Source organism: Tenrec ecaudatus, chromosome 2 (assembly GCF_050624435.1).
Source record: "Tenrec ecaudatus isolate mTenEca1 chromosome 2, mTenEca1.hap1, whole genome shotgun sequence".
Classification (NCBI taxonomy): Eukaryota; Metazoa; Chordata; class Mammalia; order Afrosoricida; family Tenrecidae; genus Tenrec; species Tenrec ecaudatus.
This window is the reverse complement of record NC_134531.1, coordinates 83582314-83870671: the sequence shown is the minus strand read 5'-3', so window position 1 is coordinate 83870671 and position 288358 is coordinate 83582314. Positions and strand designations below refer to the sequence as shown.

Sequence of the window (288358 nt, the reverse complement as noted above, 5' to 3'; positions counted from 1 at the left end):
ATGGAAGCCGTATTTGTACGCATTCATTCAAAGGAGGCGCTAAATGTACACTGATGGAAAAGAAACATCAGAGCCTTTTTTGGAGAATACTTTATTCACAAAGAGACGGGAAGAGTTCACTTAGTTAAACATAATACTTTGAAAAGAGGATAACTTCAGTAAGTTTCAGAGAGGTTATGTGGCTTTCCTCGAAGTGTTTCACGATAAACAACACACTCTAAAGACTATAATAACTGGATTATTTACAGACACTGTGAGATTGTTTTATACTCCAGCAGCAAATGTATTGTGATTATTGTTCACTTGTGTAGAAATACTTTGTTTCTTAATCCTTAATATCCAGTTATTCCATTTTAATTTGGGCTTTGGACATAAAAGTAAAATATTGAGAACTGTTACTGTTGAAAGCGTTGAGTAAAAAGTAATATCAACTCTAAATTATTATAAATCTGCCCACCATCTGTAGAACCTTAGCAGATATTTTATGTTAATATTTTTGTAATGAATAGTTTTTGTAAAGGTTCTATATAAAAATAAAATGATGACTCTGAACATATATGATGATACAGGTTGGATTTTTCAATTAAATCATCTTCAATAATTAAATACATGCAAGAAGAATATATTATTTTCAAAAAGGAAAATAATAAACCATATATCATGGTACAAAGTTTAAGACTTTTTTTCTTAAAAGATAACGTACTGTTTGATATTTTGATTATGAATTAAAGGACGTACAGAACTGTGGTCTTTGCATCAGTAACATGAACAGCAGCAATGAAAACTGGCCTAAGGAATTTGCATACTTTGTACTCAGTTTTCTTTTAATAATTTGAACATTACCTATATATTTTGTGAATGTCCAAATTTAGTAAGCTCTATTATATAAAAGAAGGCATATAATCAAAGAAATTCAGGATACATTTAAAAATGTATAAAGAGAAATGCACAAAGATTATTCAAGGTTGACTTCAATAATTATAACAAGCACATGGATAAATTTACATAGGTTAATTTATTTCAAAGAGTTGCATAAGAATTAGATACTTAGAATTCTATGTCAGGTACTCATGGATGGTTTGGGAGGTCCATTAAGTACTTAAGATTTCAATTCTGAGCAGAGAGCAATTGTCCACTTTTAAAATGGAAAGATATATCTTGAAAGAAAGTAAAAAAGGGAATATATGCTGTCTGAAGAGTTAGATAAAGTTAGAGGACTTTAAAAATTATTGTGATTATTTATTAATATTATTAATTTTCCTCAAGTCATCTCTGATTTGTGATGACAACTTAAACAATAGTACATAACCTTGGCCAGTCTAGCACCATCTTCAGAATTGCTTGAATGCCTTGGTCCATTCTTGAATCCACTGTGTATTTTGAGAGCTTTCCAATCTCGGGAGTTCATTTTCTAGCACATTATTGGACAATCTTATGTTGTGATATCATGTAAAAATGGAATGAACAGCATATCTGACCTCCTCTGGCTTCCGTATTGGGCTGAGGCAGAGGTTCAACATGCCTTCACCTTCCATCTTTTTTTCCTGGTCTGATAACAGTCCTATCACAGCACTCGACTTCTGTGCTGAGGTTAATAATTCATTACAATGGCTACACAGAACTCATAATTCATAAACATGGGGGTTTATTAGCTAAGTTAACAGATTACCGCAGTCCAGGAGCAGTAAGGATCCAGTCATTGATCCCTAACAGCATGTCTCTTCAGCCAGCAGCCAAGTCTCATTCTGGTCCTCAGCTTCTCAGCCATATGGTTCCTTGGCTTCTACCTCTGCAGGCAGAAATCAGCCTCTCTCTGCCTCATAATCCCATATTCTCAGTGTTGCTTTTCGGTTCTGTCTTAGTCTCCTTGCCCCAATTTGTGGTCTAGTCCTAAATCCTTTGCTCTGTTCCATGATCCCTGTGCAGTAGCCACTTGCGCCTCTGGTTTTGGCCTCTACCACTTCAGACAGAAATCTATGTTCCACTCATGATCTTCTCGTGGTCCTTGCATTTATCTGTGTGTTTACTGATGAGGCTCTTATAGGAATGACTTTGATTGTAATGCCCCCCCCTTTTAAAGCAGCAGAATGAAAAGGATATTCTCTCGGTTCATAGACTCTACTAATGTGTAGACTTAATCTCTCAAAATGGGATTGTAGCCACAGGCATAAAGGTTAGAATTTATTATATATCACATAAGCGATTATGGCTAGACATGCCATATTTATTAACTATATTTCAGATCTACACATATTTTTCTGGCTAAGGTTTCCATAATTTACTGCCTTAGTCTATTCTTCAGGAAGGTCCAATGGAACCAGTGAACCGTGAGTGGCCCTGCTGGTATTTGACATGCCAGTGGCATAAACACAAACATCAGAACTATGTGAAATCCACCATGGGGCAGCAAACTGACAGAACGTTATGTGTGGGTGGTGGGCAATATAATATTTCAGAAAACATGCCAGAAAGTAACACTCATTTAAGTGTCAGATGGATGATAGGATGACTCACTTTAATGGGTACATTTGCTCTTTTTTCCCTTGACCACATATTTGTTCAACATCATTTTAATCTCATAATAACAAATATGCATTAAGTAATGTGATTTAGATATGTAACCTAAGTATGATGCAAACATTAGAATTAACAATCCATTATGATTTTGATGTAAATTAATGTGGGGTTGACTTTTAATGCAGATTAATGTGTGGTTAAGAATATCTCATTATCATTTTAAGATTATTAATACTATCATCATGTTTATAAAATTTCATATCATGAAAATAAGAGCTATTAAAATACTATTAAAAACTAGCATGATATAGAAATCACCATAAATTAAAGCTAAATTTAAATGATATGGGGCGGCTACACAATTTTTGTGAAAATTTTAATGAAAAGATAATGAAATAAAAATGAAACTTATCTCAAAACCTTTTTGAAGTCCTCTCTTATTTAAATGATAGGTGACAATACACATACAAGCATATTCAAACTCAAAATCACTTCCATTAACATGATTCCAACTCACAGCAACCTTATAGGACTGGGTAGAGCTACCCGTGTCAGTTTCTGAGATTGTTTTCTTTACTCGATTGGAAAGGCCTGTTTCTCCTGTGGAGCAGCTGGCGCTTTCTATCTGTTGACCTTGAGCTTAGCAATCCAACAGGCACCCACTACACCAGTAGCGCTCTTACAAGCACCTTAGGGAGGTAAATATACCCAGACAAACCATACTGTAAAAGATACAGAAAAACATTAGCACGGCATTTTACCATTGTTTCAGTTTTTAATATTTTTCACATTCTTCTAAAATTTGGTTTCTCTTATCTGTCTAGTCATTTTTGTTGCTATCATGTTCGTTTCCTTTGGTGTTTATATGATGTTCTGTATATCAAATTCAGGAGAGGTAGACCTAGAGAGACAGGAACTGGATTGATAATTGCCTGAGGGTGTGGCAGTGGAGAGAGGACAGAAATGGAGAGCTACTAACAAGAAGAACAATAAAATGTTTTGTAATTTATTGTAATGATTTTTGCACAAGTCTTTTAATATGGTCGAATAATTAAATAATAAATTAAAAATAAAGTAACTATGAACTGAAAGAAATGAATGGGATGGAAAACTGTTGCATGGATTTCCATGGGATAGAAAACTGTTGAAAGGGATATTTGAAATCACAGCTGGAGATTAAATATTAAAGGTTTGGGATGAGATGCATAAACGTTTTTGAACTGATCAAAGTATTTTTGTCTTCCAAACAAATTAGTGATTTGTCAAAAATAATTGCAGCTGAATACACGGGGGCAAAGCACACTAACAGCACAGGTGACTGTTCTTTGATTGTACTATTAACTTGAAAAATCGCATTTCCTGACTCAAAGATTGTAACTGTAGTATTTTTTTAATGCGGTGGCGTTTGTAATAGGTATATTCTTCCCTTCCAAAGTGGAGTTCATTATATCATGTAGGAGGCCATAGGCTAGTCCAGGTGTTTCTTGGTGGGTGACTAATTAGTCCCCTGTGCCTCTGTTTACCTTACAGCTAAAAGCATTGCAAAGTAACTCAGTTCTTTATGACCTTGCAGTTGAAAGAAGTGTGAGATAACTCAGTTCTTTAAGATCTCTTTAAGATTATTTTGAACCCTGCATGTCCTTGTGCTTATCTTAAAATATAGTGCTGTTATTATTCAAGTTTTTAGAAAGTGTGCCTAGTTAAGTAACACCTGCATAGATAAGAGGTTCAAAATGTTTTTAAAGCAACTTCTTTGATGATTGTTTTGTAACCATTCCCTTTTAAGAAGAGTATAAAAACTAAGCTTTGAATATACTCGTACTTCAGTCCATCAGATTGAAGTCCTCCCCATCCCATGCTTTGTATGTCTCTTTCTTTTCCTTTCATCCACTCGCCTCATTTCAGACGCAGCTTGATGCGGGATAGCTGGTCTAGTCACCCGCAAAATCAGATCTTATTAATTATCATACGTGTTATAATAGCTTATTAATTACCATGCCTTCAATACTGTATCATTTGTTCTAAATATGTTTGAAACAATAATAATACTTCTAGCTATTACATACTTGTATTTAGAAAAAGAATTTTATATCATCTCTATTTAGAAAGCTTTACTTCTACTTTGCATGTGAAAAATGAATAGGAAGACAGAAAAAAAGATGACTTTGAATTTTGTTGCTGGAAAAAATAATGGCAGTACTGCTAAAGAGAACAAACAAATCTGTCTTGGAAGAAGTACAGCCAGAATGCTCCTCAGAAGCAAAGATGATGAGACTTCATCTCATGTAGTTTGAACAAGTTATCAAAGGAGAGCAGTCCCTGGAATAGGACATCATGCGTGCAAAGTATTGGGTCGGTGAAAACGAGGAAGACCTCAACAAGGTAGGGCGACAAAGCCAGCTGCTCCTCAGTGCAACATTGGGATCAAACATAATAATTGTGAAGATGGTGTAGAACTGGGCAGTATTGCTCTGCCATACATAAGGTCCTTATGAGCCAGAACCCACTCATCTACATCTAATTACAACAATACCACTTTGGAAAAGATGAAACAGAAGATTAAATATATCTGCTTACACGACATTTAGACTTTGTTCATCAACTTGTATATTCAGTAAATAATGCAAATGCAACTTTTGACAAGTTTAATAAAGCCTTTATATTTCTTTTTTAAGTCTGTATTTAAGAAGATGGATTGAAACAGTATTTACTATATTGGGTTCAAACACAGCAGAAATTGTGAGGAAAACACAAGACTGGACAGTTTCCTTCTGCTGTATGTACGGCCACTATGGATTGGAGTCAACTGCATGGTACCTGACAATAACAGCGTCATTTAGTCAAATCAAATAGTTTTCTAGCATACATTTTTAAGTATAGAAATCATCAACAAAACACTTAGAAACATACTGATACAGTTTTAGTATAACTATACAGTAATTTTAAAAAGCCGGAAACCAAACTTTCTACCATCAAGTTTATGCCAAGTTGTAGTGACACTAGAGGAAAGCATGTGACTGCCCTGGTGAGTTTCTGAGGCTGTATCCATTTATTTCTTTTAATCATTTTATTGGGGTTTCTTACATCTCTTATAGCAATCTATACATCAATTATACCGAGCACATTTATACATACATTGCCGTCTTCCTTTTGGAAAATATTTTCTTTCTACTTGAACCCTTGGTGTCAGTTCCTCATTTTTTTCTCCTTTCCCCACTCTCCCACACTCATGAACCCTTGATAAATTATAGTTATTTTCATATCTTACACCATCTGCTCTGGCAAGAATGCTTTTCTCTACTTTGGAAACACATAGAAGATGAGAATGCAGCAAAGCATTACAGCAAAACAACATAGGCTGCTTCTCTAAAACTATTTTATGATAATTGCAGACCATAAGTAGACTTGAAAAAAATGAATTAACTACAGCTGAGTTGTTCGATATTCATGTAAGTATCAACACGGCTTACACAGTGGGGAAAAGTGACTTAAAAATGACTTCACAACTCAAAAAGCAAGAATGTCACTTTAAAAGGACAAGTAGCTTACTTGTAATGGAGCTTTAATTTCAACATTTCAAACTACATCTGTATTTTAAACACGTTTCCATGCAAAAGTAGAAATTTGATTTATCATAGCATAAAATGTCCTTTTTGGTGTTTAATTATAATGGACCTTTTAGACATGGATAGCATCTATGACAAACGCAAAGACACAAAGCACCTGATTGAAAAGTTGGTTTCCCAAGACCATCCTGAAGATACAGAGTACCAGCGATGGACATTTTCAGAGTGTTTCCTGTATAAATTATCTGTTGATAGTAAGTAAAATCATAAGTGTTCCATTTCCAAATATTTCTGCTGAAAGGACATTTAACGTGATGTCATCACACTGGACCAATATAAGTAATCTGTGTGATATGGATTTGATAACAGCAGAGCTGCAAGTCAAAATGAATTTCATGTCTCAGTGCTTTCAGTTTTATCACTGCATTAAAAATATGCTCTAAAGGCTGCAGGCCATGTAGAGAGGCTTACTGAAAATGGACACCGAGCAATACATATCCTAATCTATAGTGAGACCTAAAGAAACATAAAAGAAATAAAGTTACTTTTAAATTAAGCACAGTTAATATGTTTAATTACTCTTTAGTGTTTAGGTTCTCTTTGAAAATTCTTAAAGTTATTATGTATTTTAATAATACAAATCATGTAGCCCACAAAATTTAGATAAATAACAAAGGATTTAAAAATAATTAATATAAATTATTTTATCAATGATGAGAAACTATTAAAAAGAATGTCAGCCTTTGCATAGTATTAGTTTTATTTGGACACATAATTTGCATAAAATTGGTCCTACTATAAAATACCTTTAATTACTTCCATTTTCTATTCTTAGTATATTATCAAAATAACAACATTCATTGAAAAACAAGGTATATGATGCACATTAGGTTAAAATTTTAAACAAATTTGTCATATATTATTTTAAAGCAATAGAAATATCTGTATAATGAGTTGTAATGTAGACTGACTTTATCTAACTGAATCCCTCGAGATGGTCAGTTAAGATCTCCAAATCTCTGAGGTGAAAAACCAACTTTCTATGTTTGATTACATCGCAAACTTCACCGTCACACATCCTCTATAATTTGTGAGTGTGCGTGATACATAGCGGCTTATTAGCAATGGCAGGTTGAAGGAGTGGGAAATCAGACCAGGAAGGGTGAGTTCAAGGGCGACGAGTCTGTAGTCACTTCCTCTAGGAGTCTCTGCAGGAACTTACTGCATCTTATACCAGAGTTTAGTCCAAGTGGCTATCAGGTGCAACATTTTTGTCCTCAGTAAAGCAGCTATTTGAGATGCTTGCCCCAATAAACACTTTCTTCAATTTTGGGTATACTAATTCTTTAGTTTCTTTGCCTGTGTGACAGTGCCTATGGACGGTTTTCATAGGAGGAAATGATTGCCTCACAGGCATTCTGCTTATGCTGCTTGTTTGAAGCCTTCTTATGGAAGTCATTTCATATTTTGCACTCCTTAGTCATTAGTTTTTAGATTAATTCCACCCTTGGAGATTGGGAATACATGGTAGCATAAATTAGTGTCTTGCGTGTAAATTTGGTGCAGTCTTTAGGTTTCCATTGCAGACGTGATATATTTCTTATGTCCGTGTCCTTAAGTTTCAGTGAGCAGGGTTTCTGTGCCTCTGTTATTGCTAATGGCTACCGTCTAATGAATTCAGACTCTTGGGAACTTTACGTGTGCCCAGCAGAACTGTTATATAAGGCTTTCAATGGAGAATCTTCTGAAAATAGATTTCCTGGTCTATCTTTCAAGGTCTATCTGGTTGAGTTCAAACTGATATTTTTCCAAGTAGAAGTCAAGTACTTAATCACTTGTACCACCAAAAACTCCTTTGAATTTTATTTTATGCATTATTGTTATTATTTCAGTTCAAAGGAACATGTGCTATGCAAGAATATCATATTTGATTGCTTTCTCTTATTTGATTCCATTACTTAATTATTCTATTATTGAATTAATAGATCAAATCATATTAATAAATACTTTTATTTGTATGACTTTATCTACTTAATTTTACATGTTAGTTTCATTATTATATATAAAACATGAGTTTCGTATGTTCTATAGTTTAGGCATTTAGATCCTAACCACAAGGTTGGGCTGCAGTTCAATTCTACCAGCGATTCTTCAGGAGAGATGGGGCTTCTTTCTCCCATAAGATTTACAAGTTCAGAAACTCTGTATAGGATTTTTAAAAACTGGAATCAAAGAACTTGTCATAGTTTTAGTTTTGGTTTGATGTATATTGTGCATTGCTAATCAACTTGCATATTTAATAGATAATGCAAATATAAATTTTGGCAAGATTCATACTGCCTTTACATTAATTAATAAAATGAAAGTAGCCTACTAACAGTGATGACTATGACGATTTTCTTTACTTACTTAAGTATATTCTATTGCCTACTAAGTTTTGTTACATAACTAGTATTCTCCAGCACAAAACGAATGGAGTCGTGATGTTAGAAATCTAATTAACAGTAACATTGTGGGATATAGCTATCATTTGAGGTGAATCCTCTGAATATCAATCGCTGTTATTAGGTGCCATTGAGTACGTTCTGGACGAGCATGACCCTACGCACAATAGAAGGCAGCAAGCCCTGTCCTGCACCATTCTCACCATTGTCCCTCTGCTGGAGCCCATTATCAGCCACTGGATCAGGCAGCTCTCGGAGGGCCTTCCTCGGTTTTGCTGTTGCTTTACTTTCCCAGCCGTGATGTATTTCTGCAAGGATTGGTCTCTCCTGACAACATGTAAACTGTATGTAAGATAAAGTCTCTCCATCCTTGCCTCAACGGAGCACCCTGGCAATACTTCTTCCAAGACAGACAAAGTTGTCATTTTAGCCGCTTAGTATTTTGAATAGCCTTCGCCAGAATCACATCTCTAACAAATGAATTATCCTTCAGAAGTTTTCATTCAGTATCCAGCTTTCACATACGAGGTAATGGAAAATACCATGGCTTGGGTCAGGCACACCATAATCCTCAGAGAAACATCACTGCCTTTTAATACTCTACAGAGGTCTAATGGAAAAGACACCTAATGCAACGCATCTTTTGATCTTGACTGCTGCTTCCATGAGAATTGACCATGAAGCCAAGCAACGCGAAGTCTGTGATCACTTCCACCTTTTCCCCTATTTGTCACGATGTTCCTCGCTGCTCTCGTTGAGAGGACTTTTGTTTTCATTATATGGAGCCCTACTCCATGCAGAATCCTGCAAGCCTTGATATTCACCAGCAAGTCTCCTCCCTCTTAGCAAGCAAGGTTGCTTCATTGGCATATCTCAGCTTGTTATTGAGACTTCCTTGGTCTGATGTCACATTCTTCTTTATATAGTCCAGATCTCTGATGATTGTCTCAGCATGCAGTGTGCATGCGTGCAGTGAGGAGCTAAACCATGACACATGCATTTCTTAATTATGAGCATGCAGCATTCCCTCGTTCTGCTCTCCCCACTCTCTCTTGACCCACAGGCAAGTTCCTAACGTGCACAATGGAGTGTTCTGGAAATCCAATTCTTCTCCAGGTGATCCAGAGTCTGTTATATGATCCACGCAGTCAAACGTCTTGGCATAGTCAATGAATCACAAATACTTTTTTTGGTGAGGGTATTTTCTGCTTTCCACCAAGATCCATCTCACATCAGCAATAATAACATGTATTTTATGTCCTCTTCTGAATCCAGCCTTAACCTCTGACAGCTCCTTGTGAATACACTACTGCAACCCTTGTTGGATGATAGTCAACAAAATTTTACTGGCATGTGATATCACTGATATTATTCTAGAGATTGAGCATTCTGTTGGGCTACCTTTCTTTGGAATGAATACAAATATAGATCTCTTGCAGTCAGTTTGCCAAGTAGCTGTCTTCTAAATTTTGTGGCATACATAAGTGCTTTCAGTGCTTCACCCACTGGTTGGAACGTCTCAATTAGAATTCCACTGACTCTTGGAGCTTTGTTTTAGGCTAAAGCTTTCAGTGAAACATAATCTTCTTTCTTCAGGACCATTGATTCTTGTTCATATGTTACCTCCTGAACTGGAATGTCAACAAGTTCTTTTGGTACAATGACTCTGTATTCTTTCCATCTTCTATGGATGTTTCCTGCATCATTCAGTATTTTGCCAAGAGTGTCTTTAAATATTGAAGTTGGATGCTTGAATGTTTTCTTCAGTTCTTTCAGTTAAAGATAATATAGGTATATTTTTCATTTCTAATTTATACTTCTAAGCCACTGCACTTTTCACTATAATTTTTTACTTCATTTTTTCAAGCCGTCCTTTGGAATTTTCTATTCAGCTCAATGAATTCATCATTTCTTCCATTTACTTCACTACCCTATGGTTAAGAGAAAGTTTCAGAGTCTCTTCTGATCTCCATTTTGATCTTCCTTTCTTTCTTTTTAATGACTTTGACATTCATCATGATTGATGCTCTTGATGTCCTCCCACTTCTCATCAGGTCTCCTGGCTTTAGTGTTCAATGTATCAAATCTGTTCTTCAGACGTTCTCAAAATTCATGTATAATAGACTCAAGGTCATATTTTGGCTCTAGTGGGGACTTCTTTGAATTTTCTTCAGCTTTAACCTGAACTTATATACGGTCAACTGATGGTCTACTGCATAGTCAGCCACTGGCCTGATTTTCATCGTGATATTGAGCTTCTCCAGCTTTTCTTCCCACAGTGTATCACTGTGTATCTCACCTGTAGAAGTCCATTCATTCACAGAGTCACCATTTGTGATGTTAGCTAAAGGTATTTGCTATGAATAAATTATTGGCTTTGAAAAATTCTATTTATGCAATTTCCTGCTTCATTCCTATCCCCAAGACCATGATTTTCAACTATGTTCCTTCCCATTTGTTTCCAATTTTTGTATTTCAATGGCCAATAGTTAGCAAAGCTTCTTGTTGACATGTTTGTTCAAATTCGTAGAGATATTCAATTTCTTCATCAGGAACTTTTGTGGTTGATGCATACATTTCATTAATAGTTGTATTAATTGAGTTTCCTTGAAGGTAGAGAGATATAATCCTATCACACAGACAGTGTTGTATTTCAAGATTGATTTTGAAATGTTCTTTTGACAAAGAATGCGATGCCATTCCTCTTGATTATATTCTTCCTGGCATAGTAAATTATATGCACTTCTGATTCAAAATGGCAAATGCAAGTCCACTTCAGCTCACAAATGCCTAGGCTATCAATTTGTTTTTATTTCATCTTTAACAATGTCAAATTTCCCAATATTCATACTTTACACATATCAGGTTTCTGCAGCCCTTTCTTCATCCTTTCCCTTGTGCTGCATCAGTAAATGCAGATCCTGAAACTTCACACCCGCAGGATTTACCCCATTCAAGTCACAAAGTTCGACTCTACTCTGAGAAAGTACCTCCTTCTTAATCACATTTCCTGTAAACTCTGATCAGAAGCACTTTGATCCTCAGGCCCGATGTCCTAAAATATTATTCTTCCATTAATTAGATAGCTCCAAAGCTGTGCACAAGGTTTTCAGCAGGCACTCCCTCAGAAGAAGGAATGCCTCTCTGTCTTTGCTGGTTATTATTAGTCTGGAAGTTCCACCGAGATGTCTTCACTTTGGGTCACCTAGATGGCATCTGAAATACAAATGGAATAGCTGTCAGCATCACAGCAATACATGTGCCACCGCAGTAGGACAAACTGACTGATAATTGGTGGATAATAGTCAATAGCTGTAATTGTATCATTGTGATGAAATATGACTAGTTGTAGGTATGTTTCATTACATGTCATTGAGTCCTTTATGACTGATCATTACTGCTCTGTAACAGAATAAGACAGTACCCATTCTGTGCCATTCTGTCAGGCTATATTTAAGGCTATTTTGTAGCCACTGTATCTACCTATCAAGACAATTTGTTCATTTCTTCTCAGTATGTGGTATATTTAACATTCTCTACCAAAACCACTATTCAAATGCATCAATTACTCCTTGTTATTTTTATTTGTTTTCCAGCATTATATATATGCATAACATGATTAAGAATGTTAAGATTTATATTAAATGGAAGATGGTATAAAGCTGTGAGGAAGTAGAGTAATTTAAAGAGAGAAAAAACTATCTTAAATTTGAAAAGAAAATAATAACCTGAAAGAAAATGGCAAAATTTCACCAAAATGAAAAAGGAAAATCAAAGAAAATAAACTGTAAATTAAGAACAAAGAAAAATATGAACAGAAAATATAAAACAAAGTGGACTCCACACATAGTTGTGATAAGCAAAGGAAACAATAAAATCTCACAAAATATAGTAAATTATAGCAGCAAAATCATACCTGTGAATAATAATACTTCACATAAATGGTTTAAATTAACACTCAAACATCAATGACTAGCAGAGTGGATAACAAAGGATTCATTAGTATGCTGCTTAAAAAATAATATATATAACAGACTCAAAGACAAAAGCAGATGAAAATTTAAAAGCTGGAAAAATATAAATCAAGTTAACAACAACCAAGAAATAACAGAGTGATTACAGTAATCTCTGATAAAGTGGCCTTTAACGTAAAAGTCTTTCTGAGAGACCAATACAAGCATTATATGATATCTAAAGTCATATAAAACATAACCATAATAAACATCTATGAAACACATGAAAGACTTCAAAATACATTAATTCAACTCATATAGTGTTCAAGATAAAGAACACAATTCTACAATAATAGTAGGAAACATCAATACACAAATCTCAAGGAAAAATAGATCAAATGGAAAGAAAATCAACAAACACAGATGAACCAAACAGTATAGTTAACAAACTTGGATATATATATATATATACACACAGATCATTCCACCCAATAATAATATGTTGTTGTTGCTAGGTACGATCGAGTTGGTTCCGACCCATGGGCACAACACAAAAAATTACTGTCAATTTCAGCACCATCCTCACAATTATTCTTATGCTTAATCCTTTTGTTGCAGCTATAATATCAGTTCATTGTTTTGAGAGCCTTCCTCTTTTTCAAAGCTCCTTTACCAGACCTAATGTTCTGGTCCAGGGACTTGTGTCTCCTGACTATATGCCAAAAGAATATAATGTGGAGTCTCAAAAGCTTGCTTGAAAGGAACACTTTGGGTGTACTTCTTCCAACACTGATTGGGTTTTCTTTTTAGCAGTCCCTGGTACTTCAATATTCTTCTTTGGTGCAACAATTCAAATTCATCTATTCTTTGATATTCCTTATTTAACGCTCAACTTTCACATGTGTATTAGGCAATGGAAAATACCAAGGCTTGGATCAGAATTACATTAGTCCTAAACGTAACATTATTGCTTTTCAATACTCTGAAGAATTCTTATGCAACAGATTTACCTAATGCAACAGGTCTTTTACTCTCTTAACTGTTTCTTCCATGAGCATTGATTGTGGATCCAAGCTAGACAAAACCCTTGACAATTCCAACCTTTTCTCCGTTTATCACGATGCTACTGATTGGTCTCCATGTGAGGGTTTTGGTTTTCCTTACATTGAGTCCTAATCCACGCTGAAAGCTGTGATCCTTGATTTTCATCAGCAAGTACTTCAAGCCCTCGTTTCCAGCGAGCGAGGTTGTGTGATCTGCATAATGCAGCATGTGAATAAGCCTTCCTCCAAATCTGTTGCCACAAAAGTTTTCATATAATCCAGCTACTGTGATGATTTTCACAGCATGCCGATTGAATAATGAGGGTCCAATCCTGCTGTAAGCTTTCCTAATTTAAAAACCTGAAGCATTCCCTTGTTCTTATCACAAAACTATCTCTTGATCCATGTACAACTTCATCATGAGCATAGTGAAATATTCTGATCTTCCCATTCTTCTCAAAATTATCCATAGTTTGTTATGATACATGCTCAAATGTCTTGGCATACTCAATAAAAACCAAGTCAATATCCTTTTAGCATTCTCTGCTCTGAGCCAAGATTCATCTGACATCACAGTGTTATCCCTTGGTCCATGCCCTCTCCTAAATCTGGCCTGAACTTCCTGTAGCTCCCTGTCAATTTACTTCATCAATTTTTGTTGGATGACTTTCAGGAAAAAATTTATTTTCTTCTAATATCAATGATATTGTTTTATAATTTGAGCATTCTATTGGGTCACCTTTCTTTGGAATGGTTACAAATAAGGATTTCTTCCAGTTATAAGACCAAGTAACAGTCTTTCAAAGTTCATGGTACAAACAAGTGTGTACTTGATTGCTTTTCAAACATTTCAATAGATAGTCCATCATTTCTTGGAGCTCTGTGTTTGCCTAATATATTCAGGGCAGTTTTAATTTCTTTGTGCACCATTGGTTCTTGTTCATATGCTATCTCTTGAAATGGCGAAATATCAACCATTTATTTTTTAAGTGTTTCTCTGTATTCTTTCTATCATCTTTGTATGTTCCATGCATCATTCAATTATTTGCTCATAAAGTCTTTCAATTTTGCACTCAAGACTTGATTTCTTTATTGTTATTTCCATTTAACATATACTGAGCATGTTCTCCCCTTTGACTTTTCTAATTATAGGTCTCTTCACATTTCATTTTAATAGTTGACTTTTCCTTCTCAAGCTTCCCTTTGAAAGTTTCCAGTCAGCTCTGATTTCTTCTATTAGCTTTAGTTACACTTGATTTATCAACAAGCTTTGGAGTCTCCTCTGACATCTGAGATCTTTTCTTTTTCCTGTATTTTTAATGACCTTTTGCTTTCTTATGAATGGTGTTCTTGATCTCCTTCCACAATTCATCAAGTCTTCTGTCATTAGTGCTAAATTAATTAGATCTCTTCTTGAAATGATTTTGAAGTTCTAGTGTGATAGACTTAAGGTTGTAGTTTGGCTCTTGTGGTTTTGCTTTAATTTTATTCAGTTTTTATCTGGAGTTACATATGAGAAGTTGATGGTCTTTTCTACTGTCTGCCCCTTGCCAGGTTTTAGCTACTTATATTGAGCTTTTCCGTCATATTTTTGTCTTGTTTTTTGCCCTACAGATGTAGTCAAGTTCATTTATTTGCATTTCATCTAGATAAATCCATATGTATAGTTGCCTTTTGTGTACTTGAAAATAGACATTTACTATTAACAAATCATTTGTCTTGAAAACTTCTGTCAAGTGATTTCTATCTTCATTTATATCATCAAGTCCATATTTTCCAAAGATTGTTCCTCCCTCTATGTTTCCAACTTTTACATTGCATTCACTAATAATTATCAATCAATTTTATTGCATGCTTTGTAAATTTCATACTGAAGTCCTTTGTAGAATTCTTAAATTTTTCCTCATTAGTTCTGTGATTGGTATATACTTTTGAATAATAATTGTGTTGATTGGATTTCCTTGAAGGCAGATACATATACTTCTATCACAGACAGCACTGTACTTCATGATTGATTTTGCAATGCCCTTTTAGACAAGGGATGCAACTCCATTCCTCTTGTGTTTGTTATTCCCAGCAGAATGAATCTTCTGATTTGCTGACTCAAGTGACCACTATCAGTGCATTTCAGCTGACCAGTGCTGAGGATATTGAACTTTATGCGTTCCATTGCATTTTGACCATTTTCATTTTTCCTGAATTTATACTTTTCACATTCAAGTTATAATCATTAGTAGAGTGTTTATTTATTTCTCCTTACTTGGAGCCATACCCCATCAGCAAATGAAGATTCCAAAGCCTCCACTCCCAGAGGCTTTACCCAAATCTTGTCATCATGCCTTACTTCACTCTGAGATATCAACTCCTCCTCAGTCGCATTTTGAGTCCTCTTGAGCAGAGGGCCCATCATCTGGCATTCTCTGCGAGAATGCTCTGCATCCACTCATTAGGCCCTCAGTGTCTGATGTTTCAGAGTTATGTGTCACGTTTTCAGTGACTGCTCTCTGAGATGGGCAGTCAAGTCCTTCTTCATTGTCTGTTCTTAATCTGGAAGCTCCATTGAAACCTGTTAACTTTGAGTGACCTTGCTGGCTTGTGAAATACTAGGGGCATCAGTTCCAGGACGGCAGCAAAATACAAGGCACCACAGTGCAATAATCTGTTAGACAAGTGTCGAACAATAATCTAATGTATATATTTTTTTCCAGCCCACATAGAATAGACTATTTATTAAACAATCAGTATTACATTCATGACTTTAAAATATTGAGCTGTTACACACAATCTTTACAGATTACAGTGATATAAAATTAGAAATCTATAATAGAAATATCAAGCAAAAAAATAAAGTGCATCAAAACTGGAAACCAATATGCTTAAAAACAACTGAGTAACTGATGAAATAAGGAGAACAATTAAATAACTGATCAAAAAATGAGAATGAAAATAAAATATAACAAAAGTATAGGACACTGAAAAACTATTTCTGAGTCCAGTTACTTAACCAAAAGTACAGACATCAAAAGAGAGAAAACTCAAATCAAGATCTTAAGCCATCTTCTACAAGTAGAACAAGGATAGTTAAAAATGATCATAAGAGAAATAATAAATAGTATGACATAAATAATGAACCAGAAAACAGAAAAACAAAAGAAATAATTAAAAAGACATGACATTATTTCACTGAAAAATTAACAAAGTTGGCAATTGCAGGCAAATATAGCAAAAGAAAGAAGCAAATAGAATAAAATAAATGAAATAGGCAAAATTACAACAGAATCAACCTATGTATAAAAAGCTAACTAGCCAATATTGTACTCTATGACAGCAAGGAGCCTTGATAATAGAGTTTGTGCATTGCGATGCAATCAGCAAAATCAGTCCTTTGACACGACCAGCCACTCTGAGGGAAAAATACATAATCCCATCTAAGTATTTTTGTTATACAGGGTTCTCTTGAGAAACAAAACCAGGACACTAATAATTTTATATAAAATTTATACAGATAGATAGACATATAACATGAGAAATAAACAGTTAATTAATCTATAAAGCAGTACAAATGGCTCAGTGCAACTCATTCCCATGAGACAGTTGTGAGACACTGGCAGTCCTCCAAGTCTTGAGGGCCACCGGGTAGTCCTCTGTAGAGCAATTCAGGCTATCAGGGCACAAACAGCAAACAGCAAGGCAGGTCACCAACAGTCAGCTAGATGACAGGGTCCGACAGTCTCCAGCTAAAGAGATGTACATTCCAATGGTGTCGCAAAGCAGGTCTCAAAGGAACCTCAAATTACAGCTACACATTGCTGAGTTAGGTGTCCCACAGGTACTGCAGCCTGCAAATGACAGCAGAGATCATGCAAGGCAGCTGCACACTGATTCGATTATCAAAGAGGAAGAGAAAGAGAGGCGAGGCTCACTGAGCCATTTATCTCTCCGCCTTTCACTTAATCCCACATGTGTTCATTGGCCATGTTGGCACAACAAACCTACCAATCACAGTATTATGATCTTGGAAACTCACAGGAGCTGTTGTTCCCCGATCCATTAGGGTTGCTATGAGTCGATATATTAACTCAATGGCAGTGAGTTTGAGTGAATAGTGCAACAGATTCAAGACCTAGAAAAATGAAATACAATTCAGGAAATGCATTACCTGAAAAATATGCATAGAATAATGTAGAATTTTTTAGCAGACCTATAACAAAAGATGAAATAGACAACATCATTAAAGAGTTCCAACAACAATAAAAAGTCCCAAACCAGACAACTTCACTGAATAATTCTACCAATCATTCAGAGAAGAGTTGACACCGATTTTTTGCAAACTAATCCAGAATACAGAAGAGGATGATACACTCATTAATTCAGTTTGTGATGCAAGTATAAACATGATTTTTAAAAAATAGACAAAGACCTTACCAGAATTTCAAATTATACACAATTACCCTTTATTAACATAGATGCAAAATTTTAAAACAAAATCCTAGACAGTTGAATTCAGCAAACATTTTAAGATTATATTATGATCAAGTGGAATTTATACCATGTATGCAAGTATGATTTAATATTAGAAAAACAATCAATGCAATACACCATATAAATAAAACAGAATTGATGATCCATATGATTATATTGATAAGTGCAGAAAATTCATTTGACAAAATAAAACATCCATATTTGGTTAAAAAAGCATTCAATAAAATAGCAAAAAACATGGAAATTACTCAATATAATAAAGGCCGTATGTACAGAACTATGGTAAGCATTTCCTCAGAGAAATGGAAAGCATTCCCCCTGCAAATGGCAGCCAGGGGTGAAAGCTCTTTATCCTTTCTCTTATTTAAGGTAGTTGCTGGAGTCTTATCCAGTGCTATTAGAAAACAAAAGAAATCAAACTGACCCAGATATTCAAAGAGGAAGGAAAACTCTCTTTTCATATTACAAGATTCTATACATAGAAAGCCACAACAACTTGACAAAAATCTTTTTTGGAACTAATTAAAAATTTAGCAAAGTGCCAGACTACAAGTTCAAAATACAAAACGTCTTCAAGATTTTGGTATACCAAGGAAGAGAATTCTGAAAATAAAAATTTTAAATATATTCAATGAAACATGACCCATGGCTTACAACATATATGAAAACAAAATTAAGGTGGATTGGATACTTAAATACAAATCCTATAAATATAAATATTATTAGTGAAAAAAATAGGGATGAACATGTAGCTCAAAATATATGGCAAAACACATTTTAAAACATACTTCAAAACAACTACAAAAGAGAGCACAAAGTAAATGATTGGGACTTCCATAAGTACGACACACATGTGCTTCAAAAGACTATCAGAAAATCAAAAGAGAACTCACAGAATGAGAAAAAATGCTTGCAATGATATATGAGAAAAAGGATAACTTATAAAATATATAGAAAACTGTAAAACAAGAAAAATGACTACCTCAAAAATGTGGCAGAAAAAATTAATAGTTTATTTGCCAAAGATAACATCCAACAAACATATAAAAAAATGCTTGCAACCCATAACTGCCTCCAGTGACAGTGAATTACTTCATGTGTCTCTTGTAACCGCTGAAGAACCGACCGTTCACTGCCCAGGTCTGGAAAGAACAGGGGGAAGATACTGCTAGCATTCACCTGTAACGGTGAACGCATTTCCTGAAGTGCCGTCCTGCTGCGTATAAAGTGAGCGCGAGGAGAGGCAGAAAAAGGAATCTCATTACCAGCAAGAGAAAGTGTGGACATGCTCTCTGCACTGGAGCTCCCTGTCCAGAGGTCATGCTGATTCAGAATACAGCGATAACATTGGTAAAGCAAAAGCAGGACCAGGAGGCGGCACATGGAACAGAGCGGTGCACTTCCCAACCAAGGGCCAAGGAAAGCCGAGTACTATTGTGCAGGGGCTCTCGTGCACTCTGTCGTGCCTCTGGGCACTTTATTTAGGGATCAGAGTTTGCTAATGCATGGAATTTGAGCTGAATGCCTTTTGGTTGAAGCTTACAGTAGATTGGTATACTACTTTGAGCATTTCTTAGCAGACACGAAAGAAATCTGTCACATGTCCTGAAAAACAACTATCCTGAGTATTTCAACTCAGGATATTACAACTTGTTGACGTCATTTATAACCTGTTTAGTCTGTGAGATCTGTGAAGCCATAGCAATGGACACTAAGTCCTAGATAAGCACAATAGGGGAGAAGCCAACACACTAGCCATTTGAGAAATGCAAACCAAAACAATGATGAGGAACTACTTCACATAAGCACTAATTACAGATAGATGACCAAATGTGTTATATATAAAAATGAAATATTATGATTATAAAAAATGTAATACTGATAAATGCTATATCATGGATGATCTTTGACAAAGTCTGCTAAATTAAAAAAAAAAAGGCAGTTCCAAGACACCAGAGTGTAGAAGCATAGGGACACTTCTGGTTACTGAGGTCTAAGGATGGAAGGTAGACAGGTGGTGTGCACACTTACACAGAGAGCAATCGAGGAGGAGAGAAAATAATTGCAAATTGAATGTGATGAAAGTAGCATAAAGCATTGAATAGAACAAACATCACTGAAAAGCATCTTTTAAATAGATGAATTAGACAATATGTGTGTCACATTTAATAAAGCTGTTTAAAAATAAATTTCAAAGTCAAGCATGTTTTTACAGGAATAAGTACCAAGAATTCCACCAATGTCATCAATTGAAAATTAATCAACCATGCAATCAAAATGCCTTGATAATTATTGGCAATTACATTATAAAAGTTGGAAACAGAGGAAGGAAAAGTGGTTGGAAATATAGTGTTGGTGACAGAAAGAACGCTGAAATATGGTATAATAAAATTTTGCAAGACCATTCGTTCATAGTAAATTTGTTTTTCAACAGCATAAAATAAAACTATGCACATGGACTTCTGCAGATAGAATATACAGAAATTACATTGACTGCATCTGTGGAAGGACAACAATGGTTGTCTTCTGTTTAGTGACAGGGAGCTGCCAGAGGTTCCGGCTGGATTTTGACAAGGACACAGAACAAGTAATGTCATTGGTGGTGTGAGACGGAGCATGCCTGAAAGCAGGGAATAGTAAACAGCTGTTTCCTTATGTTTTATTGCCTATGGTAAGGCATTCATTGAAAACCTTGAGAAGAATGGGAATTCCAGAGCACTAATTGTGCTCATGCAGAATCTCACATGGATCCAGAGGTCATTGTGCAAATATGAAAAAGAATTTGCATGATCTAAAATCAGGAGCATTGTTGTTTAGGGTGGTATCCATTCAATCTGTGTGCTGATCAAATCATCAGAAAACTGTATTATGTGAAGAACAATGCGATATCAGAATTGGAAGGAGGCTTATTAACAACTTTCATTACACACATGACACACACTTGCTAGTTTAAAGCAAGGGGAACTGGGAGGACTTGCTGATGACGATCAAGAATTGAAGCTTTTATTTTGGTTTAGAATTCAATGTAAACCTCACAGCGGGACCAACAGGTAACATCAAAATAAATGGAGAAAAAGTTGAAATGGTCAAGGCCTTTGTGTTACTTTTATGCACAATTAATGTTCCTAGAAGCAGTAGCCAAGAGATTAAAAGACATGTTTCATTGGGTAAAATTGCTACATAAGACCCTCTTTGGAATATTGAAAAACAAGGATGTTACATTGAAAACTATGAAGTGCCTAGATCAAGCCATGGTGTTTTAAATTTCCTTTTGTGTATGTGAAATTTAGACATTGAATACAGAAGATGAAAGGAGAACCGATGCTTTTGAATTATCTAGCTGGTGAGCAATATTGAAAGTACCAATGACTGACAAAAGGACAAGTCAGTCTGTCTTGGAAGAAACTGCCAGGTTACTCAGTAGAGGAAAGGATACCTGAGACTGAGTCTTTTTTTTTTTTTAAACATTTTATTAGGGGTTCATACAACTCTTATCACAATCCATACATATGCATACACCGAGTCTTATGTGGCACTTTGGATGTGCTATCAGGAGAGACCAGTCCCCGGAGAAGAACATCATGCTTGGTAAAGTAGAGGGCCAACGAAAGAGGGGAGGTTCTCAGGAAGATTGACGTAGCAGCTGCAACAATGCTCTCAAGCAGAGAGCAACATTTTAGGATGGTGCAGGACTGTGTAAGGTTACCTTTTGTTGTGCATAGGGTTGGCATGCGTCAGAACTACCTCCGCTGTGCCTAACAACAATGACAAAGTATCAAGCAGAGTGAAAAAAATAAACAGTGATAGTCTTTTTAAATTATTAGAGATGAGGAATTTGTTAATGAAAACAAATCAGTCATAGGTAGGCTTTACTACAGAAGATCTCCTGTGTCAGATCATTCCACTGGCATTTCGACTCACCAAGGATTTAAGAGAGTCAGAGAAATCCTCATTGCTTTTATCTCAATTTTGACCCTCAGTAACTCTCTAGGGTAAAACAGAATTGCCCAATACGTTTTCCAACATTGCAATCTTTACTAAAGGAAGTGCTATTTCTTTCACTTACGGAGCTGCAGAGGGCTGCACGGGTCAGCCTTTTTGTTAGCTTTGAGTGCTTAACCACTCGGTCACGACTCTCACTGCCATCAAGTCAATGCTGACTCATAGCAACCCTGTGTGGCATTTTGAGCCTGTAACTGTTGACGGGAGTAGACAGCCCAGGGCTGCTGGTGGTTTTGAACTGTCTACCAAGCAAGTTACAGACCAACCCACAAACACTACACCCCCAGGATACCTCTATTGTGTCACAAGGGCTCCTATTGGAGAAATATTCAAAGAACAATTACCTCATGATATAAAAGCAGAAGACAGAAGAATTAGAGTCTGTAAATCTTAGAAGAAAAACCTTTGCTAAAAAAGTTAGTTAAGAAAACCGTGCATTTTATTTTCAAATATAATTGTGATTATATTTTAAACTTTAGAGTATTAATAAAAATGTAAAACAATAATTTGATGTTATAATAAATACTATATGTCATGGAAACTTATTAAATTATCTATCAAATTAAAAATATCAATGACATCTGTATTAGTCTGGATACTTTAAAGAATCAAATCCACAGAAACTCATGTATAAGAGATCATTTTATGTTAAGGTTAAGTGTGCATCAAGAAAACATCCCAACCCAGTGCTGCCCAAGCCCACAACTTCAAAATTAACCCATTAACCCATATGTCCAACACCAGTCCACAAAGTCCTCCTCCATCTTACAAAGCACATGCAATGATGACAACTGCAGGAGGAAAGCCATGTCAGTGAATGTGTAAACATCTCAGCGCTGGCAAGGGTCTCCACACAGGTGCTCTGGCACCCAAGGCTGCATTGGGGAGGTCCATGTGACTTCTCCTCAGGAATGTCTTTCAGGAAGTAAGCCTTGTCAGCTAAAGCAGGGAACTGACTAAGGCAGCTGCACCCTGGTCTGACCATCAGACAGCAAGAGACCCGAGAACTAGAAAGACGAGGCTCACGGAGCCATTTATCCCTCTGCCCTTCTGTTAACCTCATATCTGTTTATCAGCCAGGTTGGCACAATAAACTAACTACCTCAACATCTAAGGCATAATAATTCACTACCATTTTGTTCTTAATTATTAGCTTGCAATTGCTTTCCCAACCTTGAAATTTTCATTCAAGATATTTGTATATTAAAACTGAAATGCTTACTATAGAAATCTATCAACTTCTTTATTGATAAATGCTTTCACTGCTCATTTTTCAATAGTAAACAAAATTGGATGAAGATGTAATCCTTGTGCTCGAGTATGCTACTGTTTTTAGGCTCCATCACGGTGGTTGTGACCCAGGGGAACTTGTGCTCAATGGAAGAAGCACCGCCGTACTGCGTCACTGACTCTACTTCACCAAACATGAAGTCCTCCCACGACTGGCTCTTCTCACAATATGCCCAAGTATGTGTGAAGAAGCCTTCCCAACCTTGCTTGTAAGAACTCTGACCATAATTCTTCCAAGATAGATAGGTTTGTCCTTTTAGTAATCCACTGTGTTTTCAATACTCTTTGCCAGCCCCACGATTCAAATGGATGGATGCTCCTGTGGTCTCTATTCAGTGTCCAGCTTTCACATGCATAGAAGGCAATTGAAAACACCATGGCTTGGGCCAGGCATATCTTAGTCCTCAAAGTAGTATACTTGCTTTTCAACACTATAAAGAGGGCTTGTCCAGTGTATGTACTTAATGCAACACAGCTTTTGATTTCTTGACTTCTGCGTCCATGCATATTGATTGTGCATATAAGCAAGATAAAATCTGTGATAACATCAACCCTTTATTTATCGAGATGTTACTTATTGTACCAGTTCTGAGGATTTTAGTCTTCTTTACATTGAGTATAATTTACCATTAATTAAAGGATGAAATAAGGATCACGGTTGGTTAAGTCCTGGACTGCCATTCATCAGCATCAACCCTGACATTGATTTTTTTAATGGTACAATATGGAAATAAAGATATAATCCCATTCCTCAATGCTATTTTAACAAATTAAGAAAGAGAAAATATATACTTAAAGCAGCAGCATGTGTAGTAAGCCACTTATGAAATAAAAAATGTCTGTTAATTAATAGCCATTACCTGCAATGGATTGCATACATAAACAAGCTGAATTGATTGGAAAAAGCTGAGGTCTCACAAAAAAATTTGTGTCAGATTTCTTAAAGGTATTTCTGCACGTGTTGTGGGTTATTTTTCTAATCATATGTTATATAGGAATATCACGAGACTTTGGACACTCTAGACATAAACGGCACCCTACTCCTTTCATGCCGTCGGCATTGCATGGAGTATTTGTTTGCAGTGCCCTTGCAACCGCACTGCATTTTGCACTGGTGACAGAGCAGTGCAAATGTTTAAGTTCTGGACACTTAGTCCGGACCATCCTAGAAATATGCTTTTGAAAAGTTACATTCCTGAAAATTCTACAAGGACAACACAAATGATAGCCAGGAGTCCGTATTCTCTCAGCACACACACAAAATGTTGCTTACTTATTTTTCTCTTGGAATTTCAAACTCCTTCGGGGTATAGCCTTTTTACAATGTCTGTATATTGCTAACACAATTAATGAAGCAAAGAAGAGTGTCCGTTTTGAAACCTGCATACTAAATAAGTCTTAAGAAGATTTATCTGCCCCTCCCATTATATAAATCTGAAATGAAATACTTGTATAGAATATGCGGATCATATGAGCCGCTAAAATGCTTCTGAACATTTAAAATTAATTTTCTAATTATTAAATAAGTATATTTACAACATAGAGAAAATAATGAGAATTGAATTGGTATTCAAATAGATTGTCCTGTGATAATTCAAGTATTTCTATCTAGTTAAGTAGTTGTGTCTGTAATGGAGAAAGACAGCAATTTCCTTTAAAAGCTGCTATTTAATATGGAAGAAAGAAGTACAAAACGAATAACAGGAGTAACAACAGCAAAAAGTAGAACTTTGTACAAGTGTAGACTATTTCTCAACAGGTTATTTTAGAGCATCATTGGCATTTTCTATGTGCTACATTTGTTGAACAGTAATTTACATCTCAAAAGGAACTAACATACCTTGCAAATTTAAATGGATTTCTTCAGAGACCGCTGTAAACACCACAAAAAATAACTGTTGTATTTTACCTCTACTTATTTACAAAAACTAATGCAAAAATAACTTTAAATGGTAGTTCAAATATAGAGAGGAACACTGAAAGGAAATAGACATGGCACAGAGCTGTTAAACAGGCAAACATTCTTCTGAGAATTAGATAATATAACTAGAGCTCAAGACTGGAAATTTCTGTACTTTTTCATTAAGTGTAAAGCATATTACATTACATTACATTATGTATGCTCAGTGTATTAATCTTTTGACTTCAGGTGAAGCTTTCTGCTTGAATTAACTACTTAGGTATAGATGAAATAGAAATACACCATTAAATGGCTAACTCTGCACAATGTTCTAGAGCTACAAAATAACATGTTTCCTAATAAGCTACAGCAGTATTTGTGCTATGTGTGGGATCATGTTAGACAGAGATGCTTCGATATTTACTTGTCCTTTCATCCATTCATCTATTGAATAAGTTAGCAAAAACCAATAAGGGTTTACTGTGTATCTAAATAAGGCATGCTGGGAAAGAGAGTACAGTGCTATGCTGGGGATTTTGGTGGCCACCAAATTTTCACTAAGATAATTCCCAGATCCAGCATGTTGTTATATTCACCACTATGATTTATTACAGTAAAAGTTACAAATCAAAATTTTATGAAAAAACACTAAAGTCAAAATCAAACAGAAAACTAAGTATAAGCTTCAAAAGAATGGCTCCAGGTGGAATCCCGTGGGAAGCACTGAGCTCCCCAATCGCAAGTTGTAATAACTTGTATGAAATGTTGCCTCTCAGCCAAGGGCCTCTCAGCCAAGGGCCTCTCAGCCAAGGGCCTCTCAGCCTTGGCGCCCAGAGTTTTCATTAAGATAGGCACCCTAATCATGTAGCACCCTCTCTCTGGAATGTACTCAAATTTCATTTTCTCAGCATGTTTCCTAGCCATGTTGTTTCATAGAATTTAGACACAATGATCTATACTTAGCGATTCATGATGCTGAGAAACCTTCTGAAATCCAAGTTCTCAGAAGTCAGCCAAAGGCCAACCTTAGAAGAAAGCATTGTGAAGAAGAACCGTCCATCTTGCTGTATGCTCTTTCTGCACCATTGCTGTAATCTGATGGTCTCGTCGTCACGTTTTAAGAATAGTGTAACCTAGCTAGTTTATCCAGTATCAGAGAGGCCATTCCAACTGTTAGCAGCCTACAGCATAGAGCAGAGCTGCCGATTTGCACGGCCACGAGTCAGTCTTCCCAGGAGCAGCCAGCCACATCTTTCTCCTATGGGGAAGCTGGTGGGGTCCAACTCTAATCTTGTGATTATAGCTCAATGATTCACCCACTATGCCATTAATATAGGAAGCATATAGGAAACCAGGACAATTGTGTTCAATAAATATCTTTTTTTAGAGTTATGATTTTTAAGTATCATTTTATTAGGGGCTCATACATCTCTTATCACATCATACATACATCAATGATCTAAAGTGCACATGTACATTCATTGCCCTTATCATTCTCAAAACATTTGCTCTCCACTTAAGGCCCTGGCATCAGGTCCTCATATTTTCCCCTCCCTCCCTATCCCCCCCTTGCTCATGAACCCTTGATAATTTATAAATTATTATTTTGTCATATCTTGCTCTATTTCACATCTCCATTCACCCACTTTTCTGTTGTCTGTCCCCCAGGGAGGAGATCACATGTAGATCCTTGTAATTGATTCCCCCTTTCCAGCCCACCATTCCTTTACCCTCCCAGTATCGCCACTCACACCACTGGTCCTGAGGGGGTCATCCACCCTGGATTCCCTGTGTTTCCAGTTCCCATCTGCACCAGTGTACATCCTTTGGTCTAGTCAGACTTGCAAGGTAGGATAAGAGCTAGTTTAGAAGTATTCACAAGAAAATATCATGTTTTACAATTATATTTTATCAAGAAATTGTTTTTAATTTCTCCAGATATATAATTATATAATAATATAATTATCATTATTGTCCCCCACTCTCCCAACTCTCTCTCCTTCATGAACCCTTGATAATTTTATAAACTATTATTATTATTTTCATGTCTTACACCCACTGATGTCTACCTTCACAAACTTTTTTGCTGTCTGGACCCCTTACAGGGGTTTATATGTAGATCATTGTGATCGGCTTCATTTACCCTCCTGGTGTCACTACTCTCGATATTGGTCCTGAGGGGTTTATCTGTCCTGGATTCCCTGTGTTTCCAGCTCTTATCTGTACCCATGCACATGCTCTGCGTAGCCAGATTTGTAAGGTAGAATTGGGGTCATGATAGTGGGGGCGCGGAAAGTTTTAAAGAGCTAGAGTAAAGTTGTATGTTTCAATGGTGCTATAATGCACTCTGACTGACTCATCTCTTCCCTGGAACCCTTCTTTAAGGGGATGTCCAATTGTCTACAGATGGGCTTTGGGTCTCCTCTCTGCTCTCCCTCTCATTCACAATGATATGATTTTTTTCTGGGTCTTTGAAGCCTGATACCTGACTCTATTGACACCTTGTGATCACACAGGCTGGTATGTTTCTTCCATGTGGATTTTGTTGCTTTGTAACTAGATGGCTGTTTGCTTATCTTCAAAACTTTAAGATCCCAGAAACTATATCTTTTGATAGCCAGGCACCATCAGCTTTCTTCACCACATTTGCTTATGCACCCATTTTTTCTTCAGTGATGATGTCAGGAAGGTGAGCACCATAGAATGTCAGGTTATTAGAACAAAGCGTTTTTGTGTTGAGGAAGTACTTGAGTCGAGGCCCAATGCCCATCTGTTTCCTTAGTACTACACCTATAACTATATGTACATAGATCGATTTCCCCATCATCATATATAAATATATTTACAAATGTACATGTCTGTATTTAGACCTTGATAAATGCCCTTTACCTCCTAGTTCTTTCCTCTATTTCCGTTAACTTTCTTATTATCCCACTATCATGTTCAGCCTTCCTTTGGGTTTCAGTAATTCTTCTTTGTTACATTGCCCTTGATCAAGCCCTACAAGACATCCTACACTCTCCTCCCCGTTGATTTTAGATCACTTGTTGTTCCCTTGTCCCTGAGTTTGTTAACACCCACTTCCTTTCCCCCACCTCCCCTTCTCCCATGTCCCCCTGGATCCATCACTCCCCTTGTTTTTTCCTGCAGATTATTTATCCCACCTATCTTATCTATATAGACATGCAGAGACAATAATAAGCACAACAGCAAAAAAGAGCAAAATTAAGCAACAAAAGAAAACAAAACAACATTAAAAGAAAAGCCTATCAATAGTTCAAGGTCTATTTGTTGATCTTTAGGCAAGTTTTCTGGTCGAATATGACATGGTGCCATGCCCTGGTCCCAAAATTTATTTTTGGTATTCCCCAAGTAGTTCATTTCTTTGGTCCACTTACTGTTCTGTTGTATGCCCTTAGTGTTTCAACCAGGTGTGGTGGGGTCAAATTGCGCACAATTCCCACATTTTTTCTCCAGTGTTGTCCCCCATAGTGCTCTGGGTCAGTGAGGGATGTGGTGTTTTGTGGAGGGACCGGCCCTATAGCCATCTCTGTGCATTGGCTGTTCTGAGCAGGAAGATTGTCCTCGGGGCTTGGTGGACCAGGATGTACTCTACTCTTCCCCCTGTCATTTGCTCTTGTGTGTTCTGATCATACACCGATTTCAAATATAAACCGTGCCAATATGTGTATGTTATTCATGTCCTCAATTTCAGTGGGTAATTTTATGGCTAATAGATCTTTATTTTTGCTACCAACTAGAGGAAATATAGGTTCAGGCTAATAATTTAAAATTAACTATAAAATATACTTTTAAAATTAAAGTTCATCTCACCAAGCTTTAAGATATACATGCTATTAAAAGAAGGTTTTGGTGTCCAGTGCTTTAATAATTGCCTCATCAATGCTCATTTACATGTCCTTGGCCCTGCCTCTAGTTCAGCTGTTTGCTTTCAGGTATTGTGATCGCATCTATCAGTAATTTGTGTTCAGGTTGTAACTGGTTGTGAGATGAGATGATATGTGAATATGTTTTTATTTGCAGGTATTAGATAAGATGAATTTATCTTGTCCTAGGCAGTAAATAATTTTTTGTTGGAGTTATATTTCAAGACTCACTTCACACATGTTTAATAAAGTAAAGCACTATTTCAACATCTCAATAAGAATCCCATGCATATTTTCTTCTGTCAAATGACAGAATCCTCCATATCTCCATCAATTCAAGGTATTCAATATTTAGAAGATTACTATACTTTTAAGAATTGACTTTCAGATAATGTTTGGATTTTAAGTTTGATTTTTTTAATTGAAATATCAAGTTGATCAAACAAACTAGCCTCACTGCCAATGAGAACATTCTGACTCACATCGACCCTAGAGGACAGGGTGGAACTTCACTTTATTTCCAAGACTAGCTCTTTTCTTCCACACAGAACATTTTGGGTAGCAGCACAACCCATAACTAGAGCTCCTATTGGAAAGATTGCATATGCCTAAAACAGCACTTATGAAGGTATATGAATGCCTGCAGAATTGATAACAATATATATGTGTGTGAAAAAATAACTATAATAATATCTTTAATCTGCTCAAAACGCATTGCTTATCTCTGTGGAAATTTTAAAAAAAATTATAATTAATACATAAGACATTTCATCAGAGAAGTACTCTTAAGGGAACCCATGGGTACTAAGGAATTATAGGGTTGCTAGAATTAATGACTAAGAAATGGACCTCAATTCTCTTGGGTTTCACAGGACAGAACAGATTACTTTGGAGACATACCTTAGAAAGAATATCAAGGACTATTATGATATATATTTATTTTTATAGCAAGGCAATTTATTAGTGAAATAGGAAGGCATAATAAAAGAGATTTGTTTAGCTTTGGTTTCTTATTTTAATTTTTCCTGATGTTAAAAAAAGTATATAGCATTTAATAGATTTATATAACTTACAAAGAAAATTAATTAAAAAAATTAAGGACGTTCCTAGCAAACAGAGATGAAAGATGCAAATTAATAAAGATTTTTAAATTTAAAATATTTGGCATTAATAGTGTGCTTTTAACATTTTCAAAATAAAGCCATGAAAATTCAATTACAATCTGTATTAATTCACTGATTAATAATTTTCTTCTTAAAATATCTTGTACTATACTGATTAGTGTTACATGTTCCTCTGTAAGTGAATAAATTTTTGATATAATTGAAAAGAATACTAAATAACCAGTGGTGCATGCTATTACCACTTTTGAATTATTTTTCCCAAAATCTACCACTTTAAAATCTTCTTACCTTGAGCAAGTTCTCCCAGACTGTGCATAGCAAAACATTGCCTTTTGTGAAGAGATTTTCAAATCCCTAGAGAGGTTTTCAACTTAATGTCAGACATGCAGAGTTAAGTCCCCATCAACATGAAGCAGTAAAAGAGTACCACCCTCCTTGGGAAACTGTTTAAATGAGTTTGGCTGTATACTCTGATATAGCAATCACCCAAAAGAGTGGAAAATGATTACATACTGTTTCCTCTGAAAATAAGCAGGTCTTGAATCTCTATAAATGTATTTTTGCTCTCTTACATGAATGTAATATAATAAATAGGAAGTTATATTTAAATATACCAACAAATAAATCTAATATATATATATATCAATGGCAAGAGTTTCCTTCTGTTGCTGTTAGGTGCCATTAAGTTGATTCCATCTCACATTGACCCTGTGCACACAAAAAATGTCCTGGTCTTGTGGCATCCTCACAAACTTTACTGCGATTTAGCCCATTATTGCAACCACTTTGCCAATCTATTTTATTGTGGGTCTTTTTTATCCGACTTTCTGCTTTTTCAGGCTCTGGTTCCCACTGATAATGTGCTCAAGGTTTGTGAGATGAAGATATAGCATCGTCTCTTTTATGGAGCATTTTGGATGTACCTCTTTCAAGACAGATTTGTTTGTTCTTTGGGTAATCCCAGTATTTCAATACTCTCTTTTTCTCTTTTTAAAATCATTTTATTGGGTACTCATACAACTCATCACAATCCATCCATCCATCCACTGTGTCAAGCACATTTGCACATTTGTGGCCATCGTCATTATCAAAACATTTTATTTCTACTTGAGCCCTTGAGATGAGCTTCCCTTTCCCCCCTTCCTCCCTGCACCTCCTCCATCATGAATGCTTGATAATTTATAAATTGTTATTATTTCATGTCTTACACTGTCCCACATCTCTCTTCACCCACTTTTCTGTTGTCCACACCCTAGGGAGGGCGTTACATGTTGATCATTGTGATTGGTTTCCCCTTCCCCTCCTAGTATCACTACTCTCATTATTGATCCTAAGAGGTTTATCTGTCCTGGATTCCCTGTGTTTACAGTTCTTATTTGTACCAGAGTACATCCTCTGGTCTAGTCAGATTTATAAGGTAGAATTGGGATCATGATAATGGGGGGAGGAAGCATTTAAGAACTAGAGGAAAGTTGTATGTTTCATCATTGCTATACTGCACCCTGACTGGCTGATCTCCTCCCCACTATCCTTCTGAAAGGGGATGTTCAGTTGCCTACAGATGGGCTTTGGTCTCCAATCTGCACTCCTCCTCATTCACGATGATATGATTTGTTTTGTTCCTTGCTGCCCGACACTGGCTCATCCATGTTGAATGGGAACATTTTAACCTTGAACTACTGGGATTCTCGCATTTCTCTTAAGGGATGTGGTTGCGCTTAATTGTGGACAGAATTCTAAGTACCATTAAGCAAATAATGTGTAGTGGGATACATTTCAAATTAGATAAAAGTGAACTTGAATGATAATCTCTATAGTTTCTTTATTCTTATTTTTAACCTAGTTAGTGTGGGAATCAGAGAAACCCTAGTGGTGTAGTGGTTACATGTTGGGCTGCCATCCCCTAGGTTGGTAGATTAAAACTGCCAGCCAACCCGTGAGAGAGAGCTGGGGATTTCTACTCTCAAAAAACAAGTCTCAGAAACGCATCGGGGCTGTTCTACCTCGTCCAACAGCCCAGTAACATAGTTATGAGTCAGTACTGATTCCACGGCAGTGAGTAAGATGTGGAAGCCAGTTAAAGTTTCCCCCTACAAATTCCAAGAAAGGACAATCATCCACACCTTTATCTGATGGCTTTGACAAAACATATTTAATTATATGTATGCTGAAAACAAAAATTTGTACATAGGCAAATATACAAGAAGAATTAGTAAAGTTTAATGATAGAGAAATGGAAAAAGCTAGGATAAAGGGGAAAAAAGCACTTAGAGACTTTAAGACTACAAAAAAGACTCTTAATTTATGGCAAAGCAAAAATTTGAGTACCTCAATGAGTGGCCTCTCCTGGAATTGCTTCAAAAGACGATGGAACACTCATTTTCAGATACAGACCCCACTTGCTGTTCGACCCAGCACAATGTTTATAGGCAGGAATGCTGAGCCAACGTTTCTGGTTACTGATCTATTAATATTGGAGATACTGAAAACTTATCCAATGTCTCTGCACTTGAAAAGTAGGGAAAAGGTGCATACTTCATGGGGTCGTTATAAAGACTAAAAAACTATACAGTTTGTATTTTTTAATCTAAGACAGAAAAGTCTTCTCCAGGTGTAGGTTTGCAGGTCACTGCAATAAGCCTGGTGCGGCGAAGCTAACTGAAAGGTCAAGTGGTTCAAAGCCAGCAGTTCCTCTATAGGAGAGAGAAGCACTCCTTGTTCCCATGGAGATACATGGTCTCAGGAACTGTAGGACCAGTTCTGTTCTTTATCCAGAGTCCATCGTTGCAGTCAATGTGTATTTAAGCTTAGGTGGAGATGGTTTTGCTTGATAAAGTTATGCTAATGTATATCATATCCAGTATGAAGCAAAATATTTTGAAGTTATTTTTCATGTATCTTGTTAAAAGAGTGATCAAGGAGCTCTTAACTGCTGTATTAGATTTTTAGTTAAACAAAACAATTTATAGTTTCTAAGTGCCAAATGTAACTTTGAATTTAATATTGCTTTCCAAATTTCTGTCTTTATTGCCAGAACATCTGTTTTAAATTGTGATTCAAGAGCAGCTTATTTTTGCCAGGAAACTGGAGCTTCCAAGAAGATTTTATATATATAGGAAAATAATGTATAAATACAAAAATCTGAAACAATCGGTAACATTCTAATAAGTGGAGAAAAGTTGACATTGTCAAAGATTCGGTCCAGCTTGAATTCACAAAAATTGCTCATGGAAGCAATATTCAAGAGATCAAAAGATATGTTACATTGGTAAATCTGCTGCACATGATCTCTCGAGTATCATGAAAAGCAAGGATTTTCCTTTGAGAACTAAGGCAGACCTAAACAAGTTATGGTATTTTCAATTGCCTCATATGCATGTGAACATTGGACCTTAAATAAATAAGATTGAAGAAGAATTGATCCATTTAAATTTTGCAGAAGAATATTGAAAGTACGATGGCCTGCTTAAAGTAGAAACTGATCTGTCTTGTAAGAAGTAAGCCCAGAGTGCTCCTTAGAAGCAACGATGGTACGATATTGTATGACATTCTTTAGACATGTCAGGAGAGACCTGTCCTTGGAGAAGAACATCATGCTTGGGAGAGTAGAGGGGCAGCAGAAAAGAAGAAGGTGATCAACAAGATGGTTTGACACAGTCACCTCAACCAAGGAATCCAGCACCGAAATAATTGTGAGGATGGCTCAGGACCAGGCAGTATTTCATTCTGATGTGCTAAGTTTGCTTCGGGAAAGAACCAACTCACTGGCACCTAACAATAAAATTCTATTTATAATGTAATTTTATACAAATTTGAGAATACATATTATAATTAAGTCATCTTCATCAAGTTGTAGTTACATACTTAAAATATACAAATTTCAAATTTTGCAGTTTTGTTGATATATAATTCACATATCATACATTCGATAGTTTTAACATATTAAACAGAGTTGTGAAATCACCACCACAATCACATTTAGAGCATGTTTTCTTCATTCCTGTACTCATTATTATTAGCTCCCCATTTTCCCACAACTTCCCCTGACATAATTCTAAGAAACTATTAATCCAATTACTCACTCTATAGATTTACCTATCCTGCACTCTATATAAGAAAAACATACAAAGTCCACACCCAAAACAACAATTACAAAATCAACACACAAACCTCTATACAAAATAAATGAGAAAATAATAAAAATTAGGTCGAATTAAAAATGGGTCAAAAGGGAGAGCAGATGATAAAATGTCAAGGGTCAACCTGAGCATTCAGTGTTAGTCCACACGGTAGCAGTGGTATTCATGTACCTGTTCAATGGGCGGCTGGGACTTTCTGGAGATTTCTGGAGATGTGGGAACTCTGCAAGTGGATTTTTAGGTTTGACTGTTATCCACAGCCTTCAGCAACCAGGTGCTCAGAATTTAAACTCAAACTCCCTTCTTTCCTGTGATCCTGGATTTTATTATTTATAAATCTTGGGTCTCATAGACTGGTATGTTTCTTCTGTGCAGACTTAGCTGACACCTAATTTCAATGGCTGCTGGTTTAAGACAAACCTTTGTGACTTCAGATATCAGGTTTTTTTTCTAATAGCTAAGCACGATATGATTTCTTCATCACACTTTGATATAGCATCCATGTCTTCAGTGATTTCTTCATTAGAGCATATATGGAGTATATTATGTTCACAGATTAGGGTTTTCATTTAAATGTGAGCTCAAAATCCATTCATATATATGTAGTTTATATCTATAACCCTGATCCACTTTAGAGATACCATTATCATTTTACTGGGGAATCATTTAAACCATCCCCATGAGGCATATGATACATTTTATTGATGTTATCATTTTAGGGATCCTGGTAGTACAATGATTACACTTTGGGCTGCAATTCACAAGGTCAGCAGTTCAAAACCACTAGCCACTCTGTGAGAGAAAGATGGGCTTTCTGTTCCTACAAAGAGTTACAGTCTTGGAAACTCATGGGACTATTCTAACCAGTCCTGTAGGGTCACTGTGAGTCATCCTTAACTAGATGGCAGTGAGCTGTTTTTAATGGCATTAATTTATATAGAGGCCCTATGAATTGGAATGGACTTCACGTCAGTGAGTTTTAGCATTGCTTTATCCAGTGGCACAGCATTTAAAACACAGCCTAGAAAATGAAATCATATGTATATGACAGATTTTTAGACTACAATATATGAATTATTGACTTGGGCAGATCAAAACACTCACTTAGCTGGACACTAGACAACATTATGCAAACAATGGGGTTTTGGGCTAGGACAATACTTTCAATAATTTATTAAAGCAGAACTATGCCTGCTGGACTATATGTCATATTAATGCAAAGACTATGAAAATAGCATATATATGGGTGTCTAAGAGTGCCAAATTTTGATCACCCTCTAATCAAAAGATTTGAACCAGAGTCCAATACCTCTCCGCTACATAGTATTAGGCTCATAGTCATCTGCTTCCTTTCACACTAGGGCATTTCAGCCTTAAGTCTAAGGTAATTTTTCAGTGTTTAAAATCTGATCCTAAACCTTATTCACTGTCATCAAGTCACTGCTGACTCATAGAGTCTCCTTTGGGTTTTCAAGGCTGCAACTGCTTAGGGAGTAGAAAGCCCAGTTTTTCTTCCATGGAGCTAATGGTGGTTTTGAACTGCCCACCATGAGATTGCAATCCAAAGCATGAACACTACACCACCAGAAATCCTTTTAATCTGCTTCTCGTACCTTTATGTTAAACCTGCTTCCCTTAGTGGCGTTTCTAAATAGAACCCATCTGTTCTAAAGTCTAAAGTCCCGGTTGTCTATAGCATGCAGTGTAGGTCCCCAAGGGCTGGTAGAAATATCAGTCAAAAGTGTTCGATTAGGAACATAATACAGAGTATACACTATCACTGGGCATCTGCATAAATAATGCTAAGCATTTTTCCCAATGATGGGTTGGTTTACCTACCAACAGAAGTGAAATTACCTTCTCTGAGCAAGAGATCCCTCCTCAGCCTCTGGATTTGAACTTGAATTAAGATTCTTTGAGAGTCTTGTAGGAATGCCAGTTACTTGGAAGTGACTGGAGAACAATGCTTATGGCAGTGAAACTGACCTCAGCTAAGATGAGGCTCTAGAGAGAGCAACTAGATTAATAGTTACATGGCAAGGGAAGGGGTGTGTGTGAGGGGGTGAGGGTGGCTAATGATAATGAGTACAAGAATGAAGAGAAATGCACGAAAGTGTTTGTGGTGTTGTTTTCACAAATTTTTAATATGTCAAGTAAAATAAAAATGAAATATATATGTCTTTTAGTATATAACTACAAGTTATATACTGAAAATGACTGTATTATGTATTCTCTAATTTATAAAATATTACATTATTAATAAAATATTGTTTTTAGGTGCCATTGGGTCGGTTCCTACCCATAGTGACCTTCAGCACTTCAGCACGAAACACCGCCTGGACTGAGGCTTCCACAGGATTATTCCTCTGCTTGGTTCCTTGGTTACAGTGTCTGTGTCAATCCATCTGGTTGAGGGACTTCCCCTTTTTTCAAGATGTGCCTTGAAGTAAAATGTTCTCTGAGAGAGGATATTACATATATACATACAAAGATTTCCAAAGAATATAAGAATTATTTAAATTTATGCACCAAATACTAGAGCTAGTAATGAAGAAATAGAAGAATGTTACCAACTTCTTCTGTTTGAAATTGTCCAAACATGCAATTATGATGATTATGAGCAAAAATTGGAAGCAATAAAGAAGAAGCAGAATTTGGGAAATACAGCTTTGGTGCAGAATGGAATTGAGATTGGATGAAAGAATTATGCGAAACCAATGACGTCTTCATTTCAAATATTATTTTTCAACAACCTAGGGTGATTTTACTCATGTCCTTAGCCAGATGGCAAATACAGGCGAGTTGGGTTGGTGGCTCAGTGGGTGGAAAGCTTGGCTCTAAAACAAAAGATTGCTACTTGAGCCCATCAGCCACTCCACAGGAATATGTGGCATTCTGCTTCCAAAAAGACTGGTAACCTTGGGCACCTACCCTGTGGGGCCATTCCACTCTGTCTAAACCACTGCCATCGAGTTGATTGTTACTCACAGAAACTCCAGAGAGCGGAGTTGAACTTCTCACGAGGGTTTCTGAGACTAGATATTTAGGAGAGCAGAAAGCTTCATAGTTCTCCCTCTGAGTGGCTGGCGGGATTGAACTGCAGACCTTGCAGTTCAACTTAACGCAGTGTTTCCGACTTTAGATGAGACTGCCTCTCGAGGGTGGGGGTGGGGTAGGGGTGTTATAAGAGCAGATAACTACACATTGTCCTGGATTGTGGGCTGTAGTATAAAATTGTTGAACTGCTAAAGGGATATATATATATATATATTTATATGTTTCTTGAATAAGTTTGGGAACCTATGACCTGAATCATTGGATCACCGGGTTGTTCTGAGTCAGACTTGACTCCACAGCAGGGCCTTGGATTCTGTTTGGTAGCACAGGGTTAGAAACTCGGCTGCTAACCACAGAGTTGGCAGTTTGAACCCACCAACAACAAAGCTTTACAGCCTTGGAAACCTAATTGTGTAGTTCTCCTTTTTTTTTTTTTTCTTAACCGCTTTATTATGGGCTCATACAAAGCTTATCACAATCCATACATACATCCGTTGTATAAAGCACATCTGTACATTCATTGCCCTCATCATTCTCAAAACATTTGCTCTCCACTACATCCCTTGGCATCAGGTCCTCATTTTATCCCCTCGCTCCCTGCTCCCCCTCCCTCATGAGGCCATAATAATTTATAAATTATTATTTTGTCATATCTTGACCTGTCTGACGTCTCCCTTCACTCACTTTTCTGTTTTCCGTCCCCCAGGGAGGAGGTACATGTAGATCCTTGTAATTGGTTCCCTCTTTCCAACCCACTCTCCCTCTACCCTCCCAGTATCGCCATTCACACCGCTGGTCCTGAAGGGATCATCTGCCCTGGATTCCCTTTGTTTCCAGTTCCTATCTGTACCAGTGTACATCCTCTGGTTTACTCAGACTTGCAAGGTAGAATTCGGATCATGATAGTGGTGGCGGGGAGGAAACATTTAGGAACTAGAGGAAAGTTATAGTTTTCATCGGTGCTATATCGCACCTTGACTGGCTCCTTTCCTCCCCTAGACCTCTCTGCAAGGGGATCTCCAGTTCCTGCCTGAATATCACGAATATTTCAAGAATCCATTTAATGCCTTAAGCACTAACAAAAGAACACTACGTTGATCTATGGATGACATCATATGAAGAAATTAAAGGTCATTAATAGACCAGAGAGAAAGAAAAATCAAAGTGGAAACCAATAGACATTCTTGAACTTGCTATTGAGTGTGGAATAGTTTAAACAGATGGAAGAAATATTAAATAAAGAGGTCAGCAGAAAATTTCAACTGTCATCTTGAGAAGACAAAATGATTATAATTAAATTCACAAAGATCTGAAATGTGAAAGTAAAAAGGAAGAATGCACTCAGCATATTTTGAACTGAAAGAATTTAAGTATAAAGTCTAGTCTCCAGTTTCAATACTGAAGGAGTATATGGGAATAATATTGAATGATTCAGGAAGCATAAAAAGGTGATAGGATAAACACAGAGAGATACTGCACCAAAAAAGTTTGACATTCAACCATTCCCAAAGGAACTACATGATTAAGAACTAATAATATTGAAGAAAGTAATCAAGCCACACTGAAGACAGTAATTATAAAAATATGTCTACAGGTATTTACAGACTAGCAATTGAAATGTTTCCACAAGCTAATGAAGCACTAGAGTCTTTCACTGGTCTGTGATAAGAATTTGGAAGACACATATCTGGCAAACCCACTGAAACATATCCATAGTTGCATGCCCACTGGAAGATATTTATAGTTGTTCCTCTACCAAAGGGGGATGACCCAACAAAAAGCAGGCAGTGTGGAACAATATCATTAACATCACTTGTAAATGACGTTTGCTGAGGATCATTCAACATTGGTTATAGCAATTCTTAAACAAGGAACTGTAGGAAATTCAAGCTAGATTCAGAAAATGACTTGGGAAGGGAAATGTTATTGCTGACTTTAGACGGTTCTTTGATCAAATCAGTGAATTCTAGAAATAGTTTTTCTGTTTCTTATTAATTATCTAAAGGCACTTGACTGTGCTAGTCTGTTCCTGTAATGATTTTATACAAAAGACTTGAACATATTGAATAGAGAAGAGGGAATATTTTAAAGAAATGACACCATGACTATTGAATATCTATCCACAAGATAATCAACTGAGACATATACCTCATACCATATTGAATTGAAGTTGGATGAATTAAAGACTTAATTATAAACCTAGAACTATAGAGATCATCAATCAAAAAAATAGGGACAAACTCAAGGATTCTAATACAAGCCATAAACATGCTAACAAACAATGAAAAAATTCACACTACAAAAGACAATATCAAGACTGAAACCTACTAAAACATGACATGTGCACTAAAAGATTTCATCAAGAGTAGCCACAGTTTGGGGGTAAATGTTGGTAATGATATATTGGAAAAGAGCTAATATTTTTAAAATATACAAAACATTACATTTTAATAAGAGAAACTCAAATAATCTAGATTAAAGAAGTGGCCAGATGACATGACATACAATTCACCAAAGACGATATCAGGACCATCAACAATAATATGAAAAAATGCCAGCAAACGTTTGCTGTAAGAGAAATACAAATTAAAAGAACTATGGCTTATTACTTCACACTCTTATTGATACCAAAAACACAACCAAACAAAACAGAAAATAACCAGATCTGGATAAGCTATGGAGACATCAGAATACTCATATACTACCAGTGGGATTGCAGTACTGTACAGTCACTATGTGAAACAGTATTGCGCTTCCCAAACAAATGTGATCTAAGAACCATATGACCTATCCATCTTTCTATGCTGTGTATATGCTTCTCACAAAAAGAATAAAACATGAACAATTATGTGCACACCAATGTAAACACAGTGCTATTCACCACAGCAAAAAGATGGAAACAACTCCAAAGCCCATTTGTGAAAGAATGGATAAATACATTCTAGCATATGCATACAGTGGAATACTATGCTTTCCTAAACAACAATTAAGAAATTATCAAACACCACATATGATGGGTAGATTTGGACGACATGATATTCATCAATAACACCCGTTCTTCTTGCTTGATATTCAGGCATATTAATCATATGATTTTCTAATTAAAAATGGCCAACACCAGTCCATTTCAGATCACCAATGCCTAGATTATTGATCTTCATGTGTCTCATTTCACTTCATTTTGACAAGTTCCAATTTTCCTAAATTCATACATTGTACATTCTAAGTCCCAATAATTAGAAGATTTTTGCAGTTGTTTCTCTTTACTTTGAGTCTCGCTCCATCAGCAAATGAAAATCCCAAAGGCTCTACACCCACAGGCTTTAAGCAACTCACATCACCAGTCAACTCCCCTCCAAATCATCTCCTCTTCAGTCACAATTCTCAGACCTGAGGGGCCGATCTGCTGGCAGTATCTTCAACAATGTTCTACGTCCTTTGTTTTGGCTTTCAATATATGAAAATGCTTTTAAGTGGTGCATAAGGCTGTCAATGGCTTCTTCCTTCAAAACAGGGAGCTGGATTATTGGGCATTCATTGTCAGAATGGATGTTGCTAAATCCATCATGAAGTACAATACTACCTATGATCAGATATTGTCTATTCACCTTCAATTCCTTCCTGCAATCAATACAGCTGTTATTCAAATTTATGCACCAACCAAACAAGCTAGTGGCAAAGACCTTAAATAAGTCTACCAACAACTTCAGTTGGAAATTGATCAAATATGCAATCCAGATGCATTGATAGATATTGGTGATTGGAACGCAAAAGTTGGAAACAAAGAGGGATGGACACTTGTTGGAAACTAAGGACTTGGTAATAGAAATGAAGCTAGGGATCCCATGATATAATTTTGCAAAAGCAATGACTTGTTCATATCAAATGCATAAATTTTTCTTTGGTCTTCTACACTCAATGTCCAACTTTCACATTTTTTATGAAGCATGCCTTGGGCCAGGCACACTGTATTCCTTAAAGTCAGCATCCCTTCTTTTTAATACTCTGAAGAGGTCTTGTGCATTCCTTTTATCAATCCAATATGTCTTTTGATATTTTCACTGTTGTTTCCATAAGCATTGATTTTGGATTCAAGCAAGACAATCTCTTGACAACTTCATCCTTCCCTACATTTATCTTGATGTTATTTATTGGACCTGTTGTGAGGAATTGGGTCTTATTTAACTTGAGATGTAATCCACACTGAAAGCTGCCATCCTTGTTTTACCAGCAAGTACTTCAAGTCCTCTCCACCTTCATCAAAAAATATTATGTCATCTGCATATGTCAAATTATTAATAAACCTTCTTCCAATCCTGATGCCATAGTCTTCTTTATATAAGTTACCCTCTCTGATTATTGCTCAGTATATAGGTAAATAATATGGTCAGAGTACACAACACTGCCCCACACCTTTTCTGATATTTGTCCAGTATTATACTTCCTGAATGATTTTGCCATGTCCTTTTTTTTTTTTACAATTGATGTCATGGGATTCATTTTGATTGTATTATTCCAGGCATAGTAAATTATATAATTTTCTGATTCACAATGGCCAATACCAGTCCACTTCCACTCATAAGTGACTAAGACATCGATCTCTATTGTGTTAGTTTGGATACACTAGAGAAACACATTCATAGACACTCATTTGTGCATAAGAAATATGCATATAAAAGCAATTGTATACTGAGAAGACATTCCTGCCCAGATAAAGTCCATAAGTCTGTTATTAGGCCATATATATAACACCAATACATAAATTCCTTTTTAGACTCACACAGCATGTGCAATCATGTAGAATGCAGGATGATTACAGGCCAATGAGTAGAAAGTCTTGTGGTCTAGTGACAGTGGAAACATCTCTACGCTGGCGAGGGTCTCCTCATGTATCCTCCAGCTCTCTGAGTTTCTCAACAGCAGGGAACAGAGGCAGAGAGTGGGTCTGACCACCAATGAGCTATTTATCTCTGTCTTGTCTCTAAATAAAGTCATCAAGCTGAGACCTGATTGACAATCTAAACTCCACCCCTTAGCTAAACATGACAGGCGATTACATAACTGCCACACCTACACATTTCATTTCATTTGTCCAACTCCCAATTTTCCTAAACTCATACATCACACATTCCAAATCCCATTTGTTAGCAGATTTTTTGCAGCTATGTTTCATTACCTTGATCTGTGCGCCATCAGCAAATGAAGAATCTGAAGGCTCCACCCCAAATCGTTTGTCCAAGGTCAAGCCACCATGGTCAACTTCATTTTGAGAAAGAAGCTTCTCTTCAGTCATATTTCAAGTACCCTCACACCCAAGGGGTTCATCCTCAGGCTCTGTATTCGACAATGTTCTGCTTTCATCGTTAGTCATTCTATATATGACAATATTTCAAAGCTATGTGTCAAGTTTTCCAAGGCTCCTTCCTCTGAAGTGGGAAGCTGAGATCTTCCTGGTTTCCTATGCATTGTCTGGAATCTGTTCACTGAAACCTTTCACTTTGTGTGAGCCTGCTTGCATTTGAAATCGCACTGACACGTTGGCATCTTTGTATATTGTTAGTGAAATTCTTAAAAGGTACAGGCACTGTGGAAAGTAGGTGGGCCATTGTCAGAGCATTAAGCGTAAACTCACTACATGATTCTGCTCACCGCTAGCTACATCCCTAAAGTTTTAGAAGCAATCACTCAAATTGATATTGGGCACTAATATTTATGTCCCATAGTGTTTGTGGCCTTAATGTTTGTGGTACATATTGTTTACCGATCAAAATTGATCAAATTCTGCAGCATGTTATCAAATGGATGGACCTTGAAAGCACAGTTCAAATTACAATATTCCAGGCACAAAGACAAATAATAGATTACATGAAATATCTAAAATAGCTTAATGCACAGATACACAGAGTTGATTAGAATTCCAGCAGTTGGAAGAAAGGAAGAATAGGGAGTATTTGCTTAATTGCTTTTCCACTACCTCTAATTTTTTTTATTGTATTAAAAACAGTTTGAAAACAGTTAAGTGTGAAGGCATGACAATGTGACTGTATATACGCCCTTTAAATTATACACTTAAATATGTTTAAAATGTCAAATTTTGCATTAAATATATTTAGCCACTATAAAATTGACAATAAATGTTTTGTGTTGTACTTTCAATGTACCTACTGGCTCGTTATGAGTCAGCATGGACCAATGGCAGTACTTTGCTTTAAATATGGTCTATTTAAAATGGAAAAAAGTAACTCAGTTGATCTCATTCACGTTTTTGCCATCCATAGCAAAATTATGTGTGATATATTATAAAAACATGCTCATGGCTATGTGATGGAACATGAAAACAAAAAGGTTAGTATATGAGAATAATTGCTGAATGCCAGAGGGAAGTCAATAATTTATTTAATTTGTTTTATGGGAAAGAACATCAATTTAAGAAAAATAGCTTAAAATGCCTTTGATTTCATTTAAGAGAATAACATCAAATTCCTGGACTTATACTCCTCTATAAATTATTCTTGTTCCTCAGATTTTTTGATCACCATCAGTTGATAGTGCGTGCTGTGGTTAAAGGCGATTTCAATGTGACGTAAAATTGACCCGTTATCTCTTGGATTTTACCCTTGAAGAAAACGAAACACCACCTACCATGCAACTAAAGATACTATTTAGTTTTCTTGAAAATAATTTTTAATATTTCTACAAAGTTTATTTTTATTTATTTACTTGTAGGCAATTTGTAAGGTCAGAGGAAACACCTTTGTCTTCTAAACTCAGTGTTCAACTTTGTCCTCAGGATATTAGAGCCAAGCCAAGGCAAATGAATATATTTAAATCCATCTTTTAGGAAATTGACATTTCATTTCAACTCATTCATATATTCGGGTTAAAATCACAGCCCTTATAATTGTACATGTTTATTACTTTATTTCATTTTCTGGTCTTTTTTAGTCCTCATTTTACCACTAACTTATCTTTTTTTTAGTGTCCAGTATTGGCATTATCCCTTTCCATTTTTCTGACTTTCATATTTTTTCCTAAATAAGTTTTCTCCTAATGTTATGACCTAAGAAACTATATATTACAACAATGTTTGCATCCATAGACTCTAGATTTCTAGAATTGTTTGCAACTACATGCGATAGGTGTATATGTATATTACTAGATAACTAGATGATAGATAGTCAGATAGGTAGCTATTGCTGCTCTGTGAATGCGTTTTCACTTTATTTTACAGCTTAAAATAGCAAATTTTGCCATTATGAAATATGAAAGTTTATATATGCCACAATTAAAGGTAAAATATATATTCTTCAAAAATTATTTTAAGATTCTATTAACTTGTAATTCTATTTTTCTGTTTACATTTCACAATCCTCTCGTATATAATAAAAATTTAAGCTCCAAGCAAAAAAGTCCACAATGATGTTATTCTTAGTGATAAAGAAAACATAACCTTGTGTTAGTCTGGGTACATCAAAGAAACAAATCCACAGGAACTCATACGTATAAGAGAGAGTTTTCTAAAAAGGGTAAGTGCACATCAAGAAAACATCCCAACCTAGTGTTGCCCAAGCCCACAAGTCCAACATTAACCCATATGTCTGACACCAATCCACAAAGTCTTCCTCCGTCTCACAAAACACACACAATGATGCCGACTGTAGGAGGAAGCAGATTTAGTGAATGTGTAAGCATCTCAGCGCTGGCAGGGGTCTCCACACAGCTGCTCCAGCACCTAGAGCTGCATCTGGGTAGGTCCATGCTGCTTCTCCTTGGGGATGTCTTGCAGGAGTGAGCCTTGTCTGGTGAAGCAGGGAACTGGCTAAGGCAGCTGTAACCTGATGTGACCACCAGAAATCAAGAGACCTGAGAATTAGAAAGGCGAGGCTCACAAAAGCCATTTATCTCTCTGCCCTTCAATTAACCCCAAATATGTTTATTGGCCAGGTTGGCAGAAAAAACATTCACTATCTCAACCTCAAAGAATAGATATTTGAGTTGAACCCTCGTAATATTATTAGAAACATATCATAAAACAGTTTTGACCTATTCTCAATTAATAGCCACAAAAAACAGGATCATTGCCATCAATTCCATTCCCAGTAGATGTCAGTGGCAGTTAGTGGTATAGAGCATAAACCCTGAGTCAGCTACTACAGAATGAGCAGTCTCACAGGTGTCCATAAGAATTTCCTTCTAGGTGTGGATAAGTGTCTGAGGAAATCACTGCAAATATGTACAGTTGGATTCTAGGGGTATCATTTCTAAAGGAAGATGGACCCACCCTGGTTTTGTAGGCAAGTGAGGAAGAGATGTAGCACAAGTGAACCACCATTGACCAGTGTATGAGTTGGAAATGTTCACACTTTGGAAATTGCTTAGGGATACAGTTAAGAAGTGGTTATTAGTTAGGAAAATAATTGAACAAGAAGCACGATTGCTAACATACTTCAGTTATTCTACTCTATTGTCCTTCCTAATAACGGTTCTTCATCATTTAATTTTCCACATGATGTTACAAGTCCATTTACTGAAATCCTATTCTTTATCCAATTCTAACCAATTTCTCTGCCTTAAATACCAATTCATTCTGAGCCAGGGAGTATTTTTTTTTATTATTTGAATGAACAACTACTAAGTAAAGAGTGAATCACAGCATCTAGATCACAGCAACCTGTGTGACTACAGTTGTGAACATAAGAAATAGGAGTAGACAGCCAAGAAGCCAGGGTGTCAATCTGTAGCCTTGGATTTAAATCTGACTTATGAAAGCACCATAAATATCGGAGTCCATGTGTGTTCCTTAGAGTTTTCAATGGCTGCTTTTGGGGTCATTGATTTCAAGATCCTCACTGCTGCCGCTCAGTAGATTCTAACTTTTAAACTTTTAGTTAACAGCTAAGCTCATGACTATTTTCAACAAATAGGAGCTGTTGCAGGCAGATGCTGGAGAGTCGATTCCTTCTCATAGTAAGTCTATGCACAGCAGAAGGAAACACCGCACATTCCAGGACATCTTCAACATGTTTGCTATGTTTGACCCCATTGTTGTAGCCACTACATCAAGCCAACTCATCAAGGGAAGTCTTCCTCTTTGTCATTCATTCTCTGTTTACCAAGCTTGATATCGTTTCCCACAGATTGTCTCTCCTGAAAACTTATCCATAGTACATGATACACAGTCTCACCTTCATTACTAAGGAACATTTTACCTATACTTTTTAAAGACAGATTCATTTGTTCTTATAGTCCATGGTACTTTCAATATCCATCAACAAACCATCACTGAAATACATAAGTTCTTTTATAGTCTTCCTTTTTCATTATTTAAATTTATTATGCAGTTAAAGCATGTAGAAAATGCCATAACTTGGGTAAGGTTCACCTTAGCCCATGAAGTGGCATGTTTGTTCTTGAACAATTTAACTAGATTGACGCAGTGCAATAAGTACTTTCAGTATGGCTTCCAGGATCATTTACTGTGGATCCTAGCAAATTTTAATTCTTGACACTCTCAATATTTTCTTAATTTATCATACTTTTTTTATTGCTCCAATTATGAGGATATTTCGTTTCTTTATGGAATTGCAAATAATATTTAAGGCTGCAGTGCTTGATTTTTATCAGGAAGTGTTTCAAACCATCTTCACCAGCAAGAAAGTTTGTGCCAAATTTTTCTCTAGGTTGTTAGTAAGCCTTCCTCCTATCCTGATGACCCATTTTCTTTTTATTGTCAGCATCTCAGATTACTTTCTTAGCATGCAAGCAGAATAAGCATGGTTAAAAGAAATACCACCCTGTCACAAACTTTCTTGCATTTAAAATTTTCAATCTTTTTTTGGGAGTTCTTACAGATAACAATCTGGACTTCAATCACAACAAACAATATTGTATGATTACTACCATAATCAGTTTCAATACACTTTCTTTCTTCTTGACCTTCTTGATATCAGCCCTGTTATATCCCACACTCCCACACACCACTCCCAGGAATCCTTATGAGTTTTTTCCCCATAATAGCTTTTTCCCCCCTTATCTTACACAATCAGATATATCCATTCACATACAATTATGTTGTTTGATCCCATCAAGTGGGGTTATATAATCTTCAATGTTATCAGCTTTCTGTTCCCCAAGACCCCTTTCCATACCCCATGGAACCATTAATCCTGTAATTATTTCTGAAGGGTCGTCTATCTTGGCTTTCATGTAATGAGTGATCTTAAATGTACATACAAATGAACATATGTAAATCTAACATGATTTATGAGGTACAACCAGGAAGAATCCTAGTAACAAGGGGAAGAAATATTAAAGAACTAGAGAATAGTTATGTGGTTCATCAGTGCTACACCACACCCTGGATTTATCATCCATTCTGTGTGGCCCTTCTGAAAGGGACTGTCCAATTATCTAGCAGGTGGGTTTTGGGTCTCCACAATATCTATGCCCCTTCACACCAATGTGGTTGTTTTTGAACTTCTATTACCTCTTCCTCATGATCACATAGGCTGACGTGCTTCTCTCATGTGGACACTGTTGCTTCCCTGCCAGATGACTGCTTGTTTAACTACAAGCCTTTAAGATGCTGATGCTATATCTTTTAATAGCAAGGCACCATCAGCTTTCTTCAGCACATTTGCTAATAAACTCATTTTTTCTTCATTGATGCTGTTAGGAAGGTGACTATCATACAATGCTGCATTCTTTAACTGAGGTAAGATACAGTACAGGCCCAAAGTCCATTTGCTTCCTGGTTGCATATATATATATATATATATATATATATATATATATATATATACATATATTTATTATCTGTTTTATTTTTTCTTTCCTCCTACTCCACTATTATGTTTACCCATCATTCACCTTTCAGCAATTCCTCTAAGATACAATTCAATTGATAGAACATAACCAGAAATGCTACACCCTTCTCTCCATCAATTTTAGAACACACTTTTCCTCCCAGCTTGTCATTTTTGGCTCACCACTCTCCTCATTTCTTCTCTCCCATGGCCCCCAGGAACCATCAGACTAGTCACTGTCTCTGAAAGATGACCTGCCCTGCCTGTCTTATATAGATAAACACCAAACAGAAAAAATAAATAAACCTACAGAGTAACAGGGATCCTGACATAGAGAAATGAATATCTCTCCATTAATAGAGAGAAGGACATGTTATAAACCATCATCCCAGTACCATTTTCTTCCAGAACTGCATATTCTGAGTCCTACTTACCTAACAACTCATATACCCTTTCCATCTCCAGCTAACTCCCTCTTGATCCATGTACAGGTTCCTTCTGAGCACTATACTGGTTTTGGAATCCCCCCCTTTTTAAGTGAAGGTAAATAGTACAGTAAAACATCAACAAAAAAAACACTACTGTCTTTTTTTTAGCATCTCTTACTTGTTTCTCTCATTCTATATACCCAAACATAATGTATCTTTCTCACAGTTATAGTTTACAGGTATTTAGTTGCAATACACAATTTCTCTCTTCCTTTGGTTTGATATAGGCTCCAAAATATGATATAATAAATATGTGATATAGTGAAGATTTTATATCCTATTGATTAAAGCAACCATAGTTGCACAATGATTAAAGATTACTAACCCAACATTTGACTGTCCAAACTCAATGTCAGTTCTTGGAGAAAGATGGGGCAGGTTGCTTCTACACAGTATTAAAAACCTTGTGAGCAGTTCTCCCTTGTCACATAAGTTTACTATTTCTCATAATGACTTTGCTAATAGTTTATAAATTTATGGAGTTGTACTTTAATAAAAACAACATATGATGAGAGATAAAAACACATATTTTTCTACCATTGAATTACAGAAAAATTTTCTGCCTATTCCAAATATATTCATACATATTTATTCTTATTATATATGATTTCCTCTGGAATTTGCCTAATTTCAGAGTATTATAAAAATATTAAACTAATTGAACATAAAATTATAATAAAGGTTAGTAAGGTCACTAACTAGATCATGTTCCTCTCTGTAAGAAATGCAGTTTCTTTGATGGTTTATCCTCTGAAAGTTAAATATGCTGTTTCTAAAATTACTGTGAAGTAAATAATTTATTGGATGACATTTCTGTTATATCCTTTATTGTTCTCAAGAAAATGGATCGGTTCAGATTCTTTAGTATAGAACATTTAACATTATACTGCATTCTAAATGTGTTCTGATACCAAAGATAAAAGTAACTTACCTTTCTCTTTGATGCATGCAGAGCCCAGTAGAATCATTTGTTGTTCACCATGAGAGAGACCTCACTGACTTTCAGAGGTTTGAACTTCTTTGGGTTAAGATGGATTTAAAGCTAGGAAAAGTGACTTCAGAAATGTATCTTCTTTTCTTTTGTTGAATATATGGCAGTCTCTTCTCCCCCACCCCAAAAGAAACAAAGACAAAAGAAAATGGTAGAAGTAAAATTGTCAAAATAACACTTTTTATTTTTCCTCCCATAAATCATCTCTAGTCAATTATGTGGATAAATTAGGAAGATTTAGTAAAATTTATCTGTAAAGGAGAACAACTGATTTTTTAGATTTTAATCAATTCAAGAGCTCCCTTTGCAAATTTAGGGATTTTGTAGTCTTTAATGGGCATACTAATGTACTTGCTGTTAGTTCTTCACTATATATGGAACAATAAGAAGCAAATACTGCATAAACTACATCACACCCGAGGCATTGTAATTGAGGGTATATTTCCTTTCTCAGTATGAGTTTCCTGAAATATTCTTAATAATTAATAATCAATTTTCTAAGAAGGTGGCCATTATTCATTGCAGTGGATTTTAAAAGACTTGTTATGATCACTCTCCTTGGTAGGAATAATGGAAATCATACTGTGGCAATACTTTCTCTTAGAAGAATTAATACAAGATTAATTCTACAATGTTCATTATTCTGTTCCATAGCCCTACCACTTTCACTCCCCCATTAAGTATATTCCCTCCCATCCCAGGGTCTTTGAGATTTGGGAAACTCACAAACATTTGAGGAAATGCCTCACTTGGTGTTGGGTACTGAGTGGTCCTAAATCCTAGGGTCAGGCAAAGAGGAACCAAATACATGTTACAGAGCTAGAAACTAAATATGTATATATGTTATAGCGCAGTCAGGAAATATAGCTTTCTAGATCTATATTTTACACACAGCTGGTGTGTAAAAGAACTGTAGGGTGTTGCCACCATTTATATGCCATCCAAAGAAAATGTAGGATGATATTTTAAGTGACATCATCTAATAAAGTAGTTTTAAAGATCCCACAAGAACAAAAAGGGTCTGACTTGACTCACACATTCTATCAAACTCAGGTCTTAATCCCACCCTAATCCCATCTATTATTGAATCAGAGAATGCTTTCTAAAATAGATAACCATAGGCATATAGACCAGAATTATAAAACACCACATGAGGAATTATACCTATGCGGGTCCTATGAATTGATTACAGCTTGCAGACCATGTGGATATACTTTCCTAACATTGACTCAAGGGTACAGAATATTACTTTGTCCTTTGTATTTTTCAACTGATTTATGGTCGTCTATTATTTCCAAGATTGTGAAATTTTCCCAATACCCTATTCAATATTTACACCAGGAGATATTAGTGATGTATGTGCATATGCCTACTGTCTTCTGTACAACTAAATCATAATGAGACAGTTGAGCTACTCTTTGTTGATGTCTAGAGTGAATTGTTAAAACCTGTACAGAAATTTCACATTTTTCTTTTATTGGTTGGACTAATTTATTCATACATTTACCAGCCCCAGAATCTTGGTCTGTATATTGCCATTGTAGATTAGAAGATACTATTCTCAGTGGGTGGGGAGGGGTGAAGGTGGGGTGGGGAGCTGGGGCAGTAGGGGAGAAGGTACGAAGACGTTGGTAAGGAGGAGGAGAAATCTGGTGCAGGCACATCTCATGTATGCAAAAGTTGAACAATGAAGAAGGAAGAACACAGAACAATTTGAAGAATGATGTTGGTGAAGAATATCAATTATACTATGGACCCCCCAGAAAAATAAATAAGTCTGTCTTGGAAGAAGTACAGCTAGAATGCTTCTTGGATCCTGAAGAATCTGACAGTATGGTTTGCCTATTTGTTTGCTGTTGTGCATGATGTTGCTATGAGTCAGAACTCATGGCATAGTTGTGTGTTGTACCAACCACAACATGTTCAAATTAGAACATTCCTGGTGAGGTAGTGGCTAAGTGAAAGCCTGTTAACTGAAAGGCCAAGGTTTTGAAGTTGACAAGCACTATATGGAAGACAAGAGTGGCAGTGGCCTTCCATAAAAATTACAGTTTTGGAAAACCAATGGAATAGAATAATATATCCAATGCAATTTCTATGAGTAAAAATCAATAGTTTGCTTTATTGAAAAGCCAACCAGATGTCCCATAAAGACATTCTGAACAGCAGGCAGAGTTATACCAGGAATGTGAGAAAAAGAAAACAGATTGGGATGCGCTTTTCCCACTCAAGAGGTGAGCAGAGACAGCCCTGGTGCCTAGAGGGCACCTTGCCTTCAATGGACAGATAGCGAGAAAATGTTTCTAGGGGAGAAGTTAAACCTTTGTCTTTTGTTCCAATTAGGATGTATTCTGGATAACGAACTTATCCCTAGAATCAAATTAGTTATTTTCAATATACCTCATTGTCACCTTATGTGTGTCAGAATAAATCTATGCTCAAAACAACAAAAAAGAAAAGATACTAGTCTCTGAAGGATGTTGTGGGATTGCAAATATTTCGTTAACTACATTTATGTTAAGCAACAAATGATTTGGAAAACACGATTGTACACTTAAATGTCAAAAGTTCTCTTAAATTCACAAGAAAAGATCCATTTTTCTTTATTATTCAAGGACTCATTGTCAAAACAAATGCATTATTTAATATGTTCTACAAATTGTATGTCTGGAGGCTACTTGGGTTGTGGAGGTTAATTTCATTTCCATAGATCCTTTCTTACTTCACTGTGACTCAAAGTGACTCCCCAGTTGTGTGCTAAGGTTTTTCCTTTGCTTTTACTTTCACATATGACTCTCTTTTGTCCCAATGGTGTCACATGAAATGCAAAATAAATTACATTACATTATATTTATTATCCAGAAATGCCCTTATTTTGAATATAATAAGACAGACAAAAGACTGCAGTTATATATCCTTGTTACACTTAAACTGGAAACTTAATTCTGGTTTCAATAAAAATATGGTTATTTAAAATAATTTAAAATATTTTATGCTTATACTTTATAATAATAATTATGCTTCATAATAAGTATACTCAATATAATTTCTGTCTAATTTCACTCAAATTAATATATTTAGCAGCAGGATATTTTATAAGATTTCTCTTAAATTGATAACAATAGTAATACTTATTTGCATACATAACAATGAAATTTAGCTTTTCTAATTAAAAAAAATTAGTTACTCAGTGAGTATGCTTAAAGTACAAGGGAGATAAATCTATGATAAAGAGAAACAATATCTCTCTATGCCAATCAATTTATCATAAACTTTAAGGAAAATATTTTTACAGAATATATTTCATACCTCTTCTCGGTTTTTCAGAATATTAATCAATATGAAACTGTTTAAAATAAAATAAGTTTTCCATTTTTAAATTCAGACACACTTACTGAATAATTTTGTAGCCCGTTGGTTAGTGGAAGCTCATAAATATTTTCCCTGAACTGACAGCAAGCAACTCACTTCAGAGTCAATTCTGACTCACTGCAACCTGATTGGACAGGGAAGGTTATTAAATAAAATAGGATAGCAATTGTTCACCATTTCTCAAGGTCTTTGCAAACATAGTCCCAATATCTTAGATGTTTAATAAATGCACTTTCAACCAGTAAAATTATTAGTAAAATATTTCTAGTTAACTAGAAGAAAAAGAGAGCCAAAATAATTTTATGATGTCATTTAAGTGCGCTATTAAGACAAGTCATATGACTAAGTGGCAGAACAGCTTTAAGTTTTCTTGGCTTACTGTTTGGCTTTAATCCTTAAGGAAGCAGATATTTAGTTGATTTATGATCCCAAATTTGAGTGTCACAAGTATTCATAGCTATTTAATTTACATTATAAATATTTTTAAATTGTTACACATTATATTTTGTCAAGATGAAAAAAATGTTATCAACATGAAAAAGATAGTAAGAAATATAACTATTGAAAATTATTTCTTAGAAGGTAAATGGAAAATCCTTCACAAAATAGTATCTTAACAAATACATTAAAATACAAAAATATGGTACTTTATGAAAGTGGGACTTATCACAGAATATATGGTTACTTTAGAATGTGAAATTCCCTAATCCAATTCACAATAGCAGCAGGAACAAAAACAATAAAATAATAGGGTGGTCATTTTAATAGATGCGACTAAAGAATTTGACTCAAAACAAGCTTTTTGATTAAAGACGAAACAAAAAAGTCTTCATATTAAGCTTGGAGTAGGAAAAAATAGAATCTAAAAATCTTGAGAAATAGAATCTAAAGCACAATAAACAACGGTTAAAATTGTTCTCATAGTGAACCACGGTCTGGGCAGTATTTCCACCTGTGATGCGTAAGGCTGGCCAGCTGTGTGTCGGAATGGACTCCCTGGCACAGCACTGCAACAGAGAAAGGCAAGAAGTCTGCTCTTCAAAGAAACAGTGCAATGCGATTGGACAAGAAGAATGGAAGCTTTTTAAAAAACTGGAAATATTAAAATGTTTGTAGAAAAGTGCCAACTAATTTAATATAATTTGTAACTAGTACGAAGGATTAGGAAGGGAATGGAACAAGATCAAGATCTAGAAATTAATTGGGTTTGGTCACAATGAATGAAGAGATACAAGCCGCACTGAAGGTGTTAGTGAAAAATAAAGTTATCAGAGTTGAGAAATTACCAATTGAAATGTTTCAACAAGCTGATGAAGCACTGGGAACACTCGCCCTTCCATGCCAGGAAATTTGGTACATAGCACCTTGCAGCCAACTGGAAAAGGAGCACATCTTTGCCTCTTACAAATAGCGATGACACAGGAGAATGGATAAATTATCAAGCAATATCGCATGCTAGTAAAATCATACTTATGAGAATTAAAACACAGATTCTAATGGACATTCACAGATAATTACCAGAACTTCAAGCCTGAATCCCAAAAGTGCATTGAACAAGCATAAAATTGCTGGTGTCAGATGGGAGAAGTAAAGTCAGCATGATCCTTAGAAGCTCAGATGCTGCGACTTTGTCTTAGGAACCTGGAAAAGGAGCTAGGATTGTAAAGCACGGGGTCAGGGAAAAGAGGAAGACTCGCAGTGAGATGGATGGAACGGTGACTGCAACAATGGGCAGCGACTGCAACACAACCACAACTGTGAGGAGGGTGCAAGACCGGACAGGGTTTCCTCGGGTTGCCGAGTCAGAACTGAGTCCTGGGGACCTACCACCACCACCACCACCACCACCACCACCACCACCACCACCACCACCACCACCACCACCACCACCATCACCACCATCACCACCACCACCAACAACAACATACTGGTCATTCTAGATTTAATTATATACATGTACATATATATGAGAAGCCCCCCCGAAAAAAGAACCCCGAATTTTTCAAAGCTACGTATTTAATTATTATTTCTTTTTTTTTTTTTTTTTACAAAACAACCTTATCACCTTCAAAGTACTCTCCATCACACTTAATACATTTGTCAAATCTGCTATTCCTTTCTTGGAAACATTTTCCAAACTCATGTGTTTGGATGGCTGATGGCACCTCCCTCGTTTTGTTTTCTTCACCTCTTCTCCGTAGTTGGTCACTGTCCTCTCATCCCCTTCTGCATTCACAGGGACAAAGCGAAGTCACATGGAGCAAGGTCAGGTGAGCAAGGTCAGGTGAGCAAGGTGCATAAGGCAAGAAAGGAAGGCTGGGTTTTTGCCCCAAACTGGCACACTGAGATGGCTGCGTGAGCAGGTGCATTGTCGTGGTGGCAAAGCCAGTCACCCGTGTGACAAAAATCAAGCCTTTTTATTGCACACTGTTACACAACTTTTTCAGGACCTCTAAAGTGAAAGCTGGGTTAACAGTCTGACCTGGTGAAATGAACTCCAAGTGTGCAATGAGGTATATGAATGAGCAGGCACACATTTGCACAGCCACACGCTGTTCTCTTAACTAGTCATCACAAAACGGAGACTCTAGCAAAACGGCTTTTATAAAAAAATTCACTGTGATCAGACAGAATTTCCCATGTGACACCACTGAGTGCACTATACTCAGCGTGAGCGCCCTGATTCTCACCTACTGGGAAAAATGTACTCTATGATGTTCCACCCAGCAGAGGTTTTTCTTTTTTGGGGGGTGGGAGGGAGTCATACCCTCATATATAAATATTTTAAAAATACTCAGAATTTTCCCCCATGGCTTTAGGTTGTATCGTGCTTATAAATGATAATGCACTGAAGTTTCAAACTACAACTTCCTTCCTTTTTGCATTCTCTTAAGGCACCTTCTGGATCTTCAGGGACCTGTATGTTAAGCACAGGGCTAGCCAAGCACAGCGTTGGATGTTGAAACAGATGAGGATGTCTATTCCCATAAAGATATTTGGTAAAGTATCCCATGTATAGGGTTATTATGAGTAAGTGACATGTATCCCAGGTACAGAGTTATTATGAATAAGTGACAAGTATCCCATGTACAGAGTTATTATGAATAAGTGACCCAGTGGTAGTGGGGCTTGATTTTATCACACCGAAGATATTCAGTAGTAATCTGAAGTTGAATCTAGAATTTAGAATGTCATATGAAGTATATAATAGTACGATTTTTAATGTTGAGTATTCCTCTAAAATTTAGCATTGAAAGGAAAAAAATGGTTATATCTATGCCAAACCAAAAAATAAGAGGGCGATTGAAGCATCTTCACTTAATGCATTCAATTATATTTTTTATCATTTGTGGCTCTAGGTTTCTCTCTAAAGTCAGTATTAGCTTGTGTGTTAAAATTGTTTCGTTATTATGGGAAAGTGATTAAAAATTCTGCTGAGCTGTGAAGTAGTTATCTAGGGATAGGAAAGGCAAGAGATTAAAAAACATTAGTGAGGGATTATAAATATCTAATAATACTAAACTGGTCTGTAATTACCTCTGTGGGAATTACAGAATAAAGTTACAGCATTAGAATAAACAGAAGAGCCCACTACACTAACATGTTCTTTTCAAAGTAAGCATTTCCTGAGGACAAATCCAATGTCACCTTTCTTTCCTATTACAACATTTCTATTTGTATTACATTGTTTCCTTTCATTTTAGTAGCTGCTTTTATAATTTACTAGGATATTCTGATAACCTCAGTAATGATAAAACCTTTAGGTTCTTTGATAAATTTGATTTAACCTCTTCATGCTGAAATCCTTTCATTTGTTATTTATTATGTACAAAATAATGTCAAGCAGAATATGTAATATTGCATGATTTTCATTAGTGACTTATCAAAAGAAATTGTCAAATTCCTTATGATAAGATTTTTATTGAAGATAAAATCAAACACTAAATATCACTAAAATCTTGAATTAGGAATAGATGAAATATATAATCAATATTTTAATGCAGGTCAATTATAATAGAAAATTTAATGAAGTTTTTCTATCTTTATGATGATCATGGTTTACTTTTCTATAGATTGACTACTAAATAAGGTATAGTTGATATATACAGTAGATAAAAAGATATATGTGATTATATATATGATATGAAAGTTGGTGGTAACTTGGTTCTACAATATAACCAGCAATTTTCTAAGCACAACTTTATAGGGCTTTTAACCTAGCCTAGTTATTTCACTCCGCAAGTATTGCTGAAATCAGTACTGCATCTTCAATTTATTTACACTATTTCTCATTACATGTTAATTATCAAACCATATTTTATTTATTGATGGAATTATTAACCATCCATAATAGAATACAATCTTATTGTTGATTACCACTTTAGACATGGAACTCTGTTATACGGGAAACCATCTTTCCATCAAAAATATCTTCTTTTAACCGAGAATTCATTGAGTCATAAAATTCTAGGTTCTTGAAAGAGTTTGGTTGCAGCCCTTTAGTGTAGGCTTAGTATATTCATATTGATTTTACTCTAATGAACTCTTGATTGTGTATATTTTCCCCAATTCACTTTTGTAAACACTCATTGAAATTTGTTTGTTTATCATCTGTACTTTTTTGATGTAAAATGTTACTAGATGTTAATCAATTTAATATTTCAATTAGCTTCAGATTAACACAATACTATCATTGAAATTTCTGGCTTGGGAGGATAGCAGGAGTTTTCAAATGCACATTAAATGTGGACATAAATAATTTGAAAATCTTTATTCATATATAACTGAAAGCCATTTATCAATGTACTAAGAGTATAAGGCATCACATTAGAAAATATTGGTTTGCATGTGTCTGTTTTGTTAGAGTATTTAATAATATGATAGACATATGCAGTATAAATGTATAAAATGTAAGTGTTACAGTCATTTGAGGAACTAAATCTAGACATGAACCAAGGACAGGATACCCCTAAGGCTAAAATTGACAAAAAAAAAGTTTTCCAAATTATTTCACATCCAATTTTGAACTTTAGGACAATCTAGAATAATCAAAATTGGTTGATTAATTTAAAATAATAAAATGTCCCACCTTTATAGATGGAATCAAACATATGATGAAATTGAAAGTATATAGTTACTTAACTTCTCAGTTTAAATAATATTTAGCTCTGGGGCTTTTACCCAATAGAAGAAGAAAAGTCTAGATAGATGAAAAGACATTTTTAAGGCATTTTCCCATTTCACTACAAACTGAAATACACTTCAAAAATTAGATTAAAATAGTACCCAGGAGCATATTCCATCAAAGTCCCATTCTCTATTTGAGTATTTGTCATTGTCCAGAAATAACTCTTTGGTATCTTGCTACTTATTGTGAAACCGAAAGCTTGATTATTAAATTGATATAGACTATATTTAATGAACTAAAAAGAGAAAATATGCAAATATGAATATTCAATGTATAGCATCTTTTTCAAATTTTGGGAAAAATCCTAATTTACCCAAATATTTTATTGCATCATGATATATAGTTTCATCCCACCCCCACAGTTACTTAATTAATATTGAAATTATGGTTGTTATTCGTTATTTAATAACTAAAAATTAGGTACTTAGATAAAGGCATCATATTTTTCTAGTTGAATAACTTGATAGAGCTACTTGTTCTAGAAATAAAGAAAGGATTATTGCTTCTTACACAACCTTGCTGTCAAATATCTGCAAAACTATTATCTGCCGAAATTTTGCAGTGTATAAAAAATTTTATTCATTCATTCAGTAATGGTGGTCATACATTAATTCAGTTATGCCATTGCTTTGTGCTTTCTGGTTGCAATTATGCATGGGTGTCCTGGAAAGGAGCCTGGAGAACTCTGAAGGTCCTATAGTCTGTAGTAAGAGCGGTAGTGCCCTGGTGGTGCAGTGAGCAAGGGTTTAGTTATTAGCTACAGTAGTGCGTCCACAAATCATTCTCTAGGAAAAAAGATGAGACAGGCTTCTCCCTTAAGGATTATTGTTTTGAGAACCTTATACAGCTATTCTAAGCAACATAAAAGTCTTATATTAAGAAATAAGAATATATTGTCAATTCTTGTTAAGGTGCCAAGTAGTTCATTCTCACCCCTAGCTCACTGTGGACAGCAGAATGAAACGCTGCATTTCCTGTTCCCATGCTTCAGGCCATTCTTGCCGCCACTGGGTCAATCCATCTTTTTGAGAGCCTTTCTCTTTTCGATACCCCTCCACATAAGCAAGCATGACATATATCCCCAGGGACTGGTGTCCCTAGAGAGAACATGCCCCAAGTATGTGAGAGGAAGTCTCGCCATGCTTGCCTTTAGAGAGCACTCTTTAAAGGCAGTCTATGGTACTTTCAATATTCTGCGTGGGTACCATAATTCAAATGCATCGAATCTTATTTGCTTTTCCTGTGCAATCACAATATTAACTAAAAATGATTATTTATAGGAAGGCATAAACATTGAAAAGCAATTTAAAGAGATGAGATGGGAGTTCTGGTGCGCATGGACAGTGACCCCCACGTAGCCTAGGGCCAGCCTATGCTAATGCGTTAGAAGCTCTGTGCAAAGCCCTCCACCAGAACATTTGCTCTTTCTGTCTCACACACCTGGCTTCAGGTAAGCTCAAGGAACTCTGTCACAGTGTGTACCAGCCGTGAGTTACCCCAGCACAGGCACAGAGTTTCACCTGCTCATTTCTGATTACCAAGTATGGTAAAAGGAAATTACATACAATGGCTTTTGCATCCAAAGTATTTTAACCTTCTTCCTTTCAATGTCAGAACAAGTGAATAAGAGTATTGCTATTTTTCAGGTGCCATGAGTCGGTTCCAACTAATCGGGACTCTTTGTACAGAGAAGGAAAGGCCGTCTGATCCTGAATCAGCCTCACAATTGTTCTATGCCTGAGCCCATTGGTGCAGACACAGTGTCACTTAATCTACCTTGCTGAGGGCCTCTGTCTTTTTCCTCCCCTCCACTTTATCAAGCATGATGTCATCTGCCAGGACCTGGTCTCCAGCAAACATGACACAAACATCTTTCCCTCCTTACCTGTAAGGAGGATTCTGGCTGTACATCTTCTCAGGTAGATCTGCTTGTTCTTTGTCAATCTGGGGTACTTCCAATATTCTTCGAAAATACCACAGGTTAAATGCATCCATTTTTCTTTAATATTCAATATCTAACTTTCACATGCTTGTGGATAACATAATACCATAGCTCGGGTCAAGCGTATCTTTGTCTTCAGAGTAACGGGCTTCCTTTTCAACACTTTCCAGATGTTGTATGCAGCAGATTTAGCTACTGCAATGCATTCTCTGATATCAGATCGCTGATTCCATGAGCACTATTGCAGATCCAAGCATTATGAAACCTTTAGTTGAAAACTTAATTTTTTTCCTGTTTATCATGATGTTATCTTTGGCCCATTTGTGGAGATTTTTGTTTTCATTGCATTGCCTTTGCATAGCCAATGAAACACCAGTAACTATCTTTCTAGCAGTCTCACTTAACCATAATCTACATGATGCCACCAATGATATCCCTTGCTCCTTCTTGTCAATGTGCTGCTGCAACTGTTGCTCGTCAGCAAAATTTTACTTGCATGTGATATCAGTTATATTGTCCTATATGTTTTGTATTTTCCTGGGTCGCCTTTCTTTACAATGGTACAAATATGTCTTGACATTTCCTAACATATATGAATATTACTTCCTGTGCTCAATTAACTGGTGGAAATATTTTAATTGGTATCCTGTCAATTCCTAGAGCCTTGATTTTGGCGAGTGGTTTAAGTACAGCTTAGACTTCTTTTAGTACCATCAGTTCTTGCTCACGTGTTACCTCTTAAAATGGTTGAAGGAAAACTAGCTGTTTTTGGCACAGTGATTCCGTGTATTCCTTCTGTTTTCGTTTGATGCTTCCTTCATCATTCAAAAATTTGCCCATCGACTTTTCAATGTTGCAATTTAAGGCTTGAATGCTTTCTTTAGTTTCTTCAGTTAAATGTATGGTGAGTCTGTTCTTTCATTTTTGCTTTCTTACTCCAAATCCTAATTTTAGGATTGCTCAGTTTTGCTTTCACTTCATATTAAAGTGAGCCATCTTAGAAGCAAGAGGAACCTTCAAAAATGCCACCATGAGTGCACATGTGACCTCATACCTCTTGTATGGAGACAGCAGAGACAGCAGGTGCTATTGCACAGAGACTGAGGTTGAGCAGCGGCGCATCATCCTGAGTGTGAGAGTGCAGTGCACCTACAAGCCTATGAGGTGATTAAAGCAAAGTGTCTTCAAGCCAGTTCCTGTTTTCCAGGGTGGGATATCCTTTGAGCATTTGCCAATGCTAAGGGACTTTTGTAACACTTGTCTGAACAGAGAAGAGGTCAAGATGTCCCCAAGGGCCAGTGTCCTCTTATTGTTAGATTTAAATGGTCCTCCTATTTGCAAAATAGCCTCTCTCCCCAAACAAACAAACAAACAAAAACTATATTTAGGCTTTTCAAAAAGAACCAAACTAAACTCACTGCCATTAAGTTGATCCCAAATCCTAGCAACTCTGCACTAAATAGTAGAGCTAGCCTTTTGGATTACAGAGACTGTACACCTTAATGGGAATAGAAAGCCTCAACTTGTTCCTGCAGAACTGTGGGGGGCTTGAACTGATCACCCAATGATTAAGATTCCAACAAGTAAGACTGCTACAGGGGCTTCTTAATTTAGACCTGTAGATTATATTAAACTTAAATACTTTTGAAACCAATTGTTATTGGTAATTTTACATTCAATGCTCTTGGTATACTGTACACAGCATTAGTGTCTTTTAGCCTAAATTATAAAACTATTTAGTTTTTCTGTGTTTCAGTGCACAGGGATAATTTCAATTATGAAAAATTAAATATTTAAATATGTTTAAATTTAATTTAAAATACAAAAGAAGCTATCTGATTAAATTTACATAGGACTAATTTCAGAAACACATTTAAAATAAATTTAGATACTGGTGTCAATATAATCTATATAACTGCCTCATTCTCTTTGAAGAGATTTATACTCAGGATTTACATCAAGCAGTGCAAAATGTAACACTTAAAACTGGTTTGTCTCAGGCACAACTCCTGTAATATTCCTGAAGATAAACTCTCCCCTGTTTCTGTTGTGAAAATCGGCTCTACTCTGAATTTGAACAGCTGTTCTTCTTGCATAATGACCATTACTGTTTGTTTGGTAAATAGTAGGTGATCCATGTACTAATTTGCATGCATATTTCTGCTAGTATGCTATGTTTTTATTTATATTAACATGCTAAAGATATGTGTATATGTGCAACCTGAGAAATATATATTTTTAATAACTGATATCTTGGTATTGCTATTTTCCCCTCCAAATTGGGGAGATGTGCATACACAGCACCAAGTTATATAAAATCTAAAATGTTCATGCTTGTTACTCCTTTCTTATATACTGATATTTATACCAGTACATTTGTTTATATACTGGTTTCAACATGTGAGCTAGTTGGTTCAAATTATCTGCTAAGTTATTTGTCCCAGGTTTCATAGATACTGAGCAGTGATAGATGGTGAAGAAATTGTATGAAAATGGATCACTAATTATGAGGTATAAGATTGCTTGAATTCCTTAATAGAAATTAATGTGACAATGGCTGAATCATCACTAGTGTTTCCATTCCTGTTAGTGCTTTAGGGATGCAAATTATTTTTTAAATCTTTAGAATGATCAAGGAGTCCAACCATTTTACAATTGAAATATTTGGGATTCTATTCAGTCATAAAACATATGATCAGTTGCATATTATTGTGAAAAGTAAATATTCCCATTTAAAATATTTTGTTAGATATGGAAAAAACTAAAGAAGATAACAACAAATTATGTCCCCTTAGTCACTGAAATCAGGCAATCTCTATGAATGAAATATTTTGGTATATAATCTTCAGTCTTCAAATATATACACATATATTAGATATCATTTATGCACACATTTTAAACACATAATTATAAACTTACACATGTGAAAATATGAGGAAAGGTCATAAAACCATAAAACCATACCAAGCTTAATTTAAAAAAGTTCCAGGAATGATGTTCCCAGGTTCCTTCCCCAACCCACACTCCACCACGCCACTTTACAACATACCTGCTAATTCTTCAAGGCTAGCAAGGAATACCCTATTAAAATTTTATTGTTAAATCTTACCCCAACCCTTCTATAGCTATGATCCACATCCTTCAGATTTTTCAGTCTCAAAACTCAAGGAATATTTCAAAGGGACATGATTCAAAGTCCTCAAGTATGCAAAAAAACTCCTTTTTTTGACATGGAATGAATCATGGATCACAGATTTCAACGGTGAAGTATGAGATGTAAGTGCATAGTCCTACTGGTAGATATGTTGAGAAACAATAGCTTCATATTTTAATAATTTCATTAATAAAAATCTATGATTTTGTAGCAATACTTTTAAAATTACCTTATATATAAGGAGGTATAAGTCAATGAAGAATTCTGGTACTTAACTCACAATAAGAAGGGAGCTGTGTAATGAAGCCGTCTTGAAGTGTCGTTATTGTCCAGTTCACAGGGAAAAAGGGCGAGGATCACAAGGTGACTGTCCATTGTAAACAAAAGAGCATTGACATCCCTAGAATACTGTAGAGTCTGGATTCACTCCTTTCAACAAAATGTGTTAATAAGTAGTTCATAATAATTTCAAATAATTTAGATTTTCTCCAGGATATTGGAACTGCTTGTCTTGTATGACACTTATTCATATATCTTGCTTTTTTGGTCAATGGACATCTAGAATGAGTATATGTTGAATTTTATTAAGAACTAAAACACAATATATTGTTAACCTTGAAATCAAACCCACTGCCATGGAGATGATATCGGTTCACAAAGACTATATAGGGTTTCTGAGACTTAAAATCGTTATTAAAATGGATAGCCTCATATTTCTCCCAAGGAATGGATGTTATGTTTGAAATATGAACCTGGTGGTTAATAGTCCAGCACTTGCTTCATTACTTATTTTAAAATATTTTTTCATTTTTATTTTATTGTTAAATAAGCAAATGTCTCCTGGAAATTGAGTAGAGGAAATCCAAATTGGAGAGGGAAAAAAAGGTAGGGAAAGAGAAAAATAAAAACAAACATATGCTGAACTTTCAAGACAGCTGGTGCAAGTATACAAATGAATCCTGCCCCTTGAAATATGTATGCAGTTTTAGCATGAGAGCATAACAAATATGAATATCTTTACCTTTATTGGAGAAAAATTGTTTTCTCAGCATGTTACAGCTACTGACTAGCTCAAACTCCACAAATTCACAACATAAAACTTGCATTAAAAATTCTCACTGTCAAAAAAAATTCTTCACCTTACAAACCTTAAGAACATACTCATCTTTGATGGGAAATGTAATTATTTTTATCCCACTCATACTGAACAGCCTTTGAAAACTTACAGAGCAATTGCAATCTCTAAAGCATGTGCACATGTTGAGTCAGAATTGACTTCACAGCAACTGCATATTGAGTTTGTTTGGACAAATAAGCAACAAGAAAAAGTGATAAAATACTGAAGTTGTTAAGGATTTTATTTTATTTAGATATAAAGTCAGTGGCCATGCAAGTAAGCAGCCACAGAATCAAATGGCAAATGACACTTTCTCCAATTTGAAGTAATACATTTCTTTAAAATGTCAAAAAATAAGCAAAACAAAGATAACACTTTGAAGATTAAGATTAGTTTCATCTAAGTTTGGACATGCATCTGGCCTATGCTAAACCATGGAATAGTCAGGTGTGAGTATTTACCTCTATCCTAAATAGTTAAGTGAACACAAACTCAGAAACATATATTTCAATAATCCGTGTTCCTTCAACTTTTGGAACGTGTCACTCCACTCTCTCCTCTTCTTCATAGTGTCTGCTGATAGGCCTCAGCATATTCTTATTTGAGAATCTTTATATGTTATCACTTGTTTTTCCCTAGCTTCTCTCATGATTTTCTCCTTTTACTCAAAGTTGGATAGCTTAATTTATGTGCCTTGGTGATTTCTTATTGGGATTCAATCTAGCTGGTGTTCTTTCAGCATCCTTAATGGTTGCCCGACTTTCATTCATTATGCTGGGGAAGTTTTCCACCAAGAATTTTCTCACTATTTTTGCAGATGATTTCTTTGTTGTGTCTTTCTCCAGTAATCCAATTATTTTGATGGTGTTCCTCTTCATAGCATCAGACATAGCTCTTAGGTTTTCTTCAGCTTCTCTGATGATCTTATTCGATTTTTGTTCATGTTTGTTAAAGTCTGCTTGGTGTCCTCTAGGTCACTGGTGTGGTCCTCTGCCTCCTCCAGTTGGTTGTCAAAGTCCGTGAGCCTGCTACTGATTTTTGTTAACTTGTCTCTGAGATCTTGTATTTCCCTATGGTGTATGGTCTTTCTCTCCTCTATCATTTCATCCTTGTTTTGTATAGTTGCCCTCATATCCTGTATGACTCCAAGTAGCATTCTGAAATTTCTATATGTGGCAGCTCAATGTCTGCGTCTTCTATGCATGTCATTAGGTTCAGGTCATCTTCTGACACTACCCTTTCTTTACTGTTTTTTTATTGAGGGCATTGGGGGTGATTACTGTTTGCATTGCATTGTTTTAGAGGGTCTAGGTGCTATTTTCCAGAGAGTCAAAAAGTGCTGTACTCTCTCTGGAAGATTTGTAGAAATGCTTCCTTGAACTACCTGAAACTAATTGCACTATCGGATTGGCATACTGCTTTATCCTCTTGTGGCTTCACTCTTTCCCTTGTCAACCAGTACCCTTATTTGGAGGGTAAGTTGGGCGGTTCTCTGAGGGGACATTGGATGGGTGCTTGTGGGCCCACAGGATGATGCTGCACTGCATAATCTCACAAGAAGCCATGATGATGTGGCCCATGCAGCTTGGGGTACCGCAGAGTGTGTGCAGGGGTGCCTGCTGCAATGGCAGTGCCACTAAAGACGGTGGGTGTGCCCACTTTGTTGTAAAGCACCACAAATGGTGGAAAGAATTTCCCTGGTCAACTAGATCTCTGTGAAGGTTGAACAGAGGTACCCACAGCAGCGAGGAGCATTGGTGAGTTTTGGCCGAACTGCCTTAGGCTGTGTGAGGCACTATGGCAAGTGGAAGGAAGTTCCCTCAGTCACATGTGACTATGGATGACGAGTAGGAACTCCCCCAGCCATGCAGGCAGGATGTCCCCCAGAAGAAGGTGGGCGGAATTTCTCCAGCCATGTGTTAAGTGCTGCAGGGGATGGGCAGGCAGAATTTCCCCTGGAAGAAAGTGGGCTGGATTTCCTCTGGAGGAAGATAGGTGAACTTTCCCCAGCCTCAGGTTATGCTGCACAGGATAGAGCTCTCCCCACTGGGAGGAGGGCAGGCATAAATGCCCTATGCTAAGGGGAGTGGCCTGGAGGTTGGCATTGGAATGGGAGAGAAAAGGGAAGAGAAAAAGAAATGTAAGATAAAAGGGAAAAATGAGACTACTGAGACTATGAGAGATAGAGAGAAAAGAGGGGAAAAAAGTAAAAATATAGCTTAGCCTGGATCGCTGACCATGGGGTTGGAAGGGTTTAAACACCACCCTGAGCAGGGGGCAAGCTGTGGCTGTGTTGAGATAAAGCCCTTGCGCCAGCCGCAAATGATCCCAGCTCTGTCCGAGACAGTGGCAGGGCTAAGGTTAAACCCTAACCAGCCTCCACTGTGGTATGCCAAAAACCCACAGCTCCTCTAAATCTAGTGGATCTATGCCTACTTATCTGTATGACACTCCTTTTGAGATCTGCAGTGTAGAATTTCTCTCTTAGTAACTCTTCTGTGCTGATTTCTACGGAATCCATCTGGTGTGTGTTATTTAGTCGCCATTTTGATGGAAGTCCTCTCAATGATCTAACAATGGAAGGGTGATGAGGCAATGTTGGGAAATAACAAGGCTCTGAAAAGGACTAAGTCTTGTTCTATTCCCAATAATTTCCAGTAGTACAAACTCATGCTTCCAGAGACCTCATGTAGTGAGAAAGGGACATTAAGATCAATACAATCTAAGGCAGTGATGCTAGAAATAATCTGTTAAGAGGACCAGCTTTAAAACATTTTTCATCATGAACATATCGGGCCCAAATCCTTGAGGGAACTAGTAATTCTAATTTCTATTTCTAGTCAAATTAATGGCTTCATTATTTCCATTGTCAGTCTGTTGTTCGAAGCAAGTTATTCATTGTCCACATCTTTAAGGATTTTCTGTTTAATCATGCAAAGTGAAGATATATGAACCTTTTCAGCTTTCCCTCTTTGTCACAGTAAGAGGTACAGAAAGTCCTGGCCATAACCATTTAGCCAGAAGCTACCCAGAACTTGTAACTACAACTTCAATATAAGAAGGGACTGGTGTGATGTTTTCTTTGCTCTGCTGTGCCAACTATATTTCAGATCTGACAAGTCATCTATTACCCTATTGTGGTCTATTTCTTTTCAATTTTCCTTCTGAAGATTAGACAAATCTCTTACCTAGGAGGTAAAAACAACAGAAGTTATTGATATTTCATTGTCCGTTGTCGAACCTATTGAACTTTTGTACATTAACAATTAAATCTCACTTAGTTTCCAGTGTCTGTGCCATATTTTAAAATGATAGATCAACATTTTCACCTCAAGTTTTGTTGCAGTGATATCGCACAACTCTTTTAAAACATGAACAAACTATTGAAGGTATTATATGTGAAATACAGGTTAATAAAACATCATAAAATTTCTTGAAAGGAAATTAAGGTGCTATAATGCCAGAATGATGTTTGCAGCTGTTTTTGTTTGTTTGTTTTTTTCTTATATTGAGGCTGCCCCACTAGCAATTAAGGTCCTGAAGGTTTTACTTCCGTAAGCTATCTTCCTTCTGAGTCATTATTGTCAATTTTACTTTGAGAAGGTAGCTCTTCCTCAGTCATATTTTGAATGTTTTCTGACATGAGGAGTTCATCATCTGGTACTATCTTGGAAAATATTATGCTTGTTTTCATTAGATTTTCAGTAAAATGGCAATGCTTCCATGCTATTCACAGGGTTTTCAGTTGCTAATTCCTCTGAAGTGGGGAGCCAAGTCCTTTTCCTGTGCATAGTCTAGAAGCTCCACTTAAATCTTCTCATTTTGGGTTACACTGCTGGTCTTTTAAATATCAGTGACATAGCTTTCAACATCACGGCAACATATAAGCCACAATAGTACAGCAAACTACAGAAAAGTGGGGGCAACAGTACATTGCCAGGGAACAGGCAGATGATCAGGCTGGATGCAGAAATTAATGTAGAAAAAAGAATATCAATGCTGACATATGATAGATCTTGATGAAAGTAGAGAACACCAGAAACATATCTCCATAGGTTTCCTTAAGTCTACAAAAGGCATTCTAATGTGTTGATCATAACAAACAATATAATTTCTTAAGAAGAAGGAAGTTTCCACAACACTTAATTATGTTCATGAGGAAACCGTACATGGATTAAAAAGGAGTTGTGTGAACAGAAATACTGGTCCGTTCTGTTTGGTGAGTACTGTATGATTTAAAATCAGAAAAATTTTCATTAGGTGTGCATTTTCTCATCATACGTATTCAATCTGCATGCTGCGCAAACAATCAGATAAACTGGAATATATGAAGACCAATGTGATATCAGGATGAGAAGATGGTTCATTAACAACTTGTGATGCACACATGATAAAATCCTGCTTGCTAAATGTGAGGAAGGCTTGAAGCACTTACTGATGAATGTCAAAGATTGCAGTCTTCAGGATGGATTAAAATTTAATGTAAAAATGACCCAAATCTTAACAACTGGATCAATAGGTAGCATCATAAGAAAGGGAGAGAAAGATGAAATAAAAGCTCTTCTTGTTTGAATCTACATCAGTGCTCATGGAAACAGCAAACAAGAAATCAAATGAAGCATTGAATTAGGAAAATTTGCTGCATTAGGTGTCTTGAAAGTGTTGAAAATCAAGTATATTACTTTGAGGAGTAAGATGTGTCTGACCCATGCCATAGTTTTTTCAGTGGCCTCATAGGCGTGTGAAAGTTGGACATTAAATAAGGAAGACAAAGAAAATTCGAGGCATTTGTACTGTTGTGTTGAAGAATATTCAAAGTACCTTAGACTACAAAAAGGACAAATAAATCTGTCTTGATGAAGTATTGGCAGAATGATTCTTGGAAGTAAGAATGGTGAGACTCTACCTTGGACTTCAGAAAGGTTTTCAGGAGAGATTAGCCCCTGGAGAAAGATACCAGGCTTGGATACCATGTGTGGATGCCATGCTTGGATACCATGCTAGGATACCACACAGAGGAGCAGCACTAAAAAGGAAGGGCCTCAATCAGCTGGCTTGAAACTGTCTGACATTGGCATAGCATTTGCTCCATTGTGTGTACAATTACGTTGTGTTTAGCATATGAATCTCATTATAAGAGGAAAAAGTATGGGAAAGATTATGTGCAGAATATGCTCTATTATAGAGCCACCCCCAAAATTCCCTAGTCCCTTCCTGGTTGGGAGACATGAGTCTATAAAGATAGTAACTGTTTTCTAAAGAGCTTAAGGCAAGAAGAAAAGTCTGTTTTTCCCCTCTATGGAACACACTTTGCTATTGAACTATTCTCAAGGGCACTATTTTAAACTGTGTGTGTGTGTGTGTGTGTGTGTGTGTGAGATTCTTTAGTGTCCAGTCTCACCAAGTGACTTTTCTGCAACACCTTAGAGTCCTTGAAGTATTGGAAGTGAGAACAGGGCATTCTGAATCTTCCCAATGATGTTTCTAGTGCTGAACTCAGAAGTTTGATATTTGGTGGTGACTACTGCTTGTTTCACATTGTTTAAATATCAACATTCAGTTGCATTCTACAATGATTTGTTCTAAGCTCTTTGCCCAATAATATTTGGCTTGATGTAGGGGGAGCTAAAGCTTTTTGTATGAATGGACACAGTGTCCTATTTTTATTTATTTTACCTTTCTCTCACTGGTCTTCTCCTTGCATGTTGGGTGCTTTAATGCCCCACCTTTCAAATTATTTTACAGTTGGAGAGGAGAGGGGAATACAGTATAGTAGGGATTGGACCTTTGCTAACATTGATTTTTCAGAACATTTTATGGCAATTGAAAAGTGAGATCCTTGAACTCAGAAGGACGCTCTGTCCAACTGGGCAATCATATCCCTCTTCATGCCCCTGTGGAACAGGCTATTTGGCACGTCTTATTCTTTTAAAATTTATAAGATGTTTGAAGCTGTGGACTCCTCTCAAGAACAAAGGGGATGATAATGGGATATAAATTGTATATGGATATGGGGAGAGGGCAGGACCCTCATATCCAGACTATGGGTGCTTTTGTCATAAATGCTAGACTCTTGATGCGCTGCTGCGGAGTGAACTAGGAGAAAGTGGATGATGCCACAATAGGAGGAATCACTTGTGATGCCCTGTACCTCTCACACTTGTCATAAATTTCAGAACACTGAGGATACTTGGTCTAGAGTTATCATACTCCCCTATCTCTCTCAGTCAACCTGAGACAAGAGGTGTCCACTCCCAGGACAATCCCTTTCACTTGTTTAAAATAAGTGAATGTCCTTGAGTTTCTATCATTTGTGAATGAAGGAGTTGGTCTTCTTCTGAAAAAAAGATCTGGCCTCAATATTCCACACCATCAATATCTCTCACAAGGAGCCCCATATAACCTTGGATGTAGCTGAGATGGTTAAATTTCCTTTTTATCAGTTTTATTGACATATAATTCACCATACAATTCAATATAATTCACCATACAATTCAATAATTCAATCATATGTATTCAATCATGTTCATTCAGTTTCAAAATGTACAAAGACAGAGTTAGAAAAGCCAAACAAACAAACACCTTTAGCATATCACAAAGGGAAATAACTAAAGAAGAAAATCAAGTCTAAAGTTTCAAAATTGAACTATTCTATGGTCAAAATATAGACTGATGCAGGAACCATAAAGATAAAATGGAAAAAATACACAGAATCACTGATCCAAAAGGAATTTGTTGACATTTAACCATTTCAAGAAGTTACATATGACTAAGAAAAAATAATATTGAAGGAAGAAGTTTAGCCAAAAACAAGGATCCAGGAATTGATGGACTACCTATTCTAATGTTTCAGCAATTTGATTAAAGTACTGGAAGTATTCACTCATGTATGCCAGGAAATTTAAAAGAAAAGCTACTTGACCAAGTGACTAGGAAAAAGAAATCTATATTTGTGTCCACTCTAAATAAACTCTTGTAACAGAATGCTCAAATTATACAATAATATCATTGACATCACATCCAAGTAATTTTTTTTCTGAAGATTATTCAACAATGGTTGCTCCAGTACATTGATAGGGATCTTCTATAAATTCAAGCAGGATTCAGAAGAGGGCATGGAACAAGGGATATCATGTCTGAGAGCAGATGGATCTTGACTGAAGGCCAAGAACACCAGGCTGAAAGCACAGAATACCAGCAAGATGCTTACTTGTGTTTTATGGACTATGACAAGGCATTTGACTTTGTGAATCATAGCAAACAATGGATAGCCTGGCAAAGAAAGGACAGTTCCAGAGCACTTCACTGTCTTCATGGAGAACTTTACGTCAATTAAGAGGCATTATACAGCGAGAACAAGGGAACAGTGAATAGTTTAAAATAAGTAAAGGTGGGTGTCAGGACTGTATACTTATTCAATCTGTTTGCTGAGCAAATATGCAGGTAATTCAAATGGTTGTGTCATTTATTTAGCCAATGGTATGAAATTTAAAACATAGTTAATGAGCGGAAATTATACAAACATAAACCAGTTTCAGATAGTAATACAGACTACAATTTTTCGATAGCACTCATTAGCAAAGTCAGAGTCATGCCTCCAAGTGTAATTTATTTCACTGGAAAGCAAGGCAGGCTTTAAAACAGACTCTGTATGCTCACCCTTCATTGAAACCCCTCTAGTAAGTGATAAGAACCAAAGTCCAAGGAATGCCACTTTCATAACTTTGAGAAGGTAACCATTGGCTTCATCTTACACTGGGGTGTTTCAGCTTTAGATCCAAGGGCATGTGTAAATGCCATCAATCTGCTATAGGTGAATTTCAGGTAAATCCCAGGTGACACAGTGGGATTTCCACATGGAATCCTAGCATGCCCTGTGAAGAATCTTGTGTGAATTTAGACCGAGCCTAAAGTTCCAGTAATCTACACTACACACCCTGTATCACAAAGGGTTGGAAAGAAACTAGGTCAAAAATGTCAAATCGACACTATCAATAGAATTACCCTATGCCCCAGTAGGATGACTTACAATGTTCTCTATCATAAATGAAAATAATGTGTCCAAAATTGATCAGACATGTATATCAACTATAGGTTGGTGAATGGATTTAGGGCTCACATTTAATTATAGCCCAATCTGAGAACATTTATTTCTTATGAGATAGCCCTGCTCGATGCTTGCCCTCACTGGAGATATGAGTGCTATAACAAAGTTTGGTGAAGAAACTGTTCGGTAGCAGAACAGGGACCAGAATGTCTACCTGGCAAGGGCCAATTCAGATCCTGAGGGGGGCGGGGGTGTGTGAGTTGAGGGGTGGTACACCGAGGTGGGAAGTAAATCTGGATTGGCCCAATTTGGCCAGGTGGGCTTAAATCAGCCAATGGGGTCAACCAGTACAATGGACCACGCCTCCCAGCTGCAGGTCCTCCAAAACTGGAACCTGGAGAGCACTGCCCTCTTTTCCTCTTTTCTCCCTACTCCTCTGTCTCTTGCTAGGCCATGTTGTGGTCTCTCTCTCTCTCTCTCTCTCTCTCTCTCTCTCTCTCTCTCTCTCTCTCTCTCTCTCTCTCTCTCTCTCTTTCTCTCACCACAGGTCACCACATGTAAGGGTGCAGTCCTGTGTTCAGTGAACATTAAAACCTAAAACTTCAATCCTTTAAAAAAAAACTCACTTGGATCACAAACCAGGCTTCGGTGTGAGTTTCTTTCTCGAGTGAAACCAAGAATCAAGGTATTTCCACCCTAGGAATCTAACAAAGCCAGATAGTGCCCAGCTACCAGAAAGAATAGAGACTGTGCTCTTAAATGCTTGTCTGAAAATAAGCATCCAGCTGATTGAAACATCAACTACCCTAAATCTACAGAACCACACCAACTTGCATGATCACAGGGTTATAATAATAAACCCAAATCTGAAGGAAGAAATAGTAGCAGAATTTAAATTATTGACACCAGAAGGCTATATATCCATTTATACGGTCCTCAAAAGTATTAAGTCTTCAATGGATTCCTATGACCATAGTCCAGGGATAAAAATAACTTTTTCTGTCATCACACAGACAGCATGATAGGTCGATTATCGCTGATTTAGCTAGGTTAAAATGCAGTATCTTATCATTTCATGTTCCTTTTGACCCATTTTAAAGTTCTTCCAGTTTTAATATTTTCCGTTCTTTCTAGGATTGATTTTTGTTTTGTTCATGTGTTTGCTTAGTATTATTTTGCATGATTATGGTTTTTATTTATGATGTTCTGTATATGAAACCCAGAATAGATACAGTAATTGTATAGGTGCAAGGGAATGGAGGATGGGGGGGAAATGGAGAACTAATAAAGAGGTATATGATAAGACAATATCTTCAAATTGATTTTGATGATGATTATATACATTTATTTAATATGATTGCATGACTAAATAATATGATTTAAAGTATATACCAATAAAGGTACTAAATTAAAATAATCAGAGAAGCTGGATTATATGGATAGCATGACAGCAAGTTTGGAGGAAAGTTTGTTAATTTATGATATAGAGATGATGCAAAGTGGCTCATTGAAAGTGAGGAGGACTTGTAGCACTGGTTGATGAAGACAACCTAATATAAAGAAAACTGAAACTACCTCTATGAATTTCCCAGACTGTGAGTCTTTGCAGAGGAATGAACTCTCTCCGGTGCAGCAGCTGTTGCGTTAGAACTGTTAGCCTTAATGCTAGCAAACCAACTCCAAAGGATTACTTTTTAAAACACTTACGTTGTTGAAATGAGGTGAAATGTATAAGAAATGCTGAACATTGCTAGTTTCCTACTGGAGATATTCACGAGGAGTCGCCATCTTGCTGTTGTTAGATGGATTGCAGTTAGCTCCAGTTCACAGGGGGGCCCTATGCACAGCAGAAGGAAACAGCCCGGTGCCAATTCCACAATCCATGTTTTGTTAGAACCCGTAGATTAAGACACTATGTCAGTCCATCTCCTTGAGGTTTCTTTTTCCTCTTTTCCTCTGTCCCTCTGCTTTATCAAATATGATGTCCTCATCCAGGAACTGGTCTCTCCATCCAGGACCTGGGCACAGCTAGAGTACCAGAGAGGAAACTTCCTCATTCTTTCTTCTAAGGACGATTCTCACTGTACTTCCGAGACAGACCCATCTGTTCTTCTGCAGTCCCTTCTTGCAGTCCACAGTATTTTCAATATTCTTCACGAGCACCAACATTTAAAACCTTCAATTACTTTACATTCTTCACTGTGCAACTTTCACAAGAAAGCATTGCTTTCGGATCCAAACAAGATGAAACCTTCACAACTTCATTTCTTTACCACATTTATCATGATGTGACAGATCTTGTTGGTCTAGTTGTCAGAATTTTATTTTTCTTGACACTGAGTTGTAATCCTCAAAAAAAAGTTGAAAAGTTGAAAGCTGTAGTCCACATACTGATGAATGTCACCCTCAAAAATGCCCCCTTGTCTTTATATACTGAGCGATAAGGTCCCCAGAGTGAAACCAAGAAAACAAGAACAGCACTCATCACCATGCAGTCGATGGCTACTCATAGCAGCACTGTAGGACAGAGTACAACTGCGCATAGAGGTTCCTGAGACTGACTTTTCGTGGAGTGACTGACTGGGGATCTTTAAATGCTACCCTAGCAGTTAACAGCCCTCTAAATATATGGTTAAATGTTTAAATATATCATTTTATTTAAAGCAGAACAGTTTTATCCCTGTTCATTTATTATTTTAATATGCACATTACTCTTTTTTTCCCGAGAATTACTCTAAAAGTTTTAAATATTTTCTTTTATCAATTCCCTTAAAATAAAATGGAACTAATATATATAATAATTCCCCACTTTTCACAAAGATACTGTAATATACATTTTAAGTTATTTTTCATAACATATTTAAACACTGTAATAACAATACCTCCTAATATGTATAATGGAAGTACAAGATTGATTTGATGCTAGGTGTATCAGACCTTTTTTTGGCATGTTGATTTCTCAATCCTTGATCCAGTAGAAAGTGTGTATTTATTAATTTCAAATCTAATTCAAAAGTGATCATTTATTACTTTTACTCTTCATTTTCAGCCTAAAGACCCGTTGGGGCAGTTCTCTGCACATGGATTCAAATGCATGGAAACTAACAATAAAATAATGCATATTAATTATCTCTATAACTAATTTAGCTATTAGTTATGTTTTATACTATATATAGTTAAGGTAAATATATTCTGAGCAGCTCCAAGAACTTTATTGGTCTAAGGAATATTAACTTCTGTGATAGACAGGAACCAAAGAAAACATTTAATATTCTATTACTCAAAAATGGTAATTCAATAATATTGCATTTAGAGATTAGAGTTTAACTTCATTCAAAATTGAAAGATGGAAGAGATTATGATTTAAATTCTTCACTGAATTTTATGTTTGGCCAACACAGAAGACTGAATTTTAGATAAACTATGCACAGTGGTTATTTATATATATATATATGCAAAACAACAAATTCTAATTTTAAATACATGCAGTAGGTGTGCCCCTTGTCGCTGGAAAGTTAATTTTGCATGATTATGAATAACAAGAAAAGAGCAATATTCTTCATTCTATGAAGATAACAGAAAAACATAATGCTTTGTTTCATAAATGTATAACTATACCCTAATTTATTTCACAATTATTTTGACATTCTCCCAACACATAGTATGTTACATTGATCAATTATTAATATCAAAATGTTGGTGAAATCTGGAAAACAGATCATAGGAAGTACTTTAAATCATTTCATTAAAAAATGACAGTGAACTTCCCATTTTTGTGAAGATTATAGATGTCTTAACTTGTGTTATATCACAATATATTCTCCAAATTGAAACTGCTCTTACTACCAAGAAAAAGACACCAAACCTCATATATCTTATGGCATGCTGGTGGTAACATTATAATATCCTATGCTATCACATTTAATATATTATTTAAAAATATGTCACTATTTTCATATGAAATAAACAAACTCACTGCATTGGAATGAAGTCAGTACACAAGACTCGCATAATGTGTAGTCATCTACTATCTGGAAGATTCAATAATATTTGAAATGTCTGCCAATCAGACAGAATATGAAAGACTGGTAGGCATATCATTTCAGTGTATCTTAGGAATTGAGGACACAACAATGCTGCTCTCTAAATAAAAATATTATCATTTAATAAACAGACATGTTATAGATTGGATATTAGTTAATCAGCCAATCAGTTGCAAGTGGGATACAACATCGTTACTGAGGCCGCAGCTTTGATCCAATGCGATGAAGGTATTATTGTGGTCTGGTCTGCTTCACCTGTTTTCTTACAAAAACAGCAGATGACAGAGAATCAGGTATGTAGAGTGAACTATCTTTGCGGAAGAAAGAACAACCAAGAGAAGAATATGTGTTTCAGAGCTGAGACCTTTGCATGGCAAAACCCTAGAACCATGGAAAAGATAGGTGCCAAGGGATATAGAGAGCTCCAAGAAACAGGGGGACAAAGGATGTTTAAATGAGAGCTAACAGAAACAGACACTTTCCTTATATACATATATGTCTACTAAATTCATACATGTATGGAATTTATGTTACAGAAGCACTAGATAACTACAATATAATCTGATACTAGATGAGTGGGGTGTTACTCTAACAGATAACTAAAATTCAGAAGCAATTCTGGGATTAGATAATGGTAGTGGCCTGGAGAGTTTTAAGATGCTATGTTAGGCTAGGTTCTTTAGAGAATAAAAACTAATGATGTTTGTATGGGTATGCATATTAGAAGATAGTTATATCCAGAAATTCCTACTAAATCACCCCACATGATGGATTAGCAGCACTTTATTGCGAGTATACACAAACTTGTCCATAGTGACAGACAGGGACCAAGTTCCCAAAACCCTTAGGCCTAATCAGATTTGAGAACCCATTCAGACACTTCTATTTATGATTTTCTTTCAGTAGAATGACTCTCAGTAATGTGTTAGGCTGGGTTCTCTCAAGAAGCAAGACCAGTGATGTTGTATGCACATGAAAGTAGGAAGAAATTTGTATAAAAAAATGGGTCCCACTTTTGTAAAATTGATTAAGTCTAGGCTAGTTGAAGTCTGTGGGGCAGATGTAAGCCGAAAGCTTCTCCTGATGGCTATAGTAGCAGGCCTGGCTAAGGGGCAGCAAGAAGAGGAGTCAGGAAGACTACAGGTTGTAAAAGCTCCGTGGGCTATATTCAAGGGTGATGGTCTGCTCATGACTCATGGTATCGTCAGGTGATATAAAACTGGATGTCGATGCACCAGATGGAGGGTCCAAACCCAGTGGCAGAAATCAGCTTATTTCCACATATTGTCATTTTATACAAAGAGTAAGCCATACCCTGCATGAAACCTCCCTTATATCAGGGTTATGGCCAGATTAAGGATATCTTCAATGAGTATTCTCACCATAGCTGCTTGGTTTCTTCACAGAATATTTCATCATGAAGATGACCACACTATGCCTGATAATACCACGACAGAATACCTACTCACCCTTGCTGACCCAAAACCTGAGTAATAAACTGAGTACCCTGAAAAGGCTATGAGTGACATTACGGACATGCAGAGCCATGCTAGTGAGAGCACAACAAGAAGGGAGGGGCAGTAACACTGAGGTGGTGCAGAGGAAAGATCAGGTAGCAACAGAACCAGTAGTGTCAACTTCCCACATGGACGAAAATGTTGACTCGTAATGCATTTGGAGTTGGTTCCACCAGGTCAGACTGTTAATCAAGCTTACTATTGAGAGGCTTTGAAAAGATTGCATAGCAGTTTGTGACAAAAAGGCTTGATTTGTGGTACATGTGGGACTAGTTTTGCCAACACGACACTGCGCCTGCTCATATAGCCATCTCGGTGTGCTAGTTTTGGACAATAAATAGCATACCTCTCTTGTCCCATGGACTTTACTCACCTGACTTCATTCCATGTGACTTCCTTTTGTTTCTGTGAATGAAAAGGTACATGAAAGGACAGCAATTGGATAATGTAGAAAAGGTGAAGAAAAAAGAGAGGGGTGTGCTGTCAGCCATCCAAACCGATGAGTTTGAAATGTGTTTCCAAGAATGGAATCACAGATTTGACAGCTACATTAACTCTAATGAATTATACTTTTAATATTTTCATGTTTATTAATTTATTCCTGATTTTTTTTCTTTTTCTTTAACATTTTATTAGGGACTCATACAACTCTTACCACAATCCATACAAACATCATTAAGGTGACTAGGTTGTTTTTTTAAAAAATGTAAAATACATAGCTTTAAAAAATTCCACAGAGGGGGTACCTCCTCGTATATTATTGTAGTTGTAGGTGCCCTTTAATTGGGTCTGAAAATAGGTATTAAAATAAATAGATAAGTCACTGTCTAGCACTGTGCCATCCTCACAATTGTTATTTTATCTCACTATTGCAACTGGAGTGCCAATTCATCTTTTTGAAGGTAATCTTATTTTTTTCTGAATCTCCTGTTCCAGCTGTACTTCTTCCAAAAGGCATTTGTTCATTCTTTTGCAGTCTAAATTAATTTGATATACTTTGCTAACAGCCGCATTTACAGGTATCAGTTCTTTATCAGTGTCCAGCCTTCCACGGCATAAGGGGACTGAGATTGCTATGGCTTCGGTTTCAGTCAACATGACTGGGCTTTGATTCTCAGTGGTTTAGTAGTTTGAAAAAGCATGATGTGCAAAAGCAGATTTACTTTCGGCTGGGTCTGGATCCTACTTGTGGCTTGTCAATGTCCAGTCCTTTGGATTTGAGCCAGTGGCCTGCCATGTTGACTGGGCACCCCTGAAGTCCGCAGCAGCCCAATGACCATACATCGGTGTGCCTCTGTAGTGTGTAGTCTCTCTTTGACCCTCCGGTCTCCTGTTGAACAGGCCCTGAAGCTAGTTGAACCATCTGATTCATGGATGCGTTCCTTTTCCTACAATTGAGGGAGCTAGTCCTTTGATATAAACCTCTCTTCATGTCTGCATACATAAACTTTATTGGTTTTACTTTTCCATAGCACCCAGGAAAAAAAACAGGGCTGCAAAACGTTTTTGCTTTTTAACATGTTAAAGCATTCTTTTGAAGTTGAATTGCCTATGCAATACATCATTTGATTTCTTGAATCTTGCTTACATGAACACTGACGGTGGATCCTAGTAAAAATGAACTTGTTGACAAATTCAATGTTTTATCCATTTATCGTGATTTGGTTTAATGGTCTAATTATAATGCTATGTTTACAGTGAAGTATATTCCATATTGAAGTCTATAGTGTTTGATCTTTATCCTAAAGTACTTCAAATCATTTTGGCATTCAGCAATCAAGGTTTTCTAACCTGCTTATCAGTTTATTAATGAGACTTCCATGAATCCTCAATCCACATTCTTGTCCATATATTCCAACTTTTCAGATTATTTGCTCAACATGCAGATAATATAAGTATGGTGAGTCTATATAACCATGACATGCACCTTATCAAATTGTATACTATTCCATATTCCCTTGCTGTTGTTAGGTACCTTTGAGTTGACTGCAACTCACAAAGATGCTATGTACAGCACAATGGAATACTGCCTGGTCTTGTGCCAGCCTCAGAACTGTACTTATGTTTCAGTCCACTGTTGAACTCCCATGTCAACTTCAACAAGGGCCTTTGTCCTTTTCACTGGCCATCTAATTTTGGCGTGATGTCCTATTCCCCAGGACTGCTCTCTCCTGACAAAGGGATAAAAATACTTGAGAAAAGTTTTGCCATCCTTCTTTCTAAAGAGCATTCTAGACAGATTATTTTTATACTTTTGGCAATAAAGAGTACTTTCAATACTTTTCTTAAGCACCATAATTCAAAGGTCCCCATTCTTCTGCAGTCCACCCTTTTTCAATGGCCATCTTTCACATGTACATGAGATGATTAAATATACCATGGCTGGGGTTAGGTGCACCTTAGTCTTCAAAGTGTCATTCTTGTTAACAACACTTTAAAGAGATTTTGTACAGCAAATTGACCAATGGAGAGGAAAATGAATCCAAGATCAAAAGAAGAGATGGCAAATTGAATGGCAGTCTGTTGATGGTTCCTGGAATTTGTAGGCAAGATGGTAGGCCATGAATTCAAGTCCAAAGACAAGATGCAGGACATAGATTCAGCAAAAGGCAGTTAAATTTTCCATAGTTACTATATAGGAAGTTGGTCAAACCCAGAAGAAATCTCCCTTCAAATGCATAGGAGCTCTAGCTGAATAAAAGCTCTATACTCCACCCTTATCTTTGTACAGCTAATTGGCTGCTCACAGTATATCCCATTGTGGAGCTGATTACAGTGTGTTAGGTAATATCATGGGAAATTAGTTGGCCTCAAATGCCAAAGCACCGAAAATTCGGGACCAACCAAGTTGACACAAAGCTGAGCTATCAAAACATATTAACATGCTGGGATATGCAGATGAGACAGGTTTGCATGGTAAAAGCCAAGAGGACATGAAGCACTTGGTGTTTCACATCAAAGCCCGGGGTCTTCAGTATGTACTCCAGTTTAATTTTTTACATTCCCAAATAAGACCAATAGACAAACTCTTAATACATTGAGGAAAGATTGAAGTTACCAAGATTTTATTTTGCTTGGATCCAGAATTAATGCTAATGGGCGCAGTAGTCAATAAATCAAAGGATAGCTTATCTTGAGCAAACTTTCTGCACTTTTTTAAAGTGTTGAAGATCAAAGATATCACTTGGAAGACTATCGTATTGTCAATCCAATCAAATGCTTGTGATCATAAAGGAAGAATGGAGAATGGATGCATTTGAATAACGGTCCTGGCAAACACTGCTGAAAGCACCCTGGTCTGCCAAAAGGACAAACAGATAAGCCTTGGAAGAAGTACAGCCAGAGTCCTCCTTCGAAGTGAGGACGGCAAGACTGTATGGATATACTTTGGATGTGTTATCAGGGGAGATCGGTATCTGAAAAAGGGCATCATGCTTAGTAAAGTAGAAGGTCACTGAAAAGAGTAAGGCCTACAATGATATGGATTATTTCCGTGGCTACAACAATGGACTAAAACAACAATTGTCAGGCTGATACAGGACAGGGCCGGGTTTCCTTCTGTTGCAGAGATTTGCTATGATTTGGAATCAAATAGAGGGTGCCTACTAAGAATAACAATTTTCACAAATCTCGTGGAAATATCAACACTTAATTTAGAAAACATGTGCTATGACAATGTAGTAGAAGATTATTCTAGGTCAAGGTCATACTATCTCATAAAGCCAGGGAAGCAAAATGAAGTTGCATCAATTCAATGAACCAACTCAGAAAAGGAATGCAAGATTAGAGTAAATCTTCCTGAAGTTACCCAACAATTAGCAAAATCAACAGCAATATTTTAATGAAGTTTTAGAAGTGTTATTGGAATACAGACAAGTCCAATATTATTTTCATCTTGTGCTACAAAATATCTTGCAAAACTAATAATTATTAAAACTTATATATATTTTAAAATTTGATATATATATATATGACCCAATTTCACCCTTACATCTGAAGAACAATATTAAATTATAAAAGAGTCTATGCTTTGCTAATACAAATAGAATTTTTCTGTTTATTATTTTAAATTGTGAAAAATTATTTTACTAGGCAAAAAACTAACTAGGAATACTTAGAAAAATAAGCTAATTTTTAACAGTTGGGATTGCATTGGCAACAATTTGGGGAATATGGAGAGATAATAAATAAAGACTTTGCTGGCAAGTAAATAATTTGGTTCAGTAGGGGAGAAAATTAAATTAACTGCTGGAAAGAGAAAGACTTCTTTTTCCATAGTTTTCTGCCTTATTGAAAAATCATTAAGTGCGGTGTGTGAACCAAGTGATTGCATCCAAATTCAAACTGCATTAATTATTATCTATCAAGGGAGGGGGGGGGTTGGCTTGGCTTGTATGTCTTGTTGTGCTCTCATGACTTCTTAAAATATATTTTAAACTCCAATATAGGGAGAGAGATCTTTAAAATAATGGTACAGACTGATTAATCCAATTGAATGTATAAACAGCATTTCTCTTCATCAGTAGATTTAATTAAGCAAACCTTAAAATAGTAGGATGGTTCTTAAAGTGTATATTCCAGCAACTTATTACTACCTGAAAAATGTAAGGAAATTCTATATTTCACTATAAAGGAAAAGGTTAAAAATAACATAAAATGTAAACAGGAAATCGAGAACTGAAAACTCAAAATACTCAATAAAATCTATTTACCAGTAAGCATTAACATAGCATTTTGAATGCAGCTTAAAGAATTAATGAAGTGGCTCTTCCCAGAGATCTAGTCAAGTTGATTTCTTCATTCTATCTGAAGAAGTCCATATGTGTTGTGAGTTTGTGTTGTTAAAAAAAGTATAATGATGAAGAAATCGTTGGTCTTGCAAAATTCTTTCATGAAATCTCCAGCCTCATTTCTATCAACAAAGCCATATTTTCAGACTACTGTTCTTTCTTCTTTTTTTTCCAACTTTTGCATCTGATCACCAATAATTATCGATGCATTTGATTACATATTTGATCAATTTTGGACTGAATACTTTGGTAGAATTTTTTAATTTCTTCCTCCATAGCTTTAATGGTTAGCACATAAATTTGAATAATAGTTATATTCACTGGATTTCTTTATATACTTCAAGATATATCAGGAAATGTCCTTTTTTGATGTTGAATGTGAAACAATGCCTTTTGAATTTCTTCTTCCTCATAGTAAACCTATGGTTGTCTTATTTAAATTGGCCTTATGCCAGTCAATTTCAGATCAATAATGCCTAGATATCAAGTTTTATTTATTGTATTTCATTTTTTACTACACCTGATTTTCCCTGATTCACATTTTGTGTATTCCAGCTTACAGTTATTAGAGGTTAACTGGCGATTCTTCCCCTTTTGAGTCATGCCACGTCAGCGAATGGAAGTCCTTGAAGCTACTTAATCTATTCCATTGTGGTTCACACTGCTTTGAGAAGGCAGTATTCTTCAGTCATATTTTGAATGTCTACTAATCTGAGGGGTTTGTCTTCCAGGGTTTATCTGAAAATGTTCAACTGCTATTCATAAGATATTCAGTGTCTGACATTATACCAGTGCTATTCAATATTCAATGGCTAATTACTCAGAAATGGAATGCCTATTCCTTATATGTAGTTTGTTCATAGGCTGGAAGCCCTGCTAAAACCAAAGAAGCTTGAGTGAGCCCAGTGATATCTGACACATGGGTGATATAGCTTGTACAATCAGAACAACACATAAGTCATCAAAATACAGACATGAAACAAGTGATATCATTGATGATGTCAGAGGGATGTTGACTGAAAGCAGAGAATACCACAGAAATGTTTGGGTTTGATTGATTATGCAAGCCTTTGCATAATCTTTTTTTGCATTTGGATGTATGGAACATAACAAAACTCTGGATATTATTGACAAGAATGGGAATTTCAGAATAATCTCATTGTACTCATTGGAAACCTGTACAGAGACAATATGTAGTCTTTCTGACAGAGGAAGTGGATACTTCATGCTTAAAAATTAGGAGAAGTTTATTTCAGGGTTGTATCCTTTCCTAGTTTATTTATTCAAACTGATTGTTTAGTAAATAATCTAAGAAGTTAGACTATAAAATGAAGAACCAAGGACCAGTATTATAGGGAAACTCATTAACAATCTGAGATATAAAGATGAAATAATAATATCATGTCATATAAGCTTAATATAATTGAAAAGGACTTGATGAATTTCCCAGTGAAGATCAAAGAATAGAGACTTCAGTATGAACTAAAAAATGATGTAAAAAAAATCCTCACAACTGGACAAATAAGCATTAACATTATAAATGGAAAATATTATGAAATTTTCATTTTGCTTTGATCTACAATCATCAGTCATAGCAACAGCAGTCAAGAAATCAAACAACTTATTGCATTCAGCAAAACTGCCATACAAGACCTATATTAAGTGTTAAAGAGCAATATCTTACTGTGAGGACTAATCTATAATACCCCATGACATGGTATTTTTAATTTCTTCCTATGAAGGAGAAAGCTGGGCAATGAATAAGGTAGAGTAGAAAATCATGATGCATTTGAATTTTTATGGTGTAAACTAGGAATATAGAAAACTAACTCACTGCTGTCAGGTCAATGTTGACTTCTAACAGCTTCATAGCACAGGGTAGAACTGCCCAAGAGTTTCTGAGATTCTATCTGTTTATGAGAGTAGATGCCTACTGGTTTTGAACTGCCAGCTTTGCAGATCGCAGCCCGATGCTAAACCATGTCACCCAGGTTTCCAGGAATATTGAAGCACCATGGAATCCCAAAACAGAAAAAATATATATCTTATAGGGCTGAGAGCAATACAATTTCTTAGAAGATAGGATGATGCCCTTTGGAAAAATTATCAGGAAAGAACAGGGGATGATGTCCTTTGGGAATATTATCAGGAAAGACAAGTCCCTGGGAAAGACACCAAGCTTGGTGAAGTAAAAGGGCAGTGAGAAAGAACAGATAAGGAAGGAGCTGGGGAGACAGAGGGGCTGAAACAATAGGCTCAAATATCCTGTTGTGAAGATTGCATAAATGGAGGCACTGTTTTGGTCTTTTTTTATATGAAGTCTGTATGCATCAGAGCCAATTTAAGCATCACTAGCAACAATAACATTAATTTTTTAATGCTATGTAAAGTTTTGATTATGTTATTCTTAGTGCCCTTGAGTTACTTCCAACTCATAGCTTCACAATGTGCAACAGAATGACACAATGCCTGGTTTGTGCCATCCTCGCAATTGTTCTTATGTTGGAGCCCATTGTTACAGCTGCTATGCCAAGTCATCTCATTGAGACATTCTTCCTCGTCACTCCTGTAAGCAAGTCCAGAATATGTGACACAAGGTTTTGCCATCTTTGCCTCTAAGAAGCATTTTGGCTGTACTTCTTCCAAAACAAATTTATATTTTTCTTTTGTAGTCCATGATATTTTAAATATTCTTCACCAGCTCCATAATTCAAACGCATAGATTCTCCATCAGTCTTCCTTGTTCAATGTGCAAATTTCACATACATAGGTGGTGACTGAAAAATATTATGGCTTGACTTAGGTACTTTTAGACTTCAATGTAACATCCTTCCTTCTCAACACTTTAAAAAAAGTCTTGTTCAACAGATTTATGCAATGCAATACACCCCTTGATCTCTTGAATGTTACTTCCCTGAATGAGCAGGATGAAATTCTTGACAACTTCAATATTTTTCCCATTTATCACAATGTTAAATATTGGTACAGTTATGAGGATTTTGGTCTTCATGACACTGAGTTAAAATTCATACTTGTGTTAGTCTGGGAAGACTAGAGAAACAAATTCATAGACATTTACATGTGTACAAGAAAGAGCTTTATATACAAAGGCAATTAAATATTGAGAAAACATCCCAGCACAGTCTAGATCAAGTCCATAAGTCAGGTATTAGCATATATGTCTGATACCAATCTAAAAGTTCCTCTTCAGACTCACAAAACACATGCAGTGATGTCAAATGCAGGATGGTTACAGGCCAGTGGGTGCAAAGTCTTGTGGATCCAGTGACAGTGGAAGCATATCAGTGAGGTTGGGGTCTCCATGTGACTCCTTCAGCTCAATGGCTCTAACGTAGCTTCATTGGTCTTGTCAACTGCAATGTCTACCAGGGATGCAGAGTGTGTCCCACCTCCAACAAGCCTCCAAATGAGGTCATCAAGCTGTGAGCTGATTGACAGGCTAAACACCACCTCTTCATTTGTAAGTCTCAAATTGACAATAGATTAGGTAACTACCAAATACTTAAGGCTAACTCCTTCATCAGCAAGGGTGTCGAGTCCTCCTCAGTTTCAGCCAGCAAGGTAGTGTTATCTGCACATTGCAGGTCGCTAAAAATCTTTTCTCCAATACTGATACCAAATTCTTCTTCATACAATCCATCTCTCTGGTTATCTTCTCAGCAAACAGATTGAATTCTTGTACTGAATAGATACAACTCTGACACACATTTTTCCTGACATTAAACCATGCATTAGTACCTTGTTCTGCTCACACAAGTGCCTCTGGATTCATCCAAAGGTTCCAGTGAATTATTCTGGGATTTCCATTCTTCTCAGTGTTATCCATATGCTTTTTTTTTAAAAAAATGATTCACACAGTTGAATGTCATTGTGTAGTCAATAAAACACAGGAGAACATCTTCCTGGTATTCTCTGATTTCAACTCCAACAGCCATCTTACTTCAGTGATGGTATGTCTTGTTCCAAGTCTTCTGAATCCAATTTAAAGTTCTGATATCTCCCTGTTAAGATACTGATGCAACTGTTGTTGAAATATTTTTAGAAAAATTTTGCATGTGTGTAATATTAATGATATTATTCAGCATTCTGCTGGGGAAACTTTCTTTGGAGTGGGTACAAATTCTGATTTTTTTTTCTAGTCAGTTGGCCATGTAGCTGTTTTACAAATTCCTTAGCATAGATGAGTGAGTGCTTCCAATGTTTCTATCAATTTATTGAATTATTTAAATTGACATCCCATCCATTCCCAGAACCTAATGTTTACAGTGAAATTGGACTTCTTCCTTCAGTACCATTGATTTTTGACCATACACTATCTCTTGAAAAGGTTGAACGTCAATGTGTCCTTTTTGGTACATTGACTGTGTAGTCTTCCCATCTTCTTTTGCATCACTCAGTCTTTTCCACACCACTTATCTGTCATTTTGTCATCCTGTGGTGGCTTGTGTGCTGCATTGATGCTAGAAGTCATGCCACTGGTATTTCAAATTCTAGGAGGGTCAAGTCTCAGTGGTACATTAACAATAAAGACAGACTAAGAAGAAGAAATAGGCTGTCACATCAGAGAAATTAGCCACTGAAAACCTTGTGGATAGCATGGAAACATTGTCTGTGACAGAAAAACTAGTAAACAAAAGCTTTGAAAATACATACCTTAAATGCAAGTGAAACATCTGTGCTGGATATATATATTCATGCAAAATGGATGAATGAATTGTGCATGAACAATATTCAATTTCTAATAACCACAATATATCATTTTGAAAGAGAGTAGAAGTAGAGATTAAAAATTAACATGGAATTCTCTAGCTTTTTAAATCTGACCAGAGAATTAGAATACAGCAAGAGTCATTGCCTTCAGGGTTACGTAGAACACAATGCGAGTTCTAAGACCCACCACAGGAAATCAAGTGTTCTCCGAAGAACATCACACAGAATATTTGGCTGCCCTATGCATATGAAAGCTATGGCTGTACTATAGCACACTAGCTTTATGATAGAGTTATGACAATTATTTGAAATATAGTGAAACCGACCAAAGTGTGACACTGACACACCACGTGAGCACCAACTGCTGGAAACCTGGTGCGTACTCATTTGTTTTAGCAAGATTACCACAAATATTGAATCTGTGAGAGAAAAAAAAACAACAATTTCAAAGCACAATAGAGCAAGTCACAAAAATAAGAAATATACGTAAAGGAACTTTTACTGCTAGTGCAAAGCCAGCATAGAAGAGTAAAATGAAAAAAAATGTTTTGAGTGGTCAGTTAAACTAAGAATGGAGAAGTTTCCATGCACTTTTTAAATAGTGAATTTTGAATAAAATTACTGGTCTATTTTCATGAGGATAATGTGGCTATAGGACAATGCAAGCCAACTATTTTGTTGAACAGGGGAGCAAATAATTAAAAAGAGGGAAAATAATTGTTTAAAGTGAGATAAATTCACATTCATTGCATATAGATATGAAGCATTAGAAGTATTGTTGAAAAAAGAAAAGTCCATTATTTAATATTTATTTAACTATAATAAAGAGATATAGAAAGTGTACATATTATGATTATCAATTTTATTTACAAAGTGAAGACAATCAAAATTTAAATTAATGAGGAGACCACCTACATGGCTGTCAGAGGCCATTTTACTTTTCCGTTTCTCAAGTTCTTATACTGAAGTAATTGATATTGTGATGCTACACATATAAAGTTAATTTTGTTCTTTTGTCCCATATATAGGGAAGAATAAAGCATCTGACTTCTTTTAATACAAATTATACTTGGAAAATCCATCCATTCAATTTTCATTAATTTTAAGTGGTTTAATCACAAGCTTCATGTTATTATATTAGGTGATTAAATCACATTTTATTTTCTATTCAACAGTTGATAGTATTTTGTTAGTTTCCTATCTGGAGAAGTTCAATTGGCAGAGTGACAGACTATCAATTGTTCACTTGTAAATTCAGGTTGAAGCTAAAGAAAAAATCTAAAATGCACAAGACCAATATAGGACCTTGAGTAGACACAATCTGAATTTTAAGTATGTGTCATACACAGATGTGACTCATGCCCTTTCTTGTGCCCTTTTAAGGTTGCTGCAGTACTTTAAGAGGCTAACACAGAAGGATAAACCTAGTCTCCATAAAAACCCAGAGAGGAGATCAGTAGAACCGTCTTTGGATCCTGTTTGGAGTCACAGCTGAACCAGAAAACAAAACAAACAAACAAAAAGATATGACTCGTGGAACACTAATGATGGAAGACTTGATAAGCTATGAAGAAAATACTATCACGATTGGATGAAAGCTTATTAACAATTTGTGACAGGCAGATGACAAAACTTGGCTTACTGAAAGTAAGAAGGACTTCAATTACTTACTGATGAATTCTCAAATATGGATAGAAAAAAATCAATGTAAAGGCTGCCCCAGGCTGGGGGAGAGGTGGGTAGAGAAGGTCACCATGTACCACACACCAAAGAAGGGGGTGGGCCCCGGGGCTGGGCACCACTGGCAGCAACCTTTGGCAGCAGCCCCACCTCAAAGCAACAGCCCCCCTGGGCAGGGCCCAGCCTGAAGGGCAGGGGTCAGTATAACAGAAACATAAATGTTGACTCCCCCCACCCCCCCGTGGGTTTATTCTGTAACATGACTTGTGGATATTTATATAAAAATGAGTGTTACCAAAAAAAAATCAATGTAAAGAAAATAAAATCCTTAAAGTCAAATCAACAGTATCATGATAAAGAGAAAAGATTCAAGTTCTTCTGGATTCATCGTGCTTGAGTTTTCAGGCGATACTCATGAAAGCAGTAATCAAGAGACCTAAGGAGACACTGCCTGGAGCACGCCTTCTGCACAAGGCCTCTGACAGTGCCAAAGAGCAGAGAGATTGCTTTGAGGAAAAAGGTACACCTGACCCAAGCCGTGGCATTTTTCATTACCCCAGATACAGGGGAAAGGTGAACACTGAATAAGGAAGACTGAAGAAAAGACATGCATTTGAACTATGGTGCTGGTGAGGAATACCGAAAGTACCAGGGACCGCCAGAAGAACAGACAAGTGAGTTTGGGAAGAGAAACGGCCGGAAATCTCCTAAGAAGAGATCGTGGTGAGACTTTGTCTAACGTCCTTTGGGCATGTTATCAGGAGAGACCAGTCCCTGGAAAGGACAGCATGCTTAATGAAGAAGAAGGACAGTGAAATAGAGGCAGACCCTAAACACAAACAGATTGAAATGGTAACTGCAAACAGGGCTCCAGCATAAGAACAGCTGTGAGGACGTTGTCGGACGTGTGGTGTTTTGTTCTGTTGTGTGTAGGGTCATGATGATGGAAGCGACTTCAGGGAACCCAAAGAAATGAAATCACATTTATAATATATATACACATACACAAATAAATCGAACTAAATAGAAATCCAAGTAATAATTCACATGTGTGTGGAAAGATTAATGTCAATCAAAAATTAATTGGGTAAAATTTTCACATTTTTCTCAAATGTTACATAAATAATAGAATATTTATCCAAGTTGGGGCATGGATTGACCCAATCTCATATTCTACACAAAAATAGATTTGAATTTCAGCTATTTTTATCTTACATATAACAGAATAAAACTACCAAATAAAATATTTATAGGAAAGGCCATCAGATAAATTATTTGCATTATTTTAGAAATGAAACACAGTACACTGCCACCAAATCCATTGACTCACAGTAACTGAAGGCTTTCCAGGCTTTCAGATCTTTCAGAGCGCAGGCTTCATCCTTCTCTCATGGGGCCGCAGGTGGTCCAGAGAGTCAAATAGTCGATTAGCAACCCAATGTTCACCTTGATAAGAACATCACAGCTGAATAAGAAATCTTCCTTAGAATGAAAAAGAATAAATATGCTTTGGTTTAAAAAAATCGGTCACAAAGAAATTTTTTGTAGAAGCACAAAAGAAAATCTTCTGAAAACATCAATGGAATAATAAATAGACAAGCCATGGGTGTTTCACATGTCTTGAAAAGCAACATAGTTTCAGCGTTTAGGAAGAATGTAAGTAATTCATTGATAGGCAAACAATAAAAAACTGGTTTGAAGACAAACGCTTTATCAAGTAAAATATATGAACACTAAATAATCACATGAAAGAATGATATTGTATGTCATAGGGATATGCATAACTAAATCTCAGCAAAATGCAATATGAAACCACTTAGAATGATCACAATTTTATAGGTAATAACAATATCAAATGCTGTCCACCTTGAGAAGCAAAGAGAATTCTCATGTGTTGTTTGAGGGAATGTAAATTGGTGCAAACATTCAGAAAATTATTTGAATTCTTTTTATTTGTTTGTTTTGAAGAATTTAAATATAAGCCAAACCAGTGGCAGCATTCCCATCTTTAAATATTTTGAAAATGTATTTTTTCAAAAAGTGTTCATAAGAATTTTATGTATGATATCAAAAGAATTGGAAATAATCTAGATTCAAACCAAGAAGATAAATATTAAGCCTGTATGTTTATTAAAATGATAATACACAGCAACCACTGCTATGAATTACACATACATTTCATAATCAGACCTTGGGTGGTGCTTCCTTCTTTCCATTCTTCGAAAAATCATTTTCCTGTTATTTTTCCACTAGCATATGTACTCTGTCAAGTATTCAAACTAGATCACATAGATAGAGAAAATTGTGATATGCTTTGCTTTGTCTCGCTTGCTTACCAAATGTCAATGGTTCAAACCTACCAGCCATGCTATAGGAAAAAGTTGTGGTTTACCTGCTGCAATGAAGATTTGCAGACTGAGAAACCATATTAGATCACTATGAGTTAGAAGCAGTTTGATGGTCCTGGGTTTGATTATAAAGCGTTCAATAATGAGGTTTAGATAATGTACACTGTAATTTGATTTGAGACCATATGAAAGTATTATCAGTAATCAGAGTTAAAACAAAATTAAAGGAATGGTTTTACAATTACTACAGGAATTTTACAAATTTACATAATTTTTAACTTTTATTTAATGACAAAACATAATAAAACATGTGATTATTATGTTCCATCGAGTAGGTTCTGACTAGTTGCACAACAGAATGAAACACTACCAGGTCCTATGCCATAAACATTGTAAAACTTTGGTGAAATGATTAACTCTGAACAAACATACAATTGACTTAACTTTTCCAGATTTATTTAATCTTTAATAAATATTTTTAAGTTACCATATACATTATGAATTATGGATCAGTAAATTTTATTTTCAATTTTTTTGTGCTTGTATTTATGAGTGTATATTTCCCTTAAACAGATGATGATTTCAGCTTTTGAAAATTATTTCAGCAATAATCATACTATTATGGTTCTTTAAAATAAGCTTTCTATGCTTTTAGCATTAAACATTTTGAAACTATGAAAATACTTATCTATAAATAAACACAGGAGTTAGTTAATTTTGCTTTTCGGATGTTAAGAATATGTTGGAGGCAACAGGGAGTATTTTATCAATGTCATCAGCAAGGAAAGGATTAATTGCTGTCATGTTCTTGGTATACTAACTTGTGGGGTAAAAATTACATTTTGTAACCTCAGGACCTTAATAAAAAATAACAAGATTTGATCTGGTATTAATCTGCAGCTACCAGTGGTAGCCCTTCCATAGTAAAAGATTGCAAGGTTGGCAGTGTGAACTTCTAAAAAGAAGCAAGTATACTTATCAAGAAACTCCACTTGGTAAAGGTAAAATGGAAGGACACTCTCCAAATCAAGAATGTGATGAAAGAAAAGGCACACGAAAATCCTTGAATGTTGTGTATATGTTCAATAGTGAATTATAACAGTCATATATTAAAATCACACATCCAAAGAGCCATCTTTGACTGTGTTTATCTAAAATTATTCCTGGAAAATTACAGTGATGTTGCATTAAAACTAAAACGAACAATTTTTAAATAACATTCAGTAGTGGCGGAGGGGCATTGGGCCTCTACTCAAGCACTCCCTCAATGCATGAATGCTTTCTTCAATTAAATTGGCATTCTATGATGCTCACCCTCCCGACACAACTACTGAAACCAAAGCAGGTGAACAAGCAAATGTGGTGAAGAAAGCTGATGGTGCCCGGCTATCTAAAGATATAGCGTCTGGGGTCTTAAAGGCTTGAAGATAAACAAACGGCCATCTAGCTCAGAAGCAACAAAGCCATTATGGAAGAAAACACCAGCCTGTGTGATCACGTGATTCCGAAGGGATCAGTTATCAGGCATCAAAGAACAAAAAATCACATCATTGGGTGCACACCTCCATGATAGGATTGCTGAAGACATGCAGGTGCATAAGCAAATGTGGCGAAGAAAGCTGATGGTGCCCGGATATCAAAAGAGATAGTGTCTGGGGCTTAAAGGCTTGAAGGTAAACAAGCGGCCATCTACCTCAGAAGCAACAAAGCCCACATGGAAAAAACACACCAGACTGTGTGATCACGAGGTGTTGAAGGGATCAGGAATAAGGCATCATCAGAAAAGAAAAAATCTTGCCATAGTGAATGAAGGGGGAAGTGCAGAGTTGAGACCCAAAGCCCATTTGTTAGCCACTGAAGGGGTCTAGGGGAGGAGATGAGTCAGTTAGGGTGCGATGTAGCACCGATGAAGAATACAGCTTTCTTCCAGTTCCTAAATGCTTCCTCCCCACCTCCCCCAACTACCATGATCCGAATTCTACCTTGCAAGTCTGGATAGAGCAGAGGATGTACACTGGTGCAAATAGGAGCTGGAGGCACAGGGAATCCAGGGCAGATGATACCTTCAGAACCAGGGGTGTGAGGGGTCACACTGGGAGGGTAGATTGTGAGTGGATTGGAAAGAGGGAACTGATTACAAGGATCTACATGTGACCTTCGCCCTGGGGCATGGACAACAGAAAATGGGGTTAAGGGAGACGTCAGACAGAGAAAGATATGACAAAGTAATAATTTATAAATTATCAAGGGCTCATGAAGGAGGAGGGAGCGGGGAGGGAGGGGAAAGAATGTGGACCTGATGCAAAGCGCTTAAGTGGTGAGCAAATGCTTTAAAAATGATGAGGGCAAAGAATGTACAGATGTGCTTTACATAATTGATGTATGTATGGGTTGTGATAAGAGTTGTATGAGTCGCTAACAAAATAAAAGGAAAAAGAAAAAGAAAAAAAAGTGAGTGGCAATCATAATGGTTTATGGAACGAAACCCTAAGTTTAATTACTAGTTTGTATGTGTCACCTTTTTTCAACCCACATAAATTCTTTCTTCTTCAAAAAACTTTTCTTTCTGAAATCCCCCCATGACCCTCACCCATTTTCATTCTTCTGTCTCGGTTTATATCCGGAATCTAAAATCAACAAGAAGTCCAACATTATGTACTCCTTAACTAAGCCTCTCTATATGAGAGGACTTTAAACTTGGTAAAAATGAATTTTATTAGCTTGTAATTCCTTTTTTCCCCATGAACCTTTTGAAGCATCCTCCTTTGTGTGTGTATGTTTCTTCTCTGTGTACATGTATATTTAGGTCTCAGTAAAATTTTATTAGGGATATCATTGTTGATATCAAATCGATTCTGACTGGAAACACAAAATAACAGAAAGATGCTTATTTGTGTTTTATTGACTATGAAACAGCATCTGCTTGTGTGAAACATAATAAACTATGACGAAACTTCAGAAGAACGGGCACTCTAGAACACTTACTTGTGCTCATTTGAAACCTACACAAGGATCAACAGGCAGTTTCACAAACAAAACAAGAAAAATTAATCTATGGTTTAAAATCTGAAAAAGTGTTTGTCAGGGACATACCTTTTCACCATACATATGCAAACTATATGCTTAGCAAATAATCAGAGAAGCTGGTTTCTATGGACAAGTACATGACATCAGGATTAAGAGAGGCTGATTGACAACCTGCTATATGCAAATCACACAACCTTACTTGTGAAAATGAGGAGGACTTAAAGTGTTTACTGGTGAAGATTAAGGAATGCAGCCTTCTGCATAGATTTCAGCTCAATGACAAGAAAACAAAGCCCCACAAGTGGACCCATACGTGACACTGTGATAAACAGAGCAAAGAGTTAAGGTGTCAAGGACATTATCTTGTTTGGTTCCACAGTCAATGGATCCAATCCACAATCATGGCATCCGCGGTCAAGAGATCAAGTAACACGTTGCATTTAGCGAATCTGTTGTGCAAGACCAATTTAAAGTGCAGAGTGCATTAGACAGTAGTTAACTGATATGCCTTGTTAGTCACAATAAACACTATTCATTGGTTAATGTGTATAGTGTTCTGTAACTTTAGCATAATATTGTGTAGGCTTCAACCGCTAGGGAGCAGCATTACTTTAATACATAAGGCTCACTGTGAAGTGCATATGGCTTCTCAGAGGAAAAACAAGTGTTAGTAATAACAGAAGTAAAACACAAAGGAGTATTGACTCTTAAGTGATTTTTTAAGTTAACAAACAGCAGAAGATGGAACATCAGTATTATTGCTTATGCCTAGACATGCCTCACTGGACAATCATGAAAATTCTTAAAAACAGAAAATTATCAAAAAGGAGTCCCAGCAAAAACTACAAGGCTCACATTGGGTGAAGGTGTCATATGTCAACCTGTAGAAATTGTTAATAATGCAGATTGAAGAACAAAAATAAGAGGAATTCCATTCAGCAAATATGGTTTTTAATATTATTAACAACAAACAATCACAGGACAAGACTACAATATGGAATGCACACAATGTTTAAATCATATAATGATCTATGTTGAAAATCTACAGCAAATATTTAGCAACAAAAGACTTTATTTTTTCAGCAATAATAATAAAATATAGACATCAACACTACTTTTATGATTGACCTAGTATTAAAAGGCTAGTAAAGAAAAACTATTACTTATTACTTTATGATTTATAGATAGTATTGGAGTTGAAATTTATGATGGAATTTAATATGGAAACATTATAAGCATTTATTGAATAATTAACATTTATCTTTTATAACATTTGAGTGTAAAAGTTTTGTCTTTTTCTTCTGAATTATGTCTGCCACTTTGACTTCCTATGGCGGCTCGTGTGTTACGGTGATGCCGGAAGTTATGTCCCTGGTATTTCCAATGCCAGCACGGTCACCAAAAGTGAATAGGTTTCAGCAGAGCTTCCAGATTAAGAACAGACTAAGAGCAAGAATTCAGCTGCCCACCCCCTTCAGAGGAAGTAGGCCCTGAAAAATCATATGCATAACTTCATCTTCCATACTCTGGACATGTAATCAGGTAAACCATTCCCTGGAGAAGGCACTGATGCTTGGTATTGTAGATGTTCAGCAAAAAAGTGGAAGGTCTCAAGATGATTTGTCATGGTGACTTCAACAATGAGCTCAAGCACAGGAACACTTGGGAGCATAGGGCAGGACTGGGTAGTGTTTCATTTTGGTATACATAAGGTGGCAATCAACCCAATGGTAACTATCAACAACACCAACAAATAACTGCACTTTTGAATAATTATTTACTTGAAAGTTTATGTGGTTAAAGTATATTTTATGTTAAATATATCCCTGATTATATTTTTCTAAATAGATAAAGGTGTCAATTGCTCAGTGTACAGATTAGAACAATACTGAGATACTCCCATTGGAGTATGGAGCATGGATGTCACTTTAAGCAATATAATTATTATCTGCCCTTACTAAGAGAATGAGTAAAAGTAAAATGACCACAAAACTAGTTTGAGAAAACTGACCTAAAAGGTAAATAAGGTTAACTGAAAGTAGCCAAAATGCAGATGATAATTGTTTCATGCTTTAAGGAAGTGATAAAAAATCAAGTCTATATTTCCCTTTGAAGATAAAGAAGATTCATATTTTGTTCTGCTACTAATTTTGGCTACATCCAAAACTATGTTCCTAGAAACTTAATTAAGGAGGACGACTCTGGGACATTATAAATGAAGTTAAAATTTTGAAAATGATGCTAATATGTATTACGTTGTTCCCCAAAAATATGTGTTCTAATTTATAACCACTGTATATTTAGACCCCAATTTAAAAGGGTTTTCTGTGCTATGTTAATGAGACAGAGTGAATCTTACATTAAACTAATTTGGGACATATATGAGAATAAACAAGCATGGAAAAGAAGCAGAGATTGGGAAAGAAAGAAGCTAAGCAGAATCTGAAAAAAGACAAGTTTCTTTCTCTAGAATTGACAGAGAAAGAATGATTTCCCTAAACATGAAAATTTGAATTTTGATATGTATCCTCCTAAATTTTGAGAGAGCTGTTTGTTAAGTCCACCCATTTGAGATATATATATTTTTTGTGGGAACTCTAGACAGAGAATTAGGTACCAGGTGAGTGGTGTTCTGCTACAACAGATATGGGGAAGTGTGTTGGAATGGGGTAACAGGTAGTCAGTAAAAGAGTTTTAAGTTTAATTGTTATTAATAAGCGGTTGCACTACTTGTAGGGACTGCTGATAAAATCATGGATAGCAAAGGCATTTTTGGTGAGTGCTTATACAGAAGTGCAGAGAGCTTTAGTCATAGTATTATGTGACCGAACACGTAAGTGTTATCAACCAAATATGACTGCAAATGTAGAAGCTAAATTCACTTCTGGTGAGGTTTCAAAATTCACATTATGAATATAGGGTTGGACAATACAAGGAGAGTGATGCTTTAGAAGTAGTAGCAAAGAACTTGTGTTGGACGCCGGGCACAATAAACTATAGCAGAACTTGTCTGAATTATGTTCAAATGTTTTGTGGGAGGTAGGAGTTAAAAATGAAAACCATACATATCAGATAGACATTTCTAAGCAATCTATTAAGTTCTTACAGTTTCTCTTAAGAATCCCTGTTGGGTTAGTGGATTTCATAATAAGTCACTGATGGCAATCAGTAATTCAAACCCCCTAGTTCTCTGTGGGACAAAGATGAGGTTGACTGCTCCCATAAAGATTTAGACCCTGGAGACTCAAAGGGGCAGCATCGTTATGAGTTAGACTAGAATAAGTGGCAGTGAGTTAGCTTTGGTTTATGGTTTCTTGTTGATGCTTTTTGTAAAATGACAGGATATATCCACACTAAATAATGAAGTGTATGAAATGAAGAAAGAACTTGAATATTTGGGAAATTATGTTATAAAAACCGAGGATATAGTCCTAGAATGTTCACCAAGGACATGGCTATATGACATTTTGCTACAGACAGTAGGCCTCTGATTAATGAAGCCAACCATCTACCATACAGAAAATGCATCAGTGTAGACTGAGGGGGACAGAGAAAAAATTAAAGGAAATAATGCTGCCTGCTTCGTGGGATTTGCAGGAAAGAAAAGGGCCAAAAGATCTATGTCCGTTGTCTTCCAAGAAAAGAAAATTACCATTCATAGAAGAGTCCTGAATCAGCTGAACTATAGGAAAGAGAGTAGGAAGTAGAGATGTCTTCATTTTAAAGATTGAAGCCAATGTCCTGAATCATAAGAATGGGACACATCCACCTCGTTTCAGAGTCAGGTCCTATGAAAATAGGTTTCAGAGTATGGAGTCAGTATTAGGTGTGCCTCTTGACAGGGATGATGCCCAAAGCTGAAGCAGTGGACCACCATCCAGAAGCAGGGGTAGGGGTTGCCAGGCTAATAGGCTGGGAGAATGAGGCTAACCAAAGCCAAAGGAGCACAATAGCCATTTCTGAGAGCTGGGCTAAAGATGAGCAACAGGACTTCTACCCCAAATCCAGAATATATGGCTGATGTCTAGAGTTTGGAAGGAAGGGCCATTGCCTAGATGGTATCAAAGAACAAAAGGTTATTTTCAGTTCCTAAGAACTAATGTGAATTCTTCTGTTGGGTTTGGGGCTTGCTTGGTGCCAACTGTGAAAGAAAGATGAAGCCTTTTTATTCCCGTAAAAGTGACACCTTGGACACCCACAGGGGTAGTTTCCCTGCCCTGGTGGATCCCCATGAGTCTGAACTGACTTGGTGGAAGTGAATTTGGTACCAACTATCAATTCCTCCCCTTTAATGTTTACCATTTTTAATAGAAAAGCTACCTAGTGGCTCTTCCACTTCGGTGTCTTGGAAGCAGATGACATCTACTAGATTACACCAGTTCACAGATGAAGAGGAATCTTCTTGCCTCAGGTTGGCATATGTCCAATGTCTCACTTGTTTGTATGACTTTGAATAATTAGATAAAAATTACTTAAAGACTTCTGGAATGATGAGACAGGGCAAATGTGATTTCTATGTGAGAAGAACATACCTTTTAGGGGGGAGTGAAGTGTTATGAAGTGTTTTAAAATATGTTGCACATTTTAACCTCTGTATTTTAATGATATTAACATAAAAATTCACCATCTTTGTAATGGTAAGGAGACAGCGTGCGGTTTGTCTTAAATTAATCTCTTTCAAGATATTGGTTGTTATTATTCGGAATAATCAAGTTGGTACCACTCATAGATACACTGTATTTTTTGTTTCTTTTTTAATCAGCGGGGAGTGCAAATGCAGTCCCCCACTACCACAAATTATGCAGTCGAGGTTCCCACATTTGGGGAAATCGCAGGGGTCAGCATATCCGGAGTGCAATGGACGAGCCTCGTCCTGGGAAAACCACCTTGGTGATCATGGTCTTTCCCCTGCAGGTAAGTGTGCTACACTGTAGTTTGACCCCTGGCTGATGGTGCACCATTCTCACGACTGTAACTGTTTGAGGGCATGGTTTTATCCACTGTCACCATCCACCACGTTTCATATCCGCTGTGTTGCTGACCCTCTACTTTACCGAGCAGGATGCCTTTCTCAGAGATTGTCTCTCCTGACAACATGACCAAAGCACATGCACCTCATCATCCTCACTTCCAGGGATCCTTCTGGCTGTAATTTTTCCAAAACATATTTTTTCACTCTCCTGGAAACACATTATTTTCAACATCATATTCCAAAGACATCAATTCTTCTTTGATTTTCTTCACTCATTATCCACTTTTTGCTGGCTTGTTCCATCTCTTCTACATTTCTCTTTTAAGAGACAGATGAGATGAAACAAGCCAGGGAAAGAAGTAAAGATAGGGCAAGTGAGATGTCAAGTCACAGAAAGATCACTTAGGAGTAAAAGATTAAAAGAGACAAGGACATTTCTCTAGACTAGACAGAGTGGAATGTATTTCCCCTAAAACTGGCAACATGTAGTCTCTCCTAAATTGTGAGAAAATAAATTAATCTTTGTTAAAGTCACCCACTTGTGGTAAATCTGATGTAGCAGGACTAGATAAATAAAAGATGTCTAAAAAAATTGATCTTAGACTCTTACAGAGCTTCCTTTATCGGGATTATAATTTGGGATGAGAGAGGAGCAATTTATTTACTTACTCAATATTAAATAGTAAATTCAAATAAAATACAATATAAATGCACTTTAAAATTTTGAAAAGTATTCATTAAAATTTTCTGAAATGCCTAAACATAAAATATATATTAATGAAATTATTATGTGGTTGAAATTTTTGAATATTATAAAGAGTAGAAAGAGGATTACTATATTTTTACTGTATACTTGAAACAAAATATGTGACATATATACACTTTTGCAAAATCTTTAAATATTATTAATTTTATATATTCAATTATGTAAGATAAATTTTATTATAGCTCTATATAGTTAATAATGTCCTTTTAATTCATAAATGATTTGAATTAGAGTTAGCATTTCTTTTTTTATTTTTTTTTTGAGTTAGCATTTCTTAGTCCATTATCAAACCTTCAAAATGTGTCCTATGAGAAAAAATTTAATTATCTTTGCAACAAAAATATGCTCAACAAGTTTAACATAAGATAGCTTTATGTTATTTACTTCCATGCTCATCAGAAACACTACTGATGCCATTGCATAAAAGTTGGAGTGCTGTTCACTTGGTTGGTGGCTCAAGCCCACAAGCTCCTTGAAAGGAGAAATATGAGGTTGTCTATCCCCATAACAATTTACAGTATCAGAAACTTTATCTAGGATAAGGCTGTTATAAATTAGAATCAACTAAATGACAGTGGGTTTGGTTTTGTACATGGCTTGTTGAAATTGATAAATCTTACAATAGTTAATAAAACTAAATATTCTTCTTTACTAAAACAGGACTGGATATTTTATTTAACTGGTATACACATCTATTTCTGAATCCTAACTTTTTGACACTAAAATTATACACAAGGTAATTTAAAAAAATAATTCAATGAAATTACTTTTCTATCAGTGATACCCATTTTCTGTTACATGCTTATTATAATTTTTAACACACTTAAATTTATTTTTCCCCCACTATACTTATTCTTCCATTTCAGGTATCTGGTAAGCCTGAAAAAGAGAAGCAAGTATACTTTTTGAAATATTATTTAATTCCTCCCTTTGACTTTAAGCATCCTGAATGGCAGAGTGTATATATCCACTTTAATCACTGTTATATCCCCAAGTAAATATAACAGCTTTGTCACATATTTTCTATTCAAAAATAATATTGACAAATAAACACAATTTTAGTGTAACATTGTGACAGGACTTAATTTTCTAGATCATAATGTAAGATTATAAGAGATGCATATCTGAAAAACAGAAACTAATGTTTAACAGGAAAAGTACATATAAGGGATGTTTTATTTTCTGTCATTGAGAGAAATAAGGAAAATATGCATTTCATTCTTAGAAGGAAATGTATAACATAATATTGGAAAAGAAGCTGTTATGTCTAAAACTGAACACCAGAAGAATATTTGGGAAAATGGGTCTGTAATTTTCATAGGAATTAATTCAATCATTTTTAAAAGTTTATATTTTAAAGCAAATGAAATATTTCTCATTCAACAACTTGGAAAACTTGAGAGCTGGAGGCACAGGGAATCCAGGGTGGACGATACCTTCAGGACCAGGGGTGTGAGCGGCGATGCTGGGAGAGTGGAGGATGAGTGGGTTGGAAAAGGGGAACTGATTACAAGGATCCACAAGTGACCTCCTCCCTGGGAGATGGACGAGAGAGAAGAGGGGGGAAGGGAGACTCCGGATAGGGCAAGATATGACAAAATAACCATCTGTGGATTATCAAGGGCTCATGAGGGAGGGGTAGCGGGGAGGGAGGGGGAAAAAAAAGAGGACCTGATGCAGAGGGCTTAAGTGGAGAGCAAATGCTTTGAGAGTGATTAGGGCAAAGAATGTATGGATGTGCTTTATACAATTGATGTATGTATATGTGTTGATTGTGATAAGAGTTGTATGAGCCCCTAATAAAATGTAAAAAAAAGTGAAAAAAAATAAAAAGGTAGGACCATTTACAATAGTCAAGCACAAATTGAAATACCTAGGGATATACCTGACTAAAATTAAGAAGAAAAAAATATTTTGTATGAGGAAAACTATAGAACACTATTATAAGAAACCAAGAGTGACCTTAACAAATGGAATAATATCCCATGCTTGTGGATTGGAAGACTCAGTATAGTAAAAATATCAGTTCTGCCCAAGGCACTATGTAAGTTTAATGCTATACCAACACAAATACCATTATCTTTCTTCAAAGAATTGGAAAAACTGATTACCAACTGTTTTAGTATGGGTACAATAGAGAAACAAATCTACAGAAACTCATATAAATATAAGGGAGAGTTTTATATAAAAGGTAAGTGCACATCAAGAAAACATCCCAACTCAGTGCTGCCAAGGCCACAAGTCCAACATTAGCCCATACGTCTGTCACTAATCCACAAAGTCCTCCTCCATCTCAAAAATCACATGCAATGATGCTGACTTCAGGAAGAAAGCTGAGTTAGTGAATGTGTAAGCATCTCAAAGCTGGCGGGGGTCTACACATGACCGGTCCAGCACCCAAGGCTTCATCAGAGTAGTTTCATGTGGCTTCTCCTCAGGGAAGTCTTGCAGGAAGTGAGCCTTGCAAGCTGAAGCAGGGAACTGACTATGGCAGCTGCACCCTGGTTCAACCATCAGACAGCGAGAGACTTGAGAATAGAAAGACGAGGCTCACCAAACCATTTATCCCTCTGCCCTTCTGTTAACCTGACATGTGTTTTTCGGCCAGGTTGGTGCAATAAACTTTAATTATATCTCCAACTTTATGTGGAGAGAGAAGAAGCCCAGAATTAGCAGAGAACTCCTCAAGAAGAAGAACAAAGCGGGAGATTTCCGCTACCTGACTTTATCATGTATTATATGGTCACAGTGGTCAAAACAGTGTCACAGTTGTCAAAACAGTGTGGTATTGGTATAACAACAGATATGCATACCAATGGAAAAGAGTTGGAGACCCAGAAATAAAAACATCAGCATATAGGCAACTGGTTTTTGATGAGGGCTCCAAAAATATCAAATGGGAAGCAGATGCTCTCTTCAATAAATGGTGCTGGAAAAAAAAGAGTCATCTACCTGAATAAAAATGAAACAAGACGCTTACCTCACTCCATGCACAAGAATAAACTCAAGGTGGATCACTGAACTTGAGGTAAGACCCCAAACAATTAGAGCCATTAATGAGGGAATTGGGACAAACCTGAGAACCTTGGCGCAGGGCATACATAGGCTATCAGAAATAGGGAAGGATTCAAATACAGAGGAGTCACAAATTGACAAGTGGAATATACTGAAGATAAGTCACCTGTGCACATCAAAGAATTCACCAAGAGAGTAATAAGAGAGCCCACAGACTGGGAAAACATCTTTAGCAATGAAACATCACACAAAGGCCTTATTATTAAAATCTATAATACTTTGCATGCTTACAATAAGAAAAAAAAACTAACTGCTCACTGAGGAGGTGGGAAAAGGACCTAAACAGAAGTTTCACAGGGGCAGAAATTGGAATGGCTAATAAACATATGAGAAAATGTTCTCAATCATTAGCCATAAGAGAAATGAAAATTAAAACAACTATGAGATAACACTTACCCTCAAAGATAGCCCAATTCAAAAAATCAGAAAGTAACAAGTGTTGGAAAGGCTATGAGGAAATAGGAACTCTCTTCCACTGCTGGTGGACTTGTAGGAATATGTAGCCACTATGGAAATCAATTTGGCAGTATCTAAAACAGATGGAAATTGAGCTACCATACGGCCGAGCAACCCCCCTTCTGGGCATATGCACAGAAGAGGCAAGAAACAAACCATGGCCAGACATCTGTGTTCCAATGTTCATCACAGCACAGTTCACAGGTGCAAGAAGTTGGAAACAGCCCAAATTTCCATCAACAGATGAATGAATCAAAAAACTAGTATATACATCCAACGGAGCACTACACGTTCCTAAAATGCAGTGATGAATGCATGAAGCACATTGTCGCATGGGAAGAACTGGAAGAAATCAAGCTAAGTGAAGTAAGTCAAGCACAAATGGACAAGTATAATATGAATCCACTGACATAAACATTTTTTAAAAATGGGGCATAGGGGAAAAGCTACTATATACATACATCCCTGGGATGAGGTCCAGAAACTATGACAGGGACCAAACGCAATCCAGAAATACATATGGCAGCCAACTAGAAAAAAGGGGGAAATAAAGAGAAAACAATGAAAAAGAAAAGATAAAAAGACATGGGTAGGGGGAAGCAGGGCACTAATCCACCAAAGGGGAGAGTATTATTTACAGTTCCATATGAGAAGGAGAGACTAGGTTTCAACCAGATATGTCAACATGTGAATACAACATACCAGCATGTACCAATAGACTTTGAGAGGTCTGCGGGTCGGCCCCGATCCCGACTATGTTTACACCCCTGACTCCAAAATAATGCACTTCAGAGGACAGCACTAGGCCTACAGCTTGGGGAGAGAGGCATGTCGGATTGGAGCACACGGAAGAAACACAAAGGGATGGAGAGGAAGGAGAGGGCATCCTGGCCCACCAAGCACCGAGGATGATGTTCCTGCCTGGAGCAGACAACGCAGGGGGAGGACCACAGGGATGACCTTGTCCCTCACTGAGCCATGGTGCCGCTGGGGACAGCACTGGAGATACAGTGTGGGAATAGTGCACGGTCTGGCCCATCACCAAGGGGGAGGCACCGAGGGCATGTAATAGAGAAGTAAGGGGAGCAGAATGATGAAAACCCAGGGATACTAAAAATAGACTTTGGAGACAGAGTGTGGCACCCCATTAGACTCAACTGGAAAACACTAGGCGAAGAACCAGACCTTGAAGTATTTATAGGCTTCTCTGGTTTTTTGTCAATGGCTTTCTTATTGTTATTTTGTGTTTGTTTATTGCTGTTGTTGTTATTGTTTTGTTGGTTTTGACTTCCTTAGTTGTTTTATTTGTCTTTGCCTGTTTTTTTTTTGCACTTACCAATGTATCTGCATATCTATTTAGATAAGATAGGTCAGATAAATAATTAGGAGATGAAAAGAATGGGACCAATGGTACCTGGGGATACAGAAGGGGAAGTGGGAGAAAGGAAATGGGGGTGGGAGGTAACCCAGGGACAAGGGAATAACAAGTGACCCAAAATCAGTGGTGAGGAGGGTGTAAAATGTTTTGAGAATGATGATGACAACAAATGTACAAATGTGCTTGACACAGTGGATGTATGTATGGATTATGATAAGAATTGTATGAGACCCCAATAAACTGATTTTTAAATGAAATATTTCTAATTTTATGATTACTTCATTTTGTGATAAAGTACAGCTGAAATATTAATGTGAATATAAACTACTCTTTAAAGTAAATATGTAGCAGGATTTAACAAGTAGTTAACTGCCACCAAGTTGCTTCTGATTCATAGTACCTCCAAGTGTGCTGAGTAAAACTGCTCTATAGGGCTTTTATGGCAGTGAGTGGTTTTGGTTTAATCTTTGGAAGTAAGTTGCCAGTTTTGTCTTCCAACATTCTTCCAGGTGTGTTCTCACCACTGACCTGATGGCTCTTACTACCTAATCAGTAGTAAAGCAATCTCATGGTAACACTCTAAATAGTACAATTCAAAATTGAGGGTAAAAATGCTTTCAAATACATCCAGGAGATAGAAGTGACGTAAATACAGAGATAAAATTATAGTCTAGATTTCTTAGATAAAAATAAAAATTGCTAATACATATATTCAACAAAAAAGAGGAGTGATATAGACAATCAAATTGGTCATTTGTTGCTAGTTTTGTTCCCCTAAAGAGATAAATCTGATAACACTTTAATAGAGTCTGTTAATAGTTTTATCTCTCTGAAGATAGCAAAGCAATTATTGCTTTTCTAAACAGAGGCACAACTCTGTGGCTTTCCTATTCAATGGCAATGAAGTGTCAGTTTTAGGCCCCAATTTCAGCCTCAGAAATCAACAGTGACATGCCTGAGTCAATCTTCGTTATCTACCCCTTGTAAATAATGAATGAATTATGAAGTGAGGTCTTTAAATGGGGTTCTCAAAAGACCTTTCTTTGACATTAAAAATACAATACAGTTCTATGTATGGTGTACAAAAAACACCCTGTGTGCTTTGTACAAATTATGAGTACATTAATTTCCCTAATATCAGATCAAATGAACACCAAAACACATGCTGAAAAAAATTGACCCGATGTTATCTACAGCTCCAATAGTCATCTTCTGAGAATCCAAAAATTGAAAAAAAAAACATAATGTGGAGTTTATTCAGCATTTTAGTGACCTTGTAGAGGATTTCAGAGCTTATAAACATCTATGGAGTAAATAAAGTGTGCAAAGTGAAACCTTCAGAACCTTTGTTTGTTCATGGGGCGTGGCTCATGTTATAAAGGTGTCCAGCACACACCCCTCCATACCCTCATTTCTCACCAGCACCATCACATCAGGGATTAACAGTGATTTATGTATGAATTTTGAGAGTTATCCTCACTTATAGAAACAGGGGTGGAGATCTCAGTACCTGTAGGTCTAATTCAATTTCACAATCAATGTAGAAAAATTATTTTTATGATTTTATATTTTTAGAACCACTCCAATTACCAAATGTGTCTGGTAGGGATCACTCACTCACTCACTCACTCACTCACTCACTCACTCACTCACTCACTGCCATCCAGGCAATTGTAACTCACAGCAATTCTGTAAAACAGGTTAGAACTGCCCCTGTGAGTTTCCCAGATTGTAGTTGTTTCCAGAAGTAAAAAGCCCTGGTTTTGTCCCAAGGAGTGGCTGATGATTTCTGTCAACCATATGCAAAACCACTACAACACCACTGATGCTTATACGCATATGAAGAGATGTATCTAGAGGAATGGCTTACATTATTGTAAAAGTAGGTAAATCCACTTCAGTTTGCATCTCCAGGTCAGATGGAAGCCAGAGGTTTCGCTTCACTTATGTAGCTGCAGAAGATAACACACAGGAAGCAGGATGATGAAGCAGTGGGCCCTAGGGCTGGACTGGTCCATGATTGAGGTTGGCAATCTGCTCATGGCTCCTAAGATTGGCAGTCACCAGAAGAGTAGATTGATAAACCAGACAGAGATCCATATCCAGAAGGTGAGGGAGCATTTCTTTCATATTTTTGAGAAGGAAAAGAAGGCTAGGGTTGAGTAAGAAGAAAACCACACATATGTAGAGTATAGCAGGACATTGCTGTTGATTTCATTTCTTGAAATAGGCTATGTAATATATACAGTATGTTTGTTTTAAAAAATCCCTCATGATCCTTATCCCTCAGTGTTAAACAATGATCTGAGAGGTTATTAAAATTAATTAATTAATTAAGTGAATGAATGAATAAAGGAGAAAAAGAAAGTAAAACAGATATGAACTTGGATTCTTTAGTGACAAGTTCATATTAGAGAAACACACAAACAAACAAACCACAAAACGCCAAACCCAAGGTGTCATCAGGCTGCAATACTACTGACCAGTTAGACTTTGCCCCTACTTTACCCATAGAGCCTGGCTGACATTAACTGTAACCAACACACTGTACACAGATGGTAGTTCAGGCATACATGAAGAACTGAAATCATGTTCCTGGTAATTTTACTGTGTGTTTTGAGTTTCAAAACCAAAAAGAAGTCTGATGTAGCAAGTGCAGGACTTATGCAGCGAATGGAGTAAACTTTCCCAGTGAAAATCTCATACAAAACCACACATGGTATATTATCCCAAATAATTATGGCCTATGCCTTAAATCGATGTGCCTAAATAATAATGATTCCAAATAGAGCAGAGAAACATGAAAATTGTTGCTTTTATTTTTTGGTTACTAGTCCACAAAGCAATCTCCAGGCACTAAGGCTTTTTGGTAGGTGCTTGAATTATCTCAAATTTTAAGTGATACTTATACTTTTTTCTGTTGGACAGTATTAACCAAACACATCTTTTAGGGAAGAAGGTCATCCAGAATGCTCCTTAGAAGCAAGGATAGGAATCATTCATCTCACCTACTTAACACATACTGTCAGAAGAGACAAGTGTCAGAAAAAGACATCATACTTCATACAGGAGAGAGAGAGAGAGAGAGAGAGAGAGAGAGAGAGAGGAAGAGGAAGATAAGTCTTTTTCCAGGCACTGGTTTCTCTTGCTAATATGTTTCAAGTACATGGAATGAAACATCACCTCTTTTGTTTCCAAAGGATTTGTCTCATTGTAGAATTTCAAAGTAGGTTTTTAATTCTTTAGCAGTAAAAACTAGTTTAATATTGATTTAAACACCATAATTCCAAGACATTAACTCTGTAATCTTTCTAATTCATTGTCCAGCTTTCTCATGGCTATAAGAGGATAAGAGATTAAGGAAAATATTAATTTGGGCCATAAATTTTCATTCCATTGAAAAATAAGGGATTATATAATGGGTCCTTGTAATATATTTAAAATCCTTCTTTGTTTAATAGAAGCGTTTCCTAATTTTCAAATAAGTATTCTGTTTTAGTATTTAGATTACTTTGCTCTTACCTCTTGGGTTTTTTTTTAAGAAAACTAAATTCACAAATATGACTTTAACATAACCTTTATATCTATATTTTGTTATGTTTGTAGAGATGCATAACCAGACACTTTTGCCGATACCAAATATAAATCTAAATCAGTCAAAATGGCAGTTGAGACCATTAAGTGCACAAGTGTTTCATTCTTTAGAGTAGAGAGTCTTTGTCCTGTGGAGCTTTGATACACAGTATTCGGTTGGAGCTACGATTCCCATCAATCTTGATATTTGCAGCTCACTGGAGCGGTGAGGCTAAGGTATTGAGTATTCTTATCGATGATAGTAAAATATACTCATTTTATTTGTCATTAATAAGTTCATGCCCAATTATGTATTCACTACAGTTAAATCTTTGTGAATGGACACATGTTAGTATGCTGAATAAATGCAAACTCAAATCTTTTCAGATAGTTACATGTACCATGTCATAGAGGGAAAAAAGAAGGGTAGAACATACTTATATAACAATAGACGGTCTGAAAGTTAGTATTGGGTTTAGTGGCGAGTAACAGACTTCACAGATTAATTGCTTAAACAAATTGAAATATTATTAGAAAACTGTCCAAACTATACTCCCATGGAGGGGATACAAGTCAGTTACACAATGATTTCAGTAACTCAGTTCTCATATTCTGCTCTAAGTTCTCAAGTTCATGATTTTTATCACTGCTTGTTATTAAAATCTCTAAAAGCACAATTTACCCACATTTTATTGACTTAAAAACAAAATAAATAATAAAAGTTTACATAGTATCATGAGGTAGAATAACCTTTGAAATAAGAATCTTAACTTTATATATTTTAAGTTTTAGTGTTTCCATGTGTATAAACTTAGCATGATTTTGTTTTAGGCAAATCAATTTGGATATCTATGGAGTGAGAATAATGATGATATTAATCTTTAATGATGTAATAAATGAAAGAAGAGAGAATAATTTCCAATGTGGTGCATATTAGGAGAGAAGAGAGAATAATTTCTAATGTGGTGATATTTGTAAAACTACCCCAAGAACTACTATATTTTAGAGCATTATATATTATTTACAATATAAGCTTAAATTTAAAAACTATGCTACAAAAACAAAGGATTCTAAAACAAAGAAAACAAAAATATCAAAATGTATAGCTATTACTTTTCAACATCTCCAACATGGAGCTAAAAACAGTTTTCAGGGCACAGACGTATACGTGATTCTATAAATTCTCCTTGACAAATTCTCTAGTCTTTAACACCATGTCAAACAATAGTGTTGACCACTCAGAGGGACTCAGATTACACTCATTTTAAGAGTTTTCTTTTTTTATTCATTTTTTTAATTTTGTGGGGGGAAAAGCAGTCCAAAAGGCAAGATCAAGATTGTAGAGTGCATGGGAATGTTTACCAACAAAATTCTCATAGGAAAACTCCAGCTGCCACAGAAAAATGAGCTGCCCATGAATTGGAGAAACTGTCTTGGGCACAAGCCCCTCACCTTTTTCTCTAGTAGAAATACTTTAAAAGTTACCTCTATATTTCTTGCAGCATACTATTAATATCATTTTAAATACATTCATTAATTCAGTTAAGCTAAACTTTACCTTATTTTTGTCTTGACCTATTCATTCATAGGAACTAACGATGAGCATCTACAATCTTATTCTGCCCATATATGACTATCATTTCTTGAATCTTACCAATTGATGGTTTGTACTTCACCAATTCATTTTCCTTTTATGTATTTATTTTGAAATAACATATTTTAAAACAAAAAGGTGAGCTTCGTGCACATGGTTTTTCCTTCTGTTTTACTTTTTCTGCAGTGCCACAGCTACAGGAGTGCATGCTGAGGCAAGACATCTCCTTCTACTACACCATGCATATGTTTAGTTTCTACACATGGTAACATCTTGTGCTAACCCATTATCTAAAACAAGGCTGCAAAACATTCTGCGAAGAGCCAGATACCATTTTACGGTCTGTGGGCTGCATGAGTCTTGTCACATACTCTTTATTCTTTTATCAACCTTCACACAGTTTCTATTGCTTCTATTGTACAACTAGCCAGGCCACATCTGACCTGGGGGCAACAGCCATCAAAACCCTGGTATAAAATATTTACTTTCTGCTTCATCACTGAAATTGCTGTCTCCCAGCTTCCACTTGGTCTGGAAGTCAAGGGGAGGGTGGTAGTTACATAATTTCATGTCAACTTGAAGTGAAGGTTTGGAGTCTAGCCTGTCAATTAGGTCACCGGATAGTTCCACCTTGTAGGCATGATATCCTCATAAGGTGGGTCCTGGGGATCTCCCCCACCCCCCTCCCACCACCTCTGCTTTCACTTTCCTGTTGACAAGCCACATGGTGCCAGGCTGAGACCTTCAAGAGCCCTGAGATGCTGCCACTGCCACTGGATCCACAAGACTTTGCACCCACTGGCCTGTGATCATCCTATATTTTGCACTATTGCATGTGCTGCCTTACTCCGACGAGGGATCTATGGACTATTATTGGACATATTGGCTATTATCAGACTTATGGACTTGATCTGGACTGCCTAGGATGTTTTCCTAATATAAAGTTAGTCTTTTGTGTATAGCTCTTATGAGTGTCACTGAATTTGGTTCTCTATCCAACCCAACCTAACACAGGGGAAAAGACCTTATTTACAACAAAATGTGGCTGATGATACCTAGGAACAGAGAACTCCTGCTCACCTTTGATTTTTCATCCATTTTCCACCCACTCACTGGATAAATCTGTTGAGAACCTACATGGAGATTTCGAGTGTTTTTTTTTCTTTAAAAGGTGATTTGTCCAGCTTATCAAAGGACTTATATTCATAATTTTAGGGCAAATCAAAGATCTCTTAACATTCAAGAAGATTCATGATTAAAAGGAAAACTTATGGAAAGGAATTGACCTACCACACCACACCCAAAAGGAAGCTGAAGCAAAGGAAGGAGAAAGAACAGAGCGGAGCACACCTGGGTCCACCATCCTCAGAGGACAATAGCCCGACTCAGAGGGCCCAATGTACAGAGAGGACCATATAGCCTCACCCACGGAGAGATGCAACATCCTGTACTGACCCATGGCCCTACATGGGACAGTACCGGAAACACAATGTGGGATGTGCGACTGAGCTGGCCCCACCACATTGAGGCCAAACACTGGGGGTGTGCAATGGAGCCGTAGGGGAAGCAGAGCAAGGAGGTCCCAAAGGAATATAAAGGATGGACCTTGGGACCAGGATGTGGTACCCCATCACACTCATCTGTAAAACAATCCTATAGGTCAACAAACACACCTTGAACTACTAACAGGCTTTTTTTTTCTTTTTTTCTTCTGTTTTTCTTTTTGTTTTGTTTTCTTTATTTTTTCTCTTCTTTTAAATTTTTTATGTCAGTGGCTTTTCTGTTTGTTAGCTTGTTGGTGTTGCTGCAGTTGTCGCCAAGTTCTTATGTGTCACGTTGGTGTTGTCAAAGCCATTCCCAATTTTATGTACATATTACCATATCTGCAGGTCCAACTAGATAAGATAAGCTGGACAAACAACATGAGAAGAAAATAATGGGACCAATGGTTCCAGGGGGACATGACAGTATGGGAGGTAGGGGAAGGGAGGAGGTGTTGGCAGCCCAGGTACAAGAGAACAATGAGTGGTTCAAAACCAGTGGAGGGAGGGGATGGGAGGACTGGTAGGGAGTGACCAAGGGCAAGGTAACTGAGAGGAATTACTGAAACCAGAATGAAGGCTGAACATGGTCATGGGACAGGAGGAAAGCGAAAGGAAATAGAGGAAAGGAGTAGGAGGCAAAGTGCATACAGAGAAACCTAAATACAGACATGTACATATGTAAATATATTTATGATTATGGGGGAAATAGACCTATGTGCATATTTTTATAGGTACAGTAGTAGGGTAGCAGGTGGACATTGGGTCTCCTCGCACACATTCCTTTAATATAAGAGCATCTTGCTCAGCTAAACTGTCATTTCATGATACCCACTTTCCCAACATGATTGCTGAAGACAGAAGTGTGCATAAACAAACGTGGTGAAGAAAACTGACGATGCCCGGTTATCAAAAGATATAGCGTCTGGGGTCTTAAATGCTTGAAGGCAAACAAGGAGCCATCTAGCTTGGAAGCAACAAAGCCCATAGAGAAGCACATAAGCCTGTGTGAACACGAGGTGTTGAAGGGATCAGGTAGCAGATACCAAAGAACAAAAACCATCATTGTGTGATCACCTTCCCCGCATAAATGCTGAAGATGAATATGGGCATAAGTAAGTGTGGTGAAGAAGGCTGATGGTGCCCAGCTATCGAGAGATATAGTGTCTGTGATCTTAAATGCTTGAAAGTAAAAAAGCGGTCATCTAGCCCAGAAGCAACAAAACCCATATGGAAACAGCACACCAACATGTGTGATCATGAAGGACAGAGGGGGCCAGGTTTCAAGCACCAAAGGCGGGGGTGGGTGGGAAATCATATCACTGTGAATGAGGGGAGCGCATTATGGGGACCCAATGCCCATCTGTAGACAACTGGACATCCTTGCATAGGGGTAGTGGGGAGGAGATGAGTCACTCAGGGTTCAATGTAGCAACAATGAAACTCACAACCTTCCTCTAGTTCTTAAACGCTTGCTCCCTCCAACTATCATGATCCCCAAACCTGGTTAGACCAGAGTATGCACAACAGTATAGATGGGAACTGGAAACCCAGAGAATCTAGAACAGATGACCACCTCAGGACCAGCCGTAAGAGGTGTGATATTGGGAGGGAAGGGGTGTAGAAAGGGAGAATCGATCACAAGGATCTACATATAACCTCCTCTCTCATGGATGGGCAACAGAAAGGAGGGTGAAGGGAGACGCTGGGCAGTGTAACACAAAATAAAAGAAAAATTTATAAATTATTAAGGGTTCATGAGGGAGGGAGGAGTGGGGAAGGAGGGGGAGGGTAAAAGGAAAATGATTAGCTGATTCCAGGAACCCAAGCGGAAAGCGAATTTTGAGAATGATGAGGGCAACAACTGTATAGGTGTGCTTCACTCAATTGATGTATGTATGGATTGTGATAAGAGTTGCATGAGCCCCAATAAAATGATTTCAAAAATAAAGGAAAACCAAAAAAATCCTCACTAATGCTATGTTTTTCCCAGAAAATACATTCTTCTTAAAGCTACATCCTAGAGGAGGAAATGTATCTGACAATCTAGGATTTAAAAAGATGCTTCTTCCACCTATAAACTTAAATGATATTTAAATCTTCAACTCTTGACTACAACGCAAAGAATTTATATCCGTTTTTCTACTTTGCTGCCCGTAAACACACTCTGGATCCAGAGAGCTCTTCATTAGTGTGTCCCTTAACCACGCTGTACATCGAGGGCCAAATGCTGCCCAAGCAACAACAGGCTTTGTAGCGTTTCATTTGGGGGAAGGAATGATGTTTCTGCTCCTTAGGCTGAATAACTGGGAGCTCTTGGAATCTTCCTACCGTTTATCCAAGGGGAGGGAAGACTTTAAAGTGGCCAAGAGGAGCGTAAAATATAGAGATTGTCTGCTCCCCCTCCAGCTTCCCCCCCCCCCGCCCCCCCCCACACACAGTTCGGATCTTTGGTAAAGACGTCAACCACATACTCCAATGACCCACACCACGGAGCTATGGCACATTGTGTAATTTTAGAAGTGTCTGTGCTTTTCCTTTGACCATGTAATCAACGGGGAGATGCCTTGGGGCACTACTTTGCAGTGCTCCCTTATTTTCTCTTCAACACACATTTGTACAGTGAGCGAGTTCTCCCTTTTGATATCAACTTCGTGGTAGCAAGGAGCGCATTGGCCTGGGCTATCACTTCTGCTCCCCTTTCCGCATCCTTTCCATTATGTGTGCTCCTGTTGGTCTACATTGGACCTGTCCCTCAGTCACTTACTTGCCTTTTTCCTTCCTCTGGGCCTCATCTTGAAGTGCATTTGCTCCAGGTTTCAGGCATTGCCGACATCTTCTATCCTGTGTTTCAGAAGAGAGGCTTGTCAGATCCCTTGCTGACTGTGGTGGGACCTCCTCTTCTGCTTCATCCTCGTCATTGGCAACATCCGGGTACTGGGCACCTTTCCTGAGCTTCCTTCTCCTTTCTGAACACCATCCTGGGCTTCACCATCACCTGTGCCTGCTACTCAAGTAAGCTGACAAAACGGCCGGCACTTCATCTTCCCTCTTCCCTTTCTTCACAAAGGTCAGGGATTCCGACCATCATTCCACCACAATCTCTGGACAGATATAACTAGGGATCCACCGCCTCCCCTTCCCCCCTTGACCCCGAAAGCTGAGAGGATGCCTTACAGAGCGCTCTCCTCCTGTAGAACGCCCAGAAAGCAGATGCCATACACCGCTCAGTACACTCCAAGGGGCTCCCACCTTTGTCCATCCAGCCACAGTTGAAAGCCACTGCCCCACCACTACCTTCAGCGGAGGACGCCATGGCCATTTCGCTGGAGTCTGCCATCGTGAGGTTAGTCCATGTCCTTTTATTTTATCACAACCTGACAAATAAATAAATAAATAAATACTATATATAATTAATAATATGCACAAAATAAATAATTTCAAATGAATAACATGCATATTTGAGGAGTCCTAATTACACAGTGGGCTCTGTGTTGGGCTGCTACTCCCAAGGTTAATAGTTTGAGCCCATCGTGCTCTGGCGAAGAGGAAGCCGAATGTTGCAATGAAGATTTTCAGTCACAGAAATGCTAGGGAGCAATTCTATTCTCTAATATAGGGTCACTGTGAGGCAACATCTACTCAGTGGCAGTGGATTTCACTGGATCTATTTATATTTTCCTGACAGAAGTATTTATTAGATCTTTTATTACTTTTATAGCTTCATTAATAGGTAAAGAACATAGGTAACTTACCAATCTTTAGCAGCCCAATGAGCAATGGAATGAAACTCTACTGACACCTGCCTGCAAAATCTTACATTCAATTGCATATAACTAAATAGTGTCCATATTACATGTAGCATCATAAAATATTTCTATAATTAGGTTCATTATTGAATTTACTATTATGAGATATGAAATAAGTTAATTTTCTTATTAACTGAATAATAATGGGTTTCATGATTAAATTTTTACGATAAAGGCATCTCTATAAATCCAAGGGTGGTGGGTGAACAAGTAAATGTGGTGAAGAAAGCTGATGGTGTCCGGCTATCAAAAGAAATAGTGTCTGGGGTCTTAAAGGCTTGAAGGTGAACAAGCAGCCATCTAGCTCAGAAGCAATAAAGCCCACATGGAAGAAGCACACCAGCCTGTGCAATCATGAGGTGCCAAAGGGACCAAGTATAAGGCATCATGCAAAAAAAAATAATATATATATATATATGTGTGTGTGTATGTGTGTGTATATATATATATATATATATACCATTGTAAATGAAGGGGGAAGTGCAGAGTGGAGACCCAAGGCCTAAGTGTCAGCCACTGGAGATTCCCCTCATAGAAGTGTTTAGGAGAGGAGATGGGTCAGTCAGGGTGCGATGTAGTACCGATGAAGAACACAGCTTTCCCCCAGATTCTGGATGCTTCCTCCCCGCAACTACCATGATCCGAATTCTACCTTGCAGGACTGGATAGGGCAGAAGTTGTACACTGGTGCATATGGGAGCTGGAGGCACAGGGAATCCAGTGTGGACGATATCTTCAGGACCAGGGGTGTGAGGGGCGATGCTGGGAGAGTGGAGGGTGAGTGGGTTGGAAAGGGGGAACTGATTACAAGGATCCACATGTGACCTCCTCCTTGGGAAATGGACGGCAGAGAAGGGGGTGGGGAGGGGAGACTCCGGATAGGGCAAGATATGACAATCTATAAATTATCAAGGGCTCATGAGGGAGAGGGGAGCGGCGAGGGAGGGGAATAAAAAAGGAGGACCTGATGCAAAGGGCTTAAGTGGAGAGCAAATGCTTTGAGAATGATTAGGGCAAAGAATGTACGGATGTGCTTTATACAATTGATATATGTATATGTATGGATTGTGATAAGAATTGTATGAGCCCCTAATAAAATGTAAAAAAAAAAAAAAGAAAATGATTAGGGAAAAAAATCCAAGGATGTCCAATTATTTTCCTAATATTAGAAAATATGTTTTTCTAGAACAATTTCTTTCTGATTTCTACCTCTACTATGACTTTGATAAGAGAATGAAACATTAAAATATACTGCATATACTAACAAACTTAAGAGAAATAATACATCTCCCAGTCTGCACCTATTGCCTCCTGGGGAGTTCCTTACCATACTTTAAATAAGACCAAAAATCACGCTTGTTTTACGGATGGCTCTGCACGATAATGCAGGTGCCCCTCATAAGTGGACAGCAGCAGCACTACAGCCCCTTTTTGGGATCTCCCTAAAGGACAGTGGTGAAAGGAAATCTGCCCAATGGGCAGAACTTTGAGCAGTGCACCTGGCCGTTCAGTTTGCATATATGAAAAAATGGCCAGATGTGAGACTGTATACTGATTCATGGGCTGTGGCTAATGGCTTGGCTGTATGGTCAGGGAATTAGAAGGACCATGATTGGAAAATTGGTGTCAAGGAGGTGTGGGGAAGTGATATGTTGATAGACCTCTTTGAATGCGCCAAAAAAGTAAAGGTAATTGTACCTCACTTGAACGTTTACCAAAGGGTTACCTCTGAAGATGAGGACTTCAATAGTCAAGTGGATAAGATAATGACATGCACTGTGGAGACTGGTCCTCCTCTTTCTTCTGCTACCCCTGTTATCACCCAATAGCCACATGAACAAAGTGACATGGTGGCAGGGATGGAGGTTATGCATGGGCACAGCAACATAGACTTCCACTCACCAAGACTGACTTGGCCACAGCCGCTGCTGAGTGCTCCATTTTCTAGCAGCAGATACCAACATTAAGTGAAAGATATGAGACCATTCCTCGGGGAGACCAACCAGAAACTTGGTTGCAGGTTGATTACATAGGACCACTTCCATCACGGAGGGGACACCATTTTGTTCTTACTGGAATAGACACCTTCTCTGGAAATAGATTTGCCTTCCCTGCAAGCGATGCTTCTGCCAAAACTACTATTCATGGACTTACAGAATGCCTCATCCACCGGCATGGCATCCCACATAGCATTGCTTCAGATCAAGGAACTCACTTCACAGCAAATACAGTGTGGCAATGGGCCCATACCCATGGATTCCACTGGTCATATCATGTTTCTCATCATCCTGAAGCTGCTGGCTTGATACAATGATGGAATGGGCTCCTAAAGACACAATTACCATGCCAACTAGGTGGCAACAGCTTGCGGGGCTGGGGCAATGTTCTCCAGGAAGCTGCATACGCTCTAAACCAGAGGCCAATATATGGTGCTGTGTCTCCAATAACCAGAATTCATGGGTCCAGGAACCAAGGGGTGGAAGCTGGAGTGGCACCACTCACTAATACTCCTAGTGATCCCCTTGCAGCATTTTTGCTTCCTGTCTCAGCAACCCTGTGTTCCTCAGGCCTGGAGGTTCTGGTCCCGAAGGAAGCAACTCTCCCACCTGGATACACAGCATGAATTCCACTGAACTGGCAGCTGAGAATGCCCCTTGGCCACTTTGGGCTTCTCATGCCTTTGGATCAACAGATCAGGAAGGGTGTCACTGTACTAAGTGGTTTGATTGATCCTGATTACCAAGGAGAAATTGGACTGGTGTTATACAATGGACGTAACGAACAATATGTCTGGAATCCAGGAGATCCCATAGACCTACTCTTAGTGCTACCATGCCCTGTGATTAAAGTAAATGGTAAATTACAGCAACCAAATCCTGACAGTTGGTGACCTGACTGACAGCTGGTAGCCTGTCTTGCTGTTTGCTGCCTGTGCTGGGATAGCCCAGGTCTCTCTACAGAGGACTACCTGGCGGCCCTCAAGATTTGAAGGACTGCCAGTGTCTCTCAGATTTCACGGGAGTGAGTTGCACTGAGCCATTTGTACTGCTTTATAATTTAACTTTATAATATATATATAATTACCAGCAATCTGGTTTTATCTCTCTAGAGAACCCTGTCTAACACCATAAACAATGCATATAAAATTATTTGAAATGCAACTTTATTTTCATAAAATGTGATATTTTGAAAATATATTCACAATTATGCAGAGAAATTTGCCATCCCAGAGTAATATTCAAACATTTTCCTTCTATATAGGGTCACAATGAGTCAGAATAGAATCGATAGTAATGAGTTGGTCTAAGTTTTTGAAGGAACATTATCTAAGAATAATATTTTCATGCTTGCATTCACTAATTTTCTCTTGTCTACCAAGACTCAAGCAACAATGATGATGACAAAAATACAGACTGCCATCAAGTTAATAATTGCTACTAGAGATGTAGAACAAAGTAGAATTACCCCTTTGTGTTTATGAGATTTAAGATCTTAACATGGGCAGACCTTTCTCCTAAGAGCCACTGGTAAGTGTAAATTACTGACTTAATCTTAGATATGCAGCTTAGAACGCACTAGGCCTCCAGGCCTTCTGCCCGCCCATCAACAAAATCTAGTTACATTCCATCAAAGAAATATCTAATAAGATGTGAACATATATGATCACAAACCCAAACAATTCATTTAGATTCGGTGCACATGAATCAAATAATTAAACTGGAAAATAAAGGGAACACAAAACAATAACAGCCACTAGAACAATAGCTCACTACCACTATGCCTCAGACATAACCTCTACTGCCTTTTACATATAGACTCTTTCCAGGTTTTCCCCTCAAGAATGTATCATCTATAGTAGTTGTCAAGATATACTGAAAATTCCAGAACATGCAACATCTAAATACAAGAGTTTTGTAGTTATTTTGGTGTATAATATTATATAGTCTAAAATGTTATTATCTGTTAATAAGAGATAGATAAATGACAGTACTCTATGAAGACTTTTATTTTGGTCTTGGCTTTCCAATAATTATGTATTAATTAAATTGTAGCATGATTAAAGAAAAATTCATTGTATCCTGAAAGCACAATTTTTGGATGTGACATGATTTTCTGAAATAATAAAGATTTTATGGAAGTTAAATATATAATAGATTTTAAAGCATCAATATTTCTATGCAGTACATTTGGTAGAGGGCCGAAGGTGACTTTTTAAAAGCTGTAAAATGCAATTGTCTATTCATAGAAATTTTAATTAATTGAACTTGCTTTGGAAGCAATCCGTATAAATGGCTAGTTGAAATGCTTCTGCTATTAATAATGGTTACAATAATTATATTATTAATGATTATATGTCTTACTTAATCTTCCAAGAGGAAAAAAAATTGTCTGCCACATTAAACTGCTGTGGGGAGATTGTAATAATTTTAGTTGCTGGGATTATATAGTAGGGGAATTCAAGATCACGATCTAAAATCTAGACCAATAATTAAGAAAAGTTGACTGAAAATAATGAATGTATATTTTCTCCATCTGAAAAAATTATATAGCATATGTAATATATTAGATCTCTATACTGATCTTTTCAGTAGTCTCTCACTACATGAATTCAGTATTCAGAATATTTTCCGAGAATCTTAAAAGCATCATGTTGCCTCTATCCACCAAGGTCAGCGTTCAAACACTTTAGCACACTGCCTAGCACATCGTACCCCAAACCAAACCAGCTCCTGTTGAGTCAATTCCAATTCGTAGAAATTGTGATGAGGGTTATGAGACTGTAACCCTTTGTGGAAGAAGATAACTTCATATTTCCCCTATGGAACAACTTGTGACTTAGAATGGCCAACCGTGCAGTAGTAGCGGTCCAGTGCTTATCCAGCAGCACTACCAGGGCTTGCCGGCACATAGTAGTGTGCGCTCAAATGACCACGTTCAAAATTCAGAAGAGACTATGAAATCTCCATTGGTTTTATCTATGCCAAATGTTTGCTCAATATGAGCAGTTAAAAACAGGCTAGGGTCTGACTGTGGTACAAATCATCAATTACTCATAAGTAAGTAGAGGATAAAGCTGACGAAAATGAAAATAAGTCAAAAAGAGCCAAAATAACACCTGGAGTCTATCTCCTCTGGATTTCCAGCACCATTAGCTTTTGCGCATACGTTACCTCCTAAAATGGGGCTAGGGTCAGGTTGCACGGAATTCATTAGCCAAAAGTAAGGCTGCAGGAATTGATGGAATACCAACTGCAATATTTCAGCAGGATGACAAAGCACTGGGAACATTCATTTATGTGTGCTAGGAAATTTTGAAGACAGTTACTTGGATAACTACCTGGAAGAGATCCTATTTTTGTCTATTCCAAAGAAAGGTGACCCAACAGAATGCTCAAGCAATGTCATTGATATCACATGCAAGTAAAATTTCACTAGAGATAATCTGACACATATTGCAAGAGTACATTTACAGGGAACTGCTGAAAATTCAAGTCAGATTCAAAGGAGCATTGGCAAAGTGGCAATAACAATGAGCATGAACATAAAAACAATTGTGGATGGCGCATGGCCTGGCCGCACTTCATTCTGTCCATAGCTTTGCCGAGTCAGAACTGGCCTGAAGGCATCTAACAACAACAGCATCACAGTGTCTCACATGATTCTTATTTTTTTTCTCTCCTCTGTTTTATTTGATGGATGATGTAATTAGTCTTTTGGTTGCCATTCTAGCAGATCATTAATTTAGCCTACCAATGATTTAAATCTATTCCGTTGACCTTCATTGCATTATGTATTGCCGTTAGCAGCTGTTGTTGAGTGATCCTCACCACAATCTTACTAGCATGTGATATCAGTAATGTTTTTCTATAACACGAACATTCTGTTGGGTCACTTCTCTTTGGAATGGGTACAAATATGTATCTTGTCAAATCCGTTGGCCATGTAGCTGTTTTCCAAGTACTTCCAGTGCATTTTTAGCTTATTGAAATTATTTAATAGGTATTCTGTCAATTCCTGGAGTCTGTGCTTGGCTGATGCTTTCCAGGTAGCTGGAAATCCTTCCTTAGCACCACTGGGTCTTGCTTATATATTACGTCCTAAAATAATGGCATGTTGGCATGTCAACCACTTCTTTTTGGTTCAATGACTCTGTCATTCAATGTCTTGCCCAGAGAATCATTCAATATTGCAACTTGAAGTTTAAGGTTTTGTTGTTGTTGTTTTTAGAATTCTTTCCATTAAAAATGCACTGAACATGTTCTTCCTTTCTGGTTTCCTAACTATAGGTCTTTGCACATTTCATTATAATACATGGCTTTGTTTTCTCAAGCTGCCCTTTAAATTTTTGTATTAAGTTCTTGGACTTCTTCATTTTTGCTATTAGCTTTTTCTAAGTTTGAGAACAAGTTTTACATTTGTGCTTCTGGACAATTAATTCAATGCCATCCATCTTGACTGTGTTATTTCTGCCATAGTAAATCATGATTTTCTGATTCAAAATGATCAATAACAATCTATTTCAATTTACTAAAGTCTGGGCCATGGATCCTTTTGTGTTCTATTCATTTTTGTTGACTTTCAATTTTCTTTTCAGTTTTCTCGTTCCCAGTTCCCATCATTAGCATATTTTTGCAGCTGTTTATTTTCACCTTGAGTTTGAACCCCATCATCAAATGAAAATCCCGAAGCTTCACTCCTACAGGATCTACCCCATTCATGTTATCGTGGTCAACTTCACTTCAAGATAGCAGCTCCTCCTCATTCACATTTTGAGTGCCCTGCACCCTGAGGACCCTCCGGCACTATGTTTGACAATATTCTACTTCCATTTATTTGGTCTCCTGTACCTTTCAATGTTTCCAAGTAATGTGTAGGGTTTTCAGTAGCTGCTACCTCTGAAGTGGGGAGCTGAGTCTGTCTTCATTGTTCGTTCTTTGGCTGCAAGCTCTGCTGAAACTGTTCTCTTTCGGTGCCCCTACTGGCAATTGACATACCAGTGACATAGCTACCGGCATTACAGCAACACAGAAGCCACTGCAGTAAGATACAATGACAGACAATTGGTGGCATAAAAAATTGGAAAATACTAAGCAATACCTAAGAAAATTTATTAGAACATCAGCATTCAAAAAGAAACAAGCAGCATTAAAAAATACAGTAAGATGACATCAACAAATTCATACCAAAAATAATTACATTAATTTATTAAATGCATCAATCTATATACACAAGTAGAACAATAGATACAGAAACAAGCTTCATTAATATTCTTTCTACAACAAATACATTAGACAAAAACTAAAAATGAAAGAATGGAAAATACTCTATAAAGCTAATGGCAACTGATATATAGCATGAGTGGCAATATTAATTTCTGAAATATAAACTTTAAGACACAAAACAACATATGAGATAAGGACATTATATAATAAATCAAAAGTTAACTAAAGAGCAAGACATCCATAATAAACACATATGGACCCAGAAAATGCATGATTAAACATATAAATCAAACTCAAAAGGAATTGAAGGGACATAGGTAAATCTACAGTAATATTCAGTGACTTTAGTGCACATTTGTCAATGAAAGGCATAATATCTTGAAAGAGACACAATAAAGATATAAAATAATTCACATAACCAAGTTCACATCATGAGCATATACAGAACACTCTACCCAGCAACAGCAAAATACACTTCTTTCAAGTCCACGTGAAATATTCCTCAGAACAGACAATAAATAGGATATAAGTAAGCCTCAATAAATTTAAAACACAAAAATATCCAACAAATCATCTTCTTAGCTGATAACCCTAAAAATTAGGCTAACCCTGGTCACTTTGTGTAATGCTATTAGTTTTTAAAATAACAGTGACAGAGCTGGCTTCCAGCATAATAGCAACACAGTATTATAATAATCCATCATAGTACAACAAACTGACAAACAAATGGTGGAGCAATTTTAAATATAGGGGAAATATAATATGTATTTTATATTATACTATGAATACTATTGTATTTTACATTATATGTAATGTAATATAATATATATACATATCAACCAGGTTCAAATTACAGAGTAATAGAAAAAAATAAAAAATGAAATAAAATGTTCCTTGAATCAACTGAGAATGAAAACACAACAGATCAGAACACGAGAGAGAAACACAAATAGGGCCTAGATGGAGATGTAAAGCAAGAAATGTTCCCAACAATCCATAAGAACCGAAATCAACATGGGAATGAAAATTTTCCAACAATTAGAAAAAGAACAGCAAAATAGCACTATGGTTTCTAGAAAAAGAAATAATAAAGAAAAAGCATAAATAAGTAAAATAAAACAAAAAATAAGACAATAGAAAGTATCAATAGGACTAGATGTTTTGCATTGAAATGATCAATAATGTTAAAACATCATTGACAAATCTGACAAAGGAAATAAAAGAAAGTGCAAATAGCCCAAATATTTAATGGAATGAGTGATATCATATTGTATCCTATAGAAATAAAAAACATAATAGATTACTGTGTAAAACTGTCTTCCAATGAATTTTAAAATCTAGATAAATGGACAAATTTATAGAAATGCAACTACCTAAACTAAAATTTACTGAAATTTATCAGGTTATTTCAAAAATTCTCAATAAAGCAAAAAATGTGCCAGGCAAATTGCTTCATTCACAAATTCTATCAAACATTAGCTGATACCAATTTCCATCATACCATGAAAGAGAGAGTGTATTCAATAATATAATATTATCAAATTCATTTGACACAGTGAACATAATCCTGACACCAGAATTCTGCATATTAATCACCGAAAAGATAGTATAGACACAAAGCATTGTTGTGGGGCAGCATTTGGGTGTATCCTTTACAAAGTTCCATGATTTCATGGCATGGACACTTGACTTCTCTTAAAAATCTTATATTAGCCCTCACTACAAACCATTGTTTAATAGCACCAAACCCAAGCCAAACTCACTGCCCTCTAGTCAATGCTGAGTCCTAGCAACCGCGCTGTGGTTTCCAAATCTATGACTGTTTATGGGAGAACGCTCTGTCTTCCTCCCGCAGGGCTTCTGGGGGTGCTTTCAAATTGCTCCCCAGAAAAATCACAGCCCAACATGGAGCTGCTATGCCACCAGGGCTCCGCTAATAGCACGGAGAGTATGCATTTTTGAAGATGTTCTGATGGGACAGAAGCAAAGTTAGGAATATTGTTGAGAGAATTTTTTATAATACCTTCCACTGTATACACAGAGATGGTAAATTATGTTTTGGTTGGAATAAATTCATTAATGTATGCCCTATAATAAATTCATCAATGTATTCCCTATAATAAATTAATTAATGTATGCCCTACAATCCTAGTATCAATATTATCTAGCTCACTTAAAATAACAACCAATTATAATAAACGATTTTAAAATATGTGCACCTACTCTCACCGACTTGATTTCATTTTCATGAGTGCAGCTATGTATTGGTTCTTTGCTTTAAGTGTCATGGAAGGGACCTATCGGGCTTCCTCTGGCTTCCCTGTTGTCAAGCGGCAAAGAGGAGCCATGCCTCCACCTTCCATCTTTACTCCCCTCCTCTGACACCAAGTGTTTCTCTCACAGCACTCTACTTCTAGTGTTGGCCTCAATAATTTGTTTCAATGGCCACACAGAACTCACAGAAAATACTACTGATTTAGGGAATTTGGTAAGGGAGGTAACAGATTAGCACCAGTCTTGATCATGAAATAATAAGGATGGATTATTGGTCTATAACAACACCATTCATCAGGCAGCAACCAAGTCTCTCTTTGGTCCTCAGCTTCTCAGTTACATGGTCACTTGACCTCTGCTTCTGTGAAGGGAAGCCTACTTGTCACTGTCTCAGAGCCCCAGAATCTTGACACTGCTCATCTGCTCTGTCTCATGGTTTTTCTTGTCTCAGCCTCTTTGCCCCAGTATCAGCCTTTACCAGTTCAGACAAGAGAACTTGAGCATGCTCTTATCCCCATAGTCCTGGGATTTCTCTCTGTGGGCGCCATGGCTCTTACACAGAGAGGAATGGAGGTGCGCTTTCTGCCTTTAAGCAGATCATACCACCAAGAAAGCAAAGAACATGACTTGATTCATACCTTCCATTAAAGTCAGGATTTAATCCCACCTTAATCCTGTCCAATACAATAGCAGAAAATTCCCTCCAAAACGGGATAATAGCCATAGACATAGAGTCAAGAAACACAACACATCGTATAAGGAATTATGACCAGCCAATTATATTCAGTGACTAAATCTCATCAATGCCATACTACTTATTATAGCAAATAGGGAAATTTTAACATTGATTTAGAGATTCAACTAACCAAAATCACTGCTCATATTTTAGTCAGTCAAGTAACCAAAATACTTTGTCAGGAGACAAGACCCTGTAGAAGGACAAAATGCTTGGTAAACTGGAGGGGCAGCAAAGGTGGGGAAGGTCCTCCACCAGATGGGTTGACACCGTGGCTGAAATAGGCTCGGGCATAGGAGCCACAGTGAGATGAGGCAGGACTGTGCAGTGCTTCATTCTGCTGTGCATAAGGGCATTATGTGTTGAAGCCAACTTGCTGGCACCTAACAACAACAAACCCTGAAATGTTGAGTAGACTCTTCATTATTAGAGTCTTCACTTTCCTTCCATTGCAGCGTGTCTAGCCTGGGCTTATATTTTGAAAGTTGCTTCAGAAATATTATCTGTGTCAGTAATTTATTACATACCTTTTAGCAAGCAAGAAGGTAAATGGAAAGTGTTGTTATCCTTGGTATACTTCTGTAAGGCTAACATTTGAAACTACTATTCGATGTGAGACTCTGCTCTCATTGTATTATTCCTTCTACACTGCTTCGCTACTGAGTAAATTATACTCACCACAGATCCAAAAGAGCCAGGATACTTCTGTGGGAGGCCTTTTAATATATATGAAAAGTAAATAGTGGACTAGGTTATTATAATAATGCTAAACCAAACTGAATTATGAACTACAAATACTCATTTATATTACAATGCTAATGTTAGACAATGCCAGTTCCATAGTTTAACAGAAAAGAAGTCCATGAATTATCAGCAAAAGTGTGCATTTTAAGGTAGTAAGACGTGATTCTTTATTTAAACAACGTAATAAAAAAACCTCAATGAGCCTAAAGTCCAGAAAACATGCTTGTAAATATAATTATCAACTCAATTCAGATTAATAATAATTTACAGAACTTTATGGCAGACTTGTCTTTCAACATCTCCTTTGTCCTAACATTTTATATGTGTAGAAATTAATATCTAAAAAGATTATCCAATATAATAAAATACATAAGAGATAAGAAAATAGGACTGATAAGGTAAGAACTACAGAAAATTTTATGTAGCAAATTTATCTTAGAACTAGATAGAAAAATGCTCATTTAATCAAAGGCATATATTTATAATAAAATATAAGTATATTTTATATATTCACATATATTTAGAACAAATACATTATAAAATATACTATATTTATTTACATATTAAACATATTTAATTTAAATAATTAAATAATAATGTAGTATTACATTAAATAACATAATTTTATATGTATTTACAATAAAAAGACATATATTTCTCTATATTTATCAAAGCTTTAGATATATATGGGGGTATATATATACCCCAACACCAAGCAGAAAAAAAACACTGGGTGGGGTTTTCATAATATGCATTCTTCCTGCTAGGGGAGCATGGAGCAACTTGCTCTGAGTTGGTGCACTCCGTGAATTCATCTGGGAAGATGCTCTCTGCTCACAGTGAATATTTTTTTGTAGAAGCAGTTTCACTCAAACATCTTTTACTGTGAAGTCAATTTAAGAGAAGAGTGTGCAGCTGTGAAGTTTTGTTTCCTGCTCAGGGAATATGCCACAGAAAATCTTAAGATGTTGAACACATCTTACAAGGACAACGCAGTGGGAAAATCTCAAGTGTCTGAGGGGTTTTGTCGTTTCAGAAAAGGTTAAATGACAATTGATGACAGACCTCATTCTAGACATCCATCAACTTCCCAAGTGGACAAAAATGTTGACCTCCTATTGCATTTGGAGTTCATCCCACCAGGGCAGCTCTCTATTTAGAGGTTCGGAAAGGTTGCATAAGAGTGTGCATCAAAAAAGGCCTGGTTTGTGACAGATGGGGAACTGGGTTTGCCACCATGACAGTACACCTACTCATGCCAGTTTGGGGCAAAAAACCAGCATGCCTCTCTTGTCCCATGCACCTTACGCACCTGCCATCGCTCTGTGTAAATTCTTTTTGTTTTTTCAGATGAAGAGGGACATGAAATGACAGCAATTTGATGACATTGAAAAGGTTAAAAAAAAATAAAGGACCTGCTGTCAGCCATCCAAACAGTGAGTTTGAAAAATGATTCCAATAATGGACTCACAGATTTGACAAATTTATTAATTACAATGGGGGATACTTTGAAGGTGATAAGGTTGTTTTGTAAAAAAAATTAAATACATATCTTTGAAAAAATCCTGATTTTAGGAGGTACCCCCTCATATATATAAAGCTTTCAACAATAAAACAAGTAGTAGGACCCTTGTAGCAAATTAGGTGAAACATTCAGTTTATTGAAAATATGTGAAAGTGATAAATGTTCACTTAGAAAATATCTATATTCCTATTATAGTACAAATGTTTCCGAGCATAAACATTTGGAAAATGATAAAATTCACTTATAGTTAATATAATACACTCATAAATTTCCCTTAAATTATGAGCAGAGTCCATTTATATCTTAAGAAATTGACAATTCAATACAGATTTTTCATATTTAAAATATTTATGAAATTTATGCATGCCTACATTAGCACAAATATATACTTTTTCCTAAAGTTAAATATGATCTATTAAAATGTATTTCCCCATCTGACGTTGATGCCTATTCATTCTGCTGTTAGTGGGAATCATAATTTCAGCTCCAACTCATAGCTACACGTGCACAACGAAACAAAATACTGTGCAGTCCTGTATCATCCTCACGACTGTTACTATGATTGTGCCCATTGTTGTAGTCAGGGTTCCAGTCCATCTTGACAAAGGCTTCCTCTTTTTCCAGGATCCACTATGTTGTCAAGGACGATGCCTTTTCTAGGCACATGACCAAAGCGCTTGAGACAAAATCTTGCAAGCCTTGCTTTTAAGGAGATTTCTGGCTGTATTTTAACCAAGACAGGATTGTTCATTCTGGCATTCCATGATATTTAATCCCTCCCCACCCAACAATTCATATTACATACTTCGGACATATTGTTGGGAGAGACCAGTCCCTGGAGAAGCCATCATGTTTGCTAAAGTGGAAGGGCAGCACAAAAGTGGGAGGCCCTCAGTGAGATGGACTGACACAGTGGCTGTAGCAACGGGCTCAAGATGGTTCGGAGCTGTGCAAGGTTTCCTTCTGTTGTGCGTGGGGTTGCTATGTGTCAGAGCCAACTTGATGGCATCCTAACAACAACAGCAGCAGCAGAGTTCAAGTACATCAACCCTGCTGAGGTCTCCCGTCTTCATCGTTCAGCTCTCATATGTGTATGAGAAGATTGAAAATGCCCTGGCTTGTGTCAGACACACATTAGTCCTCAAAGTGATATATTTAGAGCACTTTATAACTTGAGCAGTAGATTTGCCCAATGCAATATGTCCTTTGATTTCTTGATTTCTGCTTTCATGAGTTTTGATTGAGGAAGCAAATAAAATGAAATCCTCCACACTTCAATCTATTTTCCACTTAGTATGGTCAAATTGTGAGGAAGTTTGTTCTCTGTAATTTGAAATGCAATTCATTATGAGGGTGTAGGCTTTGATCTTCCTCCTTCAGTGCTTCAACTTTCCCTGGATTTCAGTAAGCAAGCGTGTTCATCAAAAATTTTTAATGAGCCTTTTCCTGATCCTGATACCACTTTTTCTTTGTATAGTTGAGCCAGGTAATGTTTCAGAAGTTGATTGTACTTTCCTTCTTTCGAATCAGTTCTTCCTCTAGAAGCTCAGATGAAATCTCCTCAGTTTGGGTGACCTTCCCAGTAGTTGAAATATTGGTGACATAGCTTCCAGAATCACAGCGGCATGAGCCAGCTACAAAGCCATTTCAGCCAAAGAATAGACAACGCATTATTGAATGAATTATATCCGCTGGAAGATATATACCATAATCACTTGGTCATATGAATGTATACAATTTTCCCATAATCATAAGTATGCATTGATATGAATTATGCTTGATTTACACAAATGAGAGTGTCTTATTTGGAAATTTCCTAATATTATATTCACTCCAAATATTAGACTGAAATTCCTATAGATCCCACTTCAAATAAATCTTTTTTCTTTTCAAATGATGGGGCACTTTAAAAAAATTTTATAATGGTTTCAATGAAAATTTACAAAGCAAATTGGTTTTCCATCGTTTCAATAATACACATTTAGTCTGTAACATTAATTTCAATTCCCACAATGTAACAGCACTCTTCCAAATTCCTGTTTGTGTTGCATGTTTCCATTCCACCTGCTTTCCTGTTCTTTTCTGTTTTCAGTGCTTTATTCCAGGGTATACGTTGCCCAATAAATACCATATGCTTAATTGCTGACAGGTCTAAGGAATGCAGTTTCTTAGAAGTTTTATTGTGCACTTTATTGGTCTGCTTCTATTTTGGCTTAAAGTAGCCATAGGATGAGTTCATTTTTATATGTGAAAAGTGACTAAAGCCTATATTCTCAGGGATCACACAAGTCTCTAAGTGACCAAGAAGCCTGGTCTTTTTTGTTATTTTGAATAGTATAACCTGTTTTTCTCTCACAGTATCTATCAGCAGTTCATTGTGGTAGCTGGGCACCATCTGGTTCTCATTGCAGTTTGGTGGAGGTTGTTGTTTGCATGGCACAGTGACTTTTATTCCCTCTTTTTAAAAACATCGTTTTATTAGGGGCTCATACCACTCTTTTTACAATCCATACATACATCAGTTGTGTAAAACACATTTGTACATTTATTATCCTCATCATTCTCAAAACATTTGCTCTCCACCTAAGCCCCTGGCATGAACTCCTTATTTTTCCGCCTCCCTCCACACTTTCCCCTCACTCATGAACCCTTGATAAATTATTGTTTTGTCCTATTATGCTCTGTCCGACGTCTCCCCTCACCCACTCTTCTGTTATATGTTTCCTAGGGAGGAGATCACATGTAGATCCTTGTAATTGGTTCCCCCTTCCAGCCCACCCTCCCTCTTCCCTCCCGGTATTGCCAAACACACACCATGGGTCCTGAAGGGATCATCTGCCCTGGATTCCCTGTGTTTCCAGTTCCCCGTGTTTCCAGTGTACATCCTCTGGTCTAACATTTGTAAGGTAGAATTGGTATCATGATGTGGGGGAGGAGGAAGCATTTAGGAACTAGAGGATAGTTGTATGTTCCATCATTGCTACATCACATCCTGACTGGCTGGACTCCTCCCGAAGACCCTTCTGTAAGGGGATGTCCAGTGGCCTACAAATGGTCTATGAGTCTCTACTCCACACTGCCCCCCTCATTCACTATGGTATGATTTTTTTGTTCTGATGATGTCTGATACCAGATCCTGTCGACACCCCATGATCACACAGCCTGGTGTGCTTCCTCCATGTGGGCTTTGTTGCTTCTGAGGTAGATGGCTGCGTTTTACCTTCAAGCCTTGAAGACCCCAGACGCTATAGCTTTTGATAGGTGGCACCATCAGCTTTCTTCACCACATTTACTTATTCACCCACTTTGCCTTCAGCAGTTGTGTCGGGAAGGTGAGCATCATAGAATGCCAATTTAATAGAAGCAAGTATTCTTGCATTGAGGGAGTACTTGAGTGGAGGCCCAATGTCCTTCCACCACCTTAATACTAAACCTATAAATATATGCACATAGATCTATTTCCTACTATCATGCTCAGTCTTCATTTGGGTTTCAGTAATTCCTCTTGGTTACATTACCCTGGATCACGCCCTTCTAGGCCTCCTACATCCTCCTCACTTTGATCTGATTTGGATCACTTATTGTTCCCTTGTCCCTGGGTTTGTTGTCACCATTACCTTTCCCCCCACCTCTCCCTCTCCCATGTCCTCCCGGAACTGTCAGTCCATTGTTTTCTCCTGCAGATTGTTCATCCAGCCTATCTTATTTAGACAGACCTGTGGAGATAATAACACGCACAAAAACAAGACAGATCAAAACCAAGCAACAATTTACAACAAAACAGCAACAACAAAACAATGACCCTTTTGACAAATTTGTCTGTGTGTGTTTGATTTACTTTATTCTTGGGACTGAAGACCAACAGCTGCCCTTTGATGTTTGCCGTCTAGTTCTGAGACCCCGGCCACTATTAAATGTAGAGCAATTCTTGTGTGCATGTTATTGTAGTTGACTTAGCTGCCCCCTGAAATTGTAACACCAAGTCCTCAAGCTGCGTGATTAATTAGTGCAATGAATTTTGTTATAACTGCGACATTTTCATAGAGTGGCTTCTTGAGTACTCTTATTGATGCTCTAAGGTCCTTTGAGTTAATTGAAACTAAGAAACACTGTTCAACAGAAGAAAGCACTGTGCTGGCCCGCACCATCTTCAAAATGCTTATGTTTGAGACCATTATTATAGCGACTGTGTCAGTGGGTTCTTCCAGTGTCTTCCTCTTTTTCACCCACACTCTACTTTTAAAAGGAGCCCTGGGCGCTCCTTTTAAATTATTGGTAGGCATTTGTTGGATTGCAAACATGATGGCTAACAGTTCAAATACATCAATATCTCCCCTAAAATGATGAGGCCATATGCTCCCTGAATGGGTTACAGCTTAAGAATCCATATATAAGGTCTCATGAGACAAGATAGAATTAAGGACAGAGAATTTGTTTTCTGTTTATTTCTACTTTATCAAGCATGAAATCTTTGTTTCCAATGGTACAGTGGCATTTCTTAATATTGCTCTTCTATCTATGTTTCTGTCACCCCTATCAAAGAATTCAATGGGACTTTGTAATTAGAGCATCCACAATACTAATGGCGAGGATTGGTCAGTTTTCGTTGCCACTCGCTGGCTATAAGGATGGATTTTCTCAGCAGGAAGGGAAATTCCACTACCATTGGAAGAAGAGTTAATGATATTTGAGGCCTTTATCTGCTGCCCATCAAGGTGGAGGCCAAAACCAAAGGTACCAGAAGCCAAGAAAGGAGACCATGAAGCAAGTTTAAAGAGCCGTGCTGACACTATGAGACAGTGAGGCATAGCAGCATTCCGGCCAAGGGAACATGGGGCCGAGAGAGAGACTTTTGCTGACTAAAGAGAGGGGTGGCTGTGGAATGGCTTCATTTGTAATGTTTCCAATTTTGACTCTGCTGCCCCATTTTTTTCTCGAAAACCCCTCCTTAATAATGAATACTGCCTATGAGTTCTGTGCGGCCATTGCGATGGATTATCTAACCAAGCACAGATGTCCAGGAGAGAAGAGTTTGGCGTCCGAAGAGGTACAGGAAGTTGGCAGGTGGAGGCATGTCTGATCTCGGCATCCTGGCGATAAGGATGCTGGAAGAGGCAGACGATGTCTCCCTTTGCATTCTGTTGCCTCCAGGGACTGATCTTTCCTGAAAACACGTCCAAAGTACCAGAAATTAAGTCACGCATCTCCTCTTCTATGCAGCATTCTGACTGTATTTCTTCCAAGACATATATGCTTCTTCTTTGAAAATCAATGGTTGTTTTGTTATTAAAAATACTGGCACTTGGGTAAGGTGCGCCTTAGTCCTCTTTTTTTCTCTACTTAACACCACAAAGAGGTCATGTGCCACACATTTGCTCAGTTCAAAAGTCCTGTAATTTTTTGACTACTGCTTCCATGAACATTGATTAAAACCAACTAAAATAAAATCCTTAACCACTTCGATCTCTTTTTCATTTGTCATGATGTTCTTTTTGGTTCCAGTTATGAGGATTTTTTTCTTTATATTGAGTTGCAATCCATATTGAAGGTTGCGATTTGTAATTACCATCAGTTGGTGCTTCAAGTCCCCCCACCCCACTCCCAGAAATACAGGTTTATTCATCTCAATATCACAATTTATTATTAAACACTCCTCCAATCCTGGTCAAGAAATTTTTTATGTAGTCCTATATCTCCAATTATTTTCTCAGCAGACCAGTTTATTAATATGAAAAAGGACAAAATAATGATACACACCTATCCTGATTTTACATAGTTAAGAATTCCTTTATTCTGTAAAGCCTTTTGGGCCCATATGCAGGTTCTTCATGAGCATAGTAAATACATGGCATAGTAAATAAAACAAAGTAAACACTGTTCTGGTATTCTCTGCTTTCAACCAAGAACCATCTAATGTCATTAATGATATTCCCCCTTCCAAGGCCAATTCTGAATCTAGTTTGAATTTCTTACACATTCTGAAGATGCGATATTACAACTATATAATATTAGTGATATTTTATTTATGTGTAATATGAATGATATGGTTCGATAATTTCTACATAGTGGGGGTTACCTTTTTTATAAGATTGACACAAAAAGGGGTATCTTCCAGTTGGTTCACCAGATATCCATATTCAAAATTTCTTAGAATTCATTCGTGATTGATTCCAGTGTTTCAACAGCTAACTGAAACATTTCAATTAAGATTCCCAACCAGTTCATTTGTATCTTTCGTATTATATTTGGGGAGTTACACATGTAGAGTTGCTGTTTATTTTGTTGAAAAAGGGTATTTGTAAGGAAGAAGTCATTGAACTTGCAAAATTGTTTCCTTGACTTCAGCATCATTTCTTTCAAAAAGACTCTTTTTTCTAACTGCTGATTTGTTTATAACTTTTACATTTCATTCACTAGTAATTATCTTTGCCTCTTAATTGTACAGTTACTCAATTTCCAACTGAATAAATTCTTCATTTCTTCCTCACTAGCTTGAATAGTTGGTGAATTGATTTGAATAATTGCGGGGTTAACTGAACTTCTTAGTAGAAATATGGGTATTATCCCACGAAATTACAGCATGTACTTCAAGATAGATCTTAAAATGTTCTTTATGACAATGATTGTGACACTATTGCTCTTGACCTTGTCATTTCTGGCATCACAAAATGTATTAATGTATGTCTAAAAATAGTCATAATCTTTCACATAATAAACTTTTGTATGAGTTTAACAATGTTCAATTTTCCTACATTCATGATTAATACATTTGACATTCCAATTATAAAATGCAGTTATTTCTTTTCATTTGGAGTAATGCTCTAGCAGCAAATAAAGCTTAAAAAAACTCTATTCTATTCATGATAGTAGTCAATTCTACTTTGATACTACAGCTCATCTCTAGTTTTATTTTCTATTTGTTTTTTCCCAAATGGAGGGTTGTTTACCAGTCATTAAATCACGACTGAATCCTAAAGTTTGCATGATGTGTTTATTGTTTACTTGTGATTTTTTTTCACTCAGATTTGTGATTCATATTTTATTTTGAGATCCTTTTGATGCTTAAGGATTTTTCTATCCTGTCCTGATACTTCCAAAGTCTTAGCACAGTGAGCTTTTTCCATTGCATGCTATGTTTCTTTAGCTTGTTTCATTTCATAATTTATGAGTTGTGGTTGTGTGTTTAAGGAGGTAGGTGTCGGCTGATCCCACCTGTGGAAAGGATGCCCTGTTGGTGCAGTTAGTTGGTGACTCATTGGACTGCCAACCTCAAGGTCAGCAGGTTGCAACTACTCCTCAGGAGAAAGATGCATTTTTGTAATCATGAAAAGACAGTCACAGACACCCAGGCATATAAGGTCACTAAGACTCAGAATTGACTGGATAGCAGTCAAAGTTTAATTGATGCGAATTACAGACGGTCTGTATCTAGGAATTCTATCCTATAGAGGAAACTGATGATTGATTCCACTGGGATTTAGAGGATAAAGTGGAACCGCTTTATTTTTTTTCAAATGTTTCTGACATAGAATTATGAGTCACCTCCTACCTTGTTTCAACAGTCTGGTGAATATTCCCTGCATTACAGTGTTAATAGGTGTAATTTTACTCAAATATTTCTATATTTTATCATTTATATTTTTACTTAAGGATCACATCATGATTTTATGCTTATTTGGGGATTTAATTCAAATACTTTTCTTGGAGTTGGTAATTGAAAATGAAAACATTTTCTTTTCTTTAAAAAAAACATTTTATTGAGGGCTCTGAAAACTCTTAGAACAAACCATACAATCATCCATTGTGTCAAGAACATTTGTATATATGTTGCCATTATTTTCAAACACATTCTCACTCTAGCCCTTGGTATCAGTTTATTTTCAACTCTTCCCCATACTCCTTCCCTCATGAACCCTTGATAATTTATAAATTATTATTTTTTTCATGTTTTACACTGACCGTTGTCTCCCTTCACCCACTTTTCTGTTTCCTGTCCCCTGGGAGGGGATCATTGTGATCAGTCCCTCCTTTTTCCCCGACCTGCCCCTTACTCTTCTGGTATTGCTACTCTCATGATTGGTCCTGAGGGGTTTATCTATTCTGGATTCCCTGTATTTCCAGTTCTTATCTGTAGCCATGTACATGCTCTGGTCTAGCTGGATTTGTAAGGTAGAGTTTGGGACATGATTGTGTGGGGCGGTGGGGGTGCGATGGGGGGAGGAGCATTAAAGAACTAGAGGAAAGTTGCATGTGTCATCTTTCTGAATATGCTATAGCACTATACTGTACCCTGACTGTCTCATCTCTTCCTTGTGACCCTTCTGTAAGTGGATGTCCAATTGTCAACAGATGGACCTTGGTCTGACACTCCACACTCCCCTATATTCACATTGATAGGACTTTTTGATCAGGTTATTTGATGCCTGCTACCTGATCGCATCAACACCTCATGATCACACAGGCTGGTGTGCTTCTTCCATGTGGGCTTTGTTGCTTCTCAGCTATATGCCTGCTTGTTTATCTTCAAGCCTTTAAGACCCCAGACACTATCTCTTTTGATCATCTGGCACCATCAGCATTCTTCGCCACATTTGTGTATGTGCTCATTTTGTCTTCAATGATCCTGTGGGGAAGGTGAGCATCACATAATGCCAGGTTATTAGAATATAGTATTCTTGTGTTGAGGGACTACTTGAGTAGGGCCCAATGTCCGTCTGCTGCCTTAGTGCTTATCATATGCACATAAGTCTATTTTTCTATCATTATATATAGATATATTTATATATGTACATGCCTGTATTTATACCTCTATAAATGTCTTTGCCTCCTAGTGCTTTCCTCTATGTCCTTCCTTTTACTTACCTCCTGTCCCACTCTCATGTTTGGCCATCATTCAGGTTTCAGTAATTCCTCTTGGCTACATTCCCCTTGATCAAGCCCCACCAGGCATCCTCTACCCTCCTCACTATGAATTTTAGGTCACTGTTTTTCCCTTGTACCTGGGTTGGTTGGCACTCCCCATCCTTTCCCCCACCTCTCCATCTCCTGTGTTTCCCAGGAACCCTCGGTCCCATTGTTTTCTTCTCTGGATTATTTATCCCGCCTATCTTATCTAGATAGATATGCAGAGACAATGTTAGGCACAAAAATAAGACCAAGCAGAACAAAACAATAAGAGAAAGCAAAACAACAAGAAAAATAAAAACCAACAAGAAAAAAAGAAAAGCCTAGAAATAGTTCTAGGTCTGTTTGTTGACCTTTATAAATGTTTTCAGGTTGAGTCTGATCTGGATGACATGCCCTGGCCCCAAATTCTATATTTGTTATTCCCTGGGGACTTCATTGCTTTACCCACTTGCTGCTCTGTTGCATGTCCTCAGTGTTTTTTCCCAGAGTAGTGGGGTCTGATGGGGCACAAGTCCCTCACTGTGTCTCCAGTGTTGTCCCTGTAGTGCTATGGGTCAGTGAGGGATGCCGTGTCTCAAGTTGGGGCTGGTCCTATGGTCCTTTCTGTGTATTGGCTGCTTCAAATAAGTAATATCATCCTGGGATTTGATGGGCAAGGACACACTCCACTCTAACTCCTTCCTGATTCATATGCTTCTGGGTGCTCTAATCAGATGCTCTTCTGTCCGTGACGTGTCGCTTCAGTGCTGTTCTCTGAAATGCATCCTTTGTAAGGGTGTGGGGAAGAGGAGTGTCCCCATAAGTAGGCTTGGGACTAGCCCCTCCGACCTCTCTATTGGTTCACTGCTTCATGCCAGTATTTTCCAATCATGTCTTGGTGTACCTGGTTAAAGTCTGGTCCCTCTCTTTCTCTCGTGTGGAGATATAAACAATACCGTTCCCTTGGGTGGGTTGGTGCCCGGTTCCCCAGCTACCCATGTCCCTACTTTTTTCTTTGTTTGATTCCCCCACCTTTTTAGTTGGCTACTGTATGTATCCCTGGATTTGGTCTGACCCCTGCCATAGTACCTGGACCTCACCCCAAAAATGTGTGTATATAATAGCTTTTCCCCTATCCCCCTTTTGCATTTTTAAGCTTCCCTTGGAGTACTCATGTTGTATTAGTTCTTTTGTGCTTAGCTTATTTCGCTTAGCATACTCATCTCTAATTCTTCCCATGCGGCAATGTGCTTCATGCGCTCTTCACTGCCTTTTAAGGATGCATAGTACTCTGCTGTATGTATGTAGCACAGTTTTTTAATCCATTCATCAGTTGATGGAAATTCGGGTTGTTTTCAACTCCTTGTGATTATAAACTGCACAGCCATGAACATTGGAGTACAGATGTCTGGCCTCCATTTGTTTCTTGCCTCTTCTGGATGTATGCCCAATAGAGGGATTGCTGGATCATATGGTAGCTCGAATTCCAGCTGTTTTAGATATCAGCAAATCGATTTCCATAATGGCTGTGCATACCTACAGGTCCAACAGCAGTGGATGAGAGTTCTAATCTCATCACTTTCCATCCCACACTTGTTACTTTCTGATTATTTTAATTTGGGCTACCTTTCAGGGTGTTCGGTGGTACCTCATAGTTATTTTAATTTTCATGTTTATGGCTAATGATCAGGAATGTTTTCTCATACACTTCTTGGCCATTCGAATTTCTGCCCTTGTGAAACTTCTGTTCATGTCCTTTGCCCACCCCCTCAGTTGGCAATTAGGTTTTTGTTTTTTTAGGTTTTATTTATTATTGTAAGTTATCATAGTACTGTAGATTTTATTAATAAGAACTTTGTGTGATATGCCATTGCTAAAGATCTTTTCCCAGTCTGTGGACTTTCTTATTACTCTCTTGGTGAATTCTTTTCATGTACACTGGGGTTTTATCTTCAGTATATCCCACTTGTCAATTTGTACTTCCTCTGTGTTTGTGTCCTTCCCAATTTCGGATAGCCTACATTTTCCCGGTACCAAAGTTCTCAAGTTTGTCCAAGTTCCCTCATTGATGACCCAATAGTTTAGGGTTTTGCTTCAAGGTCTGTGATCCACATTGAGTTTATTCTTGTGCATGGAGTGTGGAAAGAGTCTTGCTTGATTTTTCCACAGGTAGATAGCCAATTTTTCAAGCATCACTTATTGAAGAGGGCATCTGCTTCTCATTTGATATTTTTGGGGCTCTTATCAGAGATCACTTGTCTGTATGCTGATAATTTCATTTCTGCATATTTAATTATTTTCCACTAGTATGAGTATCTGTTATTATACCAATGCCACACTGTTTTGTCCACTGTGTTTGTATAATAGGTGCTAAAGTCAGGTAAAGCAAGCCCTCCAACTCTGTCCTTCTTCCTGAGGAGTTCTCTGCGAATTCTGAGCTTCTTTCCTCTCCATATGAAGTTGGTAATCAGTTTTTCCAGTTCTTTGAAAAATGATGATGGTATTTGTATCGTTGTAGCACTAAACTTATATAGTGCCTTGGGCAGAACTGACATCTTTACTATATTGAGGCCTCTAATCCACGAAAATGGGATATTCTTCCATTTGTTGTGGTCCCTCTTGGTCTCTTGTAATAGTATAGTTCTCCTCATACAAACCTGTTGGGGTTATTTTTGTCACGTATATCTTTAGGTATTCAATTTGTATTTGGCTATTGTGAAGGGCATTGACTTTTTGATCCGATCTTCCGTGGTCTTATCTGATGAGTATAGCAGTCTGATAGACTTCTGTGTGTTGATCTTGTATCCCATCACTCTGTCTCTTCCAGCACTCCCATTATGGAGCTTTGGGGATTTTCCATATGTAAAATCATATCATCTGTGAAAAATAATAATTTCATCTCTTCCTTCCCCAGATTTATGGCTTTGATGTCTTCTCTTTGCCTTATATTGTTAGCTAGGACCTCCAGTATGTTGTTAAATAAAAGTGGGGACAAGGGGCATCCTTGTCTGGTCCCCTTTCTCAAGGGAATTGTTTAGGTCTTTTTTTCTATTGACTACCACATCGGCTGTTGGTTTTTCATATATAGCTTGTATTATATTGAGTAATTATCCTTCCATTCCTGTCTTCTTGAGTGTCTTAAACAGGAATAGGTGTTGGATGTTGTCAAGTACTTTTTCTACATCTATCAGTATTATCATGAGGTCAATGTGGTGAATAACATTAATTATTATTGTATGGTGAACCATCCCTGCATCCCTGGTATGAATTCCGCTTGGTCATGGTGAATTGTTTGCTTTATATACTTTTGAATTCTATTGGCTAGTATTTTGTTAAGGAATTTTGCATCGATGTACATTAGGTATATCCGTTTTTAGTTTCTGACTCTTTTCGTATCCCTTCCCACTTTAGGTATCAGAGTTAGAGTAGCATCATAGAAAGAATTCAGGAGTTTGCTGTCTTTTTCTATGACCTGGAAGAGTTTGTGTAGTATTGGTGTCAAGTCGTCCTGCCCAAGGGATTTTTTTGTGGGTAATCCCTTGATAACTTTCTGTTGCTATGTGTATATGGATATTCTTGATGTCCATCTGGAAAGTCTAGGGAGGTATAGTGTTTCCTAGAATTTGTCCATGTCTTTCAAGTTGTTGAATTTATTGGAGTACAAACCTTCATAGGAATGTGTAATTAGCCTTTTGATTTCATTAGGATCTATTGTAATGTCCCCTATTTCATTACTCATCCTTGCTATTGAAATTTGTTTCTTCGGTTAGGTTTGCCAACAATTGGTTGATTCTGCTAATCCTTTCAAAGTACCAACTTTTAACAGCATTAATTTTTCCATAGTTTTCTTGTTTTCCTTTCACTAATCTCAGCACTGATTTTTATTATTTCTTTTCTTTTGCGATTAGTAGGAATCTACTGTAACTGCTTTAAATTCTGTAAGTTTAGTGCTAGCATATCAATCATAAGTCTCTTTTCTTTTTGTATGTGCCATGTATTGTTAATAGACTTCTTTTGATAAATGCCTTTGCTGTGTCCCAAAGGTTTGGGTACATTGTATTATCATTCTCGATGGTTTGTAGAAACTTCCTAAGTTCATATCTGATCTGGGCCAGTACCCACTCCTTTTGCAATAGAATTATTATTCATCCTCCAATTGTTTACCCTTGTTTTCTTACTTTTCCTTTTGCTTTGGAGAGAAAACTGTTTGATCTCTATGTGCTTGAATTTACAGATTCAATGTGTGTCCTAGCATGTGATTTATCTTCAAGCATGAGCTATGTGTGCTTAAAAAGAATGAGAATCTTTTTTTTTATTCAGGTTGAGATCTCTGAGAATATCTATCTGGTCAAGTTGTCTAATTGTAATGTTTAGATCTGTAGCCTCCTTGTTAAGCTTCTTTCCCTGTGATCGATGTATTAAATTTGCATTCTATGGTAGTTATATAATTTGAAAGAATTAAGAGTGAATGGCTGGAGTGTGTCAATCAGGTTCTCAGTATGATGACCTCATTTAAAGGTGCTAAAGAGATAAATAACTCGTTGGAGCAGTACACAGACACACACCTTGGGAGAAATTTCAGCTGACAAGATACATGGAGCTAGGCTACTTCCCTGATTTGGAGGAGCCACATGGAGTCCTCTAACAGTGCTGAGATGTTTACAATGCCACTGGATCCACAAGACCTCCACCCACTGGTCTGTGATCATCCTGTATTCGACATCATTGCATATGTTTCATGAGTATGTGTCTGAAAAGGGCTTTGTAGATTGGTATTGGACATATGGGCTAATATTGGACTTATAGACTTGATCTGGACTGGGCTAGCATGTTTACATAATGCACTTTGTCTACCAAGACTAACATACTTACTATAATTGTTGAGCCTGTGATTTCTTTTTTCATGTTTTGGAGTATTTGATTGATGAATTTTGCCGGTCTCTCATTGGGCATGTATATATTTACTATATCCACTGCTTCTTGGTCTATTGTTCCCTTGGATATTATACAGTTCCTCTACTTATCTTTTATTATGGTTTACATCTTGAGATAATTTTGTCAGAGATTAGGATTGCCATGGATTTTTTATTTTAACAATTTATTGGGGCTCATACAATTCTTCTCACAGTTCATACATATACATACATCAATTGTATAAAGCACATCTGTACAGTCCTTGCCCTAATCATTTTTTTCACTTTTCTTCTTTTACATTTAATTAGGGACTCACACAACTCTTACCACAATCCATACATATACATACATCAATTGTATAAAGCACATCCATACATTCCCTGCCCCAATCATTCTCAAGGCATTTGCTCTCCACTTAAGCCCCTTGCATCAGGTCCTCTTTTTTTTTCCCCTCCCTCCCCTTTCCCCCCTCCCTAATGTGCCCTTGGTAATTTATACATAGTTATTTTCTCATATCTTGCCCGTATAATTTTTCTCCAGTCTTTTATTCTCAGCCTATTTTTGTCTGTAATCTTGAGATGTGTCTCATGTAGATGATCAATGGGTTTTCTAAGAGAGTCTGATAACCTCTGCCTTTCAATGCATGAGTTAAGTCCATTGATATTCAGAGTTATTAAGTCCATCTGTGGACTTTGTGATGTCATCTTGTATCTTTTGTGTGGGTGCCTTCCTACCTCTCTTCCTTATTATTGCATTGTGCATATGTGTGTGTATGTGCATGTGGTTCATTCTCGTCTTCTTTACACAGTTGAACACATTCTATTTTGTAGACTGTTTACCCTTTGTTGATCAATGGGTGAAGTCGTTCTATGTGGCAGTCTCTTATTTGTGCTTCATGAGTTTTGTTCTTCTGCCCTTACTGGGCTGACAATGATATTTTGTAGGACAGGGTTTCTTTCAATGTATATTATTACTTTTCTGGGAAGACTCTTCTCCAGCTATCTTGATAGATAATTTGGCTGTATAAAGTATTATTGGGTTTGTGTTGTTTTCCTTCAATTTTCAAAATTTCTTCACTCTCTCCTCTTCTTCATAGTGTTTGCTCATAGGGGTGCACATATTCTTAACTGGGTGCCTTTATAGGTGACTTCATTTTTTTGCCCTAGCTGCTCTTATGATTTATCCCCCTTTTCCTCAAAGTAGGATAATTTAACTATTATATACCGTGGTGATTTCTTCTAGGGATTTGGTCTAGATGGTGTTCTTATTGCCTCCTGAATAGCTGCATGGTTTTCATTCATTAAGTTGTGGAAGATTTCCTCTAAGAACTCCCTCTCTATTTTTACAATGCAATTATAAATATCTTTAAATTATCATTTAAATACATTTTGGTGCATAGCTGCCTTCACCACTTAAGGCAGGGCCTTTCATTGATCATATTTTGGTTCATCTTCTTGAGGGTTGTGGAGTTCCTCTCCTGTTTGCTTTTGAAAGAGATCATATCCAGTGGAATGGCAAAACTGACCAATCTTCATCATTAATACTCTATTTGTAGGGTCCTTCCCATCCATTTATGTGTATTTAAAGCTGTATAACTAGGAGAGTCATAAGTAATTTCCATTGTTGAGAAGGCCCTGATCAAAGGGAAAAAATTAGAAACAGAATTTTTATTTTCATAGATTCCAAACTTTGATGCAATTGAACCTGAATGAACTCACAAAGCAACTGCCCTGATATAATCTTTATCTCTGGATGTTATAAATCAGAAATATTCGCTAACAACCCTAATAAACCAAACATCTCACTTATTCACTGCCATGAATTCTATTCTGACCCATAGTGACCATGTAAGAGTTATGCTAACAGAAAGCAAAAAGGAAAGGGGTCCTACTACTAGGAGTTCAAATATAAAATTGAGAAAGGCTGCACAATTGGAAGAATATAATCAAAATTATACACATATGAAATTTTGAGTTGAGTTTTCCCTGCATCTAGGGGATACGTATAATTTTTTGTTTGCTTATTTAAATAAGAGTCAGATTAGATGAAAGTTAAGCAATTTGGTGGTCTAACAGAAAAATTTTAAGCTACTAACCCAAAAATTATTAGTTTGAATCAATTCAATGCTCCAATGGAACTTGCAATCTGGTCCCTTAAAGACTAAGCAAAATCAACATTCATTACCATCTGCTCTGGTGCATAGTGACCCTAAAATAGAGCTTCCCTATAGTGTAGCCAATGTTGTAAATATGAAGGGTATGAAAAAACAGAAACAAAAGAACAGGATGGCGTTGGGTGGAGTGGAGCTATAGAGCATTTTATTTCCTCACAAGGTGAGCATCAAGCAATTCACTCAGGCTAGTGAACCCAGGTCGTCACTCACAAAGGTTCTGTTTGGACACAGTGAATATTTTTGTAAAAGCAGTTTCACTTGAGCTTCGTTGATTTGTGATGATTGATTTAAGAGAACAGTGTGAGACATGAAGGTTTGTTTCCCATGCTGGAAAAATGCTGCAGAAAGTGTTGTGATCTTGAATGCAGTTTACAAGGACAGCATTATGGGAAAAACTCAAGTGTACAAGTGATTTTCTCATTTCAAAAAAGATGAAATGTCAAATGATAAAAAATATAGTTCTAGATATCTGTCAACTTTTCAAAGTGGTGAAAATATCTTCTTGAGTGCATTTGGACTTCATTCCACCAGGTCAGACTGTTAATCAAACTATCTATTTAGAGGTTCTAGAAAGATTGCATAACAGTGTGTGACCAAAAGAAAAACAAAAGGGCCTGATTTGTGGCAAACTGGGGATTGGTTTTGCCACCACATCCATGCATCTGCTCACACCGCCATCTCAGTGTACCAGTTTTTGGCAAAAAACAAAAAAACAAAAACGGCATACCTTTCTTGCCCCACGCACCTTACTCACCAGCCTTGCTCTATATGACTTCTTTTTGTTTCCATGAATGAAGAGGAACATGAACAACAGCAATTTGATGAAGTAGAAGAGGTAAAGAAAAAATTGAGGTAGGTGTGTGAGGTAGTTTATTGTGCCAACCTGGCTGATAAACACATGTGTGATTAATTGAAGGGCGTAGAGACAAATGTCTCGGTAAGCCTTGCCTTTCTTGTTTCTTGCACTATGATCAACAGACCAGCGTACAGCTGCCTTGCTTGTTCTGTGCCTCAGTTTGCAAGCTACACTACCTGTGGGACACCTAAGCTGTGGACTGTGATGCTGAAATTTGAAGATCCTTCAAGACTTGCTTTGCCACATCATTGGAATTTACATCTCTTGAGCTGGGGACTGTTGGACCCTGTCATCTGGCTGACCATTGGTGACCTGCATTGCTCTTTGCTGTCTGCTCCTGGATAGCCTGAATTGCTCTACAGAGGACTACCTGGCAGACCTCCAGACTTGAGGACTGCCGGTGTCTCACAACTGTCTCATGGGAATGAATTGCACTGAGCCTTTTGTACTGTTTATTATTTAATTAACTTTATTTCTTAAGCTATATTTCTATCTATCTGTATAAATATATATAAAATTATTAGCATTCTGATTTTGTTTCTCTAGAGAACCATGTCTGATACAGTGCTGTCAGCAATCCAAATAGTTAAGTTCAAACATTTTTTACAAGATGGATTTACATATTTGATAAATGTATTAAGTGTAATGGAGAGTACTTTGAAGGTGATAGGGTTGTTTTGTAAGACAAAAGTTAAATGCATAGCTTTGAAAAAAAGTTAATTCCATTTTTTGGGGGGGGTCCCCCATGTATGTATGGAAGCAAACTACCACACACTTGTTCCAGCCACGTGCCGTCAAAATGGTAACTTAAAAACCCTCAGGTAAGTTCCATAGGGAAGCTATGAGAAAGCTTCAATGCAACCATACATCATAAGAAAAGCCAATAATTACATTTTGCACATAGAGACAATTCTGGATATATATTAATCCACACACAAAAAAGGGCTTTAAAATGTTTCTGGGAAAATTACATTATCTTTTAATGATATTTTTGATGAACTATGAAGCATACTTCAAGTCTTCCTCACTGTAAGCAAGGAAGGTTTTGTCATTTGAATACTAAAGTTGTTCATAAGATTTCCTCTGATTATGAAGGTACATTATTCTTCATGTAATTCAAGAAGTTATGGAGCACTTGCTAATGAAGATCAAGGATTACAATTTTCAATGTGGATTATGACTCAATATAAAGAAGATCAATAACCTTACAACTGGACCAATAAATGGCATAAAAATAAATGGAGAAAAGATTGAAGTAGTCAAGGACTTTGTCTTACTTGGATCCATAATCCACGCTCATGGAAGCAGCAGTTAAGAAATCAAAAAATGCATTGCATTTGGTTATACTGCTGTGCAAGACCTAGTTAAAGAATTGAAATGGAGGGATATTATTTTGAAAATTAATGTATGCCTGAGCCAAGCTGTAGTATATTAAATTGCCTCATATCCATGTGAAAGTTGGACATTGAATAAAGAAGACCAAAGAATAATCAATGCACTTGAATAGTGGTGCTAAAGAAGAATATTGAAAATACCAACCAACCAAACGCAAATGTACTGCCATCAAGGACAAATCTATCTGTGCTAGAATGTGTGGCCAGAGTACTTCTTATTGCAAGCATGAGAAGACTTTGTCCTATAGTGTTTGGACATGTTTTCAGAAGATGCTCGTTCTTGAAGATGGACATCATGCTTGGTATTGTATAAAAAGAATTAGGCTCTCAAGCAGAGGGATTAGCACAGTGGCTGCAATAATGGCCTCAAGCATAGGAACAATTGTGGGGGTAATGCCAGACCAGCAATATTTCATGTTGTGCCTGGGGTCACTGTGAGAACTCCCTAAATGGAATCTAACGACAGCAATCTGAAGCATCCTCTTATACATTATGTTAACTCCTATAACTCTCCCTAAAGAAGACAGCCGCCACATTTTCATTCGTTTCTCTAGCGAAGTTGACGGTTAGGCCGTCTTGAGCAGCTGTGGTCCCTGTCATTGTAATCGTTAGGTTCTCGTGAACCATATCAAAAGGACATAATCTATTTGCTTTAGAAAACGACTGTGCAATATTTGAAGCAGAAGAGAATAGCAAGAATAAAAATAAATTCTCATTAAGGAAAGAGAAGAAGAAGAAACATTGCACTCAGGGATGCCTAGTTCCTATAAACTCAAGTGGCAGAGAGCAAATGCTCACCTGATAGGAAGCTCAGCTATCCCTGTCCTCTTAAATCTTAACCCTGTATGGATTCCCACCCATACTTTGAGTTTGTTAGTTACCATCATTTAAGATCTTTTGTATATTACTTAACTGAATATCTCCAGATACTGTGTTATGGCCTGACCCAAGCCATGACATTTTCAATTGCTTCACAGGCATGTGAAAGCTGAACATTGAATAAGGAAACCTGAAGAAGAATTAATGAATTTGAATTAGGGTGCTAGAAAAGAATAAAGTACCAGGGACTGCCAAAAGAACAAACAAATCTGTTTTGGAAGAAGTGCAGCCAGGATGCTCCACACAAGCAAGGCTCGTGGGGCTCTTCCCCACATACTTTGGACATGTGTTCAAAAGGAACCAGTTCCTGGGACACACATCATGCATGGTAAATAGAGGGTAAATAGAAACAAAGGAAGGCCAGCAACAAAAGGGATGGACAAGGTGATTGTGAAATGTACTCAAACATAGGGACAATTTTCAAGGTTCTGCACGACTTACTAGTAGTTTGTTTTGTTGTATGTTGTTTTACATAGAGTGAATATGGGTATGAACCTACTTGATGACTCCTAATAACAACAGCATGTCAGTGTGTGTGTGTGTGTGTGTGTGTGTGTGTGTGTGTTTTGATTTGTTTGGTGTTGGGTTGGGCTATCTTTACTATGCATATTTCTCTGCTGGTAAAATATGGAAACTCTTTCTTATTACTTTTCTTCCTTGTCTACATTGGAGATGAACTCTGAGAAGAATGCCTTGGCTGATGAATGTTCAGTTTTTTGGTAGATGATGAAAGCTATGAGATGTTGCAGTACAGGATTGCTGTTATTTTGAAAATGGTTCTTTCAAAGACATGTTTTTAAAATGTTTGCTTTCAGTCAGTTCTATGTTCAAGGAATAACAGCGAAGAATTTTGTTGAAACATAGTCTTTAAAGTTTCTTGTATTTTAACTTGCTGCCATTTTTATTCTACCTGTGCCCCTTACCCTTTGAATAATGATTGTTGACCTGAGGCAGTTGGAAATAATAGCTTTAGGTGAAGAGAGAGTGATTTGAATCCCCCACCCCCCTTGCCACCTGCTGTCCAATCTTATCAATCTTATCTCCTGCCGAGGTAGTTATTTCCCTGCATCTTGGACTAGTTGCAATTTGGGGTACTTGCATTGTCTTTTCAAACCCAGCAGGTCTGCAAATTATGGGACTCTAAATCATTTAGATTGCAGGCCACATGTAGAGAGCATATCTCTTAGCAAAGCAATAGTTTCTTCCTTCTCTGCTTTAGACTATTTCCAGAACTTTGAGTTCATCCACCTTTTTGAAGATTTGGCTGAAGGCTGCTATAGATAAAGGGTATTCACCAACATACTGAATGTTCCTATCATTTGTGCTAATACTACAACTTCAGTTGACACATACCCTTTGCATATCCTAAAGCATGGTAGACTATGTTTGTACTTAGCATTTTATCTTCCACTTGCTTATTCCTCAAGTTCATATGATACATACATTTGTGATGCAGGCATCCATCTGCATTCAAAATTAGAATATGTTGGGAAGAAGGTGTTGCTTTTGTTGTTAGGTGCCATGGAGTTTCTGCCAACCCTTAGGGAACTTATGCACAACAGAACAAAACACTGCATGATTCTGTCCCATCCACATAATCATTCCTGTGCTGCTTTTTGCCTGAAACTGAAAGAATTTAAGAAAAAAAATCAAGCATTGACTTGTAATCTTGAAAAATCATATTGACAGAATATTGAATGACGCGTGAAGCACCAAAAGAAGATGGAAAGAATATACAGAGTCACTGTACCAAAAAGAACTAGTCAACATCTTAAATCCTTTCAGTTTCAAATGAGCATGAGCCTCCCTTTTCTTAGTCTAGGTCTTTGCACATTTCAGTATAATATTTGGCTTTGTCTTCTAAACCCCCTCTTGAAAAAAAATTTTCAGCTCCCTGACATCATCTTCCCTTTTATTTGCTTTAGCTACTCCATGATTAAGAACACGTCCAGAATTTCAACAACATCCACTTTGATATTTTCTTAATGTCATGTCTTTTAAGTGAGCTTGTACATTCATCATTAGTGATGGTCTTCAGGACCATTGATGGAATCAGGTAGTCATGATTGATTTTTTTAAATTTTATCAATAAATAAATATCTTTACCAGTAGGCTCACAACCTAGGCCTTCTCAAGTGTCATTGACTAGATGTGTGTATCATCCCTTTAGGCCTAAGTATCAATGAAGATGGAAAGAGATAGCTTATTTTTAGCCTCCGTAGTTCATGTGAGCATTTATGGGGTTTAAGAGCAGCTAAGGTGCGTTGCTACTAACCGAAATGTCCCTTTATTACAAATAGGTGAATTGTGAAGCAGAGAGGCCATAGGCCAATGGACACTGAGTCTCATGGATTGAGGCCAGTGGGGAGATGGAAGGACTACCCTGCAGGCAGACACAGAGTTCCATCATAGAGGAAGTTTATAGCCAAGAGAGATTAAGATTTTTTCCCCTTTTTCTTATAAAAATGGCCATACCTTACACTTTCATACAGGTACAAGCAGACATTAAATATAACTGCCACAGAATGCTCCTTGTTAACTTCATATCTAAACACAACTCTACCGTATATACTCGTGTATAAGCCCAGTTTTTCAGCAAAAAAAATATGCTGAAAAACTGGGGTTCGGCTTATACATGGGTCAGTGGTACCATAGAGAGGTATAACATCTCGCTGCCTCCCCCCACCCCCCTAGGTAACAGGACAAGCGCCCGTTGTCTCACGGGTGATTACCATTTCTCCACTGTTCATTTAAAACCCCACTGACACTGCAGGGCTTTGAATGTTTGTTTACTCACATCTAACCAATCAGAACTATACTATGACATGGATGGCTCCAATTCGCAGAAGCACCATAGTGATTCACTTATGCTGCAGGCAGCTGAACTGGTAGGATGTGTCTGTGGCTGAGCTCTGTCTCTCCCCTCTGGTCTTTGTGTTAATTCACATCCTGCATCCCCCGCCTGCACGGACTCCCCCCTCCTCCCAGCTAACGCGTCGTGGGCGGGCGGTGGCATTACCATGAAAATTCTTTTTCAAAATCTTGTTTTTATCCTATTATAAATGGATACTCTTGAACCAAAACCAAAATGCCGATCATATGGTGCTGGTTTCAAAATGAAGGTTGTGTCAAGAGCAGAAGAGAGCAATAACAGTACTGCAAATAGGGAATTCTTTGTTGACGAAAAGCAAGTGAGGGAGTGGCAGAAAATGAAGGCTGACTTGAAACAGAGTCCAATAGCTAAAAATCTCTTTGTGGTTTAATGTCTTTTTATGGGGTTTTAGAGAGAAAATTGCATAAATGGGTTAAGGAGTGTCATCAAAATGGTTATTGCATAACACGCATGGAATCCGCATACGTGCTCTAAAAATGGCTAAGGATGACAAATATAAAGCCCCAGGCATTGAAAATTTTGCTGCATCAGCAGAATGGTGTACCCGCTTCATGAATAGGTATGGCCTACTATGTTTGAGACAAAGAACAAAGATTTCCCAGAAATTGCCACAACCTTGACAAAAAAATTATGTCATTCCAGTCATTTATTATAAAACAAAGAAGGATTTATAATTATGACCTGGAAGATATTGGGAATATGGATGAAAGTGCCATGACTTTTGATCTTCCAAGCAACAGAACTTTGGCAAGTTTAGGAGAAAGAAACCTTTTTCTCAAAACCACAGGAAATGAAAGGAAAAAAATCATTTTACAGTTCTATCATGTTTGGCTGTTGGAACTAAGCTGCATCCTATCATTATTTTTAAAAGAAAGACCTTGCCTAAAAAGATCAATTTCCCACCAAGAATTACTGTGCGTGCACATGTTAAAGGCTGGATGGATGAAGAAAGAACAAAAAAGTGGCTGGAAGAAATTTGGAACTGACGACCAGGAGCAGACTTCAAGAAAATGCCATCGCTACTTGTTTGGGATATGTTCAGAGCCCACCTATTGGATGACATAAAAAAATTGGCAAAATCTAGTAAAGTTGCTTTAGCCGCTATTCCAGGTGGCCTTACATCTGTACTGCAGTCTCTGGATGTATCTTTGAATAAGCCTTTTAAAGACCGCGTGTGAAGGATGTGGCATGAATGGATGGCATCTGGTCAAGCCCGACTAACACAAGGAGGAAATCTCATGAAACCTGACATAGAGTTAATAGCAAAGTGGGTTCAAGATGCAATGGAAGACATTCCAGAAGACATGGTGCAATGTGCCTTCCAGAAATATAGTATTAGTAATGCTGTGGATGGCAGTGAAGACTGCGTTTTGTATGAAAATGACAGCAGTGATGGTGATGATGGCAATCTCAGTGAGGACAGCGTCTATGATGACCTCACACCAGCTGAAGCTCTGCATTGGGATACGGATGATGATGAGGAATCCAGTTTTGAAGGATTTAAACTCTTTACATTTTATCTTGGTTGCTGATTGAGCTCAGGGAATAGTACTCATAAGTTATCATTGTTGATAACTTATTGTTTTTGTTGAACCTATTTTCCACTTACTGTGCTGGTTTACTAATGTTAAATGACTTGTCCTTTTATTTATGTTTTTATTTAAAATAAATATTTAAATACATTACCTCACTGATGTCTCAATTTTTAGTAATTTTATTTTCATTTGTTCTGATTATAGAAACTCACCAATAGCTTCTGCATTTTCCACCCTAGGCTTATACTTGAGTCAATCAGTTTTTCTGGCTTCTCAGGTAATAATTAGGTACCTTGGCTTATACTCAGATCGCCTTATATTTGAGTATATACTGTATACATAATTAATGAACAAAGAAAATGATAAAAGTATGTTTGCACCTAATTCATACAGCTAAAATGCATACAACTAAAAATGAACCAAACTCATTTGTACCTTATTTTCCTTAAGCTATGAAGCAAAAATATTTTATGTCTAACAATTTCAGTGTTTGTCATCACCTACACCTAAATCCTATAAAATACTTTCCCTACCCACGAATATTTGTAACCAGCTACTGTATTCCTTTAATATCCCCCATTTTTGGTATCCAAACTTGAAACTGCTCATTTCTATATTCTCAGTGCTTTGAACATACAAGCATGCTATTTGATGTGAAGAATAACCATTCCATTGGGAACTTTATGTGTCTGCAGCCATAAGAAAAATCAAACCTAGAGCGGGCCATCCATAAAGTCAGCAAATGACGTGCACCAGCTAAGACAATCAAATATCTTCCCTTTCTACAGTCAGGTACTGGCTAATTCAGTATTAACCATTCCAACTCAGTCAGTGGGTTCCATGGCAAGCTAAGGAGTCTCCCATGCAACTCCCTGCACTTCAGACAACGGGACCCTTCCCATGTTCTTAACAACGCTAGCCTCCTCAGGCTAGGACATGCCATAGGCTCAGGTTTCACCCTAGTAACTCTAAACTTCATAGTAGCCAACCATTCTTGTCTCTCCTCTAGTCCCTGTCAGCCAGGACCACAGTGCCAGTAGCCTGACACAACCTGTGTCCCTAAGGCTGCACCCTCCCCACTCAAGAAGTGAATCAACTGATCACCTAATGAGCCTTACATGCAATCTTCAGGCTCCCATTATCTTTCCATTTTAGAGGAGGGAGGGGTCAGATGGGCACACATTTTTTCATCCTAGAAACATCCTCAGCCAAGTTGTTGAAAATTCAAAAAGCCAAAGTCAAGTATTTTTCTTCAGTCACATGACATTGTAAAGGGTGATAGTTGTACGGTTTGCAAGCTCTCTTTAATCATAATTTCTAATATGCATTTCCATCACACATTGTTAGTAATAGTATGTAGAGAAACCAACTTACTCCTAGTACAGCTGATGTTTCAGCAAAATTCAGTGAAACAGAAAATAATTTCTTCAGAGTGTGCAAAGAGATCAGATCAGAACACTGTTATGTTGCTGGTGGTATTATGCAATAGTACAACTACTATTGAAATCACTTTGGCACTTCTATAAACATATGCAAATATAAGTACCTTATAATCTAGCCGGTTATATACTCTATATATAATCTATACTGGTTATATATTTTAAAGAAATAAAGACTACAACCAGAACAGATAAATGTACAACTCTGTTTATTGCAGAAACATCCCTATTAACAGCAACATGGAAACAGCTCCAAACTCAAACTATAGAGAAATTTATAAACAAACTATAGTACATTCAGGCAATGAAATATGCATCCATATAAAAAACAAAAACAAAACATAAAAAACTATGACACCTCTCTTTTACACTGAAAGATATGGATGAAATTAGAGAATTTTATGTTTAGGAAACAGTCAATCTGGCAAGGATAAATATTTAATAATATCATTGTTATAAAGAAAAACAGAATAAGACATGTGGTTTTTATACTGAAAGTTAAGACTTTGAAGACTATCAGTGATGGGGCTGGAATAGGAAGAGGATAAGTCATTTAGCAGGGAGGGAGGAAGCATGGGGAGTGAGGAAAAAGAGAACCATATTTATGGAAGGTTTAATGGAGTATTGTAGATTTCTTTTATTGAGATAAACTGTGTAACTATATACAATGCACTTCTTAAAATACCGAACCAAAAATACTCCACATTCCTTACCCTTCAAGAATAAATATGAGATGGCTTGGCTGAAAAAAAAAGAGAAAAAGTAAAACTGAAATGGACTTGGAGACTATTGATAAACCAATTTATTTCAAATGTAATGGGTAATTGAGAGGGGTTGGGTTGGGGAAGCCAATCCTTTCTCATCCATACCACTCCATTAATGGCCTTAGGTCTCTGGGGGATGAATCCAACAGGCCTGGTCTTCTATCCATCATTTTGTATTCACAATATAGCTTTTGCCTTGAATATGTCCAAAAGCCAATTTCTTACCCTGAGCCTCTACTTAATACTAATTGAATTCCTTGGTTTCATTTTAGGTAGGAATAACTATAAAAATTATAATTATAAAAAATTTCACTTCACAAACTTCTCTGCTCCATCTTCTGGTTTTGTTTTTCTAGAATCTAAATCTTTGCCCCATATTGTTAGGCTAGTTTGTCCAGAGATACAAACTAATTATGTGCATATACATATAAGAAAGAACTTTATATCAAGAATGTGTGCCAGCCCAGTTCATCTCAAGTGCTTGAATAAGATGCTCACTGCAACCCTCTTCAGACCGTAGGAGGCTGATGATGGAAGAAAATGAAGCAGGGAACAGTGAGGTCACAGGTACTTGGGTTCAGAGTCCCATGGATCTAAGATGGGTTGGAACATGACATGGCACCAAAATTTCTAAGGTCAGTGGCCCACATGGGCTACTCATGGAAGCAGACACAGAGAGAGTCCCAGCAAGGAAGAAGGCGAAGGACCAGAGAGTGGAAGAGCATTTCTCACTACATTTTTTTTAGAAAAGGCCACACTTCAAAGGAGGAAGCATAGTCTGTGACCAAATTGACAGAGTGAACTTTACCACTGCACTTTACTACAGGGTGAAGTTGACCTAAAATCGAATTGCCACACCCACCAAATAATTGGGTGAGAATATCCCATATATCCGATGGTAGAGGTACCAGAGACTACTGCATACAGATCATTAAACAGAACAATGACTTCCTTCCACCCAGAAGAAGTAAAGCTAGGGCCCTTCCACAGAAGCCAAGCCTGCAGAGTGGGAGACCTATGGGCACCTTGTCAACAGTGAAAGAGCTTTGTAATGTTAGTCCAAACAGGGTAGAGGTGACATGGTTGATGAGCCAATGGCCCAGGAGAGACAGCCACAAGCGTGATCTGTAGACAAACAACAACAACAAAACTATATCATTAATATTTCTGCTCTTGCCCTGTTAAATTTTTAATCATCCCCATATTTGGGATATTGTCTTTGAGTCCAGGGTGGCCACTGCAAAGGATTGTAATAGTTGACAGAGTAGAGAGCCACGAGAGAGAGAGTTTGACAGTACAGTCTAAAGGAAGTTACCCGATAGGATGAAAGCCCATTTCTTGTCTTTCAGTTTGTTGTAATGTGATAGCTGTGTGTTGCTTGGTGCTTGAAAGTAGGTAACTGGTATTTCAAATACCAGCAGGGTCATCCAAAGAGAAAAGGTTTCAGCATAGTTGGCAAACTAATAACAGAAGATGAGGAAGGATTCATCTGTGTTTCATTGACTATTCAAAAGCATAAAACCTTTTAGAGTATTGGAAATCCAGGATGATACTTCAAGAAGTAATGTTCCCTTTACCCAAGCCATGGAATTTTCAATAGCTTCAAATGCATGGGAAAGTTTGATACTGAATAAAGAAGACCAAATAAAAATTGATATGTTTGAATTGTGGATCTTGAAAAAATACTGAAAGTACCCATGGACTTATAAAAAGACAAACAAATCTGGCATGGAAGAAATATGGCCTGACTGCTCATTAGAAGCAAGAATGGGAAGGCTTCATCTACAAACTTTGGACATGTTGTCAGGATAGACCAGTCCCTGGAGCAGTAGAGCATGCTTGCTAAAGTAGGGGAGCAGCAAGAAAGGAGGACGCCCTCCAGGGGATGGATTGGCGCAGTGGCTACAACAATGGGTCCAAGCATGAAAACAAGGATGAGGATGGTGCAGGCCTGGGCAGTGTATGTTCTGTCGTGCTGAGTTGGAATGGACCTGAAGGCGAAGAATCACAACAGGACGAAGGCATGCCTGCCGTCTGTCTCATAAAAACATCCCAGAGAAGAGGTGGAATCGCATTCTTCTCCTCGCACCACCCCCCCTGAAGCCACTGGTCACATATTCCTGCTTTTTCTTCATCAACATATTCTCTCCAATTTTCATAGCTGTACACTTCAGAAATGGCATTTTCTTTTCTCTAACCCTTTCCTGAATAATTCCGTACTCTGATGTACAAGGGGGTACCCCAAAATAACAGAAACTTTTTTTCAACGCTGTGTATTTAAATATATTACAAAACAACCTTATCACTTTCAAAGTACTCTCCATTACACTTTATGCATTTGTCAAATCTGTGATTCCATTCTTGGAAACATTTTTCAAACCCTTCTGTTTGCATGGCTGACAGAACCTTCCTCATTTTTTCTTCACCTCTTTTACATCCCAAAATCGGAGTCCTTTCATGTCCCTCTGCGTTCATAAAAACAAAAAGAAGCTGCATGGAGTGAGGTCAAGTGAGGTGTGAGCGGCAAGAGAGGCCGTTGCTTTTTGCCTGAAACTGATGCACTGAGATGCCTGTGTGAGCAGGTGCCTTGCTGCGGTAGTAAAACCAGTCCCCAATCTGCCACAGACCAGTCCTTTTTTGTCCCCCACAGTTACTCAATCTTTTCAGAAACTCTAACTAGAAAGCACAGTAACAGAATGACCTGGTGGAATGAACTCCAAATGCACTATCATCCTCACATTATAAAACCAAGTGAGCATCATCTTGATCTTTGATTTCACTTAAGGTTTTATTTGGGTTATGGCAATGATGTCTTGAAACGGTTTGAATTCAGGGTCATAAGAATAGCACCATGTCTCCTCACCAGTAATGACCATGGGGAAAAGTTTGGGTCACTTTGGAGCTGTTCTTTCAAAGAATGGCATGTTTCCATCCCGTGCACTTTTTCCTGGCGAGTCAGAACCCAAGGCACAAAATTCACAAGGTCCTTCTCATTCCCAAATCTTCTGTTGAAATTTGCAGGACTGAGCCTGATAGTCCAGATAACGTCCCCATGTCTTCAATGGTCTGTTGTCTGTCTTGGAGCACAAGTGCAAGAGTTTTGCTGATATATTTATTCCTTAAGGAAGTTGCCAGACGTCCAGAACCAGGTTTGTCAGCAATCAGCATTTCACCTTTTTTGAAATGAGACAACCATTCGTATACTTGAGTTTTTCCCATAGTGCTGTCCTTGTAAGCTGTGTTCAATATCATAACAGTTTCTGCGGCACTTTTTCCCTAGCAGAGAATGAAATTTCACAGCCACATGATGTTCTATTCATTGGCCACCACAGAAAACAAGATGCAGGAGAACTGCTTTTATGAAAAATTCACTATAAGCAGAGATACTCTTCCCAAGCGACAGTACTTGGTGCACTAACTCAGAGCAAGTTGCTCAAGGCTCACCTGGCGGGAAACATGCATAGTGTGAAATCTCTGCCCAGCGGAATGCTTGTTTCCCTTTGTTTAGGAGGTACCTCCTCATATACCATATCAAGGGGTACATTTTCAAAATAAAATTATTGTAAGACATCCTCGATATACTCAAAGAATCAACAGGTGCTTTGTTGTGATGGGAAAGAGACACCCTGAGTGTAAATCTCTGGACACTTCATGCATCACTTCAATTTTCAGTTCTCAGAATGCTTTATAACAAGTTGATTGATGGTCCTTTGAGAAAAATCTATTAAGATTACTTACCATTTGGGAGTCCACCGGACAATCATCCCAGCCTTCTGAGCTGACTATGCTGCCTTTAATTTAACTTACCAAGTGAATTTCCCTGAATGCCACGATTTAAATTGGGCCTTTCATTGAAGGAACTTGTGTGAGCTAAGACACGGATTTCACTGAGGACATTTGTCTGCAGGTACCCCAGCTAGCAGAGACATGTTTCCAGAGTTCTCTTTGGAAGACACACACGCAGGGCATAACTGGACCCCTAGTAGCAAGCCTTTGGGACTCATTCTCGTGTCACTTGCTCACTGCCATCCCACTGATGCCGACTCATGTCCTCAGATAACCAGCCCTTTGTAAGCCTTACAGTCATTATTTTCAACACCTTATTGGCACTTCTTCCATATGTCACACAATTCAATAATTCAATCAGATCAAGAAGAGTTCTATACCATCACCCAGACAACTTTAAAACAGTTTCTTCTTTGTATTCATTGTTATTCATGTAATTATTTTTATTTGTGACAAAATACATGCAACAAAATATTGTCCAATTCAACAACGTCAGCATGTGTAATTCAGTGCCATTGATTATAGTCCTCATGGTGTGCAATCATTGTTGACATTATAAAGTTATTATCAACAGTGATTGCTATTTCTTATTATCTGTTGTAATAAGCTCATAGTTCTTTTTGATATATTATTTGACTTAAATGCATTGTACTTGCTTTCTTTTGATGAAAAATTATATTAAGCCAAGTTGACTAGATAAACAAACCCAGAAACATTTATTTATGTGTAAGAGAGAGTTTTATATTCAGTAGTTATATATCAGGAAAACATTCAAGCCTAATCCAGATCAAGTCCACAAGTCCAGTAATTAGTCCATAAATCCCTCTTCAGACTCACACAGCCACATGTAATGATGCAGAATGCAGGAAGATCACAGGTTCTTAAAGTATAGAGTTGTGTGGATTCAATAGTGGTGGATGCATCTCCAGGGCTGGTGCAAGTCTCTGAGTGACTCAATGACAGGTAGGTGAAGAAGAGAGAGAGAGGTGAAAGTTTCCAGGATCCTCCTTAGGAAGAGGTCATGCCCACAAGGACACACCATCAGTCTGTGACCTGATTGGACAGGCTAAACTTCATCCCTACACTTAAAGCTCACACAAACTACGTCACTACCGCTAATATCTTCTTCATTTGTTGTGGTAGTTACGTATCCTGTGGTCAATTTGAGACTTGAGTGAAGGGGTGGAGTTTAGCCTGTTGCAGCTTGATGACCTCATTTGAAACAGCTAAGGAGATAAATAGCTCGTTGGAGGCCAGAAACATGATCCCTCCCTATGAGATATGCTTGCTGACAAGACTCATGGTGGAGCTACATTAGGGCCCAGCAGCTGAAGTAACCACATGGAGACCCCTGCCAGCACTAAGATGCCTCTACCACCATTGGATCCACAAGACGTTCCACCCACTGGCCTGTGATCTTCCTGTATTTGGCAGCATTACATGTGTTGTGTGAGTTTAAAGAAAAGTTTCTAGATTGGTATGAGACATATGGGCTAATGTTAAACTTATCAGGACTTGACTGAGATGTTATCTCAATATTCAATTGCTCTTGTATATAAAGATCTTTCTTATACACATATGAGTGTCTATGAATTTGGTTCTCTAGTCTACCCAGACTGACATATATTTTCTGAATTATTGTATTTTTGAAAAATTCCTGATTTAAACTGGCAGTTGTTTTTCAGGGTGGATGTAAAGTATGGGATTGTCATTTTTTATTTCAGTAATTGTTATTTTCAAGAGTATTTTGAAATTCAGAAGATAATATTACTATTATTTCCACTTCACATATAATATAATTGATGCCTAAAAATAATATTTTGACATATCACTGAATTCTATATAGGCAAATGTCTATTGCCATTGAGGCAATTTATCCATGTTACAAATGAGAACTGCTTCATAATGGATGCAGATTATTGGAATTTTCTTTTGGCATTGCCGAGTATGTTAGTCCGGGTAGACTAGAGAAACAAATTCAGAGAGACTCCTATGGGTATAGGAAATAGCTTTATATACAAGAGCAGTTGAATATCGAGAAAACATTCCACCCAAAGGTCACAGGATTTGTCTCTTCCTGCACAAAAGATGGCTCCCCCTTATAAACAGAGTGGGTGGTAACCAAAACTGACCAAGCCTCTCTAGTCTATGTGTAAAGTGGACATATAGGTAACATCATGATGAGTGGAGAGAAGGTGAAAGTGGTCAAGGTTTTCATCTTTCTTCGATCCACAATCGTGCTCCTGGGAACAGCAGTCAAAAATAAAAAACTCACTACATTGTGTCAGTCTTCTCCATCAGACTTCTTTAGAGTATTACAAAGGAAGGATGGTGCTTTGAGGACTAGACTGTGCCTGATCCAAACCCTGTGCATGGCTCCTTGGAGATCTGCTTTGCTGTGCTGCTGGTGCGTTCAATACTGGTGGATTGTGTGGCCTGAGTTCATCATTTGAGTTACAGATCTGATCAGGGCCTGCTTCCCTAAGTTCCCTGGGCTCCTGACTGTTGCTGCCCCACCCTGCCTATTGCCTGAGAGCCAATTCCACTTTCTGCATCCTTGACCTTGGATCAGCAGCCCACTTAAGTTTAAAGACCTTCAGTATATTAACTGCTTTACGAAAGTGAGTTGAGCTGAGCCCTCTGTATGGTTGTGTGAATTAATTAGCCATTATATTCCACCTCATTCTATAAACCTATCATTTTGTGTATATATAATCATAAGTGTCCTGATTTTGTTCTCACATATTCAAAGAAAAGTGATCCATTGGAATGTGGAAACTGGAGAACAATATTGCTAATATTAAATGCAAGTACAATTTTGCTGAATCCCCCCTCTCTCTGTATATATAATTGACACCAACTTGTCAGAATTTCAAGCCAAGGTTCAAAGAAGACATGAAACAAGAGATAGCATATTTTTTATGTCAGATATATTTTTACTGAGGCAGAGAATACCAAAAACATATTTGCTGTGTTTTATTGGCCATGCAAAGCCATTCAATTTTATGCATCATAAATTGTTTTTTATATAATGAAGTCTGTGATCAGAATTGACATTTTGTTGAATGCCATAAAAAGTCATATTTGAACACCCTGAATTGTTCTTCGAGCAAAGCTTTCTGAGGAAAAATGGAAATCTTTAACAGGAATATACCTCTATACATCTATTCCCATAAGATACACTTAAACATGATTAAAGGGTTTAAAGAAATAAATCTCTCACCAGGTGTTGGTTGAACATTTGACTGTACTTTTGCAGGTTAACATCACGTAGAAGAAATAGGTGTCACATCAGTCTTAATTAAAGAAAGTGATGGTATTGAACTAATAAAGAACTTCCATCCACAAAAACATAAAAATAGTAAATAAGCCTATTGAGCAAACAGTGGGTAACTGAAGAAGAACATTCATTAAGAACTATAAGAAAGTCATCTTTCCAACTGATTATTCAACCTATTCATTCAGAATTGCTCTTTTGTGGGTATTTACAAGCAACTCAAATATCTCACTGCTTTTAAATATTTTAAAAGATTATGCAAATAGGTCTCTTACAGTGTACTTTATAGCAATTTTCCAATTTTGTTCATTCAAAAGTTCTGAGTAATTAATTGTTGCATCCATTGCTCAAGAAACACTGTAGAACTATTTGTCAGGCTTTCTCTCCTTCTATATAAATTAGACAATGAGATGTAAGAACCAAACATCTATTCTGCATAAACACATTATTTCATAGCAATTCCTAAAAACAAGCGTGCTATAACCCAGAGGCAAATATTCAAAATATTGAATGATACAGAAGAATCAAAAGATGTACTAAGAAGCACACATCGTCACTGGTCCTGATCAACCTTCAAACATTTATTAGGTTAGGAATTGATGGTACTGAAGAAGAAAGCGCAAGCGGCACTGAAACCCTTGACAATACACAGGGGGATGTTGTTTATAATAAAAAATACCCCCAAATGACTGAATGAATATCATTTAAATGCATCAAAAATTATGAAATTCTAAAAGTGATAATTCATTTATGCCTTGGCTCTTATTAGTCAGTTACATGGCTAACTGAATGGGAGAAAATTAATATCTACATGCATTCTGAGAGATCTGACTCAAAAGAATGTGGAAATTATCAAACAATATCACTAATCTTTCACAAATACATTTTTTTACTCTACGTGATTTAAAATTGTCACAACAGTAAATCGACAAGGAACTACCAATTCAATCCATATTCAAAATTGGACTTGAAATCAGGAATATCGTTGCTGAAATAACATGGATCTTGACTAAAAGCAGAAACTATTAAAAAGATGCTTCCCCATGTTTTATGGAAGATATAAAGGAATTAAAATCTGTGAATCATCAATCCTGGGCACTGTTTCAAGATATGGAATTCTGACATTCTACTTTAAAATGTACAGTGGCATGGCTATTCACACCCCTGGTCTCTGGTTCATGGGATTTCACCAGACCCCAGACAATTCTGTATGGCAGAAACTTAATGGTCCCCTCTCTCCCAAAATCTTGAAAAACTGTCCCAAGCTGAGGTGAGGTCTTCTCTATAATAGTGGGTTTTAAAATGTACATATAGAGGGAATGATATAAACGTATATACTCAAGTATAAACTGACTCGAATATCAGCCTAGGCACCTAATTTTACCACAAAAACTGCATTAAAATGCGCTGAAAATCTCAACGTATACATGAGAATATATGGCATGCGTCATGGATGGGAGTCGGGCTCTCTACCTCATTGCTTGAGAGCTCCCATGGATGAGAAGATTACATGCTCTTGGAAAGGGAGATTTCCTTCGTCTTGGTATTTACACTTACAGTAGCACCCTCATATAATATTTACCTTCTTATGAGTGACTAACTTTACTCAGCACACTAGTTTACAGGTCCCTGCATGTCCTGAAGTGTTTCATGGTTTCATCACAGTTTCTCAGGGATGCATAATTTTCCACTCTGTGAGTTAGATTGATATTCACATAATTAAAATTATTCTGCTGTGTAGGTTCAGTAAATACCCAGTAGGTTTCCCATCTATTTAATTCATAGGGACAGCCTTCATAATTATCCAATATCACAGACCCATTCAGTTGGGATATTCTAATCACTATTTTACTCTTCTGTTCATTATAGTAAACAAGGACACCTTGTTCCTGTAGAATAATTTCTGCCACTTGATCCATTTCACCACAGGGCCAAATCAGTCCCCATGTAGTTCACATCATGTAGGTGTCTTAATCCAATTAGGGCAGTCTCAACTGGGAAACCTGATTTACGTAAAATAGAATTCATAGCATGCGTGGCTCCTCTCAAAAATTCGCTCCTGTTTTGCTAAAAGAAATGTCCTCAGGGAAATCCATTTGTTGCTCTCTGAGCCTGGTAAATCCTCTCTAACATGGCTATTTCACTAAGAATAAGTCTTTGGATACCATCTTCTATAGATTACCAAGTGAAGTCTGATAGCTTCAGCTTGGCTTATTGTAGGCCATCTCAAATCCTTGATTCAGCAAACCAACCAAAGAAAACAGTTCTTCTCCTAACTTCTCCAGATAAAATATTGGGCCCAATGGGCCCATATCAACCTAGATAACACAGTGAAAACAAATAAATCATACCAGGAAACCTTGTCTACCCTTTTTCCATTCATTAAACCTACCAAAATTCAGGTTTGCTTTGAGTCTTTTTTGCTAATTCTTGTTATTCTACTATATTCTCAGTATCACATATTTTACTCTATGCTCACTGCCACAGTGGGTTACATCTCATAGCAGCCCTATAAAGCAAAATAGAATTTCTCCAAGGGTTTCTGAAATGTTTCATCTTTACAGGAGTAGACAGACTTATCTTTCTCCCTTGGGAAGCTTAGTGGGTTTGAACTATAGGCCTTACAGTTAGCAGCCTTTAATATTAGTACTAACCATATAATCATATTAAGAATTAGAAATATCTTTTATTGAACACTGCATATGGCCAAGCATATGCCTAAATGCTTTATGTTTATGACCTTTTTTATTGAACAAAGCTCAAGAGTATTATTATAGAAATCCTACTCATTCTAAAAGCACTCTATGAAGTGGGTTCTAGTAAATTGTGGTGTAGAAACTATTATAGCAATTTAGGCAATTTAACTAAAGCCTATACATAAATACAAAATGTAATTGTTTGTTAATATTAAAATGTGTATGTATTTTCCTTAAAATGGTTTTATTTGGTAATTTCCTATTGGTCTCTGACTTTTGGTTGCAATTTCCTAAGGTTTTAGTAAATATTACTGCAGAGTATAATTATTGACAATATGTTTAACTAAATAATTCAATATACGCTGTCAAAATAATATTAAATTTCAGAGATAAAGTGATTGTTTTATGTTACCTATTTTACTAAGATTTTGTTCATTTAAAGAAAGCAAACTTTTAAAAATAACGGCTTACTTTTGAATTCCACTAATATTAAAATAAATGGATTATGTCATTCCTCAATAAAAACAGTCAGGGATTTGCAAACAATTCAATCTTGGAAATCAAAGTATAGAAATTTTACTTTGAAAATGTTCTGTGGGTTTCGATAATTCCACATAGCAAGACTAAATAAAATAACTCTGATAATGAGATTTGAATTCTCTATTCCCCATTTTGAATTAATCCATGAACTGTAGGAACATACTGTTAGATTCATATCATCACTTGAATTTATCATTCTTCAATAATATGACCTCAGCAGGTCTCAAGCTCTTGAGGACTCATTTACTCTAATGTAAATTAAAGGGTTTACTTAGGTCATTCATAAAATACTTTAAAACTCAAAATGGACATTATAATTTACCCTGTGTAGGTTTCTGCTTACAATAATTAACTATGTTTATTATAATTTCATCTCTTTTTATTACTATGATATGATTTCTATACGAATGTGAATTTTTAATTTTGAAAATAATCTAAATGTTTGTCTATCTGTATATATAATAATGAAAAGAAAGAAAATATCTTATGATTCTTACATAACTTTCAAGATGTTGCAGAAATTGATAGCTCAAAAAAGATAATATCCACATAGAATTCCTAGCTTCTTTGAAATTCACTGTATGTGCAAATATATATATTATTTTTTCAGATGATTATCTTGCATTATCCAGAATTGTCATAAATTCAATGATGAATGTAGTTTCAAGAGACAATACAGAAGACATGAGTAGCAAAAGCCAAGAACGGAACACATCTTCTGGACCCTGATATATCTGTTTAGTAATCCTATTTGATTCATAAGACAGCTGTGACGCTACAAGAGTGGCAGAGAAGCATCAGCAGTAAAACCATAAAAGCCAGAGACAGTGAAACCATGAGACAGGGCGTCAGACTTCCCAGCCCCACAGAACAAGTAAAGCGGAGAGCTTCGGGGCAAGAGAACTGGCTTGTGGTGTAGGGTACCTTTGGGCACTTATTGGAAGAAGTGTTTGCTGACTTGCAGAGTTTGAGCTGAATGCTTTCAGGATGAGACTGACAGTGGACTACTTTGCCTGTTTGGGCACGTATCAAAAGCCTTAAAGTAATTCCAAGGAGTCGCTGGAGGTTTTGAGATGTCGACATTTCTGTCATCGTCCCAAATCTTAACCCCTACATAACCAGGGCTCCACAGCTAGATTCTATGGCCCATTGCACTGGCACACATGAAACCACAGACAATGATTATAAACGCCATTCAGGATGTCAGCAGGTGAAAATGCTCAGGATTTAGTTGTTCAATTAATTAGTCCATGTTACAGAGTCCTGGGTTTTCACTTTATCCTCAAAGGTTATATCTCTTTGATGTAAACCAAAACCCCAAACACTCTCCTCTTCACTACATATTTTATAAAGAAGATAAAATTTAAAGAAAAATACCATGGTTTTAACAGACCCCAAGTTTTCTGTTCGTGTTCCCGAACTGTGCACCATACAATAAAATATGCTCTCCTAGCTCACAGTTGTTTGAGAGATGCATCAAAATATTCCACTCTTTTGTAGGTTAAAAAAGTACTATCCAATATCAAACACCTGAAATGCCATGCTGTGTAGAAACCTTTATAACTTATTTAAATCAATGTTTTCTAAATATAGCTCACTGCAGAATTCTCTTTGAGGATTCCATTGAAATCCTCAGACATAACTCAACATGACCAGTCTTAATACATTTTCCTAGTTGTTATCATCTATACATAAATATACAGTGACTGCAAAATGGGCCTCAAACATAAGAACAAGTGTGAGGATGGCATAGGACTTAGCAGGGTTATGTTCTGTTGTAAATAGGGTGCTACGAGTCGGAACATACTCCGTGACTCCTAACACCAGTAAGAACAATAACAACATATGTAAATAATGATTATTAAAATAGAACTTTATTTTTAAAGGCTTTTTTAAGTTTAATTGTTAAAGGTTTTTAAAGGGTCTGATCTGCAATGCAGAAAAATAACAGATGACCACACTGTATTTCATTCCCAATATGAGCTGTTACTACAAACAATTCTTGATGACATGAGCCACTTACACATGGATAAATCACCTACTCTGCCTTTCTTAAAACTATTCTTAACATGCTCATAGAAAGTATAATTACACAAAAGTTAATAATAGCCTTATTAAGAGGTTGCTAGCCTGCTTCTCTCTGAGACAAGATGTTTAAAATAATCTCATAGCTAAACAGGGGTAGACTTGTTGATATTGAACACGAGCATGTATCCAGGAATAAATCAGTACTTTAAATAAAAAAGGATAACATATTAATTACGGTAACCAAATGCATTCAGAAATAAAACTACTTTTTCCCTAAAGGATACTTTCTAGAAGTTTACATTGAGTTAATACAAAAACCTAGGTAACAATCTAGATAATGCCATAAACTAGATAGCAAAAACTAAACTCTGTGTTTATATTTACTTATTTAATAATAAATATTACATGATTTCATGTAATATTAAAAAATATTTAAATCATTTTATTGGGGGCTCATACAACTCATCACAATCCATACATACATCAATTGTGCAAAGCACATTTGTTGCCCTCATCATTCTCAAAACATTTACTTTCCACTTGGGCTCTTGGAATTAGCTCGTCATTTTTCTTTTTTCTTTTCCCCCCTATCTCCCCACTCCCCTCTCCCTTATGAACACTTGATAGCTTATAATTTATTATTTTATCATATCTTACACTGCCCAAGGTCTCCCTTCACCCACTTTTTGGTTGTTCATCCCCCAGAGAGGAGATTATATGTCGATCCTTGTAATCAATTCCCCCTTTCTACTCCCCATTCTCTCCTCTCCTAGTATTACCACTCTCACCACTGGTCCTGAGGGGTTCATTTGTCCTGGATTACTTGTGTTTCCAGCTCTTATCTGTACCAGTGCACATCCTTTGATCTACCCAGGTTTGTAAGGTAGCAATGGGATCATGATAGTCTGTGTGTGTGTGGGGGGCGGTCAGGGGAGGAAGTATTTAATGACTATAGGAATGCTGTGTGTTTCATCAATACTACACTGTGCCCAGAGTGACTCATCTTCTCCCCACTACCCCTCTGCAGAGGATGTCCAGTTGTCTACAGATGGGCACTAGGTCCCCATCCTGCGCTCCCTCTCATTCACGATGATATGATTTTTTTATTCCTTGGTGCTTGATACCTGATCCCTTCAACCCCTCGTGATTGCACAGGCTGGTGTGCTTCTTTCATGTGGGCTTTTTTGCTTCTGAGCTAGATGGCCATTTGTTTACCTTAAAGCCTTTAAGACTCCAGATGTTATATATCTTGATAGCCGGGCACCATCAGCTTTCTTCACCACATTTGCTTATGCACACGTTTGTCTTAAGTGATCATATTCGAAAGGTGGGTATCATGCAATGACCATTTAGTTTAGCAAAGCGTTCTTGTATTGAGGGCGTACCTGAGTGGAGGCCCAATGTCTATCTGCTACCCTACTACTAAACCTATAAAAATATGCAACAACAACAGCAACAAAACCCAAGAAATTCCAGGGTAGAAATTTTAAAGACAACTACTTCTCCTTTACCAATATATTTTTTCTGGCAATATAAATGTGGGACTTGTGGTGGGATATGCTGGAGTCAAACTGACTATGTGTGAAGAAACAATGGGGATGATTCAATGCCACCAGTGAAAACAAGGCCAGGAGCTGACTGTGGAACAGTCATGGGTTACAGCTGAAGGAAATGGAAAATTCCATGAAAATGAAAATAAAGTCCTTGAGGAAGTCTCTCCTGAATTGTGAGACTGTCTCAAGAACTGATTTGATAATTTTGACCCTAATGATTGTGTAGACAAGATGATTTGTGGGAGAACAACTCAGCATACACAAGTAAAACAAATGTCATTTTAGGGAAGGGGAAGAAAGAAAAGCCCAGTGCTCCCAGACGTGAATGTGACATACCTGCATGAAGCAGGAACCAGTGGAGAGGTCTGAGGGCTGGGCCGCCATCCCAACTACATGGACACCCCCCCACCCCCACCCCACAGAAAAATTCACTTCATAGGACAGTACTGAAGCTACAGTTCAGGGAGAGGGACATGTCTGATCAGAGCTCACAGGAGCAAATGAAGGGGGAGGAAGAGAGAGCAGAGTACATCCTTGACCACCAAGCCCTTACGATGATATTCCTGCTCAGAGCAGCCAATGCACAGAGAGGACCAGAGGGCCGGTCCCACTGTGAGACACACTGTTCCTCACTGACCCATAATGCTGTGTGGGCCAACACTGGAGACACAGTGCAGGAATTGCGCCCAATCTAACCCCACCACACCAAGATGAATCACTAAGGGTGTACAACAGAACAGCAAGGGGAGCAGAGCAATGAAGGGAATGCCAAAAATAGACTTTGGTCCAGGGCATGACACCCCATCTAATTTAGTGAGAAAATACTCCTAAAGGTCAACAAACAGGCCTTGAACTATGCATAGATGGTTTTTTTGTCTATGGTTTTTGTTTTCTTTTCTTGTATTGCTTTCTTTCGCTCTGCCTTGCTTTTTGTGCGTATTATTGTCTTTGCAGGTCTATCTAGATAAGATAAGTGGCATAAATAATCTGAAGGAGAAAACAACAGGGGAACATAGTTGAGGGGGAGGTGGGGAAAGGAAGTGGTGTTAACAAACCTAGGGATAACTGAAATTGATGATGATGAGGATGTAGGAAGCCTGGTAGGGCTTGATCAAGGGCAATGTAACTGAGAGAAATTACTGAAACCCAAATGATTGCTGAAAATGCAAGTGGGACAAGAGGAAAGTATAAGGAAACAGAGGAAAGAACTAGGTGACAAAGGGCATGTACAGAGATTTAAATACAGGCTTATACATATGTAAATATATTTACATATGGTGATGGGGAAATAGATCTATCTGCATATATTTATAGGTTTAGTATTAAGGTAGCAGATAGACATTGGAAGTACTCAAGTACTTCCTCAATGCAAAAACACTTTGTCTATTAACCTGGCATTCCATGATGCTCTGCTTTCTGACATGATCAATCATTAAAGACAAAGTGGGTGCATAAGCAAATGTGGTGAAGAAGACTGATGGTGCCCAGCTACCGAAAGTATAGCATCTGGGGTCCTGAAGGCTATCCCAAGTGTCTATCTAGAAGAAGCATACCAGCCTGTGTGATCACGAGGTGTCAGTGGGATCAGGTATCATGCATCAAAGACCCAGAATAAAAAAATCATATCATTGTGATTAAGGGGGAGTGCAGCGTGGAGACCTAAGCTCATCTGTAGGCAACTGAACATCCCCTTACAGAAGAGTCATGGGGAGGAGACAAGCCAGTCTGGGTGCAGTGTAGCACAGATGAAACATACAACTTTCTTCTACTTCTTTAATGCTCCCCCCCACCCCATCATGACTCCAATTCTACCTTACAAATTCGGCTAGACCACAGCATGTACACGGGTACAGGTAAGACCTGGAAAGACAGGCAATTCAGGACATTTATTGAGAGTAACCATACCAGTAGGGTAAGTGAAAGGCGGGGGGAAGTTGGGGGGGGACTGATCACAATGATCTACATAAAACCCCTTCCCTGGGGGACATATAAGACATGTAAAAATAATAATAATTTATAAATTATCAAGGGTTCGTGAAGGAGGGAGGTTGAGAAGGGAGGAGGAAAAAAATGAGGAACTAATACCAAGGGCTCAAGTAGAAAGAAGTGTTTTGAAAATGATGATGGCAACAAAGGTACAAATGTGCTTGACACAATGGATAGATGCATGCATTGTGATAAGAGTTGCATGAGACCTCAATAAAATGATTTAACAACAAAAAATAGAAGAAGAAATCAAAGGGATTGTACCTTCATCAAATCTGTTATAAAAATGCCACTTTGTTGACTTTGTGTTCTTGACCTAAGACCTGGATTTTTTATTGTCTCATATACATGTGAAAGTTGGATGAAGAACGAAGAAGCTTTGAGAACAGAGAGAGAGAGAGAGAGAGAGAGACTCTGGAAATTGCTATTTTCAGGGGAGATAGTTTCTAAGAAATCATCACAAACTCGGTAGGCGCAATTGTACCACGATCATAAGTAAATATTGTAGTAGAATCATAGAGAACATAAAAGATAGGAGAGAGTAAAATGAAGGCGTCAGACACATTTCATGGAAGCATGCTCACCTAAGCTCCTTTTTGTGGTACAGGGCAGGAGAGAGGGGGAGGGGAAGGAGAACAAAGGGAGAGGGGACAGGGGAGCAAGCATGAAGGAGAGAGCGATTTATTGTTAACCAAGGCTTATATATCATTTGGGGAGGTGCAAGCCCCCTAATTACAGGTAAAGACATATGTCACAGGAAAGGGTTCTACTATGAATATTACAGTAATGGGAGGTAGGCAATCTAGAGATAAAACACACTATAGGAAGAGGGGGATTAAAAGTATGCATGTGATAAGATGGGCAGATCCTAGATTCATGATGGAAGCCTAACTTTGGATGTCACTGAGCTGGTTTGACCACTTCTCTGGCTCTCCATGGAAAGAATTACTATCCTTGTCAGTAGGGTGTGAGCCCCACCTACAGTGGACCAGATACCTTCAGGGAGAATATCTCTAAGCGTCTGACCTCCCACCAAGTGCTGGCAAACTGCTTCTAATGTTTGACATATCTTGGGCAGCCAAAGCTGGGGAAAAGTCTTTTCATATCCCACATGCTGTGAACTGAGAGTAAATAAAAGTACAGAAATGATGAAATAAAAGAGATGAACAGAACATATCAATAGCACCTTCAGAAGGCCAAGTTAAGTATTATATATATGTGCATAGATCTGAATTTAGAAAATCTAAAAGGAAGAACCTATGCAACATTTTTCAAGCTGGAATCATTGGGGAAGAAAATCAAGCCTTGATTTGCGATATTGAAAGTCTCTATGCACAAAATATTGAATGCTGAAGAAGGAATTGACTAGTGTGAGAAACGTGGAGGCGTAAGAGGTGATGAGCTCTATTTTACATAGAGTTGCTATGAGACAGGCCTAAATCTAAGGTATCACACAAAAAGGCCCCATGCAACAGTACTGGTTTAAGAGTATTTCTTCACAATTTGTTGCTACATTATCTACATAATTAGTTATTGTCTCTTTTCTGCAGACTCATTCTCATCAGCTTATAAAGTGTTTCTGATAACTTCCATTACAAACAAACCTAAACCAAAAAAGCACTGCAATCCTGTCTATTCGGAGTCCTGGTGACCCTAGAAGACAGGATGGCACTACCCCAATGAGGTTCTGGGTCTGGGGGGAAAGACTCATCTGCACGTTAACCTCTAAATCAATTCTAATGCACCAGACTGTCTTACATTAAATTTCCTGTGCTCTCATTCATTTCTTCTCATTCCATTGGCTCTCTTCTTAGCGCTCTGGTAATTCCTTTGATTGTTCTATTCAATCTCCAGAATTTAAATGTTAAGTGATGATATTGCATTAGAATGTTTAAAAATATTATCCACTCTCCAAAATTATCTAAATAATATCAAGGTACATTATTTTCATTTCGCCCTTCTGTCTCTAGGCACTGCCATTGTTGGTTAAGTAAAGGGTAACTCCGGATGCTTCTTTTTCTAGGGGAAAAAGTTACTTTCAGGAGAGCAGAGGGTTTTTACTCAGCTTATTTATGATTTATGATCTCAAAAAACTTTCTGAAATCATAACAGTGAATCTTACTTATTATTTATATGACTAAATTATTTTTAATGCAATTAATTACAATTTCATGACAGGAAACATTATTTTAGGTTTCAATCTCATTGCATATATGATCATCTAATTTCAATGATCTTAACCCAAAGCTACAGAATTTTACTAATTTATCTGTGCTCGCTCACCTACTACTTGGAGGATCACAGTGCTGAAGACCTTGTCTTTGTCCAAAGGACAAAATAACCTGTAAACCATAAAATATGTAATGACTAAAAGTTAATCATGCTTGGATACTGTAATATAATTTTGGCACTTAGTTAAATATAGTTCACTAAATTATAGAAACTACTTTGTTCAGGGCAGATTTTCTTCTTAATCTTAGTCATTCTCCACACTCCATAAAATAAAATTATTTTATGACTAATATTCACTATGCAAAAATATCATAAACATTCATAATATGTTTGCCTTTCAACTGTCAACATAAAAGTAAAGTATTTTAAATGTTGCGCAATCTAGATAACTACTCTCTTCTAGATTAAAATGAAGTGAAATGAATATACAGCAAATTAAAGGAAAATCAGAAAAGTCTCCATAGTTTTAAGGATCATTTCTAAAATTAAATGGTAGATGGGGGGGAAATATACTTGAAGAAGACTTCAATTAAATATACTTGAAGATGACTCCAAAAATACAATTAAAATTAACCCATGATGTGTCTTTATGTAAAGACCCCTGATGGGTAGAGTAAGTGGTGCAGAGTGCTAAGCTTTGGGTTGCTAACTGTAAAGTGGCAGTTGGCACATACCAGCTACTCACCGAAGGATACATGAGACTGTTCAATCCCTTAGATATTTACAGTCTCATCAATTCATAAGAGCTGCTCTACTGTTTCCTGTATGATTACTATGAGTCAGAATAAGCTTGGCGGTAGTGTTTTGTTTTGTTTTATGTTGTGTTGTTCTTCAGTGGTGCAGCGGGTTAAGCATTTGGCTTCTAATGCAAGATGGAGAGTTCGGAACAACTGGAGGAGACAATTGAAGTTGTCTCGACCCATAAGGATCGACAGCGTTAGAAACCCTCAGCACGAGTTCCTTATCCTTCAGGAGGTTGTGATTTTATTTCTCACTTTACATGTATACAATGTATAATTATTTTTAATCCGGGTAACATGGGAGGGTTCATTATTTCATTTAGCACATCTTTATAGATGAATATAAAATCACAACTGTGGAGTTGATTCTGACACATAGAGGAGTAGGGTCTTTGTAGGAATATGCCATTTTGGGTTTCCAAGGCTGTACATCTTTATTTTTTTAATCATTTTATTGGGGGGCTCATAAGATTCTTATCACAATGCATACATCCATCCATTGTGTCAGGCATCTTTGTACATTTGTCGCCATCATGATTCTCAAAACATTTGCCTTCTACTTGAGACCTTAATATTGGCTACTCATTTTACCCCATCCTTCCCCCATTGTCCCTTCCCCATGAACCCTTCCTAATTCATAAATTATTATTATTTTGTCATATGTTACACTATCTGACATCTCCCTATTCCCAAATACTTTGCTGTCCATCCCCCAGGGAGGAGGCTATACATAAATTCTTGTAATTGGTTCCCCCTTTCAACCCCACATTCCCTCCACCCTCTACGCATCACCACTCTTACAATTGGTACCAAAAGGGTCATCTGTCCTGAATTCCCTGTGTTTCCAGTTGCTATCTGTACCAATGTACATCCTTTGGTCTAGCCAGATTTGTGAGGTAGAATTGGGATCATGATAGTGGGAGGGGGGGAAGCATTTAAGAATTAGAGGAAAGTTATATGTTTCATCATTGCTACCCTGCACCCTGACTGGCTCATCTCCTCTCCACAACCCTTCATTAAGGGGGTGTCCAGTTGCCTACTGATGGACTTTGAGTCTCCACTCTGTACTCACCCGCATTTACAATGGTATGATTTTTTTTGTTGTTGTTCTTTGATGCCTGATACCTGATCCTTCCAACAGGTCGTGGTCACACAAGCTGGTGTGCTTCTTCCATGTGGGCTTTGTTGCTTCTGAGCTAGATGGCCACTTGTTTATCTTCAAGCCTTTAAGACCCCAGACGTTATATCTTTTGATAGCCGGGCATCATCTGCTTTCTTCACATTTACTTATGCACACGTTTGTCTTCAGTGATCATATCGTGAAGGTGGGCACCCACTGATACATCTTTATGCGAACAGAGCACCTCATGCTTTTCCTGCAGTGCAACGGGTAGATTCATACTGTTGAACTTGCAGTTAGCAGCCAAACCCTTAACTCACTACACCACTGAGGCACCTGTATAAAAATAAAATGAAACTCACTGCCATGGAGTCAATTTCAACTTATAGCAACTTTCTATGATTGAGTAGAACTGCCTCCTGTAGGTTGCAAAAAATTTAACACTTTACATGAGTAGAACATGTCATCTTTCTCCCATGAAGAGACTGGTGGTTTTGAACTACTTATATTGTGGTTAGCAACCCAATTGACAACCCATTATGCCACCAGGGATCTTGAATAGATTTATTATGAATAAATAATTTAGTATGTTCTATATGACGCTTCTAAAGGACAGTAATACGGACTGTGATTAATTAATAAATTTAGACAACCTTGAAATTGATGGTTACCTTTCTAAATCATTGTGAAAATCAGCCTATTAGTTATACAGTTAGTAAATGAGGTAAATCATAGTTAAACCAGTTATAACTGCTTACTCAATTGTGACTCATCATGCATACTCATTATATCCTCAAGTGCCTCTTGGTTGTAACATTTATGGAAGAAGAATGCTAATCCTTATTTCCACTGAAAGTGGAGTTTGAACTGCTGATGTATGTTTATGTTGTTGTGGGTAGGCGCCTTCTGGTAGACTCTGGATCTTATTCTGTGTACAACAGAAGGAAACCCTGCCCTGTCCTGTTCCACCCTGGCCATTGTTATGTTTGAGATCATTGTTGCAGTTACTGTGTCATATAGTCTTTCTCTTTTGGGCTAACCTTCTCTTTTACCAAAGACGCTGTTCTTTTCCAGGGACTGGTCTCTCTGGATACCGTATTCTAAGTGTGTGAGACAAAGTGTTGATATCCTCAATTCTAAGGAGCATTTTGGCTACACTTCTCCTAAGATATATTTTTTTGTTCTTCAGATTGCTTATGGTAATCTCAATATTCTTTGTGAACACCACCATTTAAGTGAATCCATTCTTCTGTGGTTTTCTTTATTCAGTGTCCAACTTTCACATACATAAGGGACAACTGGAAATCCCCTGGCTTGGGTCAGGCATATCTTTGTTCTGAAAATGATATTCTTGCTCTTCAACAATCTGAAGCCGTCTGGGGCAGGTTTGCCAAGTGAAATACGTAGTTTGATTTTTTGGACTGCTGTATCCATTTGCATTGTCTATGGATCCAAGCAAAATGAAACCCTTGAAAATGTCAATCTTCTCTCTGTTTATCATGTGAGAATTGTCCTTCCTGTTTTAAACATTGTGCTGCCATCCATACGGAAGGGTTGAAGTCTTTGATTTTATCTATAAGTGCTTCAAGTTCTGCAGACCCCAGTCTAACTCTGAGATGAAACCAAAAATAACCTGAGAAATGCTTTTGGAAAGAGGAAATACAATTTTATGTTGCCTAATTAATTAAGCAAAAGGAGATGGGAATTTTTCCTCCCCATCTCCCTGAATTAAGGGACACGTATATTTATACACAAAAGAGGAAAATGGAAGGCACTGGGAAAGGAATGAGAGCACTTTTGCATCTTTGCCCTTGACCTGCCTCCACTCTTGGTCGTTACTGAACTGCAGATGAGACCGTACTTGACCTGCCTCCACACTTGGTCGTTACTGAACTGCAGATGAGACCGTACAGGGCTATCCTGCTCTTTCTCAAGGATCGATGAACAAGCGCTAGTCCAACCACGTGTCAACTAATACTCTCATTCCACACACAACTATGACCTATCTATTTTCACTCCCAATACACCAGAAACTACAATGAATCATATTGAAATCATAAATTTTTAAATAATGTAGCCTTTTCCTCAGCTGAAAAGCTATTCAAGACTTTTTTCCCAATAATTTTGATATTAACTCTTAGTCCCTAACTTCTAAGGGAAAATAGCAAAGGTAAACACTGAATCAAAAGCTAAATGACTGAGGTAGAAAAATGCATAAGGCTCCAAAATTTTATTATGACCTGGTACAACTTCATTTTCAGTTGACAGGCTTGTGTCGTCTGTATATTGTAGGTTGTTAATAAGCTTTCTCCAACACTAATATCTTTTTCTTCTACAGTACACATTCTCAGATTATTTTATTTAAACAAGTATAGTGAAATAATACAGTCTTGTCAAACACCTTTCCTAACTGAAAACCATTCTGTATTCTTTTTCCGGTTTCAAGGCTTTCTCTTGGTCTATGTACAGGTTCCACATTAGCATAATCTTGTTTTCTGAAATTCGTGTCCTACTTAATGCTTTTCATATTTTGTTAGGATCCACACTGTCACACATTTTAATAGGCAACAAAACAGTAGCAACCATCTCCTTTTCTTGGCTTTTAGCCAAGGTCCAACTGACATCAGCAGTGATATCCTATCCTAATGTCTTCTGAATACAGCTTGAATTTCTGCCAATTCCCTATCTGTGCACTGCTGCAGCTGGTTTTGAATTATCTTGAGCAAAACATTACATAAATATAATTGTAATAGTGTTGCTTGGTAATTAACTGTTGGGTCACATTTCTTCGCAGTGGGCACAAATATGAGTTTCTTTCAATTGGTTGCCCAGTTGGTACAGCTTTCTTGGCATATATTAGTGCATGCTTCCAGTATCCAGTTTATTATTTATTTATAAATGTCCAGTTATTTATAAATGTCCATTTTATTGAGACATTTCAATTGATATTTTGTCAATTCCTGATCCTTAACTTTTACTCATGTCTTCAGTGCAGGTGGGCCATCTTTCTTCACTATTATTGGTTCTTGATAATATGCTATTTCTTGAAATGTTGAATGTAGGCAAATTTTGTTTTGGTAAAGTGATTCTACATATGCTTTCCATCCTCTTTGGATGCTTTCTGCATCATTCCATACGTTTCCCACAGAAGCCTTCAATCTCCCATCTCAAGGCTTGCATTTCCCACCCTCAGTTCATTTTCAGATATGCTGACTGTATTCGTCCCTTTTTACTTACTAACTCCTGGTCTTTGCAGATTCCACTACAATGTTCTACTTTGCCTTCTAGAGATATCCTTTGAAAATTTCTGTTCAGCTCTTTTACATCGTTTCTTCTTTAGCATTCACTACTCTATGCTCAAGAGCACATAGCAGAGTCTCTTCTGACAACCACTTTGATCTTTTATTTTCTTTTTCCCTGTCTTTTCATTGAATCTTGTCTTCCTTTATGTATGATGCTTTTGATTTACAGCATTTTAGGAGTCGTATCTGTTCTTGAGATGTTATTTAAATTTAGGTTAGAGACACAGATTTGCAATTTGGTTCTCCTAATGATTTAGTGGTTATGGATTGGGATGCTAAATACAAGATCAGTAGTTTCAAACCACCAGCTACTCCATAGGAGAAAGACGAGGCTTTCCATTCCTAGAAAGACTAATGGACATGGAAACTCAAAAAGAGCATCCTACCCTGTCATATACAGTCTCTATGAATCTGCTTCAACTTGACTGGAGTGAGATTGGATTTTTGGACTTGGTTTAATTTTTTTTACCTTCAACCTGATTTTGTATAGTAATAATTGATTTTTGTGTTTCATTATAGGCGATTGACCTTGGTTTGCCTGATGGTATTGCGTTTTTCTATTGTTTTGTCCCACAGATGCAGTCAATATGATGTTTTTCAAAATTCTATCAAATGATCTCATTTGTTTCCATAGCCAAGGTCACATTTCTGAAATATGATTCCTTCCTCTTTGTTTTCAATACTCACATTCCAATCATTAATACTTATCAATGAATCCTGACTCCACGTTTAATCAATCTCAGATGGAAGAAGTTGGTAAAATCATTCAATTTCTCCATCACTAACTTTAGTATTCAGTGGAAAAATTGAATAAAAGTTATATTATCTGGATTTCTTTATATATATAAATCTTTTTATTGGGGCTCATAAAGCTCTTATCACAATCCGTACATACATCAATTGAGCAAATCAACCTTATACATTCATTGCACTCATCATTCTCATAATTCACCTTCCACTTGGGTTCCTGGAATCAGCTCAGTTTCCCTTTTTTTCTCCTCCCCCTCCCTCCCCACTCCCCTCTTCCCCCTGGTCCCTTGATAGTTTATAAATAATTATTATATCTTATCTTACACACCCCGGCATCTCCCCTCACCCACCTCCCCATTGCCGATCTCCCAGAGAGGAGGTTAAACACAGATCTCCAAGATCGGTTCTCCCTTTCTACACCCCCTTCCATCCTGGTGTCGCCACTCCTACCACAGGTGTTGAGGGGTTTGTCTGTCCTAGATTCCCTGTGTTTCCAGATCCCTACTTCACAGGTGTACATCCTCTAGGATAACCAGGTCTGCAAGGTAGAATTGGGGTCATGATAATTGGGAGGGAAGGAAGCGTTCAGGAATTAGAGGAAGGTTTTGAGTTTCTTTGTTGCTACACTGAACCCTGAGTGACTGACTCATCTTGTCCCCACTACCCCTCTGCAAGGGATGTCCAGCTGTCTACAGATAGGCATTGGGTCCCCAGCACGCACTCCCCCTCATTCACGGTGATGTGATTCTCACCACCACCCAGCCTTTGTTGTTTGAGACCTGGTCTCCTCTGCCCTTCATGATCACCTATGTTGGTGTGCTGCTTCTGTGTGGGCTTTGTTGCTTCTGGGCTAGATGGCTGCTTGTTTGCTTTCAAGCCTTTAAGTTCCCAGATGCTACATCTCTCAGTAGCCGGGCACCATCAGCCTTCTTCACCACACTTGCTTATGCATACCTTTGTCTCCAGCGTTTATGTGAGGAAGGTGATCACCCAATGATTGTTTTTGTTACTTGGTGTCTGCTACATGGTCCGTTCAACAGCTTGTATTCTCTTAGGCTGTGTGCTTCTTCTCTGTGGGCTTTGTTACTTCTGAGCTAGATGGCCGCTTGTTTGCCTTCAAGCCTTTAAGACCCCAGATGCTATATCTTTTTGATAGCCGGGCACCATCAGCTTTCTTCACGTTTGCTTACACACATGTCTCTCTTCAGTGATCATGTCGGGAAGGTGGGTATCATGCAATGAATGACAGTTTAGCAAGGCGAGGTGGTATTGTATTGGGGGATTATGCATGAGGAGGCCCAATGTCCATCTGCTACCCTACTACTGAACCTATAAATATATGCACATAAGTCTATTGCCCCCATAATCATAAATATATTTACATATGTACATGTCTGTATTTAGGATTATCTGTATGCACTTTGCCTTCTACTCCTTTCCTGTTTCCTTTCGCTTTCCTCCCATCCCACTACCATGTTTAGCCTTCATTCTGGTTTCAGTAATTCCTCTCAGTTACCTTGCTCTTGATCACTCCCTACCAGTCCTCCACTCCCCTTCCTCCTCTGGTTTTGAACCACTTGCTGTTCCCTTGTCCCTGTGTTGGGCGACACCTCCTCCCTTCCCCTACCTCCGAAGCTCCCATTTCCCTCCAGGATCATTGGTCCCGTTATTTTATTCTCTCATTATTTGTCCAGCCTATCTTGTCTAGGTGGACCTGTTGATATAGTAATATGTGCATACAAATGCAGATGACTGTGACAGTGCCTAAGTGGCACATTTGAATATGGCATCTTTATATATATATATATATATATATATATATATATATATATATATATATATATATATATATATATATATATTTTTTTTTTTTTCCCAAACAGCTGAAGCTTCACTGGTCACCAAAGCCAACTTGCTCAGTCAAGTTCCAAGAAGCACCCACTCCAGTAAACTTTAGTTTAAGGGAACTCAGCTCCACTTCCATAGGTAACCAATACCAACTCCCCCAATTACATGCCACGGGGCATTCCGCTCCACTTGAAATCCTCCTATGCCAAAGCTCTCAGCTTTACTTGCTTCATGGGTTGGGAAATTCACTCTCCTGCCACATGCTCTGATTCTTGACTTAATCGTTGCTCTCCTGATGTCACAGCTGCCTTCTGGATCAAGGACGTCCACAGAGGACACTCCCCACTCTTAGCTCATGCTGGTAATTAGATCCCTTCTTCCTGCTTATTAGAAAACTCTCTTTCAGCAGTATCACAGTCACAGTGTATCCTGAACAACTTCTCACCAGAGAATCCTGTAAATATCTGTCTCCACTTTTTACCCAGACTCCTGCAGATAGGGTCTTTGGGTGAGAGTTAAAGAGACTTTGGGTACAATAGCCACATAATAAGCCAGTTTCCTTGCAATTGTGAACCATTCATCTTGAATATTTTCATTCCCTGCATCATATCCATACAATTGTCTGATTAAAAATATGGCTCATATCTGTCCATTCCCGCCCACTACTACCTAGCACATCAATACTTTTACATTCTATTTCATTCGTGACAATTTCTAATTTTTCTAGATCTGTACTTCCTCCATCCCACTTTCTGATTATTAATAGCTGATTACAGTCACTTTTTCTCATTTTGAGTGTCTGTCAGCAAACAAAGGTCCCAAAGTTTCACTAGGTCCACGCCATTCAGGCAGCTCTCTGCTTTGGAGTTGGCCCTTCCACAGGTGTGTCTTGGTTGTCTTCCAACTCAGTGGGCTCGTCTTCTAGCACCATGCGCGATAATGTTTTACTGCTGTTCATAAAGTTTTAAGTTGCTTAAGCGACTGAATTGGACAGCCAATTCTTTCTTTGAAGTTTGTCTATTCTTCAGGCTCATAGCAAGACACAAACTCTACAATTTGACAAGCAGGGAGACAGCTGGTTATTAAACTCAGTGTCATACAGTCAGTGCTGACCACCATTATCTAAAGGACAAGGTAGACCCTTTGCATTTTCAATGCTATCAAGCTTTACAGAAACTGAAAGACATTTGTTTCTTTTCCTCCCACGGAGAACTAAGTGGGTTTCACTTGTGGACTTTAGAGCTAGCAGCCCCAAACATAACCCACTATGCAACCAAGGATTCTGTAAGTGGTTATTAATTGATGGGTAATAATTTGTGCCACAGAATTATCTTTGATATTACCTATAGGGTGTATTAGTTAACTCTCTCATTAAGAGTTAATTTTATATATTTTTTAAATTGCAAAGGTACCAAACTTTATTGCTAACTCTGGAATAATATATGTTCACAATTTTAAAATCTATTTTTGATACATAAAATGTATCACCTTTTAAAATACATGATCCTTCATGTCTTCTTCAGGTAGTTTATGCAATCATATTACCATTGTACAGTACTATTTGATCATATCTAGGTTAACAATACCTACCTCTTCCTTTATACCTATAGTAATAACCATTCATCCTTAATATAAAGGAAAATAAATAGAAATACTGGCAAATAACCCTTCATGTAAATCTTGAAATGCAAGATATAGGCAAATTAAGTAAAAATTTATTAGCTCAAACAACTAACTTGTAAAGAAAACCCCAACAATAATAACATAAAAGCCCAAACATGTTTCCAAAGAGAATCTTTTCCAAAAGTATTTCTCTTGTCACATTTTTGAACAAGTTAATAACAATTCTTTAGTTCAAACATCTTCAAGATTTTTATATGTTTTTTAATCCTAAGAAACTAGTACTAAATTCTGCAAGATGGCAGCTGACATGTTCTTCGTGGCATCACTGCCTGCATTTGGGAATTCCCACTAATGCAGCAGAGACAGGAGCAAGGAAACAAATTAACCAATAACCACCTCCCCCATTACTTATTTCCATTACCAAATAAGAGTTTATTTTTGGAACATCAAAATGTGTAGCTCGACCAAGGTTAATATTTGGGGAAAACAATCTGATAAAGCACAACATAAAACTGATGATTCACCCTTCCTCAACTCAAAGTCAAAACAAAACCACCAAAAGTGTTTCAAGTTTCTTCCAATGTACTGAAAGAGATGTATGATTTTTCCCTTACATTTCTTACAATAAGTGATTTTAACTTTTACTTTCTAGTTATACAAACTGTTTAAATGTCTTATTCAAGGTGAGAATATATGATATATAATATGATACATAGTATTGCTACAACTTATCTCTCCAGGGTGTGTGTGTATATATATATATATATATATATATATATATATATATATATATATATATATATATATATTCTATCTAATTACAATTCTCTATTTTAGACATTATGAACATCAAAATGTAATTGGCCCCTAATTGATTTTTACATCAGTCTTAGTTTCATAAATGATTCACAAAGTTGAAGAGGTGACAAATGCTAAGTTTGAGCATCAGATTGCTAGCTGGAGGCTTCTTCTGATGGTGTGATTCTGGATTTAGAGACATAGAATTGCTGCTGTCGACTCAAGAATGGCAGGCTATACAACATACCACTGCCTTAAATTAAACAAACAAGCAAAACCAACAACAGGGTTCATGAGACTGATGTAGGACCCAGGGAAAGGCAAGCCGGTTTCCCCATAGGGTCCACCTCTATTGGAAGCAGGCCATGTGCTAGAAGAGACCTTATTATGGAGAGGATATTTGGCAAGTATTAACTGCCAAACACCTGAGACCTTGCTAAATTCACATAAAACCTTAACTACCTCAGTACCACGAAATAACACATATTGAAAGCCGAGCAGGTCATACTCAGGCTCCTATGACTTGGATTTTTAAAATATAAATTAGGTCACATGCTATAAATAACAAAAATGTTAAGCAAACTTTGTTTACTTTCTCTTAATCTAGGAATGTCTTACATTTAAAACTTAATTCGTTGAATTTAATTTCTCAAGCACATAACTTTAAGACAATTAAAGAGATAGTCATAATGTTATATTTTTGAATTATTCATTTTCTTAACATTTCTTTGAGTTAGCTGATGTGATATGATAAATGAAAAACAGAAGTCCTAAGATATCATTTGCATTTTCCGTAGACCACATGGCATCTGTTCACACTGGAAAACAAACCCTTCTCTTTTCTTTTGTTTTCTACTAATATAAACTACATGAGGATATGCAAAATGATTAATGACAAAACAATATCTGCTTATGGTAGTCTTAACTTAGAAAGCAAAGAAATCATATCCCACTTTGTCCTCTATAGATGGAATTTTGCTCTTAATGGAACAAAAATAAGCACTCATCATATCTTTACTGATATGCAGGCATTGTAATAATATCCAGGGTCACTGAAGGAATCCTTATCAATGCACCCTTGAGTAATAAAGTGTCAAATCATTAGTTAAATATATCCTTTTGTAAATTTGATAATATTTGTACTCTGAAAAGCTATAAATCTGCCTAAGGAATAATTGACTTTACACATTTAATCACTAACTTATTTATTTATATGCTTGTATAATTTATAAACATTTCTGTCAAGATTTGTATTATATATGGCATGCTAAAACAAGGAAAACTTAAAAAGCATTACTACAAAACCATAGAAATATTATTACATTAAAATATCAAAATGTAAAGCTATTGTGTCCTAAGTTGTCATTAATATAGGTCAGAAAATATTTGAAGATGATATTACTTTATCTTTAAATCATCCCTAAAGAATTCTGTGCTCTGAGTTACAACCTATCAAAACAGCAGGTTTGGCTTCTTCAAGGAACTCAAATTGTATTCCCTTGAGTTGCTCCTTGGATTTTGGTAATGAAATTAAGTCTAAGTGGCTAAGATCAGAACTGTAGATTATAAGATTTCTCAGTGGAAATTCCTTTATACATCCCTCAAAATAATAAGGGTGTTATTAAATATAATCTCCTGTAATTTCCAAGATTCATCTTTTTTGCTGCATATTCCAAATAGTTGTTAGATATTCCAGCTCTTAGCAACCCTCTGTACAACAGAATGAAACAATCTCAATTCTGTGCAACCCTTGAAAAATTTATTTCTGTTTTAGCCCATTATTGTAATCAATGTTGTCAATAAGTCTTGTAAAAAGTTTCCATTTTTCCATTGCCCTTATACCTTATTAAGCATGATGTCCATTTCCAGGGATAGAAGACTCCGTGACACGTGAGATGAACTCTTCCCAACCTTATTTCTAAAGAACACTGTGTCTGAACTTTTAATACAGACTTTTTGTTCTTCTGGCAGTCCAGGATACTTTCAATATTCTTCACAAACAACATGTAAGATGGATGAGTTTAATACAGTTGTGACAGGTCCCCACTAGGGGCTCTTGCTTCCCTGCAATCAGCTGCACAAAAGAGTCACAACATTTCATAAGCGTATATGTGATTTTCCTTTTTCTCAACATGGTTTTATAGAATCAGGGATTTTTTACAAAGTTTTATGATTGCTTCTGAGACTGTTTTTCTTTTTTCATCATCACTTTACAAAACATATAAAGAGAAATCATTAACTTTAACAAAAGCTCATTTCTAAAAGTAGATAAATCTTTTTCTGCCTTTTATAATCATAGATACCAAACTAAATTAGAAAATTGTAGTATAGCAGTACTATTATCCCTAGAAATTTGATTTTATAACATATGATTGCTAAAAGATAGGATAGAAAGTAAACAATGAAAAAAGAAATAAATTTATCCAAGGCAAATTATGTGACCTTAATTAATTAAGACTACCTGATTTTTCCATATTTCACAACTTTAAATGTTTGACAAAGTACTGTGTTATAATTTTGTTATCACTCTCTTAGAATAAAATGTTTTATATTTTTCTCTCTGACAGGTTTCCACATCACAAAAGTTTTTATTTTTATAGATTTTCCTTTTGCTTGGAAACCATGAGTTCTGTAATTACCAGTGTGTGTATGTGTGTGTGTGTGTGTGTGTGTGTGTGTGTGTGTGATAGAGAGAGAGAGAGAGAGAGAGAGAGAGAGAATTATAAAGACGATGGCTAGAAGAACAATATTGATTGAACCACATTAACTTTCAATTATACCTTAAGGTTGCCTAGAGTCCTTCATTCCTACACTTTATTTTTTAAAGTTTAAAATAGAGATCATGTATGTATTTTTCATTATCCTTACAGGTCCCTAATGTAAGATGGACTTCAAACATTATAGTAGGTGTGTCCTTGTGCGACATTTTGATATTTATACATAAAGACTGTGTTATCTTGGAAAGGTAGTATTCTGGAATAGGTGTCGATTGATAATATCAAAGCATGTGCCAGCACGAGATATATTCTGAACCAATTCATCTCAGATAGGAAGCTAATTTCACCACAATTTGTTTGAAATTGTTTAATGTGCTTGAAATTAAGGGGACTATAAAGGTAGTAGTCATAATATCAAGCTCTTTCTGCTAAATATTCCTGCCCTGCGCAGCAGCTATTTTATTTGGAAAAAAATATGGCGTATGATTTTTTTCTAATAAAGAGAATGTGCTCCTTGAAAAGTGACATGATCATGCTCAAAGTAACTATAGTAGTCTAATTGCTTTTTCAATTTTCTAATTTTTACTGCAGTTATATTTCAATGTTATTTTACAGAAACACATAATTCTATGATACTGTCTGCTTATAAGACTCTAGGGATTCTATTCTTCACAGTGTTTAAAGCAGATCTTGGTAGTAAGTTAGGGATTTAAGATAATAAAATACCTAATTTAGGCCATGTATAAATGAAATTTTTTACTTCAGAAACTTTTCTACAGTATCAAATAAGAATCATAAAGATTTGACCAGTAAACTAAATTATTACCAAACAACTCTATCCCTAATATGTGGAAGGACTAACTGGATGCAGAGCCTGTCAATACTGGAAAGGAAAGCTTCTCTACTCTTACTCACATGGGTAAACACAATATCCAACAATTTATACTGACGTAGCAATAATGGCATGTTTTCTGAATTTAGTGTCATGGAGATAAACTTTAGTCTACAAGGGTATGAACATTTGGACATTTATTAAAATCTTAGGGGAGAGCCCAGTAAATTCCATATAATTTTTAATAAAGAAAAATATGATGCAAAAAATTGCTAGTAGTTCAAGGTCTGTTTGTTGTCCTTTAGGAGTGTTTTCCAAATGAAACTTGTGAGATGCCACATCCTGGCCCCAAAGTCTATCCTTTATACTCCCTCTGGATCTCTTTGCTCTGCTTCCCCCACTGCTCCATTGCACGCCCCTAATGATTGCCTCAGTGTGGTGGGGTCAGCTCGGTCGCACATCCCCCACTGTGTCTCAAGTGCTGTCCCATGTAGGTCCATGGGTTGGTGCAGGATGTTGCATCTCTCAGTGTGGCCAGCTGCATGGTCCTCTCTGTACAATGGGTCCTTCAAGCTGGGCTATCGTCCTGTGGGCTTAGTGGGCCCAGGTGTACTACACTACATCCTTTCTTCTTCCTTTGTTTCAGCTTCCTTCTGGATGTGGTATGGTGGGTCAGTTCCTTTCCCACACCACACGATCTATTTTCATTTTCTGTGGTATTCCCTTCAAACGTGGGGGTCGGGCTAATTCTGGTTTGGGCCAGCGTATGGTTCAGCCTCTTTGTGTATTTCTCTGTACTTTATGTTGCCCTCCTTGTTTTGTGTGTTTTGGTGGGGTCTGTATGCATGTTCCAGTTCTGTGGGGACACAACCAATACTATCCTCCGGGTGGGTTAGTACCCTGTTCCCCATTTGAATGCACATATTACTATATCAGCAGGTCCACATAGACAAGATAGGCTGGACAAACAATGATAGAAAAAAATAACGGGACCAATGATCCTGGAGGGACATGAGAGCGTGGGATTTAGGGGAAAGGGAGGAGGTGTCGGCCGACACAGGGTCAAGGGAACAGCGAGTGGTTCAAAACCAGAGGAGGGAGGTGAGGGGAGGACTGGTAGGGAGTGACCAAGGGCAAGGTAACTGAGAGGAATTACTGAAACCAGAATGAAGGCTGAACATGATAGTGGGATGGGAGGAAAGTGAAAGGAAATAGAGGAAAGGAGTAGGAGGCAAAGTGCATACAGATAAGCCTAAATACAGATATGTACATATGTAAATATATTTATGATTATGGGGGCAATAGACTTATGTGCATATATTTATAGATTCAGTAGTAGGGTAGCAGATGGACATTGGGCCTCCTCACGCATATTCCAATACAATAGCACCTCCCTCTGCTAAACGGTCATCGCATAATACCCACCTACCCGACATGATCACTGAAGACAGACGTGCGTGTAAGCAAACATGGTGAAGAAAGCTGTTGATGCCCAGCTATCAAAAAGATATAGCATCTGGGGTCTTAAAGGCTTGAAAGCAAACAAGCGGGCCGTCTAGCTCAGAAGCAACAAAGCCCACAGAGAAGAAGCACACAGCCTAAGCGAATATAAGGTGTTGAATGGACCATGTAGCAGACACCAGGTAACAAAAACAATCATTGGGTGATCACCTTCCTCACATAAACGCTGAAGATGAAGGTGTGCATAAGCAAGTGTGGTGAAGAAGGCTGATGGTGCCCAGCTATTGAGAGATGTAGCATCTGGGAACTTAAAGGCTTGAAAGTAAACAAGCGGCCATCTAGCGCAGAAGTAACAGAGCCCACACGGAAGCAGCACACCAACATGGGTGATCATGAAGGGCAGAGGAGACCAGGTCTCAAACAACAAAGGTGTGGTGGTGGTGCTGGGAATCACATCACCATGAATGAGGGGGAGTGCATGCTGGGGACCCAATGCCCATCTGTAGACAGCTGGACATCCCTTGCAGAGGGGTAGTGGAGACAAGATGAGTCACTCAGGGTTCAGTATAGCAACAATGAAACTCAAAACCTTCCTCTAGTTCCTGAACGCTTCCTTCCCTCCCAATTATCATGACCCCAATTCTACTTTGCGGACCTGGTTATACCAGAGGATGTACAGTGGTGCAGTAGGGATCTGGAAACACAGGGAATCTAGGACAGACAAATCCCTCAACACCAGCAGTGCAAGTGGTGACACCATGATGGAAGGGGGTGTAGAAAGGGAGAACTGATCTTGGAGATCTGTGTGTAACCTCCTCTCTGGGAGATGGGCAATGGGAAGGTGGGTGAGTGGAGACGCTGGGAAGTGTAAGATAAGACAAAATAATTATTTATAAACCATTAAGGGGCCAGGGGGAAGGTGGGAGCGGGGAAAAAAGGAAATCGAGGTTATTCCAGGGACCCAAGTGGACGGCGAATTTCGAGAATGACAAGTGTAACAAATGTATAAGGGTGCTTTGCTCAACTGATGTATGTATGGATTGTGATAAGAGTTGTATGAGCCCCAATAAAAATATTTATTAATTTAAATAAGAGAAAAATATGATGCATGAAAGTCTGCGGCGGCAGAAATTTGGAGGTAGTGTTTGTTGCTGCATTGTCGTTGTGGCTGTTGATTCATGCCATCAGGTTGGTCCTGACTCACAGCGATGCTATGCACAACAGAACAAAACACTGCCAGGTCCTGTTTCTATGCTTGAGCCCACATATTTGCAGCCACTGTGCAATCCATCTTAACCAGGACCTTCTTTTGCCATGCCCACAGACTTCACCAAGCATGATGTTTTCCAGGGATGTATCTTTCCTTATAGCATTTCTAAATATATTAGACAAAGTCTCTCCATTCTTGCCATAATGAGCAATCTTGCTGTACTTCTTCCTAGACCAATTTTTTGTTCCTCTGGCAGCCCATAGTAATTTTAATACTCTTTAACAGCATCATATTTCATAATCATCCTTATTCAATACCAAACTTTCACATGCATATGAGGCAATTTAAATATCATTGCTTGAGCCAGGCATACCTTGGGCCTCAAAGTACCATCTAAGTGAAAAGGAATTGAAACAGTTGATGATGAAGATCAAAGATTGTAGCCTTCGGTATGCATTACAACTCAGTGCAAAGAAAACTAAAATCCTCACATGGCACCAATAAGTATATTTAATAGAAAGATTGACGTTGTAAATTGTTTCAGCTTGCTTGTTTACACCATCAATGCTCACAGAAACAGCAGTCAAGAGAATAAACAACTCATCGCATTTAGCATTTAGTAGCAGCAGTTAGTCTGCATTAGCTCTTTAATGTGTAGGAAAACAAGAATCATAATGACCCAGCAAATCAAGGTGGTCAACCAGTTACACATCATGGATTATTAATTTTATCTTAAAGAAATGAATTGGCATGTATTTCTGCAGTTTAATGTATTTTATTATTTTTAAAACTCACATGTTACAAGGTGCCAAAGGGACCAGGTATAAGGCATCATGCAAAAAAAAAAAGAATATGTGTGTGTGTGTATATATATATATATATATATATATATATATATATATATATATATATATATATCACATTGAATGAAGGGGGAAGTGCAGAGTGGAGACCCAAGGCCCAAGTGTTGGCCACTGGAGATCCCCTCATAGAGGGGTTTAGGAGAGGAGATGGGTCAGTCAGGGTGCAAGGTAGTACCGACGAAGAGCACAGCTTTCCCCTAGATCCTGGATGCTTCCTCCCCCCAACTACCATGATCCGAATTCTACCTTGCAGGGCTGGATAGGGCAGAGGTTGTACACTGGTACATATGAGGGCTGGAGGCACAGGGAATCCAGGCTGGATGATATCTTCAGGACCAAGGGTGTGAGGGGCGATGCTGGAGAGTGTAGGGTGAGTGGGTTGGAAAGGGGGAACTGATTGCAGGGATCCACATGTGACCTCCTCCCTGGGAGAGGGACGGCAGAGAAGGGGGGGGAAGGGAGACTCTGGATAGAGCAAGATATGACAAAATAACGATGTATAAATTACAAAGGGCACATGAGGGAGGGGGGAGCGGGGAGGGAGGGGAAGAAAAAGAGGACCTGATGCAAAGGGCTTAAGTGGAGAGCAAATGCTTTGAGAATGATTGGGGCGGGGAATGTATGGATGTGCTTTATACAATTGATGTATGTATATGTATGGATTGTGATAAGAGTTGTATGAGTCCCTAATAAAATGTAAAAAAAGAAAAGGGGAAAAAAAAGAAAGAAAAGAAAATGATTAGGGCAAAGAATGTACAGATGTGCTTTATACAATTGATGTATGTATATGTATGGACTGTGATAAGAGTTGTATGAGCCCCTAATAAAACGTTAAAAAAAAACCCACATGTTACCATCAAATCTACTTCTTCCTCATAGAGAACCAATAAGACAAAGTAGAAGTGCCTTATAGGGTCAAGAAGTAGCCTAGAGGCATATGTAACATCAGGTGAATCAGAAGAAAATTAAAACAAATCCACACAAGCCATAATATAAACTTGAATCTATCTGACCTGAATCTTGAGAAAGACTAAAGAATTTATGCATTGAACATTAATGAAAAAGGAAATAAAGAGTCATAGGATGATATCAAGAACATCTGTCATGAAGAAAGCAAACAATCATTAAAAAGAAAAGATCAAAGTCAGAAAAGACTGGAATTGGCTTTTATTTGTAAAGTAGCTAAGGGAAATAGAAGAAATGATGAGGTCAAAGGCCTGAACGGAAAATTTCAAAGGGCAGCTTAAAAGCACAGTCAAATATTATAATGGAATTTGTAAAGACCTAGGGTTAGAACACCCCAAAGGAATAGCATACTCAGCATCTCATAAAGAGGAAGAACTGAAGAAAAAAATTGAAGCCTTGATTTTTAATATTGAAACGCTCTATGGAAAAAATTGTTAACAATGCTGGTAAATCAAAAGAAGATGGAGAGGATACCCAGAGCAGTTATCCATAACAATATTGACATCCCAACATTTCAAGAGGTATCATAGGTGCCTGAACCAATGGTACTGAAGGAAGAAACACAAATGGCACTGAAAACATTAACCAAAAACAAGGCTCCAGGAATTAAAGGAATATCAAATGGAATGATTAAACAAGCTGATAAAGTACTCTTCTATGTCAGGAAATTTTCAAGAGAGCTACTCACCCATGTGACAGGAATAGATCCATATTTGTACCCATTCCAAATAAAGAGTCCATATCTGTATGCATTCCAATAGAAGGCTCATATTAAAGAGAAATATAATTTATGACGCACGTAAGTAAAATTATGCTGAAGAAATCCAAAAATGGTTGAAGCAGTACACTGACAGAGAACTGTTAGAGTTTTGGGTTATCGTTGCTGATATCAGATGGACTATGAATGAGAGCAGAGCATACAAGACATATGTTCATTTCTGTTTTATTGACTGTGGAAAAGTCATTCAGTTGTGTGGATCATAACAAAATATGGATAAATATTAGAAGAATGGGAATTCAGGAATATTTCATAGTGCTAATAAGGAATGTGTATATGAAGGAAGAGGCACCTGTGCCAACAGAACCAGGGATACTGCGTGGTTTAAAATCAGGAAAAGGAGGGTGTGTCCTCTCCCCATACTTATCCAATCTGTATATAGCTCAAGAAGATAGAGCCTGATATTAAAAGGAAATGTGAAAATACATAGAATTAGAAAACCAATGGGAAAAATTTGATAAGAATTTTTGAAACTGAAAGAACTCTAGAAAAAAATTGAAGCCTGTGTTGCAATTTTGAAAGATTCTTTGGCAAAATATTGATTGAATGATGCAGAAAGCATCAGAAGATGGAAAGAATACACAGTGTGTTCACACTTAAAAGCACAAGTTGACATCCCAACATTCCACGAGTAGCATACGACCAAGGACCAATGCTGCTGAAGGAAGAAATTCAAGCGGCATTGAAAGCATTAACCCAACACTAGAGGACATGAATTGATGAACTTTCCATTGATATATTTCAAAAAGTAGATGAAACCCTGGAAGTGATCACTCCTTAATGCCACAAAATTTGTAAGTTACATATATGACCAATTGACTGGAAAATATGCAAATTTGTACCTATTCCTATGAAAAGTGACCCAAAAGAATGCTCAAATTATAGAATAATGTCACTGATCTCACATACAAGTATAATCTTGTTGAAGCTCAGCTAGCAACGGTTGCAGCAGTACATTGACAGAGAGCAACCAGAAGTCCAGACTGGATTCAGAAGAATGCGCTGAACAGGGGTGAGCATTAATGATGTCAGATGGAAAGGTGTGAGACAGAGTCGTATCCTCTCATTGTACTTATTCATCCTGTATGCTGAGCAAATAATCAGAGAAGATGGCCTATATGAAGAAGAATGTTGCATCAGAATGGAGGAAGACTTATTAAGTACCTGTGGTATGCAGATGACATAAATTTGTTTGCTTGAAAGGAGGGAGTCTTGAAGCACTTGCTGAAGAAGATCAAGGGTTGCAGCCTCAGGATGGATTACAACTCAATCTTGGTAAAGAAGACCAAGATTACAACTCAATGTAAAGAAGACCAAGAGCCTCATACTTGCGTTAGTATGTAGCATTGTGATAAATAATAAAAAGATATAAATTGTCAAGAATTTTGTCTTGCATTGATCCCCAATAAATGCTCATGGAAGTAGCAGTCAAGCGATCAAAAATCTTAAGGTGCATTAAGTAAATCTGCTACACTAGACCTCTTCAAAATATTAAAAGGCAAGGTTATTACTTTGAGGATTAAATTGCACCTGACCCGAGCTGTGGTATGTTTTATTGACTCATATTCTTGTGAAAGTTGGACATTGAAGAAGAATTGATGCATTTGAATTGAGGTGATGAAAAAGACCAGGGACCATTAAAAGGACAAACCAATCTATGTTGGTAGAACTACAACCAGAGTGCTCTGGATATGCTGTAAGAGAAACCAGTCCCTTGAGAAAGACGTCCTGTTTGCTAAAGGAGAGAAGCAGTGAATAGGAGGAAACCCCTCTGGGAGATATACTGACACTGCAGCTGCAATAATGGTTGTGCTAGGCTGGGTTGACTAGAGAAACAAATCCAGACACACTCATATATGTGTAAGAGAGAGCTTTATATCAAGTAGTCATCATATATCAGAAAAACATCCTAGCCCATTACAGATAAAGTCCAATATTAGTCCATAAATCTGATACTAGTCCAAAAATCAGCTATATGTGATGATGCGGAATACAGGAAGATCACAGACTGGTGGGTTCAGTGTCTTGTGAATTTAACGATGGTGAAAGCTACCATCAGTGTGGCTTGAAGTGGCTTATTAACAGGAAGGTGAAGCACAGAGAGAGGCTCTCACAGACCTCAGAAAGGTGAGGGCAGAGAGAGAGGAGAGAGAGAGAGCAAAGCGTTTATCTCAGTCACCCTCTCCTCGCACTGTTATCTGGTTGACAGGCTAAACTCTGCCCACATGTTCTTACGGGATCCATGTTGGCACAAAAACCCTATCACAGTTTGCCTCTTGCCAACTTGACACTTGTACACAATTCATTAGCCATGCATAACTTTTAAAACAAAGACAATAGTAAAATCATTTGTGACTAACAGAGGCCATGTTGACACACAAAAAAACTAAATACCACATGGGCTTAAGTATAGGAACAATTATGGCAAAGACACAGGTCAGGGAGTGTTTACTTCTGCTGTGCATAAAGTCATTATGGGTTGGAGCTGATTCAATGTCATCTAACAACAACAACAAATTGATGGAGACTAAGATTTGGAAGGGACAAAGATGGGACATTCTACACCTGTAAAGAGTTCCAGTTTCAGAAACTCACAGGGCTGTTCTGTTCTCTCCGTAAAAACTGGTTCACTATGAGTCAGTATTGACCGAATGGCAGTGATTTTGCTTTTTGTTTTTCCTTTGCTTTTGTTCTCTAATAAAAGAAACAACCTAAGTAAGACTAATAATGATCTTTAACTGAAGATTTATCTGAAATAATCTAAGGAGTCATTTGTTTTTGTCTAACACTTCTACATATTATCTCTTCTCTACTACTGTTTTGCTCCTTTGAATATAAGTAAAACTAATTCTTTTTTTAAAGTCACTCATCCTTGCCTTTAAAAAGATAGCCACTCTTACATTTTTGTGCACTTTTATAAATTGCACTATCATTTTCAGAATCATAAATATCAATTAGAACCAGGATAATAACAGTTGATGATCTTGGTGCCATTGTGCCATTTCTACTAATGTAGAGCCTTTAGCCCTATGGTTCTCATTTATAATCATGCAGAACTTTTGATGAATAATAATGAACAGATTGGTGAATGCATTAAAGGAGGTCAAAGTTGGTATTACAGTAGGCAGTATTTACTCCCACATACGTCAATTTTCTCTTGAAATAAAATGCATATACTATAATAAATGTAACTGAAATTACAGTTATATTTTTCACGTAGAATACTGTGAAAAATTTGATTTTTGAAAGGTTATAATAAATTTGATGGTATGATTTGATATTTAAAAAGGTCATAAATATTATCTTTTCCGTTATTTCTCAAAGCAGCAAATAACTGATAAGTATATATTACTTAAGATATTTCAAATCTAAGATATTTTTGTAGAATAAATAGAATGGTAGATAAAGCTTTCAAAAGTATGAATATGACATATTAAATATTTCTAATCTATCTCTCTATAAATCAGTTACACTATTGCAGTGAATATGAATCAAGCTATTCTAAACTTTAAAGTAGCACAGTATATTCCTTAGGAATTTCAAGAATTGGTGGTCTAAACTGCCCCCTACTCTGTTTTAGCTCAGTGAACTGTTTCCTGTAATGAAAATTCATTTAATTTATAATCTTCTCTCTTGGATATTATATTTTACAAAAAATCATAAAAATGTAAAACTATGACACATTTATCAAGGACACTTTATAAATATTATGTTTTTATAATTTCAAAAAACTGATAACTGCTATGAGACAATGTGATAAGTCACACTTTCTGTAAATTTTGATCACTTTAAAAACTACGTACAAGTATAGCACACAGAAGTGAGTAATGACCAGAATGTCGATGGAGATGCATATAAAGGTATGCAGTGCTGGTAATGCCTTGGAGTTGGGTGTAGCTCATAGCAACCCTATGTGCGACAGAGCAAACACTCTCATTCAGAGCCAGCCTCTAATCGTCTCATTTGAGTGCATACACACAGCTATTCTGTCACGCTGTCTCACATAAACAAACACATGCCCACAAAGATTTCCTTTTGGGAAAAATATGGCTTATTTTTATGCCTTTTGTAATACAAATTTAATACAACTTATTGGAGACATATTACTTTCACAGTGAATAGATTTACTTTTCAATAAATTGGTTGTTATATTTTGTTACTAGCAAAATATGTTAATGAATGAATATACACTTATTTATTTAATGAGTAACTAGTTCATCATGTTTAGATAGGTTTGTTTGTTTTTTTCATTTTGGAACCATGTTTGATCCATTACTTGACCAGAAATTTATAATCCAGCCATCAACATTCAACACTGGGGAAAACGAGTACTTTGTGTTTGCTTGTTTTAAGTATAGAAAAGTAATATAAATAGTTTCACAATAATTCCTCTCATCAATTGTTGTCATACATGTTTTCTGAAATCTTATAAAATAAATGCTATCTAAATGTAAGCATAATTATAATTTTTATTTTAAAATAGCTCTTTTCTTCTTACCTGTACATCATAAAGTCTACACAACTGATTTTTAAATGAAAAACAGTTCTGTTAGGGGGAAGACAAAATTAAAAAGATCATGGCTGAACTTATTTTAGAGAAGGTAGATACTAAAGACTAAGAAACATTCAGGTATTTTATATGTATATGGAAGATTATTTATTGAAAAGTCAGAATCCTTCCAAGCAATGGGTATATTAGTAAATGTTTAAGCACATAAATTAAGATTATTGATGCCATAAAATTTCTCTATTATTTGAAAATATATGCAGGCTCCAATGTCAAGTTTCCCAATATACAGAAATATATTTTTATAATACTATGATTAAGTGCTTTGCATGCAATTATTTTGTATCAATGTGAGATATTTTTCATTCCATGTTTTATGCTCACTTTTGTGTAGAGTAAAAAGGAGAATAAAAGAAAAGCAAGACTATTTATCTTTTGGTGATGTATTTTTCTCTACATTTCTTACTGTTTTTGTTTAAGGTCTATTTCTGGAATTACAAATTCCTTGTATATGCAATACAAGTTAGATTAATGCTCATATCCTATTAAATAATATAAGATGCAATGTTAAATGAAAAATATGCGATAAAACATGAGAACAAAAGACATAGTATATTTTGTTATCATCATGTTAATTTATAAATACTTGGGAACACTTAAAAAAGAATTATTCTAAAAGTATGTTTGATTTTCTTTGCTATGCCTCTTTAGAGTTGAGATTAGTTTAAACCAAGGATCCTCATTGGCCCTGCATCCACCAAATAGAGAGGATTTGTGTTTTATGGATATAAAATATTTTACTCTGATCTTTGATTATGAAATCTATTGTACATCACACTGCTCTTTTCGTATCAAATAGTGTAAACCACATGAATGCTTGAAGCAGGTGTAAATCATTTCAATTTATGCTCCTAAATTCCATGTTACTCCTAAAACTTATCCTAAGATGTATTTTTGAATTATGTTTCTGTATCACTGCCAAACTTTAGTTTCCTTTGAATTTTAGTATACATAGTAATCAATGCAAAAGAGGATAATTTCCATATGTGAAACTATAATTTAAAGGTTTATGAATAGTGGATAATTCAGAATTTTTTCTTCTTCACTGCACCATGAGTAATGAATGAATCTAGGATGAATGCTATTTGTTTGAACATAGTTAGCCAATTATTAGTCAAATGTATAATCCATTTGTGTATGTTGTAGGTGGCACAATGTAACTTGGAAAATATATGGAAAAGTAAATGTATACATTGTGAAATGAAGATATTTCCAGTAAATTTTTAAATTAGAAAGCAAGGGCCCTAATACAATTCATAATTCTGTTTGTATACATACCTCTAACAATTAAATGAATGAAGACATGACTAAGGTTTGGACTATGCTAACCATTTGTGGAAGGTTCAATATCTTAATTAGGTTTTCTTTCGAAAAGGGCAATCACAAACAGATAAAATTAAATATGTATTTCATATTTTTCTGTAATTTCAAATTTTCTTATAAGATAACATATTGTGTTAGGCAAGGCTGACTCGAGAAACAAATCCAGTGGCATGCATGAGAACGAGCTTTATATTAATGTGTGAGAACGAGCTTTATATTAAAAAGTCATCAGTGTTGTGTTTCATTACTGTGACGACAATGTGATTAAAAAGACATGATTATTTATTTTCCAGGGTGTTTCATAAAATGTGATCAGTGCTATCTCTAATGTTCAATTCAAAGCATTGGATTTAGTTTTAGTTTTATTTTTGTCAAATTTGCTAAGAGTTTACTTTTAATTACAGTTCTTAATATGTAGCTAACAACACAACTTTGCATAATGAAATAAAAATAATCAAGCAATGTAAAACATAATGATGGGCTCAAACTTAAACTACTGTGAGGTTAGCACCAGTCTGGGCTGTGTTTCTTTCTATGGTCCAGAGGGAGGCTTGCTATGAATTGTAACCAACTGGAAGGCACCTGTCAACAACAATACATTTTTGTTGAATGGTGCTCGTTACAATTTCCACAATGGATTAGCATTCTCATATGCATATGAAAGTTGGACATTGAATAAGGATGATCGTTGAAAAATAGAAGCATGTGAATTGTGGTGCTGGAGAAGAATTTTGAAGTACTATGGACTGCTAAAAGAACAATCAGATCTATCTTGGAAGATGTAAGTCTGGAATACTCCTTAGTAGCAAGAGTGGCAAAACTTCTTTTTAAATACTTTGAATTTATTGTCAGGAGAGACCAGTCCTTGGAGAAGGACACCATTTTTGGTAAAATGGAAGGGCAGAGAAAAAGAGGTAGGCTCTCGATGAGATGGATTGACACAGTGGCTGCAACTGTGGCCCAGGCACAGGAGCAGTGGTGAGGACGGCGCAGGAACGCGCAGAGTTCTGTTGTGCATGTGATTGCTATGGGGGAGAGAACTTGATGGCGCAGCAACTGCATCAGCAGTCTCGTTATTTCTGTTTTGGCAGCTCAGCTTCTATTACTTTATTTTGAAGCCCTCATTCCTAAGCCCTCTCACCGTTGTTTTAGAGTATATATAGACAATCTGGCCTCAAATAGATGATGATTTTTAATATACTTTTCATAGTAAATAACTAGAATACGCTCAGGTTTATTCTACTAGTCAATCTGATACTCTTGTAACTGTCCAAGACTCTTAGTCTCTCTAACTAAGAATGAATTCACCATCCACAAAATGACAAACAGAAAGCAAAGTTTAATGGGAAAGAGGAGAAAACACCAGAAAGTAGCAGGTGGAGGATCAAATGAATTGTTGCTGAATGAACTGCTTCTAGGAGTTTCTATCAGGTGTGAAGTCCCTGAAGAATCAGCCTAGGGGTCTGCAGGTGTTGAGCTGATCCTTCCAGGTAACCCGCCCTCTGAAGCTTCCTGTCAAAGGACTTCTTTCCCTCACTCTGCCTATGATTATCTCCTATCTCTCGATATTTCAGTAAAAAGTGACCACTAGGAGTAGCTTCAATTCAATGTTTAAGTGGGAATGTCAGGGCGGTAGTTTTTGGAATCTCTCTAGATCTCTGTTGGCCTAGTAAAATGGGAAGTGTTAATAGATGTTTATAGTTCTGTTCTACAAGTGTTTCCATTCCAGCTGCGGCTGACCATTGGTGTTCTAGTCAGAATGATCTGTATTAATAACAAAGAACCAGCTGATTATTTCTGGTCTGGGGAGAAGTAAATGTGTGGATTAGCTGAGGCAATAACTCCTAGTACACAAGGAGGCATCAGGCTGAGACCCGAGTGACAGACTAGACTCCAACCTATTCACTCTTAATATCCTCAAATCGACCAGAGATTATGTAACTACCACACCATAAATCAGAATTGGTGAAGAGGAAAGATACAGTCACTTGTCAAAGGTAACATCTCTCACCCGTTTTCAGCCTCTCAGCGGCGGCGTCCTTTGCCACTGGGGGCCAGGCAGTCAGATAGCCACTGTGCCTCACAGTCTCATAATAGAGGCACTGCTACTTTGTTCTAATTCATGGTTTCCTTGCTCTGGCTATTGATTTCTACCTGATCCTTTACTCGGTGCCAGGGTCTCTGAGGAACAGGCTCTGGTGCCTCCAGTGTCTCAGTTTCAGAGATTTCAAATAGGCTCCACTGGCAACCCTTCTTATGGTTGTGGGAATTTCTTTTTCTATGCTTCTGAGATGGCTGTTATACAAAGAGAAAGACTTCATGGTGTGAGTGTGTGTGTGTGTGTGCGTGCATACTCTAACCTCATGGAAACAAACGGAGGTTTCAGGAGAAGTAAATCCATGGATGTGGTTCACATCCTCTAGTGAAGTGCCGACTCCCACTTTACGTTCCACTTTAAACTGTGTCCTATGAAATGGGATTATCTTTACAACCAGTTCTTACCATTAGCAGATCTTTGCAGCTGTGTCTTTTTACCACAAGTCAAGCTTCTTAAGCAAAGGAAGAGCACAAAAGCTCCACTCCCACAGGCTTTACTGAACCCAGGTCACTATGGCCAACTCCACTCTGAGAAATCAGATCCTTCCCAGCCACAATGTGCGTGCCCTTGAACCTCAGGGACCCATCCTCTGGTACTCTCATACAGTGTTAAAAGTCCATGCTTTAGAGCTTCCCAATCTTCAATATTTTGAAGAAATCCATGAGGTTTCCAATGGCTCCTTCCTTTGACACAGGGAAGCAAGCAGTTCTTATTTTGTTTATTTTAATTCATTTTGGGGATATCAGCAACATAGCTTCCATTGTCATAGCAACACGCAAGCCATAGAGCGAAACAAACTGAACTTGGCATGAATGAAGCATGGACTTAAATTGGACGTCATCAAAAATGAAAACAATGCATAAAAATCCACATCCTAGGCATTTGTAAGCTGAAATGGATTGGATTTGGCCATTTTGATGCAGAAAATTATGATTTACAATGCAGGAATTAACACAATCATGGGGACTGGTTTGTCATTTATGTTAGACTGGGTTGATTAGAAAAACAAATTAATAAACACTCATATGTGTATAAAAAAGAGAAAACAACCCAGCCTAGTCCAGATCAAGTCCATAGGTCTGATATTAGCTCATTTGTCTGACACCAATCTATAAATGCCTCTTCAGACTCTAGTAGTTACATAATCTGATGTCAATTTGGGACTTGAGATGATTAAGAATAAAGGGGGAGTAGTCTAGCCCATCAATCAGATCATAGCCAATGAAGCCTCTGTGTGAGCATGGCCTTCTCCTGAGGATTCTGGGAACTCCAGTATTTCCTCCTTGGAGGCAGTAGACATGCTCTCTCTCTCTCTGCTGAGATGCTCTACTGACAAGACCCAAGGCACTACACGAATAGAACCCATGCCCTGGGAACTGGAGGAGCCATGGGGAGACCCTGCCAGCACTGAGAAGCTTCTGCCACCACTGGATCCACAAGACTTTGCACCCAATGGCCCATGATTGCCCTGCATTTGGTGGCATTGCAATTGTTGTGGTAGAAAAGCCAGTCTACCACAACCCAGTACTTTTTGTCACAGTGTTATTTAATATTTTTGGAACCTCTAAATAGAAAGCTTGATGAACTGTCTGACCTGGCGAAATGAACTCCAAATGTACTTTTCCTCTCACATTAAAAAAAACCAACAACAAATGAGTGTTGTCTTTATCTTTGATTTCACTTGATGAGTTTTTATGGGCAAGATGACGATGGTGTCTTCCGCTGGCTTGATTGATGCTTGCTTTCTGGGGCATAAGGATAGCACTATGTCTTGTCACCAGTAATGACTGTGGAAAAGAAGTCTTGGTCGCTTTGGAGCTGTTCTTTCAAAGAAAGGCAGGTTATTAACAGTCGAAGCTCTTTTTGCTGGTCAATCAGAACCCAAGACATAAGTTCTGCAGTGATCCATCTCATTCCCAAACCTTCTGTTTAAATTCACTGAACTGAGCTCCAAGATAGTCCAGATTACTTCCCCATCTCTTCAATGGCCCATTGTTAGTCTTTGAACACAAGTGCACATATTTTGTTGAAATTTTCGTCCATTCAGGAAGTTGATGGATGTCCAGAATGAGGTTTGTCCTCAATCGACGTTTCTTCTTTTTTGAAATGAGAAAACTATGCATACACTTGATTTTTTTCCCAAAGTGCTGTCCTTGTAAGCAGTGTTTTGCACCACAACAGCTTCAGAACAATTTTTCATAAACAGGAAACAAAATTTCACAGCTCGTGCTGTTCTCTTAAATAGGCCATCATAAAAAATGAAGTTTGAGCAAAACTGCTTTTACATAAAAATTCACTGTAGCTAGAGAGAATTTTTGCTGGTGACACCACTGGGTGTGCTAACTCCTACCAAGTTGCTGGTTGCTTGCATAGTAGGAAAAATGTGAGCAACTGTGAAAGCAGTCCAGTGGACTGGTTTTATGGGGAGGTATACCCTCATATCCAATTTTCACCAACACGAAGGCAAATATATACATGGACTTACCCAAATGGAATACACAGAACTAAAATTTACTACATCTGTGAGAATACATGACAGAGAAGCTCATTATGAGCAACTAAAAGCAGACTAGAGGCTGATTTGCAAAATATGTAGTGTTATAAGGGTTCTCTATGAAAATAAAATGAGGACATAGAACAATTAATCTAATGGAAGTCCTTCTTTCAAGTCACATAGGCTCCCTGGTCCAAGGTCAAGCAGACAGTGGAGTCCTCCCTCAGGTAAGACAAGCAGAGTCTGCCCACAGACAACAGACAGCAATGTGGGTCAACTACAGTCTGTAGCATGGTGCTTAGCAAAGCAGACTGAATGTGATCTCGAACACAAGAAATTCACAGCAACAGAATCCACCAGTCTCAATCTCAGAGGATGTATTCATCAGCAGAGTCTGGAAGCAGATCTTAAAAGAGCCTCAAGCTCTAGTGACAAGATTTGTGGGTTGGCTTGGCCTACAGGTAGAGTACCACACAGTTTGAAGAAGAGAACTAGGTAAAGCAGCAGCATGCTGGTCTGATCACCAGAAAGATAGGATGTTTGTTGTCTTTATTTATCTCAGTTACCCTATCCAATCAAGGTGCAACCAAATCAAACTTGCCCACGTGTTGGCACAATAAACCTAACTATCACAACCATCAATTATTCTTATATAAGTTCAGAATGAAGGTAAAGAAAATTAAAACAAATCCATGAGAACCAAAATATAACCATGAGTCTATCCCACCTGAATTTAGAGAAATTTCAACAACATATTTGATGCATTGAACACTACAGACTGAGCACCTGATGAGCTGTAGCAGGGCATCATGACCACCTCTCTTGAATAAAAAGCAAAAAGTCATTATAAAGAGAAAAAGAAAGAAAGAAAGAAAGAAAGAAAGAAAGAAAGAAAGAAAGAAAGAAAGAAAGAAAGAAAGAAACAAGGAAGAAAAGGTCAAATTGGATGTCAGAAGAGACTCTAAGACTGGCTCTTAATCACAGAGTAGGCTAAACAAATGGAGGAAATGATGACAACAAAGAGTTGTAAAGAAAATTTCAAGGGCAGCTTGAGAAGACAAAGGGAAATGTTATAAGGAACTGTGCGAAGACTGAAAATTGAAAACCAAAAGGGAAGAACATAGCGTATCCGAAACTGACACAACTCAAGGAATAAATAAAATCAAGACTCAGGTTTCAATCTTAGAAGATCCTGTGGACAAAATATTGAATGATGCAGAAAGCATCGAGAAGATGGAAACAATACACCGAGTCACTCTTCCAAAAAGTACTCATGAACAGTCCATCATTTAAGTGGTAGCATATGATCAAGTACCAATTTTGCAGAATAAAGAAGTGTAGCCTGTACTGAAAGCGTTAACCAAAAACAAGGCCAAAAACAAGGCTCCAACAGTTGATGGATTACTGATTGAACTGTTTCAGCAAGCTGATGAAGCCCAGCAAGCATTTACTTGTCTATGTCTGCCAATTTGGAAGACACTTTGCCAAGAGGCTGAAAGAACAAAGCCCATTGGTAGCCAACTGGACACCCCCTTACTGAAGGATTGTGGGGAGGATATGAATCACTCAGGGTGCAGAGTAGCAAAGAGGAAACATATAACTTTCCTCTAGTTCTTAAATGCTACCCCCGACCCACTATCAATTGTGCCTTACAAATCTGGCTAGACCAGAGGATGTACATTGGTACAGGTAGCAACTGGAAACACAGGGAATCCAGGACAGATGACCCTTTTGGTACCAGTGGTGAGAGTGGAGATGCCTGGAGGGTGAAGGGATGTGAGGTAGAAAGGGAGAACTGATGACAAGAATCTACGTATAGCCTCCTCCCTGGGGGCTGGACAGCAGAGAAGGGGGTGGGGGAGACGTCGGACAATGTAACTTATGACAAAATAACAATTTATGAATTATGAAGGATTCATGAGATAGGATGTAGAGGGGAGGGAGGGGGAAAATGAGAAGCCGATATTAAGGGCTCAAGTAGAAGGCAAATGTTTTGAGAATGATGATGGCAACAAATGTACATATGTTCTTAACACAATGGATGGATGTATGGATTGTGATAAAATTGTATGAGCCCCCCCCAACAACAATGTTAAGAAAAGGAGACGGAAAGAAATACATGTTTGTGACCATTCAAAATAAAGGTGATTCAACAGAAATCTCAAAAAATAGAGATACATTTTTGTCATTGTACACAAGTAAAATTTTGCTGAAACACATCCAACAATGACTGCAGCAGTACATTGACAGGGTGCTGCCAGAGGTTTAGGCAGGATTCACAAGAGGACATGTAAAAAAGAATAATAGTGTTAATTTTAGTGGAATTGGTTCAATTAAAGGAAGAGGGTACCAGAAAGATGTTTAGTTGTGTTTTATTGACTGTGTAAAGGGATTCAGTTGTGTGCATCATAACAAACTATGGATCACCTTCGGAAGAATGTGAATTCCAGAACAATTCATTGTGCTCATGAGGAACTTATACACGGGTCAAGAGGCCATTGTGGAAACAGAGCAAGGGAATACTGCATGGGTTACAACCTGGAAAGGTGTGTGTCAGGGTTGTTTCCCTCAACATGATTGTTCATGTCCCTTGTCTGATTTTAAAGGATCTCTTTTCTTTTACCTATTGGAATGTTAAAAATTTCTATGTATTTTAGAAATAAAATCTTTATCAGATATGCCATTCTTAATGATTCCCCATTCATTAGTCTATAAGTTCTCTGTCTACTCTTTGGATATTTATTTATTTAATTTTTAAAATTGTGAATGAAGTGGGGCGTGCATATCTGATCGTGGTTTTGCATTCACCATTTTAAACTGCTTATAAAGTATTGTGGAGGTTGCCCTCCTGAACCATTTTTATGTTTTTCTGGCTTTGGGTATATGAAACACAGGATTGATGAACCTAGAGACACAGCAAGTCAAATAAGGACACCTGGGGTTAAAAGCAGGGGGATGTGCAAAGGAGAGCTGATATCAAGGGGTTCAAATAAGAGAATGTTTGAAATTGTTTGTGGTAGCAATTGTACAATATTGCTTTATGTGATTGAACTATGAATGATATAATATGTGTATTAGATCCTGTGGTAGTTACATAATTTCTTGTCAACTTGAAGTGTCCAGTGGAGGCTAGCCTGTCAATCAGGTCACAGTCTGATGGTGCCTCCTTGTGGCATGACTTCCTCTTAAAGAAGGTCCCCTCTCCTGGTGCCTTCATCTTTATGTAGACACCATGTGGAGATCTGTGCAAGTCCTGGAGATGCTTCCACCATCATTGGATCCACAAGCATTTTCACCCACCAGCCTGTGACCTTCCTGCATCTTTCATCATTGCATGTGTCTGTGTGAGTCTGGAAAGGGCCTTGTGGACTAGTATCAGACTTATGGACCTGATCTAGACTGGGCAGGGATCTTTTCATGATATAAAGCCCTCTCATACATATATGAGAGTCACTGAATTTGTTTCCCTAGTCAACCTGCCATAATGCATCTCCCAATAAAGTGATTATTTTCAAAGGAATAAATATTTAGTTTTAATAAACCTCTCTTTTCTAATTTACCATCTGCTGTTGCACATTTTAATTGAGTTTGGTAGAACTCAATTTTAAAAGAAATTCTGACCTGGTGAAAGAGTTGAGACTGTCAGACTCCCTGAGACTATAATGCTGAGATTCTCGACACCTTGAATCAAAATTACCCCTTGGTGTCACATTTCAGTGAAAACACAGATTCAAACTCAAAAGAAAATTTATTAATTGTAAGTTTCACTCTTCAGTAAAAAACCCTCTTTATGTAAGCAAAAGGTCCACAATTTCTCAAAAGGAAAGAAGAGGAACAGGATAACTAGAATAGCAGAACTACAACAAACAAACATAATAATAATAGTGAAAATGTGACTAACAAATGTAACATTGAATTACCTGTGAATTATTTTGTTGTTAGATGCTATCAAGTCAATCACTAATGATAAAGGCCCAATGCCTCGCAGAGGCAGAAGCAGCCTCATCCTTCACCATCCTCACAGTTTCCATGATTGAGCCCATTCTTGTAGCCACTGTGTCCATCCCCTTGAGCGTGTTCTCCTATTTTTGCTTCCCCTCCGCATTCGCAAGCATGATGTACTTTTCCAGGGATTTCTCGTATGGCTAAAGCCACACCATTCTTGCTTTTCAGGGGCTTTCTGACTATACCTCTTTCAAGGAAGATTTATTTATTCTTTTGCTATTTCATGTTACTGTCAATAGTCTTTACCAACCCCTTAATTCAAAAGCATAGATTCTTCTTCAGTCTTTCTTATTCAGGGTCAAATTTTTGCATACATCTAAAGTGATTGAAAACACCATATGTGGGTTAAGTGGAGCTTTGCCCTAAAATTGTCTAACTTGTTCTTCCATGTTTTAAAGAATCCTGGTGCAGCAGATTTGCCTATATTGTTTTATTTCTTGATGACAGCTCTGCGGGCATTGATTGTGGATTAAAGCAAGATGGAATCCTTGATATTTAGATTTTTCTCCATTTATTATGATGTTATTTATATATGATCTAGATGGGAGAATTTCTTTTATATTCTGTTGCTATCCACATTAAACACTTCAATCCTTGATCTTTATCAGCAAGTGATCCAAGTCTTCCTCACTTTCATCAAGCAAGATTGTGTCACCTGCATATAACAGATTCTTAAAAACTTTCCTCCAATCCAAATGACATGTTCTTCTTAATATATTCTATATTCTCAAATTCTATACTCAGAATACAGATTGAATAATTATGATGAGAGGATATATCCCTTATTCATGACTTTCCTAATTTTAACCATGAAGCATTCCTTTGTTCTATTTGAAGGATTGCCTCTTGGCCAATCTACAGGCTCTGTATGAGCACAATGAAGTAATGTAATATTACTATTCCTCTCAAGGCTGTCCATAGTTTGTTATGATCTGAAGTTGAATCGTTTGGCATAATCACTAAATCAAAGTAAGTATTTTTCATTTTTAAGTCACACATATTCCTTTTTAATGTTCTTAAAATGTCTTCTGTGAATATCTGCAATTAAAGTATTTCACTTTATTTGATTCTGTTGTTGTTCATAGTTGGAGCATTGCACTCTCCTTTCCCTTTTACCTGAAAGGGCACACCTTTTGTATGTCCATACACTCAGCATTCCTGTAAAGAACCGGCTGGATTTGCTGCCAATTTTTCTTGTAAGGATTTAGCTCCTTGTCAGGTTTTGTGGAGAAAGTATCAAATATAATTCTATCTCCACCTCTTAGGAGGAGCCAAGATCTCAACTTTCTCAGATGGTCTGACACACGCCACCATTGCTGGTGACAGCACTCCCTCATCATTGCAAGATTCTTCTTACAAAATCGAAATCACCGTCCAATTTTACATTTATTCAAGAGGAACATAATTCACTCGGCTATTGACAACTGTTCTTGGTACTGATATTCAGAATATACTTCAACAGTTGTTCTATTGTCAGAAAAAAATTACTTGTGCATAATAGTAATTGACTAATTTTGTTCAATCAGTTTGTTTTTTTTAGAATGGCTACAAATATGTGAGTGCTTCCAATGCTTTATCAGCTGGCTGAAACAATTCAGCAGGTATTTCATAAGTGTTTGGATCCTTGTTTTTTGCTAATGCCTTCAGTACAGCTTGGTCTTCTGTTGAAACCATAAGCTTTTGATTATATTCTACCTAACAAAATCATTAATTGCCAGTAATTCTTTTGGTACAGTGACAATTTGCATTCTCCCCATAATATTTCGAGCCGTCCTACATCATTCTACAATTTACCAATGGCATCCTTCAATATTGCAACTCAAGGCTTCACATGTTTCTTCAACTTTTTCAGCTTTGATATGCTTAGAATATTCTTCTTTTTGTTTCTCTAACTCTTAAGTCATGGCACTTTTATTATAATACTTTACTTTGGGCTCCTTATGTGACCTTTGAACTTTACTGTTGGGCGCTTTTTCATTTTGTGTAGAGCTGCCTGTGTATGACCCGTCCAACAGGAACCAAAATATAAGTGTAGAGTTTCACGGAAAGCACATTTGAACCATATTTTGAAAAGTATGTCTTCTATAACTTTTTCCTTCTTGACTTATACCCTTTGCTCCTCTTGCTCCTCCGCATATCTCTCCTTTCTCCATTTCTTTCACTTGCATTTCCTGTGAATTTTCCACTTTTCTCCTTGGGGTATTTTTGATTTCTAGTCACTTAATTTTTAATATGAACTACAGTTTTAAAGTTATTTTTGGATCGTGCATACAAATTGTTTTCTTCCACTTGTATTGCCATTAATAATCTAATGGTATAAAATAATTCAGTAAAATATATTATTGTATATTAGAAAACCTTGTTATATATCAAGTCATGAAGGAAGCATGAAAAGAAGATAGACAGAATACATAGTACTCTATCAAAAGAAACTAGTTGACATGCACCCATTTCAATATGTAATGTATTATCGAGAACCAATGGCACTGAATAAAAAAGTCCATTATAAATAAAGGTGAAAACACAATGGGGAAATTATCAGAGAATATAATTATTGTAACAGCCAATTAAAATTTTCTGAAGATAGCTCAATAAGGGCTGCAGCAGTGCCAAAAATTCAAGCGATGTTCAGGAGAGACATGAGGGACATCATTCCTGACTTGTGATAGAGCTTGGTTGAAATCAAAGAACATCAGAAAGATGTTTAGTTGTGTTTTACTGACTATGCAAACCCATTAATTGTGTGCATAATCACAAACTATCCGGAGCTTTGAGAAGAACGAGAGTTCCAGACCACGTCATCATTCTAAATTGGAGCCTATACTTGAATCAAGAGGAAGTTACACCAAAAGGAAACGGAAATACTACATGGTTTAAGACAAGGAAAGATGAGCCTCAGGCTCTCACCACACTTATTCTAGTTGTATGCTGAACAAATAATAAGAGCAGATGGAAAAATCCCACCTGTAGCATAGACCTGAGACAGCACAGGTTTGTTTGTGCTACATGATAACTCATATTTCTTTAAGTATATTTTCAATAAGGCATTATTCTGTCATCTAAAATTGATAAAACCAATGAATATACTCTATCATGATTGATAATATTTACCCACCTAAATTATAGCATGCATTGTTTTTCCATTAACCTAGGAATTGTATGAATTATTTCAACCCGTAGTTTTGCATCTTCTTTTAAAAAAATAATTTGATACAGCTCTTATCACAATCCATACATCCATCCATTGTGTCAAGCACATTTGTACATATGTTGCCATCATCATTTTCAAAACATTTTCTTTTTACTTGAGTCCTCGGTATCAGATCCTCATTTTCCCTCCCTCTTTCAACGTCTCTCCCTGATGAACCCTTGATAATTTATAAATTATTATTTTTTTGTCATGTGTAATAGGGACAGATGTCTCCCTTTACCCACCGATCTGTTGTTCATTCCTCTGGGACAGGGTTATATGTCGATCATTGTGACTGATTCTTCCATTCTTCCCCATTCTTCCCATTACCATCCTGGTATCACTACTCTCATTATTGGACCTGAGGGGTTTATCTGTCTTGGATTCCCTGTGTTGTGAGCTATTATATATACCAGTGTACATGCTCTGGTCTAAACAGATTTGTAAGGTAGAATTGGGGTTATATTAGTGGGGTGGGAAGCATTAAAGAACTAGAGAGAAGCTGCATGTTTCATCATGCTATGCTGCACCCTGGCTCATCTCTTCCTTGTGACCCTTCTGTGAAGTGATGTCCAATCTACAGATGGCTTTGGATCTCCACTCCATCCTCCCCCTCATTCCCATTGATATGTTTTTTTTGCTTCAGGATTTTTGATGCCTGATACTTAATCCAGTCGACACCTCATGATCACTCAGGCTGGTGTGCTTTGTCCATATGGACGTTCTTGCTTCTCAGCTAGATGGCTGCTTGCTTATATTCAAGCCTTTAAGACCTCAGATGCTATATATCTTGGTAGCCAGGCAACATCAGCACTCTTCACCACATTTGCTCGTGCACCCATTTTGTCTTCAGTGATCATGTTGGAAAGGTGAACATAACGAAATACCAGGTTATTAGAACAAAGTGTTCTTGCATTGAGGGAGTAATTGAATAGAGGCCTAATGTCTGTCACCGTAACACTTAACATTTAAATATATGCACATAGATGTATTTCCTTATCACTATATATAAATATATTTACATATATACATGTCTGTATTTAGACTTCTGTAAATGCCCATTGCCTCCTAGTTCTTTCCTCTACTGCCTTTTACTTTCCTTTTGTCCCACTATCATGTTTGGACTTCATTCAGGTTTCAGTAATTCCTCTTGGTTACATTACCCTTGATCAAGCCTTACCAGGCATCCTATGCCCTCCTTGCCATCAATTATAGATTACTTGTTGTTCTCTTGTCCCTGGACTTGTTGACACTCACTTCATTTCCCCCATGTCCCCTTCTCCTATATCCCCTCCAGGAATCTTAGGTCCCATTGATTTCTCCTCTGGATTGTTTATCCTGTCTATCTTATCTAGATAGGCATGCAGAGACAATAATAAGCACAAAAACAAGACAGAGGAAGACAAAACAACAAAAACCACAGACAAAAAAATCGCAGACTATAAAAATTTCCAGGTCTGTTTGTTGACCTTTTGGAATATTTCTGGTTGAGTCTGATGGGGTGCCACACCCTGGCCCCAAAGTCTACTTTTGGTTTTCCCCAGACTTTCTTGCTTTGCTCCCCTTGCTGCTATGTTGCACGACCCTAGCGTTTCACCCCAGAATTGCATCTTCTTAACCAGATTTTTTTAATTCAATAAAGATTTTTGCTTACCTACATACTAACATTTGTAATTTTCATTTAAAAATATCATAACTAAAGTGTTTGTGATCTCATTGAAGTCATTGTTTCTATGTGAATCATGGCAACAGTAGAGTTTAAAGATTATGTTCTAGATTGAGAATCAATAGAAAGAAAACTATCTTTCAGTGTTTCCAATGGTCAGGATCACAATATAGTTGAGTTATGTGTGCTAAAGAATGTTTTTAAAATTATCACACATATGGAGATTATTAAAATAAAAATGACATTATAAACAATCTAAATCATTAATTAATTTAATTGTAGTCATTTATAGCTATTTTATTTTATCCAGTTATTATTTAACATTATATAATTTTGAGATGATTTTAATGAAAAAGTATACTACTATATAATGAGCCATATAGTCCTTCTTCATGTCATAAGAGAATATTTTCATTACAATTTCAAAAGAACTTAATCTAATGGCACAAAAAAAGAAAATACAATGTATTGGTTCACATAAAACATTGAGAACAATCCTGGTTCTTTGTTTGATCCAGTCAATATCACCAATATTTTTTTACTTTCCTTCCATTAAATTACCTTTATTCTTTAGCTTACCATGATGGTCAAAACAGATTTTCATTAACCAGTAAGGAAAACAAGAATCTCCAAATTTAATATCCTTTTCTTTCCCTTATTAATCAGTTTGAGTCATTTTTTTCATCCTCATAATATTCTATTTGGTATCAATGGAGTAGGTTGAAAAACTTTGAATACTTACTACAATTAATGACCCCTTAATAGGAATATATATCTATGCACACAATTATGTGCGCATACATCTATTTCCATTAAAACTCTTAACTGGAATATATATGTTATCTTTCAATAAAAACTCTATACTTAAAAGGAAAACTAGATTAAATAGGAGAAAAACACAAACCCGTTAAACACACAAAACAGAAAAGTATCTTTCAATATGCACCATATGATCCCTCGTAAACATTAGAGTCCGACATTTTCCTCTCCCTCCTCCTCCCTATCATTCTTCTTTGTACTTGTGGGGAATTGGTGCTTCACTTTTTACATATTGACCTAGAATACTTCTGAAATAATCTGATGTTTTATCTAATTTCTTGGGGGAAACTCCTTAATTATAAAGATGAGTGAAATTACTAAGACGTTAAGCTGCATATTTTTCTCAAGTCATGTTTTATCTAATTTCTTGGGGGAAACTCCTTAATTATAATGATGAGTGAAATTACTAAGACGTTAAGCTGCATATTTTTCTCAAGTCATATATATTTAGTGCTCAAAAATTGTCATGTCAACTAAATTTAAAAAATCAACAGATTTGAAAAATTAAAGTAATAAGTACTAAAATTAGGGGCAATTTTGAAGTATAATAAGCAACCAAAAATTCTTTTGTCTGAGATCCCATTTCTCCTTCAATATCGTTTTCTTAGTTCCAATACTATCTGGTGGGTTCTGACCCCTAACTGCCGCACAGGATTGAGTAGAACTGCCCCTAGCTTCTGCTGTGGTGTGTCTTTACGTGAGCTAGGGGACCTGTCTCCTGTGTAGAGGCAGGTGGGTTTGAACAACAGATGTTGAGGTTGGGAACCCAACATGTAATATTCTGCATCCTTGTTTGTTGCACAAGGGTTATAGCTTGTAAACTAGTTTAATTACAAGGCCTCTTGGGTTTTTATTAATAATTCCTTTATCCTTATGTTAATTACTATTAAATTGAATTTGAAATTGCAAGCAAATGGATACATTTGAATACATTAATAACATTTTCTAAAAAGAACAGGAAGTCAGTTTTAAGGATAAAAATTGAGATTTGCAGAGGAAACAACTACTTTTAGTTTGGGTTATCTGGCCTAACAACTGTTTTACAAAGAGTTCTACTATTTCTTCATTATTTTTGTGACTTCTCTTTCTTTGCTCTTTCCAATGTCTAAAATAATTAATTTCTGAAAACATTTAATAATCTGAAAATATATCACTTCGACTATGTTCATTTTTAATTCTACAAGCACACTAATCAAACAAGGAAACGTGGACTGGTTGAGTATAGACAATGAGTGCATTTTGTGAGTCTCCTCTGAAATGTCATTAAATGTCCTTAATTCATTAATGTAATTACAACATTCATATAAATACTCCTGAAAAGCAATATTTTAAAATATAAATATAAAAAAGACACTCAAACCAAGATGCAAACTCACTGCTGTGAATTAATTTCTGATGGACAGTGACCCTATCGGACAGAGTAGACTCTCCCTGTTGGTTTTCAAAAATAGAAAAGATCTTGGGTGTAGACAGTCTCATCTTTCTTCAGGGGGGGTGACTGCTGTTTCAAGCTGCGGAATTTGATGTTAGCAGACCCCTGTGTAACCCACTGTGCCACCAGGGGTCCTTAATAAAAACACAGAATGACTTAAACTGTACATGAACGAAAAATTTTATCTGAAGCAAATTTTAACCTTTTGGATATATCAAGTATTTCAGAAGTTGATAGTTATATATTGACAATGTTAATAACATGGAACTGAAGTTGGAAATAATATCTAAAAGGAGAGGATAAATTAGAATCATATTGATAAAATTTTCTAAAACAGAAGGAAGCAATATGCTCTAAAATGTAAAAAATTCATATTTTCAAATTTAGAAATAAAAATTGTGACTCACAGAGGAAAATAACTTGCATGACGGCACCCTCTGTACTTTTCCCTTTCTTCAAAGTTCATTTCATTTTTTTTAATTTCTCCATTTGAATCTGCTTTCCACCTAACCTACATTTCAATTTGTAACAGTATAGCCACTTCTACCCAGAATTTAACAGTTAGCTCAGACCTAGAAGGCATGAAAATAATTAATCCTAGGAGAGAGAGAAAAGCTCTGATTTCAGGGTAAAAGAATCAGGCAGCAATGGACTATGGACTACATTTTATAGGAACATTTTTAGATGAACTCTGAGTCAAAGCCAGAGAGCACTGTAGCTTGACAAAGGGGGTGGGGTGAGGGGGAAGAAAGAAGGAGAAAGGGTTGTAGGTGATAGGAAAGGAGAGAGGGAGAAAGTGATGAAAAAGGGAGAAACTGAAATCAAATGTGAACCCAAGGAGCCAAAGAACAAACCAAGCAGGTTAAAGAAGTCCTGTAACTCAGATGCAGAAAGTAAGGGCACCTATATGCAGCGGCATGAAATTAATTTTTAAAAATAAGTTGTGAACTCTGTAACCTTTTATGATTCAAGAGGTTCCATTTAGATTCATTGTATGATTTTGTGCATTAGGCTATTTATAGTTAAACCTCTTTTCAATATTAACTATGTGAATATGCATAAATGTCATTAATTCCCTCTTATCTTTTAGAGTCTGGAAACAACTAAAAATAGGCTATATTCCTTTAACATAATCACTATATTTGAAATAATTGTTCCAAAAGTGCCAGAGACTATGAAAATATTTGCTCATTTAACAATTCATTACAATATATTTGTCAAATGTATTAATTAAACTTTTATATGTTTTCTATGAAAATGAAAGCAATGTTTAGATTCATGTGAACCATGTGATTCTTGAGAGTACTACAATAAGAATAGCTATCTAAATTCTGTATTGTTTTTTCTGATTATAAAATCTATGTTTCACACTAATCATATAGATGTATGTTCACAATATATGTGTGTGCATACACACAAAAGGGGTCTTAAAAATTCTTTGGAAATCTTAGTGTCTTTTAATTTATCCAAACAATTTTGAAACTCCTTTATGTATATTTTTGTTTTATACCTCAAAAGATGCACTAGTCTTGAATGCAAACATTTTTCTTGAAATTTTGTGCCTTTGGATTTGTGAATAAACATAATTGAGAGAATTATACTATTTGGGTAAAATTCTCATAGGTTAATGATATTCTCTTGAATAAAGGCAAGTATCAACTGAACATCACCAAGAGGTTATTGACAATGTATTTTTACATACAATTCAAGTCTAGAAATAGAGAGGAGTGATGTGTCTTAGGGCTTAGGCTTTAGACGCCTAACTGGAAGGTGAGTGGTTCACATCTGCCAGCGGCTCCATGGGAGAAAGATGACTGTACCTGCTCCAGTAAAGGAAGAGTTTTGGTCTCAGAATTCTAAAGAGGAGTTTGATTTTATCCTAAAAAGAATCAAAGAGATAATAGTTAATTTGGATATATATATTTGTGTATTTTATAATATGTAGTATATATTAAATAGTGTTATCTAACAGTATTGTATTTGACTCTATTTTATTTTATATGTTATATTATGTTATAATATATCTCAGCATATCATATAATTCTTAATATATTTTCATTAATCTATTAATTATACATGTGCATCATATATGTTCGCATGCAAGAAAGCCTTCAAGAAATTCATGGAAAAATAAAATAACTGTTTTATTCAATTGTTCCTTGACTTTTTAAAGCCCATTTATATAGCAGTGTAAGTAAAAAAATATTGTTTCTAGCTTTGCAGTTCATACATGCGTTTATTCCAAACAAGACAGGACTCTAATATCATAAAATGACTGCAGACAAAATCTCTCACTAATAACAGTTTTGAGTCTTACTAGAGTGCCGACAAAAAAAAAACAAACACCAAACAATGAAAGCAGTGATCTCCAAGGTGATCTGCTGTGCCGCTGGAATTGAAGCAAAGAGGTGAGCTCCAGAGAAGATGACGACTGCTTTCTGTGACTCAATGACAATCTTCAATATAGAAATTGAATTGATGAAAAAGGCCAGAAAAGTTAAACGGAGATTTTTTTTTCCCATCACAAGACTGTACCTGGTCATTATTCTATCATAGCAAGGGCTTTCCTATGAGAATTCTTTTGGAAACATTAGCTAATCCACAAAGGTACCCTGGTACATTCCTCCGGGACTATTTGTGTTTCCAAAATAAATACAACTTTTAAAAGGATGACAAATTGTCATTCATTTTTAATGATGCAACTTTAACAGTGAAGATTTTTTTCAGTAGTGTTATAGTGATATAAATAATATCTTCAGAAATGTATAGACCTAACTAGATGTAGGATATATTTAGTAGTTATAGCTTAAGATCTTGATATTTTTCTTAATAAGTATTTCTTAATTTTGTATCATGACTTAATTTTATATGTATGTATGTATGCATGTATGTATGTATATTTACACTGTCACTGTACACAGGAATCCATAGAGCCTCTAGATCTAAAAGAACTCATAGATATTTAATGATTTCAAACAGTTAGTACATCATGAACAATGATATTGAAGGAAGATGTCCAAGCTGCACTGAAGGAATTAGTGAAAAACTAGGCTCAGGAATGGAAAATATTCTCATTAAATTGTTTCAATAACAATTGAACCTGAAGCTGAAGACATTCTAGAAGTACTCACTGAATGCATTTTGGAATTCCATGCAATTATTTTTTTTATTTGTGGATCTATATTTCAATGAGATACAGACATCATTGAAAATATAAGTAATGTCATTAGCAAGCACAATTTTGATGGAAAATTAAATTCCAGTTTCAGCAATTTCATTCACAGTGAACTGTCAGGCATTAAATCTTTGTTTAGAAAAGGATGTGGAATTAAGAATACCACTGCTGACATCAAATGGATTGTGGATAAATTCAGAGAATACCAGAGATGTTAACTTGTGCATTACTGATTGTGCAAAGGCGTCCAACTTTTGGACCTTAAAATAACTCTGAATAACATTGAGAAGAATAAGAATTCCAGAAACTTCTTTCTGCTTATATGGGAATTATCCATGAACCATGAGGTAATTGTCAGACAGCATAAAGGAATTGCTACATGTTTTAAAAGCAGGAACAATATGTGTCAGGACTTTATCTTCTCATCATATTTATTTAGTGTGTATGCTAAGGAAATAATCTGAGGGGGTGGAATGAAAGAAAAAGAACAAGGTGTAAGGATTGGAGGGAGGTTTATTTACAATTTATATTATGCACATACCAAGAAACTTGGAAGACAACTACTAGGCAACAGAAGAAATCCATATTTGTACCCATTCCTAAGAAAGATGACCCAACAGAGTGCTCAAGCTATAGAGCAATATCACTGATATGACATGCAATAATATTTTGTTGACAATCATCCAACAATGGTTGCAGCAGTGCATCAACAGGGAATTTCCAGGTGTTCAAATAACATTGTTTTGGGAAAATCTGATGCACAAGAGAGCTTTACAGTGGCAAAATGCTAGGATGTAACCTTAAAGACTGAGTTGTGCCTCAACAAAATGAAGTGACAGCTACAATAGACTCACACATAACAATAATAGTAAGGATGGCAGAGACCAGGATATATTTTATTATACATGTATCTGTTCTATTAATTTTCTATGAGTCTGATCCAACTTTGCAGCACTTAAAAACAAACAAACAAACATCCCTATGTACAGCAAATGAATCTTTTGTCCATTTAACATGATTAATCTGCCTTCCAAATGGTTCTCGTTTGCCCCCACTGCTCTCCTACATTACTGAATGGAGCACTGCTGGTATAGTGGTTGCAAGCTCTGCTGCCATCCCTGGCGTCTTCAGTTCAAAACAACCAGCAGCTCTGCAGTAGGAAGAGTAGGCTTTCTTTTCCCATGAACAGTGGCAGTCTCAGAAATCCACGGGCCACTAAGAGTCAGCATTTATTGATGGCAATGAGGGATTATACTTTACCAAACATGTCTTTGTCCAGGGATAGGTCTTTCCTGATAACATGCCACAGGCATGTGAGACAAGGTCTTTCTCTCCTTGCTTCTAAGTATTCTGCTGTACTTTTCCCAAGACAAACTTGCTTGTTCTTTGGAATGCCAGTAGTACTATCCAGATTTTTCGCTAGCATCATAATTCAAATTCCATGAATTCATAATTAAAATTATTTTTCATTATTCCTATTCAATGTCTGATGTTTGCATCCATAGGAGGAATTGAAAATACCATGGCTTGGCTCAAGTACATCTTTTCCCTTAAAGTAATATCCTATACACAACTCTTAGGCAGCAGATTTACCCAATGCAATGCATCCTTTTATCTCTTGATTACTGTTTCCATGAGATTTGATTATAGACCCAACAAGATTAAATCCTTTACAACTTCAATATTTTCTTTATATAGCACGAGGTTACATATTCTTCCTTATTTGAAGATTTTCATCATGTTCTTTGGACATGTTATCAGGAGAGACCAGTCCCTGGAGGACGTCAGCTTGGTGAAGTGGAGACGCAAGCAAAAAGAGGAATGTCCTCAATGAGATGGAGTGACCCAGTGGCTGTCACAATGAGCTCAAACAAAGGAACGATTGTGAGGTTGACCCAGGGCCAAGATGTGTGCTTGTTTGTCTTTCTGTGGTACATGGAGTTACTATGAACCACAGCCAACTCTATGGCACCAAACAACAGGAATAGAAGCAGGCTTCTTATTATAAATACTATATTCATCCATCATATGCTTTCTTTTGAGATATTTTAAAGTACAACATCCCATTGTTTCCTAATCCAATTTTTCTCAGGATTGTATCATTGACTTTTTGAGTGCCATTCACCTATTTTTATCAGACACTAGGCTAGAGCAATTATATGTTATTTTTAATTTCTCTGCTCTGGCAAATGCCTCTAAAATAGAAAAATAGTGATTAAAGACTTAGAAAAAAATAGTGATTAACAGCTCCAGTCATAAACACCCAGTTCATAACATTTTAAACACATATTGAAAAGTATAACTTTCTCCCTAGACGGACAGTTCAATGTTCACCAATATTGAGGAATTTAACATCAGGAATTACATGTTATAGGTCTCACCTTTGGTTTGTTGGCTTGCTGAACTGAGGTGACTTGCATGTTGCCGTGATACTGGAAGGTATGTTCAAACATTGGCAGAGTCATCCAAGATGAACAAGTTTTATCAGAACTTCTAGACTAAGCACAGATTATGATGAAAGAATAGGTTAACCAACTTCTGAACTATCAGCCATTGAAAACATTTGGAGTAGGAGTGGAACTTTCTCAGAATTAGTGCCAAAAGATAAGCCCTTAAAATAAAAAGGCTTTTAAATACAAGTGGGGAGACTATTTCCCCACTTAGAGTTACCTTAATGAGGTGGATGGATTAAAGCTTTTAGAACCTTCATTTTGTTATAGGGCACCACTAAAATTGAAAAGAAAAAAACTGCAAAAATGTATTAACACCTATAAAGTGGATTTGGCAAAATAAAAATCTAGGAAAATGGAAGGTATAAAAAATAATGGAACACATAAAATTTAATATCCTAGGTATCAGTAGGCTGAAAAGGACTAATGTTGACCATTTTGAATCAGACAATCGTATAGTTTGTATTCTGGGAATGAGAGATTTAAGGGAAATTGTGCTGCATTTACCACAAAATGGAACATTTCAAGAACTATCCTGTTGCTTCTGATAGGATGTTGCCTCTGATAGGATGATATCTATATCCTATAAAAATACAATTATTATGTAAATGTCTGCTCTCACTACTAAAGTTGGTGTTGAAAAATTGAAAATTGTACTTACTTTCCAAGATGGAATTGGTCAAACATGCAATCAAGATGAGCAGATCATTTCTGGCCACTGGAAGCAAAGAGAAAAGATCAGCAGTTTAAAATATAAATATGATTTTGGTGATAAATATGAAGCAGAGAAATTAATAATAGAATTTTATAAGATCAATGACTTCATGGAAAATACTTTCTTTAAATCACATAACCATCCTTTATATATGAACCTCACCAAATGGCATATATTCAAGTCAAACTGACAGCATCTGTGGGAAGAAAAGAAGAAATTTAATATAATTGCTCAAAACACATCCAGGGGCCCACTATGGAACAAAGGATAAATTTATTATATCAAAGTTCAGTTTGATAGCTACATTATAGTCTTCAAAATGTGCCACCTGAACTTAGAGATGTTTCCAAGAACACTCATACATTGAAAAGTAAATGAGTGTTTGGATGACATCAACAACATCATATTCAAATAAAGCCTAAGGTCATTAAAAAGACAGGAAAGAAAGAAATAGCCAAAGTATATGCTGGTAGAGACTTTGAAAATTGTTTTATAATAGTGGATAGCTAAAACATTGAAGAAATGAGAAAGTGATATAATTGAATAGAGCATTTAATACTCAGCTGAAGAATCAGAATAAAGCATTATAGTGAAGTGTGCAAAGAACCTGTGTTAGAAAGCACAACAAAAGAAGATCATTTTCAGCATCTATCAAGATGAATGAACTGAAGAGAAACATAAATCTTCAGTTGTAATAATAAATGAGTCTACTGGAATAATAGTGAACAATGCAGGGGCATCAGAAGAAGTTGGGAAGAACACATGGGTAGATTTACTTAATCAAAAAGAATTGGTTGACCTTTTAACAGAAAGAGACATGAAATAAATGATGCATTTCATTGAGCAAATCTGCTGTGAAACAACTTATTGAAAAGAACATTGGGCCTCAACTCAAGTACTCCCTTATCACAGGAACACCTTGTTCTAAGAATCTGGCACTCTGTGATGCTCACCTTCCTAAGACGATTGCTGAAAACAAAATAGGCACATAAGCAAATGTGGTGAAGAAAGCTGATGGTGCCTGGCTATCAAAAGATATAGCATCTGCAGTCTTAAATGCTTGAAGATAAACAAGAGACCTTCTAGCTCAGAAGCAACAAAGCCCACATGGAAGAAGCACACCAGTCTATGTGATCATGAGCTGTGGATGGGATCAGGTATCAGGCTTCTATGATTCAGAATATAACCATATCCAATGTAAATGGGGGGGAGGAGCATGGAGTGAATTGGACATCTCCTCACAGAGGGGTCCCAGGGAAGAGATGAGCCAGTCAGCGTGCAATATAGTACTCAGGAAACATACAGCTTTCCTTTTGCTCTTTTGTGCTTCCTTCACCCCACTGTCTTGACCTCGGTTCTACCTTACACAATGGATTAGACCAGAGCATGCACTCCGCTACAGAAAAGAGCCCACAACACAAGGAAGCCAGAATTGATAAACCTCTTGGGGCCAAGAAGAAGAGTAGAGATACCAGGAAGATTAGAGTAGGGTAGGGGGAGAAAGAGGGAATCATTCACAAGGATCAATCTAGAACCCCCTCCCAGGGGGATGAATAATGGATAAATGTGTGAGGGGCGATGGAAGACAATGTAAGATACGGGAAAAATAATCTATACTTATCAAGGGCTCATGAGGCAGATATGGGACAGAGGGGAAGGAATAGGGAGATGATATCAGGGGTTCAAGTGGGAAGAGAATGCTTGGAAAATGCTGATGCGGCATGTATGTAATTGTGCTTGACACATTGGAGGAATGTATGGATTGTGATAAGAGATGTAAGAGCGCCCAATAAAATATTTAAGGAAAAAACAAAAGAATGACTAAGTAAGAATGTGTGCCTGACCCAAAGTATGACATAAGGAAGACAAGGTTCTGGAGAATTGATACATTTGAATTGTGGTCTTAGGGAAGAGTATTGAAAATACTGGCAGAAGAACAAGTAAATCTTTCTTGAATGAAGTGTAGCTAGAATGCTGCTTAGAAGGAAGGACAGCAAACTTCATCACACATACTTTCGGTGTGATATGCTACCAATCTATGTAAAAGTACACTATGTTTGTCAAAGCATGATCAAGGTGGCTATAACAATGGGTTCAAACTTATGAACAATTGTGAGCAAAAATGCAGGACCAGGCAGTGTTTCCTTCTGTACTACCTTGGGTCAGTATGATCTGTAATGGACTCATAGGCACCTAACAACAGCAGCAACGGCATCCTGTATCTCTGGTGGTACTGTGAGGTAAGCTTCAGACTGCTTACAGCATGGTCAGTGAGTAGTTCAATCAACTATCTGCTTGGCAGAAGAAAAGTGAACTTGTCTGCCCCACTACAGATATATAGCCTCTAAAAACATATAAAGAGGGGATATGAGATTCAGTAGTAGTTATCCTTTAGTAAGCTGTGTCATTATTAAGGTCCAAAAGACAAGGTTTTCTATTCCCATAAAAAACCACAGTCTCAAAAAACTCACAGGGGCAGTTTCACTTGTCCTATAGAGTGAATATGAGTTTTAATTGACTAGATGGCAATGAATCTGTTTGTTTGTTTTCTTCTTGTTTTGCTCCCCAATTCTCACTCCTTTCTATCTGATAAACACATTTGGCATATTTTATTCAATTGGACCACAGGATGTTCTAAAACTATGTTTAAGATAAGTTTTGATACGTCACACATGGAGACTCTAGCTTGTTTAAAATGCATTTACCTTGCTCTGTTAGAAAGGCAGTAAATAAGCACGGGAGATACATTGTTTTATTTATTACCATTCTCAGTGAGGAGCCCCAGAAAGGCAGTGCCTCCAAAGCTCTTACAAGAGGGGTAATCTAGCACCCAAACTGGCAAAGGCTTGACTCCTATTCTCACTCAAGGCTCTTTCAAAATGCAATGTTTGCTTTTCCACCATTACTTGTTTCCACATTTCTGTCATTGGATCATTAGATTTACTCAAATACTCAACAAAAGGACTCCCCTCCTATTGATACACAGATAATACATAATTTCTCATGACACCCTATTAGTAAAAATTAAATGGATTTATTTTGCACTTAATTGGAAACGCTTGCTAAAACATCTTATGACATCTCTTTAAGCACTATATGAACCAGTTTAATGCTATTTTATTTTAATTTAGTGATTTTCTTTATAATTCCTAAGAATCTATAAGGAATTGATTTCTTAAAAGTTTCTAGTTGGATAAAACTTCTATCAGGTTTTGTTTAGTGATTTTATTGCATTTGACAATAACATACCAATGGGAATGATGCTTAAAATTCCCCACGCAAGGCTGTCTGCACAAGCGTACAGAAGAAAAAGAACCTAAAATCCACTAGACTTCTTTAGGTCTCTGCTCTTATTGAAAAATATCTGTCAGGACTGAAATCTATATATATGTAAATACTATTTGCTACTGTTCTTTGGGGATTTTATGTATTGGGCACCATAATTTAGTCTTTCTTTTCTTTTAAATATGTAATCTAGATCTGACATAAACATGTAAAGACATGGATATTCTGTATGTAGCTACAAAAAAGTGTATAAAAGTACTCATTGTCAAGTGACAGATTATTAACAAAAAATACTTGCAAATGAACAGTGGAAGTTTAAGATAACATATTTTTCCAATCTTGCCTGATCATATTCAAGTCACACATATTCTTTCTTAGAAAACATTGTAAAATATTTTTGAAGTATACAATTTTTCAATTTATCTCAAATTATAGATTTTAGCATTTATTTTATATAAAATATACAGGGAATATTTACATTATTATTTTCAAACATGAATAATATATCAATTATTTTAATTGCAGTAAAGAATTATTTAGAGCTATGAAATGAATTTATAAGCTAAAATTCATATGGAATTGTGGAAGTTAAAGTAAATTTTCATATTTTAAGTTTACATATATAATTCAAAATGAAAAAAAAAGTAATTAGTGGTGCCTCTGTTTTTTAATTGACTTTTAATATGCTTTAGATTAGCTTTAACTTTCTAAATATGTCACTCTCTGTTAAGAGCTCATTAATTAATTTCTGTACAATCTTTATAATTCCATTAAATTTACTATTAGATTTTTAAAATTTATTCATATAACCATTTGAGATATTTTCGAAAAAATATTTGTGTTTACATGTGATTACACCTAAAATTTTCATTTTGTTGATCCTCTGACATAATTATGTTTTTGATGAATATAACTGAATATGCCATGCATTGTAAGAACAAAGAATAAATATGTCACATTTTAAAAATGCGACAGTAAATTCACAGGATTCTTCACAGGATTAATCCATTAAATGTATTATGTGTAATATTATGAGTTTTTTGCAGCAGTAAAATAAAAGCATTATCTATGACTATATTGCCTACATTTCTGAATTTGGCTCGATTTAATATGTACACACTCAAAAACCTAGGAAGAAAATTAATTTAAAATTTTGACCCTTACGAATATTTCTTAACCATCAAGAGATGAAAGCTGTCAGAATTATTCAAGTTCACTTATATTAGCCACTTTCCTTGGATCACTAGATTTAGATTTCAGATAAAAAATTTTTCATCCTGTATCTTGAATAACACTCCCCCAAAATGTAAGACATTTCCCTGAGTTAAAAGTTATGTCAGAATGTCTTACTAATTAATGGCCACAAGCATGTTTTTAATAGAATATCCACTCTGTACAGGGTTTCTTAGGTTTTAGTTTGCTCGATTGATAGACTGATATACTGATAAATAGATGACAGAGAGGTATTTCTGACCTTAAATAAATATTATGTTTAGAAAATTTCCCCATAATTTTGCATATTAAACAATAAAAACAAACATCATACCATATTTGAAGTTACATTTACAATTTATAAACATGAGGTAAATATTTTATTTTAAATTTGTGATAAATAATTGTTTAAAGCATCAAAATACTTTTATTTTAGAACAGTAAGACATATAAAGAAAAAATGTGCATAACGTAAAATAAAATAGTGCAACTTTTAGATAGATACTTTTTTTCATTGTCATTTAGGAAAAAGGAATGAAAAGGTATCAATTCATATAAAACTAAATGACCCAGTAAAGCAATTACATTACATAATCAGTGTCAATTTAAAAGCTTTCATAGCAAATCCAAATGAGGCAACCATGTGTTAAAATTACCATTGAGTTTTGTTTCAGGCTATCATTAAAGGTGATAATCCACCATTTAGAAGAGTTGACATACAGCTACCTCTAATTTTTCATTAAATTGATGTTTAGATCATCTTTTTATCCTGAGAGAAATTAGAGATGAGATATTTCTATTTCAAAAGTGGCAAATTGCATCCTTGAGATTGAAATACTTTATAATTTTTAGATGTGATTATTACCAAAGTTAGTGGCAAATACTAAAAGTTCAACATTAAACTTGTCTCTGAACATTTTTCCCTTAAAATATTTAATGCCAAAAGAATGGAAATAAAATAAAACAACCTCAACTCACAGAAGAAAGATAAATTCTATTTATACTAAGCTTTATTGAGTAAAACTATTTTTCATCTCATTTTTTATTTCTAACACTTTGCTCCTTTTAATATGGTATTTTTAAATGTTCTACATTTTAAGATAAACTTATGATAACCATATATATGCTATCCCGTCCATAAAGAACAGCAATGGGGATGCGAGTAATACAAAATCCTAGCAAAAATAGTTTCTAGTTATATATTTATGAAATTATCATCCTTGTTCTTATTGTTGTATGCTTTTAAAATCTGTACTTTTGTTGGTCAGAGCCATGGAGGGAATATTTACTCATTGTAACTCCACTCACAGCAGAGTGGAGTCCTGTCCAGTCCTACACCATAATAATTTAGACGTTTTTGCCACCCTGTAGCCTTCCATCTTGTTGACGGCTGTCCTCTCTTTGCTGACTCTCCAGCTTAACAAGCAGCATGTCCTTCTTCAGGGACTGATCCCGTGTGATAACGTGTTCCCAGTCCATGACATGGAGCTGCATCCTCCTTGCACATAAGGAATAGTCTAGCTGTGCTTATTCTGATACAGATGTGGCCATCTACTCAGACTCTACACAATATCCAACATTCTTCGCCAATACCATAATTAAAAGATAACCATTCTTCAAAAATAAATTCCTTGACCACTTTAATCCTTTCTCCATTTATCATGATACTGCTTATTAATTCCATTGAGTTTTTTGTTTTGTCTTGGTTTTTAGAAAGTTCTGTAAGGGCCAGATCTGACCTTCTCCAATTATGCAAGGGAGCTTAAGTAAAGCTTAACCCCAAGGTTGAAACTCAAAGACTGGGTCATCTGAGAAAGAAATCAGGTACGTCTCAACCTTGCAATCATCTTTATCCTGTTTTGACCTTACCTCTCCCTACCATGGAGTTCTAGTTCACTTAGGGGGTTGATCACATGGTGCAGTCACCCCCAGAAATCATAGGTATTACTCACAGGGTCTGAGAGAGTTTCTTAAAGATGCTAACGAGTTAAAAAATGGTAAGCATAGGGTTCCCTTTACAGCACATCTTTTCAGGCATGCTGGCTGGTATGTCTCGATCTGTTCCACTCAGCCACATAGTCCCTGGGCCTCGGCCTCATTCTATGGGCAGGAACGCACCCACTGCTCTTCCTTAGGGTCTCATTGCTGCTACACCTTATATGCATGTCCAGACACAGTCGCTGGGTCAGTTACAAAGACTGTGGATAGAAGATTCATACTGAGTAATTTCGGTTCATAACTTTTATACTGAAATTTAATCCATAATTAAGACGGTAGTCTTTGATGTCCATCAATTATTGCTTCTAGTTCTCTTACATCTCAGCAATGAAAGTTAGTCATTTGTATATCATAAGTTGTTAAGGACTGCTTCCAAACTGATTCCATATTCCTCTTCATATAGTGAAGCTTCTTGCATTATTTAATCGCCATACAGAATGAGTAAATATTCTGTTAGGATACAATATGGATTCACACTTTTTTAAATGTACTGCTGAAAATATTATGAAGAATTTTCAGCAAAATTTCACTTGCTGGTAAAATCAAGGTTATTGATAATTCTTTGAATTATCCTGTTCAGGAATGGACACAAATGTGGTTCAATCCCTCTGTACCCTCTCAAGCATTTGTTGTTTTGTGTTTTTTTAACTTTGGTACCATGTTGAGGTGAGGTAATATGCCATCATTTTGGTTTGAATTTCTTGAATGTGTAATGAACACTAGAATTGCTTTATATGTTTGTTGGCTGTCTGGATGTCTTCTTGGGTGAACTATTTCTTCATATCCTCTCCCCATTTTTAAATTGATTCAGTTGTATATTTGTTCTTGAGGTATTGCATTTTTCTATATATTGTAGTTATTATTCCCCTGTACTGCATTACATATATTTGCTTAATTTTTGCCCAATTTTTGGGCTCTAGTTTTGTTCTTTTGTTGAAGTCTTTTGATATATATATATTATATATATATTATATATAAGAATAAGATATATATAGAAGATAGATAGATATATCTATCTTATTCTTTTTTAATCATTTTTGGGGGGACTCATGTAACGCTTATCACAATCCATACATACATCCATTGTGTCAAGCCCATTTGTACATTTGTTGCCATTGTCATTCTCAAAACATTTGCTTTCTATTTGAGCCCTTGATATCAGTCCTCATCTTCCCCTCCCTCCCCCGAGCCCCTTTCCTCACTTACCCTTGATTTATAAATTGTTATTATTTTGTCATGCCTTACACTGTCCAACATCTCCATATATGTATATGTTTATCTTTGTAATCGGTTCCCCCTTTCCATTCCACACGCCCTCCAATCCCCAGGTATTGCCACTCTCACCAGTGATCTTAATGGGTTCATCTGTCCTGGATTTCCTGTGTTTCCATTTCCTATCTGGACCAGTGTACATCCTCTGCTCTAGCCAGATTTTAAGGTGGAGTTGGGATCATGATAATTGGTAGGAGGAAGCATTTAAAAACCAGAGGAACGTTATATGATTCATCATTGCTACCCTGCACACTGACTGGCTCATCTCCCCACAACCCAACTGTAAGGGATGTCCACTTGCCTACAGTTGGATTTGGGTCCCCACTCCACATTGTTTTGCATGTGTGTTGTTGTTGTTTTCTTGTTTTGTTTTTCTCTGTCTTGTTTTTGTGCACATTATCATATATGCAGGGCTATCTAGATAGGATAGGCTGGATAAACAATCTGGAGGAGAAACAATGGGACCGACTATTCTTGGGAGACATGGGAGAGGCAGAGGCGGGGGAAAGGAAGTGAGTGTTAACAAACCCAGGGACAAGGGAACAACAAATGATCCAAATCAGTGGCTGTGAAGGGTGTAAGAGCCCTGGTAGAATTTGATCAAGGGCAATGTAACCAAGAGGAATTACCGAAATCAAAATGAAGGCTGAACTTGAAGAGGAAAGAGCTAGGAGGCAAAGAACATTTATACAGGTCTAAATATAGGTGTGACCCTATGTAAATATATTTTTATGATGATGGGGAAATAGATCTATGTGCAAATGTTCATAGGTTTAGTATTAAGGTCACAGATGGACATTGGGCCTCCACTCAAGTCCTTCCTCCATGCAAGAACACTTTGTTCTATTAAACTGGCATTCCATGATGCTCACCCTCCTGAGACAATCACTGAAGACAAACAGGTACATAAACAAATGTGGTGAAGAAAGCTGATGGTGCCCTGCTATCAAACGATGTAGTATCTGGAGACTTGAAGGTCAACAAGCGCTAACTAGCTCAGAAGCCCACATGGAAGAAGCAAACAAAAACTCGTATCATTGTGAAATGTCTTATTCTTAGGAGGATCCTCTCACCTATGTTGTCTCTGTTGCATGTGTGTTTTCATTATGGTCGTGTGCTTGTGCCATGTATCATGTAGCAGGGGCCCTGGGTTTATCATTTCTTTATCCCCGATGAGCTTTATAGTACTAGGTTTTACCTTTTCATAATCCTAGGTTTTATACACAAAAATGAGCACAAGATAGATTAAATACTTGAATGTTGTTTAACCCGTCTTGAGATCAGTTTTATAATATGAAGTGATATATGGTCCCTGTTTAATTCTTCTGCAATTGAAAGTCGCATTTTTATAGCACCATTAGTTAAAGACACTAACTCCTTCCCATTTAAAGTAGTTCAGTCTTTTGTCAAAAATAAGTTTTCTGTAAGTGGATGGATTAACTTCTGGGTTCTCAATACAGTTCTACTGATGAATGCAATCTATCATTGCATCAGTATTAAGCTCGGTTGATTAATACAATTGTGTAGATTTTGAGACCCTAGAAGGCTGGTGGCCAACTTTGTTGTTCTTCTTGATGACTGCTTTCTTTATCCTGGGTATTTTTCTTTTCTTTTAAAATCAGTGATTCATTTTTCCATCCCTTTAAATAATAGGACTGTCATCTAAATTCTGATTGCAATAAATTATTAACCACTTTGGGTCATATTGGTACTTTCATAATATTAAATTTTCCCACCCATCTCGTAATTGTTACTAGGTGCTTTTGAGTCAGTTCCCACTCATAGCAATTCTCTATACAAAGAACGAAACACTGCCTCATCCTGAAAAATACTCAAAATTTCGGACACAGTGTATTCTTATCTTTATTGTAGGTCTCTTTTGGTTTCTTGTACTAGTTTCTTGTAGTAGTAGTTCTCTTACACAAGTTTTCGCTTCTCTGGTTATTTTTATTCCTAATTATTTCATCTTTTGGCTGACTAGTATAAATATTTTGTTTCCTTGATTTCCTTTCAGAGCTCTCTCTGTTAGAGTACAGCATCACACTGATCTTTTTTTATCTTGTCCCAATACTTTCCTTGCTGAGTCTTTGCAGTTTTCTATGTAGAAAAATCATATCATCTACAAATAGACTTTTACTTCTTTGGCACTGTGGATGCCTTTAATTTCCTGGTTATTCCTGATGTCTCTGGCTCAGACGCTGCACAGTGTTGTGCAAGAAAACTAATAATGAGCATCCTTTTGGGTTGCCTGTCCACAGGGAAATACTTTCAGTTCCTCTCCACTGAGAATGACGTCAGCCTTGCTTTGCATTTCTGCTCTTTCTTATATTGAGGAATTTCCCTTTGATTCTTGTTTGTTGAGTATGTTAATCAAGAAGGGGTGTTAGGTTTTCCAAATGTCTTTGCTTAATCAATTTAGATAACTATGTAAAGATTTTTATATGTTATATGTATATTAGAGGACTCGTTTATTTTTGTAATTCTTGCATACCTACTATGGTCCAATTGGTCATGTGATATATATTATATAACATAACATATATTATATAACACAATATAAATATATTATATATTATATAATACATAATATATATATATATATATTATATATATATATGGGCTAGGAATTTCTTGAGAATTTGTGCAGTTATTTCCATGGCCTCTGTTGGCCTACAACTTTCTGTTATGGTAATTTGTTCACCTAATTTTGCTATCAGAGTTATGCTCATTATATTAAAATATTTGGAAAGTTCCTATTATTTGCTATATTTTGGAATATTATGAGTAGAACTGGTATCAGCTCTTACCTAAATTTTTGATAGAATACAATCAGGAATTAGCCTGCACCTGTCTGTATTCTTTAGTAAGAGTTAGTTAATGACATAATCAATTTCTGCTTTTGCTTTCTGTCTGTTTAGATTTTCTTTAGAAATCTGTGTCACTTTAGGTCAGTAGGGAGTTTCTAGAATTTTGTCCATTTCTTATAGGTTTTCAAATTTGTTGGAATACAATTTTATATGGTATTTAACTATTTTTTAAAATTTCAGTTGGTCTCTTGTGATATTACGCATTTCATTCTTATTCTTGTTATTTTTATAATTTCCTCTTTTCCTGTTTTAGATTTGCCAGTTGTTTGCCAATTTTAAAATCCATTAAAGAAACATTTTTCTCTTATTTATTCTATGTTTTTCTATTTTACAGATTCATTTACTACTGCTTTGATCCTTATTATTTATTATTTTGTTGACTGTAGGTTTCTTTTGTTGCTCTTTTTCTAATTGTTAAATATGTGAGAATAAAGGTTGATTTGGGGCCTTTCTTCTTTCTCAATGCTTGAATTTATTGCTATAAATTACCCTCTAAGTACTGATTTGGCTGTGTCCCCAAGTCTTTGGTATGTTGTATTTTAATTCTTGTTTCAAGGAATTTAAAACTTTTCCTTTATTTGTCTTCTATTTTCCAAAAGCTGTAAACAGGTGCAATTCAATTTCTATGTATTGATTTTATCTTTGATTTTCCTATTATTACTTTTTGATTTTATAATACTATTATATGAAAACATACTTGAAATATTTCTATGATTTTATTTATTATGACTGTAGCTTCTTACTAGAAAATGGTCATGCCAGAGTTTCCATGGAAAGTCTTTAAACTATTCACCCTTAAAGTGCTTGTAACATTTTTTCCCCTTAATCTGAGAAAAAACTTGTAAAAGCCACCCATTTTCTCCAGTTAATAATGTAAAGAAGACTGCATTAACATGATTAAAACTCTAGGACACAGAGATTCTTAGCAATATACTAACTCACTAATTTCCTGGATTTATTATAAATGCCATGAATTTGATGGAACATATACTGAAAAATAAAATTTATATATTTTTTAGTTTTATGTTTAATTATATTTTTTAATGAAATTTTTGAAGAACACCTGATTTGATGAATTTTTGATCAATCATTTGACCATTTTTCCCTCTTTCTGAATATACAAGGAATCATTTTAGCAACATAAGGGAGATGTTATGACAGTCAATAATGAAGAGCCAGAAGTAGAGTTCATCCATCTCTGGATGCCAAGATCCCTGCACAGTGAACCTCCTTGATCCAGGGGCACAAAGCTGTGGCACAGAGGGGAAGTGGAGGTGCGGCTGCAGCAGAACAAAGAGCAGAACACAAGGCAGACTGATGGGCTTCCTGGTGCAAGGAGCAAGTAAAACTGAGTGCACATGGTAGGAATCTTGGCCCAGGTATTTAATTCAGGGGCAATAATCACCTTTGCACTGAGACTTTCTGGCACTTGGGTAGGTTTATGGACATTGATAAACAGCACTAAGTGAATGTCATATAATTGCCCAAGCAGGGCAGAGGCCCAGGACACTGTGGCTGTGAGGGCAAGGACCAGAGAGACAGATACCTGTGGGTACAATGAGAAGAGGCTGTCCTGATTGAGAGAACCTGCGCTCTGAGCATTTCTAATTCTGAATTTTAATATGCTTTATTTTAATACACCACATAGTAGCAGGTATTTTCTATGAATTCTATGTGGCTATTGCAAGGAATTCTCAAACGAAGCTGAGAAAGAGAGAGGGCTGTGGGAAGGGTGCCTGAGGCCAGAATCTGTAAGGCAAGTTTGGAGAGTGGACACATGTCTGATCTCAGCCTCACAGGAACCATGATGACATGGGCTCTCTTTGCACCAACTGCAGTTAGAGGAGGTCAGATCATACTTACACCCATATTTCACATATTGCAAGTTTAACAAAATATAGAAGTTATCGAGCAATTTAAATATCACATAAAAGTAAAATATTGGTGAAGACAATGTAAAAGCTGTTAGAGCAGTAGATATATAGGTAATTGCAAGTAGTTCAAGACATATTCAATAGAGGAGCAGATGAAGGATATCATCACTGAGAGGAGGTGATTCTTGACTGAAAGCGGAGAATATGAGAAACATGTGCAGAAACTTTTGACAGTGTGGATCACAACACATTGTACATGACATTGTAAAATACGGGCATTCTCAAACAGTAGATTGTGCTCATGCAGAACCTGAGCACAGACCCAAGAGAGTCATTGACTACACATGGGGATATAATATCTCCTTTAAAAAGCTTTGTAACTTTATACATATCTACATAAGATTATTTCTTCTCGCCCATAGATTTCTAGTTTATAATTTCTTCTTCTGTTTTTGTGATGGGCTTGTCACTAAAGACTCTAAGTCCATTTTAATTTTACTTTCCTCCCTATTTTTTTTAAAGTCACTCTTACCATTGTTTAGGTTTGAGGGTTAAGGAATCTATAGGGACAATTTTTGGCTTTTAAAGAAACATACTGTATGTATTTACTCGGCCCATCTCAAGAAATGAAATCAACAACAATATCTTGTTAAACCCTTCATATATCGGTTATAGTTGATAATTTTCTTAATCCATTTTTATTAGTTACTTTCTTTGTTTTGGAATTCATTTACCTGTTATTAAATATTATTTTATTTATTTACTTGTATTTATGTTTTCATATTGTATCAATTTTTCTTGCTTTTTTTCTCTGTTGGGGAAAATGCATAAAAGTTATTGTCTTGGTAATATTTTGCAAACATTTTATTATACAGGGTCCCTTGAATAAGAATCAACCAGACTTCAATGAATTTTTACTAAATTATGCATCTATTATTTATGTGAATTTTATTTTTATAGAATTTTCTTTTTTAGAAAGCATGTAGCTAGGTAATTCTTTATTCACATTTGCCCAATTCTATTATTTATTTTAGAATACTTAAACAATTTACATATGAAATAACTAGTGATATGTTCATCCTTATGTCTGCTATTTTATTCTTTGTTTTCTCTATGCTCTGGCTGTTAACATTTTTGTTTATTAATTCTTGTATCTCCAGGTTATTTGAGCACATTTTTGAAATTTACTAAGGAACATCACAAAGCTGTGGAATAATGGATGAAAGTTAATCGATGATTGCAGTGCTATCCACAGTAGCAAAAACAAACAGATAATAAATAAATTAATTAATTTTAAAAACTGTGTGGAAATGGAATGAATATACTGGAACATGCAATACAATAGAACATTATGCATCACTAAACAACCAATAATGAAATGGTGAAACATTTTATGATAAAGAAGAATTTGGAAGTTATTACGCTCATCAAAATTCGTTGCCACTAAAAAAATCCAAGAAGTTGGACTATATGAAGACAAATGCGATATCAATTTTAGAGGAAGGCTTAATAAAAACCTTCAAGATGCAGACGACAAAACTTTGCCTACCAAAAATGAGAATGCCTTAAAGCGCTTGCTGATGAAGATCAATTGCAGCCACTCAATATAAAAGAAACAAAAATTCTCACATTTGGACCAATAGGTAACATAAAGATAAATGGAGAGTGATTAAATTTGTTTAAGATTTTATCTTGATTGAAACCATAATAAATGCATATGGAAGAAACAGTCAAGAGAGCAAAAGGCACTTTACATTTGGTAAATCTCCTTCCTAGGCTCTCTTTAAAGTGTTGAAATGCAAGGATGTGACTTTGAGGACTTATGTGTGCCTGCCCCAAGCCATGGCGTTTTGCCTAGTGTGGTGGGGTTAGCTGAGTCGCACATCCCCCGCTGTGTCTCTGGTGCTGTCCAGTGTAGGGTCATGGGTCAGTGCAGGATGCCGCATCTCGCTGTGGGGCTGGCTATATGGTCCTCTCTATATATTGGGCCCTCTGAGCCGGCCTATTATCCTCTGAGCTTGGTGGGCCCAGGTGTGCTCCGCTCCGTTCTTCCTCCTTCCTTTTCTTCAGCTTCCTTCTGGCTGTGGTGTGATAGGTCAGTTCCTTTCCCACACCACACTTTCTGTGGTACTCCCTTAGATGTGGGGGTCGGGCTAATTCTGGTTGGGGCCGGTGTAAGGTCCAGTCTCTGTGTGGATTCCTCCACACATTATGTTGCTCTCCTGGTTTGGCGTGTCATGGTGGGGTCTGTATGCACGTTCCAGTTCTGTGGGGACACAACCAATACTCTCCCCCTGGGTGGGCTAGTGCCCTGTTCCCTCCGTGTCATAAACTCAGTTTCTCCCCAACCCGATTCTCCCTCCACCTGCCCCCTTCCTCTTCTTTATGTTGGGCTCTCATGTACCTTACTGAGTGCGGCCTGCCCTCCCTCCAACTATCTAAGCTTCCACCTGTTTATTGCGAGATAGGTGTTCATTCTTCTGTTCCTGACATGCTGATTGTACTTACCTCAGGGGACTCATGTTATACCTGTCCTTTTGAGTTTGGCTTACCTCGCTTAAGATGATTCCTTCCAGCTCTTCCCACGAAACGACGTGTTTCATGTGATCATCCTTGCTTTTCAGTACAGCATAGTACTCCATTGTGTGAATGTGCCAGAGTTTACTAATCCACTCATCTATCGATGGAAACTTAGGCTGTTTCCAAGTCTTTGCAATTGTGAATTGTACCGCAATAAACATTGGAGCGTGGATGACTGGTTGTGTTTTATTTGTTGCTTCCACTGGGTATATGCCCAGTAGAGGGATGACTGCGTCATAAGGTAGATCAATATCCATTTTCTTTACATATCTCCAGATACCTTTTGAAACTCCACCAAGTTTTTGACCACATTTGGGTTGGGTTCTACCATTTCTTCCTAGTCTTTTATAATTTCGATTCTTCCTTTGAGACATTGATGCATTAAATCGTTTTGATTGTTCTATACAATATTTAAGGTATTTTTCACTGTTTCTTCATTTAAACATTTCATATAAATATGAAAATAAAATTGTTTAATACAAAATTTAAAATATTATATTTAAGATATAAATATTAAGTCATCAGGGAATATTAGTGATATGCCTGCATATGTAGCCCACAATATGCACCGGCCTGCATCTTCTCTGTCTGGAGATTACAGCAGTAAACGAGTAATTGCAGTCACTATTGTCAGACTGTGCCGCGCTGTGTTCTTTTCTGAGATTAAGAGCGGGCCTGAAGCCTTTGCCCTGGAAGTTATTTGTCAGACTGGTCTCTTTGCTGCTGCTATTTGCCATTTTTCTACAACCGTGCTTCAGTGCTTTCTGAGAACATTGTCTCTCTGCTCTTTGCTTTTGATTGACCCACTTTCATCTCTGATGGAAAAGGAATCTTTTCTGTCCCTGTGGCTAGAATATTTTTTTACTTTTATGACCTCAAATAACTTTTCTCCCATGTTCCTTGTGTTTTAGCAAGTCCCTAAATTTATCTTTAGTCCTTTAAAAATATTTTGATTTTTGAAGTCAAGATTTACATATGTAATTTTATCTCTATCCTCAGATGATGAATCCTAGAGAACAACTAATACTGCATGTTTTCATCAAATATATAGGTTCAGCAAATATTTTATAATTAAAATGTGTCTATATATCCTTTTTCATTATATATCTAATGGAAGTGAGTAAATCTAAAAAGGAAGATCATGGACAAGGTGGCATGGCAGTAAGGTGAAACAAATTTGGGGAGACATTAAGTATTTAGCAGAAAAGCTGATTTGACTGTCTTGTCATCATATAAAGATATTTAAGTTGAAGTAACAGCAAATAACAAAGATGGATGGTTGATTATAACCTTAATTAAACAACGATGGGGGAAAAGGAAGAAAAATTATGTAAGTAACTTCAAAGCAAACAGGTATACTAAAGTTAAAAAATTGTCTAAGGAATTATAAATAGAAAGGTCAATAATAATAAAACTAATAAACATATTAGGAGGTAGGGATTGGAGGTTATAAAAAGGAAAAGTAGAATTTTTCCACTTAATTCTTTTATATCCAAGTTTTATATAGTTCTACTTTAAGGAATTAAAGAATGTTAAAGAATATATGGGAAAATAACTTGGCTCTATTGTCAGTTTGTCATACCCTGGTAGATCTGTGTACTTGTGATGCAGGAAGCTATCTTCCCAGTATTTGAAGTACCTGCAGAGTCCCCTAAGCTAAACAGTTTGCAGCAGAACTTCCAGACTCAGAATGACTATAAAGTATCAAAATTTATCCATTTTTGAGGGATTAGCTACTTAATAACTTTATGAGGAACAGTAAAACACTGTGAGATATAGTGCTGACAGCCCAATACTGGAAGGTACTCAAAATACCACTGAAGAAAAACAGGCTTTTCACAACAGTTGTTACTTGGGGTGCCATGGAGCTAATGCCAACTCCTAGTCACACTGGGCACACAGAGGAGTCACTGCCGCACCTGCACCAGCCTCGCACTGGTTTCACTCTCCAGCCCCTTGTGCAGTCATTCGCCAGTTCCCTTTCTTGACAGTCTACCTCTGTGTTGCTGCCTTCTACTTTACCAAACATGTGATCCTTTCCAGGTCTCATCTCCTCGCATAATAGGTCCAACCTTCATGAAAGCAAGTCTCCCCAGTTTTGCTTCAAAGAAGGAGTTTTGTTGTATTCTTCAGCACAGATTTGTTTTTTTCTTTTGACAGTCCATCATACTCTCATTGTTCTTTGTCGGCACTTTTTCATTTTTCTTTGTAATTCAAAGACATCGATTCTTCTTTAGTCTTCCATAGTCAATATCCAATTTTCCCGTGTATATGAGGCGAAAAAAATACCATGGCTTTTGCCAGGCACAATTTTATCCTCAAACTAATCTCCTTGCTTTTCAACACTACACAAAAGGTCCTGTGTAGCAGATTTACCGAATGTAACACACAGTTCGATTTCTTGACTGCTTGCCCGTGAACATTGATTGCAGATGCGTGCAGGAAGGAACTCTTGATAGAGCTGATCGTGTCTGTTTGTCGTAATGCTACCTTTGGTCTAGTGATTCTGGTCTTTACACTTAGGTGCCACCCATTTAGAAACCTGAAATTCTCCATCTTCATCAGCAAGTGCTTCCAGTCCTCCTCACGTTCAGCAGGCAAGGCTGTGTCATCTGCATATCAGAGGACGTGACTAAGCTTTCCTCCATTCTGATACCACATTCAGACAAGCCAACTTCTCCAATTATTTACTCAGCATACAGATTGAGTAAGGATAGTGAGAGGATAGATCCCTGACACACACCTTTCCTGATTTTAAACCCTGTATGTGTTCGGACCACAAACTGCCTCTCTATTTTTGTACAAGTCCTCAAAGAGCACACTGAATGTCCTGGTATTCCTATTCTTCGCAAGGTTATCTATAGTTTTGTTTTGTTTTTTTTCCACACAGTCGCATGCAATTTCATAGTCAGTGAAACATAGGTAAACATATTTCTTGTATTCTCTGCTTTCAACCAAGAGTCATCAGACATCAGCAATGGAATTCCTTCATTCATGTCCTCTTCTAAGTCAAGCCTGAACCTGCAGGAGCTCCGTCAATGTTCAGATCCAATTGTTGTTGCATTATCTTCAGCAAAATTTTACATGCATGTGTTATTAATAATACTTGTATATAATTTGAGAATTTTGTTGGGTCACGTTTCTTCATAATGGGTACACATTTCTATCTCTTTCACTCAGCTGGTCAGGCTGATGTCTTCCAACTATTCTTCCGTAGAAGAATGAGTGCACGTCCGGTGCTCATCAGCTTGTTCAAAACCTGCTTTTTCATTAATCCATTCAGTGCAGCTTTGACTTTTTCCTTCAGCACCAGCAGTTCTTACTCACACGCCCCTCCTGAAAGGGTGGTGGACAGGCCACTAGTTCTTTGTGGTCCAGTCACTTTGAGTATTCTTTCCATTTCCTTCTGTTGCCTCCTGTATCATTCAATATCTTGCCCAAAGAATCTTTTAGGATTACAAATCAAGAGTGATAATTTTTGTTATTTTAGTTGAATATAGACTAAGCATATTCTTCCTTTATGGTTTTCTAACTTTAGGTCTTGTATATTACATTATAATATTTTATTTTTTCTTCTCAAGCTGCCCTTTGAAATTAATTAAAATCTATGACTTTATCCTTTCTTCCATTTGTTTTAGCTACTCAACTCTGATCTTTCCTTTTTTACCTCTCTATTTAATTACCTTCTGCTTTCTTCATGAATGATCTTCTTGATATATTCCAATGCTCATCAGTTGTTCTGTGATTAGTACTCAATGAATCAAATCTATTCTTGAGATGATCTCAAAATTCAAATGTGATTGGCTCAAGGTAATATTTAACTCTTGTGGACTTGTTTTAATTTTCTTCATCTTTAACTTGAACTTTCATATAAGCAATTGATGGTCTGTTGTACATTCCAACCCTAGCCTCGATATCCACTCCTGAGATCGAGCTGCTCCACTGAGTCTTCCTGCATGTAGACAAATTTCATTTCTGAGTATTCCATCTGGAGTAGTCCTTGTGCATAGTCACACTCTATGTTATCTAAGCAAGGTATTTTCTATGAAGTTGTTGTCCTTAAACATTGTATTATTTAATCATCCGCTATGATTCTATCATCTAGCCAATAATTTCTAACTACTGTTGCTCCCTCTTTGTTTTCAATTTTGAATTCCAACCACCAATGATTTTCAATATAACTTAATTACATGTTTTATCAATATCCTACTGACATTGTTGGTAGTATTCTTCAATTTCTTCCTTACTAGCTTTTGTTGGTGGTGTATAAAATACTTTTAACTCAATGAATTCATTTCATTTCATGTAGCTGCCTCCTTAGCCATTTGATTATCTCCCGTGTCTTCCATTTGCTTTACATGTCTACATCCTTAACATGTCTACATCCTTTACATGTATACATCCTAGAGCAAGTTTCAGAGTCTCTTCTCACGTGCATGCTTGTGTTTTCTTTCCCCCACACCTTTTTCATGACTTTTTCGTTTCTTCAATTTTGATGTTCTTAATATCATCACATAACTTATCTGGTCTTTGTTATTAAAATTGAATGCATTAAAGCACTTAAGATGGTTCTGAATCAAGAAGGATATATGGTAGGTAGTATTTTGAGTCTCATGAGTTAGTTTTGATTCCCTTCAACTTTAACTTGCACATGATAAATGGTATTCTCTTCTGTAGCAAGCACTGGCCTTGTTGTTACTGATGACATTATGCTGCCACATTATCTCTTTCCACAGATGTAGTCGATTTGATTCCATCATATTACATCCAGCATGTAGTAGTACCAGAAGGAAGTCCAAGTCCATAATACTCAACTATAATCCGATTATGGGATTCTAAAACAACACAACCACTCCCCTCACCAACAAAAATAATGAAAGGAACTCTTTGGTAGTGAGTTGATTCTGATTAATATTTACTCTGCAGGAAAAATAGAAAATCCTAGTGTTGTCAAAACTATGATAGCCTATAGTGAATTTTTTGATGAATGTCTAGCCTTTGGGGTAGTAGTCAAGTGCTTAACCACTGTTCCAAAAGAAAGTGTTTGTACAGAGCCATGGAATAAGTTATAAGTACCATTTTTGTTGTAATTACCTGTGATCCAGTTGACGCTGCCTCACAGTGACCCTATGTACAACAGAAGGAAATATTACTCAGTCCTGTGCCATCCTAAGAATTTTTCCTATGTACTTGAGCACACATTGCATCTAGAGTGTCAAAGTCCTTCTTAGGGCATTTCTCTTCTTCCCTGCCCCACTACTTGACCAAGCAGGATGTTCTTTTCTAGAGGCTACTCTCTGTGAGCAACATGCCCGAAGTACTTGAGATTAAGTCTCCCCTTCCTTTCCTCTAAAAAGCATTCTGACTAATCTTCCAAGACAGATTTGGTTGCCTTTTTTTTTTTTGCAGTATATGCAACTGTCAATATTCCATACCAACACCAAAGTTCAAATACATGAATGCTTCTCTGTCTTCCTTATTTAATATCCAACTTTCACATATATCCGAGGCTATTGAAAATAACATGGCTTGGGTCAGGCACACCTTTGCCCTTAAAGCAGTAGCTTCGCTTTTTAACACTTTAAACAAGTCTTGTGAAGCAGATTACCCAATGAATCATGTCCTTTGATGTCTTGATTGCCACCCCTGTGGGCAGTCATTGTGGGTCTCATCAAGATGAAATCCTTCACAAGCTTCACCTTTTTCTCTGTTTATCAAGAAGTGGAGGATGGCAGAATATTTTCATCTGACGGAGTAGACAAGAGATAAGTGGATGACCAAAATTAAACAAGGGTTTTGTTATCTGTTATAGGACAAAATGTGAAAATAGATGAGATTTATGAAGTTTAGAAGTTGCTCATTGTATATGGAAATGATAAAAATAGTTAATTATGATGCCGGTTTTATGGCTTGGGCACATGATTAGACATACTTTACTAGAAATTTGGAAATTGGAAAGAAGGAAAAGGAGGCATTTAGTTTTGAAGATTTGCCTTTAAATAATCTAGGACTGTTAAACTATTTATGTAGAAGTGAACAGCATATACACAATTACACTGATTTAGTGTTAATAAAAGTTTGTGGGTTTGAGATCCAAGTAAAATTAAATACTTGAAATTTCAGTCTGTTCTCAATTTCTATTAAAATACTGTTTATTGGTCAGCTTGTGAGTTTTGATATTGAAATACAATTATTATTGAAGTATGTGGTCTTCGGTGTTCATTCTCAGCAAACAAGGTTGGATGCTTTCCATACGACAACCTTCTAGTGCAGTCATTCATACAACCCTGATGTATCATGCCACTTCACCAAATAAAGATTCTCAGATTATTTCCTCACTGATGCAGATTAAATAAGTATGGTGAAAGGATGCAACCCAGACACTCACATTATCTGATTTTAAGTATATCCTTGTCTTCTCCTTCTCTATGGACAGATTCCACATTAATACTTTTGCAAGCATAATAAAACATAACTAAGCATAATCTGCTTTCAAAGAAGAACCAGTTTGACATCAGTCATGATATCTCCAGCTCCACTTTTGTTTCAGTATCCTGATTCTGTTTCTGGCAGCTTCTTATTGATATACTGCTGTAATTGGTTTTTAAATATATTCAGCAAAAATTCACTTGCATGCCTTATTAAATATATTGCTCCATTATTTTTTTCTTCTGATTGGTCACCTTTGTGAAGTTCAATTTTCCCTCTCCCTTATCTATTTGAAATAGATCCAATTGGTCCCTATATTGTCATATAGACCTATGGATATTTTTCTTTCACTGACATGTTTTTTTTAAACTGGGGCCCTTACAGCATACACACACACACACACACACACACACACACACACACACACACTTTGTCAAGCACATCTGTACATATGTTGCCATCATCATTTTCAAAATATTTTGTTTCTGCTTGAGCTGTTGGTATCAACTCCTCATTTTTCCCTCCCACTCCAACCCTCCATCCCCCATGAACCCATAATCATTTATAAATTTTTTTCCTGTCTTACACTGAACACTATCTCCCTTCACCCATTTTTCTGTTGCCTGTCCCTCTGGGAGGGGACCATACATTGATCATTGTGATCAGTTCCCCCTCACTTCCCCCTCCCTTCCCTTACCCTCCTAATATTGCTACTCCCATTATTGGTCCAGAGGGGTTTATCTGTCCTGGATACCCTGTGTTGCAAGCTCTTGTGTGTACCAGTGTACATGCTCTGGTTTAGCCAGATTTACAAGGTAGAATTGGGTCATGATAGTTGGGGGAAGGGGGGCAGGAAAGCATTAAAGAACTAGAGGAAAGTTTTGTGTTTTGTCTGTGCTATACTGCACCCTGACTGACAGGGGATGTCCAATTGACTACTGATGGACTTTGGGTCTCCACTCTGCCCTCCCTCTCATTGACATCAATATGATATTGTTTTGTTTTCATTGACAGTTTTACACTTCAGGATGGATCTTGAAATTTTCTTTTATGTATTTATTTATTTGTTTATTTTTTAATCATTTTATTGGTACTCTAACAACTCTTATAACACTCTATGCATCAATTTTATCAAACATATTTGTATATATGTTTCCATCATCATTCCCAACAATGTTTCTGCTTGAGTTCTTGGTATAAGCATCTCTTTTTACCTCATACCTCCCCACCCATCCCACCCTCATGAATCTTTGATCAATTATATATTATTAGTATTTCATGTCTTACACTGTCCATTGTCTGCGTTCACCCACATTTCTGTTATTCATCCCCTTTGTGGAGGGGGGTGTTCTATAGCCTATCTTTTCATGGGTTTCCTCTTTCTCTCCTTGCCCCTCCCTGATGATCCCTGTAACCTCATGATATAGCTATTCCCATTACTGTTCCTGAAGGGTTTATCTGTCTTGAATTCCATGTGTTGAGAGCATTTATCTATGCCAAAGTGTTTTCTACAGTCTAACCAGATTTATAAGGTAGAACTGGGTCATGGAAGTCGGGGGAGGAAGCATTCAGGAACAAAAGGAATGATGTGTTCTGCATCGAAGCTATACTGCACCTTGGTTGAATCATCCCTTCCTTATAACCCTTCTGTGGTGGGATATTCAATTGTCTATAGATGGTTTTGGGGTCTCCACTCCAATTCCCCCCACTCACATCAATAACATTATTTGTTTAGGATATTTTGATACCTGATATTTCATCCTATCAGCACCTGATGATCACACAGGCTGGTGTGCTTCTCCTGTGTGGGCTTTGGTGCTACCCTGCTTGACTTGCAAGTCTTTATGGTTGCAGATGCTACATCTTTTGATATCGGTCACCATCTGCTCTCTTCACACATTTGCTTATGCACTCTTTTTGTCTTCAGTGATCCTGTTGGGAAGGTGAGTATCAAAAAGTGCCAGGTAATTAGAACAAAGTGCTCATGGTTTAAGGGAGGCCTTGAGTAAAGGTTCAAAGTCCATCAGTGGGACAGTTACATAATCTCTTATAACTTGCAAAGGAGTGGAGTCTAGCCTGCAAATCAGGTCGCAGCTTATCTCATTTGGAGGCATGAAGGAGATAAATAGCTGAATGGAGGCCAGATACAACAGATATTCTTCACTTTGTATTCCTGATAACAAGACACGTGGAGCTACATTAGAGCCCTGGAGCTGGAGGAGTCATGTGGAGATCCAAGCCAGCACTGAGATACACTGCCACTGGATCCACAAGACTTTCTACCCACTGGATTGTGGTCTTCCTGCATTCAGCATCATTGCATGTGTTTTGTGAGTCTGAAGAGGAATTTATAGATGGGTATTGGACATATGGGCTAATATCACATTTATGGAGTTGATCTGGACTGGGCTGGGTATTTTCTCAATATTCAATTGTTCTTCTATATAAAGATCTTTTTTATACACATATGAGTGTCAATGAATTTGTTTCTTTTGTCAACCCAGATTAACACAGTCTATCTTAATACTTAACATATAAATATATGTACATTGGTCTCTATTCCTTTGAATACAAATTAGTATATTTACATATATACCTGCCTATAGCCATACCTCTATAAATAGTTTTTTGTCTCCTATTATTTTTTCTCTATTTCCTTTCACCTTCCTCCTATCCCACTATCATGCTCACCCTCCACTCAGCTCTCAGTAATTCTTCTTGGACACATTGAACTTGGTTAAACCTCATTAGGCATTATGTGGCCTCCTCACCATCAGTTCAGATCTCTTGTTGTTCCCTTATTCCTGCGTTGTTGGCTCTCCACTCCTCCTCCACGCCTCTTCCTATCCCAAGTTCCCTGGAACTGCCAATCTCATTGTTTCTCTTCACTACTCTTGGTCCTGCCTATCTTATATAGGTAGATATAGAACAAAATACACACACATACACACACACAAAAGAGTTCCAGGCTGTCTGCTGACCCTTACATATGTTTTCTTATCAAGGTCTGATGAGCTGCCAAGCCTTGTCTCCGAAGTCAGACATCTATTCTCCAGATTCCTTGGGGACTTCATTACTTTGCTCCCCTTGTTGCCCTGTTGCTCTCCTTTTGCGTTTCCCAACTGTGCATGGAGAAGATGGGGTGCAGTTTCCTCACAGTGTCTCTACTGCTGCCACCCATAGTGCTATGGGTCAGTGAGGGAATGTTGTGTCTGGTGGTGGGGCCAGCCCTGTATTCCTTTCTGTGCATTGGCTGCTCTGAGCAGAGATGCCATCCTTTGGTCTTGGTGGGCAATGGCTAGGTTCTCTCTCTGTGTTCACTCCCATGTGGTCTGGATAGACGCTCCTCTCTTCCTGGCCTGTATCTTCAGCGCTGTCCTCTGTATTGCTTCCTTCTGGGGAGGGGTCAACATAGCTTGTCCTCTTTGTTAGCTCTCTGCTCTGTATTATTGGACTGTTCTCAAGGCTTGGCACTCTGGGATGGGGTCGGCCCCTCTCTCCATTTTCCGTGTAGACATAAACGATATCCTCCTCGTGTGTGTGTTAGTGCCCTATTCCCCATTGCCCTCGTTTGTTGTTTCCTTTTTTCTCTCCTTGTCTTTCCCCTCGTTTTAGTTGGCTGCCGTGTGAATCCCTGAGTTTTGTCAAACACCTGCTAAAATGTCTGGACCATGACCTAGGATTTATGCATTAACTTCCTTATCCTCTATGCCCGTTGCACTTTTTGAGCTTACCTCAGTGGACTCAAGTTATACTTGTCCTTTGTGCTTGGCTAACTTTGTTTAGCATGATATCCTCCAACCATTTCCATGATTCAATGTGCTTCATATGTTCATCTCAGCTTTTAGGACTGCATAGTACTCCATTGTATGTATATACCAGAGGTTTTTAATGTATTCATCAGTGATGGAAATTTAAATTGTTTCCAAGGTTCATGATTGTGAACTCCTCTGTGATGAAAATTGAAGTGAAGATGTCTGGTCTTGGTCTATTTCTTACATCTTCTGAGTATATGTCCTTTAGGGGGATTGGTAGATCATATGGTAGCTGGATTTTAATTTGTTTTATGTATAACCAGATCAATTTCCTTAATGACTGCATGTATCTACAGGACCACCACCAGTGCATGAGAGTATCTAACTCACCACACCATCTCTAGTATTTGTTGCTTTCTGATTGTTTGAATTCGGCTGTCTTTGAGAGTGTTTGCGTTTTCCTTATGGCTAATGATTTGGAACATTTTCTCATGCATTTATTGGCCATTCAGATTTCTGCCCTGCTGATACTTCTGCTAAGGTCTTTTCCCTGCTTACTCTGTGGGCTCTATTTTTGTTTCTTCTTGTAGGCTAGCAGATTATTGTATATTTTATTAATAAGGCCTTTGTCTGATGTGTCATTGCTAAAGATATTTTCCCAGTCTATGAACTCTCTTATTACTCTCTTGGCAAAATCTTTAGATGTGCACAGGGGTGTTATCTTCAATATATGCCACTTGTCAGTTTGTGCCTCCGCTGTGTTTGTGTCCTTCCCTAGCCTGTGTATTTCCCTGTGCCAGACTTAGATTTGTCGCAATTTTCTCTTTGATGGCCCTAATAGTTTGGGGGTTTTACTTTGAAGTCTGTGATCCACCTCAACTTTATTCTTATGCATGGAGTGAGGTGAGGGTCTTGCTTCATTTTTCTGCAGGTAGATATCCATTATTTTCAACACCATCTATTGAAGAAGGCATCTGATTTCCATTGATGTTTTGGGGGCCCATATCAAAGATCATTTGTTTGTATGCTAATTATTTTATTTCTGGATTTTCTATTCTTTTCCACTGGCCTGAATAGCTGTCACTATTACTCTGTTTTGACCACTGTGGCTGTATAATAAGTGTTAAAATCAGGTACAGCAAGCCTTCCTACTTTGGCCTTATTCTTGAGTTCTCTGCTCCTTCTGGGCTTCTTCCCTCTCCATATAAAGTTGGTAGTCAGTTTTCCAATTCCTTGAAAAAAGATGTTGGTATTTCTATCTGGATACATTAAACTTATACAGTGCCTTGGGCAGAACTGACATCTTAAGTATACTGTTTCCACTCCATAAGCTTGGGCTAGCCTTCCACTTGTGGAGGTCATTTTTGATTTCTTATAATAGTGTTTTTGTTGTACAAATCTTTTGTTTTTAGGTTAGCTATATCCCTAGATATTTCAGTTTGTGTTTTGCTATTGTGAAGGGTATCCCCTTTATTTTAGTAAAAAGACCTTTCCTTTAGTAATAATCTTCTCTTCCTTGAACTTGTCCGATATTTATATACTTATTTTACTCATGTGTAAGCCTAGTTTCTCAGCATATTTTATGCAGTGTTTTGGTAAACTTAAGTGCCCCGACTGATTATCAAGGTCAGCTTATATTCAAGGATATATTATACCAATTCTATTGACTTTTGTTTGCTGAGCTTCAATCCTGTCACTCTGTCATATTTCTCTATCATTTGCAGCACTCTTCTTGTAGAACTTTTGGGATTTTCAATATATAAAATCATATCTGTGAATAATGATAGTTTCATTTATTCTATTTCCAGATGGATTCCTTTAATGTCTTTCCTTTGCCTTATGTTGTTAGTGAAGACTCCCAGTATGGTGCTGAATAAAAGGGGACCAGGAGCATCCTTGTCGGGACCACTTTTTAGGTGGGAATCTTTTCATCTTTACTCCATTCACTACTACATTGGCTGTTGTTTTTCATATATGGCTATTATTATATTGAGGAATTTCCCTTCCATTCCTATGTTCTTGAGTGTCGTAAACAGGAAGAGGTGTTGGATGTTGTCAAATGCTTTTTCTGCATCTATCGATATTATCATGTGGTTCTTATCCTTTTTCTTGTCAATGTGGCAAATAATGCTGAGGGACTATCTGATATTGAACCATCTCTGCATCCCTGGAATGAGTCTTACTTGGTCATGATGAATTATTGGTTTTTTCATACTTTTATATTCTATTGGCCGATAGTTTGTTCAGGATTTGTGTATCAGTGTTCATTAGAGTCTGTAGTTTCCAGTTCTTGTGGAATGAAGGATGCCCGCTTTAGGTATCAGAGTTATACTGATTTCATAGAGAGCACTTGGGAGTTTGCAATCCCTTTCTGTGCTCTGGAAGAGTAAGTGTAGGACTGGAACCGTTTCTTTCCTGAATGCTTGGTGAAATTCTGTGCAGCCATCTGGCCAAGGGGAGTTTTCAGTTTGCAGTCCCATGATAACTGTATCTATTTATTCCATTGTTATGTGTCTGGGGAGGTTCTTAATATGTATCAAACTTGGGAGGGGTTGTTTTTCAAGGTACTTGTCCATGTCTTCCAAGTTGTTAAATTCATTGGAGTACATCCCTTTGCAGTGCTGTCTAATTAATCTCTTAATTTCATTAGAGTTTGTTATAATTTCACCCATTTCCTTCCTCATCCTGGCTAATGATGTTTGTTCCTTCCTTTCTTTGTTTAGGTTTGCCAAGAATGTATTGATTGTTAATCCTTTCAAAGACTCGGATTTTTCTTGCATTGATTTTTTTGCACTATTTTCTTGTATTCCCATTCATTTATCTCTGCCTTGATTTTTATTATTTCTTTTCTCTGCTATTGGCAGTATTATCCTGTTGACTCTGTTCTAATCACTCTGGCTTTTTTATGAAGTGTCAATCACAAGTCTCTCTTCCTTTTTCACGTGTGCATTTATCACTAACAAGCTTCCTTTGATAACTGTTTTTGATGTTTACCAAAGTTTTTGGTAAATTGTGTTCTTGTTCCCATTGGTTTCTAAAAATTTCCCAAGTTCATCTCTGATCTGGAGCACTGATTTTGGAGTAGGGAGTTATTCATCCTCCAAATATTTTCCCTTGTTTGCTTAACCCTCCTTTTGTTGATTTAAAGCCTTATTATGTACTGGTCCAAGAGAGAAGTTTGAGTGATCTCTAAGTGTTTGAATTTACTCAGACTCTGCTTGTACCCCAACATGTGGTCTATCTTCGAATATGTGCCATGCTCACTTGAAACGAATGTGAATTATTTTTATTTGGGTGAAGCACTCTAAAAATGTCTAGTAGGTCAAATTGCCTAATTATAAAGTTTAGTTCTGTAGCTTCTTTGTTAAGCTTCTTTCCCTGTGATTTGCCTTTCTTGGAGAGTGGTATATTAAAGTCGCCTACTATGTTTGTTGAACCTGTGATTTTTTTCATCTTTTGGAGTTTGACAAATTTCCTAAATCTCTCATTGGGCATGTATATAATTTTATGCTCACTTGTTCATGGCTACCACTTTATCTTCCTGTGGTTTCACTCTTTACCTATCCAACCAGTATTCTGTTATTTGGAGGGCAAGTCGGATGGCCCTCTCAGAATATGCTTATTGGGAATTTGCTGGCCCACCAGGATGGTGCTGCAATTGATCATCTTGCAGAAAGCTGTGGTGGTGTGGCCCATGGTGGCATGGATGCCTCAGTGGGTGTTCAGGGATGCCTGCTGTAATGGGACTGCTGCGAAAGCAGTTGATGTGCCCACTTTGGTGTAGAGAACTGCAGATGGTGTGTGGGATTGCCCTTGTCAGCAAGATCACTGCAAAGGTCCTGTGCAGGCTCCTGCAGCAGCATGGAATGTTGAAGAGGGCTAGCAGGAATTCTGTACGCAGTGTTAAGCACTGTGGAAGGCAGTATACATTTCCCTCAATTATTTTTATGGCTGTGGAGGGGAGGAAAGAGATCCCCAGCCATGTGGAGCTCCCTGGAATGCAGACCGAGTTTCTCCCAGCTGAGTAGAGTCCACAAGGGTAGGTGGGATTTCCCCCTGCAACTTAGATTGCTTTGAAAGGCAGACGGAAGTTCCCCCTGCCTCTCAGGGGACAGTGGGAGTTTCACCTGCCACTAAGAGGGTGGAAGGACTTTCCTCACCCACTTGGAGGGTGAGTTCTGTCAGACATATGGAGGGCAGTGGAAGTCTGGTAGGAATTCCCCAGTCATTTGACAAGAGGCGGGAGTTGGGCAGCTTTTCCCAAGGTGCCTTGTGGTCTATAGAAGGCTGCTGATAGTTCTCCCAGCCATTTGGGGAGCAGTGGAATTGCCCCAGCTGCTTGGTGGGCAGCAGGGTGAAGGAGGTAGGAAAGGGTTCTCCCAGCCCTTTATAAAGCTGTGGAAGGAAAACATGTGCTCTTCCAGCTGGGTGGAGGGTTGGCAGAGTTGCCATATGTGGAGAGGAGCACCCTGAGGTCTGGCAGTTGTGTGTTAATGGAAAGAGAGGAGGGGAAAAAAAACTAACAAGAAAAAAATTAGCCAGCCTCAATTTGATGGAGAAGAGAAAAAACAAAAGTAAAGAAATAGATCAGCACCAACCACTTGACTATGGGACTGAAGGGGGTTAAATCCTGCTGAAAGGCAGTGGCAGCTGTTGCTGTGTTGAAGGAAAACCCTTGGGCCAGCCAAAGTAGCCCTGCACCAGCAGCGACTGTGGCGGGGCTAGAGCTAAGCCCCAGGCGGCCTCCACAGTGGTAAGCCAAAAGCCCACAGCTCTCAAAACCTAGTGGATCTGAGTCTACTTATCTTTATGATGTTCCTTCTGTGACCAGGAAGAGTGGAGTTTCCCTTTCTGTGGGCTTTCCTGTGCTGATTTCCACGGAGTCCCTGTGGTGTGTGTTAATCAGTTGCCATCTTGCCTGCTGCAATTTTCTTTAAATGGATAATATAATCCTCCCCCCTTAATCCCCACTTTCCACACACTTCAGCATTCATGAAACAGTACACTATAGAAGTGTCCAATTCAAAGTAGTCAACACTAGTGTATTTCAGAATATTGAGCTTTATGTATTCTGCTTCTTATTTGACTATTTCCAATTTACCGAGGTATACATTATTTACACACCATATTTTGAATCTTAATGGATATTTTGCAGCTGTGTTTTGTTTGTTGTTTTGTTTAATTTTGCTTTTTAATCCAACCCCCATTATCAAATGAATGTTCTGAAAGATTTGTTCCATCCACGTCACTGAAGCTGATTCTTCATGAGGAAGCAGCTCTTCCCCAGTTGAATCTTGAGGCTCACTAGTGATACTACACTGCTCTTTTGTAAGTTTCCAGGGATTAATTTTTAAATAGTGGTACAGCTCTTCCTTCTTCCTAATCTCTAAGTCTGGAATCTCTACTGAGACCTGCCACCCTCGATGACCCATCTGGAATTTGAAATACCAGAGTCATAGTCTACCGCATCACAGCAACATATAAGCAACAAAGTATGGCAAGCTGACAGACACGTGGCCATTTGCTAGTTTAGGATAATACTTTCTCACTCTCAAGTTTTATGATAGCTTAATGACTTGGAAGGAAATGTGAAATTATAATTAGCACTGACAACTAATCTTTACATTTCCCATTTTATAATTTTGAAATGGAATCAGAACATACTTGTCTTGAAATAAAGTTAATAAAATCCACTAACCTAAAAATAAACCTACCATATTTTATTAACTTAGAAAACATAGTTATAAATTAAAAATGTAAATACATTTTGCCTCTTGAAATGAGTTTGCATTTGTGTTTATGTTTTGTTTCTTTGTTTGGGGACAATTCAATTAACTAACAAAGCATAATTTATTAATAATTTTAAAACCTTTGCAATTACATATAGAATAAAAAATTATAAAGGCAGAGTTAAGAAATTTTGTAATTTCTCACCCAATTTAATGCTGTATATAACTGCAAAATGGAGGACAATAGAGTATGAGCAGTCATAGTAAGACATTTTTGTTTTTCTATTTGAGTTTTATATTACCTTAAATCATTCCTTCCAACTGAAAAGGTGTAGCTACAACAAGTAAGATAAATAATGACAGGTTTATCACAATCTAGATTTACCATTTCTAAGTACTTGTGAAAAATATAATTAACAATTAGTAATATTATAATAAATTAATAAAAGTAGAAATTACAGTCAAGATTTTATGTAAACCCTTAGATATATTAACTGTATTTTTAAATGGAATGTCATTTAAACCTTATTATTTATCACGTTATGTCTTCTAATAATATAGCATAACGTTAAGACTTTTACAATAGGAAAACAATTTATTTTCACCACAAGAATATAAAAACCCTCAACTATTTATTTTCACTTTAACTTAATAAAGATAGATATCTCCATAGTTAATAAATATAAAGAAGTGACAAAGCTGATGCCACTCACCATTTATCAATAAAACAAAAATGTATTGTGTTTTGTTTGGTTTAGTTCTAACAATCCAATAATACATGCTAGGTAACTACTAAACACATCTTCATAAAAATCACCAAGGTATCATCACCAAAGATAGCAGTAGGATAAACATTAAAATCACTCGACTTGCTCTATGTCACTCTAAACTCACTGCCATTGGGTTGATGCTGACTCATAATAATCCTAAAGGACAAGGTAGACCTGCCCTGTGGGTTACTGACACTGTAACTTGTTGTGGGAATAAAAAGCCCTGTGCTTCCTCTACTTAATTGCTGGTGATTTATAATTGATAACCATGCTGATCAAAGCACAACACATAACCATTATTTTACAGGGCTCCTAATATTCTTCTAGTTACATAAATTGTTTCACACTTTTATCTGGGTAAGGGCTTGCAGCATTGTCTTCTATTCTTTTGTGTGTGTTGAACAGATTTCCCTTTTATATTTTATTCACTCAGAATGTAGTGAAATTCAAATAATTTAAGAACTGGTTCACTGCCCTAATGACTGTTTTAAGTATTAAAAAATTTTGTACTGAAAGATAGTTTCTTATTTTATACTGTCAATACCTTTAAAATAAAATAAGTACATAAAACTTATTTACTGTTATAAGACTTTTTAAATATTAATGAAAAATATTAAATAATACCAGACAAAAACAGTAAAATTGTTATTTAAGATATCATATTGGCATCTTAACTTGACATATTCTTTGTTTTGCCTAAGGATTGTAGGTTGTATAATTCATCCTTAACCATCCTTTCACTGTAGGAATAGGAACCCATTCCTTCTGAGGTAGACTAGAAAACATTCAGTGGGATTGATATATTAGAATGCTCTCTGAACATTTTATGTTCATATTTGCAATAACTCTGCTGAATTTGAGGGAATTATTCTGAAACATTTTTAGTTCTTTGAACACTTTCATGAATTGAAAATTTACTCATAATATTTCATGGTAATTGGGGTGTGACAAAACTGAAATTAATGACTGTTTCATCCTGTTGTTCCACAAATTTTTCCTTTTATGTTTTTTTTTATTTAAGTAGGAAATGTAAGGTAACAGAAAAGTATTTCAAATTGTAACAATTTTATTAAATGAATAAATAAATAAATAAATCTTACACACATAGTTCCACCTAATTTTTATACATGTGGACATAATGAACAGGTGCTTAGAATGTGCTACTCCACAGCTAAACATGGAGGGAATCAGTAAGAAGCACAAAAGGATTTCCATATTGGGCAGCTGCCCTGGAACCCACCTTAGAGCGCATCTTGAATACAACCAATTCTCAGAACTCAGCAACATATTAGTGATCCTTTCTGTCCAAACTGCGTGAATCAGCTGAAGTCCACCACTGCTCACGATAGCAGAATATCACCTTATTTAGAAGGAGAGTCCTAGTTGAAGTGATTAGTTATGATTCAAAATGAGGTCACACTACACAGGAATAAGTCCTAAATTCAATCAGACCATCATTATAAGAGAACAAAATGAACAGAATGAATAGGGCAGCCAGCCAGATGAAGACAGTGCCATGGAGGGCTGTTGTTCGGTGCCATCAAGTTGTTAACTACCATCATCCAATGCACGTGAGATTTAAACCCTGCATGGTCCTACAACATCCTAACAATTGTTCCTATGACACAGTCCATTGTTACAGCTACTGTGTCAATCCATTTTGCTGAAAGTTTTCCTCCTTTCTCCCCCCTTCCACTTTATGAAGCATGAAGTCATTCTCTGGGCATGGATGCTCCCTGACAACATGACCAAGGTATATAAGAAAAGGCCTTAAATAGCACTCTGGCCATACTTCTTCCAAGGCAGTTTGGTTTGTACTTTCAAAATTTTAAAATTTAAAAGTTCTACACCAGCACAATTCAAATGCATCAATTCTTCTTTAACAGTTTTTACTCAATGTCCAACCATCACATGAATATTATTTGATGGAAAATATCATGGATTTGATCAGGCACATTTTTGTCCTCAACATGACATCCTTGATTCTCAATATCTAAAACGTACTTGTGTGGCAGATTTACTTAAGGCAACAGGTCTTTTGATCTACTGACTACTGCTTTCATGAGCGTTTCTGGTGGATCGAAGCAAATCCTTGACAATTTCAACCATTTCTCCATTTGTTATCATGGTGCTACCAATTGGTCCAATCGTGAGGATTTTGGTTTTCTTTACACTAAGATGTAATCCATAGGTTAGGTGTGATCCTTGATCAGTAAGTGCTTCTATCATCCTCACCTTCAGCAAGCAATGTTGTGTCATCTGCATATTGCAGATTTTTAATAAGACTTCCTCCATATCTGAAGCTACATTCTTCTTCATTTAAACCATTTTATCTGATTATTTGCTTAGCATATGGATTGAGCAAGTATGATGAGAAGATACAACCCTGGCACATGCCTTTGCTGATTTTAAACCATGCAGAATTGCCTTGCTCTGTTTACACACCCCATGTGGATCCATGTATAAGGTCTCCATGAGCACATGTAAGTGGTCTGGAATTCCCATTTTTCTCAAGGTTATTCTTAGTTTTATTATGTTCCACAAGGCTGAAAGTCTTGTACTAGTCAATGAAATACAAGTAAACATCTTTCTGGTATTCTGTACTTTCAGCCAAGAGACATCAGACATCAGCAATGATATCCCTTGTTCCACATCCTTTTCTGATCTGGCCTGAACTTCTGATGCCTCTCTGTCAGTGTATTGCTGCAACCATTGTTGAATGATCTTCAGCAAAAACCTACTTGAATGTGATGTCAATGCTAATTTTCTATAGTTTGAGCATACTTTTGGGTCACCTTTCATTGGGATAGGCACAAATGTAGATCTCTTCCAGTCAGTGTGGTTCTCCCATTTGGTTCATGTAAATGGCTATGGGAAGATCACGGGCACAAACCAAGTCACTGCTTCTAAGACTGATGGGAGCACACAGGTAATCAAGACAAAGAATATCCTCATGGCTTCTGGCTTAGAAGTTCCGCCCTTTCCTGGAATCACGATCGATGAAAACACAGTCGTGTCATCTACAGGTGCTCTGTCTTTAAAAAAAAGTTCCAGCGAAGATGGTTGTCAGTAGGGTCGGTGTAATAGGTGCAGAGTTGGGTTAAGTTTGGAAAAGGCTTGGTACAGATGTGACCAAATTTTCTGGTATATAGATAAGTGACTACTTCAGAACTCGATCACCTTGCTGAAACATTTCAATTGGTATAACATCAATTCTTGGAAACTTATTTTTGGCTAATGCATTCAGTGTAGTTTCAACTTCTTTCAGCCCCATTGGTCCTGGCTCGTACGCTACCTCCTGAAATGGTGGAATGTTGGCTAGTTCTTTTTGATATAATGATGCTGTGTATTCTTTTGACCTTTTCTGGATACTTCCTGCATTATTTCGTGTAGAGTCCTTTTAAGCTTACAGCTCGAGGTTGGAGTCGATTTTAGTTCTTTCCATTTCAGAGATGCTGAGCGTGTTCTCCTCCCCTTTGGTTTCCTGCTTCTATGCTGCTGCACATTCCATGGCCATATTTGTCTTTGCATTTTCAATCTCCCCTTTGAAATTGCCTCAATTTCATTCTTTCTGCCGTTCGCTTTAGTTACTCTTAGATTAAGAACAAGTTTCAATGATTCTGTGACATCAACTTTGATCTTTCTTTTTCTTTTTAATGATCTTTTGCTTTCTTTATGAATAATGGTCCTGATGTCCTCTCAAAGCAATTCAGGTCTTCTGTCATTAATATTAAATGTGTCAAATCTGTTCTGGAAATTCAAGTGGAAGAAACTCAAGGTAATATTTTGACCCTTGTTTACTCGATTTAGTTTTCTTTAGCCTTATCCTGAATTTACACATGAACAACTGATGATCTGTTCTATAGTCAGTCCCTGGCCAACTTTTAGCTGCTGCTATTGAGCTTCTCTATTGTGTTTTCCCAAAGATGTAGTTAATTTGATTTCTGTGTATTCAATTTGGAGAAATCCATGTGTATAATCATTATTTATCTGGTTGAAAAATGTATTTGTCATGAACAGTTTTTGGTTTTGTAAAATTCTATCATGTGATCTCTATGTTCATTTCTATCGCAAAGACCATATTTTCCAACTACTGTTCCTTCCTCTTTGTTTCCAACTTTTACATTATAATAATTATCAATGCATATTGATTTTATGTTTGATCAATTTCTGACTTAAGTTGTTAATAGCATTCTTCAGTGTCCTAATCACCTGCTTTTTTGGTTGGTACATAAATTTGAATAATGTTTATATTGATAGGATTTTCTTGAAGGCTGATAGATATAATACTATTACGATAGCATTGAACTTTATAATGGATTTTGCAATGTCCCTTTGGACAATGAATGACACACTATTCCTCTCGATTTTATTATTCCTCGCATAGTAGATCATACAATTTCTGATAGAAAGTGATAAATCCCATTTGACGACCTCCAATTTTCCTATATCCGTATTTCACATGTTCCAAGCTTTGAAAATTAGCAGATTTTTGCAACTGTTTCTCCTATCCTTGAGTCCTGTGGCTTCTGTAAATGAAGATCCTGAAGGCCCCACTTCGACTGGTTTACTTGATGCATGTCACCATGCTGGACTTCACGATGAGGAATCAGTTGTTCCACAGTCACAACTTGAGGGCCCTCAGACCTGAGGAGGCCATATTCGTGAACTATCTCAGACAATGCTCTTCTTCCATTATTTAGGCCCTCAGCATCTGAAAATGTCTCAATGTTTATCAGAAAGGTGTTTATTTTGTTTTTTTTTACTATGCCAAGGCATTTGACTATGTAGTTCCTAACAAATGATGGATAGCCTAGAGCTGAAGGGGATTCCTGGATCCTACAATGTGCTCATGCAGAACTTGTACATCAATCAAGAGGCGCTTGTACAAATGGAACAAGGAATGTCACATGGTTTAAAATCAGGAAAGCCGTGCAACAGGGTTGCATTCTTTCACTTTCTCTGTTCAATCTGTATTTTGAGCAAATAATCAGTACAGCTGGATTATGTGAAGAAGAATATAGCATCGGGATTGAAGACTTAGTAGCAACGAACAATATGCAGCTGATGCATCTTTGCTTGGAAGAAGTGAGGAAGACTTGAAACACTTGTTGATGATCACAGATTGCAGCCTACAGTATTGCTCGTGAAGACCAAAATCTTCACCAAGGAACCCACAGGTAACAACATGATAAATGGAGAAAGGTTTAACGTTTTAACCATTTAATCTTGCATTTAATCAATGCTCATGGAAACAAGAGTCAAGACCTCAGACCTCACACGACCTCTTCTGTTTGTTTCTTTGCACTCAAAGTGCCACTTACAGACGCCTTGGCATTATCATTCATTCCATGTGCGTGTGAAAGTTGGATACTTAATAAGGAGTCAGGAGGTTTTACACATTTTAATTGTTGTGATGACAAAAAATATTGAAAGTGTCCTGGGCTTCCCAGAAGACAAACAAATCTCTTTAGAACTAAGCATAGACTGAGTGCTCCTTCGAAGCAAGGATAGGGAGACTTCATTTTCATATTTTGGACACTTTATCAAGAGAGACTAGTCCCTAGAGAAGGACATAATTCTTTTTTAATAGGGGGCCAGCAAAGGAAAGGAAGGCTTTCAATGAGATTAATATGATGCCGGCAACAATGAGCTCAAGCATAGGAACAAATGTGATGATGGCCCAGGACCAGGCAGTGTTTCATTCTCCTTTACATGTGGTCACTGACGGTCAAAATGTATGTGATGGCATTATTGACAATAGCATGATTTGACTAATAACCAATGGTGGCAGGTAGATTTTATATGCATCCTATAGGGGTATAGCCCCACCTGTCATAAGGACACAGCCTCAGGATGCATCCTGGGAAGTGTGGCCTTTTCTACAAGTGAGATAATGGAAACTTCTCCTCTCTCTCTTGCCCTTCACTTTCATCCTTGCTGGGACTCTGAACCTGCCTCCACATGTGTCCCATGTAGGTCACTGAGTTTGGGATTTAACCTCCAACTTATCTGCTCCCTGCCATGTTTCCACAAACCTTGGATCCACATGCATCTGCTTCTGGCAGCCTATGAACTTCCTGCACTCCACTTCACCTTTCTGTTTCCTCAGTCTGTGTTTGTGTGAGTCTGAAGAGGGGCATGACCAACACAGACCCATGAAGTTAAGTTGGACTGGGGTAGGATACATTTTTGTCATAAACTTATTTCTTGATAGAAAGTTCTTTCTTATGTATATGAGGGTCAATGGTTTCGTTTCTCTAGACAACCCAGCCTACTACACTAACTATAGATGACAAAGCTTTCCAGTGTTCTGTTATTTAATAATAACCATAACTCAAACAGATGAGCCATTTCAAACAATTTTGGGTGAAATTTTCTTTACTATATTTAGGTATGTATATATATGTATATATATACTTTATATTTAACAGTTCATGTATATATTGTGTTTACCACAAAGAGGATGCATCAGAGACACATTCAGGTATATGATCATACTGGGTGACTATACTTAATTTCATAGCAGTACTAAACATGTAAAGTATCTATAAATAATGATTGGCTTATTGGTATATGAATATGCCCATTGGAATGCACAGAAGTCTATATATCATGGATTGATTAAAAATATATATTAAGATATCTGAGAAGCTTAAAATTTAAGGAAAAATAGAATTAAAGATAATGGCATTTTTCAAGTAAATTTTAAACCCTATTGTATAAATTTTGAAAAGCACTCTGACCTATGAACAGCAGTGGTTACATCAAAATACCAGATATAGAGCTATAATTAAAAGAAAAAATAATTTTAAAGTAAAGTGAAAATTTGTGGATGCAAAAAATTGTGCATTCTCTCCAAATTTAGTCCTTTTTTACCAAGTAGAAGACATTTCCATGAGATTATTAGATTGACTTTTGCATATACAACGATAAGCATAAACCTTGTGATCTTTATATTAGAAACGTCGATGTCACCTTTTTATATTCAAGGATGTGTCTCAGGAGAGGCAGGTATTAGTATTAGGTATTTTTAATGTCGTTATTCACACATTGTCAGGTGGAATTGATCATTTCAGACATAGCCTTCATTTTTTATTATCTGAGTTTTCCCTATGTCTCATATTATTCTAATGACACCTCATTAGTATTATAGTTTCTTCCATCTAAAAAATGGTAGGCATTAGCTCATTAAGAGAAATGAGTTCGTGTCCCACCAGAGTCGCCAAAAAAAAAAAAGAGAAATGAACAAATAAATTAACTTTCAAATTTATGGACATTAATCTTGAAAAATTAAAAACATTCTCACTAAAAATTAAATGTTGATATATTATGTATGATTATTTAATTACATAGGTAAAAAATGAACATCAAATGTACTCATATCTGTTTAAAAGAGATGTAGTACATTCTGTTCCTTTATCAAATATGTGATGAGAAAATTAAAACATATTTCTTTCAATATAGTTGTTCATAACCACACATGTGCACACACATACATGGATATGTACAAGTGCACATACATTTAATAGGAGCAGAATCATGTTTTTGTCATTCATATGGTTCATTTGAATTTAGAGTTTTTCAATTGATATAAGATACTGTGAATTTTCTGGATTTGTAATAGTAAATTTATTATAAAAGCTTCAAATGTATTATTCCTATCTTTCTGGAAATAATAAATTCAGCTTATGAGCTGAAAAAATATTCAGACTAAGCTATGGTATTTTATTTCTAAATACAATTATTATGTACTCTTGGGGTGTAGAGAGACTATAATAAATAAGTTTTTAGGATTCTGTTTTCTGGGCTGGGCATTTTTCTTAGTAGATTTTAAAATAAATTCCTTTTTAGCTCTGAACCTTTGATCTGTCTTATCTGGCTTATTTTTTCCCTTAACTGGAAAAACAGAAAAATGAACTAAATTATTTATTCCAAGCACTGTGTGATTATCTTTCTCAAACATGCTCACAGACACAGCCAGGGTCTACAAAGGCTGATAAATGAGCCACTTAATTGATACACCAAAATCAGATTTATTGGAGGCCACCTGTTGGTTGTCAAACAAACGTATTAATCAGTGAACTTTTCCTAAACCACCTCAAGGTAACAAATAACTAAGGCCCTGCTAAACTGTTTTATATTCTGTATTTTGTAAAACAAATAATATATCAATGAATTTTTTGTCTTGGGCACCAAATGTAAGCTTACCTACAAATTATGATGCAATACTTTTTAAGGACATAGAGTGTGAATTTTTTTAAATCATTTTATTAGGGGCTCATACAACTCTCATCACAACCCACACATACCTCAATTGTGTAAAGCACATCTGTATATTCCTTGCCCTCATCATTCTCAAAACATTTGCTCTCCACTAAAGTCCTTAGCATCAGGTCCTCATTTTTCCCCTCGCACCCGCTTCCCTTCCCTCATGAGTCCTTGATAATTTATAAATTATTATTTTGTCAAATCTTGCCTTGTCTGACATCTCCCTTCACCCACTTTTCTGTTGTCCTTTCCCCAGGGAGGAGGTCACATGTAGATCCTTGTAATCAGTTCCCACTTTCCAAACCACTCTCACTCTACCCTCCCAGTATTGCCACTCACACAGCTGGTCCTGAATTATCCGCCCTGGATTCCCTGTGTTTCCAGTTCCTATCTGTGCCAGTGTACATCCTCTGGACTAGCCACACTTGCAAGGTAGAATTCTGATCATGATAGTGGGGGTGGTGGAGGGAAGCATTTAGGAACTAGAGGAAAGTTGTACTTTTCATCGGTCTTACATCGCACCTTGACTGGCTCGTCTCCTCCCCTAGACTCCTTTGCAAGGGGCTCTCCAGTGGCCAACAAATGGGCTTTGGGTCTCCACTCTGCACTCCCCCCACCCTCATTCACTATGGTAAGATTTTTTTGTTCTGATGATGCCTTATACATGATCCCTTCGACACCTCGTGATCTCACAGGCTGGTGTGTTTCTTTCATGTGGGCTTTGTTGCTTCTGAGCTAGATGGCTGCTTGTTTACCTTCAAGCTTTTAAGACCCCAGATGCTATCTCTTTTGATAGCCGGGCACCATCAACTTTCTTCACCATATTTTCTTATTCACTCACTTTGTCTTCAATGGTTCTATTTGGAAGGTGAGCATCATAGAATGCCAATTTAATAGAAGAAAGTATGCTTGCATTGAGGAAGTACTTGAGTGGAGGCCCAATGTCATTCTGCTACCTTAATACTAAACCTATAAATATAGGCACATAGATCTATTTCCCCATCCTCAAATACAAATATATTTGCATATGTATAAGTCTTCATCTAGACCTCTATAAATGCCCTTTGCCTCTCAGCTCTTTCCTCTATTTCCTTTGACTATCCTCCTGTCCCATTATCATGCTCAGTCCCCACCTGGGTTTCAGCAATACCTCTTCATTACATTACCCTTGATCATGCCCTACCAGGCCTCCCACACCCACCTCACCACCAATTTGGACTACTTGTTGTTCCCTTGGCCCTGGGTTTGTTAACACCACTACCTTTCCCCCCACCTCCCTCTATCCCATGTCCCCCTGGAACTGTTTGTCCCGTTGTTTTCTCCTCGATTGTCCATCCAGCCTATCTTATTTAGACAGACCTGCAGAGATTATAACTTGCACAAATACATGACAGAGCATAACCAAGCAACAATATACAACAAAACAACAACAACCACAAACAACTGACAATGAGCAAAACAAAACACAAGAAAGAAAAGCTTGTAGTTAGTTCAAGGATCATGTGTTGGCGGCATCAGGTTGGCCCCAATTCCCACACTGTGTCTCTGGTGCTGTCTCCCGCAGGGCCATGGGTCAGTGAGGGGAGTCATGTCTCATAGTGGGGCTGGCCATGTGGTCCTCTCTGGACTGGATGCTCTACTTGGGGTTATCATCCTCAAGACCTGGTGTGCCAGGGTGTGCTCCACTCTCTCCTACCCCCCCTTCATCTGCTCTTGTGCGCTCTGATCAGCTATGTTCCTCTCCCAGAGCTGCAGATTCAATGCAGTCCTTTGAAATAAATTCTTCTGGGGCGAGAAGCAGGTGTCCACTTAGTATTTGGGACTGGACGAGCCCCCCAGACCTCTCCACTGGTTCCCTACTCCATGCCGGATTGTTGCATTCACACCTTGGGGCACTGGTTTGAAGTTTGATCTCTCTTTTCCTGTGAACATACATACAATACCCTCCCCTTGGGTTGGTTAGTGCCCTGTGCCCCACTACCCATTTCTTCCTTTTTTTCATCATTTTCCCTTTCCCCACCTCCTCCCCAGGTGTCTACCATGTGCATCCCTACATTTTCTCTGGTCCTCCCCATACTACACGGTCCTCACCCCAAGAATGTGTTTATATACAGTAGCTTTTTCCCTAAGACCCTTTTGCATTTTTTAAATGCTTATCTCAGTGGACTCATGTTGTACTTGTCCTTTTGTGCCTGACTTACTTCACTTAGCACAATTTCCTCCAGTTCTTCCCAAGTATCAATGAACTTCATATATTCATCACTGCTTTTTAGTGATGCGTAGTACTCCATTGTATGTATATACCATAGTTTTATAATCCAATCATCAGTTGATGGAAATTTGGGCTGCTTCCAACTCCTTGCAGAGTGTGAATTTTAATTGTATATTAGATCTTACAGAATATAGTATTTGTTTCATCTCCAGCACATGTACTTTTACCTGGTAATTATTCTTTCTCCCTTTTTCTCTCTAAGTTAAAGATCTTTTTAATATTTATTCCTTCATTTATATCTGTATCTCTAAATATTTTCTCACTGTGTGTCATATTCTTTAGTTAATAGCTGCAGAATAAGTAGTTCTACAAATAACTGTCAAAAATTAATTAATAGAGACCTCTCTCATTGTACTGTGTATTGCTTTCTAGTGCTTCACAGATAGTATTGCTTACTAATTGAAGGAACTATTTGAGGCAAGGCTTAGGCTTATCAGTGTATAAGCCACAGTCAACTAATTTGAGAAAACTCTATATCCAGCAAGTCTATCTGCACTATTTTTCAAACACCAAGGTGATCTCAAGAGCCCCTGGCGGCATGGTGGTTGTTTAGGCTGCTAACTGGAAGGTCAGCAGTTCGAAAGCCCCCAGCCGTTCTCAAGATATGGATGGGCATTTCTCCTTCCAGAAAGGGTTACCTCTCAGAACCTCAGAGGGTCAGTTTTGCTGTGGCCTGGAGTCACCGTGAGCAGGTATCCACTGAGGGCTCTGAGTGCTGAACATGATGAATTCCCATCACATCTCTGGGGCACAGTTTTGTAATTCTCACAATTTTCCAAAAATTTTAATAATGTTATTTTTCACTTACTAGAGTACAGTATGGTGTAAGTAAAATTTTTGTATGCACTGGGAAACAACAACAAAAAATTCACATGACTCACTTTATTTCAGTACTTGCTTTATTCAGTGTGGAGAACCTAACCCACAGTATCTCTCAATTATGCCTGTCACAGAATAGTAATATCTAAAAGTAGTGGAGAATCGGAGAAAAAGCAGAAGACTTCAACCAGATGAAATGACACAGCAGTTGCAATAAAGGATTCAAATGCAGATATGACTCTGATGAGTGTGTGGGACCTGACACTGTTGGTTGTGTGGACATAAGGGTCTCTATGAGTCAGAACAAACTCAAGGCCCCCAAACAACAACAACAACAACAACAATAACAAGGTCTTAAACAATAAGAATTGAGAGTGTTTCAATAGGTTAGATATGGTTAAGAGTTGAAAAGGGAAAATGTAACTGGGACTGAAGAATGAGGCTTTGGTAATTCTGGCTAGCACATTAAAATTATATATCGTATTTTAAAACAATAATGGGGAAATTAAAGAAAGTTAATGTTTCAAGGTAAATTTAAATAAAAATTTGAATATTTGAGATAACTTTAACATCCCTAGGCATTTTACAAAATAGTTATTCATTTCCTAGGAGGCTATCAGTCAATGTCTGGCATTCTAAAACACTTCATTCTTCCTTCAGAAAATCAGTAATATTCCATCTACCCCTTTTAGTTCAGAATATTTGATAAAATTATTTACATTCTAGCTACTCCACACTACTTCGTTTCTCCAGGCCTATATTTACATGTGCCCTGATTCATTATTGCATTATGCTGGAAAATAGTTTAGTTCTCCGGGTCCAATATCCAAGTCATAAACAAAAACATATTTCAATATCACATTAATTACATTTCTTCTTTCCTTCCTGACCTTATGATGTAAATGCAGTTTTATATAGAATTAAAGTCATAAACTCTGAATTATATGACTACCACTTCTATTCATCACACAAGGGCAAAATGATTATTAATATATTTCATAAATTAAATCAATCAAAATAGGTTATCACATATAAGATCCACATAAGAGAAGGATAACTTGGGATGATTTAAATTTAAAGTAATGTAGGTTTTCTTTAATTACAATCTGGATATTTTGAAATTTTATTTAATGATTGTTCAGATCCACAAGTCACACATTGGAACTCAAGTTAAAACTGGCTACAGGTGTTTTGATATCTTTCATAGTGAGAGATATGAGGTTCTTTCTCTTTCCTTGACCTTGCCTGCATTGTTATTGTTTGAAAACTGTGAATAGTGAGTGATGCGAAGTCTATTCACATTGAGCACGACGACAACTACTATTTTCTCATTTGTTCTCTTGAAATCCTGAGATTTGAACAAGAAATCTAAATGCTTTGTTGAAGTAACAGAGATATTCTCTTACTCCAACTAAAGAGAAAAAACTCTAAGTAAACTTACTCTCCCCATCATTTCTGCAAAGATATTAAATATATAAGTCAAACTGTTTTATATTTTCCAGGGAAATCTTTTTGCCAGCTGAGAACCACATACTGATGTCCGCTGAAAACAAAAGAGATATAAAAATAACCCAGAGGACCATTCTCTTGACCAGCAAACATCTAAGGCTATCATTTTGTGGTTTGAAGTCACTATGTGTTCACATAGTTTCTCCTTCAGTAGTCCAGCAATATCCAATTGAAAGAGAACCTAATATCAAAAGTATGGTTCTTTTATAATAAAAATGGTAAATGATGTGAAGTGACCTGTGGTCCCGGGAAGTAAGCAAAATTTGGAAAGTTTCTAATGAGACTTAGTAATTGCTTAAAGTATATTCAATAAAACATTAGAAGAAAATGGAATTATTTTATAGATTGTGAAGAAAATGTAATTGGGGTTTTTAGGAAAGGAGGATTTTGGTATACAGTACTACAGAATTTGACATCGCTGGTTTCTGTAATCATGTTGCACATAGAAAGCGTACTTATTTGACTAGTGGATCCAGCTAAAGAACAAGAGAACTGTACCTTGTAGCTGCCTATAATCAGTTGCTAGAAGAGACATTCATTAAAGAAAATGATCAATATTTTAACACTACTTAGAGAAAATATAAAAGAACCAGAACTTACTGCAATCAAAAATAAGATTCACCAATGTCTCTCAGGAATGAAAAGATTCTAGAAGAGAGACAACTCCCCCCCCCCACCCCCCACAGACATTTTGATGCTTTTGTTTAATAAATGTATCTATGATTTTATAGTGATACTTATTTTGTCTTACCCTTGGAGATTCAGGTAGCTATTATTAGAAATGCTAATTCTCTTCCCTCCCTTGAAAATATCCATGAAAAAAACTACTAGGTTCTTTTAATTGCTGAAAACACACATACATACACCTATTACACAGTGTCTACACGTACAATTCGGTGACATTGGTTACAGTCTCTGAGTTGTACAACCGTTCTCACTCTCCATTTCTGAGTTGGTCTTTCCTCGGGGTGACAGATTACATGCCACTTACAACTGTGTAAGAGTGTATGGGTGGAGATCACCCTATCCAGCAGGTCAGAACCTGATGATTTGCCTTGGAAATGTGGGCTTTTCTATAAGAGAGACAGTGAGACCATTTCCGTCCTCTCTTGTCCTTCAACTTCCTCCTCCCTGGGACTCTGTGTCTGCCTTCAAGGACAGTCTCATGAGGGCTGCAGACTTGGACTACTGGAAGTGCCCTGCCTTGTCCCCCGCACCCTTGAATCCACATGACCCTGTAACCACTAGCCTGTGATCTCCCTGATCACACGTTACCTTTCTACTCATCAGCTTTCAGATACTTGAGTGTTAAGAGGGCTCCAGCTAGCATTGACCCATGGACTTCAGTTGAATTGGCATGCTTTATTGATACAAAGTTCTTTTTTAAATATATATGAATGTCATTGGTTTTGTTTTCTAGACAGCCTAGCCTAACCCAGCCTAACTACCATAAACTCATTGCCCTTAAACGTTTACTATTTAATATTTTTAACATAGAGTTTGAGCACAGGGAATCCAGGGTGGATGATACCTTCAGGACCAAGGGTGTGAGGGACGATACTGGGAGAGTGGAGGGTGAGTGGGTTGGAAAGGGGGAACTGATTACAAGGATCCACATGTGACCTCCCTGGGAGATGGATGGCAGAGAAGGGGGGAAGGGGAGACTCCGGATAGGGCAAGATATAACAAAATAACAATGTATAAATTACCAAGGGCACATGAGGGAGGGAGAGCGGGGAAGGAGGGGAAAAAAAAGAGGACCTGATGCAAAGGGCTTAAGTGGAGAGCAAATGCTTTGAGAATGATTGGGGCAGGGAATATGCAGATGTGCTTTATACAATTGATGCATGTATATGTATGGATTGTGATAAGAGTTGTATGAGCCCCTAATAAAATGTAAAAAAAGAAAAGAGGAGAAAAAAAAGAAAATGATTAGGGCAAAGGATGTACAGATGTGCTTTTTACAATTGATGTATGTATATGTATGGATTGTGATAAGAGTTGTATGAGCCCCTATTAAAATGTTTAAAAAATAGTTTTTGGCATACAAATCACATTTTCACAATTTAATCATTCATTAATATTAAGAAGAGTTGCATAATCATCACCAGAATCAATATTAGAACTTTATATTCTCCTACTCATTGTTGTTACCTTCCCATTTCCCCCCAAACTCTCCTGCCATAAACCTAGGCAATTGCTAATCCAGTTATTGTTGTTCAGATTTATATATACACAGTTTCAGATGCAGAATATCACACAAACAATAAACAGGAAGCAAACAAATCAACAAAGAAACCAAGGACAACTACTAAACAACATATAGAAAAACATCAATTAAAAAGAAAACAGGAAAATAGTAAGAACTGAAACAACTTTAAAATCTATCAAACGCGACATCAGAACGGCTTCTACAAATTAAACTGTTAAATCACTTGACAATATTTGCACCAACAATTGTGGCTGGTTGTAGAGTAATACTTTCAATAGTTTGTTAGTCTGGTTAAGCTAGAGAAACAGATCCACAGAAACTCATATATGTATAAGAGTTTTATATATAGGGTAAGTGTATATTCAGAAAGCATCCCAGTCCAATCCAAGCCCATAAGTCTGACATTAGCTCATATGCCAACACTGATCTACAAAGTCCTCGTCAAACTCACAAAACACACACAACAACACTGAATTCAGGAGGATCACAGGCCAGTGGGCAGAAAGTCTTTGAATCCAGTGATGGTGTAAGCATCTCAGTGCTGGTAAGATCTCCTCAAGGTTGCTCCAGTACTCAGGGCTGCATTGGGGTAGGTCCATGTGGTTTCTCCTCATGGGTCCTCATAGGAAGTGAGCCTTGCCCGCTGAAGCAGAAAACTGGCTAAGGCAGGTGCACCCTGGTCCAACCATCAGAGAGCAAGAAACCCAAGAACTAAAAACGCGAGGTTCAATGAGCCATTTATCTCTCCATCCTCCAATTAATCCCCCATATGTCTTTTAGCCAGGTTGGCACAATAAATCTTAACTATCTCATTAACATTCATTCACAGAGACAGAACCATGTTGATCAGATTAATATGTTATAAACAAGCAATGAAAGCATTAAAATAAATATAGCAGTCCTGGATCATCATTCATTGGGTACTCTCAAAGCAAAAGATTCAAACCAAAGCCCACTGAGCACCAATTCCATAATGCCTGTTAGCAGTCATCTTCTTCTCATAATAGGGCATTTCATTCTTAAGTCCAAGGAAGCCTGTAACTTCCTTAAATCTGCTTTTGCTACAGGTGAGTTTGAAGTACAACTGAGTTAAATTTGTGGCATTTCCACATCAAATCCTTTAGTTGTAACCCAAGAATGATGTTGTGTGTCTCAAAAGGACAGTCCCAGTCGTTTACAGCACATAGCCTGAGTCACCAAGGGTTGGATAGAAACTAGGTGCCCAATTATAAACATCATACCAGAAATATTCTTTACTTAGGTTCTAAATAAGTATTATAGAGACTTCTTTACCCAGATGAGAGGTTGCTAGGCTAAGTTTACTCCCCATCAGAAGTTTAGCTGCCTTCTCCTAGACAAACTGTCTCCCTCACGACTCTTAACTCTAACTTCCAGTAAAGTCCACTTATCCCTCTGGTGGGAGGGTCTGTTTGTTCAGAATGAGTTTAGTTCAAGAGATGGCAGTAACTGAATGGTTTTCACTTTTCCCCCTATATCTTGAGGCGCTTCCCTTACCTAAGGTGAGGTTTTTTCCATCAAAGTAATTTCTAAGTTGCACACATAAAAGAGTGATATGTGATGTGTGGACACTAGGCAGGCTCTTTACTTCTTTGCTTGGGAAACTGAATAAGAAGATTACATAACCTGAGAGCAAAAGTCTACCTTTGTCTTGATGCTTATCCTGACAGTAGTGGAATCTTACAATATTTGTCCTTTTTTGATTGACTAACTTCGCTCAGCATACTGATTTTCAGGGTCATCCATGTCATGACGTGTTTCATGGTCTCATCAGTGTTTGTTAAGGATGCCTCATATTCCATTGTGCATATGTGCCTGGATTTCCTTATTCACTTTAATACTCATAGATATTTTGGCTGCTTCTAGCATCTTGCTATTGTGAACTGTGCTGCAATGTACGTTGGAGAGCACTCTTCTGTCCAAGGCCATTGTCTTACTTCTTCTTCTTTTTAATCCTTTTGTTGGGAGCTCTGATAGGTAGAACAATCCCTAGTTCAATCACATCCAGCAGTAATGTTCAATTGCTAACACAGCCAATTTCAAAACATTCTCTTTCTTCTAAAACTCCTTGATATAGACTCCCCTTTATTCCCACCCTCCGGGAATCTTTTTATTTATTTATCTTTCTATTTATTTATTTATTTATTTATTTATTTATGCTGCATCTTACACTATCCAATATATCCATTTATGTACATTTCTTTTACCCGCTCCTCTTGAGAGGGGTTATACAGTCATCAGTGCAATCAGCTGGTCCTCCTTATACTCTTCCCCCCTCACCCTGTTCCCTCAGAGAAACCATTAATCCTGTTACTGTTTCTGTAGGAGTTTCTATCTTGACTTATATGCATCAAACAACATTAATTATACAAATGAACAGATGCAAATCTAACATGATTAATGAGGTAAAATAGATAAAAATTATAATAGCAACGGGAAGAAATATTAAAGGACTAGAGGATAGTTATGTGCTTCTTCAGTGCTATACTGCACCCTGCATTTATCAACCCGTCCATGTTGGTCTTCTGAGTGAGACCATACTTCTTTAGGGTAGATTCTTGTAAAGGCCTTGCTGGGTTGTACAGTATTTCTCTTCCCAGTTGTTTTAAGAAGCACAATATCATTTTCCACAATGGAGGTACATAATTACAAGCTTACCAGCAGTGTATGAGATTTCCAGCCTCTCCAAACTCTTTCCCGCAATTGTTGTTCTGTGTTGTCTTGATTTGGGCTATCCTTGTGGGTGTAAGGGGATGTATCCTCATGTTTGGGTTTGCATCCCCTAGATGGCTAGTGTTTGTGAGCATTTCCTCTTTCGTTTGTAAGTCATTTGAATATTGCCCCTTATTAATTGTCTATCCATGTCCTTTGTCCACCTTTTAATTGGATTATTTTTTTTCTTATTGATGCATTGCAGAATTGTATAGACTTTAATAATTAATTCATTGTTAGTTGTGAAATTACTAAGATTTTTTCTGAAACTGTAGGATAACCTTTTATTCTTGTGAATGACATATCCTGAGGTTAATAAGAGTTTTATTTTTAATAGATCCTAGTCATCTATTTTGTCCTCCATTGTATGTACTTCCTTTATTCTATCTGATAGTTTGTGTATGCCCTTTAAGTTTGTCTGAATTTTCCCAATGATACTTATAATTCGGGACTTACATATAGCTTTCTGATGCATATTGAGTTGATTTTTGTGTATGGGTCAAGCCATGGATCCTGCTTGATTCTTTTGCGTGAGGCGATTTCAGTACTTCTAGCACCATTTGTTGAAAAGGGTGTCCATTTCCATTTTATGTTTTTGGTTCTTTTCAACATTTAGTTGTCTGTAAGTGGATGATTCTATTTCTGAGTTATTCTAAGAGATTGCGTCACTCCATGTGTCTATAATTGCACCAGTACCATGCTGTTCTGACCATTATGGCTCTGTAATAGCTTTTGAGGTCAGGTAGTTCTAGACCTCCTGCTTAGTTCTTCTTGGGGATGTCATTGTTTTCTGGAACTTTCCAGTCTCCACAAAAAGTTGGTAACCCGAGTTTTGATTTCTTTAATGAATGGATTTGCTATGTGTATCCAAATTGCATTCTATTTATAGATTGCATTGGGTAGTGTTGACAGTTTTGCAATATTGTCTTCTCTTTGAACGAAGGATACTATTCCATGGCGGAAGGTTTGGGTTTTCCTGGATTCATACTTTGTAAAATCCCACATTTGATTATTTGTAGCTTTTCACAGCAGTTGCTTCTCGTTTGAATCCCCATCAGCAAACGGAAATCCCAGTGGTCCACAACCACTGGCTTCTCTCCAAAGAGCCATCACAGTCGACTTTCCTTTGAGAAAACAGCTTTCACTTCCATGTCGAGGGATTCATTTTGGCACTTCCTCTGACCACGTTCTGATTCTTTTCGTGAGGTGTTCAGTATCTGACAATGTTACACTTTTGTCCTTAAGGTTTTCCGCGACAAATTCCTCAGAAGTGGGCACTTTATTTCTTCTTCATAGTCTCCCATTAGTCTGGAAGCTTTGCTGAAATGTGTTTACTTTGAATGATCAGGCTGGTATTTAAAATAACTTTCAGCATGACAGCAAAAACAAGCCACCACAGTACAGAAAACTGACACACATGTTTGTACTTCACGTTGATATTGTTACTTGCCACTGAGTTACTTGTTCTGTTTTATCTTCACAGTGGTTATACTTGTGCCCATTGTCGCAGCTATTATAACAATCCAGCTATAGAAGGTCTCTTTAATTATCATCACAAACTCATAATTACATAGTTTTAAACAAATGTGCAGACTTTTTGAAGACCTTATGGCTCATGGGTTGACAATAAAGAAATTATATATTAGGATAACATAATATTGTTAGCCTTGCTATCAGATACAGTGCACTGTAAAGTGTATTATTGCAGATGTAGTTAAGTTAAATTGTAGAACTTTATCATTTGATTTCCCTTTTGATCCATCGTATGTTTTTTCAAATTTCAATATTTTAAGCTTTATTTTGATTAATGTTTTTCTCTATTTTATTTTGTAATTGTTGGTTTGTTTTACTTTTATTTTGTGTTTCTTTTATCCTGTATACAGAATCTAGGAAAATTAACTGTAGAGACAGTAAGTAGCTAGATGAATAGTTTCTAGGAACAGCGCAGGAGTGGTTGTGCAGAAATAAGGGGGAATAACAATAACCACAAAAAAGGAAGAAATGTTCTAAAACTGATAGTGGTAATAACTGTACAGCTATTCTTAACTTGATAATTATTGAATTGTATAATATTTGAATTTTATATCCATCAAATTTTTACATTTATTTAAATGACGATGGAAAATAATATAAATAACAGAATAGATTTCCATAGCAACTGTGAAACTTGCTCTTGAACTAGGAGTACCAAAAGTGAACAGAAGAAATGATGTGCTAAAGAAGCCAAAAAGATATTTCAAAGGATGAAATAAAAAGGACAAAATAAAATATTACTGTATATTACACAAAGACATGAAGTCAGAAAACTGAAAGGATAGAATATGTTCAGTATTTCTCACTTTGCAAGAACTGGTATAAAAATGTAAACCTAGAGTTACAATATGAACATTTTCTATGGACAAGATTGCATGATTCAGAATTTCTCACAAGAAGATAGAAGAGAAATAAAATATAGAGAGTCACTCTACCCAAAATAATTAGGCCCATGTTCATCTATTTCAGAAGGTAAAATATGGTCAAGAAGCACTGGTACTAAAGGAAGAAGTACAAAAAACAAGGCTCATTCGAGAAAACAAGGCTCCAGAAGTTTTAGCAATACCAATTGAGTTTTTTCAATACTTGTATGCAATGCTAGATACTTTATGCCAAGACATTTATTTGTAGGACAGCTTCCTGGCCAACAGTCTAAATTAAATTCATATTTGTGTCAATTTTCAAGAATGGTGATCCAACATAATACAGCAATTATTGAATACTATAAGTGCCATGGAATATTAAATTCATCTGCAGTTTATTACATAATATTTGCAGTTACAATTCTACAAGTAATTGTCAGAAATACAAAATATAACTTGTACATGAGGTGGAAAGAGGGATATTATTGCTGGTGTCAGATTAATATTGGCAGAAATGGAGAGTATCAAAATTACCAAAACACTTTATTGGTGTTTTATGAACTGCATAGGGACATCTGACTATATGGGAAATAAAACCTAGAGATAACACTGTAAGATAGAAATTCTTCATCATATGATGGTGGAGAACCAGAAAGCAAATGGGATAACCTGTGGTCTGAAATCAGAGAAGATGTGCATCAGTGTTGAACCATTTCACCGCACCTTGACAATATGCACACTGGTGAAATAGTTGGAGAAACTGGGTTAAATGAAGAAGAATATAAAGTTAGAATTAAGAGAAGACTTAGGAGTAACATTTAGTATGTAAATGTTTAAATCTTGCGTGGTTAAAATGAAGAGGACCTGAAGCATTTACTAATAAAGATAAAAAACTAAACTCTTTGGTATAGATTACAACACAAAGAAAACAAATGTCCTAACAAAAGATCAATAGACAACATCACAATAAATTGAGAAAAGATTGGAATTGCGAAGAATTTAATTTTATGTGGGTGTACAATCAATGTCCATGAAAGTAGCAGGTGAAGAAAAAAAGTAGCTGTTACATTGTGTGAATCTGCTACAAAAGACTTTTTTGAAGTGCTAATAATCACAGCTATCACATTGAGGACTAGCATATGCCTGAGCCAAATCCTAGTGTCTTGAATTAGCACGTGAGCATGTGCAAGCTGGATAACATGATGACTCAAGAATAATTGGTATTTTTGTATTGTGGTGTTGTTGAAGAATAGAGACATCCAGAAAAAGAATCAAATCTGTTTTGGAAGAAATAGTTCAGAAAAGAAGACGTAGATACCTTGTCACAGATACTTTGGGCAAGTAATCAGGAAGGACCTGGCTCTGGATAAGTAAAGAGAGGAAAAGAAGATTGTCAAGATGGATTGAAAAGTGGCTTCGCCAGTGGATTCAAACGTAGAAAGAGTTGGTGGTTTGGGCAAAGTTTTGTTCTATTCTACATGAGCTGGTATTAACTTGACAGCAGCTAAAAATATAAAGAAAAGTCAATTGAGAGACAATTTAAGTAAGTTGACATTAACAGTTCTTGTGTCCCTTCTTTGTAATTGCCACTCAAATATAACTGCATTCTGATTCCCATTAACATAGAAACATTTTGCCTGCTTTCATTGTTATATATTTAATGTGTTTCATTTAATGTACTCTTTTGGTCAACATTCTTTTATGTTATTGCATGTAGAATTAATTTATATTTATCATTACTATAGAAGAAAGATAAGAATAATACACTCAGGCTCAAGTCTACTTTATTTTTCTAAAGTTCATTTATTTGGGGTTCTTACAGTTCTTCTAACAACCCATCCATCAGTTATATCAAGCACATTTGTACATATGCTGTCATCATTAGTTTCTAAACATGTACATTCTATTTGAACCCTCGATCTCAACTCCTGTTTTTATCCTCTTTCCCTTCCACACACACACTCATGACCCTTTGATAAATTATTAATTACGATTAATTTCATATCTTACACAGACCGCTTTCTCCCATCTCCTGGAGTTTCTTCCCTCTCCTTTCCCAAAACTCTATGTGTCCTGAAGTCTTCTCTGGCCTAGCCGCAGTGAAAGGCAGGACTGGGGTCATGAGAGTGAGGATGAGGAAGCCTCAAGAAACCAGAGGAAGATTGGGTGTTTCATTGGTGCTTTACTGTGCCCTGGATCATTCATCCCTTCCTTCTGTGAGGAGATGCCCTATTGTCTACAGATGGATTTGGGGTCTCTGTTCCACCCCCCCCCAGTACAATATGTTTTTTTCTGTTTGTTTTGGGTCTGCTGATGCCTGTTGCCTGATCCCGTCGACACCTCATGATTTCACAGGCTGGTGTACTTCCTCTGCCTGAGTTTGTGCTTCTCTACTCGATGACTGCTTGTGTAACTTCAAGCCTTTAAGACCACAGTTGATATATCTTTGGATAGCTGGACACCATCAGCTTTCTTCTCCACATTTGATTGTACACCCATTTTGTCTTCAGAGATCATGCCAGGAGGGTAAGAATCACAGAATAGCAGGTTGTTAGAGCTAAGTCTTCCTGAATTGGGCTAGGGCTTGAGTTTTCTTGCATTGAGGGAGGGTTTGGGTAGAGGCCCAAAGTCTGTGCACTTCCTCAATTTATTGCCATATAAATATATGTACCTCTGCCAATACCTCTAGTTTTATGAATTAATATATTTACATACGTGCACACCTACGTTTATACCTCTATCCAGAGCTTTGCTTCCTAGATATTTCCTCTGTTTTCTCTAAACTTCTTCCTTTCCAACAATCATACTCACACTTCTTCTGCCTCTTGTACTTCCTCTCGGCTAGATTGCTGTTGCTCCAACACCCCCAGGATCACTGCATCTGCCTTGTTGTTGATTTTAGTTCCCTAGTTGTTCCCCTATATATGGCATTGCTTTCTCATGAGTAAATTTTATTCATTTATGCTTATTTTTTGTATATAGTCTATGACTCTTTTCGTCCCACCATAATAGAATAGAATAGTTTCTAGTGGGACAGCTTAGGCACAAAATAAAAAATATTTTTTAAGACAAGGAAGCATTCATACCTTGCTAAGATCACAAACTAGATATTCTTTAACTAGACTGAAAAAATTAGATAATTTGTATAAAATGGACAGATTCCTAGAAATTTTAACAAAATTGACTAAAAAAGAGTCAGAAAAATTAAGCAGTTATACAAACATTGCATTTGGCAAATCTGTTACAAAAATATCTTGTTCTTTAGTGTTAAAAAGTAAAGATAACACTATGAAACTAAATTATCCCTGATGCAAGTTATGGTATTTACAGCTGTCACATATGTATCAAAATAAGTAAAGAAGATTTAACTTAGATAAATTGATGAATTTGAATTATGGATCTGAAGGAAAGTATTGACTACATCATGAGAGACTAAATGGACCAATGAATTGTGGTAGTTACATAATGGTATCAATTTGAGAAGATTAAGAAAGAAGGGGTGTAGTCTGGTCTATCAATCAAGATACAACCAATGAGGTTTCTGTGTAGGCCTTGCCTTCTCCTGAGAATTCTGGGAACTCCTATATTTCCTGCTTGAAGGTGGGAGACACTTCTCTCTCCCTGCTCACTCACTGCGTGAGGGACATTCTGCTGACAAGACATGTGATACTATGCTGATAGACCCAAGTCCTGGTAATGGGAGAAGTCATGTGGAGACCATGGCAGCACTCAGATGCTTACAACACCACTGGATCCACAAGACTTCCAACACACTGCTCTGTGATCCTCCTGCATTGGGCTGTATGCAGAGGAGTTTATAGATTGGTATTGGACATATGGGCTAATATTGGACTTATGGGCTTGATATGGACTGGGCTGGGATATATTCTCAATATTCAATTGCTAACACGTTGCTGAAGATAACACAAATAGGTTCCCAGCAGTACATCAACAGGAAGAATGCTAGAAATTCAAGTCATAGTTAGAAGAGGAAATAGAATAAAGGATACCATTGCTGATGTCAGGTGGATCGTGACTGGAAGTAAAGAATGCTAGAAAGATATGTACCAGTACATTAGTGACTACACAAAATTTTTTTGACTATGAATGCTTATTGGTGTTATTATAAGATGCAAATTAAGTAGGACATAGGCATATAATATGTTGAAAAACAAAGTTGGACAATTTGATAAATTGATCTGGGAATAAAGGCTAAGATGATGATGTTGCAGGGAAAAAGTCATAAGTGAACGCATTGTTTTCTGTCATGAAGCAACCTTTTTTCTTTCTTTTTGAATTATCCCTCTCATAGGTCAGTTTGTCATAATGTGATTACTTGCATGCTCTGCAATGCTGGAAGCTTTGCTACCAATATTTCCAACAAAAGTACTGTTGTCCATTGTATACAAGCTCAGAACCATCTTGGAAGATGATGTAGGTGGTTCACTTGAGAAGGATAAGTCACTAATAATTTTATGAACAGCAGTGAAACAATTCCTGATACAGTGCTAGAAGATAAGACCCTTAAATTCGCCAGCACTCAAGTATGACAAGGAAGATCTACCTTCTCAAACTAGTATCAGTATTAATGAGATGGTTGTGACAAAGCTTTGGGGACCTACATTTGCTGGTGGGATCATGATTCAAAATGAGAATAAAAAGCTACCAACAAACATTCAAAATTAGAAAGTAGAATATATAAAACCTGAATTTAGGAAAATTAGAAGTAGAATATAAAATAGAACAGTAGCATGTATTCTAGGCATTAGAGAACAGAAATGGACTAGGATTGGCCATACAGTATCAGACTATCATAGACATTAATGTGGCAGGAATAACAAATTCTAGAGGAATAGAATATTTTAGATAACAAAAGAACATTTCAAATTCTAGAAGAACAGTGCTGTCTTGAATAATACTGTCTTGATGCACACACCTACAAGGAAGATGTATTAATGCCAACTATTATTCAAATTAGACACCAACCACTGAAATAGCGGTTCTTAACCTTCCTAATGCTGCAACCCTTTAATACAGTTCTGAATGTTTGGTGACTCCTCCCCAACCATAAAATTATTTTCATTGCTACTTCATAACTGTAATTTTGCTACTGTTATGAATCAGTGCTCCCTGTGAAAGAGTCATTTGACCTGGAAAGGGTTTGCAACCCACAGGTTGAGAACTGCTGACTAAAAAGATAATCAAGAAATTGAAAAATCCTACCAACTTCTTCAGTCTGAAATTGATCAAACATGCATTGCGCAATGTAATTGTAATGAGAAACTTGGACATAAAGAGAAAGGATCAATAGTTGTAAAATATGGCTATAATATGAAAGTATTTCATAAGACCAACAACTTATTCATTTAAAATTCTATAATACTTTGATTGCTGAACATTGACAAGCTCAAAGTTTCCATTACTTCAACAAGAAAGTTTGAAAAAAATTGCTCAGTGTTCATAAGTTTGTTCCCACTTGCAAATACCTACAAGGGCCAAGAGTGGGTCGCGTATGGAGTCTCCAGCAGATACTAAGGGTGACATCAGTCTAAGTGTAGCCCTCTGCTGAGACAACATACAGTGCTTAAGCAAGTGCAGTAAAACAGTCATCATTGCGATTTTTGGTGTTTTATTTGCGTAAAATATTATAATCATAGCTTCAAAGAAAGTTAGTGTTTAAAGCAATAAAACTAAGAGGAAATCTATGAAAACTAAGATAGAGTTAAAGCAAGAAATAATTGCTAAATGTGAATCAGGTTGCCTCTTCTCTGAATTGGTGGATAAGTACAATCTAAGTCGAAAGTATCAATATTTTTGAAAAAAATTAAGGGTACTAATATAGTGAAAGTTGTGAAATCATTAATTACAAAATAAAAATCCTAGACCATTTAATGGGTTCAAAAGCTAGTGTTAATTTGGATGAATCAGAAACAACTGAATAGCAGTGGCATATCTGAGACAGTGATATGAGAGAAGACTAAACACCTCCATAGTGATTTAATGAAAATTCTGCAGAGGCAAATGCTAAGCAGTCCCAAATATTCAAAACCAGCCCTGACTAGTTTGAAAAGTCAAAAAGAGAAGAAGACGATGCGGGGAGAGTGGAGGGTGAGTGGGTTGGAAAGGGGGAACTGATTATAAGGATCCACATGTGACTTCTTCCTTGGGAGAGGGACAGCAGAGAAAGGGGGAAGGGAGACTCTGGATAGGGCAAGATATGACAAAATAACGATGTATAAATTACCAAGGGCATATGAGGGAGGAGGGAATGGGGAGGGAGGGGGGGGGAAAAAGAGGACCTGATACAAGGGGCTTAAGTGGAGAGCAAATGCCTTGAGAATGATTGGGGCAGGGAATGTATGGATGTGCTTTATACAATTGATGTATGTATATGTATGGATTGTGGTAAGAGTTGTTTGAGTCCCTAATAAAATGTAAAAGAAGAAAAGAGAAAAAAATGATTAGGGCAAAGACTGTACAGATGTGCTTTATACAATTGATGTATGTATATGTATGAACTGTGAAAAGAATTGTATCAGCCCCAATAAATTGTTAAAAAAAAAAAGAAAATGCAATAAAGACAAATTGTGGTATTAACATAATTTCATGTAAACTTAATTAAAGAATGAAGGGGTGATATGATCGGTCGGTTTATTGTGCCAACCTGACCAATAAACACATGTGGGATTAATAAGGTTACAGTTCAATTGAAGGGCAAAGAGTTAAATGGCATGACAAGCCTTGCCTGTCTGTCTCTTGCTCTCTGATGATTGGACCAGTGTGCGTGCAGCTGCCTTAGCTAGTTCTCTGCCTCAATTTGTGAGCTACACTACCTGTGGGACACCCAACCCATGGACCGTGTCACTATAGTTTGAGGTTCCTTCAAGACCTGCTTCACCACACTGCTGGTGTATACATCATTTGAAATGTGGAGTTGGGCCCTGCTGTCTGGCTGATTGTTGGTGACCCTCCCTGCTGTTTGCTGCCTGAGGCTTGAATGCCTGTATTGCTCTACAGAATACTCAGCTGTCTGCTTCCTTGACTTGCACCCAGCAGCCCTTGTGAGCTGAAGGACTGCCAGTATTTTAACTGTCTCACAGAAGTGAGCTGAACTGAGCCCTCTGTACTGCTCAGTGGACTGATAAGCTGTTGATTTCTTCATTTTGTATGTATATATGGATAGATATATAGAAAATCATAAGTGTTCTGGTTTTGTTTCTCTAGAGAACCCTAACACAGGTGGAGTCTCACCTGTCAATCAGGTCACAGTCAGATGATCCCTCCTTGTGGGTGCAGCTTTCTCATGAAGGCTCTGGGGACTCTTTCTTTCCTTCATCTATATGTTGACAAGCCTCATGGAGCCATGCTGATGGCAACCAGAGCCCTGGAGATGCTTCCACCACCATTTGATCTACAGGGCTTGCCAATTGCTGGCCTGTAGTTTTCCTATATTCAGCATCATTGCATGTGCTGCATGAGTCTCAAGAGGAATTCCTGGACTAATAGTACTTATGGCTTTCATCTAGACTAGGCTAGGATGTTTTATTGAAGGACAATTACTTCTTGATATAAAGTTCCCTTTTCTATGTGAGTGTCAATGATTTTGTTTCTATAGCCAGCCCAGTAGACAAGGTTGTTAAATTCATGGCTGAACTTGCTGAATATGTATAGGTTGTGGATTTCATTACTCAGCAAGTGCTCAGCAATGATAAAACCAGACATTTTATTTTGGGGGGAAAATGCCCCAAAGGGCCTTCATTACTAAACTGTAGAAAGCATTTCCAGTCCATAAACCTATGAAAGATTGGCCCACTTTCTTGTTTGGGAATGCTACTTGGGCTTTTAAAGTTTAGACTATGTTAGTGTACCATGCCCCTAACTCACAGATTTAAAACAACAAAACATAATGAAAAATAAGTTAATTATATTTATTGTATTGTGTTTGTTATTTAATGTACTCTATTGTGTTTAGATATTTTAGGGGTATTATCACAGGCTACAGCTGTTAACTTTGCGCTAAAATCCTGGAAAATGAATTTATATGTGTAAGTTTTGGGGCCTCAGAACCAATTATTTGGGTTTCCATTATTTCATATGGGACAATATATTCAGTTCTTGAATTTTTTGGTGTTTGAACATGAATTTGCATTGAATTGAGTTGGGTAATCAAAATATCAGTGTGTCTTTTTTTTCCAGCTGCATAATCAACAATTACGTATGTGAATTTTCTCAGATAGAATACATAGGTATCAAATTGATTACATCTATAGAATGAAACCAAGCTGGATATCATCAGCTAAAACAGAGCTGGGATTGAATGTAGACCATAACATCAATTACTCCTATGTAAGTTAAGTTTGAAGCTGAGTAAAACATTGAAAAAGATAATGGTGTAGAAATTGAAGAATTCTACCAATATCTTCAGTCTAAAATTGATCAAGCATGTAATAAAGATGCATTTATCATTATTGGCTACTGGAATGAAAAGTTGGAAACAAGGACGGCAGAAAAGTGGTGGAAAAATATGGTCTTGGTTTAGAAATGAGAAGGAAGATCATATGATAGAATTTTAAAAGAATCAGTACTTCATTATAAATACTATTTTAAAGCAACTAAAAATACACATGGAGTTTTCCAGGTGTCATACATAAATATTCAAAGGGCTATGTGTTAGTCTGGGTAGACTAGAGAAACAAATCCATGGACATACATATGTGTATAAGAAAGAAGTTTATATACAAGAGCAATTGAACATTGAGAAAACATCGCAGCCCAGTCTGATATAGTCCATAAGTCAGATATTAGCCCATATGTCTGATACCAATCTAAAACGTCTTCTTCAGATTCACTAAACACATGCAATGTCACCGAATGTAGAAGATCACAGGCCAGTGGGTAGAAAGTCTTTGGATCCAGTGTCATTGGAAACATGTCAGCGCTGGCAGGGATCTCTATACCAGGGTGGGTCCAAGTGTCTTGTTAGCTGCGATGTCTCCCAGAGTGTGAGCAGAGAGTCTCTCCTACATCCAAGGAGGAAATACTGGATTTCCAAGAATTCTCAGGAGAAGGCCATGCCCACACAGAGGCCTCATTAGCTATGATCTGATTGACAAGCTAGATTCCACCCCTACACTCTTACTCCTCAAATTGACAAACACTTATATATCTACCACGGGCTACATCTGTGGGAAAATCAATGAAGAAAAAATAGATCAGATCAGTTAAAATTTAGCCAGGAGGTGACTTTGCAACTGACTGCCAATTAAAACAAGTGCAAGACAGGTATAACTCACTTGAATTTGAAGAGCATCCCCAGAACAGATATGATGCGTTAAACACTAATCAGGTATCAGGTACCAGAAGATCCAGAGTAAAAAATTATATTAATGTGAAAGAGGGGGTTTGGAGTAAAGACCCAAAGCCCATCTGCAGACAATTGGACATCCACCTATAGACGGATTATAAAGGGACGAGTCAACCAAGGTGCAGCATAGTACTGACAAAACACACATTATTCCTTTAGTTCCTGAATTCTTCCTCCCCCCAATACCATGACCCAGTTCTGCCTTACAAATCCATCTAGACCAGAGTATACACATTGGTACAGATAAGAGCTCTCAACACATGGGCGTCAGGACATCAGGACCTCAGCAACAGTAGTGGGAGTCACGAGATCTTGAGGATAGGGGGGTGGTGGGGGCAGAGGGGTGGGAGAGACCAGAGGAAACCATCAAAAGGTTGGGTATGTAGCCCCCCCATGCCCTGATGGGAACTAATAACAGAAATGTGGATGAAGGGAGGGGAGACAATGGACAATGTGAGATACAAAATAACAATAATAATATATAATTGATCAAGGATTCATGAGGGTGGGGGAGGAAGGGGAAAATGAGTAGCTGATACCAAGGACTCAGATAGAAAGAGCATGTTTTGGAAATGTTGATGGCAACATATGTACAAAAGTGCTTAATACAATTGAATGATGGATTGTTAGAAGACTTGTAAGAGCCCTCCAATAAAATGATTGATGATCATGAGGGGGAAAAAATTAATCACAAAAGAATAGATGAGCTGTGAAATGACATAATAGACACCATTCATGAATGAAGCAAAGCTTCATTAAAAAGACAGGAAAGAAAGATCCAAGGTGCTACAATGGGCTCAAACACGAGAACCATTGTCATGGCAGTGCTTAGGTTTGCTGTCGCATAAGTCAGAAAGATCTCAATGAGACCTAATAATAGCAACGTCCTTTAGAACCGTGCTTCAACAGATTTTAAAACTTGGAAAAATGGACACATTTCTAGAAACACACTTGTACAGCCAGGAAATTATCTAATGTGATTAATCTAGCTAAAACCTTTCTCACCGATGAGCTTTTCCTGCATGGGTCTGGTAAGAAGGTGGAGGAGGATGCTCATAGAATTTGCCTGATAGTAATTGTGAACAAAGCCAGGAGCCTTGAGGGTGAAGTGGTTACAGGTTGGGCTGTGATTCTCATGGTCAGTTATCTGAAAGCACTGGTAGATCTTCAGGAGAAAGACTGGGTTTTCTAGTCTTTTAACAGTTACAATCATGGAAACCCATATGGGGTTACTATGGGTGAGCATTCAGTTAGTGAGTTTTAGCTATGAGCAGAATCCCCTGTGTTGAGCAAATATATCAACATAATAGAAAATCATTGATAAATATCTCTTATGTATCTAGATGCAAAAATTCCAAATAAAATCCTATCCAATAATAAACCAACAACAGCAATGGGGAAAATTTGAACGCATTCCTATTGTGAATAGGAAAACAAAAAAGGATACTCTTTTTTTACCTTCTTATTCAATATAGTGCTGGAAGTCTTACCTGAGCTATTACACACACACACACTAAGTCAATCAAACTGGCAAATAAAATGTAAATTCCTTCTATTTATAGGTGATATTATACTATATGTAGAAAACCTGGAAGACTCAATAATAAAATTGTTGGAAATAATTGAAGTGTGGCAGGATACAATATCAATGTACAACTTACTCTATTCCTGTATATTAATGAAGAGAATTATGAAAAGCAGATCAAGGAAGCAAGACCATTTACAATACATATCCAGAAGATGGAATACTAGGAATCAACAGCCAGAGAAAAAATGACCTTAATAAAGAACACTACAAAACACTACAAGGAACCAAGAGACATGCATAATGAAAGAACGCTTCATACCCAAGGTTAAGAAGACTTAATATTGTGAAAATGTCACACTACTCTAAGATATTTGTAAGTATCATGCTGTTCCCATCCAGATCCTTGTATTATTCTTTGAAGTGATGGAATTACTAATCATTAACTTTATACAGAATGAAAGAGACCCAGGGTAAGCAAAACACTATTGAAGAAGAAGAACAAAGTAAGGAGGCCTCTCACTTCCTACCTTACCACCTACTACGCAGTCCCAGTAGACAAAATCATCTGATACTGATAAAACAATATATATGTAAATCAATGAAGTGAATGGAGAACCCAGAAATAAATCCTTCCAACTACAGACATATGGTGTGTTGATGAAGGATAAACAAGCTTCAATTGCGTTAACAAAGTTGGATTTCTTCTTGAAAAAGAATAAAACAGGACTCATATTTCATTCCATAACATATGACATGCAAGATGAATTAAATATCCCCAATTAAACTGTAGAACCATAAACTATGGAGAAATGGGACAAACAGAGGAGTCTACAGGCATGGTATAAGCACACTATCAAACATAACAAACAACAACACACACACTCATAAAAATACAAAGTAGAGGACAGCAATCGTATAAAAATAGAACACTTCTGTTAGGGAAAATATTTCATCAAAATATTAAAAGGAAAGTGTATAGAATGGGAAAAATGTGAGCAATGGTGTGTTGCACAAAGATTAATCTCTAAAATATATAGAAAAATTTGAAACCTCAATAATTAACTTTTTAAAAATTCGAATTAAAAATGGGCATATGGGTTTGGGGTCTCTGCTCTGACACCCTCATTCTCAGCAATATGTGTTGATTTGTTTGTTTGTTTGTTTGGGGTCTTTTGATGCCTGTTACTTGGTCCTGAAGTTACCTCATGATTGCTGGTGTCCTTCTTCTATGTGTGCTTGTTGCTTCTCTGTTAGATTGCCACTTGTTTAACTTAAAGCCTTCAAATCTTTAAGACCCCACATGCTTTATCTTTTGATAGCTGGACACCATCCACTTTCTTCACTACATTTGTTTATGCAACCATTTTGTCTTCAGCAATTGTGCCAGGAAGGGTGAACACCACAGAATGCCAATTGTTCTTGCATTGAGGGAGGGTATGAGCAGAGGCCCGAAATCCATCAATCCCTCAGTGTACTGCCATATTAATATATATACACAGGCCACAATGGGACATCCTCTCACAGAGGGTCACAGGGAAGGGGTGAATCAACCAGGGTGCAGTAAAGCAACAATGAAACACACACTTTTCCTCTGGTTCCTTGAGACTTCAAATATGCTCCATACAATTGATATGTGAATTGTTATAAGAGTTGTAAGAGCCCCCAATAAAATGATCTTTTGAGAAATATGGGCAGAAGATATGAACAGACAATTTACTGGAGAAGATATCCAGGTGGCCAACAAATATATGAATAAATGCTTGCACTCACTGGGTATTCAAGAGATGTAAATCAAAAGAAGGAAGAGATAAAACCTTTCATCAGCATTAACTACTATCAATAATGCTTCAATGAATATTAGTGTACACATGTTTTTGGATTCCCTGCTTAGAGACTCTTAGGTCTATATACATAAATGGAATTGACAGATCATACAGTAATTCTGTTTTTAACCTTTTGGAGCATTGCTTAACTGTTTTGCACAATGACCACCCTATTTTCACATTCTCACTAAAAATGCACTGGTTGTTGGTATGTCGCACTCTCAGTTGCTTCGACCCATAAGGACCGCATGGACAACAGAAGGAAGCCCTGCTACTCTCCATCACCCTAACCAGTGTCCTCATGTCCGAGTCCATTGCTGCAGTCACGGTGCCAGTACATCTCACTGAGTCTCTCTCTCTCTCTTCAGCGACAAAGAAGGGAAAACGTGCAGTAGGATTCAGATTTCTCTCTCTCTTTTTAAAATTTTATCCCTTGACTCTAGTCATTCAATTTGGTATGATAAGATATATTTTAATATTTAATAATATCTAAACTTTTCTGTAGAAATGATACAGAATGTTTAAAATAAATTAAGAAAAATAAACATAATTATAAATTAGTATATAAAGAATATCATTGTGAATTAGTATACAAATATTATTTCTAATTGTATCATTATTGAAGCACAAGGGTGACTGCTCATGTGGAGATCTTACAATTTTTTCCCTATATTATTATACAAGGATTTTCAGAGTTTTCTGAAGTGAAAGTGTATTAAATGTCTTTGATCCTCACTAAAAATGAATGCTAAGTTTCAATCTCAATCACAATCAGCTTTAATACTTCTAATTTTAACCTTCAAAAATCACTAGAGTAGTTCATCTAAATGCAAGTAGCTGAGAAAGACAAGTTTCATAATGTGTGTTATAAATGACTATTATAAAGAACACTAGGTCCTAGAAAAGCAATAATTTTGCTATTTTTTTAAATGTCAGAAACATTTTTCCTGAGTAGAGTTTTACATCACTGTAATAGTTTTTGGCACTTCTTTATGTTACTATATATTGTTCTTTGATGGTATTAATAATAAAACTTCAGAAAAATATTTAAGTGATGTTCAGACATAAAGAAAGCTGAATCATAAGAGCACTGGTGATGAAGTTGTAGGTTAATTTAAAAGACATCCATTAAAACCCAATAACCATTCTGAAGGGGGAGAGTTATGGCACTCTGTTCTGCAGAGATGGACAGCTGGGGAGGTACCATGAGAAAGTTCTACCCTCTCCCCTGTGAGCACTATGATTTGGAGTCAATTTGAGGACAGTACAATTTTAATATAATAAACCTCATCAATCATTTAGATAAATGATTTCACTAATGGGACATTAATGAAAGCACCTATTTATAAGTGTGTGCATATAAATGTCTTTGTATAGGATACAAGACTTTTGAGACTTAATGAAAACACCTATTTATAAGTGTGTGCATATAGATGTCTTTGTATAGTACACAAGACTTTTAAGACTGTGCTCCCTAAGGTTTAGATCTCAAACCCAGCCAATGGCTTCATAAAAAATCTTGGGGACCTACTGTCATAGCCATGAAAATTCTAAGGAGCAATCCAGTGTACTACAGAGATCACCATGTGTCAAGGACAGAACATATGTCAGTTTAGAACTGTTGATTGGGATGCTAAAAAGTAGAACTATTTTAAATTAAAATTTGTTCTATACAAATGTATAGTTATATATCCAGACATAAGACATGCACATTGCACAAGTTATATTAGCAGTTGTTGGGGTTGGGGTGGGGTGAGTTAAGATTATGGGTTCAGGCAGGCGAATATTCCAATAAGATAGATATGTTTTCCCTTTTGACAGGGATTGGGGTTATACAATGATATGTATTTGTCAAAGACATTAGTACAAAACAATTTTTAAATGTACTTTAAATAAATTGCACCTGCTTTATTAGGGGCTGTCCTTTTGGCTCTGAATATTAATGTCCTTATGAACAACAGAATGAAATTACACCTGACCCTATGCCATCCTCAAAACTGTTACAGTCCCTGTGCCAGGTCTTTTTGTTTTTGTTGTTAAGATTTTTTTTCCTTCCCTGACTATCTGCTTTATCAAGCATGACGTCTAATGTCTTCTGATAATATCCAAAGTATGCAGGAAGTTTCCCCTGCAAAGAAATACTTCGGATTTATTTCTTCAACGTAAATTTATTTCTTCTGACATTCCAACATAATTGGATTATTCTTCACAATTCAAATGCATCAAATTTTCTTTGGCGTCCCTTTTCATGTCCAATTTTCACATGCAGATGAGGCTATTAAAAATACTTTATCTTTGGTGAGGCCTGCCTTAGTCCTCAAAGTACGTCTTTGCTCTCAAACATTTAAGGGGCTTTTGAACAGCAGACTGACCCAATGCAAGATGCCTTTGGTTTCTTGACTAGCATATGCATACATATTGAATGTGCATTCAATCAAAATGAAATGCATTGTTCTCTCAACATGATGTTGTCTAATGGTCCAGTTTGGAAGATCTCAAGCTGCCATCTATAACAGAGGTTTCAGCCCTTGATCTTCCTTAGCAAACTCTTTAAGTCCTCCTTGCTTTCTGCAAGCAAGGTTAGGTCATAACCTATCACAAATTTTTAATATGAAATGAATTACTATATAAACCTGCCACCATGTTCTTCATATCGTCTAGCTTCTCAGAAACTATGCTCAGCACACCGATTGAATAAGTAAGGTGAAAGGATGCAACCCTGACACAGATCTCCCCTGATTCTAAACAAAGCAATTTTCCTTTGTTATGTTCAAATAGTGCCTATTGGTCCCTGTGGAGGTTCCACATGAGCACAATAAAATGTCCAGGAATTCCAACTTTTCTCAATGTGATCCATAATTTTTTTATGGTACACACAGTAAAATGTCTTTGTATAGTCAATAAAACATAAGTAAACATCTTTCTGGTATTCTCTACTTTTAGCCAAGTTGTACCAGGCAGTGATACCCCGCTTGCCAAGCCCTCTTCTGAATCTGGCTTGAAATACTGGCAGCTCCCTGTCAATGTGCTGCTTACTTAATTTTGAATAATTTTTTTGCAAAATGTTAATATGTGTACATTATTATTAATATTGTGTTAATTTCTACATTATTCAGGGTCAGTTTTCTTTGGAATGGGTACAAAAACGTATCACTTCCAGATGATTGGCCAGGTAGTTCCCTTCCAAATTTTTGACATAAATGAATGAATGCCTTTAGTGCTTCCTTATCTTATTTTTCAAGGAAGAGTGCGGACGCAGTCCCCCACTACCACAAATTATGCAGTCGAATCGCCCACATTTGGGGAAATCGTAGGGGTCAGCGCATCCGAAGTGCAATGGATAAGCCTCGCCCTGGGAAAACCACCTTCATGATCATAGTCTCTCCCCTGCCAGGTAAGTATAGTGATTCATTATCTTGATGAAACATTTCAATTGGTATTATATCAATTCCTTATCTTTTGCTAATGACATGATGCAGTATGGAATTCTGCAATATCATTGATACTTGATGATATGCTACTTCTTGAAATCGTTGAAAGTTGAACAATAATATTTGGCAGTGTGACTATGTATTCCTAAATATGTTTTTTAATAATGTAAGATCTATTTTCCTATGTTACTATAGAAACATTAGTTTTAATATGAAGTAATAAATAGATCAACAGTTTTTGTCAAAATCCTATTTAAATGCAATCCTGTGTTCACTTCAGATTTTGAAATGTGATCTATTTGAAAAAGATTGATTCATTTCTTGGTTTTCCATCTGATTTGGCATAACATCTACTTCCTAAATGATCATTATTGAAAATTAATCTAGACATGGCAGCTATATGTCCATGAATGCTGATAATAATATTTTAATGGAGAGTTAATTAGTGCATGAACATTAGAGAAATGCTAAGTAAAAGTAAAAGAGAAGAATGTACAGAACAGGACTGAAACAATTGAAACTTGCGTCAGAAAAATAAGATAGTGAACTGACTTTTTGGAATTTCAAGAAAATTTTTAAAGCATATCAGTAATGCAAAAACAAAATTATAGAATGCTTTCTTAAAACAAAGGGGATATAGTGGACTAGAAATTTTTAGATGTCTTTTTTTAAGCAGAGCATAAATACACTTATAAAAACCCATGTAATATGTGCAAAAATTAGGAGTAATTTTCATGTCAAAGGAAATAGGCAGTGAGAAGTCAAGTTAAAAAAAATGTTCTCTTTGTTCAATTTCTAATCTTAATGACACAGACCTTGAAATTTAATAACAACATGCCTTTGCCTGTTTAGTTGGAAAGTTGGAAAACAAAATTATATCAATATAAACAAGTATTGTTGAGATGCTCACACTTGAAGAAAGAGTAAGGCAATTAAAAAATATTCTCTAAATTAAAAAATTAAAATCATATGCAAACAATCTCTGTATTAGTTTGGGAAAAGAAGGAAGAGGAAATCAGAGAAGAAGATAAGTAGAGTGTGGAGAGGTGGGAGAGGATGAAATTGAAAAATGTGTGCCTGTCAGTCTTCCTCCTACCAATGTAAGGAAAAATGTAATGTTTCAGTGTTTAAGGAAACATTAAGACAAAG

General features: G+C 36.9%; 3 non-coding genes across 3 annotated transcripts; 1 reads left to right on the top strand and 2 right to left on the bottom strand.

Moving 5' to 3' along the window:
* The first annotated feature begins 88959 nt into the window (after nt 1-88959).
* Nucleotides 88960-89082, top strand: LOC142441654 (small nucleolar RNA SNORA26). The gene has a single exon (XR_012783014.1). It is a non-coding gene; the product is annotated as a small nucleolar RNA SNORA26 (small nucleolar RNA).
* Nucleotides 89083-99405: 10323 nt separating this feature from the next.
* Nucleotides 99406-99566, bottom strand: LOC142441725 (U1 spliceosomal RNA). The gene has a single exon (XR_012783076.1). It is a non-coding gene; the product is annotated as a U1 spliceosomal RNA (small nuclear RNA).
* Nucleotides 99567-287016: 187450 nt separating this feature from the next.
* On the bottom strand, nt 287017-287180 carry LOC142441635 (U1 spliceosomal RNA). Its single transcript, XR_012782998.1, has one exon. It is a non-coding gene; the product is annotated as a U1 spliceosomal RNA (small nuclear RNA).
* Nucleotides 287181-288358: the final 1178 nt, after the last annotated feature.